Source organism: Carcharodon carcharias, chromosome 8, assembly GCF_017639515.1.
Source record: "Carcharodon carcharias isolate sCarCar2 chromosome 8, sCarCar2.pri, whole genome shotgun sequence".
Classification (NCBI taxonomy): domain Eukaryota; kingdom Metazoa; phylum Chordata; class Chondrichthyes; order Lamniformes; family Lamnidae; genus Carcharodon; species Carcharodon carcharias.
This window is the reverse complement of record NC_054474.1, coordinates 48,079,912-48,315,361: the sequence shown is the minus strand read 5'-3', so window position 1 is coordinate 48,315,361 and position 235,450 is coordinate 48,079,912. Positions and strand designations below refer to the sequence as shown.

Genomic DNA, 235,450 nt, shown 5'->3' with positions numbered 1-235,450 from the left:
ATCAACCAGAAATAAACCTGTAAGTGCTGATGATCCCATTAAACAACACAGTTGGGGGCCCTTTTTGCTGCTTAGCGCATATTCAGCTGTGTAAGATTAAGAGAGGTCATTGTCTGGAGTGTACGTGAGCTCCAAATCAGTCTGGTGATCTATCTGCTCTGTATGCTTCTGGAGGATGATAATAAAAACATAAGAACATAAGTCATAAGAAATAGGAGCAGGAGTAGACAACTCAACCCCTCAAGACATCTCCACCATTCAATACGATAGATGCTGATCTTCTGCCACAATTCCATTTTCTTGCCCACTCATATCGCTTGATTCCCTGCAAGATCAAAAAGCTAACTAGCTCAGCCTTAAATATATTTAACACTGGAGCATCCACAACCCTCTGGGGTTGAGAAATCCGAAGACTTACAACTCTCTGAATGAAGAAATTTCTCCTCATCTCAGTGCTAAATGATCGACACCGAATCCTGAAACTGTTTCAATTCCCCAACCAAGAGAAACAACTTCTCAGTGTCCAGCCCCTTCAGAATCCTGTAGGTTTCAATGAGATCACCTCTCATTCTTTAAACTCTAGAGAGTATAGGCCCAATTTACTCAGCCTCTCACCTTTGGACAATACTCTCATCATAGGAACCAATCTAGTGAGCCTTCACTTTTCTCCTTCCAGTGCAAGTTTATCCTTCCTTAAATATGGAGACCAAATCTGCACACAGTATCCCAAGTGTGGTCTCATCAAAGACCTGTACAATTGTAATAAGACTTCATTCTTATATTCCAATTCCCCTTGCAATAAAGGCCAACATGCCATATGCCTTCCTAATTGCTTGCTGTACCTGCATGCTAAAATTTTGTGTTTCTATGAGTACACCAAAATGTCTCTGAACATCAACATTTGGAAGTTTCATGCCTTTTAAAAAACATTCAACTTCTCTATTTTTACTACCAAAGTGAATAACTTCCAACTTCCCACTTCTCTCCTTAGACTCAGGGCCCAGGAGAGGGACAGATACAGACGGTGCCAAACACTGGGTCTCAGGGGCTGGGTGGTAGGGGAGAAGGGGGCAGGCTCCCATGTTTTAAATGGCATCTAGACTGAGCAGCAGAGCTGAAAGACTGAATTTAAAAAAAAACCTGAACCATTAGCCTGACAGCTGTTTTTTTTTAAAGCTGGTCTTTCAGGTCACTTTCATCAGTTGCTGCGCTGCTGCTTCCAACATTCAGGCAGCTCCATGCTTATGATTTTTTTGAAAAGCTCGCTAGAAAACCATGAAGCTGCCTGAAGATCAGCAGCAGTTCCTATTCGCAGCTACTGTCAGGAGAGTGCTTTCAGTCAAAAATCTGCTTGAAAATGGTAAGTCCCTGTAATCATTTTAGAGATAGATAGGTGCTGGTTGGAGTGGGGTGGGATGGGGGTTGCTGGGTTGGGAGGGGTATCTGGTGAGGGGTAGGTGGGTGATGGGAGGGCAGATGAGGTGGGGAAGTTTGGCTGGGGTGTGGTTGGGTGGTGGGGGTTGGTGGGTGGGATGGGGGCAGTAGGGTGGGGGTATGGGGGCTAGGAGATTGCTTAAAGAAAGGTTTAAAAAATCTCTATTCCATCCTAGGTTTGATGTAGATAGGCTGTAAATTCATAGTGCACAACACAATTTGTATGACAGTTTCTGGGGAGAAGGGGAAACAATCCAATTTTTCCAGTTCTTGAGTTAAGGCTGTACTGAATTTATGTACCATATATCATTCTTTGAAAAATTCAGACCAACAATTCAATCTCCATTTTTTCTGAGCTGCTGGTAGATGTCTCACTGACAAATCTTGGGGATACTGTCATTAGTGTAAAAGGAGTAGATGCCTTTATGATATATTGCGGGTTGGTGCCAGAGAAGACAAAATGGTAAGGCTATATTAGCTACAGAGCTGAATTGTTTTGTAAATGTAGTGATTTCTTTGTAGTAACTTTCCTAACATCAGTTGATTGTTATGTGATTAATTATTCTTAGACGATCAGCCTTGAGCCTCCAATTTCACCATTGCTGCAGTCTCTCTGTGTATTGCATGCAACTGTAATGAAAGAAAGACAAAACCTGCATTTATACAGAACATTTCTTGAAGTTCCAAATTCCTTTACAGCCAATTTGTAGTTGCTCCTTTAATGTAGGCAATGTTATCAAATGGCAGAACAGGCTCGAGGAACCAAATGGCTTACACCTGCTCCTAATACATATGTTCACATGTCATTTAAATGGGTGAGATAAGCTGGGCTAGATGACCTTTGTCATCCATAATTTGGCGACCAGAGAGACCGAGGGTAGAATCATGGCCAGAGTTCTGTTTATTTTGTTGCTAATGGAAGTTTACTGTGAGCAGGCTTTGTGGAGTGAAATTGCCAGGACAGGAGTGCGTAATGGGCTCATAGTGAATCAGTAACCTGTTTTATCCTGCAAATGATTCTCAATAGTCTTTTCCATAGACTTCAATCTTGACCTTTTGTCTACTTACCTATTTTCACACTCTATCTTGGTGCTGTCATGCCCAGAAGACATGAAGGAAAAAAATATATATATGTATGTGTCTGTATTAAACCAGCTACTTTATAAAATTATAATTTTTTAAAAAATGGACAAAGGCTTTACACTGACTAAAGCCTGACTAGCTACAGCTCACACAAAAGGAATTTCTAGCCTCCAGAAAACAACGAGGAACTCGTTATCTCTAAAGAGGCGCTAATGCTCCCTGTGACTGCAGAAATCAAATTCCAAGGAAATGCACAAAGACCCTTTACATTTCTAAGGTAGAGCTCTGGCCAATGGAGATGATACATCTGCGAGGACAAAGGGATCCTGAAACTTATCAATGGATGCAACATTAACCATCTCAAGAACCCAGAGCAAGAATATTCTTTTTCCAACCAAGTTAAGAAATGTGTGTAATGTGACGTGCACCCCCCCCCTCCCCCCACCCACCCACCACCCAAGCCCCTAGAACCTGTAATATTGCTAAGTGGAGCTGAATCCAAGCAGTCTACCATCTTCCATCAACAAAGCAGCAGCAGAAGCAGTGCTCTGTCCAGGTTTGAATTGCCTGGCCCTCATCTACACTGTTTTCTACTGGAATGTCTGAACATCTGTACCAGTGCCTACAGAAAGACTGATTCATCTCTACGTGCTTCTCCCATTGTGGATGTCAGCGCTACTGGATAAGTGGATGACCCTGCACCAGTTTCAGCCAGCTAATCTCTCTGAAGGAATACACCATTGGACTTTTGATTCTGGGCTCACATGAAGCAATAATTCTCAATGTGTTTGCGGTCTTTGCCCTGTACCTCTTTCTTTCCCTTATCCTCTTTTATTGTGTGAATGTACCTGGGGCTGCATGCGAACCACCTTGCTGCATTTTTTTGAGTGTGTGTAAAATAACTACCCCTCTGATTTTACCCTATCTTGAATTTGCTGTGCAGTTATTAATAATGGATTGGATCACTCCAAAAACTGAAGGGTTGGGGAAAATATGCCACCACTTATAAAGGGAGAAATAAAACATCAAAAAAACCTTTCTGTTGACAAATGGGTGGTGAGAGGAGAAATCAGGGCTGTTTTAAATTAAACCCTCTCCTGTCCATAACAGTGGTTTTAGAAGTTTTTTGAGGTATTGAAATATTGTGATAAAGCTGTGTTCCATAGTGGATATTGAAAATATATTGTAGTAAGAAGCAGCAATCAGCAGACTCATTAGTAAAACACAGATACAATTGTGAACCATTCAGTCCTTGTTCTCTGGTCTTTTAAAAGTTGTCACACAGAGACACCTGAGGACTCTAATGCTTCTCACTAACAATAAAGACCTATGTTGTTTAATCATTCTACTTTGTTGCTCAGGAGTTATTTGATCTTCTTACCTTGTGTGACTACTGATAAAATAAGATCCAATTACACCCCTTGTATGAAATAATTATATTGAATAATATCTTGGCCCCAGGTAGGAGAAAGTCTTCTACAAAATGGAAGGATCTTATGCAATTTATCTGGGTTGCAAGTATTGAACCTTTCCCCCAAATATGAATTTACTGTCACTGTGTTGTTACGACCGGTCCCCGGGTGAGGTTCCCCCAATTTGTTAAGCTCCTGGGTGAGGAGGAGCGAACTGGCTCCCCTTCCTTATTCAACCCCCTAAATTGGCTGCAACAAGATTGATTTTAAAAGGATCCGTTCTCTTGTGGATACTTTTTCCCAGTCCAAACAAATTTATATTTTAAAAGGAGCCATTTTAACCAGGCTTTCCTGAGTTAAAGAAAGAGTGAGTTTATTAGTTACTAAACGTGAGAAAAAATAATAAAAATGCAACACGTATACAGACAGATTAGAAATGTGAAGTGGGTCCAGAAATAAAAGTGAAAAAGATATATGAATCGGTCTTTGGCTGGTCCATGAGTAGTGGATGATGAAATGTTGTGGCCGTTAAGTTGGATGGTTTTGGTAGAGCTGACTTTGGGCAGTTGAGCAATTGGTTTGGAGATTCTTGGCTCTGCAGGTTAGCTGAAATGAGTTGTCCAGTTTCCTTTTTGACTTTGGCTTTGCTGATTTGTGACTTGTTTCCAGCAATCAGAGAGAGAGACTTTTTTATGTGCAAGCGCAGGAATGCCTAGTTGATGTTCTTCAGCTGTGGCCTTCATAGCACAACCTTGCACACCAGACCTGGAACACTAAAACTAGCACACAGACCAGGTTTGCAGTTGGCTTTTAACCCCTTTTCTTGTGTATTCTTAGAAGGGAAAGACAAACATGTCTTTCATCCAGAAGCTACTTTCTTTCAACTCAGTTCATGTCCACAGTCTGGGATATAACTCAAGAGGAGGTGGTTTCTGCTGAGATGGTCAACAGTTTTTTTGCGTGCCGTCCCTTCCTTTGAAGTCTTAAGTAGGCCTTGACACCTTTTTAGGCACGACATTCTGTTCCCTGGACTAGTTGGTCAAGTGTAATCCACATAGGAATTTTCCAGCAAGTGGTTACTTTATAGTCTCAGCCAACTTTTGATTGTAGGTCCCATTTAAAAAAAAAATGCCTTACTTAAAAGTTCAATATGCTCATAAGTAATTTGGGGCTATGATCCGTGGTCATGACAGGGTCCACATGGTGTAATATGCAAAACATGTTAATGAGGGCTGAGGCAGTCACCGAAATCAGTGTTATCATCTGCACAGTGTTATAAATAACTAATGAGCTATTTTCCTGTCAAATGAACAATATTACATGATGCTGTTAAAGTAAACTTTGTACTCTTTGGTTTGTCTAATAGTTGCAGTGGGATCACCTACAGAGTGGACACAAACTAACAGTGCATGTCATCGTTGCTGCTCTTAATATTAATGCCCCTAGCTGGATATATATTGAACAATATTCGTAACCAGGTGACAACAGTGGGCATTATCTTTTCACTAGGACCTTTCTGTGATTGTTTGGTGAATTGATTGGTGAATCTTAAAAGGGGAAAAAATATCATGCATGATTGAGGGGGTGGGTTAAAGGGGGAGAGGGGATGAATAAGGGGCACGGAAACAGTAGAAGCAATCGGGCTCATGATTTCTCTCCTTGGTCCTGATTATACTCTTTTTACCACTTTGTTACCTACTCAGTTAATTGGTCTATATATCTTTGCAGTATCTTGAGTCCTTACAGCTTGCATTCCCCCCTAGCTTTGTATCGTCAGCAAACTTGGATACATTACTCTCAGCCTCCTTGTCTAAGTCATTAATATAAATGAAAAATAGCTGAGGCCCCAGCACTGATCCTCACAGCACTCAACTAGTTATAGCTTGGCAAATTGAAAATGTCCAGTTAATCATTACTCTCTGCTTTGTGTCCATCCTTGCTAGTATATTATATCCAGCTCCATTAGCTCTTATCTTCCATATTAACCTAAGGTGTGATAGTTTATTAAATACCTTTTGGAAATCCAAGTGTACTACATCTACTGGTTCCCCTTTATCTACCCTACCATTTACATGCTCAAAAAACTAATACATTTGTCAAGCACAATTTTACACTTATAAAACCATGTTGACTCTGTCTAATCATGTTATGATTTTCTAAGTGCATTGTTAAAATTTCCTTAATAGATTCCAGCATTTTCTTGATGACTAATGGCAGACAAACTTGTAGTTCAGTATTTTCTCTCTCCTCCTTTCTTGAATAGTGATGTTATATTTGGCAACTTCCAATCTGCTGGGACCATTTTCGAATGTTGGGAATTTTGGAAAATCATAAGCAGTGCATCCACTGTCTCTTCAGCTAGTTCTTTTAGAACCCTAGGATGTAGGCCATCAGGTCCTGGGGATTTTTCGACTTTTAGTGTTGAAGTTGCTTCACTCCACTTCACACATGCTAACGTCCTCAGCAAGGTGTCAACCAACACCATTTGTGGCAGAAGTGTGCATCGAGCACCATTTTGGTCCCTGAAAGGCACCCACAATACCCAAACTATGGGCACTACTGAGCTCAATTTCAAGGCCTCTGCTTTATCCCCTCAACTACATAATTCCTCTCCAGTATTAAGATGCTTTCTTTGATTACTACTGCCATCCCCACCCACTCCTTTCTTTCCCCTTCTCCATCCTCATTATGTTTCCATCTTCTATTAGCAATGCAAAATGAGCTCCGTTTTTGGTGACTATGCCTTACATGTAAGGAAACTCATCAGCATGTTTAAGAGTTTCCAAACTAAGCTACTAAGAAGTATGCATGTACAAGAATTTTGGATTAAGGTGGGCAATTTCTGCCCTTGAGGACACAGCCCCATTATCCCATCCAATGAGCAAAAGCTTAGGTTGATTCTCAAGAATGCAGAGTATTGATGTAGTTTATCCAGCCAAAACTGTGCCATTTATCAATATACCCGGTATTGGTAAACTTACTGCTCTTTGTCCCCTCTGAGGACTTGCTCACAGGATTATCTGGAACACAGGAGGAAGAATCCAACCCCCTGTGACAAGTCCACTTTTCACAGTTCCATTAGTTAGGCAAGGCAGGTAGGTGAATCATCAACATTTCTCTGCCTGATTTACAAATATATTTCAATAAGGAATACAGATGCAATTGGCTTCTCTGAAAACTGGTTGCAAACAATGATAAATCAGAATTAGATTACACAAGCTTCCATTAACACAGGTTCCACTAAGCAAAGGATGTAATTTATTATTTGTAAAAGAGATTATCTCTGTGATTGTGAAGGAAGATATTGATCAGCAGGGGGAGGTGTAGTGGTCTGAATGCACCTGTTTTGTCAGATTGGACATTACTAGTGACAGATTTGTTGTGCTTTATCCCTGCTGTCACAGAGAATCAGGTAGTAGTTGAGAAAAGCGGTGAGTTGGGAATCACTGGCTTCATGAATGCGTTGGAGAAAGGAGGTGAGGAAGGGCTTAAAGTTGGCAATTATTGGTTGGGGGAGTGCTTGGTGGTGGCTGTGTGAACTAGGAAGGGGGTAATTAATAAACCATTTTAAAATCAATAAGCAATCAGAGTTAACAATAGAGCATACAAAACATATTCACTGTAACCCCAAATTTCTCTGCAAATGATAGAAAATCCCTGCCATCAATTATTGGTTCTGGTATAAGGAATTGTACTTTTGCTGATTTCAAGTTTCCAGGAAACTGAGGCCGGTTGTGATCTCCAATGTTACCTTATTTGAACTGACTTCAGCAATGCCAGAACAGACCAATGATTGAACCAGAGCTGTTTTCCTTGTACAGCTCAGTACCACATAAGACAAACCATTTACTTACAAAGCTATTTGGAATAATAGTCAAGCAATTTTATGCAGTGGAATCATGTCCATTAGGCTGACATGGCACTAATAGATTTTGAATGAAATAAAATTTTTGAATTTACAAAATACTGCAAATGCTGGAATTCTGAATCAGAAATGCTGGAAGCACACAGCAGATCAGAGGACAAAGTAATCAATTTTCTAGGCGTCTATCCTGCTTCAGAACTAAAAGACGTTACAGAGCAACAGGATTTTAAAAAGGAACAGAAGAAATTAAAGAGGAAGAGTCTTCATCAGAGTCACGGGAACATTTCGCCCCCCCCCACCCCCCGCCATGTTGCATTCACTGGTTAAGCGCATTGTAGAAGAACTAGACTAGCTAAGAGAGCATGTAAAACAGTCTGCCAGGGTAATCATTATGATCATTAGGAGAATTTGAAAACTATAGTATTTTAAAAAATTTTTATTTGCACAAATGTTCTTGGAATAGCTAATGACACTGCAATGTTAGTCGACATTAATATCAATGTTGTTCTTTAGACAGATGCACTTTATTAGAGGATGGAGCACTGGGAGTGAATTTGGACATCACTGTTTAATGCAAAGGAGCAGAGGTTATTCAGCAGAATTCTGGCTGCGGATAGGCTATGGAGCTAGAGCCATTCAATCAATATGGCACAGAAGAAGGCCATTCAGTTCATTGAGTGCATGTTTCCTCACCATCCTCAATGTCATCAGGGTGATATTCTTTGTCACATTGAAGATCTTCCACATTTGGTGGTTTCAAGCAGCAGTGTAATTATGCAGTTAATATAAACACGACTATGATATGGGACACTTCTGGTAAACTGCATTGCAGCATGCCTCCAGATCTGCCCAAGTAGTGGAACCCTTGCTTCAACATTCCAATGGTCTGCTTGATAAGGATGGTAGTGGATGCATGGATCTTGCTGTGTAGCAGTTAGCCCTTAAGTACAGCTTACTGAGAGCAGTCATGAGCATGTTTGCAAGAGACATGCATTATCCCTAAGCAGCCAGCCTCTGACTTGCTGTGCAAAGTCACAGAGAGGGTGAAAGACTGGTAAAGAATAATGGTGTCTTAACAGCTCCCAAATTAGTAGTCAACACATACAGCAGCAGGATATTAATAGAGTGAAAGCCTTTGCAACTTATGAAAGCAGCAGGGTCTTCTGAGCAATCTGTGTGCAACCATTGATGCAAAAGGTTGCAATGTGTGCAAAATCCATAGCCATACACTGCTGTTTCTGGTCTCCATTGGTAAAATGATGTCTTTGTTTGCTGAAGCAAACTATTTCATCAGTAATCTGCTTAAAGTCAGAATGTTTTGCAGATTGACCACTGTTTCTGATTTCCTTTGTTGCAGGTCAAGGCAAAGAAATTACTTTCATTGCAACAGGAGATGCTTTACTAATTCTGACAGGCAGCTACAGGCCTTGTTGCAGGAAACAACACAACGTTGTCACAACTTCAATGCAGAAGGCAGCCTCTTTAGGCACTTCTCTGACAAGTGCAGATATGTCATTCTAGGCCTACAAACTCTGCCTGCAGCTACAGCTCGGTATATTTCTTTCAGCAGATTCTCCTCCTTTTCTAGCCACAGTAGAATTTCCAGAAGGAGCTCTAGGCAAAAACACATTGCCAGATACCCCTTAACAGTTGAGAAAGTGGTGTAAACATAACCGAAAGTCGCAAATGGCTCAAGTAGCAAAAAAATGACTGTTTTACAAGCCAATAGTCTCAAATTCTTCTCTGTTTCACCAAGAGCAGTTAAATATCATGCTGGAAAACAGATGACAATCACCTCCTATTATTTTGAAATGGAACTTCTCCATTGCACTACTGTGTAGTTTGTATGGGGTCCTCTTACATGTGGTTGCTTTAATTAATTTGAAACAGTTTCAGAAGTAAATTTGAATATTGGATAATTTTATTGATCAATGAAGTTTAAAAATTGCAAAAAAAGAAACATTCCATCTCTTTAATTTACATAAAGTTGTGAAGAAATTTGCTTTTGTCGACCATTGTTCTGCAAAGCTGTGATTGTGATGCTGACTTACAATGTGTGGAAAGCCAGGAATAAGAGTGGCAAATGGGTTAAGAGCAATTACTGTTACTACTACTGTAGACCATGGATGGTTTGTAACTTCCTCAAGAAAAGCACCAAAAAAAGGCTTTTGTTATAGAATTGTATGCTACTTTTGTATTTTCACCAGTTTATTTTAAACTTCACTAATTAAAGTTTTATATTAGCTAAAGGGTAATGGTGTTGAATGGATCATTTCCCTTTAAGCTGAAAGAAATGCTGCTTTCAAGGGCAAATTGGATGATGCTTATCAATAAAATTAGCATTGTCTATGAACACACAGGTTCTATGCTAGGATGGAAGACCAGCAAATTAATATATAACTTGACACCTTATACTAAAGTTACTTACACATGACTGTGTCCCTTTAATAACATGCAATGTATCAATTTTGCAAAAAGACACATTTCTATGAATGTAGGGCTGTACTGAGAATTAGTACCTGCTCCTTTCCTGGTCTGAGTGCCTGAATTGATAGAAAAATGCTTTGACTCAGGTAAGTGGAGCTCTTACCCTAGTTTTGATGTCAAAGACTGTAAAGAAGTGTCATCATTGCACAAAAGATTAGCTTTTTGTATCCTACAGCACTGATCATAGGAACACTTTATAATATTCCAACAATATGGCTTCATCCATTAGTGGCAGTTTACTGCTCCACATTTTCAGCTTACAGTATTTCACAAAGCTAAACACCTACCCACCCTGCAAAAGTTAATTGCTGCAAACTCACATGTATAACTCAAGTATGTCACAATAGTTTAAATGCAAGGTGTTTTGGACTTAGAACTCCATGTGCATGCTGCTTTTAAAAGAACTTAGAAACAATAGAGTTTTACTTTTTACTCAAATCCATTACCACAGCCACGTTTACAAGGCAGAACACTATAAAAATCAGTTTAACATGTATTTTTCTGCTTATTTACTTTCATATAATTATTTTCTCATCCACCTAAGCTGATTGTGTACCCATGTAGTAAATTTATTGTTTTTGTGCTAAGATGCATATCATAAGTGTATGTACATGAACTAATAAACCTTAATGTGCAACACTTAGTATGTGTACTATAGCATTTTTGCATTTTTACAACTAAATGTAAATTTATACACAAAACTAAGTATTTTGTGTACAGTAAGGTGTAGGTAAAACATACTACATTCCATAAGCTGAAAAGTTAACATTGTCAATTGAGTTGAAGTACAATGAGATCACAGTTCATCACTTTCTACTAGCCCAGGGTATGATGATGTTGTATACTGGGAGCCTGGGTCCATCAGAAACCCTTGACCATTAAGCACTGAATATCGGGTAAATGTTGGCCGCACCTTCAGTGTCTTGGTGTTTGAAACTTGTTTCACTGGCCAAGCTGTTGGGAACAAATAGAAAAGATGATTGTTAGAATTTGAGTTATAAAGTTATTTTTAAAAAATCATTACTTGATGCTATAAATAAGCAATACAGTTTGTTGCCAGCTTCCATGACCTCTCTACTCCCATGGTCTCGATCAGTGAAGAGGCCATCTCTAACCACTGTCTCCCGTCCTTCAGCATCTACATCCTTCTACCCTCTTACAACTCTATTTCCTTCTATATCTATCTTTGGAAAAACTCTTTCTTGACTCATTTACAAATGCGCTTTCAAAATCCCAACTGACTATAATTTGTAGCTTTCTGTTCAGAAAAATACTTCTGCAGCTGATGATTGTTCTACCACACTTTCACCTCCATCTTTGATGTCATCTTTCCCATCCCCGACAATCTCTATGTATGACCCCCATCTTTGCTCCATCAGCTCCAAGTGGTGCAGACTTGAACATAACTGGTTTAGCCATCCATCAACAGATTTGGTTGGATTGTCTCCAGCAAAAATGGGCCTCACTCTCCTCTTCCAGAACTGTCACTACTTTTAAGAACGTATTGGAGAGTAAATATAACCACCATCATCTTTGCTGCCTCTCCTCTACCCCCTCAATGCTCACCACTAATAACAAGTGTCAGGAGCTCATGGACTTGCTCGTATGCATTCTTACAAATCAAGGGCCTTATGTCTGTTGGATGCCTCCTATATCAATTGGTTAGCTCTAAGCATGAATCACACCAGGCCAATTCTTTGACATTTGACAAATTATCATTTGAAAGCAATTTGCAGAAAACTACATGTGAGCAAAGCCAGAAAGGTTTTGTGCAGATTTGCCTAAATTCTTAGTAATTTGCATGGTGTTTTTGAAGGCAGCTCACCAGCGATATCCAGTCTTGCTGTGCAGATTGTTGACCCAGCTTCATTTTGGGCAGACACAGTATACCAACCAGCATCACGTTTATCGACTGGGAAAATTTCAAGGCCAACTTTACCATCGTTGCTATGGTATAGGCTGCCAACACAAAAATTAAAACCTTGATATAAATTGTTAGTAAAAGCATGCGCAATATTTTTAATTGAATTCTCAGGTATTAAAATTCCATAGTAAAACTTCAAAAACCTATTTTTTCTGTTTGTTTTTATTAGACTTTTTAAAGAGAGGAATGTTACAGGAAAATGCAAAACATTTCCAATTTAGGCATCAAGAGGCCAAATTTCCTTTCAACACAATCCTGACATTTACAATCCTACACTGCAACAGCTGATGCCTTCTGCTGCAGACTCCAGAGTTTATGGAGTTAGTGAGAGGTCACCTTATTAGTAAACAGAAGCAAGCACGACTGTGTTTCATCTTTCGCGCCTGCCTGTCCACAATGGCTGCCCACTAGGCTGGAGTCCGTCCTCACAATTCTAGATTTGTTTTGAGCAAATGTGCCAATTTTGAAAAATTAATTAAGACAAGTCACATTTCTTCATGGTCTCGCCTGCTTCTTTGACTTGAACCCCAACAATTGGGTTCACATACACCCATATGGAAACCAGTATGCCTTGCTTCATTGCATTTACTATCCCCCACAGACACAGTCACTCTAGGCTTGCTTCGCTGGAATGGGAACTCCAAGCATGGGGAGGCTTTACCCTTTTAGTGTCATCTGTCTGCTTAATGATATGTTTTAACTTCAATCTAAGACAAGAGCTTTCAACTGTACCAGATTAAACTTCTACACACTAAACTTCCACACCAACTACCCTTGTGGCCTCTATGCAGTTGCAGACCTACTGTTAAAAAACTTGGTGTAGGATTTCTGCAGTGGTTCTCCCAAACCTTTGCCATGATTTTAGTAGATTGACAGAAACTGAAAAAAACCAGCAAAACTTTTAAATTATGATTAGAGACAAGATAATAAACTGGATTAAAAACCAATAGAAAAGGAGTAGGAAATGCAAAGAGTGACAGATAGAATTCAATGCTTGTAAATGGGAGCATAAAGAAAAGAACCAATAATTATACTGTGAATAGAAAAAGTTGAGTGAAGTGGATGAAGAGGTTCAGGCTCATGTTCATAAGATATTAAAAGCAGCACCTCCATAATAAAAAACATGTAATGCTGGGTTTGTATGGCAGGAAGTACAGAATATAAAAGTCAACATGTCGTGATGAATCAGTATAAAACCTTGGTAAGACTAGATTTGGAGTGCAGTGTGCAGTTGAGCTCTGCATTTTGGGAAGGACGTTGAATTAATAGAGTGGGTATAGCATAGATTTGCTAAGATGCCACCTGGTAGAAAGAAATGCACATGTGATGAAAGACTGTTTCTGTTAAGCTTGAGGTTGCAATCTCCACAGGGCCCACTAGGCCAGTAGTTCTGCATGACCCAGGAACATAGGAATAGGAGTAGACCATTTAGCCGCTTGAAACTGTTTCACCGTGCAATAGGATCGTGATTGATCTGTGACCTAGCTCTATATACCTGAGAACTTTAGAAGATTATAGTTAGACTATTTGCAATGTTTTCACTTACTTCCTTTAATACTGTGGGATGGAAACCTCTGGTCCTGGGGATTTGTCACTTTTTAATCAAAACACAATCAAGTATAGTCAATATTATTTTATGAAAGGGGAAGTGTGGGGTTTGACAAAGTTATTAGAATTATTTGAAGATGTAACAATTAAAATGGATAAAGGGGAACCAGTAGATGCAGTGTATTTGGATTTCCAAAAGGCATTCAGTAAGGTGCCACATAAAAGGTTACCATAGAAGGTAAGAGCTCACAGGGTGGGCTAATGTATTAGTGCGGATAAAAGATTGACTAACTAACAGGAAACAGAGTTGGGACAAATGGGTCATTTTCACTCTTAGTTATACCGACTTGAAACGTTAACTCTGTCTTTCTCTCCACAGATGCTGTTAGATCTGCTGAGTTTTTCCAACATTTTCTGCTTTTGTTTCAGATTTCCAACAACCACAGTATTTTGCTTTTATCTTAGTGGGTCATTTTCAGGTTGGGAAAGTGTAACTAGTGGAATGTTACAGGGATCAGTGCTGGAGCCTTAATTATTTGCAATCTGCTGTAACAATCATATCATGCCCATTAAAATAATTGTACATTGTACTTTTTAAAAAAGAAAGCAACATGGAATAATGGACACTGTGCCCTCTCAAAATGGATTCCAGAAAGTTAGGTGATTTCTGTTTGTGGTTTCTGGACAGAGACAATGGGATTTTCATCCTAGAGGCAGGCAGCGGGAGTTGGGAAATTTCCTGTCTCAGCGCACCCACCTTGGGAGAACGTGCGTGCAAAGGCAGGATTTTTATTCCAGAGGATGGGTGCTAATTGGAGTCACCCCCACCCCATCCACCCCCAGAAACAGTTGAGAGGCAACCACAGGAGCTGCCGAATGCCAAGGACTGCCTCGGTGCTCAGGGACTTTGTCCCCATTGTTTTATTTAATATTTGGCCCTGTAGTCCTCACTCCCCCTCACCTTCCCACACACTCCCCATGTCCTATTCATGCCAACAAATGGCCTGCTACCCACCCACTCATACTCTCCCTGCCAATCTATGCCCATCCACTCACCCCCAATGGCCCCTCATACCCTCCATGGCAACCTATGGCATTTACATGCCCATTCAGGCTGCATATACTCTACAAAAGCAATGAGCCGTTAACAATGGCATGTGTGGAAAGGCTTTTCTTAAAGAAGCTGCTTTTACTACTGGTCTGTAAAAGTGTATATGATCCAGGCCTTTAAAGTCCCAAAAGCAGGAATTACAAGTACTTGACACCTCTTTATATTATGTAAATAAACCTTGTGCGATGGCAAGACTGAGAGCCCAGACACCCATTAGTCTGTTGAAACAGTCGCACACAAGAGAAAACATTTCTTGATTGACAGCTCTTTCAATTAGATCTATTTTGTCAATTGCACAATCTTAATTTACACAAGATAACAAAGTGTCAAGTGCTTGCATTTCTGCTATTGACACTTGAAAGGCCTGGATGATCGACACTTTTATAAAGCTGTAGGAAAAGCAGTTTGTTTAAAAGAAAGTTATGAATGAATGACTTCTTTAAAGCTTTTCCACGGATGCCATTGTTTTATAGAGTTCATTGGTTCTGGAGTATTTACTGGGTGATTAGGTATGGAAGTGCCATAGGTTGGTATGGGAGGCCATTGGTGTGAGTGGACTGGCATAAGTTGGCATGGAGTGTATGAGGGTCCATTGGGAGTGGGTATCAGGGCATATGTTGGCAAGGGGGCATGGGTAAGAAGTTTTGAACTTACCGTTTAAAAGGATCCCTCATCCAGACTATGGGGCCCTGAACCAGCAGTCCTTGAAAAGTTGGTCCAGCTCCAGGAAAATTGGCTAGGTTGGAAGTACAGGGTACAGGCTCGCAGCCCACACCCTTATCCTGATGAAAATTGGGGGCACTGGGAATGGGGCTGGGAATCGCAGAATCAGATCCCGCCTGTCATTTTAAAGATCTTCAGAGTCTCATAGCTGCAAAAATCCATCCTAATATGTCTGGGTAGTTACTTAAAAATGCAGATGAGTTTTCCAGATGCAGATTGACTGCCCTTCACTATTTCAATGGAAGAAATTTGAAAGACAATGAATACCAGATCTGTCAGCCCCATGAAGATGGAATGTCAAATAAAGTCTTTCAATGAGCTAATCATAACTGGTACATTGATGGGATATCAATTATTCCCTCATTATGTATCAATCACCTCAGCTCCAACCCTTAAGTGTATAATGTTATGCATAGAAACTTCCATCATATGACTGAAACTAGCTGGAGAGGGGCGTTGACATCTTATTACTCCACAAGGGAATCCAGCAAGGCAGTCTGAGACCAGCAGCACAGATGGGTCACACCCAGCAAAGAAGAAAATAATTCTGCCTCTAAAAGACAGTCATCTTAGCAGTGAAAGGAGCTAATTTGTTTCACCTGCAAGATTATGTCTCTTAATATAGGAGCTTAGTCACAATTCCACCTGGAGAAGCCAGAAGCATCCAATCTCCATTGGTTTCCAAGGAACCAAGAGAAAATCCTTCAGGCTTACAATGCTTTTCAACCTCCATCTTAAAGGACTGGTTAAAAATAAGCATCATGTTTCTTGTTACTCTGTTAGTAATCTAAGTGCATGTTATATCTCCAGAAGTCATCTTTTCTTGTGTACATGTGCCTGTGTGTTTGAGGAATGTGTGTTTATTGTACATTTTGGGTGTTGTAAAAATACATGTTTATCCTTTCTTTTGATTTTAAACTTATAAGAAAGCCTGTTTGTGTCTGTTCTTTAATGTCACCAAACTCAAAAATGCATCTTGTTGCATTCAGCTGAGAGGTCAGCAAAGGGGGAAAGTTATCCCACCACTTCTCTGTGTCTGTGACACTATATTAATGATTTGGATGAAGAGACAGAGTGTATTGTAGCCAAATTAGCTGATGATACAAAGATAGGTAGGGAAGCAAGTTGTGAAGAAGGCACAGAGATATAAATAGGTTAAGTGAGTGGGCAAAAAAATTGGCACATGGCGTGTATTGTGAGAAAATATGAGGTCCTCTACTTTGGCAGGAAGAATAGAAAAGCAGAATATTATTTAAATAGACTGAGACAGCAGAAAGCTGTTGCACAGAGGGATCTGGGTGTACTCATTTATGAATCACAAAAAGTTAGCATGCAGGTACAGCAAGTAATTAAAGTGGAACGTTTGCCTTCATTGCAAAGGAAATGGAGTATACAAGTAAGGAAATCTGGCTACAATTGTACAGGTCATTGGTCAGACGGCACCGAGAGTATTGCATACAGTTTTGGTTGCCTTATTTAGGGGGGAATGTCTTTGCATTGGAGGCAATTCAGAGAAGGTTCACTAGGTTGATTCCTGGTATATAGGGGTTGTCATATGAGGAAAGGTTGGGCAGGTTGGGCCTATACTCATTGGGGTTTAGAAGAATGAGAGGTCACCTTATGGAGATATATAAGATTCGGAGGGGGATTGACAGGGTAGATGCTAGGAGGATGTTTCCCCTCGTGGGGGAATCCAGAACTTGGGAGCACAGTTTCAAAAGAAGGGTGTCTCTCATTTAAGAAGGAAATGAGGAAGAATTTCTTCTCACAGAGGATGGTTAATATTTGGAATTCTCTACCCCTGAACATAGTGGAGGCTGGATCATTGAATATATTCAAGGCTGAGTTAGATAGATTTTTGATCTACAAGGAAGTCAAGGGTTATGGGGAGCTTGGGGTGATGCAGGAAGGAAAGTGGAGTTAGGACCATAATCAGATCAGCCGTGATCTTACTGAGTGGTGACACAGGTTTGAAGGGCCAAATGGCCTACTCCTGTAATTCCAATGCGGTCTCCTCTACATTGGAGAGACCAAACGCAAACTGGGCGACCGCTTTGCAGAACACCGTCGGTCTGTCCGCAAGAATGACCCAAACCTCCCTGTCGCTTGCCATTTTAACACTCCACCCTGCTCTCTTGCCCACGTGTCTGTCCTTGGCTTGCTGCATTGTTCCAGTGAAGCTCAACGCAAACTGGAAGAACAGCACCTCATCTTCCGACTAGGCACTTTACAGCCTTCCGGACTGAATATTGAATTCAACAACTTTAGATCTTGAACTGCCTCCTCCATCCCCACCCCCTTTCCGTTTCTTCCCCCTCCCTTTTGTTTTTTCCAATAATTTATATAGATTTTTCTTTTCCCACCTATTTCCATTATTTTTAAATCTATACCTTTTACGCCCTATTAGTCTTATTTCACCCCACCCCCACTAGAGCTGTACATTGAGTGTCCTGCCATCTTAATTAGCACATTCTTTTAGATAATATCACCACCTTCAACACCTCTTTGTTCTTTTGTCTGTGACATCTTTTGATTATCTGCTCCTATCACTGCTTGCTTGTCCCTACAACTACCCCCCCCCACCTTAAACCAGCTTATATTTCATCCCTCTCCTATTTTTACTCAGTTCTGTTGAAGGGTCATGAGGACTCAAAATGTCAACTTTGTTCTTCTCTGCCAATGCTGCCAGACCTGCTGAATATTTCCAGCTAATTCTGTTTTTCTTATGTTCTTATGTTTAGTACCATTATTTTCTGCATTATTGTTATTTTATTTAAATCAATTTTGTTGAGTCCCAGGAAAGTGGGGACATTTTAAAAATATATTCGTTCATGGGATGTGGGCGTCCCTGGCTAGGCCAGCATTTATTGCTCATCCCTAATTACCCTTGAGAAGTTGGTGACGAGCTGCCTTCTTCAACCGTTGCAGTCCATGTTGTGTAGGTACACTCACAGTGCTGTTAGGGAAGGAGTTCCAGGATTTTGACCCAGCAACAGTGAAGGAACGGCGATATATTTCCAACTCAGGATGGTGAGTGGCTTGAAGGGGAACTTCCAGGTGGTGGTGTTCCCATGCAAATTCTGCCCTTGTCCTTCTAGATGCTAGTGTCCTAGGTTTGAAAGATGCTGTCTAAGAAGCCTTGGTGAGTTGCTACTGTGCATCTTGTAGATGGTACACAATGCTGCCACTAAGCATTGGAGGTGTAGGGAGTGAATGTTTGTGGATGGGATGCCAATCAAGTGGGCTGCTTTGTCCTGGATAGTGTCAAGCTTCTTGAGTGTTGTTAGAGCTGCACTCATCCAGGCAAGTGGAGAGTGTTCCATCACACTCCTGACTTGTGTCTTGTAGATGGTGGACAAGCTTTGTGGACTCAGGAGGTGAGTTACAAGCCACAGGATTCCTAGCCTCTGAACTGCTCTTGTAGCCAGTCCAGTTCAATGTCTGGTCAATGATAACCCCCAGGATGTTGATAGTGGGGGATTCAGTATTGGCAATGCCATTGAGGATCAAAGGGCAATGGTTAGATTCTCTCTTGTTGGAGATGGTCATTGCCTGGCACTTGTGTGGCGTGAATGTTACTTGCCACTTATAAGCCCAAACCTGGATATTGTCCAGGTCTTGCTGCATCTGGGCATGGATTGCTTCAGTATCTGAGGAGTCGTGAATGGTGCTGAATATTGTGCAATCATCAGTGAACATCACTACTTCTGACCTTATGATGGAAGAAAGGTTATTGATGAAACAGCTGAAGATGTTTGGTCCAGGGACACTACCCTGAGGAACTCCTGCAGTGATGTCTTGGCACTGAGATGACTGACTTCCAACAATCACAACCATCTTTCTTTGTGCTGGTTATGACTCAACCAGTGGAGAGTTTTCCCCCTGATTCCCATTGACTCCAGCTTTGTTAGGGCTCCTTGATGCTACACTCTGTCAAATGCTGCCTTGTTGTCAAGGGCAGTTACTCTCACATCACTCCTGATATAAAGAGTTCCCATTCCAACTGCACTTCCTTGACAACAATTGCTGTCTGACAAAGGCCTATTAAGTTCTGACCATTCTGGAAGGGAAGTGATGTCCTAGCATAACTGAGGGCCAGATGTTCTGACCCTGACGCAGGTCAACCTGCATTGAGCGGGCTGTAAAGATGCTCTGCGAGGTCCAAATCTGGGATTCCCATTGCTGACAATCTTCAACTGGGTCGGATAAGGGGAATGGGTTGTGAGTCTGCAGCCAGCAGTCCCAACATCATTGCCTCCATTGGGCATTTCAGACCCTCTGCAATTATGATGGAGTCTGGCCAGTTTCTGAAAGCAACTTGGTTCACATCAGCTCAGAAGTGTTGTGAACCATGAGGGAACTCTTTTCTGGAGTCAGGAACCTTTTGACAGGTGAGTTCAAAAGGTGTTGCCACCTTCACATGTCATAATGAAATGCTGTATTAAGTGATCTTTTGCATTGAATAATATTGATATTCAGATTTGACTGTGTCAATTGTCCCCTGTGCTTTAACCTTTTTATTGATTGACAGCTCAGACACCTGTTTCCCTGCTTCAAAGCTTAAACAGATGGCTGAGTTGTTTGAATTACATAAAAGGCTTTAATATATTCAGAACTGGAGGTTTTGTTGATGCAATTGTACAATAGAATCTCATTATGAATGCCTGACTAAGCTCCAAAGCCACGAATGGATTCAGCTCAGCAGGAGCTGTTGATGTGGCTGTCAAGGGGACTGAGAGTTTTTTTACATTGACAGCTTAATGAGTTCCTAAGAGGATAAAGTTTTTTTAAGTAGTTTATGAGTGACCATTTATTTTGATGGTTTTATGAGTTCTTAATAGGATAATTTTTTTATGTCCTTTTTGAATGGCTGCACCTCAAACATTTCCCAATGTTCTTATGGCTTGAGTTCTGCACAAAATGGATAATGGGTGTATGGATGGGGCACGGGGAAAGAGGGCAAGGGGTGAGGGGGAATATGGGGATGGATGGATGACGGAATGGGTGTATGGGGTGAGGAGATACATATAGGGGCCATGAAGGAGTATTGAGTGGGTATGACAGGTGGGTGAGGGTGATAGGGGTGAGGGGTGAGGGTTAGGGAGCCACACACCTCATCTACCGAACTGGGCCAATTCCTACAAATGGAGCCGGCCCTTTTAACTTGCCTGCTTCGGCACCTGCCCACCCCCATTTTCATCTCAGGCCTTCTTCGGGAGGTAGCGGCCTTGACTCCAGCCTGTCCCTGCCATCCCACCATGAAATTGTGTAGGTGGGCACTGCCAGACTGAAGGCAGGATTGTGATTCGGGAACTGGCCTGACTCACGATTTCTGCCATAAAGGGGAAAATCCGGCCCTGAGTCTCTGCCATTTCTGAGTGGGTTTTGCCAGTTACCCACTGGAATTACAGTAACATGTAATTACCTGATTCTGTCTGTGTTGCACTTTATCATTTCATGATCTTTTCTCCAGAAGATTATTGGCTGTGGATCTCCAGTCACCTGGCATTCCAATTTAACTTTGCCCCCTTCGACAGCTCTGGAATTTTGGAGCTTGTAAATAAATTCCGGTACCAGTACAGCCCCTCGTGCTTAAAGAAGAAAAATTGCACCATGAGTTACTTAACCACTGGTTTGATCTTTATGACATTTTACCTCCAGCAGTAATTTACAAATGAATGCACCTGATGTCACAGCGTATTTCTAACTTCATTGCTTAGGACAGCTTCTACATTGAATAAATGATGTATCTAACAGGGATCTAATACTTATCTCTCCTCCTGAGGCCTAAGCTACATTTGCTGAATGAATCATGACACTGAGCACTGATTCAACCGCAGAACTAAATTAGAGGGGGTAATTTTGACCTAACTCAATGGCTGGGAAACTGGTGGGTTTGAGTCGTAATCTCATTTTATACTTCATCTGATTTTACTATCCAGTGACATCTGTAGAGGATAACTTTTGAGTGTATTTTGACTTAGGCAGCCAACATGATCGCGTCAGCTATTCAGCCTGCATGGTAGATTCCAATTACTCTCAAAGATATTTATGAAAATAGAATTAATTACCTGTTAAGATCCCATAAAGAATTTAGCCATTGCTAGCATATGATTTCCCTATTTTGCCATAGCTCAGATGTACAAGGCTTCGCAAGGATTTTTAAGTCTGGATTGAACAATAGAGAGATTAGAAACAGGAGTCGGCCATTCAGCTGCTTCAGCCTGTTCTGCTATTCTGTAAGATCATGGCTAATTTGTATTTTAACTCCATCTGCCTAACCAGTCTATCGATCTCAATTTTGAAACTTGCAATTGGTCTAACTTCAATAGCTGTTTAGGGAAGAGGGTTCCATATTTCCACTGACCCGTTGTGAGAAGTGCTTCCTGACAGCGCCGCTGAATGGCTCGAATTCTAAGCTTATACCCCCTTTGTTTTGAACTGAGAGGAAATAGTTTCTCACTCTATACCCTATCAAATCCTTCAATTATCTTGTGCACCTCAATTATATCACCCTTTAATCTTCTATACTCAAAGGAATTCAAGTCAAGTGTATCCAGTCAGTCCTCAAAATTTTACTTTCTAGTCCAGAACTCATTCTAGCGAATCTCTGCTATATATCCCTTCTAAGATTAGTATATCCTTCCTGAACTGAACACAGTACTCTGGGTGCAAGAAAGAAACTGGCATGAATTTCTACAAGATTGTATAAGTACCCTCACACACTCAATGCTGTGTGATTTGGGATCTTTGAATATAGGGGCCTTGAAATTTCACCATGGGATACCAGCATACAAATCATTATCAATTTGTATGCAATTTCTCTCTACTTCGTTTCAATGAAGGCATTAATTCATTTTGCTAAAATAATAGAATGAATGCCAGGATTCTGCCAGGCTGATGGGAGTCTTGCCCACTGGTCAGGAAACTGGTGGGGAACCCCCGTCAGTTACCTGGGGGAGGCCTGACAGAACCAAGTGCCCTTTGGGTACTTAAATGGCCACCTTCAGGCCTTCCCTGCAACTGAGGTTCCTGGCAGCAGAAGTTCCACCCACTGAGACCTGTCAACCAATCAGAGGTCAGCAGCTACTCTTTGCCATCAGTGCCAGCAGGAGATACCTACAGCTGGTGGCAAAGCACCCGCCAGAAGTTCAGGATCATCGTCGGACCCCAGACCAAAAATGAGTGAAGTCGGGATGGGATCACAAGGTGGGGGTCACAGGAAAGGGGAGCTGGGAGGTTGGAGGCAAGAGCAGGGGTGACTTTCAGCAGTCCACTCCCTTCCTTAAGTTCCGGCACAAAATATCTGACCACAAGGGAACCCGCGAGGAGGCCATTGGCAAATCCAATAGGATTTGGTGGGAGCTTTCTGAGGGTGCGTGAAAGCCATGTGGTTCCCATTTCATCCATGAGGCACCACCATGGTGGCCTCAGTGGTAGAGTGTCACAGAGATAAGTGACATTTCACCGCCATCACCAGCATCAACCCTTCCATTCTCTGACTTAATCGGAGAAGATTTTGCCCCAGCAGGAGACTGATGTGGGGCTTTTCCAATGATTACGTGGGCCTGGTTGCTACATTTCCCGCCACAGCAGGCTGCACTAAATCCAGCCTGAGGAATTTCGAACTGCTGCCTTAAAATTTCTGAAGTGTAATTTAGGGTCTGGATGTTAAATGATTTTTATTAACACCATCCACATATATAGGCTATAAATAGGCATGTTTTTTCTGTATTGGAAATACTGTCTGAACAATGTCCATTCATGAAGACCCTGAAATTGGGAAATTGTCAAACAAGACAATGCTCCCTTCAAAATAAGGACTGCCTAATTGTTTACAATGAATTTGTATAATTTAAGTAAATAAGGATACTCTCACCTTCTACTTCAAGGTGTACTGTGAACTTGCACTGGCCAGCTCGATTGACGGCTACACATTCATACATCCCAGCATCACTTGCTGTGACTGCATCAATGATAAGTGAGTGTACACCTTTTCCTGATACTAGCATCTTATGACCAATGTCTTGTTGAACAGGTTGGCCTTTTAAGTACCACACAAGTTCCGGAGGTGGCAGTCCACTGACCTGTCAATGCAACAATAAATATGCTAAGTAGGGCTCTGAAATATGCAAGCGCAGAAATACATGTTTTACAAAGATTTTAGTACCATAATGCAATAATCAGCAGGGCACCAAGTGTAAATGATGAGCTGTGCTGGCGTGAAAGCGCTTTTGTTACTGTTACAAGCCATGGTAGAATGTCTAACATTTGGAATTCTGAGTGTGGATTTTTCAGGTTCTGGCCTACAATATAAAAGAAGAAGCTCGGATGGATAACCTTACTTAAAGTGAAATGTGATTTTTGTTTTGTATTGACAGCAAAAAATAGACAGCAGATACACTTTAAATTAAAATAGACAATACTGGAAACACTGAGCAGGTCAGGTAGCATCTGTGGAGAGAACTGACACATAGCATGTTAATCAGTAATGTCCTCTGGTTTTGATGAAGAATCCACACCTGGACATCAACTAGTCTGTTTTCTCTACAGATTCTGCCTGACATGTTGAGAGCTACCAGCATACTCTATTTTTGTTCCAGAGGTCCAGTATCTGCAATTTTTTTTTGTTTAAACTCCAAATTATGTTGAAAGAGATATCATTGTAAAATCCTGGGGCTGGAGTAAAAGGACACAATTTAAGGGAGTTGGTTTAAAACAGGAAAATTGGGGCCACTATTAATCAGTTTTTTAACTCTTGGCAAACAATTCTACAATTATCAGTTCTAGATTTACATACTAACTGCACAATAAAAAGCAACAAAAACACAGGTTTGCCGGAAACAACTATCATTTTGCAGTAATTTTAACTAGGGGAATGGAAGAATTTTAAACTGGGATTATATACCTTGCAATCTATTCTGCAGAGCCCATACTGTTGAATTAGCATATTCTCATCTGGTTTCTGTAAAAAACGAGGTGGATAGAGCTTCTCTTGGATCGATGCGTTCTCATTTTCAAACTCTCTGGAGCCGGGCTTTTGTCTATGGAAAGATTAAATTCTTTGCATTATGGCTACTATACTTAATAAGAACTCTTTACTGCTATTTTGCAAGCTTTGTTGTATATATGGATTATCCAATGCATTTATATGGAATTGGACATCTCAGAACAATCTTTTATAAAGAAATGCTTTTCAGCAGGATTACATCGCCTGGTATTTCATATGATTTTGTACACTGCAGATTGTACCTATATAGCAGTATTTGAGCACCCAGTTCTGTTTCAATTTTTCCCAAACACATGTTCCATTTCTTGTATTTTTACGCATAAACTGTTGTGTATTGCATTGAATAAGATTAACAAATGTTCAACCGCAGCAGTCAGCATTGAACTACCTTTATTTACACCTCCCAAATAGAGAGGGCAACAGAGAGGCCAACATAACAAAATGCTCAGATCTTGCAATATACTACACACCCTCGCAACCTAAAAAAACGCTTACACATTAAAATGTAAAATGGTACATGCACATAAGTTCCAAGAATATATGTCTAAACCAACATAAACAATATCTGCAAATTTAACAGGTTGGGTTGCATACTTGTTTATACTGCAATCACAATGAAAACATATATGACTGCTACTACCAGAGTAATTTAAATGTAAAAAGGAAAACTTTTCCCTTAGCACCAGAATATGTTTCACAAAAATATCATCCTTTGATAAGAAATAATAAAAAGTGCAACTTTATCCTTCTTCCTTCCTACATACTGTCAATTAACCTATCTGGCTTTTTTCTCTTATTGTCTGCATATCTTTTTCCATTTCCATTAGTTTGACTCTGCTCTCTCAACATCTCTCGCTGTGTCAAACCTGAACTTTGATTACCAACTCCATCTAATGGTTATGACTGTGACATTGATTGATGACTTGTCTTCATCAAAGACCCTGACACACTTTGCTCTTTCAGTGGATTCTGTAATACTGGCAAACATTCAGTTTCCTTTTGACTATCATTTTCTTTCTGACTTTTGCTTGGGACTATCGGAACAATTTGGACTAGAGGCAGCTTATCATGTTCTCCCTTTGTCAGATTTCCTCTTTCAAGCAAATGACCTGTATGACTCTGATTGAGTCACTCTCCAATCTTCACTAGATATGTGGATGTACCTAGCCTCTGTAGAACAACTACAATCACATACTTCTTATCACCTCGATGATTTTTCACTATGATCCTCTGACCAGACTGAATCTTCAAGTTTCATGCTTCATGTATCATGACTCATCTTCAGTTTGTCTTGCTTTTCTCTTGCTTTGTTATTGTCATCAGGCTTAAGCAAACTAAACTTTGTGTCCCAGCCAGAAGACAGGAAGGAAAAAGAAATATATAAAGATATATGTATGTATATATATATATATATATATATATATACACACACATATATATATCTGTCTACGTCAACCTGGCTACTTTATAGAATTATTATTTTTATTTTAAAAATGGACTAGGCTTTACCCTGACTAGCCATAATTCATCCCTGAGGAACTTCTAATTTTCAGAAAGCCACAGGGACCTCGTTATCTTTAAAGAGTTACTATTGCCCTCTGTGACTGCCGACAATCAAATTCCAAAGAAATGAACGAACCCCTTTTACATTTCTAAGGCAGAGCTCTGGCTAACTGAGACGGTATGGCTGCAAAGGACAAAAGGTACCCTGGCTCCTCTATTAAACACCTCAAGACTCCAGACTTGGGAAGATACATCCTTTGTTCAAACCCCAGGAGATGAAATGGGAGATATGTGACTTGACCTTTGTCAAGCTGCTAGAGCTTGTAATATTGCCGTATGGAACTGAACCCAAGCAGTCTGCCGTCTTACCATCAAATAGGTAGCAGAAGAATGAGCTCTGACTGGGTAAATTGCCTGGCCCTAATCTATACTGTGAACTACTGGAACATTGGACCTTCTGTATCTGTGCCTTCAAGACTAATTCATCTCTATGTGCCGTCTCCCATTGGGGAAGCCCGCACTAGTGGGAAAGACAGATCACCCTGCGAGAGTCAGCCTGCTACCTTCTGAAGGAATATGCCATTGCACTTTTGATTCTGGGCTCTGGACTCATGTAAAACTATAGCTCTTATTTTTATCCTGGTCCAGCCATGTACCCCTCTCTTTCCCTTATCCTTTTATTATTGTGTGCAAAAGGGGGCGGACGTTGCAAAACCCCTTCCTGTGTTTTGTGTGTGTGTAAAATAAACTACCCTCTTATTTTATCTTATCTTAAGCTTGCTGTGGGGTTATTCATAGAGGATTGGATCACTCCAAACTGAAGGGTTGGGGAAAACAGGCCACCACTTAAAAAGGGGGAAATCAGAAATCAAAAACACCTTTCTGTTTACAGATGGGTATTGAGAGGAAAAATCAGGGCCATTCGAATTAATCCCCCTCCTGCCACTCACACTTGTCAAGGAGCATGTTTAAATACTAACCTATATGGTGAGCAAACTGTTGTACACTGTGGGGCTACTTTGTGAGAGAACAGAAAATTGTTTAACCTGTTTTGAAGGGAAACATCAATTGACTGCCTAGCTTGTCACCGAGCAAATATCACTGCAAAGACCTCTTCACAATCTGTTCAATTCTTTCTGTAGCACCATTCGATGCTGGGTGATGTGGGCCAGAATTTTCTGTTTGGCGTATGGAGACGGGCCCCGCATACCGACGCATAAAATAACGTATGATGACATCAGGCGTGCGTCCTGACGTCACTGCGTGTCATTCCGATCTTTCGTTCGGTGGGCGCGCACCGGAGTTGGCTGCATGCCCATCGAACTGTCAAAGGCCTGTTAAGGCCATTAATAAACTAATTAAACTAATTGTCAGGGCTGCCTGTCCGACCATGAGGTTGGCGAGCAGGCAAAGAGCCCAGGTGGCCTTCGCATTTTTCATGAAACCTCATCCACAGGCACGCGTCAAGCTGGGCTGGCCTTAATTAGCCAGCCGACGTAAAATGGAAGTGCGCAACCGATTAAGGGTGGTGATTGGCTCTGTGCCCGCCCACGCCCGCTCCCAACCGACCTACCCAAATTCTCCCCATGGTTATATTAGAGTGTGTTTGACTACATTCTTCTGAGAAATATTTCAAACTCTTCTAACATAAACTTTGGACCATTAGCTGACATGTCTTGCAACCCATGAATTGCAAACCAACTTCTCAAAATCTCAAAAGTGTGGGTACTTGTGGTATTGGGCATAAACTCAGCATTTAACCACATGCTATATCTATCAAAAGGAGCAGGTTAGCTCAGTTAGCTAGCTGGCTAGCGTGGGGTTCAGAATAACAGTGCTGCTTGGATTCCCGTTCTAGCTGAGATAGACCTGGGACCTGCCACCTTGCCAACACCCTGAAAATGGAAGGCAAAGGCAAACTATTACTGACAAAAACTACCAAGAAAATTACTCAGGATGAAGCATCAGCAGACAATGAGCCAAAACCTGCCTTTGTAAAGAGCAAATATGACATGACATAGCTATTGACCAAGGCAAGGTACTCTTTCCCTTCCACTTCAAAGAAATCGGCATGTACTTGTCCCAACGGTTTTCTTGTTTTTGACATTGGAATGAAAGGAAGATTGGTTAGATCATTGCTCATTCTAATACACACTTCACAACTTTACACCAACTTTTCAATATCTCTTTCTAACTTTGGATACCAAAAACAGCTTCTTGCTGGTGCTTTCATACAAACAATCCCTGTGTGTTCTTGATGAAGTTCCTCTAACAATCCCTCTCGAAACCTTGGTGGAAGAATGACTCTTAATAACAATGATCTACACTCAGTTCATTTCTATGTATGGAATACTCCTACAATTTTTCACCACCGCACTCTTTAGGCCAGCCAATAATAACAATAATAATAATGTACTTTATTGAGCACCACATCCTTGCGAGTTTCTAGACTAAATTCTCTGGCAGATACTGGCATGTCATTTGTGTATGTAAAGTAATTAATAAGTGGCGTTAGATGAATCAGTCTTCACGGGAAATCTTGAAAGTACATCTGCATAAACAGGATCTGCTGTCGTATGATATTTAATATCCTACTGATGGCTAATTTTATCAGTTGGTCCTTTTTGTTCAAAGACCACTTTGTGCTCTCTTAGCACTTCCTCAAGGCAGTGGTATTATTACATGACTAGTAATCCAGAGACCCAGGGTAATGCTCTGTGGACCTGGCTTCAAATCCCACCACGGCAGATGGTGAAATTTGAATATAATAAAAATCTGGAATTAAAAGTCCAAAGGTGACCATGAATCCACTGTCAATTGTCATAAAACCCCATCTGGTTCACTAATGTCCTTCCTTTAGGGAAGGAAATCTGCCACTCTTCAGGTCTGGCCTACATGTAACTTCAGGCCCACAGCAATGTGGTTGATTCTTAAATGTCCTCTGAAATGGCCCTAGCAAGCCACTCAGTTGTATCACACCGCCACAAAATCTGAAAGGAATGGAACTGGAAGGAACACCCGCCATCCACCTAGGCAGCGGAAATGACAATGGCAAACTCGGCCCTGTCGACCCTGCAGAATCCTCCTTGCTAACATCTGTGGGCTAGGGCTAAAATTGGGAGCGCTGTCTCAGAGACTAGTCAAACAACAGCCTGACATAGTCATAATCATGGAGACATACCTTATAGATAATGTCCTAGACACCACCATCACCATCCCTGGGTATGTCCTGTGCCACCAGCAGGACAGACCCAGCAGAGGTGGTGGCACAGTGGTATACAGGTGGGACGGAGTTGCCCTGGGAGTCTTCAACATTGATGCTGGACCCCATGAAGTCTCATGGTATCAGGTCAAACATGGGCAATGAAACCTCCTGCTGATTACCATGTACCACCCTCCCTCAGCTGATGAATCAGTGCTCCTCCATGTTGAACACCATTTGCAGGAAGCACTGAGGGTGGCAAAGGCACAGAATGTACTCTGGGTGGGGGACTTCAATGTCCATCAAGAGTGGCTCGAAAGCAGCACTACAGACTGAGCTGGCTGAGTTCTAAAGGACGTAGCTGTTAGACTGGGTCTGCAGCAGTTGGTGAGGGAGCCAGCAAGAGGGAAAAACATACTTAACCTCACCCTCACCAACCAGCCTGCTGCAAATGCATCAGTCCATGACAGTATTAGTGGGAGTGACCACCCTACAGTCCTTGTGGAGATGAAGTCCCATCTTCACATTGAGGATATCCGCCATCATGTTGTGTGGCAGTCCCACCATGCTAAATGGCTTAGATTTTGAACAGATCTAGCAACTCAAAACTGGGCAACCATGAGGTGCTATAGGCATCAGCAGCAGCAGAACTGTACTCAACCACAATCTGTAGCCTCATGGCCCAGCATATCCCCCACTCTACCATCACCGCCAAGCCAGGGGATCAACCCTTGTTCAATAAGGAGTGCAGGAGCGCATGCCAGGAGCAGCACCAGGCATATCTAAAAATGAGGTGTCAACCTGGTGAAGCATAAGTAGTAAGTGATAGACAGAGCTAAACAATTCTACAACCAACAAATCAGATTTAATCACTGCAGTCCTGCCACATCCAGTCATGAATGGTGATGAACAATTAAATGACTCACTGGAGGAGGAGACTCCACAAATATCCCCAGCCTCAATGAGGGAGGAGCCCAGCACATCAGTGCAAAAGATAGGGCTGAAACATTTGCAACAATCTTCAGCCAGAAGTGCCAAGTGGATGATCCATTGTGGCCTCCTCTGAACATCACCATCATTTCAGTTGCCAGTCTTCGGCTAATTTGATTCATTCCATGTGAAATCAAGAAATGGGTGAAGGCACTGGATACTGGAAAGGTTATGGGCTCTAACAATATTCCGACAATAGTACTGAAGACTTGTCCTCCAGGACTTGCTGGCTCCTAGCCAAGAGCAGCTACAACACTGGCAGCTACACGGCAATGTGGAAAATTGGCCAGGTATATCCTGTACACAAAAAGCAGGACAAATCCAACCCGGCCACTTACCCTTCAGTCTATGAGGGAAGGGGTCATTAACCGTGCTAACAAGGCGCACTTGCTTAACAATTACCTGCTCACTGTTGCTCAGTTTGGGTTCCTGAGCTCATTACAGCCTTGGTTCAAGAGCTGAACTCCAGAGGTGAGGTGGCAGTGACTGCCCTTAACATCAAGGCAGCATTTGACAGAGTGTGGCATCAAGAAGCCCTAGCAAAACTGGAGTCAATGGGAATCAGAAAACTCTCCGCTGGTTGGAGTCATACCTATCACAAAGGAAGATGGTTGTGGTTGTTGGAGGTCAATCATCTCAGTTCCAGGACATCACTGCAGGAGTTCCTCAGGGTAATGTCCTAGGCCCAACCATCTTCAGCTGCTTCATCAATGACTTTGCTTCCATCATAAGGTCAGAATTTGGGCTGTTTGCTGATGATTGCACAAAGTTCAGCACCATTCATGACTCCTCATATACAGAAGCAGCTCATGTCCAAATACAGCAAGATCTGGACAATGTCCGGATGTGGACTTACAAGTGGCAGGTGGGCTGACATTCACGCCACACAAGTGCCAGGCAATGGCATTACCATTGCTGAATCCCCCACTATCAAAACCCTGAGGGGTTACCATTGACCAGAAAATTAACTGGACTAGCTATATAAATAGTGCAGCTACAAGAGCAGGTCAAAAGCTAGTAATCCTGCAGTGAGTAACTCACTTCCTGACTCCCCAAGACCCGTCCACTATCTACAAGGCACAAGTCAGGAGTGCGATAGAATACTCTCCACTTGCCTGGGTGATTGCAGCTCCAACAACACTCAAGAAGCTTGACATCACCCAGGACAAAGCAGCCCGCTTGATTGACATTCCATCCACAAACATTCACTCCCTCCACCACTGACACGCAGTTGCAGCAGTGTGTACCATCTACAAGATGCACTGCAGGAACTCACCAAGGCTCCTTAGACAGCACTTTCCAAACCCATGACCTCTAGCATCCAGAAGGACAAGGGCAGCAGACACATAGGAACATCACCACTTGGAAGTTCCCCTCCAGGTCACTCACCATCCTGCCTTGGAAATATAGTCATTCCTTCGCTGTTGCTGGGTCAAAATCCTGGAATTCTCACCCCAACAGCACTGTGGCTGTGCCTACACCACATGGACGGCAGCAGTTCAAGAAGAAAACTCACCACTGCCTTCTCAAGGGCAATTAGGGATGGGCAATAAATGCTGGCCAGCCAGTGATGCCCACATCCCATGAATAAATAAAAAATAGACATACAATACTGATCCTTACTGTAAATAACGGCCCAGTTTATCTTCTTAAGTCAACTTCTTTCCATCAGGGAGACTTTGTTTCCTACTACTACCACCAACAGCAAGTACTAAGATGTATTCTCATATTCTATTCTAACACTGGAATACTGTTATTGGAATAATGAGTCAATTTCACACCAGAACCCTCCCACACTGCCCTTCCAAGATAGCAAAAATCACCGCAGCTGTAGCAATGGTGAAAGCAAGTTGTGAATCTCCAACTTTCATTTTTATTGTGTGCACTGGAATTATATCTTCAACCCTTTTACTCTCATCCTCCATGTGCTGCTTTTCTTGTTGTATGACTGAGTACAACTCTTGATCATCCTGCTCGTTAATATTAACTTCTGTTTCCACATCTATCACATGCACATTTGAGGATTTTCAGACTCGTGAACTAGCTTTAGATCTACCATGACCTTGACCTTGGGCATGCTGTGACCTGTGGAGCTTTAGCATGACCTGGAACATGACTGTTTTCCTCTACTCCTGCATGACACCTGGATATGACTGACTTTCCCACAGGCATAGCCTCTTGACTCCTTGACTGGAAATGAGGGCATTGAGGTGGTTGGTGGCTATGATGGTAATGGTAGCACTGACATTTCTGACTCTGAAACAGTGAACTTGGCTGCCATGGCTAGGATCTCATTGAAATCTGATGGACCTCCCTTGCTGGCTCAAAAAAAGAACTGCTGTGCAATTTGCTACTATCTCTTTCTGCCATTTCCATGGCTGTGGCCTCAATCACAGGCCTCCTTCCACATCAGCTAATTGCCTTTGCTCAAAAGCTTAGCCTGAAGCTTATTGTTAGTTAGGCCACCCACAGACATGTCTCTAAGGTTGACTTTATGTTCACGCCATACCCACAGTGAGGAGCGAATTTCTTTAATTCGAGTATGTAATCTGCAATAATTTCACTTGGGCAACTGTTTCCTTTCATGGAATGCAACTCTCAGTGTAATCTCATTCTTAGCCCTGCCATAACATGAATCCAGAATCTCATTCATTACAGAAAAGTCTATAGTACTGGGATGTCGTGAGAAACATTGAGTAAACACCACCTCAAAAGCATCTGGCCCCGTCATGATGAGGAGAACATTTACTTTATCCTCATTTCCTATTTCATTCACTTTCAGCCAAATTTATTACCCTCGTTCATAATTACATTAATCAATCCTCTTTCTTAGGATTGAATTCCCTCATTGTCCCCAAATATGCCTTCAGTGCCATTTTTAAATTATGTACCGTGCTGACTCACTATGTACCTGAATACAATGTGCACACTTAGCAATATTTCAAACTGCTCAACCTGCTCAAAATCAACTCCAGAAGTTCCAAAATCAGTGTCACAATGTTTTTCAGTCCTTAATTGCTCAAATGAAGTGTAAAGAAGAATTCCATCCTAGCCTTGTTGCCATATTTCTGTTGTGTATTGCACTGTTTTAGATTAACACATTCTCAACTGCAGGCAGCATTATTGAACTAACTTTATTTACATCTCCCTAACAGAGAGGGTAGCAGAGAGGGCAATATAACAAAATACTCAGATCTTGCAATATATTACATAAACCTTTACCAAAATGAATTGTCTGCTACATTAGTTCCACACAAAGAAAAGTTAAATATTTCCAGTCTCTAACCAGCAGTTTTAAAGCATAAAATAAGGTTACCAGGATAACTAAGAGAAACGAATAACCATACAAGTAATTCTTCTGTACTTAGTAGAATTATTGACTTCATAGAATTCACCCCTTCAAGCTCAAACTATCTTTGATTCTTCAAAAATACGGACTGCAAAAGGTTGATGGTCCTGTGCCAAGTTTCAGTTTAAGCAATAACAGTGGAAAATGAAATTCTCGATGGGAAAATATTGTGGCTTTACCTTTCTGCTGGTGATTGGCACGCCCGCCATCTTTGGCTATCTGAAGTGTTTTGTTGCTGAAATAAAAGCAATTAAATACTTTTATGAGATTTTAGTTGAATCTTTTCTTTATACCACAAGCAGAATTTAGAAGATAGTTCTGAAACAGAAGAAAACCTTTAAACCATTTTCCGACCTTAAAACAATGACTATACTTCAAAAAGTGCTTCATTGGCTATGAAGGGATGTGCTGAGGTTGTGAAAGAAGCTGCATAAATGTAAGTCTTTCTTTTTTTCTTTTTATTGATATTCATCACATGAAAGGTTGTGAATTAAACTCTTCCAAACCTTGAATAGTACCATAGAGTCATAGAATGGCTATAGCTGAAGGAGGCCATTCATCCATCAAGCTCATGCCAGTTCTCAACAAGAATAATTTAGCTAGTCCCATTCTACCTTCCTTTCCCCATATCTCTGCAATTTTTCCCCTTCAGGTGCTTATTCACTTCCCTTCTGAAAGCCGTCATTAAATCTCCCTTCATTACCCTTTCCTGTCGTGCATTCCAAATTGTAATCACTCACTGCATAAAACAAGCTTTTCCACATGTAGCCTTTGATTCTTTTCCAAATCACTTTAAATCATGTCTTCTGGTTTTCGACTTTTCAGCCAAGGGGAACAGTTTCTCTCTATCTACTTTGTCCATATCCCTCATGGCTTTGAATACCATTATCAAATCTGCTCTCGGCCTTCTCTGCTCTAAGGGAGAACAATCCTAGCTTCTCCAATCTATTCATGTAGCTGAAGTCCCTTGACACTAGAACCATCCTGGCTAACCTTTTATTTTTTAGAATTCTACCCTTTATTTTATATTGCCTCTCCTTGTTTTCCTGTCAAAATGTTTTACTTTACAGTTCTCTAGCAAAGAAAAGCTAGCAGTCAATCATGAGGCAATTGCAGGAATGTTCACTGATGGGTGGGTTCTGCAACAAACACACTAACTGCCCCATCAGCTTTCCACCCACAGAAGTTCAATATTACCCATTGTATTGGGAGAGCTTCAACCTGTAAGGGTGGGCGGGTGTCACTGTGTGTGGGTGGTTAAAACATTAAAGAATGCCAGGAAGCCGACAGGAACCAGCTGATTCTGTATTTAACTGCAGCGTGTTCATGAGATTGCGGGAAATCCCACTAGGACAGCTATTAATTAAAAGCCAGTTAACCATCTTTAACCATGGATTCTGACTTTAATGGCCAGTGCATAATGGCTTCTGGGAACTTGCTAGATTGAACTAGCTGAGAGGGCATGGGAATTGACGGGATTGTACAATTGACAGGCTGGAAAGCCTTTAAATATAGAGATATGACAGCTGCTACTTTTTCTTGGTGGAATACTTTTGCTCTCAGGACTTGTTCTGAGAGTGTCCTTTCACTGATCGGAAAGTCATTTCTGTGACTTTGGAGTGTTTCGAGACTTCCATGCTGTCAGCTGTAGATGAGCATGGGAGCAGCTTATGCAGCTCTACCTTAGACCTCTGATGAGGAACTGGAAGAACAACATCAGCAACACCAGGAGCAGCAGGAACATGATCAGCTCCGGCCTTCACCTCAACTAGCTGCCACTCCACAGGCCACAGGGGATGGAAACAGAGCTTCAGCTCACAGGAGGTGAGTCCCCCCACAACAAGCAGAGGATCATCTTTCTGAATAGGACTGAGCACGTCAGGAGGCTCTGACTCTTACATCAGTTCGTTGCTGACATTTGCAGCCTCCTGGAAGAAGACTTCCTGCCAAGTGGACGAGGTGGGCATGCATTGCCAGTTGCTGCCAAAGTCACCACAGCTCTGAATTTCTTCACCTCTGGCTCCTTCCAGAGATCTGTTGGTAACATCTGTAGCATCTCACAATCTGCTGCACACAAGTGCACCTACCAAGTAACAGTTGCCACATGCATCCATTTTGTTACTGATGAGGTCAGTCAGAATGAGGGAGCTCTTGAATTGGCTGGTCTAACTGGATTCCCACAGAGACGGGGAGAAATTGTCTGCACACACGTGGTCGATTAAACAGCAGTATTCATCAATCGAAAAGGGTTTCACTCCATTGGTGTTCATCTGGTATGTAATTACTGAAAAATTATTATGCATATGTGTGCAGAATCTGGATAACCCGAGCAGCTACCATTATGCCTCCATTCTGCACTGGCTAAGTTTCCCTCAAATATTTGCACCCATGAGCAGAGTCAGAAGTTGGCTCCTTGGAGACGAGGGCTCTAAGGATGTAACGGATGACACTAATAAGAAGCCCTACCACAGATACACAGGAAAGGGATAACAGAAGCCACAGGGAGACAAGAGCATTCATTGATCAAGCCATCAGGATGTTGAAGATGTGATTAAGGTGCCTGGACAGATCTAGGGGCAGCCTTCAGTATTCACCAAAAAGGCTGTGCAGAATGATGGTGGTGTGCTGTTCCATGTACAACATCGCAGAGCAGAGAGGACTGAAGCTGCAGGAAGAGGAAGTGGAGGAGCAACAGGAGGAGTAGTATCAGGAACAGAAACCTTATGTGGTCAAGGTGTCTGCAGCCACTCATTTAGCTGCCATTGATGCCCAAGACAGACCCATTCCAGCATTCTTCAATCAATCTGAGGCAGTGCAGCTGGACACAATTCTGAACCCACTATTGCCCAGCCCCATCCCCCAGCACCAAGCATTCCCACGGTCAACATGCACCCTTCTCACTGACACCCATTGCTCATCTTTTATTCTGGTCATACCATTATCCTCAAGGCTGAAGCCACTTGACAGGTGACAGTCAACCGAAGGGATGCTGGACAATGGAGTTTTGGTGTATAAGAATTGACAATAAGGGCTTCAACTTCATGCCTGAATTGGGTCAGCAAAGAGGTGGGGAACAAAAGGCACCAACGTCACACAAACATACATACAAACATACGAATTAGGAGCAGGAGTAGACCACTCGGTCCTTCGAGCCTGCTCCACCATTCCATGAGATCATGGCTGATCTGATTGTAACCTCAACTTTACATCATTCCTGCCTACCCCCAATAACCTTTCACCCCCTTGCTTACCAAAGACCTATCTGGCTCTGCCTTAAAAATATTCAAAGACAATGCTTCCACCACCTCTTGAGCAAGAGTTCCAAAGGCTCAACCCTCTGAGAGGAAAAATTTCTTCTCATCTCTGTCTTACATGAACGACCCTTTATTTTCAAATTGTGACCCCTAGTTTTAAATTGTCCCACAAGAGGAAAAATCTTCTCCACATCCACCCCGTCAAGACCACTCAGGATCTTATATGTTTCAATCAAGTCGCCTCTTACTCTTCTAAACTCCAGTGGATAGAAACCTAGTCTGTCAAATCCTTGCTCATTAGAAAACCCGCCCAATCCAGGTATTACTTTGTAAACCTTCTCTGAACTGCTTCTAATGCACTTACATCCTTCCTTAAATAAGGAGACCAGTACTGTACACAGTACTCCAGATATGGTCTCACTAGTGCTATGTTTTATTGAAGCATAACCTCCCTACTTTTGTATTCAATTCCATTCACATTAAATGACAACATTCTGTTAGCTTTCCTGATTACTTGCTGTACCTATGATTCATGCACCAATGTGTCACAATGTCCTGCCAACATTCCCAACCCTGCTGAATTTTGTGGGGGCAGTGGGGACGGGAAAGTGAAGTCACCTGCACCATTAATTGGGTGAATTTAAATAATCAAGCAGCTCCTTAAGAGCTTGCCTTCTAAAGTCCCAAAACTTTCGCGGGGGCAGGTGGCCTTTGGGGGATGCATTAAGCTAAAAAGCTGCAGCCAGCGGAACAGGGTCACTGTGGTATATTGCAACATCTGAGCATTTATTGCCCTATCTGCTGCCCTCTCTGTTAGGGAGTTGTATATAAGGTTAGTTCAAGAATGGCTGCTTGTGGTTGAGCATGGGTTAGTCCGACTCAATACACAACAGAAAGATGAACATAAGGCCGGGATATAATTTTCTTTTACATTTATTTTCAGAAATTATGGACTGAAAAACATTGTGAAACGTTTTTGCAACTCCTAAAGTTGATTTTGAGGAAGTTTGAAAGACTGCTCCGTGAACACATTCTGTTCAGGTACACAGTGACTTAGCATGGTGAGTAATTGAAAAAAATGGCACTGAAGACAAGTTTGGGGACAATGGAGGAATTCAGCCCTAACAAAGCGGTCTGGTGTAATTATGAACAAAAGTTTTACATTTGGCTGAAAGTGAATAAAATAGGAGATGAGGATAAAGTAAATGTTTTCTTCACCATGATGAGGCCGGATGTTTTTGAGGTGGCATCTAATGAATGTTGCCAGTGACATCCCAGTACTATGGACTATTCTGAAAGTAATGAGATTCTGGACTCATAGTACGGCATGACTAAGAATGAAATTGCACTGAGAGTTGCATTCCATGAAAGGAAGCAGTTGCCACGCGAGACTTGAAGATTACATTCTTGAATTTAAAAATGTCTCTCTTCACAGTGGTTGTGGCGCGAACTTAGAAATCGACCTTAGGCACACATTTGTAGGAGGCCTAACCAACAATAAGCTTCAGGCCAAGCTTTTGAGGAAAGGCAATAAGCTGATATGTAAGGAGGTCTGTGATGAGGCCATAGCTATGGAAATGGCAGAGAGAGTTACAAATTGTAAGGGAGTCCTTTGCTTCACGTGACAGAGTAGGACCACTAGATTTCAGTGAGATCCAGGCCAAGGCAGCCAAGTTCACTGTCTCAGAGTCAGAAATTTAGATGCCATGGTAGCCACCAACCATCTAAATTCCCCCATTTCCAGTCAAGCTGCTATGCCTGTGGGAAAGTCAGTCATATCCTTACATCATGCAGGAGTGGAGGAAAACAGTAATGCTCCAGGTCATGGTAAAGCTCCCTGTTGCAGCCATGCCCCAGGTCTAGGTCATGGTAGATCTAAAGCTGGACCATGAGTCTGGAAATCCTCGATTGTGCATGTGATAGATGTGGAAACAGAAGTTGATATTATCGAGCAGAAAGATCAAGAGTTGTGCTCAGTCAGAGAACAAGAAAAGCAGCACATGAAAGATGAGGGTAAAAGGGTTGAAGATATAATTCAAGCGCCCTCAAAAATGAAAGTCGGCAATTCATAACTTGCTTTCATCGCTGATACAGCTGTAACAATGTCTGTTCGGAAGGAGAATACAAGAAATTGCTATGTCACATACCCTTACATAAAACTGGTGTGAAACTGACACATAATTCCAATAACGGTATTCCAGTTTTGGTGAATTTAGTGTTAGAGTGGAAAGTGATAATATACCCTATTACCTGCCACCTGTAGTAGTAGTCGGGAACAATGAAATTGGCTTAAGAAGGTGCAGTAAAACTAGGCTGAATCATTTAGAGTAGGGATTAGTAAGAGTACATCTCTCATTGAGGAAGTGCTAAAAAAGCACAATGTAGTCTTTGAACAAGGAGGACAAAATGATAAAATTAGCCATTAAATATTGCAAGACAGCAGATTATGCTCATGTAAGAAAATCTTGGGAATGAGAACATGCTGATTTCTTTGAAGTGGAAGGGAAATAGTACTTTGTTTTGGTCGATAGCTAAAACAAGTGGATAAATGATGGGTTTATGCCCAATACCACAAGTGCCAAACTATTAAGGTTTTTGAGAAGTTGGTTTGCAATTTATGGATTTCCAGAGGTATTGGTGTCAGATAATTGTCCACAATTTTTAGCAGAAGAGTGAAATATTTCTCAGTAAGAATGTAGTCAAGCACACTCTAATACCATTATATAACCCAGCATTGAATGGTGCTACAGAACAAATTGTACAGATTGTGAAGAGGTCTTTGCAGTGATATTTGCTTGGTGACAAGCTAAGCAGTAATCTCCATGATTCTCTTTTTCAAAGGCTAAACAATTTTGTAAGATTATTCTCTTACAGAATAGTCACCTTATGAACTAGGACAAGGTTTAGTTTGCTTAAGCCTGATGACAATAGCAAACTAAGGGAAAAGCAAGACAAAGTGGAGATGAATCATGATATATGCAGCACGAAACTTAGAGAGTTCAGTGTTGGTTGGAAGATCATGGTGAAAAACCGTCAAGACGATATTAGTTGGAGTTTTTGTAGAGAGACTAGATATATTTATATATCTAATGAAGATTGGAGTGAGACTCTGTCAGTGTCATTTGGATCGTATGCTTGAAAGAGGAAATCTGACAAAGGGAGAGCATGAGAAACCTCCTATAGTCCAACTCCCTCCTACAGCCCAAAGTGAAAGTTAGGAAAAATGTGAAAGTCAAAAAGTAACCAAAAGTTTTCGGTATCACAAAATCCACTGGTAGAGCAAAGTGTGTCAGGGTCTTTGATTGGCAAGTCAATCAATGCCATAGTCCCAACCATGAAGTGGAGTTGGTAATTAAAGTCAAAGTTTAGATCTGGCACAGTCAGAGATGTTGAGAGAACAGAGTCAAGCTAATGGAAATGGAAGGAAATACCCAGACAATAAGAGAATTAAGCCAGATATTTAAATTGACAGTATGTAAGAACGAATTGTTCTTTGCATCGTTTCTTGTCAAATTATATTTTTGTTAAAGACATACTGGTGTTCAGGAAATGGATTTTTTAATGTGTAAATTACTCTGGCAGCATTAGTCATATATGTTTTGTTTGCGATTACAGGAAAAAAACATGCAACCTGTTAAATTTCAGATACTGTTGATATTGTTGACTGGTTTAAGTCATGCTGTATTCTGGGTAATTATAAACATGAACCATTTTACATTTTAATGTATAAGTTTTTTGGGGTAGGGAGGGAGTGTATTATATTGCAAGATCTGAGCATTTTGTTATATTGTCTTCTCTGCTACCCTTTCTGTTAGAGAGGTGTAAATAAAGTTAGTTCAACAATGCCTGCCTGCAGCTGAGCATGTGTTATCCTTACTCAATGCAATACACAACAGTTGGCAGCATGGATTATAAAAAGTGCCCCAAGCTTTGAAGAAAATCTATTTCTCAGCAATGAAATTTTAATAACATCAACATTACCCTGCCCTATACTGCGTTCCAGCTCTCCATCTATCCTGCTCAATTTGAGGATTCAGATGCTTTCATTTTTTTTTAAACCATGGCAGTTCAATCAATGGCTGCCAAGGCAGGCCAGATTGTTGCCACTTCCCTGGTATCCTGCTTCCATTCCTGCTCCCTTGACCACTCACATCCATCACTCACATTCCTTCACCAATTAAGCCCTCACCTCAACCAAAATTGGAAGCTTTGTCTGATTCCTGTTGGCGTTGGGTTTTGGCCAGAAACAAACCTGTTTCCCAAATCCTGCTTCCTCAGCCAAAACCTGGCCCTAAAAGTGACAACTTAACTGAATGTTAAACACACAAGTAATTTCCTTTGTGGAACTACATAGTCTTTGTCTTCCTTTTCCTATTATAGCGGTGTGTGTATCCCTGTGACATCAACAGTGCTAGAGGCAGGCCATTCAAGTGTCAACCCCTTCACTCTGATTTCCCAGCCTTTTCCTGCATGTACTCCTCAGTACTCTCTGTCGAGGCACCTCCTCATGCCCCCATCTGACCAGCCACCACTGGCACTCATCCTTACCTTATTGTCTCCTTACACACATCCCTCATAGTGATCCTGCCCAAATGTTGTCATTCCGTCCTTCCAATGCATTTGAGACTTTTCGGTTCCACTAGCTTCTTGTCTGCCAAGCATCTGCTAAGCCTTTCTCACAAGGTAAAATTGCACTGTCCAGCTCATCACTACAATCTTTTGCACTTTATTGGGTGTTGTACTGTAGGACTTTCCCCTTTTCAGAAATCTAACATGAGCCTGCAGCACCCAAAAGTTCCTTTCCACCATCTGCCATTTTGTGATGTTTGTCACTTGTACCTTAACTCTGCAATATTGTTTGTGATGCAGAATGGTGTCATCAGCCACAACATCACAGGATGTGATCTTGTTCCCCCCAGATCCATCCACCTTCATGCACTGTTCCTCTCACATCTGGCTTCTACTCCTCCTCCTCCATAATAAAGCAGAATAGGGGAATTCCCAGCAGAAAGGCCATTTAAATCCTTTGATCTCCTGAATGCATTGTGTTATGAATACATCTAATTTGATGATTCACATGTTTTAGGAGTAAAACCTTGATGTTGGGATTGATGTTTTAAATATAAGATATTGGAAGCAGCTGTTTTGGGAAACTGGTAAACAAAGCCGAAAGTAATTACAATTCAAAGGATGTTAACTTAAGGGGATTAGAGTTAGAAGCGTGAAAACAGTAAATGGCAGGTGAGATCATTTAGCTAGGGAACTGAAGACAGTGGGGCTGAACCTACTGGCTGACGTGCGGGTGGTGGAGTCCGCACGTCAGCGCTTAAAATGTCGCGCGCTGACATTGCGCAAGCGTCCCGACATCAGTGTGCAGCATCACGATATTTAGGTTGGCGGGTGCGCTATGCTGTACAATGTGCGCCCACCATTAATTAAAAGCCTTGTTAAGGCCATTAAGTCACCAATTGACCAGGATTTTGAGGGGCCCGTGCGAACTTCGGCTCGGCGCACAGGCCCAAGGGGCAGGCGGGTAAGTGATTTTTTTAACAAACCTCATCCAGTGGCGGGATGAGGTTTGATTTCAGATTTAAAAAAGTTTATTAAAGTTTTTGTGTATTTCATTAACATATCCCATCTCATGTGACATTTTCATATGAGGGGGACATGTTAATGATTTTTAAATTTTTCTATTTTTAATATTTCACCACCTTGCAGTGATCTCCCTGAGGCACTACTTAGCCACAGGGAGATGCGCGCTCTTTTGTGCGCATGTGCAAAAGAGTGCACTCTCGCAGTTGGGGAATCCCCCCTTCCCTACCCCTGCACAGGAAGCACATAGCGCTTCCCGTCGGGCGACACGCGGGGTGGGCCTTAGTTGGCTTGCCCACATAACATGGCGGCAGGGCCCGTTTCAGCAGCAGCGATCGGCTGCTCGCCCGCCATTGAGTTTGTTGGGCCCAGCCGCGCATCAAGGGAAAAATTCAGCCCAGTAAGTCTGACGAAAATTGCTGTTTTTGTTAGAAATATGAATTATTGATCAAATAAAGCAAAGGATAAACAAGGGAAGGGTTTAAAATATCCAAATTCTTTTCACATCAAAGGACACATTTGGGAATTGAAGTTAATTAACTGAAATAGCCATCTGGATATACCAGGTGGGCCACATTGCTGTGGAGATAGATTGCAGAAAGGCAGTCCTTTGTTCTGGGGTTTATCTGTGTGTTTTCTCACAGAAATAGTTAGTCAGCTTGAAGGGACGTGAAAAGACATTTGTGCAAATGCCAGCAGCCACAACAAGGAGCATAGAAGCAATTAGGAATCAGGGGTTTTCTTGATTTGGAGTTACTAAACAGGAATTGCAAGTGGGGCACATGCTCAGAATGAAAAGTCCAAGTGCCTCAGGAATTAAAATTGTCAGATCTGGCTGGTAAAACTAATGGAAAAGATCAGCAGTGGAATTCTTGCAAAGAGATAGCGTTCTGAAAGACTAAATACCAGACTGGGAAACTGAGAAGAATTAAAGTGAATGCCTAAGAGCTGTGGCACACCTTGAGTGGGACTCAGGACAAGTGAAGGAACCCTCAAGATCCTGTAATGTATTAGGAAACTCATGAGTGGAATTAAAAACCGAATAGGAAGTGGTCTGTTGAGATTTTCAGGCTTAAATTAGGTTTATGGTAGCCTTAAGTTAGTAGACTTGGATTTATTTAATTCTTGTACAGTAAAGGATTTTGTTTAAAACGTGAATTCTTGTGATTCTTTCAGTTAATAACTGGGAGTTCAAATTTCTTTTTAAAAGTTAATGGCCTACCTCGAGATCATAACAATTGAAAGAGGTGAGGGTCCTGAAAGTATTGCCTTCAGAAACCCACTGGACTCTGGACAATAGAATTGCAAAACAGAAGGCCTCAGCAATAGGAGAGTAAAGGCAAAAATCTGTGATGATTAATTCTAGAGATGAATCTTCACAGCTTTAAGCATCCTCCCAGGCTGAGAATCATGTGAGAACCATAAAATATGGACTATCAGGTTATCAAAGCCCTTCCTGCAATAAGAATTTTCAGTCAAAGTAGTGTAAGCAAGAAAAATGTCATAAATCCAAGAAATTTGCAATTTTCTTGTCTTGAATGGAGTGGAGCTGTATTAATCAATTCATCTCAATTTTGGCAAAGGTTTTGATGGAGTGAGAATAGTAACTCACTTAAACTTTAAGTACCTTGGACTTTTGGGTTGTAAAACGTGTTCCCACTAAACTGCTGACCACTCAACTTTCCTTCCTCTCTCCCATGTTAGCTGATATTGTTAACAATTCACTCTTCTTGGATACTGTCCTGCTCATAATCAGGTCTGCCATAATCAACTCTCTTTAAAAATAAAATCAACCCTTGACTCCTCTATCTTTGCAAACTACATCCCATCTGCAAATGCCCTTTCCTCTCCATAACCCTTGAAAGTGTTGTTACCTCCCAAATCTGTGCTATCTTTCTGGGACTCCATGTTTAAAACCCTCCAATCAGGTCTCTGCTTTAGTACCAAAATGGCTCTCATCACAAACGATATCCTATGTGAATGTGACAAAGGGTAAATGATCCGTCCTCATCCTCTCAGTTTATCTGCAGCCTTTGACACAGTTGATTACATAACCCTCCTCCAGTCTCTCCACTGTCACCTAGCCAAGTAGGATTGCCTTTCCCTAGTTCCATTCTTATTCATCAAGTTGTATCCAGAGAAATGATCTACAATGGCTTCCTTTCCCATTCCACACTGGTGTCCCCCAAGGATCTATCCTTGGTCCCCCTATTTCTCATCTACATGCTGCCCCTTGGCGACATCATCCAAAATCATATCAGTTTCCACATGCATGCTGACAACACTCAGCTCTACCTCACCACCATCTCTCTCAACTATTCCACTGTTGCTAAATTGTTAACTAGTTTATCCAACACCCAGTACTGGATGAGCAGAAATTTCCTCCAACTAAATATTGTGCAGGTTGAAGCCTTTGTCTTTAGTATGCACTACAGTCTCTGTTCCCTAGCCATCAACTCCATCCATTTACCTGGCCACTGTCTTAGGCTGAAGCAGACTGTTTGCAACCTTGGTGTCATCTTTGACTCCAAGGTGAGCTTCTGATTACCTATGTGCATAATCAACAAGATCACATATTTTCACCTCCATAGCTTTGTTTGACTCAGTCCTTGCCTCACTTCATCTGCAGCTGAAACACACATTCATGCCTTTGTAACCTCTAGACTTAACTATTCCAATGCACTCCTGGCCAATCGCCCAACTTCTACCCCCCATTAACTTGAGGTCATCCAAAACTCTGCTGCCGGTGTCCTAACTCACACCAAGTCGCATTCATCCATCACTCCCATTCCCGCTGACCTATGTTGGCTCCAAGTCACGCAATGTCTTGAATTTAAAATTCTCATCCTCATTTTCAAACTCCTTCATGATCTTCATGGTCTGACCTCTCCCCATCTCTGTAATCTCATCCAGCTGTACAACTCTCTGAGGTACCTGCAATCATCCAATTCTGGCCTCTTGGGCATCCCCAATTTTAACTACTCCACAATTGGTGACTGGTACCTACACATTCCATGGCCCCAAGCTCTGGAATTCCCTCGCTAAACCTGTCCGCCCTCTTCCTTTCTCCCTTCCTTTAAGAGTCTCCTTAAAACCTACCACTTTGACCAAACTTTTGGTCATCTGCCCTAATATCTCATTATGTAGCTTGGTGACAATTTTTTCCTGTGTAACATCTTGGGATGTTTTATTATGTTAAGGGTGCAGTATTAATACAAGTTGTTGTTGAAAAGGGAGCTAATGATATAGATATATCATTCCAGTGGCAGATGTTTCCAACAGATTCCTGCCTATAATCTAAGGCAGGCCCACAGTTTGTAACACAAAAACAAAAATACCTGGAAAAACTCAGCAGGTCTGGCAGCATCTGCAGAGAGGAGCATAGTTAACCACAGTCTGTAACAGTTGATTAACAAATAAAATTTGACTTTACAAAAGGCACATGACTCTTATCTTGTTGTGAATTTTAAATATGAAAAATAGTCACTGTGTGAGCCTATTCAGCAGCCTCTGATTGAAACTTATCTTGCTGAATTTTAAGTGAGATAGTGTTGCTGATGCTCGAATTACCACAAACATATGGATCATATTGTACCCGTCCCTCCACAGTCAACTGAGTGTTATATGTAGCACTAGTGGAAGAGGAAATGGAACATTTTGCTTGATGTAAAAGAAAATATTGAGCATACTATGTTTCTGTTCTGGGAAGCTGTTTGCTGATTGTATCACTGCAAATGTAATTTAGACTACAGAGTTAATTCAGCAAATGAACATGATATAATAGAGCCTGTTCAGGGTAATTAAATAGGACACATTTTGCAGAAAAACAGAAATAACATTGTCATTTCTGTATTCTGCCATAATGGAATACTGACATGGAACTTCGATTTATCTGATAACCAGGAGCAGAATTGAATCTTTTATCAATCCTCCCACAGTAGTCTAATATTCATGTTGTTTTTGTTTAACAGAAATAAATTGTGTACATAGTGTCCTCACTGTTCTCCAACAACAGCAATTACAGTAGCACTTTTGAACTGGCACAGCATATCACCGATAGCAACAGCAGTCATGGACAAGTGTTGTGGCTATAGTTAGATTTCCCTAATGCAGCACTGACATTATAACTTACAGCCAAGTATTTTGTTACTCATTGGAATGGAGACTATTATAGTCTATGAAGTCATACTCCATGCTATTATCGCAGATTTAACAATGTATGTAGTTACATTGATTGATATTATGGAAAAAATAATTTGCATACTTCTTAGAATGCATTTTGCTGTATATTTAAATAAACACCTTGGGGCTCTCGTACATTAATTCAACAGATAGCACAATGTCCCATTCTCTTTACATTGCACTGGCTGTTATTAGCTTTTCACTGCTTAACTCATAGGTCAGGATTTTTCCTATGGCAGGCGGGCTGGGTGGGAGCGGATGGGGGTGGGTGTGGAGCCGATTGCCGCCTGCGATCGGCTCTGTGCTGCCATTTTATGTGGCCAGTAGCGCTCAGTGCTACCTGTGCGGGCGGGGGGAGGAGGGAGAGTCGGGGCCAGCGCTCCTTCGCATATGCGCACAAAGGAGTGCTTATCTCTCTGAGGCACGGAGCTGCCTCAGGGAGATTGAATGGATATTAAAATAATTAAAGAATTTATTTGAAAATTTATTTAAACATGTCCCCTCACGTGTGCCACAAGAATGGGGACATGTTTTTATATTTATGAAACTTTATTTATTTATTTAATAAAGCCTTCAGGAAACCTCATCCCGCCTGTGGATGAGGTTTCCTGAAAAACGTGAAGGCTGCTTGGGCTTTCTGCCTGCCCACCAATCTTAAGATTGGACAGGCAGCGTTCACAAGTGGCTCAGTTGATTTCTTAATGGCCTTAATAGGCTGTTTAGATTTTGGCAGGCGCACAGCTGACTCTGGTGTGCGCCTGCCGAACAAAATATTGCGATGGTGCGCGATGACGTCAGGACGCATACCTGAGGTCATTACGCGTCGGCGTGTCGGGCCTGCCCCCGCACACTGACCGGAAAATTCTGCCCCATGTATCTGTCTCATAACTCCATCCACCTGACTTGGCTCCATAACTCTTAATACCTGAGCCCAGGGGGTCTGCAACCTGCAGCTCCAAAGCTCATTAAAGGACTCATGTGCGGCTCCTAACCTTGACTGGTCAAACCCATTTTTATGGTAATTAAATGGCTTGTTTTGATTTTTTAAAACCTTTATAAATGTTGTACTTAATCGTTCAATTAAGAACATATTTTAAATAAAAACCTTTAAAATGTTGCTGAAATCTGTCTCTGTCTTGTTTTCTCACTATTATTGGCATTTGAGCAACAGCATTGAGGCTCCTAAAATATTGCGTTTTTGACTCAATTTAAAATAACGGCCCCTCCTCCTAGCCTAAGAAATTTATCACCCCTTTTACTTGATCTTTTTACCCAGGCTTTGAATATTCCTTTTAAGTACCTGCTTTTTACAAACTGGAATACCATATAAACTTGGAGTGGATTTTTTATTTGATCACAGCAAACTGAATTCGGCATACTTAGTGTACCAATGTGCATACTCTTTGTCCTTTTCACAGCTGTGCTATAAGGATTGCAAATGATACTGCATCTGCGAGGATAAATCTTGCAGCAAGTACCAATGTCTGAGCCTATGAATGCAAAATCTGACGCTATACTGAGTTTGGAATGTCCTAGGATCAGTCCCCAGGCTAAGTTAACTGATCTCAGTTTTCATGGCATTACAAAAGACTAGAGAAAGGCAAAGTCAGCCAGGTTGTTAATTTTTAATTGGCCATCAGCAACATCTGCAGGAAAGCACAAATGTTTGGAAGTCAGTAGACAAAAGACTATGAATTATTGGTGAGATGCTGGAAAGCAGCAGCATTGTGTAGCCGTACCCAAGAAAGAGGAGAATAATAGAAATCTTTTTCATTCTGCAGTAAAACACTGGGATACTTGCTGCCTGGATATAAAACTGGCCAGCTGATTTACTCCAGTGTCTCCTCAAGGCTGCAGAGTAATCAAATTGCAAGAATGTTTGTGCATAACTGGTGTCACTGATGGGTCCTGTCAGCTGCTGGTCACCAGATAGAATAGAGATAGTGATTGCTGTCCTTTCCTGTCTGTCAGCTCACAAATCACACTTGATGCTAATGCTTGCCCATCAGCCCCATCATTGTTGCATCAATATCAATATTAATAATGTAATAACTTTTTACATTCACAATAAAAATGTACAGAGATTATACATCATTGAAAAAGGAACAGCCTAACATTTAACCTAGCCCTATTCTTTGGTAACTTAAACACATGACCCTTGATCTTTCCTGACCTATTACGTTGAAATAATTGATACCTCTATCAAATCACCCTAATTCTATGCAGGTTATTAAGCTGGGAATCATTCTTGTGCTGTCCTCTGAACCATTTTCAAAGCCTCTATATTACTTAATATATGAGGAGGCTAAAACCAGATGCATTATTCTGAATGAGGTCTTACCAAGGGTTTGGTGAGCTTTGTTTTATATTCAAGAAATATATTATGCACATGAAGTCAGATTTCATTACTACCTACTGTTTGTGTGGAACATCCCAGTAATTTGCAGTTCACAGTATGCTCCTCCCCATTTTGCATCCCTACAGTTAAGTAAACCTTTCTAATTTTAGGTGATTTATGAGCAAATGTATTATAACTCACAATTCTGTACTAAATTTGTTTAATTTATATAAGCATTTTTTAATATTGTTCTGATTTAGCATCACATGTAGGTATTTTCTTGCTGTTGTTATTGTATCCATATTGGAAGCAACAGTTGGCAAGGTCAATTTATGACATTCCTGAGATCACAGAAATATCAAAGAAATTGGACCATGGTGCTATTAGCAAAGTTCATGTCAACAATCGCAATAATCTAAAAGTTCCTATACAGCGAATGACAGTTAGCTGTACATCTGAACTTTTGCGTGCAAAGGACAGAGTTTTAGAAATTTTATATGATGAAAGTTGAGGTTTCAAAGTATCATGCATCATACCATTGCAAGGGGGTATGTAAGCTGCCTGAAGCCAGGCCTCTGCAAACACTACTGGAAAGCTGTCTGCTGGGTGATGAACAAGGACAGCCTGATATGACATTGATTGCTTTGTTTTTTGGCACTTTCTGACAATGGAGATACTGACAGCCAAAGTTTACTATCTACGTTTGCGACCTATAGAGCAACAGTTATGTGTCCTATAACTTTGACACAGCACAATGCAACTCCTGTCTGCTATTTCTGCAATTAAACACTCGAGCAAATTTTTACTGGCAGGTTACTCTAGCTTTCTATCTGAGGTGTATATTAATTCATTTTATTGCGCCTTATTTATGAAATTCTTCATTTCATCCACTTGGTGGTGCCAGTTGCTCTTTTTGTGCCTTTACTGGTCATTGTTCTTCATTTAGTTGCATCATCTGAAAATAAAACTTCTGCTTTATTTTATAGCCTAAAAAGGGAACTGGTTTTATTACAAAGGTCTCTATGACACCATGCAGAAGATTTTAACTTTAGCCAGAGTAAGTGATGTGGTAATGGCCTGAAAATGCCTTACCCACCTGCCCGCCACCCCCTACCCAACCCATGCTGTCATTCCAACCAGCACCATCCTTTATGGGTTCTCCCATTGGGTGATCAGAGGGCCTGCCTGTTTCAGATACTGGGCCATTTTAATATGTAAATCAGAATCCTATGATGTACGCAAGATCTCGATTGGAATCTTGACAGATAACTGAGTGGAGCGGGCACTGTGAACGCTTTGCTTTGTCTTCCACACCATGCTGCAGAGGAGGAACCAAAAAGGAATTCTTCCCCAGGCTCCACATGAATATTTGGAACTTCTGTGTTCTCGGGCTACTGCCCTTCTTGATTTCCCCCTAGACTTACCATCAGGTCGGCCTGGTTGTCCAATATTAGAATGGCCTGGAGCCTGTGAGATGGAGCAGGATTCCTGAACCAAAGACATGGTAAGAAGGCTTTGCTCTGAAAATGCTAGGCCAACCATTTAGGTAAAGTTTGTGTGTGATATGGGCTTTGGTCCTGTTCACAAAGATATTGTCAACCAATTCTACTTGATTTATTTTGGTTTGCCTGTGTGGCTGATGTCGAGGTGCATTGCCCTGTTTCTTACCCATAGTCATTTTAACCTCGGGCATAGGAAAAATCTGTACATAGGTAGAAGTTGAATTTGCACAGTTTTTAAGATTAACAAGGTCAGAATTTGCTTTGCAGTACCCTCCTTGTTAAGTCCATTAAGAGGAAAATTTGACTTATCAGGGAAGGAGTCTGCACCTTGATTCCTTTCCTAAGATTTGTATTGTTAAGACTGACAGCAAAATATGCACCCATGGATATACAGGTTATTTGAATTAAAAAGCAAAGAAAGACCTACATTACATTTATATAGTGCCTTTCAAGACCACAGGACACTCCAAAGTGTTTTACAGCCAGTGAAGTACATTTGAAGTGTATTCACTGTTGTATATGAAGAAAACATGGCAGCCACGTTACACACAAATTTCCATAAATAGCAATGTGATAATAAACAGATAATCTGCTTCTGTGATGTTGATTGAGGGATCGATATTTGCTAGGACACCAGGGATAATTTTCTACACTTCTACATGAAATCTTTTACATCTACTTGAGAAGGCAGATGAGGCCTTGGTTTAGCATCTCATTCAAAATTGTGCAGCACTCCCTTAGTACTCTGCTGGTATCAGCCTAGGTTTTGTACTCAAGTCACTGCTGTGAACCCATGTCCTTCGAGGCAAGAGTGCTACCAACTGAGCCACTGTTGACACCTCATTAGGAGCATTATGTTATGAATATTAGTTAACCTGTAGATCAAATCAGTGCAGATTTAGTTTACTGGGTGGGTGATCATTTACACAGCTAAAGATTAACCTCCATGCAGTCCATTTTACATCAATCAAGCACAAAACCTTATCACAGGAAAGGCAAGTCTAAGGCTGGGATTTTCCAGCCCCCCTCCCCATCTCCCAACGATGGGGCCGACGAGCCATTGGAATCTCCTTTCACCCAAAGATCCCAGCGACATGAAAAATGTCGGCTGAAAAATTCCGGCCTGAGTCTCCACCAAGGCTATTTTTCGCTGAATATATGATTCATCTTTGAAATAAATACAATGGAAATCAGGCATTTGCACTTAAAAAGATTCCTACCAATTGCGTAGGCAAAGAGAAATATTTGACCCAAGACAAAAAATTTGAAACCAATTTTTTGTGTGGAAAAAATTGCTGCAACTGAAAGACTAGTAAACAGTTGGATTCCCTCCCCACAGGTGACAACAGTTCATTCCTGCTGCTTGAAACATTATAAAAACATGCTTTAAATGATGCTTAACCTTTTACTGTAAGGTAACTGGGATTGGGTAGCTATACTTTAGACAGTATGGCTAGAGGAACAATAAAGCCCATGATTGTAATGTGGATTGTTGCTACCTAGAATTAGTAAGATTGTAAATTCAACAGCAACTTAAATTCATGAAGCACCCTCAATATATCAAAGCATCCCAAGGTGTTCCAGTAGAGGTGGGGATTGGATATTCAGCAGGATTAAGGAGGATTTGGAACAAGTGACTGAATGTGTGGTTCAGTAGCTACATATTGAAGGACCTCTTGAAAGTGAAGGAAGATACAGCAAAGCTGCAGGGCTTAAGGAGATAATCACACAAGTACTCCTGAAGTTGTGCAGTCACAAAAACAGAAGATAAGATAAACATTGAGCTCCAGGCGGTTGCAGAGGTACGGTCATTCAAAACCAGGGAGGAATTTTTAAAATGAAGATGAAAATTTTGAAATCAATATGCAGGGAGACAGGGAGCCAGCAAATGTTAGTGAGATTGGAAGAGAAGCGTGAGCAGGATTTAGCACATAATACAACATGGATGGTGGAGAACCGAATGATTTGGAGTTTATGTAGGTTGAGACTGAAAAATCTGGTGAGAAGTGTGCTGGAGAAGTTGACAAAGCTTGCCAAGAGTTATGCTGCCATATGTTTAGCACATCAAATGGTGCAATTAACCCTTAAGTACTGTTCTCGATTGCAAACTTGTCACATTCCTGTCTTTCATGAACTACAACATAAATTAGTTTTGGTCATTATAAATACTGAATATTTTGATTGATCTGTGCAAAAGTACATGGGCACAAAATTCAATCACATCGCTAAGAAGGCCTTCCTGGCTTTCCTAGGGACAGGCAGGTCGCTATTGTTCTATGCGACCACATAGCTGCACCCTCTGCATCTACCTGAACATGCTGAATTGGTGCTATCTAAATGCCACAAAGACCAAACAGCTGATGGCGACACAAACCAACCAGCACAGGTCCTGCCAACACCTGTGTTGTCCACTCTTGAACAAAGAAGCATGCAACAGCAAGATGAACCCTACAGTAACTTAGTTAAAGTTCAAGCATCCTTACTGCAGGCAAGTTAAACCTTTGGAACTTTTTCTATTGGAAAGTTTATGAAAATACTTTCTGGTAATTTGGATATGTTTTGATGAGCTCCTGCATTTGTCAGAGAGTGTTGCTGCTTCCTCACACGGATGGCAATAGGTGACCTGTCACACAAAGGCTGCAACAGGTGGGGGTGGGGGTGGGGGGTAGCAGGTGCAGTGCCATGGAGTCTGCAGCATGACTTGGAGATGGAGTAGAGACTATGGAGAGGACAAGCTCTGTGACCTCCCCTCTGCTAAGTTGGATCTGGACTCCTCGGTGCTCTTTGACAGGTCAGTCAATGCACCCAGCTTCTCCATCAGCTTTGCTTTGTACAGAGCCCCATCGAGGTCTTCATCTGAGTCTTCTGCAACAGTATTTGTATGTCACCTGTGAGCTAGCACACAAACCATTCCGCTCATCCCTAGTAACTCACCATGTGCTGGTCCAAATGATACACTAGTCTCCAAGGTAGAGTGCAGTGCCAGTATCTGAGCTAGTGGCTGCGAGTGTCAGATCAAGTAATAGGGCCTCTTCATGAGGGCTGTGCTGTCACTGTCTCTCTTCCTCCTGGGGCTGCTGGGGCTGGCCAAGCAGTTCTTGGTTGTCTGAAAGCAAGAAGTCAGAAGGGAAGGGGTTGGGGTGGGAAGCAAGTGGTTTGTGGTCACGCCGTCTGCAGCTTGCTCATCATGCCATACGGCAAGAGGCAGCAGCAGGCCCTATGATGCTGAAAGCCACCTCCTCTGTAGGCTTTAAGAGATGTAGGAATCCTTGCCTCCTGTTGGCTGTGCTCCACTTCATTTTGTGGTGTGCCACCTAGCCCTGCATGAGAGAATGAGAGAGGACAGGATGGTACTGATTGTGCAGAACTGTGTTTGGGTGATATGCCTGCCACAGATGAATAGTTGGAAGTACATTTAAAAGTGAGGTGGGTGTGAGGCTGGCAGCATTAGTACATGTGCGAGGGTGAGGTGGATTATCTGAATATTAAGTGTGAGTCTTGAGTGGCAGTGAGTGTTGCTGGGTGAATGATGTGGGTGGGGTGGGGGCATGTGTGGTGCATTAAGCAGCATGAGAGGATAGGGGTGTAATGGCTGGGCGGTGTCTTGTGAAGAAGCATTCGCTGACCTTGCCCACTATCAGAATTCCTGTGGCACTGCTGTCAGGTCCTTGGATCCAAACTCCAGGAATTGACTTCCCGCCCGTATGTTCTCACGGTGGTCCTTCAGGGTCCCCATTCCCCCCGTGGGACTATGGTGTGTCTCCACATGCCCACCAGCATCACTAATTCCTCCAGTGCCACATCCATCGGTCTGGATCCCTCTGCCTGCCCTGGTGTTCTATTTGCAAAAAGTTCCATCTTTAAGAGGCAGCCTGCCTTTAAGAAAGAGCATGCTGCTTGCACCATGTGGTACGCAGCAACACTGCTGGGGTCTCCTGCTGTGTGTGCAGAGCCCATCAACAGTGTTGCGGAGAGAGCAGTGCTGGGCATGAACCAATTAGCACTAAAATTACTCAGATGAGGTTACTGGATGAAGTTTGTGTCCTACACGCCCTGATCGGAATGGGTGTGGATGCACCTGCCAATTGCACCCCTTGTTACCAAAAATTGGGGTAGAAGAATTTCACACAATTTCAGACTTGCCACTTTTTGCCGACTCAAATAAGAACTGCTACAGTTGCAACAAAGTATTGTTTAAGAAAGCAAATGACCCTTCTCCTCGAATTCTCCTCACGTATCATGCTTGGATTCCCACAGCTTGTTTCCTCCTGCTGCTGGAATGGACTGGTCTCTACATGATAAATGTTACTGCATAATTGGCTCATGGGAGGTACATATTGGGTGAGCTGGAGCTTGTCCTGTTAAGCTGGACCTTGCTGCTTTGTGCTCCAACAAATAATGTGAAGAAAAAAATCAAGTATAGCAGTTGAAGTGAGGTGAACATGGATTTCAGTTGAATTTCAGATCAAGCCATAATTCTCTACTTTCATTGAGTGAGCTGTTGACCCCTCCTCACTACATAAACCATTTTTTTAAGGTATACATATCTGAGACTGGGAACAATTGGGGCTTTCAATTACCTCACAGATCCCCTGCAGTCTGCTCCCCCACAGATCAGGGTAGCAGCATCTTGGAATGGCAATGATACAGTCTCAGTAACTCCGTTTTTTAAAAATTCATTCATGGGATGAGGGCTTCTCTGGCTGGACCAGCATTTATTACCCATTCCTAATTGCCCTTGAGAAGGTGGTGGTGAGCTGCCTTCTTGAACCGCTGCAGTCCATGCGGTGTAGTTACACCCATAGTGCTGTTAGGAAGGGAGTTCCAGGAGTTTGACCCAGTGACAGTGAAAGAACAGTGATATATTTCCAAGTCAGGATGGTGAGTGACATGGAGGGGAAATTCCAAGTAGTGGTGTTCTCATCTATCTGCTGCCCTTGACCTCTAGATGGTCATGGTTATGGGTTTGGAAGATGCTGCCTAAGGGGCCTTGGTGAATTCCTGCAATGCATCTTGTAGATGGTACACACTGCTGCTACTGTGTGTTGGTGCTGGAGGGAGTGAATGTTTGTGGATGTGGTGTCAATCACGTGGACAGGTTTATCCTGGACGATGGAGGAGGGAGAGTTTTCCCTCTCTCAAGAGAACAGGATGCCTGTTCCCCATCACTCTCTAAGCAAATGTATGCCCTCATGCCAGGAAGCCAGCTTGTTCAAATTGCCACCTTGAAAATGTGTTATGACAGCTGTCAGGATACTGGAGGCTGACCTGCATGATGTATCGCCGGCCATCAGCCACCAGTTTGACAGTCAAAGAATGGAAGAGTCTGCAATTCCTGTAAACACGAAGAATTCCGAAAGAACCCACGGGATGATGTGGGCAGAGAAGATGCCCTGGACATGGGGAAGCCTGCAGCCCATGCAAAACCAAAATCCCCATCTTGCTATTTCTGGATGCCCTTGGGGGAAGTAGTGAATGTGTTTGTTGTGGTAAATATGGCATCAGTCACTTGCCTCATGCAGGCGTGATTTACAGACTGACACATCACTGGTGTTGCTGCTAGGAAGAAACTGGAGGAAAATAATTTCAGGCCAGCAATAACTTAGCCACAGGAAAAGCCATACTTGCCCCAGCAGTCAGCTGCAGGAGGTGAGCCATCTCTTGTCACTGTCTCCCTGGACGAATGCAGTTTTCTTATGCAATGCCTCCCTGAGAACTCCAGGAATGATGGTCTAGATTTGCAAACTCTGGGAGGATAAGGAATCCTGTGAACATTCTTCCATGCCTGCTCTCCCTGCAACTGTGTGCCCTCAGGGCGCTGCTCTTCCACTCCTTCCAGTAACAGTGGAATTCGCAGCAGGATCCACATGATTCCAAACATGAGGCCCTGGATAAATATAGTACCAGCAGTTGCAAGGGTAGCTAAACACCTCAATGTTGCACATACGAGAAACCTAAAACTTCTCAGTGATTTACCTGAAATAAACTAAGGATCCCTTTCAATATTGGTGAAAATGGCGCCTCTTGATTGTGGGTGGGTTGTAGAACTGTTGATCCTCATCTTTGTCTTAGCCAGTCTCTCGGGATTGGGGATGGCTTGCTTGCACTCTGATTCGATGGGTTCAGAGATGGCTGATAAGTCCAGTGTGCGAACTGCAGAACTCTGTCGCATGTGGAGCAGGTGTTGTTTAAATGGTTGGAGGTTTGTGCACTCTCTCTGATGCCCTTGACTTTGCTCCTGTGTGTTCCCAATGTTAAATGCTTTGGTGCATAATATAAAAGCAAAATACTGCGGATGCTGGAAATATGAAACAAAAACAGAAAATGGTGGAAAAGCTCAGCAGGCCTAACAAAATCTGTTGGGGGGGGGAAAATGGAATGAATGTTTTGAGTCCGTATGACTCTTCTTGAGAGCTGGAGTCTTCAGCTCTGAAGAAGAGTCATATGGACTCGAAATGTTAACTCTATTTCTCTCGCTGCAGATGCTGTTAGGCCTGCTGAGTCTTTCCAGCATTTTCTGTAAATGTTTTGGTGTGTTTGGTGCCTAGCTGAATGAATGGGTCAGTAGGGATGTTTGATCTCTTCAGGGATGCTTTGGGGACATTTCTAAAGTGTTTCTGCAGTCTTCCTGAGGGTCTCCACATTGACCAAGTTCCAAGTAGAACATTGGCTTCAGGAGTCTGGTGTCAGGCATACAACTCCATGTCCTGCCCAACGGAGCTGGTTTTGAGTGATTAATGCCTCAATAGTGGGCATGTTGGCTTGGGAGAGGACACTGTTATTGGACCGCCTTTCTTGCCCCTGGATTTGGAGAATCTTGTGAAGGCCCCACTGATGGTACTTTCCAGTGCTTTACGGTGCCTACTGTGGGTTGTCCAAGTCTCTGAAGCAAAAAGGTTTGCGGGGATCACTGCTGCATGGTAAACCATGATCTTAATCTTGGGTTTGGTCCTTAAATACTCTTTACCTCAATTGGCCGAAAGCTGAGCTGGCACATTGGATGATGAATTTTGTCATCTATGCCTGCCTTCATCGAGAAGAGGCTCCCAGGATACAGGCAATATTCCACATTTTCCGAGACCTCATCGCTGATCTTAATCGACGGGCAGGGTTGTGCTGTGGGACCTGGCTGGAAGAACACCTTAGTTTTCCAGGTGTTTAGTGAAAGGCCCATTTTCTCATATGCTTTGGAGAAGGAGTTGACAATGACCTGGAGCTCAGTTTCTGAGTGAGTGCATACACAAGTGCCATCTCAATACTGCAGGTCAATGACTGGAACTGGAGTAATTTTGATTTTGGAATGAAGGTGGTGTGGGTTGAACAGTTTTCTGTCTGTTCTGTAAATGATCTCCATGTCTGTGGCTAATTTGTTGGTGAGATGCAGTATTGCAGTGAGCAAAGTGGAGAAGAGAGTTATGGAACTGTTGATAATGAGCAGGTGGCAACCGAAATGAGGCTTTTTGTGCTTATACTGTTGCAGGACCCCAATTTACATATGTTTATTTGGATCCTGCTGGTTTTGAGTGGGAACATTAGCTACATATTTTGAGGTCTGTTCAAAATTCACAGCAGGAATCACAGCAGGGATCACCAGGAATCAGACCAGGAATCACAGCAGGAATAATTTCCGCATAAATTGTATTTTTTTCTACTTTCTTGAGCTTTTATTCTGTTCATACACACACAGACACACACAGGCACATGTGCACACACACACATGCAAACACACACACATGCACACACAGACATGTGTACACGCATACACAGGCACATGCATACACAAACATGTACATACAGACATTGCACACACACACAAACGCACACACACAGGCACACGCGCACACACACACACACAGGCACACGTGCACACATACAGGCACACGTGCACACACGTAAAACACACGCACAACATGCAAACACACACACAACATGCAAACACACACACATGTACACACACACACACCACACACACATACACACACATGACACACACACACATACACACACACCCCACAGACACATAAACACGCACACACATAAACACACACACACACATAAACACACACATAAACACACAGAGATGAAAAACAGGACCTCAAAGGTAGAAATCTCTGGATACTTCGGGTGCCATGCACTAGTGAGTATAGAAATAGGAGGTTAGTCCAGGTGAATGCATGGCTGGGGAGGTAGCGCAGGAGGGAGGGCTTTAGATTTCTGGGATATTGGGACCATTTCTGGGGGCAGTGGGACCTGTACAAGGCAGATAGGTTACACCTGAACCGGAATGAGACCAACATCCTTGCAGGGAGGTTTGCTATTGCTGTTGGGGAAGGTTTAAATTAACTTGGCAGGGGGATGGGATCCTGAGAAGAGGTTCAGCAGGGGGAGATGCACAGCCAAAATTAGAAGAGAGAGCAAGTGAGTCTGGAAGGCATAGAAATTATAGGCCATTTAAAGCACAAGTGAGTTTGGCAAGGTTGGATGATATTTATTTTAATGTAGTGTATGACGGATAAGGCAGATGAGTTGACGGCACAAATTAACACATGGAAGTATGATATAGTTGCTGTCACAGAGACATGGTTGAGAGAGGGGTAGGATTGGCAGCTCAATATTCCAGGATATAGGGTCCTCAGGCGAGACAGGGAAGGAGGTAAAAGAGGAGGGGGTATTGCAATATTGATCAAGGAATCAATTACAGCAGTAAAGAGGGATGACATCTGAGAAGGCTCCTCAAATGAAGCCATATGGGTAGAACTGAAAAACAAAAAAAGGGCAGTCACATTCCTGGGAGTGTACCATAGGCCCCCAAACAGTCAGAGAGAAATAGAAGAGCAGATATGTAGGCAATTTTCAGAGAAATGTAAAAATAATAGGGTAGTAATAGTGGGGGATTTCAACTTCCCCAACATTAACTGGGTTAGTCATAGTGTGATAAGTTTAGAAGGACCGGTATTCTTAAAATGCATCCAGGAGAGCTTTTTAATTCAGTACACAGAAGGTCCTACAAGAGACAGGGAAGGAATCCAGGGAAGGTCCTGGACTTAATTTTAGGGAATGAAGTGGGCAAGTGGTAGAGGTATCAGTGGGGGAGCATTTTGCAGATGGTGATCATAACTCTGTTAGATTCAAAGTTGTTATGGAAAAGGACAAGGATGGGCCAGGAATCAGAGTTCTAAATTGGGGAAGGGCCAATTTTAATAAGATCAGATATGATTTGGCCAGAATGGACTGGGAGCAGCTACTTTTAGGTAAACCTGCGTCAGAGCAGTGGGACTCATTCAAGAAGGAAATAGGGAGAGTACAGGATCAACATATTCCAGTATAGACAAAGGGTGGGACAAACAAATCCATGGAACCCTAGATGTTGAGGGTTATACAGGATTGGATAAAGAGATAAAGGGAGGCTTATGGCAGGTACCGAGGGTTCAATACCGCAGAAGCCCTAGAGGAGTACAGAATGTGTAGGGGGGAACTTAAAAAGGAAATTAGGAGAACAAAAAGGGGGCATGAGAAAACATTGGCAGGTAAAATAAAAGAAAATCCAAAGTTATTTTACAAGTACGTTAAGAGTAAGAGGACAACTAGGGAAAGAGTGGGGCCCATTAAGGATCATAGTGGTAATTTGTGTGTGGAGCAGGAAGACGTAGGTAGGGTTCTAAATGAATACTTTGTGTTGGTGTTCACAAGTGAGAGGGACGATGTGGGTATGGAAATCAGGCAGAAGGACTGTGATATAATTAAAGAAATTTGCATTGAATGGGAGGAGGTTCTAAGTAGTCTGGCAGGCTTAAAAGTAGATAAATCTCCAGGCCCAGATGAAATATATCCCAGGCTGTTGAGTGAGACAAGGGAGGAGATAGCAGGGGCACTGGCAATAATTTTTAATACCACTCTGGCCACAGAAGAGGTGCTGGAGGACTGGAGGACAGCCAATATTGTACCGTTATTCAAGAAGGGAGGAAGGGATAAACCAGGGAACCACAGGCCAGTCAGTCTAACCTCAGTGGTAGGGAAACTATTGGAAGCAATTCTGAGGGACAGGGTTAATCTACACTTGGAGAGGCAGGGATGAATCAAGGACAGTCAGCATGGTTTTGTTAAGGGGAGGTCACGTCTGACCAATTTGATTGAAAATTTTGAAAGGTGACCAGGTGTGTAGATGAGGGCAATGCATTTGATGTAGTCTACTTGGACTTCAGCAAGGCTTTTGATAAGGTCCCTCACGGGAGACTGAAAACAGAAGTATGGGCCCATGGGATCCAAGGCCATTTGGCAACTTGGATCCAGAATTGGCTGCATGGCAGGAAGCAGAGGGTGATGGTCGAAGGGTGTTTTTGATGCCTGTGTCCAGTGGGGCTCCACAGGGATCGGTGTTGGGTCCCTTGTTTGTGGTATATATTAACAATTTAGACTTGAATGTAGGAGGGTTGATCAGTGAGTTCGCGGATGACATGAAAATTGGTGGGGTGGTAAATAGGAGGATAGCCTTAGATTACAGGAGGATGTAGATGGGCTGGTCAGATGGGCTGATCATTGATGAATGGAATTTAATCCAGATAAGTGTGAGGTGATGCACTTGGGCAGGACAAACAAGGCACGGGAATACACGATGAATGTTAGGACCCTGGGAAGTACCGAGGATCAGAGCGATCTTGATGTGCATGCCCACCGATCACTTAAGGTAGGGCGACAGGTAGATAATGTGGTTAAGAAGGCATATGGGATACTTGTCTTTATTAGCCGAGGCATAGAATATAAGAACAATGAGGTTATGCTGGAACTGTATAAAACGCTGGTTAGGCCACAGCTAGAGTATTGCGTACAGTTCTGTAATCCGCATTATAGGAATGATGTGATTGCACTAGAGTGAGTGCAGAGGAGATTTACCAGGATGTTGCCTGGGCTGGAGAGTTTTAGTTATGAGGAGAGATTGGATAGACTGGGTTTATTTTCCTTGGAGCAGAGGAGATTGAGGGGGAATATGATTGAGGTGTATAAAATTATGAGGGGCATAGATAGGATAGACAGGAAGGAACTTTTCCCCTTGGTGGAGGGATCAATAACCAGGGGGCATAGGTTTAAGGTAAGGGGCAGGAGGTTTAGAGGAGATGTGAGGAAGAATTTTTTCACCCGGGAATCTGGAACTCACTGCCTGAAAGGATGGTAGAGGCAGAAACCCTCATAACATTTAAGAAGTATTTGGATCTGCACTCGCGATGCCATGGCATACAAGGCTATGTGCTGGAAAATGGGATTAGAATAATTAGGTTCTTGCTTGACGGGCGCAGACTCGATGGGCTGAAGGGCCTTTTTCTGTGCTTTAGTAGACCTCTATGACTCTTTGACTAAGATATATGCACACACAAACACACAGGCACACGTGGCGGAATTTTCCGTGCCCGTTGGTGTTGAGCCAGTTCAGTGGCATGAGCGGTTAATATGGTAAGAAGGCCAAAAATCGGTTTCACGATGTCATAAAACCAGTTTGCAAACGTCAGCTCAGACCATTGATGGCGGGCCTCATTTCCCGCCATTGGACACCTCATTTAATATATCAGCATATCATTATAAGGGTAGCCGCTGGACTCATAACCCCCCCTGCCCCCCCAACTGGATCTTCCGCCCACGACGGTGCAATTGCACGCTGATGTGTTTCACAAAGAATATAAAAGGCATGCACTTGGCGGGCTGCACTTTGAGGGGAACTCAGTGGTGAGAGCACAGTAACGTTGCAGCGCGATCGCCCAGGTCGCCTGTTGGACAACAAGGTTGAGGCGTGTTGAGGGGGTAGAAAAGGCTGTCCTGCGGTTGAAGGTAGTGCACAAGCATGTGCGGGTGGTGGGGGATGGGCCAGGGAAGCAGCCATGCATTGGGGAAACCTTATATAAAGTGACCATCCTTCTGCAGCTGAGACAGTTCAGGTGCAGCCACATTGATATGATTGGAGTTGGGCTTCTAGCTTATCTGCCCACTCAAGCAATGCAGAGGCATGAACATGCCACCAAGTGCTCCAGAGCTTTTCACCCCTCAGGTGCAGACTGCACAGTAATGTGCGTTTTACTGGACTGCACAACAGTTGGGCATGTTGTACAATCTCCTTGCTAAATCTGGCCATGGAGCAGTCACTGGTGGAGGTGCTCACAGCCCCTTGCAATGTCATCATTCAGGTTTGGATCAGTCTGCCCCATGGTTCAAGCTAACAGCGCAGTCTTGCAGCGCAGGTTAGGAGAATGCCTGCGCTTGAGCTGAGAGCACAGCATGCAGTCCAGTGGGCAAAGCTGCCGCCAATCAGTCAGGTGAAGTGGGGTGGAGGAAGGTGGGATTTCGGGCAGCCATGCAGCACACTAAACTCTGGCCAACCAAGTGGTGCTAGCACTCTCTGAGAAGTGTTAAGGGGCCTTCAGACTTAACCAAGAGAGGTTCTTAGTACACCCATGCTAATCCACGCATCTCTGTATCTCATCCTGCAGGAGGAGTACACCAGAAGCATGGAGCCTGTTGAACTAACTATGAACCTTTGACTTCAGTCTGGTTTATGGCAGCACACGTACCCTCTGTGATAATGCTCCTGTCATGGAGACACATTGGAGGCCCTAATAGTCACTCCATTGTAGGAAGATAATGATGACATGCAGTCGTCACTCTCAAACACACACACACACTCACACACACACTCACGCACACAACATCCTGAAACTGATTTTTGGCTTTCTCGTCATATTGTCTGCTCGTGCCACCGAACACGCCTGACATCAATGGGCACGGAAAATCCCAGCCACAGACACACAGACACACACACACAGACACATACGCACACACACACTCCCACACATACATGCACACACACACATACACACTCTCACACACACAGGCACATGCACACAGACACAGGTGCACACACACACACACACACACACACACACGCACGCACGCACTCACACACACTGTCACACACACACCAACACACATACACATGCACACGTGTGTACATGCATGCACACATGCAAAGACACATGCATACACAGAGGCGCACATATGCACACTTGCATACCATACTGACATATCTGCACTTTTTGCTTATGCGAACACCCAGTTGCACATGCTCTCAATCCTTCAAGAGCACATATTTTATATTTGAAGTATCTGTATAGTTATTAATTTTCATGTATGTCTGTCAATATATTATCCAGCTATGTTAACTTTATGACAAAGCTATATACATTTTTAGGAAATTTAACAAAAAATGTATGCATTGACGAAAGATCCAAAACCCAACCACCTGTGTGGAGCAATTTCACATATCAAACTTTTTATGTCAACAAACTGGGAAAGATTCCTCCAATGATCCCAACAGTCAGCAATCTTTCTACATTCTCACCAACATCAAACTCCATGTGTCAGCTAAATTACCTGGTTAATCTGCTCATTTTCCATCTTTTGAAGTTCAAGAACAGAAGCAGCATCCTCGGCACCCAGTAATCTGCGAGCCATCTTTTGCTCGTAAGTTAACCGCTAGAATGAAGAGGAGTTTGCATGGTAATTCAGTGTTAAGAGCAATTCTAAAATCAAATAAAACTTCCTAAATTGAGGCGCATCAGAAGGGTGTTTTTTTTCTGAAGACATTTTTAACTTGCCTGTAAAATATGCAAACTTAGAAATCACTCAGTGTAATTTATACCATTGTTGCTCCCTTAACAAAGTTGCTGCGCTCAGTGGTTCTTAGCAGAGGGTTATATTTACAGATTTCTGGCATAAGCTTGTGGTCCAGATTTTGTGGTCAGCGTGAAGCAACAATACCCACCGCTGACCTACATAGAAAGCTGCCCACAAAGATCTAATGATCGCTGTGGCATGGATTTCATTTTCCCATTGTTAGTTTGATTTTGGCACCAAGGTCTAGGGGATCTCCAGATGCCATCAAAGATGATGTCATCCAGCAGGCTGCCAAACACATAACATAAGTTTTACAGGCAGCAAACCAGGACATTAAATGCAATCATTATCATTCATTTTTCATTAATTATTTTACAGAGAGCAAAATAAAGATTGGGACATACACATTGTAGAATAAGGGTGAAGCCAAAATATCATATATTATTTTATTAAGAACCTATGGAATTTTTTTTATCATAATGTAGAATTTTGAATTTCACAAATATAAAATTAGGTTTCTAGGGCCAGAGAGGTTGTTCAACAATAGTTGTGAGTTATTATGCCATTAAAAACTCAGTTATACCTCATTCAACAAGGCATAACTTTTTAGAGTTTCTTTTACAGCAGTGTTGCAACATACTAGGTAAATTCACCTCAGTGCAAGTGAGCTCTAAAGATTTCCACTGCAGGAACTTCATAGCCACACCCTGTGGAGGAGCAGGGAATCACTGACAGTAACTTCTGGATTTTCATATTTAACTGCACATGTGGATGCCTGAATTGCTGAGAGTTTCACCATCATTACAGCTGCAATATTCAGGCCCATATATTATCTGTTGGTGCAAGAATTAGTGTAAAACCCATGTAAAATGCGTGTAAGCAGCTGATTCAACAGGGAACTTCTAAAATAAAAACAGAATTACCTGGAAAAACTCAGCAGGTCTGGCAGCATCGGCGGAGAAGGAAAGAGTTGACGTTTCGAGTCCTCATGACCCTTCGACAGAACTTGAGTGAGTCCAAGAAAGGGGTGAAATATAAGTTGGTTTAAGGTGTGAGTGTGGGGGGGTTGGGTTTAGGTGGGGGGAGAGAGAGAGAGAAGTGGAGGGGGTTGGTGTTAAACTTCTATACTTCTATGCATCCCTTTAAAAACAATGTCTAATTTCCACTCTTCAGCCACACTTTGGTGGATAAGCAGGTAAAATAAAAGTGTTTTGTTCTTTACTTTATCTCTGCAATTACTTTACTGCATGTTGTTTTCTAAGATGTAGATTATATTTGAAAGGTGTATTGTGGGAACCACCTGAAAACATCGAGAGACTCAGCGGAAGCAATTTGAAGGTCCACAAAAAGCTAAACCTTCGTTTCCTTACTACAAATTGTTCCAACACAGTTCTCTAAAAATGGCAGGGAAATTCTCCCCCCAGGAAAACACGTTTTGCATTGTTACAAAGGGGGCCTTTGCAAGGCTGCTCACAATGGCAAGTGGATGGGCTCACCAGAGGGTTTCTGGTGAGCAGGCCAGTCCGGAGGTTAGGGCAGTGCGACGGGCCAGGCCAGAGATTAGGGCTTGGGGCCAGTGTGCCCCTTGTTTTTCGGATGACTGCCTTGCTGCCTTCCTCGAGGAGGTGGCAGCACGGCAGAAGGTGCTGGTTCCCCAGGATAGGAGGACGAAACGTGCCTGGGAGGGGGTGGCAGAGGTGGTGAGCTCCCGTGACGTGGTGTGGTGCAACTGGATCCTGTGTCTCAAACGCTTCAACAACTTGTTGCGCTCTGGCAGGGTGAGTACCATGTTGGCATTGGTATGTAACCCAGCAGGTTGGCTTTCCCCCCTGCTGCCCTGCTGTCTCCGCCCCCACATGTCTGAGTGTAGTGATTGCATTGAATCATTGATGACATTTGTCCTTTGCTGGGTGGGCCAGCAGATATTGCCCATGCTGAGGTCAGCCTGAGAGGGTAATGAAGAGATGTGTTTTGCCTCCACAGCATGTGTTACACTGAGTCCCACATGACTGGTTTGGGGGCAACCTGGAGGAGCTGCACCTAGGCGCTGTGCTTGAACTGCAGAACATATCCAAGTCAGGGTGATGATGACATGTTAGGAGGGGAGCTTCAAGGTGGTATGGCAACGAACCATCTGCTACGCTCTGTACTCCACATGCTTGCGCCTCCTTGCTGTGGAAGGATATGCCGTGTGGTGCCAAATGTGATGTAGGCAGCACGTATCCAAGGGGCGGGTGGGGGGCTGGGGACCAAGCCTAGCATCTTTGTGTGAGTGTTTGACAGCAGCAGGGTGAGGAGGCTCTGGAGCCCTGATATGTCCCACTCTGGTTGGGGTGGGCCGTGCGCGAAGAGAATCCAGGTACAAGTTGCACAAATCAATGCTCATCTGTCCTTTTCAGGAGAAGAATACTCATAACGCGGCAGAGCATGTGAGGACTGGCGGCGGCCAGGCGCAGATCACCATTCTTAGCCACTTTGTGCAGGAGGCCCTGGATCTGGAGAGGCGCCATGCGCTAACGTCCACTGGTGTCGGTGAGGCTGGGGTGACACAGCCAGGTATTTATGCCCACCAGTGAGGTCAGCATTGTTCTCCCAACAGCCATGGCAGTGCTGAACGTTAATTGATTTAATTTTGCAACATGGCTTGACCACTGCTTATTGAAGGATGAGCGCATAATGATCCCGGGCTCAGGGATGCACATTGTCATTGTCTCCACGTTAACTGATCCACTGTCCTTGTTCTTCCTTTCAGCATCATTGGAGCAGGGCCGGGAGGAGGAGCAGCAGAGGCCCCCTCTCACACCTGAGGGGCCTGAAGTCTCACCAGCGTTCCACCATCTCTGCCAGGCAGGCACCAGCACGGATAACAGCACCTTGGTGAGAATTCAAACATTGGCTAGTGTCCAGGGCACAGCAGTGAGGGCACTTCACAATCGCTGGAGGAGCTGGCAGAGACAGAGTGCCCATGGCGCCAGCAGTTGGAAGACTGTAGGGGACCAGGCACATTCTCAGTCAGTGCCTGATGATGTGCCTCTGGAGTCGTCCGTGATGCAGCAGGCACAGGAAATGCGGCCAGGCATGTGGGAGCATCTCGGGGAGATACATGAGGCTATGCTTGGCTTGGTCTCCGTGGTGGAGGAGTCTACACGGACGATTGCTGAAGCAATGAGACACATGTCCGAGTGCCATGCATCCTCCATGGAGAGAGTGGTGACTCTCATGGAGAGCCTCCTCCACGAGACCCATCAGGGCTTCCTGGAGATGCATTCGGACCAGCAAGCCCTCACATCGGCATTGACCTTAGCTAGTCAGTGCCAGTGTGGGAGATGGTCTGGGCACCAACTTTCCCAGCTTGGTGCCCATCCATCCACAGTGAGCAGGGAGGTCCGAAGCGACCTCACGTCAGTGCAGCAGCTGCCTGGTGTCTCCATGGGCACCTCTCAGGGTGCTCTGGATGAGGGCGGCAGCTCCTCCGTCCCTCTCCCAGTGATCGTAGCATCTGGTGAGGCTGCGACGACTGGGGAGATGGCAGCTGTAGAACTGGCAGCTCCCTCCCAGGCGGAGCCAGCACAGGCTCCATGGGCCGGAGGACGTCCGCCAAGGTCATCAAGGCCAACAGGACAGCAGAGTCAGCAGGCTGTCTCAGATGCCATTCCAAGCGACGGGGCAGCACAAAGATGTAGTACCCGGAAACAAAAACATAAGGCATCTTAGGCACACCACGGATTTTTCGCTGGTGCTCTTGTGTTGGCCCAAGATGAGGTCCTTATGATTTGTTTTGTTATGTAACACTATTCTCTTTTTTTAAAAATAAATTGGTTTGCTTGACAGAATAAATTCAAATATGTCACCATGACTGAGTGTGCCTCTTTGCTCCTGCATGTGTATGGTTTCCAAAACTGTAATGAGTGCTTTGTTGGACATTCAGCTTTACTAACAAGGCCCTTAGTGACTGTTCCAACCTGGCAGATTTTGCTCTTAGGTGTCGAGTGTCGAGTATGGAGCCTACAGCCCAGGCTTCTCCTGATGGTCCATCTGCAGCATGCTAACTGAAGGTTCATTGGATTAAAGCTTCCCGGGTGTCCCTGCCTCCCTGGAGTATGCCCGGGTCAGCGGCTATCCCTTCAGCATTTCCCTGTGCGTGCTCATCCTCGGACTCACTGCTGGACTCATCGTCTGCAGCCGCAGCCACTGCATCAACGTCTTCATCGCTCACTGCGTCCCCCCTTTCCAGCTCAAGATTGTGGAGAGCACAGCATGCAACCACTATCAGCAACACATGATCTGTGGGTTACTGGAGTGCACCCCCTGTGCGGTCCAGGCGTCGGAAGTGCATCTTGAGAAGACCGATGGTTCCCTCCACCACAGCCCTTGTGGTGCCGTGGCACCTATTGTACCGCTGCTCAGCTTCTGTTCTTGGATGGTGGAGAGGCGTCATGAGCCTCCTCCTGAGGGGACAGCCCTTATCATCCAGCAGCCATCCATCCAGCCAGGCTGGAGGACTGAAAACCCCCGGTACGTGGGAATGTCTGAGGATGTAGGCGTTGTGGGAGCTGCCTTGCACAGACTTGTAGAATCAGCATCCTGTGATCACACACTATCTACATGTTCATGGAATGGAAGCCCTTCCTGTTGTCGAAGGCTCCGGGCTCACCTGCTGGCGCCTTGATGGCCACATGTGTACAGTCTATAGCACCCTGGACATGGGGGAAGCCAGCAATGGCAGCGAAGCCTCTGGCTCACTGTGTCTGGCTGGCCTGGTCCCAACAGAAGAGGATGAAGGTCAATGCACGCCTGAACAGAGCGTCTATAACCTGCTTGATACAAGTGTGGACAGCTGATTGGGAGACACCGCAAAGATCACCCACCGACCCCTGGAAGGAGCCAGAGGCATAGAAGTTGAGGGCAGCTCTGACCTTTAGAACCACTGGCATGGGGTGTGCCCACACAGTTAGCGGAGATCTCAGGCCCAATCATCTGACAGATATAGTTGACTGTCTCCCTTGAGAGACGGAGCCTCCTTCAGCACTGCATCTCAGACATATTGAGGTAGTGGCTTCGCCGCCTGTAAACCCTGGCAGCAGGATAGTGGCGTCTTCTGCGGCTCCTTCCGCCTTGGGCTAGCTCTTGGCCCTGCGCCCCTTGTGCCTGCACCTGTCCTCCCAAAGGTGGCTCCCCTGGAGGCTGAATGTGCACTCCTGGCCTCCTCCCCCTTCCAGCCCCCCCTTCCTCCTCACAGGAGCTGCCTCCAGTGTTCAGTTCAGCTCCCATTCCCAGGCTAAGGGAAGGCTTCCTGAAAATGGCAGAAACGATTCCTCGCTGCAGAGTGCTGACCTGAGGGTTAAGAGTCCAGAAAAAGCAGCTGGTAAGCATTCTGAAGTACTGCAGATCACACAGGCAAGTTTCAAAAACTTTCATAAATAAATACTTGACTGTGCACACTCGCAACCACAGTGAGCCCTCTTATCCCGCCCGTGGATGAGGTTTATACAAATGTGTCCTACCCGCCTGCCCGTTGTGCCCGTGCGCCAACCCGAAGATTGCACGGGTGCCAAAAAATCGGTGTCGATTGAACACTCAAGGGCCTTAACTGGCCCGTTAATTAATGGTGGGCGCGTGTCAGATATCATTGCGTGCCTGCCAAGCGAAATATTGCGATGGCGCATGGTGATGTTGGGATGTTCACCCGATGTCACTGCGCATCATTTTACGCGCGGATGTGCGGGGCCTGTCCCCTCACGCCAACGGGAACATTCTGCCCTTTGAAAACCATATTTTCCATGTATGTTACTCCCCGTCCGTAATCCTCTGTATGGCTGCAATAGATACATAGTCATGAAGCTGTTTTGGCTCATTTGCTGGAAAGTAGTTGTTTAATGTCAATAATATAATTGGAGGAACTGCCTGGAAGAGTTATTGAGCATTCCACTATCAGTGAGGAGAATTAATGTCAATATAGATGCCAGTATTAAAATGTATCAAATAGCTTGTCATGTTAATATGGTTCTTTCACACTAAGTGGCTCAGAAACTTCTTCCAGTCAATTCCCCAGATGAGATATTCAATTTGGAAACCTTCCTCGGTTTTGGTGTCAAATGTCTAAATCATCATGGCAGTATTCTGGTGTAAACTTAAATATCCTTTTCAGTTATTAGCAGATTTCCAAGCTAACTTTTACATTTCTGGTGACTGATGAATCTTCAGCATTCAGGAGGTGGGATCTGCCCATACATCATCAATGGAACAATAGTTCAAAGGCAGAGAAACAACATCAGAGCTGTCAATTTGGCAAATTAGATTGAATTTTTCCTTTCAATTCATATAGAATAATCAAAAGTTAATAAAGTTGAATATACATGTCTTGATGAAAAAATAGGTCTCTTGTAACTAATGAAGCAGTTACATGCGTGGCCTTGATTCTCCATGAGAATTTAAGCTGTATAATTAAGACTTACAGGAGCTGATGTGATTATGGCATAAGTCTCTAATTCTGAGGTGACATAATTAAGTGAATTTCTGGCCCTAAATAGTCATTGGTCAGAAGCTGATGATATATAATTGCTCCCAAAATGTTAATCGCAATGCCTCAGAAGTAGAATAACTAATGGCTTGTTATGTTGCCAATATATATTTGCACCCTACACCTCCAGTGAAATACTGCTAGTGGCACATTAGACAAAAGTGCACTCATTGATAATGATCTTAAAATATTATTTATCTACGTAATCTTGTACCTGCTGCCCATCGTGCAGAAGCTCACTTTTACAGCGCAGTTTTCTTTCCAAGTCTTGAATGACAGCATTTTTGGAACCTTGTATTTGTTCATCACTGGTTGAGTTTTGTGCCTTGACGATTTTCTTTCCTGAGTTGTTGGGATATCTATAACTAATGAAAATTTCAGTAGCAATGACTAAAAGGTAAACAAATTCTTATTACTTTTATCAGTAACTGAGTATTTGAATATCATTGTACACATTCAAGTGGACTGTACAATAGAAAATGTATTGAAAATCTGAAACATTAAATTAGAATGAACATTTTGAACCAAAAATTTACATGTTACCAGATGGATTATTTTTGGGGGAATTTTATACTTACATAATTTCTTCAGTAGGCAGCTGCATTTCATTTTTTGGAGCTGAAATACATTGTGATGGGAGCACAGAACTGAGAAAGGCTGCAGGTGACTGAGTAAAAGAAGGGGAGAACATATGCTTTGAAGAAGTGCAAGAAGAAGATTGAGGACTAAAGGAAGAACGAAGAGTAAGAGGTGGTGGTGGAGATGCTGGAGTTGACTCTTTATTAGAGCCAAATGATGAAGATGCAGTAGAAATTGGAGAGCTTACAGTTGATAATGCGGATGTTTGCTGCCCATTGTGGCTCTGTGATTGCTGGAAGGAGCCAGGTAACTGCTCAACACAATAGGGCTTTGTTTGCAAGGTAGAGGAATGCTGAGCTAATGAAGTTGTAGAGACCCCAGATGATGTATACTGGAACTTTGGTTGGCGCTTAGTCTGAGATTGAATGAAATCACTTGGCCGCTCATAGTTGAAACTTGACTGACGTGTTGATTGTGAAGGAAGGTTGGTCACATTCATAGCAGTTACTCGTTGGCTTGTCTCTCACGTATACTGAGATCAGGAGATATTGGCTGTACAGTAACTGGTAGTATGCCTGAAAAAGGAGGATATTCTGTTTTTGCCTGTTGCCGTTTCGGTGAATGTCTTGCGAATTGGACAGAGAATGACGCTTGATATTCTGCTGTGCTGGCTGACTAGGCGGAAGAAGGAAAAGAATTTTTAAAGAGAAAGATTTTAAAGTATTAGTTCTAATACAAATAAATGCGGACGTAATTTGCAAAAGAAATATTATGCGTGTTCTGGTTGTCAATAAATAAAATAATTTTCTTTTTTGTGTTACAGCTGACTTAAGGGTAAAATTCCAGTCCTGGGGCATGAACAGTACTTTGAATGGCACGCTCCATACTGTCAGGATTTAAAGTGAACCTACTAGGTTTTCCAAGATCCCATCATTAACATGTGACAAGTGCACACCTGGTGTGATTTAGTCCCACATTGGGAACATGGTGTAGGGGGCAGAATCACTTCCAGAACTTCAAAAGGTGCCACTGCAAAGCCTTAAAGCTGTATATGTGGTAGCAGTTCTGGTGGAAATCTTCCAATGTTGTTGTATTGCTGAAAGTCTTTATGGAATCAGATAAAAGTCTAACAATTTTCAGGAGGAAGAAAGACAGCTTCCTTCAGTGAGAAAGCCCTGGAGCTGGTCCTAAGAATGGTGCTATTTTTGGACATAAGAGGCATGTTCCTCAGCAATTCCTCAATAGCACCCTTGAGAAGCAGCAGCCAGGTTCAGAGGGATCATACACTTCGCACTCCCGCCCACAGCAAACATCAGCCCAGGGATATCCACTCCTGGAGAAGAGACATGTTTAGACTCTGCCAAGTAAATGGCACAGCAAAGAGGAGCGTGCACTGCCCACATCAGCAGGAATTTCTGGCTTCATTACAGAATGCCTTCCATCCAGAAGAGTGCAATATGTCACCTCCAGGGAGATCTGCAAGGCAGCTCTTCCCCTACCAGAGGTCTCAAGCACAGCCTTGAGTTCTCTCTGTAACATTCTGACAGAGACCTCGGGCCAAGGGCTCCAATCTCAGTCAGTCCATTATGATGGTATTTTCCATGCTGGGGTATCATCTGGGCATGATGTTGATGCGTGGCCTCTGTGGCCTCATTGCATCCCTGCGGCCTTCCCCCATGGAGATGGCTGGAAATGCTGAGGGAGTTCCAATGGCAGGGGCACGGCAGGAGAAAGTGCTTTTTAGGCTGACAAAGTATCCGTGCTGTCCAGTCACCCCATTTTCCAAACAGTTGCTAGCATGCAAAATATGTATGAACTAGACCTCCAAATAATACTTATATTATTTAGCAAAGAGTTTTAATTTGAATCCAAATAAAACTCTGCTTTTGCGTTATAGAAATATTTTGGCTCTAATTTTAACTGGGCCCACCTGGTTGACTTCAGGCAGAGCCAGTTAAATTAACAGGAGTCAATTACACCTACTGAGGTAAATGTGATTTACATCCACTGACTCCATTCGCTTCTCGCTGTGTCTTCATTTTAACCCTGCTCTTTTAAACAGATGAGGAAGGAAACAGGCTCCTGCTTTAAATATTTAGATTAATAGATACTTTCTTTATGCAGAGGGTACAGGGCTGGTGGTGTATCTGTAGTCACAATCTATTGTTCACCAGAATCAGGAGCTTAACAATGATGCCAGCAAGCCAACAACAAGAATTCATAGCTTTGATTTTAACAGCAGCTTTTTCTACTACTTTTTAAACTCATTAGCCAACATCACACAATCTCAATCTTAAAATCTATCTTTAAATCTCTGTTAATAGACTGTAGCCCAACCATGGGGAAAGATTCAAAGACTTGCAAACTTATTTTAAAAATATAGGCGCATTTAAGAAATAACCAGATAGTCTATTGGAAACATAATGGCCTCAATATTAACCAGAGTAAAGAGTATATCCATTAATCAAGGCTTTAGAAGTGCTCTGTACCAGGTTCATTAAACCACTTCCGTATTTCACAAGACACTCCGCTTCAGTGTTTCCCAGATATTTTTTAATTTTAGAAACAACTGTTTTTGCCTGGATGCCTCATGATTTGTGTGTTACTGGAACTTAGTAACTTTTCACAAAAGAATTAATTACCAGAATATTTTTATGAAAATCAAATAATTATGGTTTTTATTTAGTGACCTTCATTTGTCATCTTTGACCTTAGCAATTATATTGCCAGATCAATAGTAGAATTGTGCTGCTGCGGTGCTGCTATTTTGAGTGGAGTTCAGATGTTCATTGGCATGGTAAGAGCAAGTGGTTCTAATTTTAATTGCAGTGGTATTCTTTCACGTAGAAGATACAATTTTAATAAGCAATGGGATGAAATGCTTTTGTATTAAGTGGGCTTTTGGTGTGATTTTTGGTGTTTTTTTATCATTGTATTTTAACTCCTTTTCTCTTGAGAAATCTCCTTAAAAGGTCCTTTTTTTTTATTCAATTAGATATTTTTGCTTCTGTTTAAATTGCATGAAAACATTAGCTCATGGACTTGAAATGGAAGGGACTAAATTGATCTGTTTCACTGTATGGGAGTAACATTTAACTGATTGTTACTCCAGTCCCTTCACTGCGAATTAATCTCTTTGACCAAAATTGATATGACCTCCAAAAGTATAATACAAAAGATGTGCATACATTTAAATGTAGCTGCATCATAGCCTCAGACCACCCACCTCCATTCACAAAAATTGTGGAATGTTAATGTCTGCAAGTTATGCTCACTATACATGTGGGTGAGTTGGGCTAATTGTTTTCTTCAAAGATTCACTTTCATATTACCACTGCCTCCAGTTATTATGCCTTTTAATATGAGCAGATAATTGATGTAATAAATTGTAATGGGGACCCTTCAGTGATTAAGCACTTGCATGAAATGATTAATTGTTTATTAGAATGCAATTTTTTGTGGCTCTGAAAGATTGGGCAGGGAGGTTCAAATATGCCATGTTCCCAATAGATAAGATCTACTGGAATATGGGAAATCAGTACCAGAAGGGGAAAAAAAGTCAAATTTTTCAGGAAGCTCTCTCTTTTCCTAGCATTTGATCTGAGTTAATGGGAACTCTGCTGATAACTGAGGGAGTACCAGCGGCATCACAAAGTTATTTCTGTTCCTGCTTCAACAGACTAAAGATTTAAGACAACAGAGTTCAGATATGTTGGGCAAAGTTTTCCTTGAGACTTCTGCGACCTGAATTTGGCCCAAATGGGGACATTGAGTCTGCACTCACTGGTACTGAGACCAGCCCAGCGATATTCCTGGAGGTGGCCACTTAATTGGTTGCCTCCACACTCAATATCCTAGTAAAAATGGCAAGTGGGCTCCATATCACAGGGCCAGCAGCTCTGGAGCCTTGGTAGCTCCCCACAGCAAGGGTGGACACTGCTGATGCAGGTAGGTGACATCGAGGGCAGCTCAGAAATGAGCTGCTCTCAGAGGTGTAAAATTAAATGAATAAATCAGAGGGGGAATGGCAGTAGGCTCCTTAGATTGCAGGGGGAACCCCTCCTGTTGGATCATAGGGGCCCCAGAGATGGTCTCTACTACCTGTCGGTCCCTCCCTATAAGCCTGGCCCCACTGCCTCAAAGCCCATTACCATGGGGCTGGGAAAACTCAGCCCACATTTACTTTTATTAGCCGACCTCACTTTCACCTTTGGTAGTTGTGGTAATCTGAGGTACAATACACCTTTAAGAGAATGTGAGCAGATTGACCACATGGTTGTATTACTCAATTGCTGTGTAGCGCAAGCTACGATGTTAATCAGTGGTGTAGAATAGGGTTTGGTTGGAGAAGCACACATCGTGTTAGTGCTCTGTTACTTGTGTTAATAAACAGCATGCGCTTCATCATACATTGGTCTCTGTGTCTACAGTATGTTGTTTACCAACTCACTCACCAGTAGATAGGCGTGCAACCATGTTCGCCGAGCAAAGAGACCCGACAGAAGGAACGTAACAACTGGCGATGAAGCAAAACATGACCAGTCGATGACACCAAGGAAATCCGCATAAATCAGCCGTGCCTTGCAGGCCCATTGTACATGCAGCCCTCACCTCATTGACGTTATCTCCCTCCTGTATGCCACAGTTTGGCCATATCGAACCGTTTGATCAGGTCACCGATGACTGGTCACATTATATTGAAGGTTCTTCTTTTTGGTCAATGACACATCGGGGGAGTAGAAGAGGTGGGTGATCATCTTATTGACATGTGGCAGTAAAACATTCGGCTTAATTTGTGGTCTAACGGCACCCAACGCCCCAGATTCCAAGAACTTTGATGAGTCAGTAAATTTTGTGAAAAGCCGAAACCCTCAGTAACAATGCAGTGGTTTAAATTTAATTCGAGGAGTCGTGCCCCTGGAGAGACAGTCGCTTGCTATGTAGCAACCTTGAAACAACTGGCAGAGCACTGAGAGTTTGGTAAGTCGATTAACGACATGTTAAGAGACCAATTAGTATGTGGGATTAATGAAGATGTCATTCAAAAAAGGTTGTTGTCAGAAACAAATTTAGACTTCAGCAAGGTGCTGGAGTTGGCACTTGCAATGGAGTGCGCTGTCAGGGATTCAGAAGCAATCAAGGGTGCACAAAATGGTGCTGTTCTTCGCATCCGTAGGGAAGCACCAGTTAGAAATGGCGTGGAAGCACTGGGCTCTGCAAAAAGGTGAGAATCTGCCACCATTAGCAGACCAGCAAAAAAGCAATGGTTTAACAGAGAAAACCCACATTAGTAAAGGCAGAAAAAGAACCAGACAGCCTGCAAATGAACAACAATTTAAAAGAATCGAGTGTTTCTACTGCCATCATAATGAGCACATTATGTGATATTGTAAAGACAGATTGAGACAAAATTTTAAACAAAAGGGTAGAAATCATGAAATCCATGTAATAGAGGAACCAGAAGAAACAGAGTCAGATATTTACTCACTACACAACTCAAAGATGTGTAAAACAGAGTCAACCTACATGACAGTGGAAGTCAACAGGAAACCCATCCGAATGGAGGTGCTTACAGGGGCATCCACAACATTTATAGGGGAACATATGTTCAAATATCTGAATGGAGGAGACCACTCATTAAATCTGGAAAATTCAGATGCTAAATTAAAGACTTATACTGGTGAAGACATATGAGTAAGAGGCACATGCAAGGTTCCTGTACAGTATGGAAATCAGTCTGTTAGTTTACCCCTGACAGTGGTAGCAAGGGAGGGTCCAAGTCTACTTGGTCGTAACTGGCTTAAGGAAATAAAGTTGGAGTGGACTGAGATATTTCAACTCCGAATGAAAGACCTGCAAGAATTATTGCAGAAATATCCCTTGTGTTCAGGGAAGAGATCAGGAAGATTCAGGAGCTGCAAACTTAAATGAATGAGGCAACCCCCAGATTCTTGAAGGCGAGGCCAGTCCCCTATGCATTACGAGAAAAAGTTGCTGTTGAGTTAGACAGGCTGGGAAGGTTTGGAGCCTTACAGTCTGTACAATTTTCCAAATGGGCAGCACCCATTGTTCCAGTACTAAAGCCTGACCAGAGAGTGCAAATATGTGGGGGCTACAAGTTGACCATTAACAAAGTGGCCAGACTCGATGGGCATCTTTTGGCAAAAATTGATGAATTGTACTCCAAGCTGGCAGGGGGAACCACATACACGAAGCTCAACATGAGCCACGCTTACTAGCAAGCTGAGCTAGAAAAGGCCTCTTGGGATCTTGTGACTAACACACACAGGGGGTTATACCAATATACCAGGTTACCCTTCGGAGTCTCATCGGCTTGCGCAATTTTCCAGCGGACAATGGAAAATTTACTTCAAGGTTTGCCCCATGTTGTGGTTTAACTCGATGATGTCCTAGTAACAGGACTAACTGAAGAAGAACACCTGGCTAACCTGGAAGAGGTATTGAAGCATTTCTCATGAGCTGGAGTACATTGAAAAGAGAAAAATGTATCTTCCAAGCAAAAGAAACAGTTTACCTGGGTCATAGGGTCGACTCGCAGGGCCTTTACCCAGTACAAGGTGAGAGCTACTAGTGAAGCACCAGCACTAAAAAATGCCATAGAACTCATGTCCTTCTTGGGAATGATTAACTATTATGGCTCTTTTCTCCCAAATTTGTCAACTGTACTGGCTCCATTATGCAGATATACAGAAAAACCACAAGAAGACTTGGCAAGCTCCACAACAACAGGCTTTTATGACAGTAAAGCAGTCGCTACATTCATTGGCCCTTTTGGTATATTGCAACCCAAAGAAAGAATTAATTTTAACTTGGCCTTACGGAGTAGGGGCAGTATTCTCCCTCCAGATGGCGGATGGCTCGAATCGGTCCATTGGTTATGTCTCAAGAACACCCAGTGTGACAAAACAAAGATTACTCACAAATAGAGAAAGAAGGCTTATCCATCGTATTTGGCATTAAGAAGTTCCACCAATACATCCATGATCACCACTTCACCATTGTATCCGATCACAAACCGCTACCAGGCTTGTTTGGGGAAGATAAGGCAATACCCCAAGTTGCTTCGGCACAAATCCAAGGGTGGGCACTGATTCTAGTGCTTATGAGTATACTTTTATTCACCAGCCTGGGAGCCAGATTTCAAATGTCGACGCACTGAGATGATTATCTCTAAAAAACAGCAAAGTGAATATCCTAACTCCTCAAGAACTTGTCTTGTTAATAAACTTTCTAGAGTCATCACCAGTACATGCCAAACAAATCAGAGAGTAGACAGACCATGATCCAGTTTTGTCTCACATCAGGGAACAAGTCCTGCAGGGATGTTCTAATGAGCCAAATTCGGACGAAATTAAGCCCTATTTTAATAGGAGATATGGGCTCACCTGCCAGGATGGCATCTTGCTGTGGGGAGCGAGAGTCATTGTGCCTCCCAGAGGAAGGCAACCATTATTAACAGGATTGCATAGTGCTCACCCTGGCATCGCTAGAATGAAAATGTTGGCACGCAGCTGCTTAAGGCAGCCATGGACTGACACAGAAATTGAAAACAAAAACAGAATTACCTGGAAAAACTCAGCAGGTCTGGCAGCGGAGAAGAGCAAAGTTGATGTTTCAAGTCCTCCTGACCCTTTAGCAGAACTGAGTGAAATTAGGAGAGGGGCGAAATATAAGCTGGTTTAAGGTGGGGGGGAGGGTGGGGGGAGAGAAGTGGGTGGGGGGGTGGTTGTAAGGACAAGCAATCAGTGATAGGGGCAGATAATCAAAAGATGTCACAGACAGAAGAACAAAAGAACACAGAGGTGTTGAAGGTGGTGATATTGTCTAAGAGAATGTGCTAATTAAGAATGGATGGCAGGACACACAAGGTACAGCTCTAGTGGGGGTGGGGTGAAATGACACTAACAGGGCATAAGGGGTATAGATTTAAAAATAATAGAAATAGGTGGAGACAGTCACTGAGAAAGGAAATGTGGCTGTGAAAGCGGGTTTTAGTAAACACCTTGTCAAACACCAGGAGAGAAATGGAAAGCAATGAAGGTGAACAAGGCAAAAGAGAGATATGGAAATCCTGTCAGAGAGAAGGGCAGTATTTCTTCAAGGTAGGCATTTCTTGAAGAGAAGTGGCTGTCAATTAAACACAGATAAAAATCAAAAAACTGCGGATGTTGGAAATCCAAAACAAAAACAGAATTACCTGGAAAAACTCAGCAGGTCTGGCAGCATCGGCGGAGAAGAGCAAAGTTGACGTTTCGAGTCCTCATGACCCTTCAACAGAACTGAGTGAAATTATGAGACGGGTGAAATATAAGCTGGTTTAAGGTGGGGGTGGTGGGGGGGTGGTTGGGGGGAGAGAAGTGAGGGGGGTGTGGTTGTAGGGACAAGCAAGCAGTGATAGGAGCAGATGATCAAAAGATGTCACAGACAAAAGAACAAAGAGGTGTTGAAGGTGGTGATATTATCTAAGAGAATGTGCTAATTAAGAATGGATGGCAGGACACACAAGGTACAGCTCTAGTGGGGGTGGGGTGAAATGACACTAACAGGGCATAAGAGGTATAGATTTAAAAATAATGGAAATATTTCACCCCTCTCCTAATTTTACTCAATTCTGTTGAAGGGTCATGAGCACTTGAAACGTCAACTTTGCTCTTCTCTGCCGATGCTGCCAGACCTGCTGAGTTTTTCCAGGTAATTCTGTTTTTGTTTTGGATTTCCAGCATCTGCAGTTTTTTGTTTTTATCTCTGTGCTTAATTGATGGCCACTTCTCTTCAAGAAATGCCTACCTTGAAGAAGTATTGCCCTTCTCTCCGACAGGATTTCCGTATCTCTCTTTTGCCTTGTTCACCTTCATTGCTTTCCAGTTCTCTCCTGGTGTTTGACAAGGTGTTTACTAAAACCCGCTTTCACAGCCATATTTCTTTTCTCAGTGACTGTCTCCACCTATTTCCATTATTTTTAAATCTATACCTCTTATGCCCTGTTAGTCTCATTTCACCCCCCCTCCCCCACTAGAGCTGTACCTTGTGTGTCCTGCCATCCATTCTTAATTAGCACATTCTCTTAGATAATATCACCATCTTCAACACCTCTTTGTTCTTTTGTCTGTGACATCTTTTGATTATCTGCTCCTATCACTGTTTGCTTGTCCCTACAACCACCCCCCCACCCACTTCTCTCCCCCCACCCTCCCCCCCACCTTAAACCAGCTTATATTTCACCCCTCTCCTAATTTTACTCAGTTCTGTTGAAGGGTCATGAGGACTCGAAATGTCAACTTTGCTCTTCTCTGCCGATGCTGCCAGACCTGCTGAGTTTTTCCAGGTAATTCTGTTTTTGTTTTGGATTTCCAGCATCCGCAGTTTTTTGTTTTTATCACAGAAATTGAAAACTTGGTCAAGGGTTGCATGCAGTGCCAACAGGTGCAGAAATTGCCCCCTTCTGCTCCACTGCACCCTGGGAGTGGCCAGGAAGGCCATGGGTCCGCCCCCATGTTGATCACGTGGGGCCTTTCTTGGGCACAGTGTTCCTCTTGATTATAGATGCTCACTCGATGTGGATGGATGTATATGAGATGTGATCACCCACATCTGCTGCCACCATAGACAGATTGCATCAGAGTTTTGCGATACACGGGTTAGCAGAGATAATAGTGTCTGATAATGGAACACATGTTAAGATCTCGCCATACCACCCTGCATCCAATGGTTTGGCCAAGAGGGCAGTTCAGACCTTCAAGACCAGAATGAAAAAACTGGATGGAAATTCTACTGCAACCAGATTATCATGTTTCCTGATCAGCTATAGGATTACGTCACACACGACCACTGGTATTGCCCCCATAGAGTTATTAATGAAGCAACATCTCAGGACATGTTTGAGTCTCATAAGGCCGAATTTAGTGGGGAGGGAGAGAGAAGTCAGGAGGCCCAGAAAATTGCACCAAGCTTTCCTACTGGGAATGTAGAAGGAACTCCCCCTGGTCTGGAAGTACCTGTAGGATCCGTTGAGTCTGAGTCGAAGAGACAAACTTACAGGTTCCTACTGGAGAGACTAGTGAACAGATGACTCCTGAGAGGGAGGCCTCGGATAAGCCATCCGAAGTGGTAGAACTATGACGTTCGACACGTTTGATGAAGCCTCCAGAGAGACTGAAGTTGTAAATGTTTATTTATGTAAATAGTTGATATATTGTAAAGATTGTAAATTTTACATTCGAGCAAAGGGGTATTGATGTGGTAATCTGAGGTGCAATAAACCTTTAAGAAAATGTGGGCAGATTGACCACGTGATTGTATTACCCAATTGCTGTGTAGCGCGGGCTACAATGTTAATCAGTAGTTTAGAATAGGATCTGGTTTGAGAAGCACACATGTGTTAGTGCTCTGTTACTTGTGTTAATAAACAGCACGTGCTTCATCTTGCATTGGTCTCTGCGCCTGCAGTATATTGTTTACCAACTCATTCACCAGTAGATAGGCGTGCAACCGTGTTCGCGAGCAAAATGACCTGACAGAAGGAACGTAATAGTAGTAGCGCCTTGTATACAGTGATGGTCAGAGCTACTTTTACCTAAAGTAACTGAGTATTTTCTGACCAATCGTATTGACATAGACAATATATATTGTCTTTGGCTGAAGAAGTTGCAGTGATTTACTATTTCTTGATTGCAAAGTATCATAAGAGGATTTTTCCACAATGAAATAAATTTACATTGTGGGGCAAATCCCATAGCGCTGGAGTGACAAACAAACAAGTAGACATTAAACATCAAAATACCAGGGCTGGTGCAACCACCAGGCGAAACTGGTGGTCGTCTAGGGTGGCAAGATTTGGGGGAGTGGCACACTGGTATTGGCACCACAACAAAAAACTGAACTGAAACTACATAGAGCTTTAAAATGATATCAACTTTCCACAAGTGTCCTGGGTAAAGCTGCTCATATCATTTCAGAGCTTTATGGACATAAAAAACATCTTCACTGGGAAAGTTTCAAAAGTACTCAGCAGGCCGGAAAGATTCAGTCTCTTCTTAAACCAGTGATGGGTCAACCCCAGTTACTGTGACACAGCCAGCAGTGCTCTCACCCTCTGCTCTGGGATCAGATTGGAATCAGACCCCCAGAATGTTCTTACTCTCTGCTCCGGGATTAGATTGGGATTGGACTCCAGGAATGTCCTTGCCATCTGCTCTGGGATCAGATTGGAATCAGACTCCAGGAATGTTCTCACTGTCTCTGCACCGGGCTCAGACTGGGATCAAACTCCAGGAATGTTCCCATCCTCCCTGCTCTGAGATTAGACTGAGATCAAACTCCAGGAATGTTCTCACCCTCTGCTCCAGTATCAGATAAGGATCAGACTCCAGGAATGTTCTCACCATCTGTGCTCTGGGATCAGATTGGGGTCAGACTCCAGGAATGTTCTCACCCCCTCTGCTCCAGGATCAGAGGTTTAGACTGAATAAGTGAACAGCAGCAGCTAGAGATTCTTAGCAGATTATCACACTGAGAATTTAAGTAAGAAGTTATTCTCTTATTTATAGTTAATATTAACTGCTTGCAGCTCACGTGTGTGGTGCATAAATTAAAAACAACCTGAATGTTAAGTTGAAACTTCTTTGTAAATGCACAGTGAACTGATCAGCATATGAGAGCTGCCAGCTGGAATTGAAGGCTACATCGAAAATCGTTGTACATTTCCTGTATTTTAAAAACTGTGCCCAAATGTCAATTTTAAAATTAGAATTTGTAAGCTCAGTGCAGACTTTTCCCTGCTGTTTATTGATTTGAATAATTTTGATTTCAGTTTTTAAATATGAAAGAAAGCAATAGGGACTGAGTAGGAGGGAGAGGGATAGTGACATTGGTGGGAGTGCTGGACCCTGAAAAAAGCCATTTATATTTTGGCTTGGCTTAGGGAGGAAGGGTTTCCCCCCTTTATCACTTTGACAGAGAACACAGCCTGGTCGAGGAGCTAAGCCTGATTCCAAGTTTTTTAAGTTTCACCATTATTCCTTCTGGAAGGTGGAACCATTTATTGATGAGTAAAATTATTTTGGAGAGAAAAATTTCTAACGGTTGCATGTGGTATTAAATTGCGGCTACTTTTTTTGGTGAATTTCTATTTACAAAGTCCAGAATAATGATTTCCCTTCCCAGCATCTAACTGGAGCATCAAAAATCCTAGAAATTGGAAACGATTTTCTTTATTCTTTCATGGGGTGTGGGCATTGCTGGCAAGGCCAGCATTTGTTATCCATCTCTAATTGCCCTTGACCTGAGTGGTTTGCTAGTGCTATTTCAGAGGGCAGTTAAGAGTCAACCACATTTTTGTGGATCTGGAGTCACATGTAGGCCAGACCGGATAAGGATGGCAGATTAGAAATACAGATAGGTTTTTAACCACATTCGACGATAGCTTCATGGTCACAATTACTGAGACTAACTTTCAATTCCAGATTTATTAATTGAATTTAATTTCCACCGATTTCCATGGTGGGATCTGAACCTATGCTCCCAGAGCATTACCCTGGTCCTCAGGATTACTTTGATAAAGGCAAAATACTGCAGATGTGGGAAATCTGAAACAAAAACAAAAGATGCTGGAAAAACTCAGCAGGTCTGACGGCATCTGTGGAGAGAAAGACAGAGTTAACGTTTCAAGTCTTTGCTCTGAAGAAGAGTCATATGGACTCGAAACTTTAATTATGTCTTTCTCTCCGCAGGTGTTGCCAGACCTGCTGAGTTTTCCCAGCGCTTTTTGTTTTTGCCTCAGGATTACTAGCCCAGTGACATTACTACTGTGCTACCATCTCCCTCTAATCACAGAGATCCCAAATTCCAGACTGACACAGGAGCGATTCTCATTGCAGTCCTGCCAGTTAATCAGAAATGCTGGTTACCTAAGAGTTCCACGTTTTCAACCAGTCAAAAAGCTCCTGGGTGATGCGGGTGTTGAGGTCTTGCGAGAGGTGTGGGTGCAAGAGTGCACGAATCTAGTGAACGGCGCTGAGCGAATAGGGGCTTGAATTTTGTGCTCCCCTGCCAGCGGGTTTTCAGGCAGCGCGGGGGGGTTGGGTGGGGGGGGAACGTGAAATAGGACAAATGGGTTCCCTGCTGGGTTCCCACCTGCCCCGACCTCTCAGCGATTTCACGCTAGGACGGGCGGGGCCTCAGCCGGGCCACCTGCCCCTTGCCCCAGTTGAGGTCCTTAAGTGACCAACTGGTCAAATTTTAGGCTGGCAGGAGGATTTCCTTGGTGTGGGGGAAGCCCTGAAAATAATTTGATTTAGGCCTTGGATGGGAAGGGGTGTGGGTTGTGTGCCTCCATCAGAAGCCCCTTTCTAACTTTAGGGTCCCCTACGTTAAGGCCCAGTGGCCACGGGACTTGGGCTCCCCCCACTGAACTCTCCCCAGCTACCCCAATTTCCCACTATCCAACACCCCCAGGCTTTCCCTACCCTGAGACCCCAAAACTTACCTTTCTGTCTAGTCCACGGACTTAGGCTCTGTGGACTTCATGAACTTCCACTTCTGTCTACTGCAGCTTTTGGCATTACAGGGACTAGAGAGCTACAGGCCAATGAGGTTGGCCAGCAATTGTCTAAGGCAGGACTTCCTCCCAAGGGGTGGAAGACCCACCTGTATCCAATTGACGCTCATTCGAGCCTGAAATCCTTGTGCGGCAGGTAATGTCGGCAGTGTTGCCCGCCAACCAGCATTCGGATGGTGGGATGCCTGCCATCCGAAATATCCTGGCCATGGTGCTGTAGAGCAGTGGGAGGCTGAGAGCGGAGTGACAGCAGTCTGCGGATAACAACTACCTGTGAGTTTAACAAGTATTAGCGGTTGTGTGAGAGTGCAAGATTCAGAACTTTATGTTTGATATACATTTCTCAATCCCTGGCTAAGTTCTGTGTGAATCAGAGAGACAGATATTAGACCAATGGTCTATTAAAATGTGCTGTACACTAAGTTCAATAGTGGCCAGAAAAGATGGTGGCATTATTTATATGGTGGCATAATTTCCTACCTATGTTATTTTTTAGGACTTTAACTCGAAATGGGGGTGATCTATCCCAGACCCTGGAACTTGAAGCCTCGGAGATTTGAACTCATTTATATTTCCTATTCTGATTAGTGCCTGAAGCTGGCAGGAATGACATGAAAGTTTGTGGGTGGGAGTAAGAAACTGCATGGTTGCAGAACATGGCCAGACACCAAAGAAGCAGTCCTGGGCAAGATAACTCATGCATGAGGAGTGGTCAGGGCTGACTGTGGTCAGGGGAGCAAGGCCAGGAAGACTCTGGTAGGAGAGGCTGAATTTTCCTTGCTGGGCCAGAAGGAGAATTTCTATTCCTTGTGGCCATAGACACATTTCAAAAGTTAGTGATCTTATTATCTTCTGCTGATGGCTTGGACACAGTGGACACATATCTCCAAATAAGAAATTTCAGAGTCTGAATGACCTTGTCAGTTCCCAACATAACAATATCATAGAATCATAGACTGGTTACAGCACAGGGGAAGAAAGCCTGTTGGTCCATCATGTTCATGCCAGCTCTCTGTAGAAGAAATTCAACTAATCTTTTCCCCATTGTCCTGCAAATTTTTTCCCTTCATACTTATGGGGAACCCCAAAACACGATTCTAAATATTAGGGTATTAATCTGATGGGGGCAGGGATGCATTGCCTTTAGTCCAGAGACCATTTTAACCCCCGCCTGCACCATTCCCTCCCAGCTAGTTGGATTAAATTCGCGGCTTCTGTTTCAGTTCTTATTTGTTCTATGATGTAAACTTTCTGTTCTGGGACGAGTGAAATACCTGAGATCATATCCTACTGGAGCCAATTATTTTCTGGGATAAGAAGTTTGTAAGAGTTTTAATGGAAGTTCCATTACATCATCTGCTCCAAAGTAGCACAATATACCGGCAGCTCACCAGAACAGGACTAATGATCCCATTGCTTAATACTTCCAATAATTTCCAGAACAATACATTCTTTTTTTTGTACTTCTGAGTACCTGGAACAGGAAACTGTAGATTTCATTTGTTGTTCGATACTAGTGTAAATGACCTCTGGAATCATCCAGGAATGACTGACACATATTTTACTATCATTTGGTCTGCAGGAGGTCAGGAAGTTTTCCAGTTAAAGACACAGTGGTGAACGAGCATATCATTTCTGGTGTGATGAATGTCTAATATGTTATTAATTTTTAAAATGTATTCCATATTTTCAACTAATGAAAACATTTTGGAACTTGCTCCGAGATTTCAGCTACCTAGGTCAATCTAAAGCAAGTCAGTAAAAATATTTGAATTCGTTCTCTAAACTCTCAGTGCATTGCTGCCATTTATTCAAGTACATTTTTACTGTGACAGCCAACTCCAAACAGGCTTCATGCTAAGTCTATAAAAAAAAACTTTTTACTTAAGGTGTTATTATATTTATTTTTAGTTCAAATGTGAATGTTAAAGGTTTAGTAGAAAAGATTTAATAAGAACCAAACATACATCTTTTACACACGGAAAATATAGAGACACAGTAAGAAAAACAGTTTTGTAACTTAATTCTCTTGAACTCAACAGTGATATAATTTTAAAGCTGTAATTGGAAAGACATCTAACTATATTTTTATACTATATATGTCCAGGCACAGAAGAATTAATAACGGTGATATTTCTAACAATTTATATTTAAATCATTATATGAAGCACTGCTATTTATTTGCCTTAAGGTAAAAATAAGGACTTTTAAAAGATAAACCCTGTTTCAGCTTATAAACATTTTATTTTTTACTCTTTCTCTCACCGAATATATGTCAGATGGTTATGCTTACCTTAATGAAAGATTCCTGTCGGATTTAAGTTATTCTGGTATGTGCACTATGGGAGTCCTTTTAGTACTGCTATTAACTGAGAAGTTAAGCTTTAGAACTTACTGCTTGTATATAGTACAGGCGGTAAGTAGATGACGTTTGGTGAATGATTGATCTGTCACTACAGCACTATATCGCTTACTCCCTCACCAAAGTAAGAGTCCCTCTCTCTAATCTGTCCACATGCCAGGGCATATACTGGATGATCCCAATGGCATTATGTGGTGCAGTGAAGTGTTCAATTAGTTTTCTTTATCTGTATGCATATTGTATCTCATTATAGATTTTCAGTATTCTATCATCGCCATTATGGTAATGTCAATTTTTTTGACATTTAACTGCTAATTTTGTTCACAATTTTCTCCTGGCTCACTGGTTCCCCTTTGTTGTATAACCAGGATTCTGTGGATACCCTTTTGTTACTGGCTGGGTGGAGGTGTTGGAGAACATCCTAATCGGAATGCCTTTCTGACTCTTCCTCTCTCTTGCTGGAAAGCACAACAGTTTCACTCAGACAACCCACAAAAGGTTAACAGCTCTCTAAATGGTGATCTGCTGGTGGAATTCTATGTTGTAGTTTTCTCCAAGTATCTCAGGTCATTTTGTGACTGGATATAAAATATATATGTGTACATACATTTTTCAGGATATCTAAAGAACACACATTTTTGACAGTGCTCGCTCTGGTCCATTAATCTTCCCATCACCACATGCCCCATGGTGGCAGAGATTTAAAATATAGCAATTTACCAAATGTTGGCATTATAGCACTCGTGTAATTTAGTTGTGGCGTTAATGACAGAATCTTGTCTTAACTTTGTTCTAAGCTGACTTGACCAAGGCTGCACATTTTTGTCCTGTCACATTTCATCTGTTCAGGATTCTGGATTCATGGTCTGCAGATTTGAATGTCTGGTCACCATCTCACTGCTATTCTCCTCTAAAGAAAACCATATTTACAGCATTCTGATCTGTCTGAAAGCTATTCACAAATCTTACATGAACAATGCGTCACACCATTTCTGGAATAGACATATTCCACTGCGGTAAATTTTAAGATTTTTACGATGTATGCAGTTGTAACATCAGTTTCCCTAGGTTTGTAGTGATACTGTCACATGTGCATCATTGCAAACTGGTTTTCATCCTGCAGCAGTTCAAGGTCAGGTTACAATCAGACCTCATCTTGCTTGATTTGGCATTCCATCTAATATGAAGTGTGGTGTTAAGAGAGGTTTACAAAGTTTTCGATGATCTTGAGCAGAATTTTAATAAAGATTTTGTTTTGAGTGTGTGGGCACTCTCACCTGAAATCTCAAAATGTTTAAAACTTGCTGCCCAGGAGTGGAGCTCAGTACATATATTTGCTGACATTTGGTGGATATGGAGCAGCCCACAGTATAACTGAATCGATGGTACATTTCCAAGCCACACTTAGAATTAACAGAGTTACAATTTTAGTTTTATTACCAAAGGCTAATGAAGTAGGTAGTGTTATATTATTGCTCAAGCATTTCTTGATTCTATCTCGTAATTTTTAAATATTGTCTGCAGTTAATATAAGAAAGAAAATACATGCCAGGTTTTGAAAGTTTGTAATGTCACCTAGGGATAGAAATCCATCTTGGTCAGTAGCGCAAAATGGGTGGTATCGAATCAGCTGCCCAATATATACAGCGCTTGATATTTCGTTTAATTGACTGCAGTGGAACTCAATATCAAGTGCTGTGCATAATGGGTGGCCGATTCAATACCGCCTGCTTTGCACCATCATCTGAGACAAATTTCCACCTCAAATCCCTATGGCCTGGATTTTTCCTGTGGCGGGCGAGATGGGTGGGAGCGAGCAGGGGTGGGCATGGAGCCCACCTGTGCGGGCGGTGGGGAGGAAGGAGAGTCGGGGCCTGTGCTCTTCCATGCATGTGTGCGAAACAGCACAGCAATCTCCCTGAGGCACGGAGCTGCCTCAGGGAGATTGAATGGTTGTGAGAATTAATAAATAATAGATTTAAAAATTTATTCAAACATGTCCCCTCATGTGACTGTGTCACATGAGTTGGGACATGTTTGTAAAGGTGGGAAAATGTATGTATTTATTTTATAAAAGTTTCAGGAAACCTCATCCCACCTGTGGATGAGGTTTCCTGAAAAACGTGAAGGCCGCTTGGGCTTTTCGCCTGCCCGCCAACCTTAAGGTTCCTTAATAAGCCTTTGACATTTCATGAACAAAATATTGAGATGACACGTGATGATGTCGGGATGCACGCTTGACGTCATTTTACACGTTGGAGTGTCAGGCCACACACTGACCGGAAGATTCAGCCCTATTGTACAGTGACTAGAAACACTCTTATTTTGAAATGGGAAACAGTTTCTCTTTTTCAGGCTGCCTACTGAATTCTTAGAGCAAATGTCTCAATCCATCTATTCACAGGCTCCTTTGTGACAGCACCTCCCATTTTTTCTCACTTCATTGGTTTCAGTCATTGTTATGTTGCTGTTTATTCTCAGAAACTTCTCACTGAATCTTTACTGCTCCAATTAAAATCTAAAGAAATACTTCAACCATGGCCTTTTCTATGTCTTTATTTTAGAACTATTGATGATTTCAGTGTATCGGCCTTTGGACTGACTAGATAATCCATGTCATTTACTGACCTTTAATATGAACAGTATGCCACCTATTGATAGATTTCAATTTAGTGATGTAAGACTCAGCTTAAATAGCATGACTTAATCCACACTATCAAACTCAATTGAAAGAAAGCTGTGTTACAATCAAGTTGATAATTAACAACCTTTAGTTATAAAACACAGGGATCGGTGCTGGGACCCCAGTTATTCGCAATATATATTAATGATTTAGATAAGGGAATTAAATGTAATATTTCCAGATTTGCAGATGACACAAAGCTGGGTGGGAGAGTGAGCTGTGCGGAGGATGCAGAGATGCTTCAGTGTGATTTGGACAAGCTGAGTGAGTGGGCAAATGCATGGCAGATGCAGTATAATGTGGATAAATGTGAGGTTATCCATTTTGGCAGCAAAAACAGGGAGGCAGATTATTATCTGAATGGTTATAAATTGAGAGAGGGGAACGTACAACAAGACCTGGGTGTCCTTGTACACCAGTCACTGAAGGTAAGCATGCAGGTGCAGCAGGTGATAAAGAAGGCAAATGGTATGTTAGCCTTCATAGCCAGGGATTTCGAGTACAAGAACAGGGATGTCTTGCTGCAATTTTATCGGGCCTTGGTGTGACCACACTTGGAATATTGTGTGCAGTTTTGTTCTCCTTATCGGAGGAAGGATGTACTTGCTATAGAGGGAGTGCAGCAAAGGTTTACCCGACTGATTCCTGGGATGGCGAGACTGACATATGAGGAGAGATTGAGTCAATTAGGAGTTCGGAAGAATGAGGGGGATCTCATAGAAACCAATAAAATTCTAACAGGACTAGACAGGGTAGATGCAGGAAGGATGTTCCCGATGGTGGGGGAGTCCAGAACCAGGGGTCACAGTCTGAGGATATGGTGTAGACCATTTAGGACTGAGATGAGGAGAAATTTCTTTACCCAGAGAGTGGTGAGCCTGTGGAATTTGTTACCACAGAAAGCAGTTGAGCCCAAAACATTGTATGTTTTCAAGAAGGAGTTAGATATAGCTCTTGGGGCGAAAGGGATCAAAGGGTTTGGGAGAAAGCAGAACCAGGCTATTGAGTTGGATGATGAGCCTTAAGACCGTAAGACCATAAGACATAGGAGCAGAAATTAGGCCATTCGGCCCCTCGAGTCTGCTGCACCATTCAATCATGGCTGATAAGTTTCTCAACCCCATTCTCCCACCTTCTCCCCATAACCTTTGATCTCCTTACCAATCAAGAACCTATCTATCTTGGTCTTAAATACACTCAATGACCTGGCCTCCACAGCCTTCTGTGGCAATGAATTCCATAGATTCACCACTCTCTGGCTAAAGAAGTTTCTCCTCATCTCTGTTCTAAAAGGTCTTCCCTTTACTCTGAGGCTGTGCCCTCGGGTCCTTGTCTCTCCTACTAATGGAAACATCTTCCCCACGTCCACTATATCCAGGCCTTTCAGTATCCTGTAAGTTTCAATCAGATCCCCCCTCATTCTTCTAAACTCCATCGAGTATAGACCCAGAGTCCTCAAATGTTCCTCATATGTTAAGCCTTTCATTCCTGGGATCGTTCTTGTGAACCTCCTCTGGATCCTCTCCAGGGCCAGCACATACTTCTTTAGATACGGGGCCCAAAATTGCTCACAATATTCTAGATGTGGTCTGACCAGAGCCTTATAAAGCCTCAGCAGCACATCCCTGCTTTTATATTCTAGTCCTCTCGAAATAGCCATGATCATAATGAATGGTGCAACAAGCTCGAAGGGCCGAATGGCCTACTTCTGCTCCTAGTTTCTATGTTTGGGTTTGTTTACATTTTAAATTAGCTATTATGTTGAATAAAGATTTGTTCTTTTTAAGTAAAATGCAGCTGGTTAAATACCTTCAACTGTGTTGCAACCTCTAACCTAGGGTGGAGAACAACCCTACATCCTTATATCCAGCACTGGCCTCCGACCCCCCCAATTCACACACATTTGTTTCATCTATTCAGTGCCACAGTAATTATGCAAAGGTCTATAGTAATGTGGATTTTACAACACAGAAACAGGCAATTTTACCCATTAGATCTATTCCTGTGTTCACCTTATTTATCTCACCTTGTCAACATATCCTTCATATCAACATATTCGCCCTCACAGGCTTATCCGCCTTCCCCTTAAATGTATCCAGGCTATTCACCTCAACTGTTCCATATAGTCACATGTTCCACATTCTAATCAAGGAGGTTTATCTTGAGTTTCTTATTAGATTTATTCATGACTATCTTATAAATATAGTCCCTAGTTTTGGATTCTATAATAACGGTGGTTCAACATCCACTGGATAACTTGATACCACAATACAAAAGTGTGAACTGCCTTTATCCTCTTGTGCCTTTGTAGATCATCATTTTTGTATGGAATGCTATTGTTGAGTTAACGATAGGATGGAATCTAATTTCAATATTTATCTGTAATGGAACTATTAATGTCTCATATCTTTGGCCTGAGGTTGCCAAATAGGTCACCTTAATTTTTAACATTGGTTTTCTCTCAGAGTCTTCTTCCTATCACCTCATAGATCTATCTCCAGTTTAAGCCATATATTTAAAGTGATACAGAATTGAAAACCAGGCCGATAAATGTGTGAATAGATGTTGGGAAGATAGCTTGACCTGATGGTGCTTCACAGAATGGCTATTCTTTTTGGAAATTACAACATTCATTCAAGCAAAACACCCCAAAGCCTCAACCAGAAATGAATCTGCAATCTCCAGTTTTGATATCACTGTGAATTGGTAGAATAGTGGTAGCAACGAGAAGTTGAATGAGTGGAAAGTCTTCAAAGTGCACTTCAGTTCCTGCAGTGACCGCCCCTTTCTGCTGTAAGGGAAATAAAGGAGCCCTATGGGGATCTTTGCTATTTTTTGATATAGCATAAGTATTGTGTAAATCAAGTGTTCTACTACTAGTTACTTGCAGTGTGTTTTTTTGCCCCTGTATAATTGTTTCATTTGTAAGTAACTTTGATTCTATGTTTAATCCGTTAGATATGGTATGACATTCACTGCCCATTGAGATGCACTGGAGACTGTGGTGAACACCTCTGGTGTAAATAAACAAGGTAAAATGGTCATTGTTAGTCCTGTGTCATATTGTCTATTCACATGGTATATAAGGTTGCAAGTTTCAGTTCATAAGCAATATGTGAGTCTATTTGTGGAAACCATTTGTTGTGAGCTCGAACTTAGAATGTTGGAAAAAAGTCTGCATTGCAACAGGGATTTTATCAAGATCTGAGCTGAATTTTTAGGTCCTGATGGGGTTTGGCTTGGAGGCTGGGGGTGGAGAGAGTGGGGCGTTCAGTGCTACCTGCCTGCAAGTGGAGGTAGCTTAAAGGCCTATTAAGGAATTTTACAGTCAGTTTCTAGGTTCCTGCAAGTGATGGGGGACAATGTAACCGCCTGGAAGACACTTCCCAGTAGTATACTGGAATGCCAACATTCCAGGCAGGCTTGGAGGTCCTCCCTGCCTGTCTGGCTTCAGCTGCAGCTACAGGCCACCCAGTGAAGATGGTCCCCTCCACAATGGTAACCCAGCTGCTGTGGGCATTTGTTAATTTGAAGTTCAAATATTTAGAGAGAGAGCATTTCAGTCTTGGGGTGCTCCCTCTCTCACTTACCTGAAAGGCAGCCTACTGCCTTTTCAGTGCTGGAGTGCCTTCAATGGATGTCGAGATAGAGGATCAGCCAGGCACAAAGGGCCAAATGACATTCTCGTGCTTCCATTTCCTATGTTTCTATGGGCCCTCCAGTTGGGACAGCCCACCTGCCATCCTTAGTTGGGTGTGAACCCACCCTCTGGCTACCAATTGGCCAATTCAGGGAAAATCACAGTTGGGTGTCTGTTCCTCACAAAATGTGGGTTCTGACTTGACCTTGATGGCAAGGTCCTGAAATCCATGGGGAAAATCCTGCTCCTCAGATTCCCATCTTCTAATAACATTCATGACATCAATATTCTATATTTTCCTCAACATTTTAATTAATGAGTTAAAAATGTCCACCCCATTTTTCGATCAGCCTCGAGCAGTCATTTAAGGGTGACTGGTTAGGTCACTGACCACTTAGCACAAATAGGCAGAGTTTGCAAGCGCACACTCCAATCATTTGTACCTGTAAATTGCAAATGGGGTTTTGCAATTAGAATTGAATCATGATTTGCATATGTAAGCAGCATCTCACTTGTTTTGGGTAGGCATACTATACACCTGTCTATATGTCTGGCAAAAAATTGCATCATTCACTCCTTAGATAAACCCCTTTAGCCTCAGATTATTGCAGCTGGCCACTCAACATTCAGGCAGGTGAACGTCTTTTATATGGGGCAAGTTCAGTTTCCTCTGCTTTAATATTTTAGAGCAAGAATACTAAATCATTTTAGAACTTCTCCCAAATTAATTACACTAGTCAATATAAGAGCACTTCAACTAATTTTCTTAAATGAAATTTAAATACTTCAATGTCGTACTGATCTTGAAATCACATTATTTTATTAAATGTCTTCAATTTATTTTTAATGGATTCAAATACATCTTTTCCAGACACCCCACTCCTGCCTGTCTATGCCTTAACACTGAGTCAGGTCATTACCCGACACAATGATGAGACTGTCATGTTTTTCACTGAACCACATTGTCATGGGGTCAAACTGCAGGTGCACCTACCTCACCAGGGCATCAAGCTTTTTGTGAGGTAGCATCAGTATTACTAAACATTTTACATGGTTTTCTTTTGGTTTATCTTACTTAATGCTTGGAATGCTAGTAGAGCCACAAAGGTTCCAGCTATCTTGAATTGGCTCAGTGGTTATGTTCCCACCTCCCAGTCGGAATGTTGGGTTTGGGCCCCACTCCGACAGCCCTGCAGATAGAGACTGGAATGCTAGCTCTGACTACTGGGTCAAGCTGTTTGGGGAATATAGTTCACTGGCTCAGTGATAATGAAGCCTGAATCCCATATTTGGTGTGCCTTGGGCCTAGCTTTTCAGGCACAGTGATTGATCTCTGCTCCGCATTTTTGGGGACACTGAAATTTCTAGGTCACAAGTTTTTTAATGTTCAACTTAACACAAAAAATGATAGATGTAAAATAATGCAATTGACATAGAATGCATTATGCAATGAATAAGGCCTGATTTACTATAGGCTAATGCAAAGAAAAGACTAAACATAACTCTCCCCAAAGGGACAACAGCATTCCAATTTCATTTCTTATTAAAACTCGAGCACTTATATAAATTAAACTAAACATTAAAATTAAAACAAGCTGAATAACCTACCTAATAATAATGTCACCTTAAAAACGTCTGTCCCAGTTGTAATAACAATTATGTCCACTAGAGGGGCATAAATAAGTGCTGTGCTCCTTACAGGCAGTCAGTTGGGCTGCTTAAAAAAAAAATCTCAGGACAAATTTAGCAATAGTCCAAGTTCATACAAAAATCATGTGTGGGCAATCTCACTATTAAATTAGTCACTCATGCACCCATTGCATTACTGAGGGACGGTCACAACAAAGTAGGATTTTGACCCATATGATTCCAGTAGACCCCAAGCTGCGTGATTGAAAAATTGCTTAGAATCCTTCTCTTAAACCCCAATGCTGCATAAGTTGGACACAGTTATAAATTGGTCTGCTGTTACAAAGAGTGCAAATGTCAGAAGCTATGGAGCAGTTAAAGCCACCAGAATAATTAGATGCCAAAGCAAATGTTTGGAAGCACTCAAACAAATTACTGTTAAGCATGGAACTGAAATGTGAAAATGCTAATTAAAATGCTGTAAACTGTCAGGGCATTTGGTTAGCACTAGGGATGTACTATTAGTGATGGGCAATAAATGCTGGCCTAGCCAGGGAGGCCCGCATCCTGGGAATGAACCAAAATTTGAAAACTTTAAAATTAAAATAAAACAATGAAGCTAAAACAAAGCAATAAAAATAAAGTAATTTAAACAAACATCTAAAACACATACCTTATATTTAAGAAGCATATAACCTTTAGCTGTCAGTGGTACTAGCGTTCCATAAACACAGTGAATTGTAGCATACATAGGCAGAAAGTAATTAAAGTAATTTTTAAAAATTCATTCATGGAATGTGGGTTTCGCTGGCTGGGCCAGCATTTATTGCCCATCCCTAATTGCCCTTGAGAAGGTGCTGGTGAGCGGCCTTCTTGGACTGCTGCAGTCCATGTGGTGTAGGTACCAACAGTGCTGTTAGGAAGGGAGTTCCAGGATTTTGACCCAGCGACAGTGAAGGAACAGTGATATATTTCCAAGTCACGATGGTGAGTGACTCGGAGGGGATCTTCCAGGTGGTGGTATTCCCATCTATCTACTGCCCTTGTCCTTCTAGGTGGTAGTAGTCATGGGTTTGAAAGGTATTGTCTAAGGAGCCTTGGTGAATTCCTGAAATGCATCTTGTAGATGGTACACACTGCTGCTACTGTGCATCGGTGGTGGAGGGAGTGAATGTTTGTGGATGTGGTGCCAATCAGCGGGCTGCTTTGCCCTGGACGATGTCAAGCTTCTTGAGTGTTGTGGAAGCTGCAGTCATCCAGGCAAGTGAGGAGTATTCCATCACACTCCTGACTGGTGCCTTGTAGATGGTGGACAGGCTTTGGGGAGGTGGGTTACTCGTCGCATGATTCCTAGCCTCTGACCTGCTCTGGTAGACTCAGTATTTATATGACTAGTCCAGTTCAGTTTCTGGTCACTGATAAAGCCCCGGATGTTGATAGCGCGGGATTCAGTGATGATAATACCAATGAACATCAAGGGGCGATAGTTAGATTCTCTCTTGTTGGAGATGGTCATTACCTGACACTTGTGAGGTGCGAATGTTACTTGCCACTTGTCAGCCCAAGCCTGGATATTGTCCAGGTCTAGCTGCATTTGGATATGCTGAATTAATTAAATAAAATAAGTTAGAATGGCGGGACAGGTGTTATGTTGCAACTGTGAGATGTGGGAGCTTTTGGACGCCCAGGCGATCCATGACAAACATGTGTTCAGGAAGTGTAAGCTGCTTGAGGAATTCCGGATCAGGATTATTTATCTGGAAGCCGAAATGCAGACACTACACAGCATAAGAGAAGACAGTCACACCTCTTAGAAGAGGGTCATCTGTTTTGGTCAGCAGTGAGGGACAGGAAGATGTGACTGTCTGTGAGGCAGGTAATAGGACTGAGCAAACAGTAGTGGAGGAGTCTCAGACTTTGCAATTGTCAAATAGGCTTGAGGTGTTCATAACCTGTGTGGATGAAAGTGAAGTCTGCAAAATGGACGAGCTGGCTGGCCATGGCACTGTGGTACAGGAAGCCATTCAAGTGGGGGAACAAAAAGGAATGTCATGGTAGTAGGGGATAGTATAGTCAGGGGGATTGACACTGTTCTCTGCAGCAAAGAGTGAGAATCCAGACAGCTATGTTGCCTGCCCAGTGCCAGGAGTTGGGTAACCTGCTCAGGGCTGGAGAGGAACCTGCAGTGGGAGGGGGAGGATCCAGTGGTTGTGGTCCATGTAGGTACCAATTTTTTATATATATATATATTCGCTCATGGGATGTGGGCCTTGCTGGCCAGGCCAGCATTTATGCTCTAGTATAGAGCTTATATTTCAGAGGGCATTTTAAGAGCCAACCACATTGCTGTGGGTCTGGAGTCACATGTAGGCCAGACCAGGAAAGGATGGCAGATTTCCTTCCCTAAAGGACATTAGTGAGCAAGATGGGTTTTTACAACAATGGTTTCATGGTCATCATTAGACGTTTAATTCCAGATTTTTATTGAATTTAAATTCCATGGCAGAATTTGAACCCGAGTCCCCAGAGCATTACCCTGGGTCTTTGGATTACTAGTCCAGTGACAAAACCTCTATCCCATTGCCTCCCCAATGACATAGGTAGAACTAGGAAAGAGGTTCTGCAAAGTCAGTGTGAGAAGCTAGGTACCAAATTAAGGAGCAGAACCTCAAAGGTAATAATCTCTGGATTATTACTTGAGCCACATGCAAATTGGCATAGGGAAAATAATATTAGCGATACAACCATGAGGCTTAAAGACTGGTGTGGGAGAAATAGGTTCCGGTTTGAGGGGCACTGGCATTAGCACTGGGGAAAGCGGGGGCTGTACTGTTGGGATGGTTTACACCTGGGATGAGTGTCCTCGTAAATTGCATAACTGGGAAAGTAGAGAGGGCTTTAAACTAAACAAGATGGGTGAGGGATCAAGCTTGGGTAGAGGTAGCAATTCAAAGTGTATAGTCAAGACAGGAGAGCAAAATAGTAATACAAGAAATGAGGGTCAGAGGATGGCAGAAGGAACAAAGATAAAAAACCTATGAACACATCAATGTCAAGGTTAGATGTTACAGAGGTAACAAAAAGACAAAACTGAATGCTCTCTATCTGTATGAGTATAGCGTTCGTAACAAAGTAAATGAATTGATCGCTCACATTGAAGTAAATAAATATAACCTGATAGCAATTATGGAGACATGGCTGTAGGATGACAAAGGTTGGGTCCTTAGTAATGAGGGGTACATGACATTAAAGAAGAATAGGAAGCTAAATAATGGTGGAGGGGTAGAACTGTTAATCAAAGAGGGCATTGGTACAATAGTTAGAGATGATCTTGGTTCAGGAGATCAGGATGTAGAATCAGTTTGGGTGGAGATGAGGAATAGTAGTGGAAAAAAGTCATTTGTGGGAATGGTCTACAGGCCCCCTAACAGTAGCCACAGTGCAGGACAAAGTATTCAAGAGAAAATATTGTGTGCTTGTGATAAAGGGACAGCAATAATCATGGGTGATTTTAATCTGCACATAAACTGGAAAATCAGATTGGCAGTAATAGCCTGGATGAAGAGTTCTTAGAAAGCTTTTGAGACAGTTTCTTCGAGCAGCATGTTCTGGAACCAACCAGAGAGCAGGTTATATTAGACTTGGTATTGTGTAACGTGACAGGATTAATTAATGACCTCAGAGTAAAGGCACCACTAGGTAGCAGCAACCACAATATAAATGAATTTTACATCCAGTTTGAAAGGGAGAATGTGGGTCTAAGACTAGTATCTTAAACTTAAGTAAGGCCAACTATGTGGGGATGAAAGCTGAGCTAGCTGAAGTGAACTGGGAAACTAGGCTAGAGGATAGATCGATAGAAAAGCAGTGACAGACATTTAAGGGGATATTTTAGAGTATTCAGAATAAGTACATTCCTACCATAAAGAAAAATTCTAAGGGGAGGACCCACCATCCGTGGTTAACTAAAAAAGTTAAGGAGAGCATCAAACTTAAGGAAAAAACATACAACTCCGCAAAGATGAGTTGCAGGATAGATGATTGGACAGAATAGAAAGAACGTCAGAGAATGGCTAAAAGGTTAATCAGAAGAAAGAAATTAAAGTATGAGAGGAAGCCAGCTAGAAATGTAACAATGGATAGCAAGAGTTCCTATAGATATTTAAAAAGGAAAAGAGTAAGTAAAGTGAGTGTTGGTCCTCTAAAGGGTGACGGTGTGGAGTTAATAGTGGATAATAAAGAAATTGTGTTCACTACAGAGAATAAAAAAAATATTCCAATGATAGCTGCAAATCAGGAAGTGAACGGGAGAAAGGAACATGGTGAAATTGAAATCACTAGGGAAACAGTACTGAGCAAATTGATGCAAATCTCCGGGTCCCGATGGACTACATCCCAGGGTCTTAAAAGAGGTAGCTAATGAGGTAGTTGATGTGCTGGTGTTAATTTTCCAAAATTCGCTAGATTCTGGAAAGGTTCCATCAGGTTGGAAAGTAGCAAATATAACCCCTCTATTCAAGAGGCAGAAAACAGGAAACTATAGGCCAGTTAGCTTGATATCTCTCATGAGGAAGTTATTAGAATCGATCATTAAGGAGGTTATAGCTGGGTGCTTAAAAGAGCTCAAGGTAATTGGGAAAATTTAGCATGGTTTTGTGAAAGGAAAATCATGTTTAACCAATTTATTGGAGTTCATGAAAGAGTAATACGCGCAGTGGATAAAGGGGAGCCTGTAGACATATTGTACTTGGATTTCCAGAATGCATTTGATAAGGTGCCACATCAAAAATTATTATGGAAAGTAAAAGTGCATGGTGTAGAGTGTAATATATTAGCCTGGATAGAAGATTGGCTGGCTGGCTGGCTGGCAGAAAGCAGAGAGTATGCATAAATAGGTCTTTTTCTGATTGGCAGGATGTGACGAGTGGAGTCCCACAGGGGTCTGTACTGGGGCTGAAACTTTTTACGATTGACATCAAAGGCTTAGATGAGGAGAGTGAAGACATGGTAGCTAAATTTGCAGGTGACACAAAGGAGTATGTTGTGAAGAGGACATGAGGAGGTTGCAGATGGATATAGATAGGTTGAGTGAATGGGCAAAGATCTGGCAAGTGGAGTTTAATGTGGGAAAATGTGAAGTTGTTCACTTTGGCAGGAAGAACAAAAAAGCAGAGTATTACTTAAATGGAGGATGGCTATATAATTCTGAGATACAGAGGGATCTAGGTGTACTAGTACGAGTCACAAAAAGTTAGTATGCAGATTCAGCAAGTAACTAAGAAGGCTAATGGAATGCTATCTTTTATTACGAGAGGGATTGAACATAAAAGTAAGGATGTTATGCTCTAGTTATACAGGGCATTGGTGAGACTGCACCTCGAATGCTGTGTGCAGTTTTGTTCTCCTTAGGATGTAAATGCATTGGAAGCGGTTCAAAGGAGGTTTACTAGATTGATACTTGGAATGAGTGGGTTGTCTTATGGATAGTCTGGACTTGTTTCCACTGGAGTTTAGAAGAGTGAGGGGTGATTTGATTGAAGTATACAAAATCCTGAATGGCCTTGACAAGGTAGATGTCAAAAGGATGTTTCCTCTTGTGGGTGAGTCCAGAACTAGGGGGCACTGTTTTAAAATTAGGGGTTCCCCCTTTTGGGACAGAGATTAGGAGAATTTTTTTCTCTCAGAGGATTGTGCGACTTTGGAACTCTGCCTCAGAAGATGGTGGAGGTGAGGATATTGAATATTTTTAAGGCAGAGGAAGATAGATTCTTGTTTGGCAAGGGAATCAAAGGTCATTGGGGTTATATGGGAATGTGGAAATTGAAGCACAAGAAGATCAGTCATGATCTTTTTGAACGGTAGAGCAGGCTCAAGGGGCCAAATTGTATACTCCTGTTCCTATTTCTTATGTTCTTAAAAAAATACTGTGATATCACCATTCCCTGCACAAGTCTTGTGCAGTGATTAGCAAAATACAAGTAAACTAGTCAGATTGTCTAAGATTGAGAGTTAGAAGGCTTAGTAACAAAAGGTCTTGCTGACCACCGCCATTACACAAACTGTTGGCATTGTTATACAATTCTATTTCGCTTTCTGCTGAATGAAACAGAGTGAGATTTAACAAAGTCTGGATTTTCTCAGGTCTTGAGCCTGCGCTGATGGCCAGTGGGACTGTGTGACCAACCTTTAATTGACCGCCACCAGACCTGCTGTCCAATTAAGGAAGGAGACCTAACTCGCCAGGATGTAGGCCCAATCAGAGGGCTAGCTGTTCTGCAGCCTCGGTAGCCCCACTGAGAGAGGTTGCCGCTGCTGCTCTGAAAAGAGAATGAGTGGATACCTCCATTTTTAGGTGCCTTCGCAGAGGAGGTAAAAAGTGATTTTCTCTGTGTGAGCAGGCAGGCCCTGGCAATCAAAGGGGAAACCCATGCAAAAGTGGCACAGGGAGCACAGAGGCAGCCTTTGCCACTGGGGGCCCTCTCTTTGGGCCATGAAGCCTCCAGATGCGATGCCCTCCCACAGGAAACCTTTGCAAGGCTCCTTCCATGCAGTTGACAGCCTTCCCACACCAAGGGGCCACTCTGCCACCGAAACCTCAACAATATGCAGAGCAGCATAACACAGTAGAGAACACTTTAGACCTTTGCAGCATTGAGGTACATTTCACACTCTCCAGAGTATAGCCTGACAAATGAGACTACTTTAAGATGTTAATACAGGGGTAGCAGTTGCTATAACATAGAAACTAGAGTAGGCTATTTAGCCTCCTTAACTGATTTTCCATTCAATTAGATCATGGTTGATCTCTGCCCTAACTCCATATGCCCATCTTTGCCCCAGATCCCTTAATATCTATGGTTAGCAAATATCTATCAAGCTTAAATTTAAAATTAATAAATTTGAAATTAATCTAATATTAATTGCAATTTGCAGAAAGTTCCAAAATTCTACCCCCATTTGTGTGTCAGTGTTTCCTATTTCACTACATTATCCCAGTCCTAGATTCCCCAATCAGTGGAAATTTCTCTATCAACCTTTTGAAAATGTTGTTCAATCACCCCTTAACCTTCTAAATTCCAGAGAATACAACGTTAGTTTGTGTAATCACTTCAAAATTTAACCCTTGAAGTCCAGGTATCATTTTGTGAGCCTGTACTGCACTCCTTACAAGGCCTTACAATATGTCCTTCCTGTGGTGTGGTGCCCAGAACTGCTCTTTGTACTCCAGAAGTTACAGCTGTAGCATAACTTCTACCTCCTACTCTAGTCCTCTAGATAAAAAGCTCAGCATTTCATTAGTCCTATTGATTATTTTCTATATCTGTTCATGACATTTTAGTGATTGATGTACCTGGGCACAACCCCCAAGTTCTCCTCCCACCACCTCACCCCACTGTCCCATACCAACTCCGAGTCTGTTTGGAACTCCATGTTTCCAGCTTTGCACAGCTTAGAACATGCTTTGTTCTTATCCATTTTAGATCCAAAGTGGATGTCCTCACATCTGCTTGCACTGAAATCCACAGTTTGCCACAGTTTTGGCCATTCACTTAATCTGTCAATATCTGTTTGTAATTTAATGCTTTCAACAACACTGCTTACAATGTGTCATTGGCAGTCTTGGATAAGTGGCTTTCTGTCCCATCACCTAATTTGTTAATAAGTATGATGAATAGCTGAAGCCTGAAATACAGTTCCTTGCAGTACAGCACTTTGTACACCCTGCCAATTAGTGTACCTGCCCATTCTCCCTATTCTCTGTCTCCTGCCACTTAGCCAGTTTGAACCAGGTCAATATTTTGCTTTTAATTGCATGGGCTTCAACCAGTGCAACAGTGGCAAGAGGTGAGAATGATGAGAAGAAAAATGACATGCCAATGGCTAGCTTTTAGACAGTATAGGAACTGCTAGATCAAAAAAGACCAATGAGTGGGATTAGGACCTCACCCTATTTTTTTTTATAAAGCTACCTGGTAATATTGGGAAAACTCGTATATCGTTATCCCTGAAGAGCCACTAACTGTGGACTGCACAGACCAAATTCAAAGAGAGCTATACAAAGGCCATCCATATTTCATAACCCAGGCGGACCAACAGGGGTCTGTTTGTCTACTAAGACAAAGGGCCCCACAACCTTCCTTTCAATTCTTAATGGCTGAGATGTTTAACAATATTGGGATCCTGATGAGAGATACATATCCTTTGTCAAAGACAGTGTGGAGTGGTGGGAGTTATGGACATGGGTCTCTGACTTGTGGAACCAGTAATATTGCCTTGCTGAACTGCAAAGTCTCAGTCTGCCTTTTTATCATCTGGCTAGCAGCCTCACAGACAGGGAGATCTGGCCCAGGTAGGACACCTGGCCCCCATCTACACTGCTTCTGTTGGGAATTCTGTACCATTGCCTACTTAAAGAAAGATGTAAATGTGTTAGAAGCAGTTCAGAGAAGGTTTGCTGACTAATATCAGGAATGGGTGGGTTGTATTATGAGGAATGGCTGGAAAGGTTAGGCTTGTATCAACTGGAATTTAGAAGAGTAAGAGGAAACTTAATTGAAACCTTTAAAATCCTGAGGGGTCTTGACAGGGTGGATGTGGAGACGATGTTTCCTCATGTGGGAGAATCTAGAACTAGGGGTCACAGTTTAACAACAAGGGGTCACCCATTTAAGACAGAAATCAGAGAGTCATGAGTCTTTGGAATTCTCTTCCTCAAGAGGCAGGGGAAGCAGAGTCTTTGAATGTTTTTAAGACAGTGCTAGATAGATCCTTGATTAACAAGGGGTTGAAAGGTTATTGGGGGTCGGCAGTGATGGGGGGTTGAGGTTACATTCAGATCAGCCATGATCCTATTGAATGGTGAAGCAGGTTTGAAGGGCTGTGTGGCCTTCTCCTGTTCCTAATTCGCATGTTCATATACTCCTATGTAATTTTAAAATGTAGGTGCCAAAGATCGTACCTTTGAGTAAAGGAGATTTGGTGGGAATGGCTGGTATTTAATGCTATACCTTGTGCTGAGTTTGGTGGCAGGGGGCATTTAATCAGGTGGGATAGTGGTGGATGGGAAGGTGGTGGATGGGCATCCTGTCGCCTTCCCCTCACTGGCCCAACCAAGTCCGTGGTGGGAAGGCTCATGGACAATGTTGCGCTTGCTGCTAACTGAGGCCCTTATGTGGACATTAATTACGCATAATTAATCATCTTGCCACGGCTGGAATTCACCCAACAGCAGGGGTGTGGCTTGCCATGTGGCTGGAAGCCCAAAAAGCAAATGCTGGCGTGTTTGCTTGCAGATGTCCTTGGGGGTGGTTCATCATGCTCAGGCTCTCAGTGCCTGATTGCGGGACCCAGCATCAGGAAGGGGGAGTCCCGCTGAGAGCCACACTCACACCCTTGCTGCCAACCCCTCTCCCCACAAATCCCAGCCTATGACTCCGTCCCACCTCACTTGCCTGTGATCTATGGCGATGCTAGGCCTTGGGTGGGTGCAATACCAGCAGCAGCCACCACCTCCTCAGTGGCACTGCCAAGCAATGAAGAGCTGCCAGCCACTGATTAGCTGGCAGCTCTGGGCAGGCAAGTCTTTCACTCCCAGGGTCCTTGACCTCGGAGAAGGTTTGCCATTGCCCAGTTAAATGCATGATTGGCATTTAATGCCACGGGCCTTTCCAAAAAAAGGCGACAGGAGGCTCTCACTGGCTCTCCAGCCAGTGGGGGGAGATCCCCATCACCTCCAGAGTTTCTGATGACTCGTGATCACATGAGGAAGCTAAAACAGAGCTACACGTTCTTACCTCACTATCCTCACTGATATGATGAACTTGAGCACAGATGTCCTACATCTTCATAAACACAGTCATTGCAGGGTGAGTGTGAAGAACCAGTAAAGGGAGAACAGAAAGTCTGTTGTGAAACTGATACTAAATCAAGATCACAAGCAGATGTGACAAGATATCGAAAGAAGGTTTTTTAGGTGAACACCATTCACCTAAAATATTTTGTTATTTCTGGTTTTAACTGACCACTTGAAACATTTATTTTTGATTCATTTTTAAGAATGATGGGATCTCACTCAGAGCAGAAAAGTAGCTTATGCAAAACAGAGGAACTTGATCTAGCGGTGTTGAACATTTCCGGGGAGATTTTACCTCCCTACTCTCAATAGGGCAGCAAGAAATAGGGCAGCAGCAGAATTAAAGTGAAGGTGGTGAACTTACTGCCCTGTTTTCATTCCGCTTCATTTTCCTAGGACATTCCACTGGGTGGTCCAAGCACCCATCTGAATCAGGCAGGAACCTCTTTAAACTGTAAAAGAAGAGGCCAGAAGAGGTAAATAATGTTGTGGGACTGGGCCACAAGGCAGCAGGAGTCCTCCTTGGGACTTCTCAAGGATAGTGTGGGTTGCAACTGCTCTGGACTTTCTCTTCCATGAATGCCCGCCTTTTCCCTAACATGAACCTATCTTTTTTCCCAGCCAGGTTAGCCTCGCAGGTGACCAGATATTGTGCCAACCAGGAGCCAATGAGTTGCAATGGTCTGCCTGCTTGGACTGTGGAACTCATGACACATATGTCAAAGGATTGAAGTGGACCCGGCCTCCCACAGACACTACCAGGTGGCTGATCAGTGCGTTCCACCAATCTGCTGCCTAGCAAACTCCACCCATTGAAGTCTAGTGGCACTGAGCTGTAATTTGAACGTGAGCAGAAGTAATGGTTGCCTTGTGAACAACCTCAGTAACTTACATCATCACCATTACCTGGATTTGTGTTTCTCGAGAAGTGACTTGAAGGGCGTAAGCTAAATTAGCAGCTAAGCAGTTTGGTTCAGACACCAAACTACCATGAGCAATGTTTTGGAAGTCTACTGATGTAGTATTAGTCATTGTGTGAGCTGCATTCAATGCCTTAAAGCATCAAAAGTTATTCTAAATAAAGTGTTTTTGTTCAGAAATACAGCCTCTGACTTGTGATGACAAGTAACGCATTTTGTTAGGAAGAATGAGGAAAGAAAATATGAATTAAATGGGCCAAGTTTAAAGGCTCTGTAACAACAGAGAGACCTAGGGGTCTATGTGTCCCAATCTTTGAAGGTGGGTGGAACTGTTGAGAAGACTGTAAAAAAAGTGGGATCCTTGGCTTCAGAAACAGAGGCATAGAGTACAAAATAAACAAGGAAGTTATGCCAAACCTTTAAAAATTACTTGTTGGGCCTCATCTGTTTTGTGTACAATTCTGGGCACCATGTTTAGCAATGATATCTAGGCCTTAGATAGAGTGCAGAAGACTCAAATTTACCAGGTATGAGGGATTTCAGTTATGTGGAGATACTAGAGAAACTGGGATTAATTTCCTTAAAGCAGAGAACGTTAAGGGGAGATTTAATAGGGGCCTTCAAAATTATGAAGGGTTTTAACAGAGTAAACGAGGAGAGATTGTTTTCAGTGGAAGAAGGGTTAGTAACCAGAGGACACAAACTTGAAGTGATTGGTTAAAGAACCAGAGCCAAAAGAGGAGACATTTTTCATGCAGCAAGCTATTATGATCTGGAATACACTGCCTGGAAGAGCGCTGGAAGCATACTGAGTAATAACTTTCAAAATGGGATTGGTTAAATACTGAATGGTTAACTCTGTTGGCTAGACAGCTAGTGTGTGGATCAGATTAGTACCAACAGCATAGAGTTCAATCCCTGTTCTGGCTCAAGTAGACCCAGGGCATGCCTCTGGAGCCCGCCTCCTCACCCTACCCCTACTAAAAAAAGCATGGCACTTTGCTGTAGTTTGGCCAATAACTGCCAAGGACTTGGCTTCTGGTGGAGAACTGAAGAAGAAATACTTGCAGAGCTACAGGAAAGGGCAAGGAGATGGGACTTGGATAGCTCTTTCAAAAAGCCAGCATGGGTCAAATGGTTCTTCTGTGCTGTATTACTTTATGATCTATGACATCTGCTGATATAAAGAAATGGAAAGGCAAAGCCTCTGTTGGCCTAATAGACCAGGTAGGTTTGTGATAATGCCATATGTGTCAGATCCTGATGACCTGTGGCTGTGGTGTAGGCTTATTCTCAAGCTGCACCATCTAATCTGGCTCTTATGTTTCAGAATATTCATATGCGTTAGATCAAATTCTTTTCACAGATACTCAAAGACTGAATTTTAGAATTTGAACACTGAGTCTAAAGAAAGCTGAATTTTTACCACTGATGGTCAAGGAGAATTGCTGCATGATTCACAACTTGTGCACCATGCCTCAGGGTGAAATACTACAAGATCTGATGGGTAATCTTTTGATGTACTTAAGTCAGGTGTCCAATTTATGGCCTTGCAACCCAAAATGCATCCAAGCCCTTGAAATACAGCTGCCGAAGCTCCTACAACTTGTAAATTGTTCATTACACTTGTTCATTAGTGAATCAATCTGGAGGATAGAACAGGCTATTAGTGTTGTTGCCTTATTGATGGTTAAATCCTAAACCAGAACACCAAGATCTGTTGCTAACACCACTTGATATATATAGAGAAATTATTAGGAACATGGATTTAAACTTTATATATGACGCACAATCTAAAGGCTTGGAGATACCTTTCAAAATCCTGGAACTCTCTCCCTAACAGCACAGCACGTGTACCTACACCACATGGGCTGCAGCGGTTCAAGAAGACAGCTCACCATCACCTTCTCAAGGGCAACTGGGGATGGGCAATAAATGCTGGCCCAGCCAACAATGTCCACATCCCATGAATGTATAAAGAAAAAAATAAATTCCTGCTAATCTTATTTTGACATGGCTTTAACTCAGTTGCCTTGCTTCAAAAAACACTAACAGTAATTTGGTGTGAGTCCCCTTAGAAAATGTCCCATTATCTGTGAATAATTCAATAAAGATTTGTCAAGCAATTTTCTTGAAGGCAGTGTTTCCTTGTGCTTCACATTCAATTAATCACTTTGATTAGCAGTGACAAACAAAATGGCTTTTTTTATACAACACAACAAAGAGTGGTGACATAAATGACCAGTTAATATGTTTATTTTTGGTGTTGCTCCATGTCGGAATGCTAGGCAAAGTAACAGGACAGATCCTTTCTCTTTGAACAGTGCTGGAGAATATTTAACCTCTGCCTGTACAGACATTTGGGATCTCACTTTAACATGTTATTTGACATTGCTGACATCACTTATTATTGCATGAAATGCCATCCTAGTTCATACACTTAAGTCACAAATTGGGCTTGAACCCACGATAAATAAGCAAGCTTGCTCTCAGGTGGTCACACAAGAAATGGAACCAAGCGGCACAAGGAGAGAACAACTTTGAGTGAGGGGTTTAGACTGCTTTTTTTTAATAGCACGCTATTCTGTTAACTGTGGACAGTCATGTGGGCAGTAAAACATGTGGATATAAACAGGATGTCAAGAGAAGATCATAGTTATAAATGGCATGTTGACATACTGCAGGTTGGAACACTGTCAGTAATCTTTTTTCCATACAGTACGTTCTAGCCATTTCCTGTGGCATTGAGAAACTGATACTCTGACACACAACTAAAAGTCATACTGTTACAATAGCAAATTACATGTGATCTGTATGCGATCCCGTGATTACCCACAGAATTTGTAGTGTGTTTCTTGAAGAAATTATTTTGCTAATAAGATACTGTCATATTGCAGTCTGCTAATTATTCAAGTTGATTCACATTCCCCACAGTAACAATATGTGGGTTAACTTAGAATAATAGCCACAATAGCTATCAAGCCTTTACAATGTAAGCAGAAATAATACTGGGTGAACATTGGGCTGGATTGGTCATCATCCTGCTGACAGGTCCAAAAGCAGCAAGGGTGACCCTGCTTCAGCTTTCAATGGGGGCGCATCTTGTCAGCGGCAGCCAATAAGTTGGTGGAATCGCAGCAGCAGTGGGAAAAGGCTCTTACTTTTCTCACGTAAGGGCTCAATTGGCCTCTGAGCAGGAGGGCAGTCCGCTGCCACCTTCCCTACCGCTGGCAAGATGGCATAACGGTGAGGACTTCACCCCTGCCTTCCCTTGCTATTTTATAGGGCCCCCTGCCTCTCAGCCCATCCTCAGAGGGCTGGTAAAATTCAATCAATTGTTCCTGCAGCTTGTGAATCAAGCACTATAGTTGATATTACTGCTGTAATGGAAATGCAGGGCTCTATTTTACTGTGGATTTGGGACCCCAACATTGGGACCAATTGCAGTTCCCAAGCCTGCACTTGCTGGCAGCAGGGACCAGCTTGGTGATTTTACCAGATACAGCCTCAAATTAGCTGCTTCAGATGGCAGTTAAAAGAGATGGCAGTTCTGAAGCCACCGCAGCATCAGCAAGAGAGGTGGGTGCTGCTAAGGCAGATTGGAATCTCGGGGGAACCTCCAGGTAATAAATTAGAAATGAAGCATTCATGGGCAGAGGGGAGGCCCCTCCAGGGAGATCATTGGGACTGAGAGAAGAGGGGCTGCTGCCTTACTTGCCCCCGGCTCCCTCTCTGAGCCATGTAGCCTCATCGTCCCATGGCCCCCCCCTCCAGCTGCTGCAGGGAGGCTGACTCCATGAAGCTGGTGGCCTTGCTATGCAGCGGGAAGCTGCCCTACTGCCCACAAAATGCTGATTGTTCTTGTGGCCCCTAATTGTGGCCTTTATTATGCCAATCGGCTGTCTGCCTCTGTGGAGTGGGCAAATGTTCTGCACCCCGATTCACCTCCTGCTTGCCGATGGGAAATTTCCCCAGCAGAGGGGCAGCGTCAGGGAACCATCCCAGCACGGCTGCCTCTCATCTCCATTCCTGCCACCAGGGGCTGGTAAGATTCAGCCAGCAAAGTCAGAATGGTAGTCCACTGCCTGAGTAAGGAGGTCAATAAAGTGAGTAGTCAAATTGTTTAAACCTGTGTTCGTGTACTGACTACTTTCCTACAAACTTATGTCTGCCTATTAATGCAATATTGTCATGTAGCGTGGGAACCAGGGAGGAATCCCTACCTAGATTTTATGACCTAACAGGATTCTGCTGGATCAGTGGAGAATCAGCCTTTGCACCCATCCTTCTCCATGCCTACCGACACTGATGGGTCTTCTGCATATCCCAATTTAGGAAGAATGTGAAGGCTTTAGAGAGAGTTCAGAAAAGATTTATGAGAACAGTTCCAGGGATGAGGGACTTCAGTTATGTGGATAGATTGGAGAAGCTGGGGTTGTCTTTGTTAGAGAAGAGAAGATTGAGAGGGGATTTGATAGAAGCCTTCAAAATCATGAAGGGTTCAAGCAAAGTAGATAGAGAGAAGCTGTTCCCATTGGCAGATGGGTCGAGAACCAGCGGACTTTCAATGTGATTGAAAAAAGAACCAATGGTAACATGAAGAAAGGTGTTTTTATGCAGCGAGTGGCTAGGATGTGGAATGCACTGCCTGAGAGCGTAGTGGAGCCAGATTCAATTGGGGCTTTCAAAAGGGAATTGGATAAGAACCTAAAGTGAAACAAATTGCAGGGCTATGGGGAAAGGAGAGACTGGCATCCTTGAAGGTGGATAAATCACCCAGGGCTGGATGTATTGTATCTCAGGCTGCTGAAGGAAACCAGGGAGGAAATAATGGATGTTCTGAGGATCATTTTCCAAACCTCACTAGATACAGGTGAGTTCCCAGAGATTTGGTGGTCTGTGAACGTTATACCATTTTTAAAAAAGGGTGCGAAGGATAGCCCTTAAAATTATAGGCCAGCCAGTCTGACTTTGGTGGTGAGCAAATTATTGGAAACAATTCTGAGAGACAGGATAAACTGTCACTTAGAAAGTCACTTAGATCAGGGGTAGTCAGCATGGTTTTGTTAGCGGAACATTGTGTCATACTAACAATAAAATTTTTTGAAGAAGTAACAAGGTGGGCTTGATGAAGGTAGTGCAGTGGATGTTGTCTACCTGGATTTCAGTAAGGCATTTGACAAGGTCCCACATGTCAGACTGGTCAGGAAAGTTGAGATCTCATGGGATACAGCGGAAGGTGGCAGGTTGGATCTAAAATTGGCTCAGTGGCAGGAAACAAAAGGTAATGGTCAATGGATGTTTTTGCAAATGGAAAACAGCTTCCAGTGGTATTCCACAGGGCTCAATGTTGGGGCCATTGCTGTTTGTTGTATACATTATTGATTTAGACTTAAATGTGGGAAATTTACAAATGATACAAAAATGTAGTTGATAGTGAACAGGATAGCTGTCGACTCCAGAATGATATCAATGGTTTGGTTGAGTGGGCAGAGAAGTGGCAAATGGAATTCAATCCAGAAAAGTGTGAGATAATGCATTTGGGGAGGGCAAACAAAGCAAGGGAATACTCACTAAACCTCAAGTTATTGAGAGGGGTCAAGGAAGTGAGAAACTTTGGAGTGCATGTCCACAGATCCTTGAAGGTGGCAGGACAAGTGGAGAAGGTGGTCAAGAAAGCATATGAGATGCTTTCCTTTAATGGGCGAGGTATTGAATACGAAAGCAGAATGTAATGATGGAGTTGTATAAAACACTGGTTAGGCCACAGCTGGAATTTTGTGTGCAGTTCTGGTCACCACATTAAAGAAGGACATAATTGCTCTGGAGAGAGTACAGAGGAGATTTACAAGAATGTTGCCAGGGTTTGAAAATTGCAGCAATGAGGAGAGATTGGAAAGGCTAGGGTTGTTTTCCTTAGGGAGGCTAAGGAATGACCTCATTGGGTGTACAAAATTATGAGGGGCCTAGATAGGCTAGATAGGAAAGACTTGTTTCGCCTAGCTGAGGGGTCAATTACCAGGCGGCATATATGTAAGGTGATTGGTGGAAAGATTAGAGTGGACATGAGGAAAAACTTTTTCACCCAGAGGGTGGTGGGCATATGGAATTCACTGGCTAAGTTGGCAGTTGAGGCTGAAACGCTCAACTCATTTAAAAGCATGAAGCCTCATCCACCGGCGGGATGAGGTTTCATGTAGGTTTTAAAAAATTTAATTAAAGTTTTAAAAAAAATTATGGACACGTCCCAACTCATGTGACAGTTTCACATGAGGGGACATGTCAGGGAATTTTTTTTTCCTATTTTTAATATTTTTGACAGTAGAGGTGATCTCCTTGAGATAGCACTTAGCCTCAGGGAGATGAGTGCGCTGTTTTGTGCGCATGCGCGAAAGAGAGCACTCTCAGGTTTAGGAATTCCCTCCTCCCCCCCACCCGCACAGGGAACGCATAGCTCTTCCATGCAGACGTCACGCTGGGTCGGCCTTAATTGGCCCGCCCATGTAAAATGGCAGCACGCCCCCAATTGGGGGCGCCGATCAGAGGCGTGCCTCTTGCGCGCCTGCAATTCAACATCCCCCCAATGGGGGGGAAATCCTGCTCATTGTTTTATTTTGCATGGATCTCAGGCCCTAAAATTTAAACTGTATTGTATCTGACATTGATATGTTGATATAAAAGCTTTATACCTTAAATCACTTGTTAAACAACCTGCTTATTTCTATGTCACAGGAAGGCCAAGAATTGACAATGGATTCCATGACACGCCACACGCTCACTCAAGTTGACATTTAAAGGGCACAACTGTAAAATGGGAAGTACAGTGAAAAGAAGCACTGATCAGGTGCCCGTCCCTAGTTGCTCTGAGAAAATGGTGTTGGGTCTTCTTGAACTGCTGCTGTCTTGTAGTATGGTGCTTCCACAATGGTGTTCATTGGGGATTTTCATGATTTTGACCCAGCATGATTCCATTGTCAGGGAAAGAAGTCTTCTTACGTGATGTCACTGCTCGAAATTAGAGAGCGGAAACTCCCATTTGATGAAAGCTGGTTGGATTATCAGGTGCACAAGGGGCCACGTGAGTGCAATCAGTGACTCAGACATTTTGGAATCCTCCAATCTGTACAACCGCAGTGCCCCATCCTGTTGGGTGCAAACTAAACATCTGTTCAGTGAGGTGTTGGTGATGGTTAGCACCATTGCTGCTCTGTTATTTCACAGTCACAGAATTTCTCCTCTCATTATTCTCTTGTTTTTCCCTTCTTCAAACAATTACTCCTGTTGTAACTACAGGTATGATCAGTGCTTGTTGTAGCCACACATTAAACTAATCTCCCATTCCAAATTATGTTGGGTCTTCTCGTCACCATTGGTGTGCAGCTACTTAATCCCCTCATCTTCTTAGGATTTTGTCAGGGTGAATAGAAAAGACAGTTCTTCTGGTTGGGAGTCAGCAATAAGGGGTTATTGATGTATCATTGTTAGGAAGAGAGTGAGGAAAGAGATTAGGAGGAATTTCTTTCCACAGAAGGTTGTTGGAACATTAAATACTTTACCACAAAGTGCATCTCATCAACATGTGTAATTATGTGCACAGTACAAAGTTTTGATTTGACTATTTTACAGAAGTGGAATGACTTGCAGCTGAATATATTACTGTTGTAGTCCATTGCAGCTTGTACAGTAGAATAAGAAAGAATGTGCAATATAGCACCTCTCACTACCTCAGGATGTCCCATGCTCTTCAAAGTTGATAAAGTACTTCTTAATTGTAGCTACTGTTGTAATGTGGGGAAATGCAATAGCCATTGTGGTGCATAGCAAGGTCCCATAAACAGCAATGAAAAAAATGACCAAGTAATTTGCTTTGGTGATGATTGTTGAGGAACGAATATTGGCCAGGATACCAGGAAAATTCCCTTACTCTTCTCCAATATTACAGACCTGGCTTCCTCAGTACTGCACTGAAGTGTCAGCTTAGATGATGTGCTAAAGACCCTAAAGAGGTGTTAAATCCACAACCTTATGATTCAGAAGTGGGAGTATTACAGCTGAGCCAAGGCTGACACCTTATGCTTTTAGTGTGCATTTATGGTGGCAACGGCATACTGTGGAGTGCTCCATATTGAGAGAGAACAGAAATCACGAGAGAGAGCAAGGCCTTATGGAAAAATCAGTACAAGAAATATGATATTTGACAGAGGAGGCAAACTGAGAGAATAACAATAATCAGCAGATTGAAAGGATATTAAAGAAGGAAGAGTGAGTAAAGAATAAGGTATGGTGAATTAGCTATTAAGAATTGTGGGGAGGGATAATGAAGATGAAATGGTATACAAATATTTGAAAGCATTTCTAGCAGAGGGGGTCCTTGACTCAAACCATTGAGTGTAAACCATTGCTGAAAACTCTTCACATCAGCAGAAAGAAGGTCAGTATTTAACTGTTGCTTTTCGCCAAGGTCTGTGCTTACATCCTGTGTATAAACTTGGCTATTTTTGTCGTAAATCTTACCTTTTTGAATAGATTCTTCTCTGAAGGACATGTTCAAGTTCTACATGGGCATTCTCAGTGTAAAGCTTCAACATGTTTCTTTTGCATACAGAAAATGTTTCTCTAAGACTGTCTTGAATTCATGTGGAATAGTTAAAAGCCATCAGATAACATTGATGTAATGTAATGCACATCACAGTGTTTGTATGGCATGAAGTATATTATTAACTTCAAATTAATTAATTTAAAGAATTGATTTGGACTGCTTTTCATTAACATAATTGTCAGCCAATCAGATATCTTTATATTAATGTATCTAACAACAATATAGCCCAAACAGTTCAACCGGTCAGTGAGCTACAATTGTAGGTTTTTCAGTTCCACAAATCTATAAATTAATTTTTAGAAAATTGTATAAATTTCTTTTTTCCTTTTCATGCCTTTAACTTGAATTGGCATTCCTGCTTCTAGACCCCAATGACTGACAGAAGAACCTTGCTGGATCCAAATTATCCACACCAGTGAAAATCTTGACAAACTCTAACAAATCTCTTCCTCTTCATTTTAGAGATTAAAGTTTCGTGATAAATATTCTTTTCTTATAACTCTTAATTCAGGAATCTGACCTGTAGCCCTTCTCTAAATTTCATCCAATAATTTTACACCTTTCCTGAAACTGCACTCTGTACTCCAGATCCAGCTTCAACAAGGCCAGGTTAAACATCAACATCATTGCTGACTTATATGTAACATCCCTAATATTACACCCAACACTTTATTTCCTTCCTTGACCACCTGTGAACAATGGCTGTAACAACCTATCCACCTGTCCCATCTTGGTAGCCTTTTCTCTGTAGATGAAATCTCAGGAAGTGAACTAGCAACTTATATCCTTGATCAATCACAGCCAGCCTCAAAGTCAGTTGCCTTAAGTATGTTATCACCAAACATGCACACACATTCTCACTTCTACCTGGCCCCACCAATGTGAGGCTCACAGATTATTAATTTGAAGAGTCATTCTTTCTTTAAAAAAATGGGCATAATATTTTCTATGTTCTGCTTCTAATGAGCTATGAGGGAGAAGTATTTGCAACCTCTTCACTTAATTATACCTGTCCATTTAGATTGAAATTGTCCAATTGTTTAACTTACACTTTCTAAACCTTCCTGCTGCGCCTTGCTTTTTGATACTGAAGATTTCTAGTCTCCTGTTCACACTCAAGCAACTCTGCCCCATCTTTCAGTGGTTAAAAACAGCAACAAAATAGTGATTTATTAATTCATTTTCTGTCTTCAGCCACCATCTCCTACACTTTTAATTATTAGTTCAGCCCTCATTTGCCCTTAAAATTAACAACTGAATTGTCACTAGATGTCAACAACTCCCTTAGTTCAACTTGACTTATTATTCTCTCCACTAGTTAGAAGAAAACCAGTATTGCCTTCCTTCTTGTGGGTTCCCTCATTTGTTTAAGAATTAGATTCCTGAATTATTTCAGCAAACTCCCTTGTGCACACATATTGTCCCACTATAATTCCCAGTCTATGTCTAAACAGAACATTCTGCTATGATTATGTGTATACTCACAGTTCACGATTGTGATTTGGTGCTTGCGACTTCTTTGATGAAGAGGTGTCTATATCAGGGCAAACCTCAAGGATCTGAGCATCTGAGCCAAGTGCGACATGCTTATATGTATTTTGCCTTTTGTTTTCCAATAGACACTGCTTATTGTGGACTAATGTAGTTTGTATGCCATTGTCATTCACAAAGTTTGGCTGTCTCAGGGTGCTATCTGGATATATTCCTGTGCTAGACTGGAAAACTTGAGCTTGAGTCTTCTGATTTTCTACAAAAATAAATAGCAAACAATGTAATACATCATTAACAATGCTCATTGATGTAGTTTTTTTAAAAACAATTTAATAAGTAAAATTAGTACTTGAATAGGGCTTGATTTTCCATGTTTGTGCCTTACCCATTGGCTGCTCATATTGGGCTTTTATGAAAGTGCCATTAAAATGTACGGATAGAAAATACTAAGCTCTATGGCTAGTCATTGCCCAAAACGTGTAACAGAAATGCCAACTCTCCCAAGAGATGGGATTTCTCTGTAAAATTAAGCCTATCTTGCGAGAGGGCTCTGAGGTCTCCAGGTTTATCATAGGCTGCTACGCCTTTGGGGAACATGTTTTCTACTCACACAAGTATGAATAATTGCTTTCTGAAAGGAGACTTAGAAAATATTTATTTAACTTCTGGAGGTTTTAACTTGAACAAACTACATTTTTCTTTTGATTATTGCTCAGGGAGCCGGGTTGTACCTGGATTGCTGACTCTGTCTGCCGATCGGCGACATGGTTACGGATAGCAACTCTGCAAAGCTCCAAAACATCACTCACCACTTTTAAAGAGGTAAATATCCCACTATTGTTAAAGGCACAACACACACTAATCATGTAAACAATTGTAACAGTACAATTACTGAATAGTTTAAAAATTTTCCTGCAGCCAACTTTTGCATAAAATATGCATAATATGAAAGCACACGTTACATTAAGATTAAGTAAATCATAAATGATAGAATATTTTATGAGATTGATTCATCACTTATAAATCATTTTAGAAGTTATAAATAAACAATCTAATAACATTTTCTATTATTATTGCCTTTACTTAATCTGAATGTAACCTGTGCTACAACTCCACTTATATAATTTAAAATGGTAGAACATAAAATATAATTTTCTTTTCAAAATATTCATCTGAATGCAAAAATAATTATCTTCACGTTCAGGTGATTAAATGCTGAAACATGGTCATGCCATTGATATTTCTATCTGCTTACATGAGGTTCTGTTACTAGGATGGTTCATGTTGCTGGGCTGGAACACCACTAATGGCAATTCAGTTAACTGACTCATGATACAGAGACCCAATCGCACTGGAGACCTAGCTTGTCCTGAGTCTTGATGTTATAATCAGGTCTCCATTTACAACTATATGTGATTTTATATTTGATACTTCTACAGGTCTCGTGATGGGAAAGTGACATCTGTACCTTAATTTCCTGTGTTTACATTGTAAAATCTAATGCTGTTTCCTAGCAATAGAATCAAAAGTTCACAAAAATCTGTGACTACAAATCGGCTGACAGGATAAAAGAGACAGCTTTAGAAATGTTAATCTAGGGAGCCAATGCACAGAGTTCAAGCTTGGATGATCAAAATGACAAAACTAACAATATTAAAAGCATGGAACGAGATTTCCTCACTAATGAGAAGATCAAGGATCTTTGAACATTGCACTCTGGAGCCTGCATTTTTGTGCAGACAGAGAGGCTCTCATTCTTTGCAAAAATGTTTCCAGAGGCCTGAATCCAGAAATGCTGCACTTGAATCCGACCCCCATAATTTTCACAGGGCGGCAGGGAGTGGCAACGGGCCAAGTCAAGCTTTGCACATCCGTGGTTCATGGAGGTAGCTGCACCTGTTAAAGTGCAGTTGCCTTCAGTCTTATCAAATTTTCACAAGGAGAGAGATGTGTGCTCATTAGACCTGGTTGGAGAAGGTCTACATTTAACAGAGTTCTTTGGAGAGGTAGCGTATCCTTTTGGAGAGGTAAGGTATCCTTTTGGATATGGTCCTGGGACACCTTTGAGAGAGGTCAGGTGCCCTTTGGGAGAGGTCAGGACACTTTTGAGATTGTTAAAAATGGACATAAAAAGTGGGTAAACTCATTGGAACTGTCAAGCTCATTGGAAATGTTAAAGGGAACTGTCAAGGGAGCTGTCAAGACATTTAAATCTCTTTCCCTTTACATATTTGAAAAAAAAACCTATAATGCAGTGTTGGAAAAAATAGTGCTTCCTATCTCATTCTGTCCGTTGACATAAACCTGAGGATTACCCTTACAGGATTAGTGCTGCATGACTGATTTTGCAACCTATCATTATCACAGTGGGATGCCTGTCAGTTCACAGCTTGACTGACATCTCCAAGTGGGCTCTGATTACAGGTGCTGGTCTTCTAAGGGATCAGAGGAATTTAAATGCAGTGAATGGGTTTTTATCAATGAGTGTTTTTTAAAATAGTGAATTCACCAATAGATACTTAGAACCATTAAGTAAAGCTCTTTAGGTCTGCCCAGGTGGATACTGGGTGAGTTGGCTTGGAGAGTGTTAGGGAAAAGTGTGGTAGGCGGGGTCATGGGTTGGCATGAAGTGCACTAAGTTGGCATGGGAGCTATAAATGGGCAAGGAGTGGGTAGAGGGGCATAGATTGTCATGGAGGATATGAGGGGTCATGAGATGGGTAGAAGGTCATAGGTTGGCATGGAGGGTGTGAGAAGCCATGCAGGGTGGGTAGGGGGTATAGGTTGACATGGGTGGTATGAGAGGCCAATGGGCTGGATGAGGCACATGAGGTTGCATGGGTTGGCATGGATGGGGCATGGGGAAAGTGTGGGGTTGAGGGGGTGAGGGCTATTTTTGATTTTATTCTTCTTTTCATAGTGCTGGAGCACTGAGGTGGGCCTTTACACCCAGCTCAACTCCTCTCCCGGCTGCCCCTGTGCCGCCTCTGAACTGTTTCCAGGGTGGCAGGCCTGATTCCCATTTCACCCCATACCACCCCCAGAATGAAAATCCAATCATCCAGGACACTTTTCTTGGGTTAGCTTTGCAGAGCCGAGAATTGCCCCGATGGCGAAAATTCGCACCTAGATCTGCTTTTATAACCTGCAAGACTGGGTGTATCTTCATAAGACAAGGCTTGAAGCATTTGTAACCATCTTCAACCAGAAGTGCCAAGTGGAGGATCCATCTTGGCCTCCTCCTGGGGTCCCAGTAACACAGATGCCAGCATTCTGCCAATTTGATTCACTTCAGGTGAAATTGAGAAACAGCTGAAGGCACTGGATATACGGCAAAGGTTTGGGGCCCTGACAACATTCCAACAGTAGTACTGAAGGCGTGCCCCAGAACTAGCTGTGCCCCTAGCCAAGCTGTTCCAGTACAGAAATAACACAGGCATCTACCCAGCAATGTGGAAAATTGCCCAGGTATGAACTGTACACAAAAAGCAGGACAAATCCAATTGATTAGCACCCAACAATCTATTCTTGATCATCAGTTAAGTAACGTAAGGGGTCATTAACAGTGCTATCAAGCAGAACTTGCTTGGCAATAGCCTACTTACTGACGCTCAGTTTGTGTTCCAGCAGGGTCACTTAGCACCTGACCTCTTTCCAGCCTTGTTTCAAACATGGACAAAAGAGCTGAACTCCAGAGGTGAGGTGAGATTGACAGCCCTTGACATCAAAGCAGCATGTGACTGAGTGTGGCATCAGGGAGCCCTAGCAAAACTGGTGTCAATGGGACTTGGGGGAAAACTCTCTGCTGGTTGGAGCACAAAGGAAGATGGTTGTGGTTGTTGGAGGTCAGTCATCTCATTTCCAGGACATCATTGCAGGAGTTCCTCAGGGTAGTGTCCTGGGCCCAAATATCTTCAGCTGCTTCATCAATGACCTTCTTTCCATCATAAGTTTAGAAGTGGGGATGTTTGCTGATGATTTTACAATGTTCAGCACCAATCGTGACTCCTCAGTTACTGAAGCAGTCCATGTCCAAATGCAGCAAGATCTGGGCAATATCCAGACTTGGGCTGACAAGTGGCAAGTAACATTCGTGCCACACAAATGCCAGGCAATGACCATCTCCAACAAGAGAGAACCCAACCATTGCCCCTTGACATTCAATGGCATTACCATCACTGAATGCCCCACTATCAACATCGTGGGGGTTACCATTGACCAGAAACAGAACTGGACAAACATGTAAATACTGTGGCTACAAGAGCATATCAAAGACTAGGAATCCTGCGACGATCAACTCACCTCCTTACTCCCCAAAGCCTGTCCACCATATACAAGGCACAAGTCAGGAGTGTGATGGAATATTCTCCACTTGCCTGGATTAGTGCAGCCCCAACAACATTCAAGAAGCTTGACACCATCCAGGTCAAAGCAGCCCACTTGACTGGCACCCTGTCTATAAATATTCACTCCCTCCACCACCAACGCACAGTGGCAGCAGTGTGTACCATCTACAAGATGCATTGTAAGAACTCACCAAGGCTCCTTAGGCAGCTCCTTTCAAACCCATGATCACTACCATCTAGAAGGATAAGGACAGCAGATAGATGGGAACACCACCACCTGTAAGTTCCTCTCCAAGCCACTCACCACCCTGACTTGGAAATATATCGACGTTCTTTCATTGTCGCTGGTTCAAAATCCTGGAACTCCCTCCCCTACAGCACTGTGGGTCTACTTACATCACATAGACTGCAGCAGTTCAAGAAGGCAGCTCGCCACCACCTTCTCAAGGACAATTAAGGATGGGCAATAAATGTTGGCCTAGCCAGTGACATCCATATCCCATGAATGAATAAAAAAAATATAAATACTGTGGTTACAAGTGCAGATCAGAGGTTGGGAATTCTGCAAAGAGTAACTCAACTCCTGACTCCCCAAGGCCTGTCCACCATATTCAAGGCACAAGTCAGGAGTGTGATGGAATACTCTCCACTTGCTTGGATGAGTGCAGCTCCAACAATACTCAAGAAGTTCAACACCATCCAGGACAAAGCAGCCCACTTGACTGGCATCCCATCAACCATCTTAAACATTCACTCATTTTGCCATTAACGTACAGTGGTAGCAGTGGGTAGCATCTACAAGATGCACTGCAGTAACTCACCAAGGCCCCTTAGACAGCACCTTTCAACCCCACGACCTCTACCACCTAGAGGGACAAGGGCAGCATATACATGGGAACATCACCACATGCAAGTTCCCCCCCAAGTCACACACCACCCTGACTTGGAACTATATTGCCAATCCTTCACTGTCACTGGGTCAAAATCCTGGAACTCCCTTCTTAAAAGCACTGTGGGTGTCCCTACATTACATAGACTGCAGTGGTTTAAGAAGGCAGCTTACCACCACCTTCCCAAGGGCAATGGGATGGGCAAAAAATGCTGGCCTAGCCAGTAGTGCCCATATCCCATGAATGAATAAAAAAATAACCTGTAAGAGATTAAACAAGCCATTAGTGAGCTTTATAAACCAACTGCGAATCTACATTGGTTTGTTTGAAAAAAAAAAATTCATAATTATTATACAAAATCTCTTGAGTTTTAAGAGTTTTTTTCCCCTGATTTAAGAGATGATAGTATTGGCATTACTGCTGTAGCTGACAGCAAATTTGAGTGAACTCAGAAAATGACCCCAAAATTGCATTGATGGAGTGGAATTTTGCTAAATGCTGTGATAGGAAGACAAAGGTTCACTTCCACAATTCAACAGGCAGCAGGGCTCAGTTCTGAGGTGTGCCATCATGGGGAGCCAAACAGCAAGCAAAAGCCAGAATCCTCTCACGGGAAGAGTCAGCATCCTAAATGGCTTTTGCACAATTTTTGATGATCAGCCATATAGCTATATTGTTATAAGTCCAGAAAAAGGCTTTGGAGCACATCTTTATCAGCCAAAGACTGTACATAACTTAGGCTTATTATTGCAAAGGGACTGGCAAAGTTTAAAAAAAGAAAAATATAATAGTGTCCCTCAGTCAGTGACCTGAACACAACTCTTACAATCATACTAATCACCTCTGGTAAATTTGTCCCAGGCCACCAGAATGGAAGCTTATCATCTCCCACATGATTTACTAAAACTGCTTTATTCATTGAAGAACATTTTTTTGATTAATATAATTTCAGATAGGAGCTGAAACTTCCTTCTGGGCTCTGTTTTTTTTATTGTGGCCCAGAATTCTGCTTCCATACATTATTGAACAAGATGAGAGAGTGTCCAGCAACAAGGAAATTGCTGGAGTGGATTAGCAATTACATTGTGATCCATTAATAACTGTATCGGGGAAATACTTGAATTAGCATGCTTTTTTTAAAACCTATGTCTGAACATAATGTTGCTGTTTGGCTTTGCTCACGGGAGTCACATTCCATTAAAAGGAGGTTACGTTAAAACATTTTCCACAAAAAAAAACTTTACAGAATGTATTACTCTAATCCAAATTTGTAAATATTGAATTATATTTAATTTCACATCCCAAAGAAATTTATGTTGAAAATGCTTGCATTCCTTCTAGCATATATGCTTCTTTGCATGAGTGTGCTGAACAGCAGGAAGGACTCAGAATTAAGAATTCTAAAACTTTAATAACAAGTAACTTTTCAAAATTTAATTTCATTGAGGTGAGGGATGTTAATGCTGGTGAATAGAACTCTATCAGACATTCATTGCCTCTATTCAGTAAATCCCTCTCCTCTGCCACAACAGTTTACCTTAGCCCAACTTCAAAGAAGTACCATTTGCTCCACCAATATGATATTTTACAAACCTCCTCCACCAGCCAGCTCTTATTAAGGTGGAAATATGTGCTCATCTAACTGAGAACAGATTGAAGCATCTGTGCTTGCTTTGCAGAGTGCCAACATTGTAAGTATTCATTTTGAAAACTATTTACTATTCTCTTCTAGAATCATAGGGTGGAATTCTCCCATCCTGCCCACGGCAGGTTTCGTGGAGGGTGGGAGCGGAGAATCCAGTGGGAGGCAAAAATTTGTAAAACCAGGTTGCAATTCTCCCGACTGTGTTTTCATGGCTGGTCGGTTATCCCGCCGACGAGTGCTATGAACACAATTTGCATTCACTAGCCTGTCATGAATGCTCATTAAAACAGCTGCTCGCTGGAATTTTGCCAAGCTTTCCAATCTTGTGATAAACCAGCAGGAAATTACCTCAGTGTCAAACCCATTTGAAAAGGGGTAGCATGCACAAGTCGGACCTCAGTTCGCTGCTAACTTCGAGGTGAGTGGAACATACTTGCCATAGTGCTGTGCCGGTCTTGTTGCAATGAACGCCACTCTGCTGGGGCTATAGGGTTGGACTGTTCCTTTGCTTTGCTTTCATTGTACCAAGAAACACCACTGTGCTGTGGTACTCATGCAGGCCTCCACTTTCAGAGACTAGCACTTCAACCGGGGGTGGGCTGTGAAGCGAGGGGTAGGACTGACAAGCACAAGGAGGGCAATGGGGAGGGAAGGCTGTGGAATAGCAGTCAGGGGGAAGGGTGAACATGAGGGAGGCCTTTCTGGGGTCACCCTCTAACCTCTTGTTGCTGCTGGAGTGAGCAGGAGTCTGCTTAGAAAGAAAGGAGGAAGACATCCTTGAGACGAAAGCCACTTAAAGCCAAAGGCTTCATTAGGGCTATTCAGAACTCAGTGGCTTCTCACCACAGTCACTGCATCTCAAGAGCCAACACATAGGGAATGTAGAATTTGGGAATGCAGGCAATAGTGAGGGAGATACAACTGTATCAGATATGACATTCCATCAATGAAGGCCTCTCATGTGTTTAGCAGATTTGACATTCCTAATGGGCCAATGGGCATCCACTCATTGACTATGAGCAACTGATTGGCCATTAATATGCTACATCAGCGACTGGAGCACAGAGCTAGGTTGAGTCAATCATCTCAATTAAACTTTAGCATCCCATGCAGAGTTCAAGATGTTACATATCTGCGATGCCATCTTGGTCACCTCGATGTGAGTGCTAGCGTCTCAGGGACAAGACATCAGCCACCATGCAAGTAGGTCAGGAAAAACTATGGACCCTAACAGTCTCCAAACGTGTCATCCTCTGAGCTTCATTTTCTTGCCCCTTGAATCATTAATGTCTTCAACGTATCCTCTCAGAGAGAAGGCAAAAGCTGGCATGGATCCAGGTCTCAATCAAAAACAAAAACAGAATTACCTGGAAAAACTCAGCAGGTCTGGCAGCATCGGCGGAGAAGAAAAGAGTTGACGTTTCGAGTCCTCATGACCCTTCGACAGAACTTGCGTTCGAGTCCAAGAAAGAGTTGAAATATAAGCTGGTTTAAGGTGTGTGTGTGGGGGGCGGAGAGATAGAGAGACAAAGAGGTGGAGGGGGGGGTGGGGGTGTGTGGTTGTAGGGACAAACAAGCAGTGATAGAAGCAGATCATCAAAAGATGTCAACGACAATAGTACAATAGAACACATAGGTGTTAAAATTAAAGTTGGTGATATTATCTAAACGAATGTGCTAATTAAGAATGGATGGTAGGGCACTCAAGGTATAGCTCTAGTGGGTTTTTTTTTTAAATTTTTTTTATATATAATGGAAGTAGGTGGGAAAAGGAAAATCTTTATAATTTATTGGAAAAAAAAAAGGGAAGGGGGAAACAGAAAGGGGGTGGGGATGGGGGAGGGAGCTTACGACCTAAAGTTGTTGAATTCAATATTCAGTCCAGAAGGCTGTAAAGTCCCTAGTCGGAAGATGAGGTGTTGTTCCTCCAGTTTGCGTTGGGCTTCACTGGAACAATGTAGACTGTCCACCAATATCCATTACAAACCCACCGACTCCCACAGCTATCTCGATTACAGCTCCTCACACCCTGCTTCCTGTAAGGACTCCATCCCATTCTCTCAATTCCTTCGCCTCCGTCGCATCTGTTCCGATGATGCTACATTCAAAAACAGTTCCTCTGACATGTCCTCCTTCTTCCTTAACCGAGGTTTTCCACCCACGGTCGTTGACAGGGCCCTCAACCGTGTCCGGCCCATCTCCCGCGCATCCGCCCTCACGCCTTCTCTTCCCTCCCAGAAACATGATAGGGTCCCCCTTGTCCTCACTTATCACCCCACCAGCCTCCGCATTCAAAGGATCATCCTCCGCCATTTCCGCCAACTCCAGCATGATGCCACCACCAAACACATCTTCCCTTCACCCCCCTTATCGGCATTCCGTAGGGATCGCTCCCTCCGGGACACCCTGGTCCACTCCTCCATCACCCCCTACTCCTCAACCCCCTCCTATGGCACCACCCCATGCCCACGCAAAAAATGCAACACCTGCCCCTTCACTTCCTCTCTCCTCACCGTCCAAGGACCCAAACACTCCTTTCAAGTGAAGCAGCATTTCACTTGCATTTCCCCCAACTTAGTCTACTGCATCCGTTGCTCCCAATGTGGTCTCCTCTACATTGGAGAGACCAAACGTAAACTGGGCGACCGCTTTGCAGAACACCTGCGGTCTGTCCGCAAGAATGACCCAAACCTCCCTGTCGCTTGCCATTTCAACACTCCACCCTGCTCTCTTGCCCACATGTCTGTCCTTGGCTTGCTGCATTGTTCCAGTGAAGCCCAACGCAAACTGGAGGAACAACACCTCATCTTCCGACTAGGGACTTTACAGCCTTCTGGACTGAATATTGAATTCAACAACTTTAGGTCGTGAGCTCCCTCCCCCATCCCCACCCCCTTTCTGTTTCCCCCTTCCCTTTTTTTTTCCAATAAATTATAAAGATTTTCCTTTTCCCACCTATTTCCATTATATATAAAAAAAAATTAAAAAAAAAAACCCACTAGAGCTATACCTTGAGTGCCCTACCATCCATTCTTAATTAGCACATTCGTTTAGATAATATCACCAACTTTAATTTTAACACCTATGTGTTCTATTGTACTATTGTCGTTGACATCTTTTGATGATCTGCTTCTATCACTGCTTGTTTGTCCCTACAACCACACACCCCCACCCCCCCCTCCACCTCTTTGTCTCTCTATCTCTCCGCCCCCCACACACACACCTTAAACCAGCTTATATTTCAACTCTTTCTTGGACTCGAACGCAAGTTCTGTCGAAGGGTCATGAGGACTCGAAACGTCAACTCTTTTCTTCTCCGCCGATGCTGCCAGACCTGCTGAGTTTTTCCAGGTAATTCTGTTTTTGTCCAGGTCTCAATGTTGCCTTTGTCAGGGTCCTAATGCAACGGAGGATGCAAAAGAGGGAGAAGCTACTCTGCATTCAGCTCTAGCAGGAGGGACATGGTCAAGCAGAGCCAGAGCATGAACAGGAAGGTCAGGAGGAGAGACCCAGATAATTGGGGTGACTTGCCAGACCTAGGGTTTATTGTAGAAGAGTCTCCTATTTACAAATGAGTGAGAGGCAATGCCGTGTAAGTCTGCACTTGTCCCAAGCTCTGGTACATCACATATGCCACATTCCTTGGGAAGACCAGATGCCACGTGGAGTTGGAGGGTATCCTCTGCCAGTGGGAGAATATTGTCCATAGAATCAGCACAGAAAGAGGCCATTCGGCCCATCATACCTGGGTTTGTATCAGTATCAAATGCTGCTAATCAGATAATATGTTCAACAGATTAGCTAGGGCACTACATTACCCCTTCTTTCACATCTGGGACCTGTGTTCAAGTCCCCTGCAAACTGATGCATTATTGTCTCCTTTCATTGTTTCTAAGATCGTAAGTTTAGAAAGTCTTAATCTAGCTCCAGTGAGTGTGAGCCTGCATCTGAGCTCTTCCCATAAATTGACGCTGCTTAGACAATCTTACTCCAATACAAGAACTTAAGAACACAACAACATAAGAAATAGGAACAGGAGAAGACCATACATCCCATTGGGCCTGGTCCTTCATTCAATATATGCATGGCTGATCTTTAGCTTCAACTGTACTTTTCCACCCATCCCTATATTCCTTGATTTCCTGAGAGTCCAAAAATCTGCCTATCTCAGCCTTAAATATATTCAGCAATGGAGCATCCACAACCCATTGCAGTAGAGAATTCCAAATGTTTACAACATTTTGAGTGAAAAAAATTTCTGCTCATCTCAATCCTAAATGATCGGCTCCTTATCCTGAAAATGTGCCCCCTTCCCCTAGATTCCCCAGCCAGGGGAAACAATTTTTTCAGTATCTACCCTGTCAAGCCGCTTCATAATCTTGAATGTTTCAATGAGATCATCTCTCATCAATCTAAACTCCAGAGAATATAGATCGAATTCACTCAGCAATCCTCTCATCCCAGGGACCATTCTAGCGAACATTCACTGTACTGGCTCCAACGCAAGTATATACTTCTTTAAATATGAAGACCAAAATTGCACACAGTAGTCTAGGTGCGGTCTCACAAAGACCTGAATATCTGTAGCAAGACTTCTTGTACTCCAACCCTCTCGCAATAAAGCCCAACCATACCAAGAGCTTTCCTAATTGCTTGCCGTAACTGCATGTTAACTTTCTGCGTTCCTTGTATGAGCACACCCAAGTCTCTCTGAGCATCAACATTCCATGCCTTTTAAAAAATATTCTGCTTTTCTGTTCTTACAACTGAAGTGAATAACCTCAAATTTCCCCACATTATCCTCTACCTGCCACCTTGTTGCCCACTCACTTAACCTGCCTATGTCACTTTTCAGCCTCTCTGTGTCCTCCTCACAGCTTTGTATCATGAGCAAACTTAAATACAATACATTACATGGCTGGAATTTTCCGCTTCCCTTGGCGGTGGGCACGTTTGGCAACGTGACTGGACAATATGGCAAGAAGGCCAAAAATTCATTTTACAACATCGTGAAACCAGTTTGCAATCGTCCGCTCTGCCTGTCAATGGTGGGCCGTGTTTCCCACTATCCAACGTTGGGAATTTAATTTTAATGAATTTGCATCTCATCATTGTGCCCGCACGCAGTAATCACCCTCCCCCAAACGTCAAATTTACTTCTCACATCGGAGTGACTTCAGAACGGTGTGATTCATAGACTGTCTTTAAAAGGCGTGCACCTGGTGAGCTGAACTTCAAGGGGAACTCAGAGGTGAATGCACATACACTTGTGCAGCGCTCGTGAGGATTGCACATAGGACATCAAGGAAGAGGCGCCGCACATTCGGTGGGGCCACAGACAAGTCACGGTTTCCCAGCTGGCTTTCAGGGCAAGAGCTCCAATGTGGGTGGGGCCAGTGGTGGGGGGACTAGTGCAGCACAGCCTGAAGGAAGTACACAAGCACATGCCAGGTGACGGGCGGTGGGGGGGCAGTGGTGGGAAGGTTGAGGGAAGTGGCCACGCATTTGGAAAAGCTTGTCAAAAGTGAGCATTCTTCTGCAGCTGAGATTATTCAGCAGCAGTTCCATTGACATGCTTGGAGTCAGGCCTCTGAAGCTTATCTGCCCACTCAAACAATGCAAAAGCATGAAAGTGCCACCAAATGCTCCAGAACTTTTCACCTCTCGGGCGCAGACTGCAAATTAATGTGTGTTTTAGGGGGCTGCAGAACAATTGGATAACTGGCCACGAAAGGTGGCCATGGTGCAGTCACTGGCAGAGGTTCCCAGAGCCACTTACAATGTCTTTATTCAGGTTTGAATCAGTTTCCCCCATGGTTAAAGCTAACAGTGCAGCCTTGCAGTGCGGGTTAGGAGAATGCCTGTGCCTGAGCTGAGAGCACAGCATGCAGTCCAATGGGCGAAGCTGCCGCCAATCGGTCAAGTGGAGTGGGGTGGAAGTGGGTGGGTTTCGGACAGCCATGAAGTGCACTACACACTGGCCATCCAAGTGGTGGCCAGTTCTGTCTGGCATACGTGAAAGGGCCTGAGATGCTGCTGGAGCCAGAGACTTAATCAAGAGAGGTCCTTAGGACACATGTGCTAACTCGCGTCTCATTCTTTGATCCTGCAGGAGGAGAACATTAACTCTGTTTCTCTCTCCACAGATGCTGTCAGACCTGCTGAGTTTTTCCAGCATCTTCTGTTCTTATTTCAGGTTTCCAGCATCTGAGGCAAGTGTCTCAGTCCAGGGCCTCTTCCCTGTGCAGTGTATAACCTTCAAACCAATGTGATGGTCCGGCTTCACACTCACTGGATATATCAGTGATGCCTGCACCTCGATTGTGTTTGTCATTGCTGCCAGAATGTCATAGGCAGACATCACAGATTTCCGTCATACTCTCTGTGTGCTCTCAGCGCCTTTGAGGTGGGGCTGGTCCCCATCTCTTTAGCATCTGTGTCCAGTGATGGTCTGGTCCTGAAGGGGTCAGGTGCTGAAGGCGGACAAAGCATCGAGTCTGTATGACTGAAGAAGCATCTGAAGAAGCGTTACACTGAGTTGTTTCCAGCATTTTGTGGATATGAAAGATCGGAAGAAATGTTCCATTTTCCAACTTCCAACTGAAGATTTTAAAAATGCCATATTTGCTCATCATTGTCCTCAAGAGTTTTAGAAATTTAGGATACATGTTCACTGTAGCTTGTTAAATATTTTGTTCTGTGCTTGAGAAAAAAGAAAATAAAAACATGGAAGTATGGATCCTGGGCAATATTATTGATAACACAGTGAAGAAATCTTGATGGAAAATGTTATCTTTGTAATTAATATAAAACTTTTGTTTATGTTTCAACTGTTCTACATTAAATGTTTCAGAATAATATGCTACTCACCTTTTTTGAATAATAATACCTTTGCTTTAATGCAGTCATGTTGTTACCTTGGGCTCACTAAGTACAGCTACACAACGCAATGGTGCAGGGGAAATTGGTCTGGTCGTTATATGCTGAGAATCGTAAACAGCCTTTTGAGTGCATTTCCAACATTGCAACTACAGCAGTTTTTCTCTAGGATTAATAGTTTTATATGGTTTCTGAGAATGTTTGAATTCTAGATAGTCTATCTACTTAATATGTTATTATTTCATTGGAAATTTTGTACTTGATCAAAAAGTAAAATTTCTTATAAATTTTCATATTCTTATTGCAGATTATATTTTTTAAGTCTCTTTAAGTGAACCATTTTATAGAAAATGGTTTGATCATAATGGCATGACATGTGCAAGCTATTGTAGTGTGGCTGGCATGCACTTTTGTTTAATGTTTTTTGAGTTCAGGTCATTTAATGCAGCGTACATACTGTACCTGAATAGACAGTGAGCTGAGCACAGCAGGAAGTCGCACCATTCCGGTTGGTAGCAACACAATTATACAACCCCGAATCTTCTGGAAAAGCTTCTGTAATTACCAGTGTGCAAACCTCTTCTATAATAAATAGAAATTTTGAAAAAGTGATTCTGCTGAATATTTCATTCCTGAATCTAAATGGACATAATTACATTTATAAAATGGAAAAAGGAACAATAAAATTGCTGTCAGCCACTTAATACATTATTGCACAACTGTCCCAATTAGAGTCATTTTAATGTAATTGAGTACTTCTGTCATTAACTAGTTGAGTATAGAATCTTCCTTACAGCTATCCCATAATTTCCATGTTCACAATCTGCTGACATTTTCCAGAACAAGTTTCTAGAATGAATATTTTAAATGATTTGTTATCTCCTGGTTTTTCATCAATAATAGTTGAGAGGACCTCTGATGAGGATTCACCTAGAACAATTCAATTTACCATTTTTTCACTGGATTCCATTTATTTTGCGTTAAGGCAGTGGCCCTGATCCTGCCTCTACGTGGCCAAGTTGATTTTATGGGCCATTGGACAGTTAATATGGCAAGAAGTTCTGCCTCCAAGAGCTCATGGCTGACAGCTCTCTAGTCCCAGCAGAACCACCAAGAGCTGTAGCCACTGCTGGGACTGCAGGCAGCCCCTAATGCCAAGGAATCATGGAGCCAGATACCAAGGTGACTCTGGTGTTTCATTAGGGCCAGGCAAGCCCTGGCGAGGGTTGGGGGGGGGGGGGGGGGGGGGGGGTTGGGGGGGGGGGGGGCAGGGCAGGATGGTGTGGGGTGCTGGATTCTGTGGGTTCTGGCAGGCACCACATAGGCAGGTGCAGTGAGGCTCTCTGTTGGGTATAGGGTGCCCGAACAGGAGGTAGCACGCCAACTGCCAACAAGACCACTTGGCCCGGCAACCGCTGCCATTGGTATGATGCCAGTGCCAATTGGAGGATGTCCTTAAGTGGCTGTTAATTGGTCAGTTAAGGGCCTCAATTAGCCTACAGGTGAGCAGGTTGCCCGTGGAGGCAGGTAGGCAATTGGCACTCACTATGTTATGGCACCTAATTTTACACCCCCCCTGCTTGCCAGCCTGCTTCCAAGGCAACGTAAAACACCCCATGGTTGGCCCGCATTTGTCCTTGCTAATGGCTTTTCATTATTTGATGTACCATGCAGTTGAGTAACCTACTGGGTTAGAAATTACTGTGGTTACAGTATTAAACCATTAATTAAGCATTGTCCAAGGTATTCCAGTGAAATTAAGCATGTCCATGAGCCATAACGTTACCGTTTGCTTGCAATGAAGCTTTTATTATAATGACTGATACCAGATTGTTAGATGGAGAATGAAAATCACTCATTATCACCAGTGCCTTTTTAACTATTCTAAACAGCCTTTATATCCTTAAGGTAGCACATGGGAACCATTTCCACATTTTATTTTTGATTTCTCAAACTAATAAAATATAGAAAACAAGGAAAATGTTGTTTCAATGACCAAATACTAGAACAGGGAGATGGTGGTATAGTGGTAATGTCACTGGACTAGTCATCTCAGAGGCCCAGGCTAATGATCTGGAGACACTGACTCAAATTCCATTAGGTTAGCTGATGGAATTTCAATTTAATTAACAAATCTGGAATATAAAACTAGCCATTAGTGATGGTGAAACTATCATTGATTTTGTTAAAAACCCATCTGGTTCACTAATATCCTGTAGGGAAGGAAATCTACCATTCTTACACAGTCTGGCCTCCATGTGACTCCAGACCCTGAGCAATGTGGTTGACATAATTGCCCTCTGAAATGACCTAGCAAGCCACTGAGTATAAGGGCAATTAGGGATGAGCAACAAATGCGGGCCCTGCCAATGGCACCCACATCCCATGAAAGAATAGGAAACACATTACGGATGCAAGGATCTGAGGAAGAAAGAAGCAAATTAAGTAAATGGTCACTCCTTTAGAAGCTTGGGAGAAAATCTCAGAGTTGGATCAATAGCATCTCTTGAACTTGTAGAACATGGTACGATGTCTGATGGATATCACATCTCAAGAAACCTAGTTAAGGCACACTATTAATAAGCATAGCAGACATCTGCTGTAAGTGGACATACAAGAAAGGTAACTCTGCTAAACTTTGCAACTTTTCCTGCTTCCCCATGCAAACCAGAAGAGATGTTAACTGGTGAAACACCAATGTAAATTCATGAATGGATTATTTAGAAACTTGAGAGATACAATCACAAAGTGCTTATGCCTAGCTGTGCTCCCAGCAACCATTCCAATAAAGTATTCACACAATGAATACAAGTCAACCAGCAGGGTGATGCCCATAAATAGCTAAACTAAATTAAATGGCCAACTCCTGCTTCTAAGTCCTATGTTCCTATTACTAAAAGGTTTGTAAATCTGAAACATAAGCAGTAAAAGCAGAAACACCTAATCAGTGTCTGTGTAGGCAACAAACAAATTAGAGGGGGAGATTTTTACTGGCACTAATGGGTAGAAAGAGGGCAGTGGGAAAAAGCTTACCACCCTGCTCCAAATTCATCCAACATGTGTTATGAAAGGGCCAACCACTGAGCATCTGCCAGAGTCAACAGCTAAACCCTTTCGATAAGCAAATTGATGTCCAATAATGTACCAGGGACCTGATTGCCATTTTTAAACACTACTGATGGAGTTCTATTACAACACTAATTATGCCTTTATTAATAACACATAAGCTCAATAACATAAACACATAGCTTCAATGTGATAACTCCATGATTCACTGCATTCCAATCGTAATTTAGCAGTGTGTAATAATAATTGATTACGTGCACTCCTCTGTACTCTCAATAAGGCAATTTTACTCCATGTCCAGCCAGGTGATCATTGTACCATTGACTGTAGATTACTAGCTAATAATTCAATTTAGTAAGAGAAATAAAAATTGCCAAACATATCCCAAGTAGGTACAATCTATTTGTTTTCAATGAATAATGCTAGATACAAAAATAAAACTGCTTACCGGGTACTGCTGTTAAACATGCCTCTGCAGGTTGGACACACAAGTAAAACAAGAAAAAAAGAAGTGTTATTTTTGGGAAATAAGGATCTAAAAACTACTAAAAAGTGACAAAATATTTATACATTGTATTTGTACTTGTGTCAGTAAATTCTGTTAATGTCCTGCTTCCAAACAGCAGTCCTATAACAATTTACATACTAATGAAGTATCATATTATGGAAAACTGGCATTGTATTTATCCCCTCCCATTACTGCTGGCACATAGTTTTTTGTGTTAATTTTTAGTTAATGGCACCGTGTAACTGTTTTACTTAGGAACTGACATGAACTTTTCGATCTTGGTATTTGTTTTTATGGTTTCCAAATGTGTGATCTTGACAGCCTAAAAACTTACAGCATGTTTGGGGTAGTGTTAGCAATTCTCATTGGCCTGGACTTTGCGGTAGAAATAATGGTGAGACTGTCACTGTTCATTGTTATTACTCCATTGAAACTGACAGCAACTTCCGGAGCCCACACAGGCGCAGAATAATGGGGAAATGCAGGATTTGCTGTCAATGATTCTACCCTCCTGCAATGGATGAGCTGTTGAGGAACACCCAGTCTCCAAAGACTGCAATCCCTAATTAATTAGTGAATTGATGGAAACTTCCACTTTTAGGCTGTTAGTCCGGCTCTTGAAAAAGTTACACATTGAATGCGGTGTAATTGGGTTTTTAACAGCATATTAACTTCACAATTGCTGCTAAATACCCTCACTGGCCCTGAGAAGCTAATTTTATATTTGTGGAATATCAAGTTTCTCCGTTATGATAAAAAATTACACATTTTTAAAATAAAAGTTGTTTGAAGTTTGTCTTTATTTTAGCTCTATCTTAATCCAATTATAACCATATATTTCATTATTTAGAATTTAAATTAAGAGCAAAATGGTGCAATGTTTTTAACTTCCTAATTTGCTGTCTGTGAGAATGCTTCAATGCTTATCAATTCAGAGGGCTGGATTTTTGTGGAGTAAGGCCTTTAAAAACTGCGGGGAGACCCAATTCTGGAATTCCCACCTCATTCTCGGCAGTGGCAATTTTTGCTGGCGTAGGATACAAGTGTGGATAGTAAGCCCTCACCCTGCTTTACCGACCTGACTGGCTCCAATGTGGGGGAGCAGGCATCTCAAACTCTACTGCAATTTTTATGCAGTCAAGCCAGCTTCTCAAGGACACATGGTTCACGACCCCTTGGAGGAGTTTAAAAGATCTTACCCATGCCCTCTCCATGTCCCCTCCATGACCACCAATCCTCTGTGCCTACTCACCTGTTATGCACCATAGAACCAATCAGCCATATCATAACAATGGGAAGTCTTGAAATGCACATAAAATAAACAACCATTCAAAAATCTGCTTTGAAAAAAAACTTACTGCTTTTTCAACCTTATAAAAGCATCAGTCAGACAGCACCATTATAGTATCAAGAACAGCAGCTTTACTTTATATCACACCTCTTAATCTTGTCTAAATAAACATACAGACATTGAAAGAAATAGTTTAAAGGAATAATAACTTATTGTAACCTCATAAAAATGTAAATCAATAAAGTTAACACCCTGCTTCCACCTGTGAAAACAGACCTCTGCTGAGCTAATCCATTAGTGATTTGTGGAGCTTGGCCAAACATTCATCATAAGCCCATTTGGAGGAGCTGATGTTTGGTCATCTGTCTCAGTTGACACAGTTCCCAGAAGGCATCATCAATTAGGAACTCAGTGGGGTGAGTAAATTGGCCTTTAACCCATGATTCAGTTTGTTGCACAGTTTACATTACTCATGCTTTAATTTAGATGTTCTTGAGCCAAGTTTATGAATCAGCAAACCAGAATTACATCTCTGTGCTGGGAAAGAAATGTTTTTACACTGTGCAAGAAGTTTAAAGTAGATTTTCCTTTTTAAGGAGTTTCTTTAAATACATTTTCAAAGTAGCATAATGGATATGCTGAATAGACTTTTAGACTGTCTATTGTTAGACTGTGATCATTTAAACTGTTTTTTTGCATGACAAATGATCACAAGAGCCATCATTCTTTGTGCTTTCTATATTTAATTGGATGGTAAAACTTGCCCTTTTGAATTCAGGCCAATCATGATCTTTAAAATAGAACTGGAATGATATCTTTTGAGAGGTGGCATTGACGGTTCTCAAGGTAAAATTTGAGGTTTATTTCAGGGAAGGTGGGGAAATAGTTTAGTTTTCCCATAAAGTAGGGGATTAACTGGTCACATTGGTTAGTGGAGGGAAAAAGCTGCTGATCCTTTGGGGCAAAGTCAGAATCTGGTCCAAGTCACATGGCTACCATGAGGAAATGAAGGTATATGAGACACATTCACACCCTCAAAAAGAATCAGTAATCACTTTATAATGGTTTAACGTAAGATTATTTAGAAAATACAACATTATATCACTTACTCTTTCTTAAAATTCGAAAGTCTGCAGAGTCCTTGATTAACTGTTCCTCCTTATACCACTGGATGTTTAAAGGGGAAGAACCCTGGATTCTACACTCCAGTACAACTAACTGACTCTTTGGTGATATAACATCCTGCAAATACTACAAGAAAAAAGCACATTTAATTTTAGTTAGTGACTTTATAAACTTAATTATGAAATGTAGAGAACAGTTCCTTAAGGGAATGTTTCATGAAAATCTTTTTGTTAGGGAAAGCAAAAGAGTTGGAGGAGCCATGCACCATTTTTGTAAATGACTATGTTGCTTACAAAGCTCACCATTTAATATGCTTATAGTTCTGGAATGCTATTTGAGTTGCTTACAGTAGCTCTCTAACAAAAACTTTCAGATAAATTGGCCTCTTTCCTAATATTTATAAGGGCCCTCAGAACTTTTTCTAAATATAAAAAGCTAATTTGTTGACATCTTTTTCAGACATGCTACCAAAGCCCAAGGTATCTAGAATTTTACAACTCCATTTGCAGTTTGAGATATTAGTTGTTTTGCAAACAGTGTGATATATGATATAACGTGGCAATAGATATCAACATAAGTAACAAAATAACTTTGGAGTTATGGCTGCTTACCAAGGATTGCCCTCAACCACTAAAGGTCTCTCTTGAGCTGCACGTATCATTTTCCAACCGCTTCTGAAATACCTTCACACAGGGGAGCCTTTATAAACAGTAAACTTCACAGCATTTATTCTGTTTTCATTAATAAGTATTGTTTTAAGGGGAATATGAATCATATTAACAAAGAAGATCTTTTGCTTTGTGTTAGATGGTGGCCATTGGAACTCTTTTTTAGCTTGACAAAAGATTACAAGACCCACTATTCCTCTTGCTTCACATATTGAATCTTAAGGTAAAACTTAACCTTTCCTCTGCTTTTTGGTCAGGTATACATTGATGCGAACAGTTGAAAACAGTAACGTTCTCTAGTCATTAAAATACTAGAATCCCAGCAAAATTGTAGCATATGTATATTTTGGTAACCTAGGACTAATAGGATTCTGCAAAATTGATCCTTGCCCTTATTGTTGTGGTTAATTACCCTTTAAGTTAAATGGTGCAATGCGTGAATTCAGCAATACTCATTTTGGTGAATAATTTTGGTTGTTGTGTACAATGACATTCTAAATTAATTCAAAAAGAAAGAGTTTGTGATTTTGCCTCATGTAGCAGCCAGATTCATTTCTCCCCAAAGAGACAAAGACAAGGGAGCCAAAAAACCATGTTAAATCTCAACACAATGGCAGAATAGAACATTATTCTGTGCTAAACATTTAAAAATGTTCATACCCTTTTTGGAATTTGTAGGATTAAACCTGTGCCAGTGGTATACATCTTGGGTATTCATGAGGCAGCAAAAGTAGTAGTGTTGGCCATGGAGAAGTATTGGCTCCAGTTATGTCTGAAGATGGATGAAAGTGCACTTCTCCTGCAGAAGCTAATCACTTTGATAAACTGCCTTTTAGAATCTGACGGGATTCACTTTTGGCTCCTTGAAAATACTTAATGGCCAGAATTTTACTTCCAGCAGGTGGGTGAGCACCTGGCCCGAGCGGGCGTAAATTCATTCGCAATGGCACAGGGCAAGCGTCCTGATGCCACCGCACACTTGCACGATATTTTGCTTGATGGGCACGCGTGAAAGTCGGAAGAGCACCCGCCGACATTTAAGCAGGCAATTAAGCTCAGTAACGGCCCCAATTGTAAGCAATTTTTTTGTGGCCCGTCCAATCTTATGGTTGGCGGATGGGCCAATCAGCCAGGCAGGTTTATAATTTTGACGAAACCTCATCGAAAGATGGGGTGAAATCTTCGTTAGGATTTAAAATAAAAATAAATATCTGGGGACTTTTTTTTTAATGTGGTATGCTTTCGGGTGCTTGATTGTGTCGCATGGACATTTTTTTGCAGCATTTTTGTGCTTTCTTTTATTATTTGGCAGTCTGCTTATGGGGCATCTGTCTGCCTTCGGGGAGCTCAATGGAAGCGCTCACCAGCAGCCGCAGTGACATCAGTTCCCACCCCCACCAGCAATGCTGAGCCGTTCTCTGGGTCTGTTTCACGCTGGCTGGCCGTTAATTAGCCAAATAGTATGAAATCGTGGCCCGGGGCCTATTGTGGTCGGGGGACAGTTTCCCATCCACTCCTGAGCCAGCTGATTGCACACACCCGATGAATGCAAAATTCAGACATATGTCTGTGTCATGCAGTTTTACTGTATGCGGGGGATACCAGGAGTGGATCTATTAACAATCCTAGCAGATGATGTTAGCTCAACAGTCCTGCCTCCTCATGTAAGATCTATGTCCATTCCCCACCACCACCCTCAGAGAGCACCATTGCTGTGCAAATGGTGCAGTGACACCGGATAACCAGATTCTGCCCAATTTCTGACCCCACTAGTCTCCATTCAAGCTAATAATGGCGCCTGGCCATTCACCCCAATTAACAAGGAAGTTCAGAGCAAAAGTCATGAAGATACTAACAAAACACAAAAAGACACTTCAGAAGACTGGAAAATATTAGTACAGCATTGTGTTACAATATTAGTTAACCAGATGAGCCAGCAATGCGAAATACAGAAAAAGTGTGGTGAGAAGGGCAAAGCATAATGTCCTGATGAACGAATCCTTACTCATTTACCTTTGTAAACACTGGAGCGAATTCTGTTGAAGCTCCTGAATGAGTAGAAAATGCGGTCCCTTGAATCTGTAAAAATGAAGTAAATTCAAAGTTTAAATAGTTCATCATTAATGGAGGATTATTTTCCCAACAACGTGTTGAGTTATCCATTGAAAGGATTTTTTTTCCTTTATTCTTTCATGGGATGTAGGCGTCACTGGCAAGGACAGCATTTGTTGCCCATCCCTAATTGCCCTTGAACTGAGCGGCTTGCGAGACCAATTCAGAGAGCAGTTAAGAGTCAATCACATTGCTATGGGTCTGGTGTCACTTGTAGGTCAGAGCGGATAAGGACAGCAGATTTTCAACATTAGAAGAGGCATAAATTATATCTTTCCTCTTGATGTTTAGTGCAAAAATTATTTAAGTTCATCGTTTGTTTCTAGACATATAGAAAAATGGCAAATATATGTCATAAAGATTCTGGCTCTTTAAAGCATTTTTACTGAACTAAATTTCATGGTTGTATTCATAATAATTGATGTGAGGACTTATTTTTAATTGATCAATAAAAAGGAATCTATGTAAATAATCTAGTTATATGTTTGCTGTTTTGGACAGTTGTTGGTATCTGTGCAATGTCTCATGTCTTAAAATATTCCACTTATTATAAAACAAAAGTTACTCCATCACATTCAAATCATTATCTTGGAAAAGAATCAGACTTCTAGACTTACTGAGACGTTATAAACAGACTTCTGAATGAACTGAGATGTATTGTTAATCACTACCTGCTGGCTGTTGACAGATAAGGTCTGAACAGGTTTGGAGTACATTTGGGGATTCTTAAGTCTTGCCGAACCTTCACTTCCCGAAGAAGAGGCTAATGTTAGCGACACAGTTGCTGATTTCCTCTGTACCCTGATAAGAAGAATCATGTTACAAAAATGGAAATTAATGGAGATCTTTTGTAAAAATGGCAGCCTTTACTACAGTTGTGGCCCAGGTGCAGCCCCTTATTCAGAAGGTTGGGGGTTCAAACTCCCCTTCAGAGACTTCAGCACAAAATTTAGGTTGATGCTCAAGTGCAGCACTAAAAGAGGTGTAGTTTTTAGATGAGATGTTAAAACAAGGCCCTCATGTAAAAAATCCCATCACACTGTTTGAGGAAGAACAGGGGAGTTCTCCCCAGTGTACTGGCCAATATTTATCCCTCAACCATCCCTAAAAACAGGTTATCTAGCCATTTCTGTTTGTGGGACCTTGCAGTACACAGATTGACTGTCGTCTTCCTACATTATAACAATGATTATACTTCAAAAAGTAATTCCTTGGCTCTAAAGTGTGTTGGGACATTCTGAGGTTGTGCAAGGTGTTATATGAATGCAAGTCTTTCCTTCTTTTTACTACCATAAAAATTTTTACAGGCTCGTCTGAAACAACATAGTTTTTTAAATTAGTCAAAATTATGAAAGAAGTTTATTGTTTCCTACAGTGTTGTCACCTTTACCAGACTGCATTAATGCTTTGCATGAAGGAGAAACAGTACCCCTTCTAGAATCATGGAATCATGTAGTACAAAGAACTAGAACGAGTGCGAGTGCAGGGAAACTTCAAAAAGTGATGTTAGCACAAAGGTGAGACTTGGCTGGTAAGCAATGGGTAAGTCTTTTTCTCTAGTTTTTTCTTCAGTTTAAAATAGATTAAGCTAAGGAAAGGTATGAGTTCTAGGGCTGAATCTTTTGCTTGTCGGGCGAGCAGGCCCAACCCAATCTCCGGCGGGCTGGGAGCCAATCCAGAGAAGCGGGCCCCGCTGCCATTTTAAGTGGGTGGGCCAATTAAGGCCTGCCCAGCGTGACATCCGCAGGTGGGAGGAAGGGGGGGAATTCCCCAGATGCGAGAGTGCACACATCTCCTTGAGGCTAAGTGCTGCCTCAGGGAGATCACTAAAAGGTTTGCAAACTTTAAAAATAGAAAAATAAAAAAATCATTAACATGTCCCCCTCATGTGGCAATGTCACACAAGATGGGACATGTTAATAAATTGCACAAAAACTTTAATAAACTTTTTTAAAACCGACACGAAACCTCATCCCGCCGGTGGATGAGGTTTCATGTTTTTTCTATTCCCGCTGGGGCTCCTGGCCTGCTCGCCGGCCTTAAGGTTGGACGGGCAGGTCCTTTAATTGTTTTAATTATCCTGTCCATGGCCTCAGTGGCCATTGACAGGTTGGCAGGTGGACAGCTGACCGCGCTGTGCCCCCGCCTTCCTGAAGATTTAAGTGGGGCGGGATGACTTTGGGGATTCCCCCCCAACTTCATCCAGTGTTATTTTTGTGTCGGTGAATGGGCCCCGCCCCTTTCTCGCCAACAGAAAAATTCAGCCCCTAGCTTTTATTTAAAGTACGTAAATAATTTAACTTTTTTACTTTATTTAACTTAAATAAGGGTCTTTTTTCAACTAGAGGCACAGCAGGGCAGCTCAGTCCCATGTTATGTACTGCCTGCAACATATGGGAAGTCCTAGACGCTCCTTGCGCTCTGGCCGACCACATGTGCAGGATGTGCCACCAGCTGCAGCTACTTGAGCTCCAGGTTTCGGAGCTTGAGCGGCAGCTGGAGACACTGAGGTGCATCTGCGAGGCTGAGAGTTTCATGGATAGCATGTTTCTAGACGTGGTCACCCCACAGCTTAAGGAAGTGCAGACAGAGGGGGATTGGTTGACCATCAGTCAGAAGAAAGGTGTCAGGCAGGTAGTCAGGAAATCCCCAGGGTGCATCTCGCTCAAGAACCGTTTTTCTGTGTTGGAAAACGGTGAGAGTGATGGTTCCTCTGGGGAGTGCAGCCACATTCACTGCACTGTGAGTGGCTCAGCTGCACGGGGGGGAGGAAAAAGAGGGGAAGAGCAATAGTGGTAGGATACTTGATAGTAAGGGGAACAGACAGGTGTTTCTGCGGCCATAGACGTGACTCCAGGATGGTATGTTGCCTCACTGGTGCCAGAGTCAAGGTTGTCACTGAACGGCTGCAGGGCATTCTAAAGGGGGAGGGCAAACAGACGGAGATCGTGGTACATATTGGTACCAACAACATAGGTAGAAAGAGGGATGAGGTCCTACAAGCAGAATTTAGGGAGCTAGGAAGCAGATTAAAAAACAGTTCCTCAAAGGTAGTAATCTCTGGATTACTTCCAGTGCTATGCGCTAGTGAGTATGGAAATAGGAGGTTAGTCCAGGTAAATGTGTGGCTGGAGAGATGGTGCAGGAGGGAGGGCTTTAGATTTCTGGGATATTGGGACCATTTCTGAGGGCAGTGGGACCTGTACAAGGCAGACGGGTTGCACCTGAACTGGAATGGGACCAACATCCTTGCAGAGAGGTTTGCTATTGCTGTTGGGGAAGGTTTAAACTAACTTGGCAGGGGGATGGGATCCTGAGTGGAGGTTCAGCAGAGGGAGATGCATAGCCAAAATTGGAAGGGAGAGCAAGTGAGTCTGGAAGACATAGAAGTTTTAGGCCAGTTAAGGCACAAGGGAGTTTGGTAAGGTTGGATGGTGTTTATTTTAATGCAAGGAATCTGATGAATAAGCCAGATGAGTTGAGGGCACAAATTAACACATAGAAATATGATGTCATTGCCGTCACAGAGACATGGTTGAGAGAGGGGCGGCATTGGCAGCTCAATATTCCAGGATACAGGGTCTTCAGGCGAGACAGGGAAGGAGGTAAAAGAGGAGAGGGTATCACAATATTGATCAAGGATTCAATTACAGCAGTAAGGAGGGATGACATCTTAGAAGGCTCCTCAAATGAAGTCATATGGGTAGAACTGAAAAACAAAAAAGGAGCAATCACATTGCTGGGAGTGTACTATAGGCCCCCAAACAGTCAGAGAGAAATAGAAGAGCAGATATGTAGGCAAATTTCAGAGAAGTGTAAAAATAATAGGGTAGTAATATTGGGGGATTCCAACTTCCCTAACATTAACTGGGGTGTTCATAGTGTTTAGAGGGAGCGGAATTCTTAATATGTATCCAGGAGAACTTTTTAAGTCAATACAAGAGAGAGACTTAATTTTAGGGAATGAAGCCAGGCAAGTAGTAGAGGTATCAGTGGGAGAACATTTTGCAGATGGTGATAACTCTGTTAGATTCAAGGTTGTTATGGAAAAGGGCAAGGATGGGCCAGAAATCAGAGTTCTAAATTGGGGAAAAGCTGATTTTAATAAGATCAGATATGTTTTGGCCAGAGTGGACTGGGAGCAGCTAGTTTTAGGTAAATCTGCTTCAGAGCAGTGGAACTCATTCAGGAAGGAAATAGGGAGAGTACAGGGCCAACATATTCCAGTAAAGATAAAGGGTGGGACCGACAAATCCAGGGAACCCTGGATGTCGAGGGACATACAGGATTGGATAAAGGGAAAAAGGGAGGCTTATGGCAGATACTGAGGGCTCAATACAGCGGAAGCCCTAGAGGAGTACAGAATGTGTAGGAGGGAACTTAAAAAAGAAATTAGGAGAGCAAAAGGGGGAATGAAAAATCATTGGCAGGTAAAATAAAGGAAAATCCAAAGTTATTTTACAAGTACATTAAGAATAAGAGGATAAATAGGGAAAGAGTAGGGCCCATTATGGACCATAGTGGTAATTTGTGTGTGGAGCTCGAAGAGTTAGGTAGGGTTCTAAATGAATTCCTTGTGTTGGTGTTCACAAGTGAGAGGGATGATGTGGGTCAGTCAGCATGGCTTTGTCAGCATGGGAGGACATGTCTGGCCAATTTGATTGAATTTTTGAAGAGGTGACGGGGTGTGTAGATGAGGGCAATGCATTTGACATAGTCTGCTTGGACTTCAGCAAGGCTTTTGATAAGGTCCCACATGGGAGACTGATAACGAAGGTAAAAGCCCATGGGATCCAAGGCAATTTGGCAAATTTGATTCAGAATTGGCCGAATGGCAGGAAGTAGAGGGTAAATAGGGGTGATAAATAGTGAGGAGGATAGCCTTAGATCACAGGAGGATATAGACGGGCTGGTCAGATGGGCTGATCAGTGGTAAACGGAATTTATTCTGGATAAGTGTGAGGTGATGCACTTGGGCAGGACAAACAAGGCACAAGAATACACAATGAATGGTAGGACCCTGGGAAGTATCAAGGATCAGAGGGACCTTAGTGTGCATGTCCACCGGTCCCTTAAGTTAGCAGGACAGATTGGTAATGTGGTTAAGAAGGCATATGGGATACTTGCCTTTATTAGCTGAGGCAGAGAATATAAGAGCAGGGAGGTTATGCTGGAACTGTATAAAACACTGGTTAGGCCACAGCTAGAGTATTGCATGCAGTTCTGGAATTCACATTATAGGAAGGATGTGGCCACACTAGAGAAGAGTGCAGAGGAGATTTACCAGGATGTTGCCTGGGCTGGGGAGTTTTAGTTATGAGGAGAGATTGGGTAGACTGGAGTTATTTTCCCTGGAGCAGAGGAGATTGAGGGGTGGCATGACTGAAGTGTATAAAATTATGAGGGGTATAGATAGGGTAGAGAGGATGGAACTTATTCCCTTGTTGGAGGGATCAATAACCAGGTGGTATAGATTTAAGGTAAGGGGCAGGAAGTTTAGAGGGGATGTGAGGAAGAATTTTTTGCACCGAGAGGGTAGTGGGAATCTGGAACTCACTGCCTGAAAGGGTGGTAGAGGCTGAAACCCGGATAACATTTAAGAAATATTTGGATGTGCACTTGCGATGCCGTGGCATACAAGGCTATGGGCCTTGTGCTGGAAAATGGGATTAGAACAGTTAGGTACATGTTTGACCAGCGCAGACTCAATGGGCCGAAGGGCCTTTTTCTGTGCTGTAGACCTCTATGGCTCTAAAAGGAGGCTATTCGGTCTATCTAGCTGTGCTGGCTCTTAGAAAGAAACATTCTATTAAGCTCACTCCCCTTCTCTCCTTTTCAAGCATGTACCCAAACCCTGCTCTGTGGAGAAAAGATGGAGTTTCACTACTAAAATTTGAAGAATTTTTTTTAAAAATTGCAAACAATGGAATGAAGAAATGAACACAGAAAACTCTGTAAAAGCACAGTAAATGAAAAGAGAAAAACTGGGTTAATGGGTTGTTTGTCACCCCATTCAAGAGTTTGGGAACAAAATTAATTAAAAGAGCAAGTACCCTTAACGGTCCAAAATGACATATGTGGCACACCCACATGCTTCTAGTATGAGTCATGCTGGATGCTATATTAATGATGGTGATAGTGCCCATACAGTGAGTGTTTGCTAGAACCATGCAGAGACAGCTCATGGCATTAAACAGCATGCAATGCTGATTTAATGCCAGCACTGTCATTTTGATACTCAACACTCCAGCTAAAGCCTTTTCTTCACCATACCCGATTGGACGTACATTCAATGGAAAGAAGGACTCCACATCAGCATTATTTAAAGGTATCATACCTACTTTCAGGTTAGTTGCTGATTGATTTCTCTCTGCTATTGCTATTATTGTACAAGTGTTTTTGTGCTTTCTAGAGTTCTTTAAAGGTAGCAAGGTCTACAGAGACTGGTATGGCAGATGCTGAAGGACTTTCATGGCTTCGGCGTAAACCAGATGCTGCCAATATGGATCCGATAGTGGGCATTCTCCTTGGAATACAGTGTGACAGGAGAAAGAGCAGAGGTGACATAGAAAAGGACAAGCTGCCAAAAGAGGGTGGAGAAGGGAAGGGGGAAGTGTTCTCAGCAAGAGGCCATATCCATCCAGGGTGTCCAGGGAGCAATCCTCTATCTGAACTTCAGCAAGGAACAATGTGTAAGCCATCTGCACTTCAGTAAGAAAGTCCTCACTGAAATCTGACCCCTAATACAGCCAGAACTCCAACCCTAGAACAGGGCTAGGACCAAATTGCAGGTGACTGTAAACTTTTATAATTACTTTGGCTACATTGCAAAAATAAAACACAATTGGATGCTGTGATGGTCAGTATCAGAGTGAAGGCCCTGAACTTTTATGTGCTTGGCTCCTTCCAGGCTGGAGCTGAAGATAATTCCAATATTTCACTGTTTGCTGTCCACAGTTGCAGAAGGGAGGTCATTGAGACTCTTTAGTCAAGGAGAGCTAAAAGAGGGGAGCTAGGGAGGAGCAGGTAGAGTGAGCATGTGGCATTTTGAGGATTTCGGGCTTCTCCATGGTCCAGGGTGCCATTGATGCACCACTTTGAGGGCACCATATGTCAAATCTGAGATACACTGCAACCGCAAAGATAGTTCCACTCCCTCAACATATAGTGTGTGATAAAATGTAGAGAGTCATGCAGGTCAATGCCCACTATCCTGGCAGCAGTCATAAGGTCTTCACTCTGTGCAGTCTGCTGTGTCATCTGGATTTTAGCTACCATGGCAAACCAAAGGGTTGCTCCAGGGAGCCAAAAGCTATCCATTGATCAGATGGCTCATGACTCCACTGTGCAACCCATGCACAAGTGAGCAGCATGAATACAATATAAACTGTGTGGCCAAACATAATGTGATAGAGCAGGCCATTGGTGAGCTGAAACAATGCTTATGCTTTCTAAACTGATCTGGTGGGATCCTGCAGTACACGGCAGAGTGGCTGTCAAGATTTGTGATGATTTGCTGCATCCTGCACAGCCTCATCTTAATGAAAGCACAGCTTTTCACAGCAGCTGTATGGTGAGCAGCTGAGGAACAGGACAAGGAGCAGAAAGAGAAGGAAGAGGAAGAGGGGAAAGCAATATAGACAGCTGTTTTTTTGCCTATGCTGACCGTGAACAACTCATTTGACAGCAATATCAGTCATAGCAACCCAAAACCCCCATTCGTCAAGCATCTGATACTTTACCTTCTGTCTGTCACTGACCATCAGAGTGAGCATTTGGCCACAATGCAAAAATGAAAACCGACACAAAGCAAACTTCCCAAACCAAATTTATAAATCAAAGCATACCACATTGCATAAAAATGTAAACTAACCAGCCTTGTGCATTTCCTTATGCCCGTTTTCCATGTGCCTTTGCCTGTCCTTTTGCTTCTATTCAGTGCAACCACAGTGGCTGCAGCATGGCTGCTGACTTTCAGTGGGAGAGGCTGCAGATGGCCTTGCAGGACAGCCTTGAGCAGCCCTGGGCTTTGAAGACTTGACTTGACAATGCACCATGAATGGCAGCAGTGTGAGCTGGCTGGCTGGCAGATGATGGCAAGGGTACTGGCAGAGTGACAGTGGGGGGACGATAAATGCTGCCATCCTGAGAGAGGACAGCAGGTTTATTCTTCATGGAGCCACTACCACACCCCAGACAGCACCTCAGCAATCCTAACAGTGTGTCAGAGGACACGTTGCTGGACGGCTGTGAGGCCTTGCAAGGCCCGTTAAACACTGGCATCCACAGCCATGATTTCAGCAGTCTGAGTTTGTGTGGCAGCCAGCTCAGCTTGCATGAGAACAGTCTGAGCTTCCACTGCAGCAGCCAGAGGATGGGTGACTTCTACTTGTGCTGCAATGGAAGCTGAGTTATCAGCCATCAGATGTTGCATTATAGTTGGGTGCACAGGTGCTGTTATGAAGTTGTCTATCACTTCTACGCTGAAAAGGATGTGCCCAAGATCTGTGATATGTTGGTGCCAGACTCTAACATGCTCCTTGACATTGCAGGTAATGTTTCTAGAGATTTGTTAAAACACCAAGCATTCACTGCGCATACCCATCAGCATTCTTCTGTTGGCTGCCCCATTGAAGTGCTCATTTGTGTCCTCTGCAGCAGAACCCATGTATGACATTGACCTCTGGTGAGCAGACACCTGCCGCATCCCTTGCCCCTGCTCTGGCTGCAAGCCAACCATGCCCATTGTCTCACCGCATGCCCATTTTGCCTCTATTGTGTCGCAGTAGGGATCTGTCTAAGGGCAGATTCGCACCTCATGTTCTCGCACTTTGGTCTTCAGTTGCTTGTAAGAGCCTCCTATTTTCAGTTTCAGTGAGCAATACGACTTGAGAAAGGTTACGTGAAGTGGTTTCCCATTGCCTTCCTTGCGTGCTTAAAGGAAAACACAAGTTCTTTTCCTGAAGGATCAGCTGGGGGCCCACAATAGTGAGGAGGCCTGTAAGCAGCCGTTGGCACATCGAGGTTCTAGTTCTTCCGCCATCAGCACTGAAAATTCATTGTCCACCATTGGCCATGGTTCGTAGGCCCAGGCAAATTTTTTGGCAGCATAGGTTCAAATCCCACCATGGCAGCTGGTGGAGTTTAAATTCAATACATAAAAAAAATCTGGAATTAAAAAATAATCTCAGTGATTGTGGCCACAAAACTATCATCAATTGGTGGAATAATAAGGAAATCTGCTACCCTTAGCTGGCTTGGCCTACATGTGGGTCCAGACCCACAGCAGTGTGGTTGACTCTTAACTGCCCTGTGAAATGTCTGAGCAAGCCACTCAGTTCAAGGGCAATTAGGGATGGATAACAAATGCTGGCCTTGCTAGTGATGCTCATATCCCATGAAATAACTATGTTTTTATGGATCTGGAAGGAGAAATGCACAAGGATTGGATTGTTGTAAGAGGACGAGGAAAGCAAGAGCTATATGCTTACATCATCTCCAGCTTGTAAATCAAAAGGGATTGTGGGAAGAAGGATGAATGGAATATTAAAGGAGGATTGAGTATGAGGATACTGTTATTTTCTCTGGTTTCATGAGGTTTGCAGCAGTGCCAAGTCTGTGATGGTGAGGGTTAGCTATGAATGTAACATTTAGATTGATAACGATCATTGATAGGTGAGTGATGGGGGTGTGGTACATTGAGCAGCATCTGAGGCTTGTGGTGCAGATGGTGGAATATGACATTTGAAGATGAATTTACTCACTTGGTCCATTTGTGTGAGGGCCATTGTACTTTTTGCAGCAATGTAACCAGGTCAGATTGACTCCCGGCATTGACTACCACAGCTGTCAGGTCCCAGTGCCTCTTGAGCATTTATCTGGAGGACCTTCTGGCCCCTGTGGGTACAGCACTTCTCCCCTCCTTTACACCTCTTCCACCAGGGCCGCCAGGGTAGATTCAAGAAATGTTGAGCTCTCTGTCTCCCATGTTGTGCCAATATTCATCCTTTTTCCACATCAGAGTGACTTGTCCAAGGACTTCCAATCTGTTCCAGGTACAATGCACCTCTCCTTTAAGAGGTGCAAGTTGGTTTTACATACTGGTAAGCTCTCACTATTGTGGGCCCCCTGCTGATCTGTGCAGCCTCTCAACAACATGGCAGACACTGGCTGCATGCTACAATCAAGATAGTGAGCAGGCAGCACAAAGTTGGCATGCTGCCTGCATCACATTGGACTGGCAAGGATTAATCACACATCACAAGTCCTGCACCCATTTTTGGGGCTGTCCAATTTAGCATCGCCCCCCTCCCCACCACCCCCGCACCCCCCACACCCCCCGCCCCCCCCCACCCGCCCCAACCCTCTGTCCAAAATTTTAACCAAATATTTTAAGATGATCATGGATCTGCTGTGTATTTCCAGCACCTCCAGGTTTTACTGTTGAAATGTACATGTTTTGTTGATTCCAGAGAGGATTATACACTGGTCTTTCTGGGATCTGAACTTGAAATCAGCTTTCAGTGATGTGGTGAAACTCCCCTCTTTGGGCTCACTGGAAGGATTTATTGTGAAATGAGTGTGGGATATCCTATTACCATTCCTAGCGTGGATGGGCCAGCAGTATAAAACTACCCGTCATGTGGAATTCATTATTGATGTCACTCCTAAAAAAAAATCATACTGATGTTTTTGGGGTTCATTTCTGAATCTGGGACTGAAGCATATTATTGGGGCAGAGTGGAAGGAAAATCCTGCTGCATTTATTTGTGCTGTATCTGAGCGTCTGATGCTGATACTGGACACCTGAAATGAAATGTTTTCCAGTTCCTCAGATCGTGCATTTCTGACCTTGGTGAGCACATTTGGTTTTTGAAAAAATATATTAAGTGAGCTACCACAAGATTGGTTAGCCTAAAAGCTAAAAGTAGGTGCATCCCTGAATCTCTTACTCCCTGGGGGGAGTAAGTCCAATCTCAGGAATGGTTGAGATCTGGAGTGGCAGTGGCTCAGGCTGGTTCTGTGGAGCCAATAGATGCACTCCTGCTCCTCCTAGTCCTCTAAGTATAAACATAGACTGAACTGCATACCAGCTGATACTTGATGGCATATGTGCAGTATAGTCATAAAATGGAAGCGCCTAGGGCTCTGATTTGCATATTGCAAAGGCCCATCGCAGGCAGATTCCCTGGCTACTCAACAGGCCGCAGTAAAGGTTGCAACGGCCATGACAGCTGGAACATGGAAGCACGTCATACCCTAACACTTGTTGGATTCAGAAGCCTCAGTGCAAACTAGTCGAGGCAGTTGAATCTGAGGAGCAGCATAAATAGACCCCGGGGATCAGAGGGTGGCCCCTCCTACCTGGAAGCGGAGCAGAGGCAGGTCAGGAACTGAGAGCAACATAAATAGAGTCTGGGGATTGGAGCATGGCCTTCTCTACCTGGGGCCGGAGCAGAGACAAGTCGGGAACCAGGAGCATTTCTGCTTCTGAAGAAACTGAGTGGGAGAAAAGCAACTTTGACATCATAGGAAACCAGTAAGTTGATTGGCCAGTAAGTGCTTGGTATAAGGAACAATGTGTTAAAAGCCAGCTTAGGTTAAAGGAGTTAAGGTAGATCTATAAATAACAAGATGTAAAATTTTAAAATAAAAAAATATATAAAATAAAATAAAATAGTTAAGATAAAATAATTAAAATAAATACCTAAAACACATATCTGTCTAATTAAGAAACTTGTAACCTTTAGTTGTAATTGTGGGTGGTACTAGCATTTAATAATACAATAAATTGTAGCATACGAAGGAATTATTCCAAATTAATTAAGAAAATAATTAAAATAAATTAGTAAATTAGAATAAATTTGTAAGTAAATACTGTAGTAAATGCTTTATATAAAGTTTAAGGTATGTCAGTGCAGCTCGGCCATGTGGAATGTACATCATGTGGGATGTGGGAACTTGTGCAGGCCACAAAACTCCCTCAATGACTACATCTGCAGGAACTGTCACCAACTGCAGAAACTTGAGCTCCGAGTTGTGGAGTTTGAGCAGTGGCTGGAGTCACTGTGGTGCATCCGCAACACTAAGGAATATGTGGATAGCACGTTTAGAGAGGAGGTCACACCACAGCTAAGACGCACACAGGCAGGTAGTGCTGGAATCCCCTGAGGCTGTCTTGCTCTCCAACTGCTTTTCCATTTTGGATACTGGTGAGTGAGATGGTTCCTCAGAGGACTGTAGCAAGAGCCAAGTTCGTTGCACCACGGGTGGCTCAGCTGCACAGAAGGAGGAGGAAGAGCACAAGTGCTATAGTGGTAGGGGATTCCATAGTTAGAGGAGCAACAGGCATTTCTGCGGCCTTTGATGACTCCAGGTGACTCCAGGATGGTATGTTGCATTGCTGGTGCCAGGGCGAAGGATGACGAGAGAAACAGAGGTAAACATAAAAGGAAGAAGTGCGTGTGTGACAGATGTCAGGCATAAAATACAATGGAGAATCAGGCTGAATATAGAAAGATCAGAGGGGAAGTGAAGTAGATAATAAGAAAAGCAAGGAGAGCATGAAAAGTGGCTGGCAGCAAACATAAAAGGGAATCCCAAGGTCTTCTATAAAGATTTAAATAATAAAAGGGTGGTAAAAGAAAGAATAGGACCAATTAGGTACAAAAAAGAGGGACTTGCATGTGGAGGCTGGGGAAATAATTTTTCTAAAATCACAGTATCTCAGTACATTAACATAGTGGGCAGAATTTTTCGCTCGGCGGGCGCGCGCCCGAACCACTCAAGTGTGAAATAATGCATGCTGACGTCGGCCAAGCGTACCGACATCAATGTGCACTCTCACAATATTTCGCTAGGAGGGCGCGCAAGGAAGACGGAGGCACGCCCGCCATTAATTAAGAGGCCAGTTACGGCCCTTGACACACCAATTGCCTCTGAGTTTACGTAGCCATGTGATTTTTTGGCCCTCACCTGGGCAAAATGGGCAGGTGGGCAGGCCACAGTTGGCAAAAGCTCATCCACAGGTGGGATAAGAAGAGACCAAGTACTTTGCGTCTGTCTTTACAAAGGAAGAGGATCCTACTCAGGCCGAGGTGAGAGAGGAGGTAACTGGTACACTAGAAGAACTTACAATTGAGAGGAATGTGATGTTGGAAAGGCTATCTTTACTTAAAATAGGTAAGGTACCAGGGCCAGATGAGATGCATCCAAGGGTACTGAGGGAAGTGAGAGTGGAAATTGCAGAGGCACTATTGATAATCTTGCAGCCTCCCTTAGACACAGGGGAGGTGCCAGGGGACTGGAGAATTTAACAATTCTGCCCACTGTGTTAATGTACTGAGATACTGTGATTTTAGAAAAATTATTGATGAGAAATTTCACCTTGGATTTGGGCTCCAACAAAAACTACAACTTGCAATTATGTAGAGCTTTTAGCATAATAATACTTCCACAGCTCTTTACAAGTGTTATCAAACAAATTTGACACAGAGTCACATAAAGAGATATTAGGCTAAATGACTAAAAGCTTGGTCAAAGGGGTAGGCTTTAAGGAACATCTTAAAAGAGAGAAGTAGGGAGATGTAGGGAGGGAATTCAACTTAGGCCTTGGCAGCTGAAGGCATGGCCACCATTGGCGGTGAGATTAAAATTAGGAATACTCAGCAGGCCAGAATTAGTGGTGTACAGAGATCTCGGGGACCTGTAAGGCAGAAAGAGGTTATGGGCGGAATTGTCCCAGATTTGCACTGTGTGGTAGCAGGCAGGAATAAAAGACGTTTTACCCGCTGGACACAATGGCAGGGTTTTGCGCTGCATCATCCCAATCCCAACTCATTAACCATGCATTCCCAGGAAACACGTTGTTTCAACCGCGGGCGGCCTCCAATTCACCCAGCTCAAGGGACATCACCACTCGCTCTCTCATACTCACCCTCACATCTCCATCTGGACTCATCTCCTCTGGAGACTGCCTCCTCAGCCCTCACTATCTTGAGGACACTTGCACAGGTCAACATGTGTCCCCACACACACCCTGGGTTTCCACCCTTCCCTGGTACAGTCCTAGCCCTGCAGCATCTTCCCTTGCCTGAATCCACTTCTCTCCATTCTCCAAGCAAGTCCTAGCCCTGCGGCCGTTGAAAATCCACCCCTGCCTTACGGCTGGTCTCGTAAGCAGAGACCTGCCCATAGCCCCCGCTAAAAGTGATGTGGTGCTGCCTACAAAATCTGGTGCTGATGACCGCGAGTGTTACCCGAAGAAATGTAGGCAAACAAGCCTCAAAGTCCCAAGTGAATTGCAGCTCACCAGGTGCACCTCGCTTATGTACAGTTGTGAAACGCGTCGACGTGCAATCACACCAACACGACCGGATGATCCACATGGGGGGATGATTCTGGCGAGCTGGGCCTATAATGATATGCAGATATGTTACAATGAAGTTCCCAGAGTGCAGCAGTGGGAAACACGGTCCACCATTGACAGGCGGAGCAGATGATTGCAAACTGGTTTCATGACGTTGTGAAACTGATTTTTGACCTTCCTACCATATTGTCCACTCAGGCCCGCCATGACGCTTAGCGCCAGTGGGCACGGAAAATTCCAGCCTATAGATATTGCGAGGCCTTGGAGAGAATTGAAATGAAGGATGAGAATTTTAAAATCGAGACTTTGCTTAACCGGGAACCATTGTAGGTTTGTGGGCATAGAGAAGGTGGATGAGCGGGACTTGGTACGAGTTAGGACATGATCAGCAGATTTTTGGATGACCTCAAATTTGAGCTTAATGTAAATGATCACATTGACCTTGTAGCCTTGACTCCAAGTTTGAAAAGAAAATAGAAAACATTATTTATTGTACAATAACGTCTTCCAGTTTTCCATACTTACTGTGGCATGATGCTTTCCGTAGTACATGAATCTTAAGGTTGACTCTCTTTGCTGAATCAGTATCAACTGCTCCTAGGGAATACAATTAAATCAGGTTATAACTTTATAGAATTATTTGCTGTTCCTAAATGATTAAACATGGATTATCAAAAATATTTAAAGTAAACTATTTTAAATCTGTTTTATCAGAGGTAGTTTGGCCTTGGAAAACAGTTTTCACTTTCAGCTAATCTATATCTTGTAAATTTTGATGATGGACACAAAAGCCTAGTCAAAAAATACTGCATCTTTCTATTTTCTTTAATATTTTAAAAGTATTTTCTATCTGGTTCAGCTGGGAACTTTGTTTTGCAAGGACATAAAATGATTTTGTATTTCTCTGTCTCCAGCTTTCGCTAGCCATGCAATTCCTGAGAGAGTGGCGAATAACCAGGCATTTGCCTGTAAGAGGCAATGTTACCTCCAGTTCTATCATTTCCCCATGGAGGTCATTAAGCAGAGGCCAGGCATATCTCTATTGATGCAGCTAAAACTGGAATTCAGCAGCATGTTATTGGGGAAGGAGGAAGCTAACCTGCATTTCTTCCGTCAATGACAACATGCATTCACTACTCCAAGGCGCTTCCTTTGTGAGCCGCAATATATTAAGAGACAACACGTCGGGGAACAAGCTTGATAACAATCTTTTACTGAGTTGTTTAACTTCACATTCTAAACTTTTACTATTGTAAATCTAATATTAGCTGTACAATTAAAACAGCAAATTTTCCCATTGGTACAGCCATTTTCAATGTTGTACTATGCACTACACTATGTTAATACAAGGCAGAGAGTCTGTCTTTTACTGTTCCTCCTCCTCCACTGCATTTAACGACTGGCAAAGATATGTGTCTCCAACCACTCCTCTCCCTGTCACAGCCGTGGAGTTCAAATATCACTACAGGCTGGGACTTGAATTTCCAGATCTATATTTAAGAGTGTGTTCTGTTGTTATCAAGCTGCCTGATACATCATTTTGATACAGTATATAGCCATTAAAGTGTAAAATTCCAATCTTTAGGCAATTATTGCTTTGAATAAATAAAAATAGTCTTCATTACATGTAGCAGATAGCTATTTTTAAAATCTTTTTCACACCATGCTTTGAACAGTTTTTTTTAGCTTGTACCCATAATATTACAAAGCACAGAATGTGAGTTATTCTACTTGCGTCACATGTGTTGTATGCCAGTGGTAGCCTTCAGTAAGTGTAACAGTAACTCCTGTGAAAAGGACAGAATTTGACCCCCTGTATCCGGGAGCACAATCTTTGTAACTTGATACCAGTTTAATTCAATGAGATTTTTGGACTTGTTAAACAGATGACAAAATAGAAATCAAAACAAATATGTTAGTTCATTTTAACAAAAAAAAACATTGTGCTGGAAAATTTCAAACTAAAAAAGTGTACTTTTTTATGATTGTGTCAATTGCTCCCCATTTTAAATTATGTTAAATTGAATTACTTGTACCTCTGGTCATTGCATGTTTTGTGTTTTGTTTACATATTGTTGCACCCATCAGGTTAATTATCAATAATATATGTGTATATGTGAGTCACAGCTAACATTAACTTTTTCTAACGCTTCATGGACTTAAGAGTTCACTTTGCTAAACTGGGATTAGTCAAACTCCAGAGTATTGCATGTCATTTGTATGTTGTAACATATAAACTTGTGCGCCTGTGAAACAATATCCAATGGACTTTTTTCTGGTTTGTTATTTATTACTCATTGTGCAACTATGGCAAATGAATAGTGGATCATGCACGGTAATAATTTGACCAGTAGGCTGTAGAAATTTAGAAGCTTTCCATTACTAATCTGAGATTTTTGTGCAACGTATATTCTCCTTGAGATTATTTTCACTGGCTGCTCCTGTAACTTACCCTTGGTTTCATAAAAACTAGCCTTTCCTTCTGAACAGAGAACCTGGGCCTCCATACTTGATTTACTGCAATATATCAGGTACCATTGCACAGCCCCATATCTTTGTTAGGCGTAAGATTATACACTCTCTTAAACCACAGTTCAGGTTAACAACTAGTGGACAAATTTATTAACATTAACCAAGAAAATTGACAGTATTCCTTACAGGCAGTATATTGGCAGTAATTACACACTTTACTATTCCCTCAAATGTTAAAACAATAAAATTGATTTCCTATTATAAAATGATCTTGAAACGCACGCTTCTTATGTACAGAATTACTGTCACAGAGCATCTGGCGAGTTGAGTATCTGTTAGACAAACTACCCCCTGGGAGCAAAACAGCTGCAGAACTATCATTCACAATTCTTTATAGTTATGAAGAAATAGAAAGTACTTTTAAAAAACTGTATCTGTCAGCCAGAATAGATTAATAGCCATTTTTAATACTGAATTAACAAATGCTTATGTGCCAGTAGATTGGAATTGTAAAGCATGGCTACTTAAACATTCTAAATATGATCAAGCCCATCTGGTTTAACTGCAGCTTCTTATAGCTGCAGAGTCTGTAGATCTGGGTGTTGACATTTATTAGCCACAAAGGATTCATTTCTTCCGCTGCATCTGGTTTTAACTGTGGAGGTACCATGGCGAAAGAAATGAAACTAATGATGTAGCTCATAAACAAAAATACCTACTTTTGTCACATTGTCCTTTGCTTTGATCCGCTTTCAACAAATAAGAGCACAAAGCTGATGTTAACAAGATACAGCTCAGTTAATTAAATGTTTGGCAATAATTGAAAATCAGACATTTCGCAATTGGAATGTCAACTCTAGCAATACTAAAGCTGAAATAACTTGCTTATCATGATCATTTCTGATACCTTTAGCTAATGATGATCCTGCCTTCTATGCCCTTGTACTATTTTTATACTTCAATCAATCATATTAAATTTAGAACCTTTAATAAGGTTAAAGTTTCTGATAATAAAGTTGCCCCCAGGGATTATAATTCCAAAGCATTTCTTGAAATCAAGATAAATTATGCTATAATCCTAAACTGGATTGTGCTAGTCATAGAAAAAAGGCCTGGATGCTTTTTGATAAATAAAAGAACAACTTCTTCTTACGCTTTCTTTTGATATTTGACTGTAATTTGTCTCTTGGTTTGCCAAGGAGTGAAACAGATATTTATAACAGCTGCAAAGATCTTATGCATCCTTCTCTTGGATGCAATCCAGAGAGAATATTGACCTACCACTAACTCCAATCTATAGTGTGACTGAAGGAACTACAAGGAGCTGATTACTCTGTGATCCAGGCTTCTGAAGCATTCTACCTTTTCTCTCCGTAGAAGACAAGTTGTTGACACTTTGCTTTGAGGGCAACATGCAAATGTCAAGAACCTCAAACTTTACATCTCACTCATGCCATGCACAACTGTATGTTTTGTATAATATTTAATACTTTATGGATTACTTCTCAGTTTCAGCACAGCTATAATTATCAAATATCACCCATGGGATTGCTCTTGGTAAGTCAGATGGTGTTCCGCTTTATGGCAACAGAGATGTTAGAAAACCTAGTGTACAAGGTAACATTCTGTTGCTAAGGTGTAACTATTTCTCTGTAAGGTCAAAAAGTCCAATTGTAAATATATATCCTCACGTCAATTTCAGATTAATTATTGGTGAGGGAAATTTGCCTACTGTCACACATTTTAAACATCCACCCCAGAAGATAACAGTGATTTGTTTACTTTTCCATTTTCTACTTATAACATTTTGAACTATAATGCCTGAAGTATGCTAAATGCATGCTGGACAGATCTCCTGTGGTATTGCACATGATAAATTGGAGAATATGATTACTTTCTTACATTTCTCTGTTATCTTTGTGTTACTGGTTCACCCTCCTCTTCTGCTTCTGTATTTCTCTTGTTCACTGCAGCTCTCTCATTAACTCTCCATATTACTATTTTTTGTCCTTTTCTCTTTGTCACTCTGCAATTTCCTTTTATCTTTCCTTTTTAGATGGGAATTGGTTAGTTATAAAATGTGGTATGGCAGGGAAAAGAGTCACCAACAGCTACAAGCTTTTAAAGGGGAGGTTATTTGAGGAAAATGCAGCTCTCAGCAGTTCTCCTCCTGTCTCCTCAATAACCTGTGCTTCACCCATCCCCTCACTCTCATTGTGTCCTCCATCCCTTCTGCTTCTTATCACATATCAATCAGATCACTATCTCTATGTTGTTCCCTTTTATCTACTACCTCCATACATATATCCTGCCCTCTCCCTTGCTTCACTGTCACTCACCTTGCCCTTAACCCTCCATTTTCTCCCCCATTGAACTTACTTTCCTCAAGGACAGATAGTGCAAAGCCAGAAACCTTCCTCCCTCGCTCCTCCTATCCTCCCTTCCTATCCGTTTCTTATAAAGAATGTTGGTTTACTTTTTAAGTGGAATCATCAAATTAAAATGAGTAAAGGGATATTGTCTTTTACTCTCTCAGTCAACCCTATTTTATCTCAACTGCTCTGTCTACCTCACAATGTCTCTCTTTCTCCTAGGTGCTAGAAATTAAAATGTTTTGTTTTGCAGGTCTAAGCAATTAACATTGGCCAAAGTTCACTCTCAGCAAAATATAGTATTAAATTGGAAATTATTGGAACTTGTAAAAAAGGTAATATAATAGTTGTGGGGGACTTTAATCTTTGTGTTGGCTGGACCAATCAAATTGATAAAAATGGTCTGGAAGTTAAGTTTGTAGAATACTTTCATGACAGTTTCCTCAAGAAATATGCTGTGGAACCAACTAGGGATAAATCTGTTTTAGACTTAGCATTGCACAATGAGACTGGCTTAATTAGTACTGTCATGGTAAAAGATTCACTGGGAAATAGTGATCATAATACAATTGAATTCCATATTATGTTTGAAAGTGACATACCCCAATCATAAGCAAGAATCTTAAACTTAAACAAAGCCAATTACATAGATATGAGGGGAGAGGTGGCTAAGGTTGATTGGGTAAATGGACTTAAAGTTATGGTGATAAATAAACAGCGGGAAACATTTAAAAAACAATTCAAAATGTTCAACAAAAATACATTCCAAAAATACATTGAAAAACAAAAGCTGAGCAAGAAAGATCCATCTGTAGCTTATTAAAGAGGTTAAGGATAGTATTAGATTAAAAGAAGAGGCTTATAATGTTGCAAAGGATAGTGATAAGGCTGAGGCTGGGGAGTGTTTTAGAAACCAGCGAAGGGCCACACTAAAAAGTTGATAAAAAGGAGAAAATGTAGAATATTGGGGTAAACTAGCTAGGAATATAAAACAGGTTCTTCTTCTGCTTTGGTTGTGTTGGTATTACAGAATAACATCTGGATTCCACCAACATTTATAAATTTGGTGAGCACTAGCTGAACCAGACAAGACCTGCTGATATGGTAGTCATGATAGTGAAAAATTTATAAATGGAGATGACCTCAAGGTGAATCTTGAAGATTTCAAGTGATGGAGCTGTGACTATTTTCTTTGGCAGTTTGTTCCACTGTGGGATTGTTTTTTTGAAAGAAAGATTGTCTTGGAATCAAATGGTCTTTGTAGTTTGTGTGGATGGCTACTTAATGTTTTGTGATTGCCAGAGGGCACTAGGCACTTGCTTTTGGTAATTCCCACCAGTTAATTCCATATTTTATAAAAAATAGTCAGTCTACTTTTCGGACTTCTTTGCTGTAGTGATTCCCATTCCAAATCTTCGATCAAAGATGTGACACTGGTGTATTTCCCATCTTTTGATTGCTTCAATCTTATATATATCTGTGCCATATAAGTATCCCACACACACCTGGCATACTCCAGGATTGGATGAACAAGTGTTTGACAAGCTGTAACTCTGATATTTTTCTTACAACCCCAAAGATTCCTCCTCAGAAATCCAAGATCCGTTTTTGCTTTGGATGTTATCCATTGTATATAGAATCTCTATTGAAGTTTTTTTTAAGATGAACCCATAGGTATTGTTGGAGAATTTGACTACAGAACTTAAAGTTACCCTGTTGGTGGATCCTTTTTGTTACTGATGAACATCATGAAGAATTTTTGGGGGTTGAATGCTATCTCCCATTGGTCCTGCCATGTTTGCAATTCCAGCAGATTGCCTTGCAATGAATTGCTTTGACCTTGAGTTTTCCCTGATGCCACACAGTCATTTGTAAATAGTCACACCCTATTTTTTAACTTGTTGGGAAGGACATTTTTGTATGTAAGGAAAAATAAGGGTTCCAACACAGTCCCCTGGGGGACTCTGGAGAGGACAGCTCCAGAAAAGGATGATTCCCCGTCACACATCACTCTTTCTTCTGTTGGTTAAGAAGTGCCAAATCCAATTAAATAATGTCCCCCAAATTCCATAGTATTGACATTTGAACATGAGGATTTCATGAGGATCTTTGTTGAAGACTTTTGAGAAATCCAGTATTACCATATGAGTTGTTTCATTGCTTTTGAGGCTTGAAGCTAGGGCATCAACAGTCTGTAAAAGCTATGTTCCATTAGACCTTTTTGACCGAAAACTATGCTGACTATCTACCAGGATGTTGTGAGCTACAAAGTGTTTCATGGCATGAAATAGACAATACATTCAAGCAATTTGAAAGTGATGCTGGTAGTTTTCTGGCTGACATTTATCCCCTTTTAGAATATATGTTTATATTCTATTTATATTTTTTATATGTTATTGGTTTGGTAAGTAGCTGCTAACTTTAATATTAAGGGAGGCAGTTCATCTGGACCTAGAGCTTTATTTGAATTTATTTCTTACAATAATTTTAAAACATCTTCTTTGCTTATGAGTTTTAGTATGTTTGATAAGTGGTCACCATCTAAGTTGGATATGTGAGTTAAATCTTCTCTGGCAAGTGCACTGGAAAATTAATAATTTAGTGCTTCTGCCTTATCTTTAGAATCACATATAGCTCTGTTGCTTACTTTAAGATTGTAAGAGATTTTACAGCATTAAAAGGAAGAGAGTAGCTAAAGTACATGTTAGTCCCTTAGAAGCAGAGACAGGAGAAATTATGATGGGAAATGAAGAAATGGCAGAGACCTTGAACAAATATTTTGTGTCTGCCTTCATAGTAGAAAAATATGGATGTTAATCTGTGTTGTTGGCACAACCTGAGCCGAGGCAGAGGCGAAAAAAAAAATGAGGAAATTAAGGCAATTAGTACCAGCAGAGAAAAATTACTGGAGAAACTCAAGAGAATAAAATCTGACAAATCCTCAGGACCTGATGGCCTACAAACTAGAGTTCTAAAAGAGATAGCTGTGGATAGTCCATGCATGCAGGCTATGATTTTCCAAAATTCCTTAGATTTTGGAACAGGTCCAGCAGATTGGAAGTTAGCAAATGTAACACCAGCATTCAAGAAAGGAGGAAGAGAGACAACATGAAACAGTAAATCAGTTAGCTTGACATCCATCATTAGTAAAGTGCTGGAATCTCTTATTAAGGAAGCCTTAACAATACACTTAGGAAAGCATTGTGTGATTAGAAAAAGTCAACATGGTTTTATGAAAGGTAAATCCAGTTTGACAAATTTATTAGAGTTTTTTGAGAATGTAACTAGTAGGATAGATAAAGGGGAACCAGTAGTTGTGGATTTCCAAAAGGCATTTGATAAGGTGTCATGCAAAAGGTTAATAGGCAAGATAAGGGTTCATGGAGTTGGAGGTGATATATTAGCATGGATAGAGTTATTATGCTCTCATAAAAATGACAAACAAATCTAGCAGAACCCTTTGCAGCTGTGCAAATAACCTCCTACTAGACTGAGTCCATTAACTATCCTTGGAACTCAGCCAAGTGTCCATATTGAGGCCATTTGGCTACTTTACAACAGAAGCAGGCTGAATAGATGGCCGTACAATGGTTTTGTAAATCAAATTGGCAAAGATTGTTTTGAGGGTGTATCCAGAACAGTTCCTTAGAACAATACATTTTGGAACCAACCAGGAAACCAGCTCTTTTAGGCCTGGCAATGTGTAATGATACTGGATTAATGAATGATCTCATAGGCCTGAATCTTCTGGTTGGAGTGCGGGCATGGGCATAAAATAACGTGCGGTGATGTCAGGCGTGTGTCCCGACGTCACCATGCGTCATTCCGATCTTCAGTTCGGCAGGCGCACACCAGAGTCGACTGAGTGCCTGCTGAACTGTCAAAGGCCTATTAAGGCCATTTATCAACTAATTGAAGTACTTGTCAGGGCTGCCCATCCAACCTTAATGTTGGTGGGCAGGCGAAGAGCCCAGGTGGCCTTCGCATTTTTCATGGCACCTCATCCACGGGCAGGATGAGGTTTCATGAAGGGTTTATAACTTTAATAAAAAATTTTTTGAAATTCATAGACATGTCCCAGCTCATGTGACACTGTCACATGAGGGGACATGTCTGATTAATTTTTTAAAATTCTTTTTTCCAATTTCTCACAATCAAATTAATCTCCATGAGGCAGCTCTGTGCCTCAGGGAGATTTCTGCGCTCTTTCGTGAAAGAACGCAGGGCCCAACTCTCCCTCCTCCCCCCACTCGCACAGGTAGCGCTGAGCACTTCTGGGTGCGCATCATGCTGGGCGGGCCTTAATTGGTCCACCCATGTAAAATGGCAGCATGCAGCTGATAAAGGGAAGCACGCCTGTGCCCGCTCACCTCGCCCAATGGGGAGAAAATTCTCCCCAGGGTAAAGAATCCCCTAGGTAAGAGTGATCATGACACGTTAGGATTTCTCATTCAGTTTGAGGATGAGAAACTTAAGTAAAGGCAATTACAAAGGTACGTAGACAGAATTGGCTACAGTGGACTTAGAAAACAGGTTAAAGGATAAGATGATAAATAAGCAGTGGCAGACAATTAAGGAGATACTTCATAACTCTCAACAGAAATGTATTCCATTGAGAAAGACTATAGGAAGGATGCTCCATCAGTGCCTAACTAAGGAAGTTAAGGATGGTATCAAATTGAAAGAAAATGTGTACAATGCTGTGAAGATTAGTGGTAGGGCAGAAGATTGAGAAAATTTTAGAAACAGCAAATGATGAATAAAGAGGGATAATAAAGAGAAAGAAATTATAATGAGGGTAAACTAGCAAGAAGTATAAGAACACAGTAAGAGCATATAAAAAGGAGAAGAGTAGTTAAAGTGAGCATTGGTGCCTTAGAGGATAAGACTGGGGGATTAATAATGGGAAACAAGGAAATGGCAGAGACTTTGAACAGTTATTTTATATCTGTCTTCATGGTAAAAAACACAAAAAGCATCCCAGTGATAGCAGAAAGTTGAAAGGCAAAGGGAGGGAGAAACTTAAAACAATTGCTATTACTATAGAAGGAGTATTAGGAAAATTAATGGGACTAAAGACTGACATATCCCCTGGGCCTGATAGTCTGCATCCTAGGATCTTAAAGGAAGTGGCTGCAGAGATAGGGATCCAGTGGCTGTAATCTTCTAAAATTCCCTAGATTCTGGAAAAGCTCCAGTGGATTGGAAAACTGCAAATGGAACACCTCTATTCAAGAAAGGAGGAAGACAGGAAGCAGGAAACTATAGGTCAGTTAGCCTAGCTGTCACTGGGAAAATGCTGGAATCCATCATTAAGGAAGTAGTAGCAGGACATTTAGAAAATCATTATACAGTCAAGCTGAGTCAACATGGTTTAATGAAAGGGAAATAGTGTTTGACAAATTTGATCAAGTTCTTTGAAGATGTAACCCCCAGGAGCCAGTAGATGGAGTGTATTTGGATTTCTAAAAGGCATTCGATAACATGCCATATAAAAGGTTAGAAAACAAGAAGAGATCATGGCATTGGGGGTAATATATTACCATGGATAGAAGATTGATGGCTAACTAACAGGAAACAGAGCGTAGGGATAAATGGTCATTTTCAGGTTTGTAAACTGTAATTAGTGGAGTACCACAGGGATCAGTACTGGGCCTGAACTATTTACTATTTATATTGGTGAAATGGATGAATGGACTAAGTGGATTGTAGCCAAATTTGCTGATGATACAAAGATAGGGTGAAAAGCAAGTTGTAAGGAGGACACAAAAGGGTTCTTGCCTGCCAGCTTGAGAGCTGGCTAGAGCCATACGCCATCTCTTTTCGGGAAGGCCCACCAAACTAAATGCCAGTCAGGCCTTTAACTGGGCAGCAATCAAGGACCCTGAGGGCCAATCAGGGCTACCAGCTCTTCACTGCTTAGCAATGCCACCAGGGAGGTGGTGGTTGCTGCCACTACTACACCCACCTCAGGCCCAAGATCACCAATGGACCCAGGCATAGGTGAGTGATAGGGAAAAGGGTCACAGGGTTGGGTTGCGGGGAAGTGGGGAAGGGTTTGGCAGCAAGGGTAGGGGGTAGCTATCAGTTGGTCCCCACTTTCCAATGCCAGGTTCCTCAGTCAGGCACTTTGTGCCTTTGAATGAGGGATCCTGCTGGGAATCTGCAGGTAACCTCAACAGGGTTTACCTTTTGGGCTCCCTGCATGCGAGTCCCCCACCCACTGCTGGGTTAATACTAGCAGTGGCAGAGTGAGGCCCTTAGGTGAGTATTAACTGCCTACTGAAGAGCATCAATTGGCGGTGGGACAGGAAGACTTAAATCAGGGCAGAGCTGGTCCACACCCACCTGATTAAATGCCCCTGCCACCAAACTTGCCGCAGAGGAGGACATTAAATTTCACCCAAATAGTCTGCAAATGAATATAGATAGATTAAAGGAGTGGGCAAAGATTTGACAAATGGAGCATAATGTGGTAAAATATGAGGTTGTCAACTTTGGTGGGAAAAATAGAAAAGCAGAATATTATTTAAATAGAGAGAGACTACAGAATGCTGAACATAAATCACAAAAGGTTAGCACATAAGCATAGCAAGTAATTAGGAAGGCAAGTTTAGTGTTGCCCTTTATGTTAAAGTGGGTGGAGTATAAAAGTAGGGAAGTCTTGTTTTACTGGACAGAGCATTGGTGAGACTGCACTAGAGTACTGTGTACAGTTTAGGTTTTTTTATAGCGGGATAACATTGGAGGCAGTTCATAGAATGTTTACTAAGTTGATTCCTGGGATGAAGGGGTTGATTTATCAGGAAAGTTTGAGTAATTTGGAACTATACTTATTGGAGTTTAGAAGAATGAAAGGTGTTCTATTGAAACATAAGATTCTGAGGAGGCTTGACAGGGTAGATGCTGAGGGGATGTTTCCTCTCATGGGGGAATCTAGCACAAGGAGCACAGTTTCAAAATAAGGGGTCTCCCATTTAAGATGGCAGTGAGAAGGAATATGTTCTTTCAGAGGGTTGTTAATGTTTGGAATTCTCTTCCCCAGAGAGCAGTGGTGGCTGGGTCATTGAATATATTCAAGGTTGAGTTATACGGATTTTTGACCCGCAAGGAAGTCAGGGGTTAAGGGGATGTGGAGCTCAGGCCATAATCAGATTAACCATGATCTTACTGAAAGGTGGAGCAGGCTCAAGGGGCCAAATGGCCTACTCCTATTCCTATTTTTTATGTTCTTATGTTACATTTTGCAACTACATCTGCATTATTCCACCGTGACAGGCAGGTCCTCAAAATAGCTCACAAGGCTGTCATGAACTTCTAAACTGATGTGGCATTAAAGACATGCAACTTCACAAATCTGGATATCTAGAAACACAAAAGGGCACGGAATTAGGAACATAATCCTTCCAATGGTTTGCTGTTCCTGAACCAAGTTAGCTGTACAACTGCAGATGAACATTTCCCTGCTGTAGCCCTGAAACTTGGCACTTTCCTCTCCAGAGTGTCACAACAGCAAGGATGTAATCACTAAGAAACATGAGCTGGGCATTTCCTAATTTCTAGGCATGTTGTTTTTGATATGCAGACACTTATGTAGAGAAAGCACAATTCATCACAGATGGCAGTCAGTGAAAAATATCCAATTATCCGCACTTAATAGTAACTCCAGAAGACTCATCGATTCAACAATCACTGTATGATTGTTACAAATGCTCATTAGCTATTTATATCAAGTAAATTTAAAAGATGAGCTGTGGTTAATTGGTCTTGCGTCAAAAACTTGAGTGAATAGGGTGGTATGCCTGCAACACTTGACTGAAGGTGAAGACTTGAGAGTTGCTGGAAATTTGGGCCTCAGGCCTCATCGACATGATACCGCAAAGCTACATACTCAGATAATGATGTGGTACAGCTCGCCTGTTAAGGCGTTAGAAAATTCATCTGGTTCTGACATGGAGCCAACCCACAAAAAGATTGTAGGAGGGAAGGAGGTAAACAGAAGTGGGATGAGTGCGAGATATTAACAGCCCTTTTTTCCTGCAACCATATCAAGTAAAAATATCAAAAACCTGCCTGTTCTTTGGTAGTTTTTGTTGAATTTAGTGTTTGGGTCTTAAACCAAGCATTAGACACCTGGCTAACATATTCAAGGGTCTTATATCTGTTTTAGCCAAGCATCCAGGGAATTCCAGAAGCAATAGGGCCTGGGGAATTGCACCTCAATGTTAGTTCCCTGAACTTCATTTTCCCCCAGAAATTCGGTGCAATTGGGACTAATTTCTCACCTGAAAATTTGAAGTGTAAGGCTGAATTTTCCCAGCTCTTCGAAACAGGAGATGGGAGAGCTGGTAATATAGAGGGAGAAGGTGTTGGAAAGGGAGCAGGGCATCTTCCCATCATTATGGCATATTACCAGCAGGAGGAACGTCAGCCTCAGCAGCACAGCTGCCTATCAGGAGGCCAATTGAGCCACTTAAGGGCCCAAGTAAGTGCCATTTCCTGCCCTCGCCAGCGTTTTGCATGTCTGCCACTACATGGGGACATTTCCAGGTAAACCCTGACAGCGTCTCGGTGGTACCTAATATTATTAAGCTTTCAGTTGTAAATACACAGTTGCAAAACTGATAATAGCAAGCCAGAAGTCATTAAGGAAAGCAAATTATTGATACATTTGCCATCAATTTTAAGTGCATATTTAAATCAGATTAGGTATCTTCTCAAACCAGAAGTATTTTACCATTATTGTAGCACCCTTGTGAGATATCAACCTGATGTGTCACTAAACCTGTATGAAGTATATTTTCAGGTAAGGTAATGATTTTCAAAAAAAACTTACAAGGATAAACATTCCTTGTAATCTTATTGTGTAAAATAAGAAACTTTGTTATTTTTGTGGAACATAATAGTGATAAGCATGCCACAGTATCTGCATTCCTAAATATATGGATTATTATTAGAGGCTGGTAAGCTGAGGAATGTGTACTACCTGGCTCATGAAAGGGCTGCTTCTTGTGATTATAGAAAAAGGAAACAAAAGACATACACACTTCACCCATTAGACTAAGAACTCATGCAACTATCCCCAACCAATGATAATTTTAACTTCAGTAGTATACGAAAGAAAACACATGGGTAATTTCAGCAAAACCTTTAGTTAATTCTTCTCCATCTCCATAAAACAACCAAGCAGGTACCGAAAATCCTGGTTGGCTACATCACTACCACCACTTTACCAAATCGCTTCTTAAAGGACTGTAACATACCTGTGTTCACCATATCCACCAGTTAAGTTTTCCTGACGTCTAATGTGATTTATTGCCTAGTCCTACTATCAATTTCTACTTTGAATAATCAGAATAATTGCATCCAATTCTTGTATAATTTTAAAAGCCTCAGCTAAATCACCTCTGAGCATACATGTATAACCCTAACTTTCTAAGTCTATTCAGGTAACAGAGATATGAATTTGGATGGAAGTTGACTTCTTGAAAATGACTTTTGTCACCAGCTCTTGATCACTCATCACTCAACGTAGGAATCAAATCTCAAAATGATGCTTCAACTTCAGGTTTATTGAAACATTAAATAACTGAAATACAAAACTGGTTTTGTACTTTCTTTGACCTTTTGCTCAGAATCTCACAATCAAACATCAAGTTCTCCTTGGTGGTCTGTAGTTAGTTCTCCTGATTTATGCAACAAAATGCATTGACAATTTAATAATGACATGAAATTTGCTTTTGAATTGATTGTGTGAAGAACTTGCCCACCTTTGGGTTGTAATGTCACTAAATAATATAGAATACAATTGCTTGCCAAACTTCATCCTATTACACTAAAAATGTAGACTTCTTAGAACCCATATTTTGAGGTCAGATTCCACATGTACATTGACAATTCCCAGCTCTACTTCACCACCACCTCTCTCGACCCCTCCACTGCCTTGTAACTGTCACACAACTTGTCCAACATCCAGCACTGGATGGCCAGAAATTTCCTTCAATTAAATATTAAGAAGACCAAAGCCATTGTCTTCATTCCCCACCACAAACTCCATTCCTTAACTAGTGATTTCCTTCTCCTCCCTGGCTACTGTCTAAGGCTGAGCCAGCTTGTTTTCAACCATGGCTGTTTGACCCAGAGCTGTAATTCTGGCCCATATCATCTTTATCACCAAGGCCACCAACTTCCACCTCTGTAATATCACCTGCAATCATCCCATCATCTCTACTTCTGAAAACCTCATCCATGCTCTTATTACTTTACCTCCAGGTTTGACTATTCTAATGCTCTTCTGACTAGCCTTTCATTTGCCACCCTCCATAAACTTGTTTAGTTCACCCATCAACACACATTGGCTCTCAGTCCAGCAATGCCTCCTCCATCCTTCCAACCCTGTGGGAAATCTGCTTTTCTCCAATTGTGGCCACTTGAGCATTCATAATTTTCTTCACCCCACCTTTAGCGGCACTGCCTTCAGCAGTCCAGACCCTAAGCTCTGGAATTCCCTCCCTATACATCTCTGCCTCTCCGATTTAAAGATGCTCCTTAAAATCTACCGGTTTGGCAAAGTTTTTGGTCACCTCCCTAATATCTTCTTATGTGACTCTGTGTCAGATTTTGTTTGGTAATACTCCTGTGAAGTGCCTTGGAATGTTTTGGTACTTTAAAGGTGCAATATAAATTTAAATTGAAGTTGTTGAACTGTTTAAAATAGATGAGGATAGAAATCTCCAAATAAGCTTTTTATTGTATTTTATTAGAGATCTTGCAGTTACATTTTTAAATTTAAGCCCTTTATTTTGAATATATTTTATTTTACTCAGCTTTTCACTTCAGAATCTCTAAGTATTAACATTTTCAGTCTTTGGATAACATGGCATAATATGGAACTTGAATTCACATGTGAATGAATTTTTATTGATGCATTCTGCAAGCTAATCTTAATTCAGAATCATATGGTTTAATCAGTTAGTGGAGTAATTAACTAGTTCCCAAATTATAGAATTCATAAATACCCTGTCATAAATTCCATTTTATATAAATATTGTATTTAACTCTTTCTTACCAGTAAGTAGTAGGCAAGGATATGTAGAAATTGTTGTCAAATTGTGTGTTCTGGTTTTCTCTGTGTTGAAAGCTTGCTTTCACAATGTCCAGAATATTGCCAATGGTCAAATTTGGCCAAATTCAAACCCGCAGCTTGACAGGGAGAAGAGAAGGTTACAGTCCACCAGATAGCATTAACTTCAGAAATCTCCAGATCGATCCTTCAGCCGGTGCTCGTCATGTATGTTTCTAAGGAATAAAACTAGGAAGTGATCTCAGGCTCATCTCAGGTTTCTTGGCCACGGACCAGCAGTTCCTTACTCACTTAGTCAAGAAATACTAAAAATAAGAGAAGCATTAAAACTGAACCTCCAGGCCATTTGCACAATGACACATTAGATTTTCCTTCATCTAATCCACAATATATATAAAATAAAGGATAACCAAAGTGATACATTTAGCTTAAGGTTCAATAATGCCACAAAAATGTAGAAATAACTCATGATTAAAACCTAGTTGTAGACTGGACATTCTTTGAACAAATGAATAATATATCATTAAATATATATAATGGAAACTTGTTAATACAACATGTAATCTAAACTGTCAATATCATAATATCACCTCATCTAACTTGTTACTTAAATCTATGCTTACAATTGGAAAAAGTATTTTAATCTCTCTTCTGTCTTTGCACTAACCCTTTATCTATCTATAACATATTAAATGTCATAAGACAGAATTTTCCATTCTGGAAATTAAATGCAGTTGGGGTGGGAAAGTCGGCGTGATTCCCGCTGAGGGGTGGGATGGATTTTCATGCCCGATTTTCCGCTTTTCAGCTCATTAATTATGAATCATCAAGGAGCTCGTTGAATCTTGTGGTGGGGCGAATAGGGATTTGTCTGCCATGTCGTTACTTCGGGGTCAAAGGTCCTGTTGCCATATTCATTCACTGCAGGCCAGTTGTGGGCTGAATGTCTGCATTACCATGGTGACCAAACGCAACACACCCTTGGCTCCACGGTTCAGCAAGGCCTCCCTGGGGATTCCCTGCCAGACCATCTAGGATAGGTAGAGATCCTCTTTCCTTGGGATGGGAGCAGGAAGTCCCCCCACCTGACCACACAGCCTGAGAGGAGGTCCCTGGGAAGGTCAGTGCCCGTGGCACCAAAAAAAGGGCTATCCTGCAATGCAGGAAACTAATGAATGATCTGCTGCGCTCTGTCAAGGTGAATGAAACTTTGACTCACTCCAAACTCACACCTTCATCAGGCAGCTTAAGTGCTAGAGTCCACAGGGATGTCAAACACTACAAGCAGATGGGACATCAGCACTGCATACGAGCAAGAAGCAGGAATAGGCCATTCAGCCCCTCGTGCCTGCTCTGCCATTTAATAAGATCATAGCTGATCTGATAGTAAACTGAAATCTACTTGGACCTGCACATTATTATTGTTCTAGCCATGGGTGCATTACAGCAGTAGCTAGGTGAGAGAGGGGTGGGGTAACTCAACCTCCCTCCAGGTGCCCCTCCAGGTGCCCCTTCACCTCAATGAGTCAGGGAGGGACCCTTGGACATCCAAAGGGAGGAGTGCCAGTCAGGCACCCTAGGGGCATCCACCCAGGATACTCCAAGGGTGTCCTGCTGCTCCAAATCTCCTCTGTCTGTGATGCCAACAACTCCAGCAGGTCAGGCTGAGGAGGGTGCACCTGCCTAGAGCAGGAGGCCCTTAGCAGGCTGGGGCCATCCAGGCCTCAGGCCTCAAGAGGACACTTGCCAAAGTCAGACAACAGGGCAAAGCAGTTATCAGACTGCCTCCACTTCTGCTGCAGACATCAGGGTTGCACCTAGATGCAATGGTAAAGTTAGGAAAATTAAGAAGTTTTGAATGCACAATGGTAGCACAGGTGTTCATGCACACTTTATAATCTGCACCCTAACCCTAACCCAGCCCCCCAGTACCCTTGACCCCATCATAATCCATGAGGAAATTCCTGTTCTTCCCCCAAACCTGTTAATATTGATGTCCCATGCCCTTTGGTAACCTGACCCTCCCCTTCTTGAGGACACATGCACCCTGAATTTCTGGGACTGCACTCTGCGCCCACCCCAATGAGACTATCTAATGCACCCCCATGACTTTTCAGCTATCGACTTACAGGATACAGTTGCCTCCTCTGACCATGACTGTGCCACCTCCCTCACAGTTGGGGGTAGCTGCTTAGATCTCCCAGAAGACAGCAGGGTAGCTGGTCAGATCTCCAAGAAGACAGTGTGAACAAGGCCAGACTGAAAGAACTAATTGCTGTCAGCCTCAGAGGACACCCCAAGGATAAAACACTGTGTGACAAAATCACTGGAATTCTATAGATTTTAAAATCTATAAGGATAGTCGCTGAACAGAAAAGGGAAAGGTTAACTCTGAGGAAAGTTAAGATAAGATTTGTGGAACTGTTTTAAAGTACTGTTTACTGTGTGAAGCCATTCTTGTGTTTAAATGTAATTGTGATTTCTTTTCTTTATTCTTTTAATAAATGTTTACTTTATTACAAACTCATCACAAGTAGTCAGGGAAATCATTTTCTGATTTCAGAACCACTCCCCACACTATATAATTTGCAAAAGCCATTTTAACAGCTGGTTCAAATTTCCCTCTGGGATTTGAGCAGCTTGGCATTTACCATCCGCCGTGCCATAATATAGCCTTTGTCCATGTTTAAACTGCTTAGAAACTTCCATAACTACCATCATGTGGTCAGCAGTGGCCATTTTATTATTCCAGTGGATGGGAACTGCACATCGCATACCAAGGCCACTCCTTGCAGGTTGATGTCATCCTGGGGTATGGCTCGTGACTGAGCTTTCCCCTCAGACATGACTGCACGTTCACAACCGAGGGTCTTAATGAGGTTCAAAAGACCCACAAAGGGTCCACAGTCAGCCTTGGGTTGGTTGTCCTCCAGAGGTCTTGACAACAACTATAGATACCCAGTCCTTGCACACATGTCTTGGCTGCAACTGTAGTGCCTTGGATGCCATAACCAGTGCACTGGGGATATGAAGGATTGTAGGTCTCGTGCTGCCCCTGAGCTGCAGATGTGGCCATTGTTTTTTTTTGACCCTGTATCTATTCTCAGGTGCCTCTGTAAGGAACAGATGCCAATTAAGACCATATGCACCGCAGCACGTAAACTTAATGGATTCTTGCCTGAATGTGTAACATTAGCATTGATTCGTTGTGTATTAGACCTTCGAGTACAGCACTCAGCCCTGAGAACCCCCCGCCGATCGATTTTTTTCTAGCTTGTTTTTCAAACTGCGTCACTGTAAGGTGAGCTCATAGGTAGTGGTGCTGACCTTCATCTGGGAGACCAGCTTCCAATCTCCCAGTATCACCCACCAAGTTCCTCCCATCCTCCAACCTACTCACCGCCTCCTAATTCCCCTTCCTCCTGCCCTCATCTGCACTGTGGATGTCCGGGAAGGACCAAGACAGGGTTAAGAAAGTTAAGAAGCATTAGTTGCAAAACATTTTTTTCATTCATTCACGGGATGTGGGCTTTGCTGGCTGGGCCAGAATTTATTCTCCATCCTTAGTTGCCCTTGAGAAGGTGGTAGTGAGCTACCTTCTTGAACCGCTGGAGTCCATGTGGTGTGGGTACACCCACAGTGCTGTCAGGAAGGGAGTTCCAGGATTTTGACCTAGTGACAGTGAAGGAAAGGCGATACATTTCCAAGTCAGGATAGTGAGTGACTTGGAGGAAAAATTCCAGGTGGTGGTGTTCTCATCTATCTGCTGCCCTTGTCCTTCTAGGTGGTAGTGGTTGTAGGTTTGGAAGGTGCTGTCGAAGGAGCCTTGCTGAATTCCTGCAGTGTGTCGTGTCAATGGTACACACTGCTGCTACTGTGCATCAGTGGTGGAGGGAGTGAATGTTTGTGGATGTGGTGCCAATCAAATGGACTGCTTTGTCCTGGACAGTGTCAAGGTTCTTGAGTGTTGTGGGAGCTGCACTCATCCAGTGGGGAGTATTCCATCACATTCCTGACTGAAGCCTTGTAGATGGTGGACAGGCTTTGGGGAATCAGGAGGTGAGTTACTTGTCGTACAATTCCTAGCCTCTGACCTGTTTTTGTAGCCACAGTATTTATATGGCTAGTCCAGTTCAGTTTCTGGTCAATGGTAACCCCCAGGATGTTGATAGTAGGGGATTCAGTGATGGTAATGCCATTGAACATCAAGGGACAATGGTTGAATTCTTTCTTGTTGGAGATGGTCATTGCCTGACACTTGTGTGGTGTAAATGTTACTTGCCAATTGTCGGCCCAAGCCTGGATATTGTTCAGGTCTTACTGCATTTGGACATGGACTGTTTCAGTATCTGAGGGCTTGCGAATGGTGTTGAACATTGTGCAATCATCAGCGAACATCCCCACTTCTGACCTTATGATGGAAGGAAGGTCATTGATGAAACAGCTGAAGATGGTTGGGCCGAGGACATTACCTGAGGAACTCCTGCAGTGATGTCCTGGAGCTGAGATGACTGACATCCAACAACCACAACCATCTTCCTTTGTGCTAGGTATGACTCCAACCAGCAGAGAGCTTTCTCCCTGATTCCCATTGGCTCTAGTTGTGCTAGGGCTCCTTGATGCCACACTCAGTCATTCTCACCTCACCTCGGGAGTTCAGCTCTTTTGTTCATGTTTGAACCAAGGCTGTAATGAGGTCAGGAGCTGTACGACCCCGGCGGAACCCAAACTGGGCATCAGTGAGCAGATTATTGTTAAGCAAGTGCCACTTGATAGCACTGTTGATGACCCCTTCCATTACTTTACTGATGATCGAGAGTAGACTGAATGGACAGTAATTGGCTGGGTTGAATTTGTCCTGCTTTTTGTGTACACGACATACCCTGGGCAATTTTCCACATAGCCGGGTAGATGCCCATGTTGTAGCTGTACTGGAACAGCTTGGCTAGGGGCGCGGCATCTGGAGCATGAGCCTTCAGTACTAATGCTGGGATGTTGTCAGGTTCCATAGCTTTTCAGTATCCAGTTCCTTCAGTTTCTTGATATCATGTGGACTGAATCGAATTGGCTGAAGACTGGCATCTGTGATGCTGGGGACCTCCGGAGGAGGCCGAGATGTGTTATTCATTCGGCACTTCTGGCTGAAGATTGTTGGGAATGCTTCAGCCTTATCTTTTGCACTGCTGTGCTGGACTCCTCCACCATTGAGGATGGAGATATTTGTGGAGCCACCTCTTCCAGTGAGTTGTTTAATTGTCCACCACAATTCACTACTGGATGTGGCAGGACCGCAGAGCTTAAGTCTGATCACTTAGCTCTGTCTATCAGCTGCTGCTTATGCTGTTTGGCAGGCAGATAGTCCTGTTTTATAGCTTCACCAGGTTGACACCTCATTTTTAGGTATGCCTGGTGCTGCTCCTGGCATGCCCTCCTACACACTTAATTGAACCTGAGTTGATCCCCTGGCTTGATGGTAATGGTAGTGTGGGGGATATGCTGGGTCATGAGGTTATAGATTGTATTTAGGTACAATTCTGCTGCTGATGATGACCCACAGTGCCTCATTGATGCCCAGTCTTGAGTTGCTAGATCTGTTCAAAATCTATCCCATTTAGCACGGTGGTAGTGCCACACAATACGATGGAGGGTATCCTCAATGTGAAGGCTGGACTTTGTCTCCAAAATGACTGTGCGGTGGTCACTCCTACCGATACTGTCATGGACAGATGCATCCACAGCAGGCAGGTTTGTGAGGATGAGGTCAAGTATGTTTTTCCCTTTTGTTGGTTCTCTTGCCACTTGCCGCAGACCCAGTCTAGCAGCTAGCCAGCTCGTTCAGTAGTGGTGCTACCGAGCCACCCAGAGTACATTCTGTGCCTTTGCCACCCTCAGTGCTTCCTCCAAGTGGTGTTCAACATGGAGGAGCGCTGATTCATCAGCTGAGGGAGGGCAGTATGTGGTAATCAACAGGAGGTTTCCTTGCCTATGTTTGACCTGATACCACGAGACTTCATGGGGTCCAGGGCCGATGTTGAGGCAACTCCCTCCTGTTTACCTCTTTCCGGCTGCCTCTGCTGGGTCTGTCCTGCCAGTGGGACAGGACATACCCAGGGATGGTGATAGTGGTGTCTGGGATATTATCTGTAAGGTATGATTCCGTGAGGATGACTATGTCAGGCTGTTGCTTAACTAGTCTGTGAGACAGCTCTCCCAATTTTGGCACTAGCCCCCAGATGTTGCTAAGGAGGATTTTGCAGGGTCAACAAGGTAGCAATTACTGTTGTCAGTTCCGGTGCCTAGGTGGATGCCGGGTGATCCGTCCAGTTTCATTCCTTTCTTGTGTCTTTGTAGCAGTTTATTACAGCTGAGTGGCTTGGTAGGCCATTTCGGAGGGCATTTAAGAGTCAACCACATTGCTGTGGGTCTGGAGTCACAAGTAGACAGATTTCCTTCCCTAAAGGACATTAGTGAACCAGATGGGTTTTTACAACAATTGACAATGGTTTCATGGTCATCATTGGACTTTTAATTCGATTTTTCTTGAATTCAAATTCCACTATCTGCACAAAGCAAAGGCAGGTGTCTCAGTCCAGGACCTCTTCCCTGTCCTTTGTGAAGCCTTCAAACCAAAGTGATGGTCCAGCCTCACAGTCCCTGGATATATTACTGATGCCTGCACCTCGACGATGCTTGTCATTGCTGCCAGAATGTTGTGCGCATGTGTCAGAGTTCCATCACTCTCTGTGCTCTCACCACCTTTTGAGCTGGAGCTGGCTCCCATCTCTTCAGCATCTGGACCAATGACACTGTGCTCCTGGAGGGGTCAGGTGCTGAAGGCAAACACTGGATCAGGTGCATTTAAAGTTTTATGGCTTCATCTCTATGATATGACCCTGATCACAGAGCGCAACCGAGCTGCCCTCGGCCAGACAGGAGTCAGACATTCTCAGAGGCTATGCGAGCATTTTTGGAGTGTCCACACTGCATTTCCTCATCATCCTCCTGCAATCGAGCGACTATTAGGGTCTCCACTGACTCTCCATGACAGGAGCATTCTCACAGAGGGCATTCGCGCTGCCACAAGCCAGACTGGAGTCAAATATTCACAGATGCAACGTGAGGGTCTATGGGGTCTCCTCACTGCATGTCATCATCATCCTCTTCAAATGTAACAGCTACGTGAGCCTCCCGAGCACACCTGCCTTGTCTAGCCAGTGCAAGGGCCTCATCGCTGTCATCGTCGCCTTCGAAGACCTCCTCATCCTCATCCCCGTTGGCTCCACCTCATCCGAGGAGACCTCCATCTCCTCCATCTCCTCTGCCAGCTCCTCCTCACACCGTTGCAGCGCCAGGTTGTAAAGAGCACAGCAGACGATGACGATACGTGACACCCTCAGTGGACTATATTGTAGGCCTCCACCAGACTGGTCCAGGCACCAGAACATCATTTTCAGCATCCCAATGGTTTGCTCCACCAAGCTGCAAGTTGCAGCATGAGCCTCATTATAGCGTCGCTCTGCTGCAGTCTGAGGCTGCCACACGGGTATCATGAGCCATGGCCTCTGCGGGTAGCCCTTGTCCCCTAGGAGCCATCCCTGCAGCCTCTGTGGACCCTGGAAGACTTCAGGGATCTGTTACCAACTGAGGATTGGTAGGAGTCCCTGGAAGCTGTGCGCACACCTGCAGAATGTGTTTCTGGTGATCACATACCAGCTGCACATTCAACGAATGGAATCCCTTGTGGTTGTTATAGTTCACCAAGTGTTGCGATGAAGATCTGAATGCCACTTGAGTGCAGTCAGTCACACCCTGCACCTGTGGGAAACCCGAGATCTGGGCAAATCTAATTGTTCTTATATCCTGGCTATCCTGGTCCCAGGCGAAATGCACAAAGCTGTATGTCCTCCCGAAGATGACGTCCATGACCTCATGGATGCATTTGTGGGTGGTGGCCTGTGCGATCCCACCGAGGTCACCTGTGGAGCGCTGAAAGGCATAGAAATTGAGCACGGCTGTCACTTTCATGGCCACTGGCAGTAGATGCCCTCCATGTCCCTGTGGCGCCAAATCCTGCAGCAGGTGGCAGATATGACCGACCAGTTCCCTAGATGTTATGTTCTACTATGGGGTCACTTTGCTCGCGAACCGGTTCCACGCTCTATCAGTGGGTGAGTCGATAACCATATACCGCAAATGCAGAGACCAATATGAAATGAAGCACATGCTATTTATTTACACAACCAACAGAGCACTAACATGATGGGTGCTTCTCTAACCAGATCCTGCTCTAGACTAACATTAACGTTGTAGCCTGCGCTACACAGCTTTTGGGTTATACAGTCACGTAGCCAATCTGTTCACATTCTCTTAAAGGTGTACCATTTTCTCCCTTAGGTTGTTGATTACTGCCATGTTCTTCCAGCCTCAAAAAGAGGGCAGAGATGGGTCCCTCCACATCTGCTGCATTTGTATTTATGAGATGTTTAAGGTCTCGGCCAAGAGCTGATGAAATTCCACCAGCTGAATTAAGTATTTTTACATGCAACACTGAGACTGAAACAAATAATCTTTAGTCAGATCAGTTTGAACCTTTGAATGAAAAGTGCGATTTCTCTGTCAATTTTGGCACAGCAGTAAAGTGTTTCTGAACCCAAGTACTGAAGGATCAGGCATTATGCTACTGTGAAGCTGCTGAACTTTTAAAATGTCAGCATTAGAAGTTCTGAATACTGTCATTACATGCCTTAATATTCAAAATCTGACATTTTCTTTATAATATAAGGCCTATTTCAGATGGCAACGAAGAAAAAACTTTGCTGCTCAGTAATCTTTTTGATGTGCTTCAAAGACTTTTGATCATACTTAAGCATCTAAAATTATGCAAGTGCTTAGCTAGATCTTGAAGCAAGATATCACTGAAATATTCCATTACAGAGATGCAAGAAGGTATCATCTGGATGTCAGAAGAAGGAAAGGAAAATAAACCAAATTAAATTAAGTAAAACAAATTGTTCATTAAAAAGGTTTTTTCAAAGAATTCCTAAAATGATAAACTTCTATAAGCTCAAGTTATTGCAATTATTCATGCCTAGCTTTAATTTAAAATATTCACAGTACATATGTTTTTAAATATGTTCCTGGAGATGTTTGTGGGATCTGGGATGTGAAGGACAGATTCTCGGCTGGGAATATCCTTGAAGCTGCTCCTCCTTTACTGCCATAACTTCACTGAAAATGTAACAAGCATCCATCCCATTAACACATATAAATGGGATTTTCAGCCCATATCTGTCACTTGATGTAATGGTGTACTGATGATTAACTGATTTGGCAAATGTCTCCAGTGATGGCTAAATGACCTTATGCTGGATGCGCATCCGCAGGTCAGGCTTCTGTAGATAACAGAGCTCAGTAATAGCTTCCTGTGTCATGGGACCTTTTATATACACCTAAGAGCACCCACTTTTATGTCTTATCCAAAGATAGCACGTCCAACCATGCAGCACTCTTTCAGTACTTCACTGAATTAAATGCCTAGATTTTATTTTCAAGTCCCTTGAGCAGTACGTGAAATCACAAGACTAAAAATTCTTTAAGGCCCATTTTCGGGCAGAGGAGTCATGACTCGCGATCTAACTGTGACCGTTCCTGCTAAGGCAGGCAACATACAAGTTTTGTGCTGCACCTCATTTCCGTGATTCCTCTGCGTAACTGGGCGTGACCCATGTCCCTGGCTCAGTGGAAAACAGGGGACCTAAGAGGGTATGAGGCCAGCATGTGTTCCAGCTAGCTTCAAGCTCTTAAATACAATCTGTCCCACTTAAAAGGAAGCTGCCTTGAATCAAGGGAAGCTGCATCTGCCCATCGCTGCTGCAAATGGAGGGAATGGAAATGAGTACAAGAGCAGAGGAAGAATGCATGGTTGACAGATGTGGTGCTGGAGGCCTTAATCATGGGAGTCCACAGGTGGGGGGGTGCCTTATTTCCGTAGGGGTCCAAGAGGCTCTCAAGGACTGCTCTCTGAAGGGAATGGGAGTGTGTGGCCAGGGAGGTTGACACCTAGAATCTGGCCCCAGGGACCTGGTGCCAGTGCCGGAAGAAGTTCAATGACCAAAGGGAGAAAATGGAAGGAAGGTGAAAATTAATATAAAACCAATTACATTTCTCTACTAAAACAAATATATTCTTTTAAAGATCAGAGAATGCATCATTACGTGAGATCTTCCACCCATTGCACCGCCAAACTCTCACACTGCTCAATGCATCACACCCCATCATTCACCCATATGTAGTCCCTAGTACTTAGGGCTCAAGCATAACACACACACACACACACACACACACACACACCTCAACATGTTGCCTCAACATGTCTCTAGCTATTCAGCTATGGTGGGCACATCACTCAAACAAAGTGCAACACAATCACAGAAATTCTGCCCTTTCTTTGCAGAGCAAGGTGTCACACAATAGAATGGAGTAGCACAGAATCAATGGAGGACAGGCACACCTTCATCCCCTGAACCTGATGGAGCCAGCCCAATGGTGCAGAGAACCATCCCTTCCAGGGGTCTGGCAGTAGCTCTGTAGAGCACACATCTGCTGTCCTCTCTCAGGATGGCAATATTCATGTTCCCACACCTTCACTCCACCAGTGCCCTAGCTGTTGCCTATCAGCCAGCCCAGACTGCTGCCACTCCTGCTAAGATGGTGCAGTCAAAAATTAGACCATCAAGCCCCAGAGCCACTTGAGATTGTCCTCCAAGGCCATTTGTAGCCTCCCCCAATGAAAGTCAACAGCCTTCCACTTGCCAGATTGCAGCCTCAGGGACAGAACTGTGTCAGAGCACTAGGACAGGCAAAGGCACCCACAAAACAGGCACTGAGGGAATGCACAAAAGTGAATAGTTCATTTCTGTTTCTAAAAGAGAATATATTTTTGAATGTAGATGTTGCTGAAAAGATTTTATTGAGTGGCTTTATTGTGGGATGGTGGCAAAGGGCCAACTCAGCTGGATGTAAGGTGGAGAATGATGGATCCATTGTTGTAATGGGAAATAGTTCATAGAAACCATGATCTGAGCTGGTGCTGTCAGACAGCTTGCCCGGAACGAAGGGGTCCAGGATGCATCTTCCCAGCCTCCTCCTCTTCCTCCTTCTCCTTTTTCACCTCCCAAGGTGGCCCACGGGTTTTGGTGCCAAATGCTACACCCTCATGATACTGATGTTACAGATGGTACAGCAGACCACTATAAGCTTGGTTGCTCCATCAGACATGTACTGAATGGCTCCCCTGAGCCGTCCAACCACTGGAAATATTACTTGACTGTCTGTTCCACGATGTTCATGGTGGGTCCACGGCTCTCACTATATCCATGCTGTCCTCGTGGGGTCGGGTACCAGAGGTGGGTCATGAGCCACATGTAGAAGCCTTTGGCTCCAAGATGTCAGGCTCCGATTGTTCTTGGAGGTGTGAAGATGGTGGGAAAGGCAGAAAGCCTCTTCAGTGCTGCTGCCAGGATAGCGGGCATTCACTAGCATGATGTATTTAGCATGGCTGCACACCAGCTGCACATTGATAGAATGGTAGCCCTTGCGGTTTCTATACCTCACTCTGTTGACATGGCTGTGGGAGGGGGTGCCCACAAAGCCATGTCTCTGTATTCAATGGCACCTGCACTATCAGAAATCCTGCTTTTCCAGCAAAGCCACTTGCCCTTTCATCCTGTTTCTCCCTGCTGAGAAAGAAAACAATGCATTCAGTTCTCCTAGCATACATGGCCTCTCACCTCCCAGATGCTTCACTGGATATCATACCGGGATATGTTGAAAATGTTGCCTAATCCTGCCTGGAAAGATCCAGGTGCAAAAAGTTCAATGTGACTGTGGCCATTACGGTCTCTGGCAATGCCATCCTCACCCTGATATGAGGCTTCGGGTCAGGTTGCAAGAATTGACACAGTTCTATGGCACCTCCTCATTGAGCCTAAGTCACCTCAGGAATTCCTCCATGGTTATGTGAAGCTAGAAGAAGTACTGGGCCGTAACTTCCTAATAGTGTTGGAAAGTGCTGGCCCGTGGGAATTAAAAGAAATAAATACTTACTTACCTGGTCTTAAAAATTAGGTTCACAGTTCCGTTCGCCAGAGCTGCTTGGGGCTCAGGGGGAGGGGTGGGGCAGAGTCCTGATGGGTCTTTACAATAGCTTCTCAGAGGTTAGAAGAGGTTTTATTTCTTCTAACTTTTTCTGAGTAAATATTGGTGTAACCCTGGTGAAACCATCTGAAGTTAGCAACTTAAACTGCATTTTCGGATGGTTCCCATTGCAGCGCAATTGCCCACAGGAAGTGTGCACTTCTGGGCAATTGCCATGCAAACCCTTACCTGGGAACTTCCCAGGGGGATTCCCCAGAGCATCTTTGGGGTAACCCCCCTCAAATCCGATGCTGGGGAGCTTGGAAGTTACGGACCGCTGTCAAAAAAGGGCTGGTGGGTAGAATCTTCCTTGGAGAGCCTTCTTTGTTGTCCTCTTTCACAGAATTTCCCCTCACTGTAGCCTCTGCTCCATTTGCTGATCATGTAGCTGATCCAGAGGCACTGCAACCACAGCTCCCATACCTCAGTAACTAAAGCTTGTTGGGTCTCTGAGTTTATTCAGCAGTTCTCCAAAACATCTCCAAAGCACCTCCAAAGCTACACCTCAGTGCCTCCACTTGCTTTGACGAAGCAGAGGTAAGTCAAAAGCATCTTCTCACCTGCAATTTGGTGGCTAACCTTTAAAGAACACTTGTTGGGGTGTTCCCCTTGTAGCTGGACGCACGTTCAGCTGGGAGTGATTAGCACACATTTCAGTGCACATCAGAGACCTAGTTTTGTTAAATGAATGCAGATCAGCTGTCTAACATCATATTGGGACCTCTTCTGATGCTTCCAGCTCACACACAGCATGCCTGCACTAGTGCACTTCCCAGCATGGGATGCCATGCAAAAAGCATCAGAAACAGGACTAGTGTCAATGTAGACTTTCGGGACTTCTGTAGTGCTAGCACCAGCGGGATACAGAGCCCAATTTCATGGTTTTACTGTCATAAGCTCCAACTAAAGACTAAAAGGGTGATGTATTTGTTCCATTAGTGTTCCATCATATTATGGTTCTATACTGGTGTTTGTTTCAGTTGGACTGTGGGATTCTGGCATCTTTATGCTATGCCCCTGGGTTTACACTGTTGAATTACCCTCCCCAATTCTGGTGGCAGAGCTGGGTCTTTCTTCTGCCACAGTGATCATGAAGTGGAATATATTGTAATATCAGATGCCATTCTCCCACAATCTGACCTAAATAAGTGCCAGGGAAATAGAGCCTATGGTAACATATATATGTTGAAAGTCTCATTTTGACATCAAAATTCTAATGGTGTCTAATGTCTGAATAGGACCTGTTGCTACTTTGGCTGTAGGTTTTTGTTTTAATTTAAAATATAAGCTTTGAATACATTATCGTTGAACAAAGAATATGGAAATGATGCCATGGTTAGAGGGAGGATGATGGTCAAAATGACGGGATGTGCTAAACAATCTTTGTGTTTTTTTACTTTCTAATGGAGTAATGAAAGGGATACATGTAATGCATTGTTATATTATCTTTTAATAAAGAAATGAGTTTTTTGCCTTGTGAAACTATTTGGTTACAAAATAGTGTGGGTTGATATAATGGGTTTCAATTATCTGCCCATTTATGCTCATTTTATGGATAAAATAGGTTTCTTTCATGCTGAGTAATAATGGTAACAATGAAATGGGCACTGCAGCTTTAAGCTTCATTCTGGATATAATCACTGCTCGTTACAATTTTAAACTTAGCAAAGTAATGTTGTATGAATCACTGGAGATAACTAAATAGGAAAATGATGAAATGATTTGCTAACAGGAACGACATCTATACAGAAAAAGGTTGAAGCTTTCAATTCACCTGTTTACTTTTTCTTATGGGGCATCACTGGGACTTATTTTGTTTTCTATCTGCCTGACTAATTATCTGTCTATGTGTCAATATACAAAGATTTGTGACTTGCATTTTGCATTCTGAAAAGAGAACTGAAAGTTAAATAACCAAGTCCATTTAAATTTGGACAAAGAGAAAATAAAAGTGAATCTGACTGGCTTTAGATTTGATTCAGATTGATGAAACGAAAGTCCCCTTTGCAAATCGTAAAGGCCTTAATAATGGAATAATTTTTCACCATCTCAATTTAGTTCATAGTGGACATGAGTTTAAAGCACAAAATTACCCCAAATTTGGCATTTATTGGACAATGTCACTTAGGCTTCAGGGTGGCTGGTATCAGAAGTGGAAGAAATGGAAAACCCATGCAGTAGGTTGTGCCGTTTGAAGACTAGGGTAGAGGGACATTGTTGGGGTTTTGTAGAAGGAGCTTCATTCTGTATTCAGCTGTGCTATACTTGATTTGAGTATGCTCAATATTAACAATGACCCCGGGTTTACACTGTTGAATTACCCTCCCTAATTCTGGAGGCAGAGCTGGGTCTTTCTTCTGCCACAGTGATCATGAAGTGGAATATATTGTAATATCAGATGCCATTCTCCCACAGTAATTGGGAAGAAGTTCTTCCATTCATTGGCAGTATCATCCCTCACTTTAATGAGTAGAAAGAAAGGGAAAAAGTGACTTTCATGATTCAGGCACAAGACAGCTGAGCAAGACATCAAGAAATTGAATATCCCAAGTAGATGGGTGACAATACAATGAACATGGGCATCACTGTATGGTGATAGAAATGGGAATGATTCTGCTAAGTAGCATGGAGGCCAGCTCAGCAGAGTGCAGCTTCGACAGAGTATTGTACCCTGAAATTTGAGTGAGGGAATTCAGTGCAGTGAGGGACGCAGTGCTGTTTTGGTCTATTACAGAACAAGGCATGGTCTGAAAGAGGGAATGTGACACAGTGAGATGTGAGACCTGAACTCCAGAGGCATAATTAGGTAAACAGGTAGGTGAGTTTTAAGGATTCTTTTCTCTCTAAACTTGGGTAGTAGTTTAAACTAACACTGGAGGTTTATAAGAACTGTACTAAATTTTTTGCTTAACTAAGTTAAACAATGGGATATAATTACAAATAATCATCGGATGATATTTCTAAATACTTACTTAAACAAATACAATAAAACTGGAAGGGCAGTTGATGTTTTGTAGATGTCATATGTGGAAGCTGGTGGACACCACTGTGGTCCACAGCCACCACATCTACAGTAAGTGTCTGCAGGTCAAGGAAACTTGGCTCAGAATGATGAGCTGAAGTCCGAACTTCAGGCATTGTGTTGCATCTGGGGGAGGGAAAGTTGCCTGGACACTTTGTTCCAGGAAGCAGTCACAATCATTGGGTTAGAGGAAGGAACAGGGGAAGGGTCCAGTTGTGCACAATCTGCTCAAAGTTTGTGTAAAAAATCTCTTCATGTTTTCATTTTCTTAATCCACATGGGTACCAATGACATAGTTAAGACTAAGAAAAGCTTTCTGCTGAGATAACATGAGCAGCTAGGGGCTAAATTAAAGAGAGCAGACCACAAAGGTAATGATCTCTGGATTACTATCTGAGCCACGAGCAAATTGGCATAGGGTAAATAAGATCAGAGTTGAATGTGTGACTCAAAGATTGGAATGGCAGAAATGGGCTTTATAAATTCAAGCTGTAATTGTTATACATAGTACAGTAGTTTCAGGCAAGGAGCAGATGCATGGTTAAATACAAAAATCCAAAGATTACTATCTAACTGTACATCTCCTGTTAGCTTCACAAAAAAAAACATTTTGCTATTAGCCTCCCTGTTGTTTTAAGAACTTGCTACATTTACCCTTTAATTGCCTATTTAACCTTGTCATTGCTGTGATGATGGTGTAGCCCTTATCACCAAATCCCACCTTTGTCTGTTATGCAAGTCCTCTGGCAACTTCTCCTCCTTTAAGCATCTCACCATGTTCCAACTATCTCGACTCTCAATTAAAATCATTATTCTCCACCATTTGCCTGTGTGGGCTTGGGGATGTAGCTCAGTGGCAGAGCATGCACTTTGCATGTGCAATCCCCAGCATCTCCATAAAGTTGCATTTTTCCCAGAGTGCTTAAGGAATTGGCCCTAGAAATAGTGGATGCATTGGTGGTCATCTTCTGAGATTCTATAGGCTCTGGAACAGTTCCTACAGATTGGAGGGTAGCTAATGTAACCTCACTATTTAAAAAGGGAGGTAGAGAGAAAACAGGGAATTATAGACCAGTCAGCCTGACGCCGGTAGTGGGGAAAGTTCTAGGGTGCATTATAAAAGATAACTGAGCAATTGGAAAACAGTGGCAGAATCAGACAGAGTTAGCATGGATTTACGAAAGGGAAATCATGCTTGACAAATCTACTGGAATTTTTCAAGAATGTAACTAGTAGAGTTGATGAGGGGGAGCCAGTGGATGTGGTTTATTTGGACTTTCAGAAGGCTTTCAACAAAGTCCCACATAAGAGATTAGCGTCTAAAATTAAAGTGCATGGGATTGAGGGTAGTGTATTGAGATGGATAGAAAACTGGTTGGCAGACAGGAAACGAAGAGTAGGAATAAATGGGCTTTTTTCTGAATGGCAGGCAGTGACTACTGGGGTTCCTCAGTGATTGGTGCTGGGACCCCAGCTATTCACAAAATATATTAATGATTTAGATGGGGGAGCTAAATGTAATATCTCCAAATTTGCAGATGACACAAAGCTGGGTGGGAGGATGAGCTGTGAGGTGGATGCAGAGATGCTTCAGTGTGATTTGGACAAGCTGAGTGAGTGGGCAAATGCATGGCAGATGCAGTATAATGTGGATGAATATGAGGTTATCTGAACTGGTAGCTAAAACAAGAAGGCAGATTATTATCTAAATTGAGAGAGGGGAATGTGCAATGAGACCTGGGTGTCCTTGTACACCAGTTGCTGAAGGTAACCATGCAGGAGCAGCAGGCAAAAAAGAAGACAAATGGTATGTTGGCCTTCATAGCCAGAGGATTCGAGTACAGGAACAGGGATGCCTTGCTGCAATTATACAGGGCCTTGATGAGACCACACTTGGAATATTGTGTGCAGCTTTGGTCTCCTTATCTGAGGAAGGATGTTCTTGCTATAGAGGAAATGCAGCGAAGGTTTACCTGACTGATTCCTGGGATGGCAGGACTGACATATGAGGAGAGATTGAATCGGTTAGGATTATATTCACTGGAGTTCAGAAGAATGAGGGGTGATCTCATAGAAACCTATAAAATTCTAACAGGACCAGACAGGGTAGATGCAGGAAGGATGTTCTCGATGGTGGGGGAGTCCAGAACCAGGGGTCACAGTCTGAGGATACGGGGTAGACCATTTGGGACTGAGATGAGGAGAAATTTCTTCACCCAGAGAGTGGTGAGCCTGTGGAATTCGCTACCACAGAAAGAAGTTGAGGTCAAAACATTGTATGTTTTCAAGAAGGAGTTAGATATAGCTTTTGGGGTGAAAGGGATCAAAGGATATGGGGAGAAAGCAGGAGCAGGCTATTGAGTTGGATGATCAGCCATGATCATAATGAATGGCGGAGCAGGCTCGAAGGGCCGAAGGCCTACTCCTGCTCCTATTTTCTATGTTTCTGTTTCTATGTGGCACGCCAAGTTTGTCACTGCTTTCCTCCCCTGCATCTGCACCGAGCAACTTCCACCCACAGTTATTTCAATCTCCGTCTCAACTTATTGTGCTCTCTCCTCTCTGAGTTCACTGGCCTCCTATCTGCCCTTAGTCTATCCCTCCAAATGAACCAACTACATGTATTCATGGACATCCCGTCAGCCTTGCCATCTCACGTGGCCTTGCTACTGCCATCATGTCAATCACAGATAAGGGCAACTCTAATCATTTCTTTGTATCTGTTTCCATTCATATCTGCCTGCCTCCCCCCAAACCCCCTTCCCTGTCTGCTCAGGAAAAATACTCTCTCCCAAGTTACTTACAACTGCACTTTCAAATTCCCAACTGTGTAGCCTTTGAGCCTTCATTCAACAGATTTCTACAACTGATCTACTCATTCACATCCCCACCTCCAAATTTAGTTGGAGCCCTAGTCAACATTAGAACCATTATTCTTTCTCACCCTAGTGGCTCTCTTTGGTATGATCCTTATCTCCATTCCTTAAGTCCAAGGAATATTGATTTGAACATCTGTGGTGGACAACTGGTTTAACTATTCATCATCAGACCTGGCTGAACTCCATAAAGCACAACCAGGTTCTGCTAAAACTGTGTATTATTTTAGAATCACCCTGGAATCCAAAGTTTACACTCCTGGCTCCTCTTCACCGCTATAAACTATCTCTTTAAACCCCTCCCCCTTGCCTCCTCCACCCTCACCAATAACAAGTTTGAGGAGCTCATGGACTTCTTTTCACAAATAGTGAGATAACCCTGTTTTTTATTCATTCATGGGATGTGGGTGTCGCTGGCTGGGCCAGCATTTATTGCCCATTCCTAATTGCCCTTGAGAAGGCGGAGTGAGCTGCCTTCTTGAATTACTACAGTCTCTGTGGTGTAGGTGCACCCACAGTGCTGTTAGGGAGGGAGTTCCAGGATTTTGACCCAGCGACAGTGAAGGAATGACAATATATTTCCAAGTCAGAATGGTGAGTGGTTTGGAGGAGAACTTGCAGGTGGTGGTGTTCCCATCTATCTGCTTCCCTTGCCCTTCTAGATGGTGGTCATCATGAGTTTGGAAGATTCTGTCTAAGGAGGCTTGATGAATTCCTTCAGTGCATCTTGCAGATGGTACACACTGCTGCCACTGTGCGTTCATGGTTGAGGGAGTGAATGTTTGTGGAAGGGGTACCAATCAAGTGGGTTTGTCCTGCTTTGTCCTGGATGGTCGAGCTTCTTAAGTGTTATTGGAGCTGCACTCATCCAAGCAAGTGGGGAGTATTTCATCACACTCCTGACTTGTGCTTTGTAGATATTGGACAGATTTTGGGGTGTCAGGAGGTGAGTTACTTGCCACAGGATTCCTAGCCTCTGACCAGCTCTTGTAGCCACACTATTTATATGGCTAGTACAGTTCAGTTTCTAGTCAATGGTAACCCCCAGGATGTTGATGATGGGGGATTCAGCGACAGTAATGTTATTGAATGTCAAGGGGCGATGGTTAGATTCTCTCTTATTGGAGATGGTCATTGCCTGGCACTCGTCTGGCGCGAATGTTACTTGTCACTTGTCAGCCCAAGCCTGGATGTTGTCCAGGTCTTGCTGCTTTTGGGCATGGACAGCCTCACAATTTGAGGAATGGTGTTGAACATTGTGCCATCATCAGCGAACATTCCCCTTCTGACCTTATGGCGGAAAGAAGGTCAATGATGAAGCAGCCGAAGATGGTTGGGCCGAGGACACTACCCTGAGGAACTCCTACAGTGATGTCCTGGCACTGAGATGATTGGCCTCCAACAACCACAACCATCTTCGTTTGTGCTAGGTATGAATCTAACCAGCGGAGGGTTTTCCCCCTGATTCCCATTGATTCCATTTTTGATAGGGCTCCTTGATGCTACACTCAGTTAAATGCTGCCTTGATGTCAAGGGCAGCCACTCTCACCTCACCTCTGGGCTTCAGTTGTTTTGCCCATGTTTGAACTCAGGCTATAATGAGGTCAGGAGCCGTGTGGATCTGGCGGAACCCAAACTGGTCATCAGTGAGCAGTTTACTGCTAAGCAAATGCCGCTTGATAGCACTGTTGATGACCTCTTCCACCACATTACTGATGATTGCGAGTAGACTGCTTGGACAGTAATTGGCTGGGTTGGATTTCTCCTGCTTAGCTGTTTCTGCTGCTTCCCTCCGTTCCCCAGCACACCAGGGAAAATGTCCCCAAAGGTTGTCCCCTGCCCCAGCCCTGAGCTTGTATCTTTTGTTTCTATCCAATATCCCATCATGCTATCTCTGAGATAAAATTGTCCATGAGACCCACCTCCTGCTCCCTTGGTCCTATTCTCAACAGACTGCTGACAACCCAACTTCTCTTCTTGCCCCCTGTGTCAGCTGATGTTGTTGATGGTTCTCTCTCCCCAGGTACTGTCCCCCTTTGAAATCTGTGGTTGTCACTCATCTCTTCAAAAAACCCACCCTTGATCCTCTGTTCTTACAAACTATGATCTCATCTCCAACCTCCCTTCTGTGCTCCACAGTACTTGAACACACTGTCACTTCCCAAATCCATGCCTACCTTCCCTCTAAACAGGTTTCTGCCCTCAACAGAGTACTGAAATGGCCCTAGTTAAAGTAACAAATGATATCCTGTGTGACTGTGACCATGGTGAACTATTCCTCCTCATCGGTGTCAACTAGTCTACAGCTTTTGACGAGGTTGACCAAATCTCCTGCTTTAACGCTCCTCTTCTGTCATTGAGCTGGGTGGGACTGGCTTCATTTGGTTCCATTTGCTTTTATTCAGTTGTGGCCAGAGGGTTGCCTGTAAAGGTTTCTTTTACTGCTCCTGCTCTGTTAGCTCTGAAACCCCCCAAAGATCTATCCTTAGCCCTCTCCTGTTTACATCTACATGCTGCCCCTTGGCAACATTATCCAAAAACACCATGTTAGATTCCACAAGTACACTGATGATACTCAGCTCTATCTCACCACCGTCTATCCTGCCTTTCCACTGTCTTTGACTTGTCCCACAGCTTGTCCGACATCCAATAATGGATGAGCAGAAATTTTCTCCAACTTACTATTGGGAAGGCCAAAGCCAGTGCTGGGATTTTCTGTGCCCTCTGGTGTTGGGTGTGTTTGGTGGCATTAGTGGACAATATGGTGCAATTGGTTTCATGACGGTGTGAAACTGGTCATCCGCTCAGCCATGGGTCCCACCATCAGACGTCGGGAACCTCATTGCATTACATCTGCATATCATTATTAGGCTTGCCAATTGGAATTGTCTCCAGCCGCTCGATAGTCCACCTACATCAGTGGGGAGACTTTGTCACAAGAATCCAGAAATTGTTAGTCAACTTCTTCTGGGACAAAAGATTGCATTGGGTCGCTGCTGAGGTTCTGAGTCTCCCGCTTAGGGAGGGTGGTCAGGCGCTAGTGTGCTTACGCACACAGGTGGCGACTTTCCGCCTTCAGCGATACCTTTACGTCGAGCCTCCTCCTAGGTGGTGTGCCCTGACGACGTATTTCTTCCGTCAGGTGCACGGCCTGAATTATGACGTGCAGCTCCTGTTTATACAGCAGAGGGGCCTCGGTGGCTCCTTGCAGCGTTGCCCGTCTTTTACCAGGACTTGATCAAAGTCTGGAACATGGTCGCCTCGCGACGCATCTCTCCCCCGTCAGGAGTAGCGGCTATCGTCAGAGAGCTGCTGCTCAGGAATCCGCCCCTTCATCCCTTTCAGTGGTTGGCGGAGAGGAGGGCTGTGGCCGCAGGGGTGACTAGGATTGGGGACGTGCTGGGTGGCGGAGGACTGGGCTGGATGCTCCCGCAGGAGTTGGCGCATCGCGCGTACGTGAGTGTCCAGGTCGCAGTCGATGCCATCCAAGACCTGAGAATGGTCGTGCTTGGACCCAATGTAATTTTAGGTCTTGAGGTGGCCCAGGTGTGCGGTGGTCTTCCGTATGAGCGTTCCCCTGTTCGGACGGAATTCCACATTGGCCCCAAGCCCCGAACCCTCCCTCGGGTGCTGGTGCCCCGCAATATGAGCCGCCTCGGGGACATGCCCTCTGTGCCTTTTAGCACGGCAAAAAGGAGCTTTTTGTATGGACTGCTGCTGCACACCTTCCATTTTCTCGCCCTTGTCCGCCACCCGGACACGCCCTGGCATGCCTTGTTGCCGTCCGGCGGCGGAGGCCCCCGATGGGAGGCCCTCTACGGAGGTATCATCCCCCTTTCTATCGGGGACCTGGGTTGGAGGGTGTTGCATGCAGCAGTCCCCTATAATAGGAGGATGCATAGGTTCACGGACTCTCAGGACACATGCCCTTTTTGCGGTCTTGTGGAGTCCATGGACCATGCATACATACGGTGTGGTAGGCTGCACTCCCTTTTTAGTTATTTGAAAAACCTTTTATTGATGTTTTGTTTGCACTTCAGCCCCACGCTCCTGATCTATAGGCACCCAGTGCGGAAGGGGGTCAGGAAGAAGGAGGACCTCCTCGTGAACCTGCTCCTGGGCCTGGCCAAGTTGGCCATTAACAGGTACAGGCAGCGGGCGATCGACAGGGGAGTCCCGCCCGATTGTTTATCCCTCTTCCGCGGCTACGTTCACTGCCAGATGTCCCTGGAGAGGGAGCACGCGGTGTCTGCTGGCACTCTTGAGGCCTTCTGTGCCCGATGGGCACCGCGGGGACTGGGGTGTTATGTTGACCCCTTTAATCACATTTTGATTTAAAGTTTGTAAGTTTCCTTTAAACTTTGTTCTTGGTTTTACAGCTGACCTGAATTAGGGGCTGTGCCTGATTTATCCCAATTTTGTTGATTTGGTTTTCATTTAAAAGATTATCAAGAGTTCAAAACTCACAATGGCAAACTTTGAAACAATGTAATTTCATCTGAAACAGATGGAAATGGGTTTGTACTCGAAAGAGTTACATCTTCTAAATAGCCAAGTGGTTATGGTACTGGGTTTGTAACCCCAAGATCAAGAGTTCAAATCTCACTATGGCAAACTATGAAACAATGTAACTTCATCTGAATAGGAACAGATGGAAACTTGTTTGACTCAAAAGAGTTACATCTTCTAAACAGCTTGGCCTAAATAGCCAAGTGGTAATGGTACTGGGTTTGTAACCCCAAGATCAAGAGTTCAAATCTCACAATATGAAACTATGTAACTTCATCTGAAACAGATGAAAACGGGTTTGTACTCGAAAGAGTTACATCTTCTAAACTTTCCTAACCCTGTCTCTACATCTTGGTGCTCCCCGGACATCCACAATGGAGGTGGAGGCAGTCTGCTGACTGTGTCTGTGATGACCTTGGTGGGCGTTCTTTGGAGGGCTGAGACTTGGACCTGCTTTCGGGGTCCTGTGTGTGGCAGTGGCACTCTCCTTGACCTGTGGAGCTAGAGCTGCTGATGTCACAGGAAAAGGAGATACGGATGGGTCGGACACTCCTGGAGTCACTTGGGTGGATGGCCCCGGTGGGGTGGGGATATCTGCTAATTCTTCTCCCGAGGGCCCCTGGCTAACTCTGTGAGCAGAAGCGATAGCTGGAGTGAGATCAAGCTGCCTTGCACTCCTCTCACGTACACACTGTCAGAGGCCAACTATAGCATCAGTGATGGAGTTTAGCCTGTGAAGCAGTGCATGAGTGACGTCCTGGACCAAGGCCTCCATGGCGGCTGCCATCCTACCAGCATTGACCTCGGTGCAGTGGCATGCCGGCACTATCACCTCAGCCAGAAGGTGGACGGGCTCCTCCATCGTGCCTTGCAATCTGACAAATGGAGCGGACATCCCTTCCTGATGTTCCTGAGCTTGCCTTTGCGGCTCCAGCAACTGTGACATTACTGGGTCCAGAGGCTTGTCATCTGACTCAGACTCAGCAAATTTCTGGCCTCCAGCAGTCCTCTGAGTGCCAGAAACCTGGGAAGTCCCTGCCGCTACCTGCTGTGGATCAGACAGTGTGATGTGCTCACCAGATTGTGATCCTGAGGCTACTCTAAAGCTAGGTTCCACTGAGGTGTGTGTCTCTGCGCTGCTGGAGGGTGTTCGTGAGCACTGTGATGGGACTTCAAGGACGGTATCTTCAGATTCCTCTTCAGAGGTATCTTTGGGCCTGTTTGGAGGCCCTGGGTCATGGACTCCTCGGCTGTTTCCCAGATGTGCCTGTGGTAGCAAGGGGAGATAATTAGTGCGTGGCAGTGGCCTGTGAAACAGGACAGAAGTAGAAAGAGGGATGAAGTCCTGCAACAAGAATTTAGGGAGCTAGGTAGCAGATTAAAAAGCAGGACATCAAAGGTTGTCCTCTCTGGATTACTCCCTGTGCCACGTGCTAGTGAGTATAGGAATAGCAGGATAGAAAGGATGAATGCATGGCTGAAGAGATGATGCAGGAGGGAGGGCTGTTTCTGGCAAAGGTGGGGCCTGTACAAGTTGGACGAGTTGCACCTGAACCAAAAAGGAACCAACATCCTTGCAGGGAGGCTTGCTAGTGCTGTTGGGGGGTTTAAACTAATTTGGCAGGGGGATAGGACACAGAGTGGAGGTACAGTAGGTGGCGATGCGCTGCCAAACATAGGAGAGAAACTAAGTCAGTGTGGAAGGCAGAGCAAATATAAACCTGTTAAGGCACAAGGGAATAATGCAAGGCTGGATTGCATCTATTTTAATGCAAGGAGTCTTACAAGTAAGGCAGATGAATTGAGGGCATTGATTAACAATTGGGCATATGTTATTGTTGCTGTCACAGAGACATGGTTGAGGGAAGCGCAGGACTGGCAGCTCAATCTTCCAGGGTATAGAATCTTCAGGCGTGGCAGCGGTGGGGTGTAAAAAAGGAGGTGGCATTACACTATTGGTCAAGGAGTCAATTACTGCAGTAAGGAGATTTGGTATCTTAGAAGGTTCTTCAAATGAGGCCATATGGGTAGAACTTAAAAATAAAAAATGGGCAATCACTTTGTTGGGAAAGTACTTTAGGCCTCTAAACAGTCAGGGGAGATAGAGGAGCAGATATATGGGCAAATCTCAGAGAAGTGTAAAAATAATAGGGTAATAAGAGTAGGGGATTTCAACTTCTCCAATATTAACTGGGATAGTCTTAGTGTGAAAGGCTTAGAGGGGACGGAATTCTTAAAGTGCATCCAGGAGACCTTTTTGAGTCAGCATGTAGAAAGGCCTACAAGAGAAGGGGCGGTACTGGACCTAACCTTAGGGAATGAAGCCAGGCAAGTGGTAGAAATGTCAGTGAGGGAGCATTTCGGGGATAGTGGCCATAACTCTGTAAGATTTAAGGTAGTTATGGAAAAGGACAAAGATGGACCGGTAATCAAGGTCCTGAATTGGGGGAAGGCCGATTTCAATATGATAAGACAGGATCTGCCCAAAGTGGACTGGGAGCAGCTATTTGTAGGAAAGTCTATGTCAGACCAATGGAAGTCATTCAAAAAGGAAAGTTCAGGGCCAACATGTTCTCATAAAGGTGAATGGTAAGACCAACAAGTCCAGAGAACCCTGTATGTCAAGGGATATAGAGATTTGGATAAGGAGAAAAAAGGAGGCTTATGGCAGATACAGAGGGCTGAAAACAGTGGAAGCCCCAGATGAGCATAGAAAGTGTAGGGGGTTACTTAAAAAAGTAATTAGGACAGCGAAGAGGGTCATGAAAAAACACTGACCGGCAAGATAAAGGAAAATCCCAAGGTATTTTATACATATATTAAGGACAAGAGGATAACCAGGGAAAGAGTAGGACTCATTAGGGACCATAATAGCAATCTGTGCGTCGAGCTGGAGGACATTGGTGAGGTTTTGAATAATTACTTTTTAACCTGTGTTCATTATGGAGAAGGACGATGTAGGTGTAGAAATCAGGGAAGGGGACTGTGATATGCTTGAACAAATTAGCTTTGAAAGGGAGGAGATATTAACGGTTTTAGCAGCTTAAAAGTGGATAAATCCCTAGGCCCAGATGTGATGTATCCCAGGCTGCTATGTGAGGCAAGGGAGGAGATTGCAGGGGCCCTGACACTAATTTTCAAATCCTCTCTGGCCACAGGAGAGGTGCCATGGGACAGGAGGTCAGCAAATATGGTACCATTATTCAAGAAGGGTAGTAGGGATAAACCAGGTAATTACAGGCCAGTGAATCTAACATCAGTGGTAGGGAAACTTTTGGAAAAAATTCTGAGGGACAGGATTAATCTCTACTTGCAGAGGCAGGGATTAATCAGGGATAGTCAGCATGGCTTTGTCAGGGGGAGATCATATCTAACAAATTTGATTGAATTTTTCAAGGAGGTGACTAGTTGTGTAGATAGGGTAGTGCAGTTGATGTAGTCTACATGGACTTCAGTAAGGCTTTTGACAAGGACCTGCATGGGAGAATGGTCAAGAAGGTAAGACCCCATGGGATCCAAGGCAATTTGGCAAATTGGATCCAAGATTGGCTTAGTGGCAGGAGGCAGAGGGTGATAGTTGAAGGTTATTTTTGCGATTGGAAGCCTGTGACGAGTGGTGTACCGCAGGGATCAGTGCTGGGACCCTTGCTGTTTGTAATGTACATTAATGATTTAGACATGAATATGGGAGGCATGATCAGTAAGTTCACAGATGACATGAAAATTTGTGGTGTTGTAAATCATGAGGAGGAAAGCCTTAGATTACAGGACGATATAGATGGGCTGGTAAGATGGGCAGAGCAGTAGCAAATGGAATTTAATCCTTACACATGTGAGGTGGTGCATTTTGGGAGGACTAACACGGCAAGGGAATACACATTGAATGGTAGGAGCGTAGGAAATACAGAGGATCAGAGGGACCTTGGTGTACATGTCCATAGATCCCTGAAGGCAGCAGCACTTGGTTAAGAAGATGGTTAAGAAGGCATATGGGATACTTGTCCTTATTAGCCGAGGCATAGAATATAAGAGCAGGGAGGTTATGTTGGAGCTGTATAAAATGCTAGTTAGGCCACAGCTGGAGTACGGTGTGTGGTTCTGGTCACCACACTATAGGAAAGATGTGATTGCACTGGAGAGGGTGCAGAGGAGGTTCACCAGGATGTTGCCTGGGCTGGAGCATTTCAGCTATGAAGAGGGACTGGATAGGCTAGGGCTGTTTTCCTTAGAGCAGAGAAGGCTGGGAGGGGACGTGATAGAGCCCCTTTATGAGGGGCATAGATAGGGTAGGTAGGAAGAAAATTTTCACCTTAGCGGGAATGTCAATAACCAGGGGTCATAGATTTAAGGTAAGGGGCAGGAGGGTTAGAGGGAAATTTTTGAGGAAAAGTTTTTTCACCCAGAGGGAATCTGGAACACACTGCCTGAGGGGGTGGTAGAGGCAGGGACTCTCACAATATTTAAGAAGTATTTAGGTGAACACCTGAAATGCCATAGCATACAGGGCTATGGGCCAAATGCTGGAAGATGGAATTAGAATGGATATGTGCTTGATGGCCGGCACAGACATGATTGGCCGAAGGGCCTGTTTCTGTACTGTATAACTCTATGGGAAGAATTGTCTCCCCGTTGTTCGGGGGCGGGTGGGAGTGAGCGTGAATCTGTTTGGCGCCCCCAATTGGCTGCGCACCACCATTTTATGTGGGCTGGCCAATTAAGGCCCGCCCAGCGTGATGAACACCTGGAAGTGCTGTGCGCTCCCTGTGCGCGCTAAGGGGACTCCTTGAGTCAGGGCCTGTGTTCTGAGGTGCCTCAGGGAGATTAGCTTAATAAAGATGGAAAGTTTAATAAAGGTGGAAAAAAATTTTAAGGACATATCGCCTCATGTGAAACTGTCACATGAGCTGGTACATGTCCATTAATTATTTCAAAGTTTTTATTTAAATAACAAACCCCTTCATGAAACCTCATCCCGCCCGTGGATGAGGTTTCATGAAAAATGCGAAGGCCGTCTGGGCTCTTCGCCTGCCCGCCAACCTTAAGGTTGGATGGGCAGCATTCTTAACAACTTTAATTAGTTTAGTAATGGCCTTAATATGCGCGCCCGCCGAACTGACAATCTCAATGACGTGCGGTTACATTGGGACGCATGCCTGACGTCATTGCGCGTCATTTTACACATCAGCAAGTGGGCCCCAAACCTGCTCACCGACGCGAAAATTCAGCCCTATGACTCTATGACACATCACTCACAGTATGGTTGTCCAATGGATGTTGCACTGCTGGATCCTCACTGGTAGAGCACCGCCGACATCACTGTCAGCACAGGACTGGTCCAGATTGTCGCCGGTCACCTGGATGGCTCTGCTTTCAAAGTCTGTGAGGACCTTGATTTCAGGCATTCGTCCATTGGTCTGCAACCTCACCCTCTTGTTGTGTGCCAGCTTGTCCTGCCTGAATAGAGATGGGGAGAGTGTATCAGGATGCCTGCCAGGCCGGATGCTAAGTATGCCTGGCATGTGTGGGTGGTGAGTGGTCCCATGGATGGGATGAAGACAATGACTGTGAGTGTGAGACAGTGAATGGTGATGTCCCTTGAACCAGCAGTGAGTGAGATCCCTGTGGGTGTGTGATGGGTTTGTGAGTGTGTGAGTTGAGAGTGTGAGAAGAGTGACTTAACCTGGTGGAACAGAAGAGATCATTCATCATCTTGCGGCACTGGATGACTGTCCTCTTTTGAAGGGGGTTTGCGCTGACCACCGCTGCCACTGCCTCCCAAGCTTGGTTGGTCATGCTGCTGCCCATCCTGCAGCCAGAACAGGGGAAGAGGACATTGCGGCCGGCCTCCACGGCACCCAAAAGGCGCTCGAGGAATGTGTTGCTAAAGTCTTTTTGCCTTTTGTGGACATTTTCCCTGCAGCAGTCGTGGGCTGGAAGCACTGAGATGTGTGCATGGCTGGACTTTAAATATGGCGCCCAGCATGATGAAGCGGCAAGGTGATGCCGTGACAGGCGACTAAGAGCCCGCCCACCATGTAAATGGCGTGTTTCCCAGGAATGCATAAGTAATGTGGCAGTTTGGGACAATACGATGTGAAAACCTGTCATCGTGGCCGGCAGGTAAAATACTGTTTTACCTGTCCGCTACCGCACTTAGTGCAAATCTGGGACGATTCCATCCAATGTCTTTGTTTCCTGCCATACACTCCATTCTCTCACCGGCAACTCCATTCTTCTACTGTCAACGGCTGAACTAGACTGTCTGCAAGCCCATTGTCGGAGCATATCAAGTCTGGGGATAAACAGCAGAATGACCCAAGATGAGCTTCTGACCACATAAGTGCTTTATCATTAAAATAGTCTACTTCGACTCTGTAACATTACCCACTTCTGCCCCTACTTGTGCTCACTGGCTGCTGGAACCATCATATAGGCCTTTGTTACCTCTAGGCTTCACTATTCTAATCGTCTCCGGTCTGCCCTGCTATCTTCCACCTACATAAACTGGAGCACTGCTGCCTCTGTTCCATTCAAGTTCCATTCAGTCATTACCCCTGTGCACACTGACCTACACTGGCTCCAGGTTAAGTCATACCTCGATGTTAAAAAATTCATCTTTGTTCTCAAATCCCTCTGTGAATCTGCCCCTCCATATCTCTGTAAACTCTTTAAGTCACATAAGCCTTCACAATCTTTGCTCTCCTTCTCCTTCCGGCCTCTTCTACATCCCCACTTTTAATCACACTACCATCAGTGGCCATGCCTTCAGCTGAAAAGGCCCTAAGCTCTAGAATTCCCTGTCTAGATTTATCTGCTTCTCTAGCTCTGTCTCCTTTAAGATGGTCCTTATAATCCAGCTCTTTGACCAAGCTTTTGGTTATCTTCCCTAGTATCTCCTTAGGTGACTCATTGTAAAATTTTGTTTCAATAATGCTTTTGTGAAATGGCTTGGGACCTTTTTCTGTGTTTAAGGTACTATATAAATACAAGTTTTTGTTCTTGTGGAACAATGGAAGTCAAATACAATTGAAGCAGGATGGAGGAGATGCGAACAGCCACAGTTCATATCATTGAGGCAGTCTACAGAATTGCTTCCCACCTCAAAATTGCAACCAGTGATTATAAGAACAAGGCAAGCTGAATAGCAGTGTACATATGATTCAGTGTGACAGCTATTGTGATCCAGAATACAGCTGCAATGGGGAGAAAATCATGAACAACCTATGACACCTTCTTCAAAGCTGTCATTGATGATTGGCAAGCCCACTACTCTCAGCAAATGGCAGTGTTATTAGTGTATGTGAAGGTCACAGTGGGAGATGGAGATCTTTTGATCATTTTTCAAACTATGATCAACCAGAAGCACATGAAATTTTGCAGAGAAGTATTACTCTAGAAATTCTACTCCCAATGAAGGTCTTTTTCATTTATTTTTTGTGAAAAGTCCCATTAACAGCTTTACAGCTAGTAAATTTATTGTCCCTTTAATTAGTTGTCATTTTTGGATCTTTTCTCTCCTACACAACTACAGCATTTATCTGCTTGATGCATTAACCTCTTCCGCGAATTTTTTGCTGCAGGGTTCTCACCACTGGGAATATTATGGTTTTACTTTCCTGTTAAGTGACTTTCTCAATTATCCTACAAATAACAACACTTCATTGCCTTCAGAGACTCTCTTCCAACTGATGCAGAGTACATCTCTGGTCATTTTTTAAATTTTGCAGGCAGAATGATAAGAATCTTGGAAACATTTTTGTTTAAAGATGCAAAGGTGAGATGAAATGGATTTTAGAAAGGGTTGTATACTGTGTTTGAACTCATGATACATCCATCTATTCTACTTCAGCTGAAATATGTTTGCAGTTTGATCAGGTATAAAATGACATTTAAGAAGTGGCAATGCTTTTATCTATAATTTCCCATATATGAAATTTTTTATCCTTTGCTCCTGTTGCAAACAGATGAGCTCCTCCTACTTATTTCCCTCAGTGTACAGAGTTTACTCGTCTGCAATTTCTTTAAGATTTGTTATACATGGAAAATTCTGGAGTCATTTATCTTGTATGCTGTTGTCACACATCTATATATGCATTTCTTCTGGCTAAATCCTTTGTTGTAATATGTCTGTTAAATAATTTATTTTTCCAAAATTAAAATTACAAATCTTGGAAACGGTCAGCCAGTCTGGCTGCCTCTGAGAAGAGAGGAATAGCAGGGTTAACAGTTCAAGTCTGTAGTAATTATGGTTTTATTTAGTGTGTAATGTACCTTTAAGAATAATACTAGTTAGGAAAGATCACATGATCTGAAGTAACCAATAGGAGAGTAGTGTGGGCTACCTCAGCAGATAGTGTAGAGATAGAGTTGGAGTTGAAAGCATATGTGTAGTTGCTGCTGAATATATTGTAAATAAACTTAATGTTTCCACTTAGAAAGTTGTCTGCAGATCAGCTCTATTATTGACCGTACAACTCAGCCAATCTACCACAAAGTCAATGACCAGTTCTATTTTTATTTCATATTTCCAACATGTTCAATATTTTCTTTTTGAATTGATTAATCTAACTATTTTGGGCTATTGTGAATCACTATTTGACTGGATTCAGTGCTGCCTGGTGCCAATGTTGTATTTGATTCTCTGAGCTGAGAACCGTAGATAAAATAGACATTTGTAGTCAGTCTAATATGACTAATCTAGACTATAATGTAGGTTTCAGATGCATGCTTCAAGTGCAGTGCCTAAGGCCCCATTGATTGTGGAGGGCCTTACAAATATCCCCTTGTAAGTCCAGAACTAGAATACGCAAGTATAAAATTAAAATTGAACAAGACAAAAGTAAATGGGTTGAATGATTAGCAAATTGCTTGATAGAAAAAAAATCCTTTAAATCAGTATTGAAGTAATGCTGAAACATAAAAGACAAAACAAAATATACAATTAGTGCAGCTGAAAAAGACATGGGAGCGCCCACACAAATAAAAATTAAACAGGGAAAATGGAGAAAGGTAAAAAACAAAATCTATCAAAATACAACTGGGTGGAATCTGGTGCCCTTTAAAAAGGGGTGGAACCATTTATGGGCCTTGAGCCCTGCTTGCTGCCAGCATGATCACTTGGGAGATCTCCCCGGAGGCAGCCAATTGAGAGGCAGCCTCTGGTTCTGTCATCCAATTAAGGACAACAGGTGGGTTCCTGATGCTGCAGGCCCAATCAGAGAGCCTATAGCCTTGGAAGATCAGCACCCCACCAGCAGAGACAGGCGCTGCCACTGCAGGATGCAGTCCACGAAGCTTGTTCCATCTCAAGGTGCCCTCTGAAGAGATATTTATTTTAATAAGATAAACTGTGGTCACAGCTGCCAGACCACCCCCTATGTAGGGGAAACTCTTCCTCACTAACCTTGGGGAAGAGCAGTCAGAGAGGCAGACCTACGGGAGATACACGGAGTGGGGAGAGAATAAATACAGCCCAGGGACCGCAGCCTACCTCACTCACCTTGGGGAAGAGCAGTCGGAGAGGGGGACCTGCGGGAAGAGCAGTCGGAGAGGGGGACCTGCGGGAAGAGCAGTCGGAGAGGGGGACCTGCGGGAAGAGTAGTCTGAGAGGGGGACCTGCGGGAAGAGGAGGCAGAGAGGGGGACCTGCGGGAAGAGCAGTCAGAGAGGGGGACCTGCGGGAAGAGTAGTCTGAGAGGGGGACCTGCGGGAAGAGGAGGCAGAGAGGGGGACCTGCGGGAAGAGCAGTCGGAGAGGCAGACCTACAGGAAGAGGAAGCGGACCTGCGGGAAGAGCAGTCGGAGAGGCAGACCTACGGGAAGAGGAAGCGGACCTGCAGGAAGAGCAGTCAGAGAGGTGGACCTGCGGGGAGAGCTGTCAGAGAGACAGACCTGTTGGCCACTCGGAACCGGCCTGCGCTGAGTTCAAAGGAGAGTGGAGAAAATGGTGACATCATAAGAAAGCAGCAATTTGATTGGTTGGAGAAAAAGCTAGCTGTTTGGTGAATATCTGGTGAGAATCTTTAAGGTTTATCCTGTTCATAAGGTTTAGAATAAAGTAGGAACTGTACTTTATAGTAAGGTTTATTAAGTAGGGCCAACTAAAATAATTTTCTACTTGGATAAAACAGTGAGAATTCAGGAGATAAAACAGTGAGAATTCAGGAGATAAAACAGCGAGAGTTCAGGAGATAAAACAGCGAGAGTTCAGGGGATAAAACAGCGAGAGTTCAGGGGATAAAACATCGAGAGTTCAGGGGATAAAACAGCAAGAGTTCAGGGGATAAAACAAAGAGAGTTCAGGGGATAAAACAGGGAGAGTTCAGGGGATAAAACAGGGAGAGTTCAGGGGATAAAACAGGGAGAGTTCAGGGGATAAAACAGGGAGAGTTCAGGGGATAAAACAGGGAGAGTTCAGGGGAAAAAACAGCCAGAGTTCAGGGGAAAAAACAGCCAGAGTTCAGGGGAAAAAACAGCCAGAGTTCAGGGGATAAAACAGCCAGAGTTCAGGGGATAAAACAGCTAGAGTTCAGGGGATAAAACAGGGAGAGTTCAGGGGATAAAACAGGGAGAGTTCAGGGGATAAAACAGGGAGAGTTCAGGGGATAAAACAGAGAGAGTTCAGGGGATAAAACAGCCAAAGTTCAGGGGATAAAACGGCCAAAGTTCAGGGGATAAAACAGCCAAAGTTCAGGGGATAAAACAGCCAAAATTCAGGGGATAAAACAGGGAGAGTTCGGGAGATAAAACAGCCGAGTGGAGAGACAGTTGGGAATTGAAAATAGTGAGAGTATAGAAATGTAAATTTCTAAACAAGCACACAGTAAGTAAGAATTTATAGGCACAGAAGAGGGAGCTGATTTTTGAATAAGGGCGAAGAATTTCTACTTTCTACTAATCTCCAATTTATGGTTAATAGTACAAGAGTAAGATAAAAGTAACGAAAGTTTAAGCAAAAAAGTGATAGAGTTGGAGTTGAAAGCATATGTGTAGTTGCTGCTGAATATATTGTAAATAAACTTAATGTTTCCACTTAGAAAGTTGTTTGCAGATCAGGCGAGCGTCCCGATGTCACCGCACGCCATCACGATACTTAGGTCGGTGGGCGCGTGATGTTCTCGGATGCGCGCCCGCCATTAATTAATCACCCAGTTAAGGCGCTTGAGGCAGCAATTGACTGCAATTTTTCAGAGCCCGTGTGATCTTCAAGACGCAACGGGCAGACGGATAGGGGACATTTGTATAAGCCTCATCCACGGGAGGGATAAAAGGGGTGAGTGGGGTCGCGAATGTTATCTGTTGGGTATATAAGTGTAGCAGCCTTCAGGTCAGCACTCTGCAGCAAAGATCATTTTTGGGGCCTGCAGATTTCAGGAAGCCTTCCCTTAGCCTGGGAATGGGAGTTGTACTCTCCACTGGAGGCACCTCCTCTGAGGAGGAAGGGAGGGCCAGAAGGAGGAGGAGGCCAGGAGTCCACATTCAGCCTCCAGGGGAGCCACCTTTGGGAGAAGAGTCGCAGGCACAAAGGGCGCAGGACCAACAGGAAGTCCAAGGTGGAAGGGGTCATTGAAGATGCCACTATCCTGCTGCCAGGATATACAGGCAGCGAAGCAGCTACCTCAATATGTCTGAGGTGCAGTGCCGAAGGAGGCTCCGTCTCTCAAGGGAGACAGTCACCTCCATTTGTCAGGTGATAGGCCCTGAGATCTCCGCAAACTGTGTGAGTGGACAACCCATGCCAGTGACGCTAAAGGTCACAGCTGCCCTCAACTTCTATGCCTCTGGCTCTTTCCAGGCATTGGTGGGTGATCTTCGTGGAGTCTCCCAATCAGCTGTCCACACTTGTGTCAAGCTGGTGACAGACGCTCTGTTCAGGTGTGCATTGACTTTCATCCATTATTGCTGGGATGAGGCCAACTAGACACAGCGAGCCAGAGGCTTCGTGGCCATTGCTGGCTTCCCTTGCGTTCAGGGTGCTATAGACTGCACACATGTGGCCATCAAAGCGCCAGCAGGTGAGCCCGGTGCCATCGTCAACAGGAAGGGCTTCCACTCCATGAACGTGCAGATAGTGTGTGATCACAGGATGCAGATTCTGCAAGTCTGTGCAAGGTACCCAGGCAGCTCCCACGATGCCTACATCCTCAGACACTCCCAGGTGCCGGGGCTCTTCATTGCTGCAGCCTAGCTGGATGGTTGGCTGTTGGGTGACAAGGGCTATCCCTGCAGAAGGTGGCTCATGATGCCTCTCCGCCATCCAAGAACAGAGGCTGAGCAGCAGTACAATAGGAGCCAGGCCTTCACAAGGGCTGTGGTGGAGAGAACCATCGATCTTCTCAAAATGCGCTTCCAATGTCTGGACCGCTCAGGGAGTGCATTCCAATACCCCCCAGATCATGTGTCACTGATAGTGGTTGCATGCTGCGCTCTCCACAATCTGGCGCTGGACAGGAGCAATGCAGCGGACGAGGAAGGCATAGACGCAATTGCTCCGGATGCACATGATGAGTCCAGCAGAGAGTCTGAGGATGAGCATGCACAGGGAAATGCTGAGGGGGTAGACGGTGACCCAGGTATACTCCAGGGAGGCAGGGACACCCGGGAGGCTTTAATCTGTTGAACCTTCAGCTAGAACACCGCAGATGGGCCTTCAACACACGCCAGGGCTGCAGGCTCCATACTCGATACCTGAGTGCTAAATCTGCCTGAATAGTAACATTAACTAAGGCCCTTGTCAATAAAGCTCAATGTCAAACAACTCACTCATAACATCATGGACTCCCATCCACTTGCAGAAGTAAGGAATCACCCTGAGGCATGGCAACATATCAAAATTTATGGAGAGAACAAATGTAACTTCATAAATCAAAAAAGATGGTGTTGGACGTCACAACAAGTCTTCAATAAATTACTCTGGGCCAACATAAAAGCACCAGTAAGAAGCCCGTGGTGCGCCTAAGGTGCCTTAAATTTACGCTTATGGGTGCTATGTCTAGGTGCTGTCCCCTCGCTGGCACTGGCATCTGAGACAGCCTGCTCACTGTGCTGTCCTGTTGGCCTCGATGACCTTGGCAGACGTCCTCTGGCCTGTGGAGCCTTTGATAGCCCCGCCTGGGAGGGAGCAGCCAGTTCCACAGCTGGCTTCTCCCCAGTCGCAGCAGCCTCATCAGATGCCAAAGTCACTGGCAGAGGAGGGCAGGAGCTGCTGCCCTCATCCGGAGCGCCCTGAGAGGAGCCCACAGAGACGACAGGCAGCTGCTGCGCCAATGTGAGGTTGTTTTGGACCACCCTGCTCACCACTGATGGATGGGCACCTAGCTGGTATACTTGGTGCCCAAACCATCTCCCACACGGGCAATGACCAGCTGAGGTCAATGCTGCTGTGAGGGCTTGCAGGTCCGACTGTAACCCCAGGAGGCCCTGATTGTTCTCCTGGAGGACCCTCTCCACGAGAGTCGCTATTCTCTCCATGGAGGAAGCATGGCGCTCGGCTATGAGTCTCAATGCATTGGTGATGCTCGTGTGGACTCCTCCAGCACAGGCACCATGCCACGCACAGCCTCATGTATCTCTGCCAGATCCTCCCGCAGACCCTGCTGCACTTCCAGCGTTTGCTGCCTCATGGACGACTTCAGAGGCACATCATCAGCCATCAGCTGAGCATGTTCCTGGTCCCCAGCTGTCCTCCAACAGCCGGCGCCATGGGCACTCTCCGTCTCTGTCCGTACCTCAAGTGAGTGTGAAGTGCCCTCACTGCCATGCTCTGGGACACTAGCCGAAGATCTAATCCCCACCGAGGTGCTAGTATCTGCGCTGGTGCCTGCCTGGCAGAGATGGTATGACGCTGGTGAGTGGATTTCCTCTGGGCCCTCGGGTGAGAGGTGACCCTCTGCCTCCTCATCCCGGCCCTGCTCCAGTGATACTGAAAGGGAGAACAAGGACATTTGATTAGTTACAATGCAGACAATGTCAATGTGAATGCCTGTCCCCTGGATCATTATGCGCTCACCCTTCCGTAATCAATGGTCAACCCATGTTGCAAACTTCAATCACTGAGCATTCAGCAGTGCTATGGCTGCTGGGACATGCATAGTGACCTCAGTGCTCAGCAAATATACCTCCCCATGGCATCCCAGCCTCACCGCCACTGGTGGACCTGGGGGCACGGCACCTCTCCAGATCCATGGTCTGCTGCTCAAAAGGTGTCAGGATCGCCAACTGGGCCTCGCCAATGTCAGTCCGTATCCACCCTGTGGAATTGTGTGCAGTCTTCTCCTGAAAAGGAGAGAGGAGCATTGATCAGTCCAGCCTGTACCTGAATTCCCATCACATCCCTGCCAACCCAGCCAGAGTGGGACGTTGCAGGACTCCAGTTCTTCGTTACCCCGCAGCTGCTGCACACTCACACAAAGAAGCCAGAGCTGACCCCCTCCTTGCTCAAATGCTGCCTCTTTCACATGTGGCACCACAACATGTAACTTTGCTAAGCAAGGAGGCACAAGCATGTGGAATGCAAAGACCAGCAGATGGATTGGTGTCCTGCTACCTGGAAGCTCCGCTCCCAGCATGTTAGCACCCTGACTTTGAAATGTTTTCCAGTTCCAGTATTCTGCCTAAGTGCAGATCCTTGAGTTTCACCCACATTCTATACTCTGGGTGTCAGTGTCACACATGTTGCGGGTGCAGAACACAATCTAGCTCAATCCTCTCAGGGTGAACTAGGCATGAGCAATATCTGCTGGCCCACCCAACGAGGGAAATATGCCGTGAAAGATTCAATGCTGTTACTGTACTCCAAGTTGCCGGGAGGCAGTGGGGTGGGTGGGGGGGGGGGGGGGGGGGGCGGGTGGAGGCTGACGGCTGCATTAAGTAACCTCTGCTAACATGGTATTCCCCCTTCCCGAGCGCAGGAGGTCATTGAATCTTTTGCGGCACTGGGCCCACATGCGTTGCACCACACCATGGGAGCTCACACTCTCGGTCACCTCCTCCCATGCACGTTTGGTCAGGTGGGGAGGCCTCTGTCTCCCGTCTCTTGGAATCAGGACCTCCCACCGCGCTGCCACCCCCTTCAGGAGGGCAGCTAGGCACTCATCAGAGAAACAAGGGGTGCACTGTACTGATGGCCTACCCTCCTGCCTGGCCTGGCCTGCTGGACTTGCATGAAGCACAGTAGCCCTCTGCTGTGCTCTTCTCCCAGCCATTGTGAGCAGCCTTGCAAAGGCTGCCAGGCCTTCATTTAAACAGGTCACCAGGTTGCCATTGGACCCGGCGGTCTGTGCACACCCACCATCGCCCACCCACTCCCGGTATCCTTGGGAGTTGAGAATTACGCTGAGTGGGCCTTAATTGGCCCGCCCGCGTAAAATAGTCTTGCGGACTCGGTCATGGGCGGCGGGTCCGTGCCCGTTTTCGCTCAGCCCACCCGACATGGGAAAATTCTCCCCTTGGTTCTTGGGAATGAAGTGGGCCAAGTAGATCAAGTGACAGTGGAGGAATATTTAGGGGACAGTGATCATTGTATCATAAGGTTTAGGATGAAGGTGGTAAAGGATATTGGTCAATCCAGAGTAAGAATAATCAACTGGCACAGAGTGGACTTCGATGGGGCAAGAACAGAGCTGGGCTGGATCGACTGGAACCAAAGATTGGCAGGGAAAACAGTAGCTGAACAGTGGGCTACCTTCAAAGAGGAGGTGGTCTGGGCACAGTCAAGGTATGTTCCCTCAAAAGGGAAGGGTATGACAAAAAAATCCAGAGCTCCCTGGATGACAAAGGAGATAGAAATTAAGTTAAAGAAGAAAAAGTGTGCTTACAACAGGTGTCAGGTAGCAAATACGATTGAGAACCAAGCTGAATAAAGAAGGTTCAGAAGGGATATGAAAAAGCAAATACAAGAAGCAAAGAGGGATTATGAAAAAAACTGGCAGCTAACATAAACAGAAATCCCAAAGTATTCTGTAAACACATCAATAGTAAACAGTGTAGTAGGGCCAATTAGGGACCAAAAAAGGGATTTACACATAGAGACAAGAGGCATGGCTGAGGTGTTAAATGAATACTTAGCATCTGTCATTACCTACGAGGCAGATGCTGCCCAGGCCATGGTGACAGAGGAGGAAACTCAGTCACTAGAAGGGTTTAAAATTGATAAGGAGGAGATGTTGGATAAGCTGTCGGTGCTTAAAGTTGATAAGGCACTGGGACCGGACGAGATGCATCCAAGAATATTGAAGGAAGTGAGAGTGGAAATTGCAGAGGCACTGGCCATAATCATTCAATGTTCCCTGGGTTCGGGTGAGGTACCTGAGGACTGGAGAATTGCAAACATTACACCCTTGTTCAAGAAAGATCTGCCCTGCAATTACAGACCAGTCAGTTTAACTTCGATGGTGGGGAAACTCCTAGAAACAGTTATTCAGGATAGAATTAATAGTCACATGGAAAAATGTGGATTGATTCAGCAGAGTCAGCATGGATTTGTTAAAGGAAAATCATGTCTAACTAACTTGGTGGAGTTTTTTGAAGAGGTAGCAGAGGTGGTTGATGAGGGAAAGGCCGTTGATGTGGTGTACATGGACTTCCAAAAGGCGTTCGATATGGTGCCACTTGACAGACTTGAGAATAAAAGGGACATTACCAACATGGATACAAAATTGGCTGAGGGATAGGAAACAGAAAGTAATGGTTAATGGGTGTTTTTTGGATTGGAAGAAGGTTTGAAGTGGAGTTCCCCAGGGGTCAGTATTGGGACCTTTGCTTTTCCTGATTATATATAAATGATCTACATCTTGTGTGAGGGGACAATTTCAAAGTTTGTGGATGACTCAAAACTTGGGAGAATTGGAAACTATGGGAGGACAGTGTAGAACTTCAAAAGGACATTGACATATTGGTGGAGTGGGCAGAAAGGTGGCAGATAAAATTCAATGTGGAGAAGTGTGAGGTGATGCCCTTTGGTATAAAGAACATGGAGAGACAGTATAACTATCCTAAAGGATACTATTCTAAAGGGTGTGCAGGAGCAGAGAGACCTGGGTGTATATGTACATAAGCCATTAAAGGTGGCAGGGCAGATAGAGAGAACTATTTCTAAAGCACACAGTATTCTAGGCTTCATTAGTAGGGGCATAGAGTACAAGAGTAGGGGGTTTTTGATGAACTTATATAAGACACTGGTTAGACCTCAGCTGCAGTATTGTGTACAGTTCTGGGTGCCACACTATAGGAAGGAAATGAATGCACTGGAGGGAATGCAAGAGAAGTTTACAAGAATGGTTCCAGGGATGAGAAACTTCAGCTATGAGGATAGATAGGAGAAGTTGAGACTGTTTCCCTTGGAGAGGAGAAGGCTAAGAGGAGACTTGATGGAAGTTTTCAAAATCCCGAAGGGTCTTGACAGAGTAGATTGGGAGAAACTGTTCCCATTCGTAAACAAATTGAGAACCAGAGGGCACATTTTAAAAGTGTTTTGCAAAAGAAGCAAATGTGAAATGAGAAAAACCTTTTTTACACAGCGAGTAGTTAAGGTTTGGAATGCACTGCCTAGAAGTATGGTAGAGGCAGGTTCAAGTGAGGCATTTAAGAGGACATTGGATGAGTGTTTCTATTTAAATAATGTGCAGGGTTACAGGGAAAAGGTAGGAGATTGGCATTAATTTAGAATGCTCAGAGAGCTGGTGCAGACACGATGGACCCAATGGCCTCCTTCTGCACCTTAAGAATTCTGTGATTCTGTGATTCTGAGGATGGCTGGTGGCCACAATTGTGGCTTCCTGGTGGGCCCGGCTGTGGTGGTCCTCCTGGACCAGCCACCAGCAAGCTGCCTCTGCGCATCTGTTGGGCTTGGCTCTCAGTGTGGGGGGATCAGCCATCTCTAGGAAGATCCACCTCACAAATGGACAGCTAATTTTGCAGATTGTCTCTGCTGGCGATGATCAGCCTCTGGGAAGATCACCCGGAGGTAGGAACACTTTGGCCCACAGACCCAATGCTGATATTCCTAACTTACCTCTCAGATGGAGGATCTGCCTGCCATAGCTGAGTAGCTGGAGGTATTTTGAGGCAGCGGGAGGTGGGTATGTAACTGAAATAGTCAGGTGTGTAAGGGTGAGGTGGATTACCTGGATATTAGGCAAGAGCCATGAATGTCAGGGAATGAAGATGGGTGAATGAAGAGGGTGTGGTGTATTGAGCAGTGCGAGAGGCTGCTGCTGTGGTGGGTAGGAGATGTCAAATGAAGATACATTCCCTGACCTTGACCAGCTGCTTGAGCTTTGGTGGGCCTTCCCCGGGATCATAGACCCCTGGGGCGGGAGGCCTGCCTGCCGGTCGGCAGCTCTCATCATTGCTCGGCAGCGTCACCTGCTGGTATGTGGGTGTCACTGGCAAGGCCAGGATTTATTGCCCATCTCTAATTGCCCTTAAACTGAATGGCTTGCTTTGCCATTTCAAGAGGGCAGTTAAAAGTCAATCACATTGCTATGGGCCTGGGGTCACATGTAGGGCAAACCAGCTAAGGATAGTAGATTTCCTCTCTCAAAGAACATTAGATTTAAAAAAAATGATGCCCAAGAGGCCAGAATTAGAGGAATGCAGATTTTTTGGAGGGTTGTGGGCTGGAGATTACAGAGATAAGGAGGGGTGGGTCATAGCGGCATTTGGATACAACAATGAGAATGTTAAAATTGAGGCGTTTAACCAGGAGCCACTGTAGATCAGTGAGCACATGGATGATGGGTGAACTGCATTTGGTCCAAGTTAGGACATGGGTGGCAGAGTTTTAGATGACCTCATGTTTATGGAGAGTAGTATGTGGGAGGCCATCCAGGAATGCATTAGATAGTCAAGTCTGGATGTAACAAAGGCATAGGTGAAGTTTCAGCAGCAGTAAAGTTGATGGCATGTAGACCAGAAATAGGAAGGGTAAAGAATGGATCCTTGGGGCACATCAGAGGTAAAGGTGTGGGAATGGAAAGAGAAGCCATAGCTGCTGATTTTCTGGCTACAGTAAGATAAATAGCAGTGGAAGCAGGTGAGTACAGTCCTATCCAGCTGGACGACAGTGCAGAAGCATTGAGGAAGGATGATATGGTTAACTGTCAGGTCGAGAAAAGTGTGGAGGGATCATTTACTTTGTCACAGTCACATAGTAAAAGCACTGATGCTTTATGGATTATAAATATTTTAAACTGGATAAATAAATGACATAGAGATTTCAAAAATGGAGCAGATCCCACGATAAGCTATGTTATACCTGACCATGGAAGGAACTGGTTAATGAGCTAATGACCCTGTCTTGTTTCATGCTTTCCATATAGCTGCCAACCTAGAAAACCACTAAAAGCTGACCAACAGCTTGAAACAAAGTTAGTTCAACCCCCAAAAATCAACACTTTAGAAACACTCCTGATTAGAAGTTTATGACCTGTGAAAATGAGCAGGTTTGTAACTTAAACTGCAGGTGTAACCAAGATTATTTAATTTGTGTTGGATGAAGTAAAAATGTAAGTACATGAGAGCCTGAAAGAAAAACTATAAACAAGGATCTTAAATGGGTTCAGAGGATATAATCTCACAGAAAAGGTTGATTTTTTTTGCATTAAGAAAATACATTTTTGTTAGCATTAAGCAGAATTTTACCTCATAATTTTTAATTTTCTAATCTTCATAAAAAAGGGAAGAAAAGTGACATTTGGATTTTCAAAAGATGAATGGAACACCGCTTCCCCAAGTAATCTCAACAATCACCCTGACACATCCAAGCCTCCTCCCAGCCCAGTTCACAAAAGCATTCTACCCTTCAAGATTCCATTGACTGAGAGCCTGACACAGCTTCCCACAAAAATACTAAATGATGAAAGCAATGTGTATTTACATGTATTTTCCTTTACTGACTACACAGTACTTAAATAAAACTGAAATTAACAACTGCAGGGTTGAGTCACATTCCTAATTGACCCTGAGATGGCACTTGGCAGTTGGTAAACTTGCAGAGTCTTTTCATCTAAAGGTCATATTACTAACAGAATTTCCTTCTAAAGCCTTGTCCTTCAGAATGTTGACTTAAGTCACTGTTATCAAGTAATAGGTTGCCCTTAAAACCCAAAGGCACTGTATAATGCAACTGCACAAACATAAAGAGCATCACTTCAGAAGCTCTGCTTTCCGCATCCTGCTGTTATTTCACATTTTCAGATCCAAGTTCTTTTTAGCAAAAAAATCAATTACTCATCTTTTATGCTTAAAGAAATAGTTCAGACAGCATATTTTAAAAAGGATGAAAGGTCAGATTTAGTTAAAATCCTGGAACTCCCTTCCTAACAAGACTGTGAGTGTATCTACATGGACTGCAGTGGTTCAAGAGGGCAGCTCACCACCACCTTCTCAAGGGCAATAAGTGCTGACTTAGCCAGCGAAGCTCACATCCCATAAATACATTTTTAAAAAGTGTTGATTTTCATTCTATTACCTTAAAACTCTATAATTTTAAGGGTGTAATGCACCATACTCTGCCCTATAATGGTCATTTACTGTGAAATAGAGCTTGTCTTGCCTGCCTGTATACTTTGTAATCACTTCCCCAAGTTGCAGAAACTGGCTCTTTTTATTAAAACTAAACCTTAATAAATCACTGTTTAGACTTCAACTGGAGTATTGTGTTCAGATAATATGAGGGATGGTGTTGTAGGGTGGCTAAGTTGTAGTATTAGTGATAGAGTTGATGTGCAGACATTTCTTGGGTGGAAACATTAAGTTTATTTACAATATACTCAACATCAACTACACGTGTGCTTTCAGCTCCAACACTAACTCTACACTGACTGCTGAGAGAGCCACGCTACTCTCCTATTGGTTACTACAGATCATGTGTTCTTCCTTAACTAGTATCATTCTTAAGGGTACAATACACACTAGAAAAAAACCATAATTACTACATTCCTTGCTCTTTAACACAGCTACACATTTTATGTTTACAAGTACATATTTTTCAAGCCAACATAATATTTACACTGGGTAAGGATTTTACAAGTTCAGTCTTTCAGGTGGTTTACTGATACATGTGGAACATCACAGCTTCACAACTTCAGATTCTTTGTCAGGAACCTCCTTTTCCAGAGTTGCCTGAACATCAGGTGCTTTGGTGGGCACTTGCATTCTGTATCCTCAACTCTTACAGGAAAATCAGAAATGTCAATCCTGGGTTGAATATCCTCAACAGAAAACGTAGACCCGGTCATGGTCACTGGTAGAACCAAATCTTGGTGATTTGTCTCTCTCTTCCTTAAATGGTCCACATGTTTACGGATGATCCAGCCTTCCACCTCCATGTGGTAAGATAGAGGTCCAGTCATCACACTTATTTCACCCAGTAACCACTTTGGCCCTTCCCCGAATCTTTTTGAGTATAGCAGCTCTCCCATGATAAATTTCCTCTTGCAACTATGCCAGTCGTGTCTAGTTTTCTGGCTTCCCTGACTCTTTTCCACCTTCCCCTCTAAATTGTGCACTATTAAGCTCAATCTCATCCTGAGACAGCGTTTCAACAATAACTCCGCAGGTGTGATACCTGTTATCAAAACAAAAAACTGCGGATGCTGGAAATCCAAAACAAAAACAGAATTACCTGGAAAAACTCAGCAGGTCTGGCAGCATCGGCGGAGAAGAAAAGAGTTGACATTTCGAGTCCTCATGACCCTTCGACCGAACTGATTTTTCTTTACAATGAGAGGGGTGAAATATAAGCTGGTTTAAGGGAGGGGTGTTGTTGTAGGGACAAACAAGCAGTGATAGGAGCAGATCATCAAAAGATGTCACAGACCAAGGAACAAAAGAACACAGAGGTGTTGAAGTTGGTGATATTATCTAAACGAATGTGCTAATTAAGAATGGATGGTAGGGCACTCAAGGTATAGCTCTAGTGGGGGTGGGGGGGCATAAAAGATTTAAAAATAATGGAAATAGGTGGGAAAAGAAAAATCTATATAAATTATTGGAAAAAACAAAAGGAAGGGGGAAGAAACGGAAAGGGGGTGGGGATGGAGGAGGCAGTTCAAGATCTAAAGTTGTTGAATTCAATATTCAGTCCGGAAGGCTGTAAAGTGCCTAGTCGGAAGATGAGGTGCTGTTCCTCCAGTTTGCGTTGAGCTTCACTGGAACAATGCAGCAAGTCAAGGACAGACATGTGGGCAAGAGAGCAGGGTGGAGTGTTAAAATGGCAAGCGACAGGGAGGTTTGGGTCATTCTTGCGGACAGACCGAAGGTGTTCTGCAAAGCGGTCGCCCAGTTTGAGCTTGGTCTCTCCAATGTAGAGGAGACCACATTGGGATTACAGGAGTAGGCCATTTGGCCCTTCGAACCTGTGTCACCACTCAGTAAGATCACGGACACCCTGGTCCACTCCTCCATCACCCCCTACTTCTCAACCCCCACCTATGGCACCTCCCTATGCCCACGCAAAAGTTGTAACACCTGCCCCTTCACTTCCTCTCTCCTCACCATCCAAGGGCCCAAACACTCCTTTCAAGTGAAGCAGCATTTCACTTGCATTTCCCCCAACTTAGTCTACTGTATTTGTTGCTCCCAATGTGGTCTCCTCTACATTGGAGAGACCAAACGTAAACTGGGCGACTGCTTTGCAGAACACCTGAAGTCTGTCCGCAAGAATGACCCAAACCTCCCTGTCACTTGCTATTTTAACACTCCACCCTGCTCTCTTGCCCACATGTCTGTCCTTGGCCTGCTGCATTGTTCCAGTGAAGCCCAACGCAAACTGGAGGAACAGCACCTCATCTTCTGACTAGGCACTTTACAGCCATCCGGACTGAATATTGAATTCAATAACTTTAGGTCTTGAGCTCTCTCCTCCATCCCCACCCCCTTTCTGTTTCTTCCCCCTTCCTTTTGTTTTTTTTCCAATAATTTATATAGATTTTTCTTTTCCCACCTATTTCCATTATTTTTAAATCTTTTATGGCCCCCCCCACCCCCACTAGAGCTATACCTGGAGTGCCCTACCATCCATTCTTAATTAGCACATTCATTTAGATAATATCACCAACTACAACACCTCTGTGTTCTTTTGTTCCTTTGTCTGTGACATCTTTTGATGATCTGCTCCTATCACTGCTTGTTTGTCCCTACAACAACACCCACCCCTTAAACCAGCTTATATTTCACCCCTCTCATTCCAAAGAAAAATCAGTTCTGTTGAAGGGTCATGAGGACTCGAAATGTCAACTCTTTTCTTCTCCGCCGATGCTGCCAGACCTGCTGTGATACCTGTTGTTGTGTGAGGGGTAGTCCTGTAATGAAAAAGAAAGTGTGCTAGCTTGGTTGCCAAGGAATCACCAGTTAACTTTCTCAAGCCTGCCTTGAACATTTGAACCATCCTTTCGGCCAGTCCGCTTGAGGAAGGGTGGTACGGTGCAGTTTTCACATGAGTGTTACCGTTGAGGCTGATAAGCCATTGAAACTCAGCACTCGTAAATACTGTGCTGTTAGCAGAAACAACTACTTCTGGTAGTCCATGAATGGCAAAACTCTGTCGTAGTTTCTCAATTGTAGCGACTGACATTGGTGAATTCACCTCATATACGTCCAACCATTTTGAATGAGCAGAAACATTGTTCCCAGGAAAGGTCCAACGTAGTCAATGTGTAACTGCACCCAGGGTCTACCTGGCCACTCCCATGGGTGTAATGGAGCTGTCACTGGCAACTTTTGCAGTTGCTGACATTGCATACAGTGCTTTACTAAACTCTCTATTTTGCCATCTGTCCCAGGCCACCACAGTGTGCTGTGGTCTTCATTCAGGAAATTCCTGGATGGGCACAGTGTAGTTCAATTAAAAGTGGTTCCCTTCCCTTTGGAGGAACTATCACTTGTGCTCCCCACAATAAGATGCCATCCTGGCTGGTTATTTCATGTCTTCTGTTGAAGTCCAGTTTCATTTCATCAGATATCAGCTCCTGTGACCAACCATGTAGCACTTGTTCTCGTACTTGAGATGAGACTAGGTCCCAACTTATCCAGACTCTGATCTGTTGAGTACATACTGGTGAGGAAACTAAGAAATTTAACAGTAAAACAAGTTCCTGTGGAACTGGGATGTGCTTATCATTTTCTTGTAAAGACAAATGACTAAGGGCATCGGCATTTGATATATGATTGCCAGGTGTATTCATGTGCTGCCAGAATTAAGGCCCACCATTGTATTCTTGCTGAGGCTGTGGGTGGTATAGCCTTGTCCTCACGAAACAATCCTAGCAATGGTTTGTGGTCTGAAACAATTGTAAAATAGCAGCCATGTACGTACTGGTGAAATTTCTTGATACCAAAGTTGATGGACAGGCCTTCTTTTTCTTTCTGCAAGTATCCCTTTTCCCCTGTGGTGAATGTTCTTGATACATAACCTATTGGCTGTTCCATGCTGCCATCCACCTGATGAGACAGCATTGCTCCCATTCCATAGGGAGATGCATAACATGCCAGTACCAATACTTTCATCTGGTCATAATGCACTAATAAATTGGACTAGTGCAACAATTGCTTCACCTTCATGAAAGCTTCATTCTGGGGCGCCTCCCAAGACTAACGTTGATTCTTTTTGAGTAGAGAATGCAGGGGGACCAGCACAGTAGACAAATCGGATAAGAACAGCCCATAATAGTTGATCATTCCTAGGAATGATTTGAGCTCTGAGGCGTTCTTTGGTGCAGGTGCTTCCCTTATGGCTCTCACTTTTCCTTCAACTGGATGGAGGCCCTGTGAATCTACCTGGTGACCCAATAGATTACCTCCCTCGCTTGGGACATGCATTTTCCTTTCTAGCGCAGGCTTTAATCTCAGCCTTCTTTTTGACTTCACTGTTGGCCAGACTTCTTTGACTGCTGAGGTAGCCCATGCTACTATTGGTTACTACAGATCACGTGATCCTCCTTAACAAGTATTATTCTTAAAGGTACACTACACTAAATAAAACCACACTTACTACAGATGGCAAACATCAGTTCTGTGGAGAGATTAGAGAAACTGGGATTGTTCACCTTGGGTAGCAGCCGCTGAAAATATTGGTGAGGAACTCACCACTGTTCCGTATGTCAGCCCCACGGCCATTTAACATTTTCATCTGGGGAAGAGGACTGGTTTTCGAGAGCTGCTGGCCATCTGATTGGCTGACAGCTCTCTAGTCCCAGCAGTGCCAATGGAGCTACTGTTGGGATTGTATGCAGTACCAGCAAAGAAGAGCCAGGAGCTGGATGCAGGGTGGTGCTCATGGAGCTCTTGTGGAGCTAGATCAGGAGACCCTGGATGGAGAGTGGGTAGGGGGCTGCAGGGGTGCAAGTGGAATTTGCGATTGGATGCAAAGGCCAGGTGAGGAGGGGGCACCCAATGGAGCAATGAGGGAGTGGCAAGGGGGGGTGGGGCCCGAAGGCAAAATTGAAGGACACACTCCCCCTTTCCCACCTGAGGCCAAAGCAGGCTACCTCGCCAGCTTTCCCCCTGTCCCCAACCTCCTCCCACTGGCTGAAAAATTGCAGTCAGGCAGGAAGTGGCCATTAATTAGTCACTTAAGGGCATCAGTTTGGGTGAGGCAGCCCACCTTCGGCCTTGCTTGCTGCCCATAAAATCGTGGCGAGTTTGGGGGTGGGTGGGTAGGCGGCTGGAAAGTCATTAAGAATCTTACAGGTCCCCCGCCCCCCCAACCTGCTAACTCACCTGTTGGGATCGGGGTGTGAAATCCTGCCTCTTAGTCCAGAGAAAGTTAAGAGAACATTTAATAATGGTATTTAAAATTATGAGGGGTTTTTATAGAGTAAGTAGGGAGAATGAAATTTGCTTCTAAAGCATATGAGCTGTTTCTATAGTTGTTGATAGCAATGTTAGCTATTCACAGAGCATGCGAGTCCTGTTCTTCTGGTCTGAAAATTTATTAGACTGAAGCGTTAGTGGCTGACTTTATATTCTAGGAGTTGTTGTTTATCATTGTGACATACATATTGCCATATGTGCAATCTGGGAATTGTAGCCCATCAGTGTGATGTAGACAGACTGGCACAAGTGCCTTCTAGGATGCTGCTACTTCCCTGAGCCTCTTCAGGCAGGAAAAAGTCCAGACTTCAGAAAGAGAGACAGGTAATTAAATGTGTTGAACATGCTTGGGGACTTTTCTAACTTACAGGCCCAATTTTATGGGCAAGGTTAGGCTAAACTTGTCGGAGTGACGAATGAGGAACATAAGCAACTAAGTTAGCTATCACAAAAAATATACAAAATGGTAAAAAATAGTTGGAGATAAGTTGATTGACACTTTTGGCACTTTGTATGATTGAGTGTTTCTGAAACAACTGATAACAGATAGAGCATATGAAAGGTAAAGAGATGAGTGAAGACTCTATCAGTGGTACAGCACATAGCTTGGCAGCACTCATGTGAGCTCATTAAACCTCTTTTTGCATTGTGTTGTACTTCTTGGAGTAATGATGATGGCACTGGGGAGATAGGAGGAGATGTCAGAGAATTGGTGTTCAACCTCAACTAAGCACCATGTGAAGGTTCCCCTTGTCCTCACTTTTCATGTCACCAGCCTCCCCATTCAATGGATCATCCTCTCCCATTTCCACCAGCTAAACATATCTTCCCCTCCTCTTTCAGCATTCTAAAGGGAATTCTCTCTCTGACATCCTGTTCCATTCCTCAATCACAAGCAAGACCTCCACTTCCTAAGCAAGCAGGGGAGATGTGTTACCTCCCCTTTTATTTCCTCCTTTCTCACCTTCCAGGGCCCCAAAACAGCAATTTACTTCTATTTCTTTCAACTTAGTATACTGTGTTCACTGCTGATGATACAGTCTCCCCCACATTGAAAAAACCAAGCACAGATTGGTCTGCCACTTTGTGGAACACCACCATTTAGTCCGCAGCAGCACCCTGAGAATACAGTTGCCATATCATTTTAATTCTCTGTACCACTCTGATTTCTCTGTTCACGGCTCCCTGTGCTGTTTCAATGAAGCTCAGCGCAAGCTTGAGGAACAGCACCACATCTTTTGATGAGGCACTTTACAGCCTTCTCAACTCAACATTGAGTTCAACAATCAGATATAACCCCATTTTTTTGGATGTTAGCTTCTGATGATTCTGCTATTCCCATTTACACCACTTCTTCACCCATCTTTTGTGTCTTTACTTGTCCCATTACCATCTCCTTTTGTCTTTTACCATCACCCTGTTTGTTCTCTAATCTCTCTTGTCTTCCACCTTATCATAGACCTTCCCACTTTCTCTTTCCTCCCCTCTCCCTCTCCCTGCTTTCATTCATAATTGCTTAAAAGCTGTTACATCTCTAACTTTTTCGAGTCTGATCAAAGATTGACAACAACCTGAATCTGAAAAGATAGGCAGAATCTACTGGACCCCACCAGAGCAGTCAGGCTGGCAAGAAGGCTGGGAGAATTGGGCAGGAAAACTTGCGTCTGATTCCTGGCAACAGGAAAACTATGCCAAATTTAATGGGGGAATCCTGTCCGCTAGTGGCGGGTCATCAATTAGGCTCATTAATGTACCACTTAAAGCCAGTTATCCCTGAGCTCACTGGGATTTAATGGTGCCTGAGGGATTTAATGGGACTCGCATGGGACTGTGCATCCCAGAAGCCACCCAGCAAACCCTGTTGGGCTTCTAGCATGGTTGGGGGGAGGGGGGAAGGACAAGGACTCAGTACCCAGTCAAAGGACTCAGCATCGGGAAGGGTGGGGGGGTGGGGTGGGAGGGGAGCCATTGAAAGTCACTCCCTGCCCTTCTTCTGACACCCTACTCCCCCTTTACTGGCGGCCACCTCCCTGAGTAACCCATCCCTCCCCACCATATTCCTGCTTCCAGTAATCCAATGATGGTCCCTGCTGAAGGCCTCAACACGTTACTGGCAACAGCCACTGCTTCTCTCCAGCAATGGAGAGCTGTTGGCCTCTGATTGGGCAGCATATCCCAGGGGCAGGATTTTTGCTTTATTGGGGACTTGATTGTATGGAAGGCCAGTGTTGACCAGTTAAGTGCCTGATTGCACTTAAATTGTGTCAGGCATCGCAGAGGGAAGCGTGCAAAACTCCCACTGGTTCTTACTGATTGCAGCTTTTTATGGGCTTCCTGCTCTGTCAGCAGTTTACCAATAAAGAGCAGTATTACTGTTACTAATCCGCCCTGCCGTGATAATGAAGGCTCCAGGAAGAAAGCCAGCAGGTTAGCCACAGAGACACAAGCAGAAATCGCACCTCATTACCAAAGCACAAAAAGGAAAAGACTTCAGACCATTAAGCTTAAAAATGTATCATGTAGTCTTAATATTTCCCCTTTAGTAGATAAGATAAATAAGATAGATAATAAATCTTACAGAGATATTACATTCAGTAAACTGTTCTCAAAGGGACTCTGCTGCCAAAAATATTTCTTTCATAGTTTTATCATATTATTCTCTTTGAAGCAACTACTGGTAATGACATTTACAGACTGATTTCTCAGTTGCTCATTTTTGCACAACGAGTTAAAGTAATCTCCAAACAGCAACAACAATTATTTGTCAGTTCTAACAGTTCTTCAAGGACAATGTGCACATTTGCAGCCACAGAGCCTATATTTGATTTGCAATCTGTGTCAAAATGATAGGTGCATTCATTTCAGGAACAAAACACTCCTTAGTAACAGAAAATGTTCTATCTAATGTTTACAATAGAGATGTGTTTTTAGGTTCACAACAAAATGGCATTGCTCGGATCCTGTAAGTGAACACAGTGAAAGAATGTGTTGGTCCTGATACTCCCCTGGTCAAAAAACAAGGAAATTGCATGTTATAGACCATTTTAACAAGTCATGGGGCATAAACCATTCCTAGCTTCCAACTGTGAGAAATGCGACTATGTGAGTAGCTACAAAAAAGTATTTGTCAACAATAATTGCCCACAGTAAACATTTTTTCACCATTATGAAGCAGCAAATAAGCCACTTGATCACTGTAAATGTTATAAAGCTCAAGAACCCATATGTAAAGTGTGCAAATATATTTGCAATTGACTCCACAACATTACTGCAAAATGAATTTTAGTGAGGAAGCTCTCTACAGGCGCTGGAGTTCCATTTCTCTGTGGGAAAATCACTCTTCCCAATTTTCAGAGAAGACTGAGGGAGTGACAGTAAAGACAGAGGGGGTCAAGACTGTCTCAGCAACTTTGAGGAACTGGCAGAAAGTCTAGAAGAACGTGCAAGACTTGAAGAGAAATAAAGGGCCTGAATATTACAGTACAGGAGGAGCAGAGAGTATAAATGCACAAGATTAAGTTGTGGTTCTAAACGCTGCATTGCTAGCCAGCCAATTCATTTCCTGGACCTTATGCTACTTGACATTGCAATGGTTAACTCTCCTTGGGCACTGTTCTTTCAAATCTGCTGTCATTACCCTGCATTAGAAAAAAACCTTCCACCCCTCCTATTCTTGCAAACTACCATCTCCAGCCATGCTTTACTTCCCAAAGTCCTTGACCATGTTGTCGCTTCCCAGATCAATGTCGCTTCTCCCTGTTTGAATCACTCATTTCAAAAATCTGTCTGCTTAAAGCATCAGAACAGGACGAACCAAAATCATGATAGCCTCTGACTCAGATCCCTTTTTACTTATTTGATCATAATTGGAATATCAGTAAGAATAGCTTCTGTTCCTACCCTGCATCATCACCTTAGGGGTCCTCCAAGGATATGTCCTTAGCCCACTCCTCATTCATATCAACATGTTGTCTACTGGCAACATCATCTACAAACATTGGGTAAATTTGCACAAGTAATACTGATGACAGCTAAATCTATTCTTCCATCACCTTGGTGCTATCAGACTGCTTGCCCTGCTTCCAGGCTTGGATGAGATGAAATTTACTGTAGCTGGGAAAACCAATGCCATCATTTACAGCTTCTCATAACAAACACCGTGCTTTCTCTATTTGGGTTATTGTTTCAGGCTGAACAAATAGTTTGCAACCTCACTATATCCTATTCAACTATGAGGTGACCTTTCAAATCCATATCATCTTCCTCACAACTTTGTCTACTCCATAATTTTGTCCGGCTCTTCCCCTACCTCAGTCATCTGCTGAAACCCTTTACACACCTTTATCTCCCCCAGACTCAACTATTCCAATACAGAATTCTTGATAGGCACATTGGAAAATAACCTGATAAAGTTTTAACCAGCATTTCTACATTAGAGATCCAGCCACAGCTTGTTCTAAGCTGCACTGCAGATTTCTAAGTGCTTAGATAAAAGCTTGGAGGCGTAATTGATCTTCCAGCTTTGTTCTTCCAGAGAAGCATGTCACCAGTATAACCATATTATCATGGTAAAATTATATTATAGTGCTGCAAATGCAACACTGTTTATATAAAGGCAAACTCTCCACTCTTAATAAACAGTGACAATGTCCAGAATTTGTTTTTGAAAATCTTCCTCAGTAGGAACTTTGCATTGCGTTTTTAACATTTTGTAATCACATCTTAAAAAGCCAAAAGTATTTGTAAGGACCAAGCCTGTGACTTTTTTTATTCATTCTTGGGATGTGGGCTTCTCTGGCTGGGCCAGCATTTATTACCCATCCCTAATTGCCCTTGAGAAGGAGATGATGAGTTGTCTTCTTGAACCGCTGCAGCCCATGTGGTGTAGGTACACCCATAGTGCTGCTCCAAACAAAGCCATTGATAAAGAGGGGGTAAAGGCTGGGGATTTGAGAGGCTAGGGTGAGGAACTTCCTATATTGGATGTTCCAGCTTCCTGAGCCATTGAGGGGCCTGGCAAAGCATCAGCAGTGAATATGGCTGATGACTTGCAGATGTGGGGCCCATCATCAGGGTCGGCGGACATGGCCTGAACTCCAAAAAAGGGCCTATTTTCCCTCGCAGCAAGTTGTTTATATATTTGGCAGAATTTTATGTCCCACAGGTGGGTGCATGCCCGTCCCAATCGGGCATAAAATCACATGAGATAACGTTGGGTGAGTGTCCCGACACCTTCAGGCACTTGCGCGATATTTCACTCGGTGGGCACATGCAAAAGTTGGAAGCGCACCCGCCGACAGTTAAGAGGACAATTAAGCCCATTAATGGCGCAATTGTCTGCTATTTTTCGTGACCCATCCAACCTTATGGTTGGCGGACAGACGAATCAGCCAGGCAGCCTTTATGTTTCTCATGAAACCTCATCCAAGGGTGGGATGAAATCCCCATAGAAAATAAAATAAAAAGAAATATCTCGGGACAGCATTTTTATGAGGTATGCTGTCAGGCGCTTGATTGTGCTGCATGGACATTTTTTCCAGCTTTTTTACGCTTTCTTACACTATTTGCAGGTCCGCAGCTCCCTGGGGCAGCTGTTTGTCCACAAGGAGCTCTCTCACAGCACTCACCCATGCCAGTAGTGATGTCGTCGCCTGCCCTCTTCCTGCCCTCCACCCAACGGCGCTGAGCTTTTCAGTGCGCATTTCTCACAGCCTGGCCGTTAATTGGCCAGTCAGCGTGAAATCGGGGTTGGGGGCCGATCACAGTCAGGGTCCCGTTTCCCAGCTGCTCCTGGGCCTGCCGATTGCATTGAGGGAAATATTCAGGCCAAAGAGGCTGTGGGGACAGCTCCCATCCTTCAGAGGACACAGTCGCCCCATCCTGACTTCCCAGTTTTAGGCTGAACATTTGGTCTTCTGCAGTGAATGCCCTAGATGTGTATGTACAACCATCCTTCTAATGTTATAAAGGAAAACTCTCCCTGATCATGTTCACTAGGATCAATGGCAAAGGTTCCTGATGGGTGCAATTGCTGCATAGGTACTGTATCGCTGATTCCCAATTTTTTATCCATAGTAGCTCTAGCCTTTATTGTTCCAAATAAACAAATGAGAGAAATAATACAACCTCAGAAAAGGCCAATGACTGCACAAATCGATTTTTTTCTTCAGTTATCTCTTATTTGCTAACTGATTGAAATAGATGCAGTTTGAATCCTGTTTGGGCTTGTTTTAGGATAAACAATAAACAATGTACCCCAGCGGATTGGAAAACCATAAATGTAGCTCCTCTTTTCAAAAATGGAGGGAGACAGAAAGCAGGAAACTATAGGCCAGTTAACCTAACATCTGTCATAGGGAAATGTTTGAATCCTTTATTAAGGAAGTAAAAGCAGGACATTTAGAAAATCATAATCCAATCAGGCAAACCTGACTAACTTATTAGAGTTCTTTGAGGAAGTAAGAAGCAGGCTGGATAATGGGAACCAGTAGGTGTGGCGTATTTGGGATTCTGAAAGGCATTCAGTTAGTTGACACATAAAAGGTTAGTACGCAAGAGCTGATGGTTGGAGTGATATTTCAGCAATGATAGAGGATTGGCTAATGAACTGGAAACAGTCAGAATAAATGGATCATTTTCAGTTTGGCAAGCTGTAACTAGTTGAGTGCCACAGGGATCTGTGCTGGAGCCTCAACTATTTACAATCTATATTAGTGACTTGGATGAAGGAATCAAGTGTATGGTAGAATTTGCAGATGTCACAAATGTAGGAAAGTAAGTTGTGAGGAGGATACAAAGACTCTACAAAGGAATATAGATAGGTTAAGCAAATGGGCAAAAATTAGGCAATTGAAGTATATTGTGGGAAAATATGAGCTTGTCTACTTTGACAGAAAGAATGGAAAAGGAGAATAGTATTTAAATAGAGAGAGACTGCAGGAATCTGTGGTACAAATGGATCTCTGTGTCCTGGTGTATGAATCACAAAAAGCTAGCATGCAAGCGAATGGGAAGGTAAATGTAATGTTGGCCTTTAATCTAAGGGGATTGGAGTATATAAATAGGAAACTGTTGCTACAGCTACATAGGATCTTACTGAGGTTGCATCTGGACTACTGTGTACAGTATTGGTCACCCTAAGGAGGGATATAATTGCATTGGAAGCAGTTAAGTAAAGGTTCACTTGGCTGGTTCCTGGAATAAAGGGGTTGTCTTATGAGGAAAGGTTGAGTAGGTTAGGTCTATATTCATTGTTTAGAAGAAGGAAAGGCAATCTTATTGAAACATGTAAGATTTGAGGGGTCTTGACAGGATGGATGCTGAGAGGATGTTTCCCCTCGTGGATGGATCTAGAACAAGGGACACAGTTTAAAAATAATTGGTTTCCCATTTAAGATTGAGATGAGGAGGATTTTTTTCTCTCAGAGGGTTATTGGACGTTGGAATTCTCTTCCCCAGAAATCATTGGAGGCTGGGTCATTGAATATATTCAAGGCTGAGTTAGACAGATTTTTGATTGCCAATGGAGCCGGTGTTATGGGGGACAGGAAAGTGGAGTTAAGGCCATAGTCAAATCAGCTATGATCTTATTGAATAGCAGAACAGGTTCAAAAGGCAAAATGTCACACTCTTCCTATTTCTTATGATCTTATTCTTACTCTTATTGCAAGCTACAGTGCAGGATTTAATGTGATTCTACAGCTGATCACTGGCCATTTGAATTATATTGGAAAGGGAATAGTTTCTCCCAAATGAATTTTTGAGGAGGTCATTTGATGCAGGAAATGAATGTTTGAGATATTGTAATCATTAATCACACAGTCTGGTCAATTTTTTTGTGCCACCAGAGGAGCAATTTTATGCTGCTCTTCAGTTTGCAATTTTCAGTCTTTTTTTGCTTTTAGGCTAACTGGTGTGTTTTCGAGAATTAAAATCCTTCTAGTTTCTTTAGTACACTATGCTATGATTTAATAATTTTTGGAAAATCACTGTTGAACTTAAAAGCAACAGGGAACCATTCTATCAGTTTAAATAACGAAGAGTAAGTCCGTCGTGTCAATTAGCATTGAATGACATTTCTTAATCAGAAAATAACCTTTTCTAAGTGTATTATAAATGCCAAATTATCACATTCAAATAAATAATTAATTAATTAAACTTTTTCCATGTGATCTATAACTCAAATTCATTACCTTCAATTTGGTTAACATTAAATCGTTAAAGGGAATATGGAAAATTCTGGCAATATCTGGCAGACTGGTCATCTTCAGATGAAGAAAATTGAGTTAATGCTTCCAGGTGTAACCCTTCCTCAGAACAGGTTTTCATTAATCTTTAACATTAAAAAATATCTTTACCTCTATTATTTCATTTAAGAATTGTCCCAGTTACATATACCAGCCTACAGGCCAACAGCTTCAGAAAGCTGAAAACTCAACAAACAATGTATAACTGAAAAACAGTCTTGAATAGAGGCCTATCAACAAGACCAGTGCATCAAAGCAACCAAATAACTTCAATTCCCTTTTTAGTACATGGGATTTCAGGACTGATATTAACGTTTTGGGATCATTGTTTTGAGGGCTGGCAAAAGCCCCACATTGCCTCTTTTAGGAAAGGCCTACTGTATTAATTGGGCAGCAATGTGCCTTCCTCAGGATCAAAGGCCTTCGGGATGGAAGCTCTGCCCAGCCAATCAAAGGCTGGTGGTTCTATTGAATGACAGTGCCACCAGGGAGTCCATGGCTGCTGCCAGTACAACACCCACCTAAGGCCTAGTATCGTCAATTGATCCCAGGTCACAGGTGAGTGATGGCGGGAGGCAGTACATGGAGTCAGGGTCACGGGGAGGGGAACAGGAAGAACAGGGAGGTGGCATTTAGCAGCCCCCCCATTTCCCAAATCTGAGTCCTCGATCACTCACTGACTGCCTTTGAGCAATGGACCCCCAGAGCCCACAAGCAATCCTGCACAGGTTTGCCTGTCGTGCTCCTCGCACAGCGAGCCTCCGACCGCTGCTGGCTTAATATTAGTGGTGATGGGATAAGGCCCTTAAGTGGGCACTCTTGCCCACTTAGGCCCTCAACTGGCTGCAGGGCAGGTAGCTGTCCATGGGCCTTCCTGCCACAGACTTAATCAGGGTGGAGGCAGAAAGGAGGTAGGGCCCCCACCAGCCACCATCCCTTCTGTCTAATTAAATGCCCGACTGACCACCAAACCCGCCCAGAGGGAGAAGACATTAAATGCTGCTCCTCATGGTGGTTTGAATCATGTCTCTCTCTCTCTGCCCTTGCAATGTGCCAGAGAGTTGTTGCAGGGATGGCCTGTCTCACCAGTACCATCTTCCTTTTGTGAAGAAAAATTGATATTCTGAAGCATCTTGTCTTGACCACCTGTGATCCACTTTGATATCACCTATGAAGTTAACTAGCTTACATTGGGTATCTATGCCTAAGTCACTATGTAGATTAGAAACAATGAAATGAATGGAAAAGAAAATCTAAAATGAGCAAATGAAGAAGCTATTTGTGATGAGTGTCACTTAAAAATCAGTTCAACTGAGTAGGGGTCACGTGATTTGTTCAACCAATGTGTGGCTAGCATGGGGGAAGAGGTTCCTATTCTCCTTCCCAATTCCGCTAGTTATTGCAATGACTCAAATCTCCTGAGGAGCTCCTGCAACTGAGTCCTGAAACTGAGATGGTTGACCTCCAACAACCACAACCAAGTTCCTTTGTGCTAGTATGACTCCAACCAGTGGAGAGCTTTCCCCCTGATTCCCATTGACTCCAGTTTTACTAGGGCTCCTTGATGCCACACACTTGTCAAACGTGGCCTTGATGTCAAGGGCAATCACTCTCACCTCATCTCTGAAGTTCAGCTCTTTTGCCCATGTTTGAACCAAGGCTGTAATGAGGTTAGGAGCTGTGTGACCCTGGCAGAACCCAAACTGGGCATCAGTGAGCAGTGAGCAGATTATTGCACTGTTGATGACCTCTTCCATTACTTTACTGATGATCGAGAGTAGACTTAACCACGGTAGTTGGCCGGGTTAAATTTGTCCTGCTTTTTGTGTACACGACATACCCTGGGCAGTTTTCCACATAGCCGGGTAGATGCCCGTGTTATAGCTGTACTGGAACAGCTTGGCTAGGGGCACGGCATCTGGAGCACGAGTCTTCAGTACTATTGCTGAAATGTTATCAGAGTCCATAGCCTTTGCAGTATCCAGTGCCTTCAGCCGTTTCTTGATATCATGTGGAGTGAATCGAATTGGCTGAAGACTGGCATCTGTGATGCTGGGGACCTCCAGAGGAAGCCGAGATGGATTATCCATTCGGCACTTCTGGCTGAAGATTGTTGCGAATGCTTCAGCCTTATCTTTTGCACTGCTATGCTGGGCTCCTCCATCATTGAGGATGGGGATATTTGTGGAGCTTCCTCCTCCAGTGAGTTGTTTAATTGTCCACCACAATTCACAAATGGATGTGGCAGGACCGCAGAGCTTAGATCTGATCCATTGGTTGTGGGATCACATAGCTCTCTCTATCAGCTGCTGCTTATGCTGTTTGGCAGGCAGATAGTCCTGTTTTATAGCTTCATCAGGTTGATACCTCATTTTTAGGTATGCCTGGTACTGCTCCTGGCATGCCTCCTGCACTCTTCATTGAACCAGAGTTGATCCCCTGGCTTGATGGTAATGGTAGAATGTGGGATATGCTGGGTCATGAAGTTATAGATTGTATTCAAGTACAATTCTGCTGCTGCTGATGGCCCACAGTGCCTCATTGATGCCCAGTCTTGAGTTGCTAGATCTGTTCAAACTCTATTCCATTTAGCACGGTGGTAGTGCCACACAATACAATAGAGGGTATCCTCAATGTGAAGGCTGGACTTCCTCTCCACAATGACTGTGCGGTGGTCACTCCTACCGATACTGTTAAGGACAGATGCATCCACAGCAGGCAGGTTGGTGAGGATGAGGTCAAGTATGTTTTTCCCTCTTGTTGGTTCCCTCGCCACCTGCCTCAGACCCAGTCTAGCAGCTATGTCATTTAGGACTCAGCCAGCTCATTCAATCGTGGTGATATCGAGCCACCCAGAGTACATTCTATGCCTTTGCCATCCTCAGTGCTTCCTCCAAGTAGTGTTCAACACGGAGGAGCGCTGAGGGAGGGTGGTACGTGGTAATCAACAGGAGGTTTTCTTGCCGATGTTTGACCTGATACCACGAGACTTCATGGGGTCCGGGGCCAATGTTGAGGCAACTCCTTCCTGACTGTATACCACTGTGCTGCCACCTCTGCTGGGTCTGTCCTGCCAGAGGGACAGGACATACCCAGGGATGGTGATAGTGGTGTCTGGGACATTATCTGTAAGGTATGATTCCATGACCATGATTATGTCAGGCTGTTGCTTGACTAGTCTGTGAGACAGCTGTTCCAATTTGGCACAATCCCCCAGATGTTAGCAAAGAGGACTTTGCAAGGTCGACAGGGCTGAGTTTGCCATTGTTGTTTCTGGTGCCTAGGTTGATGCCAGGCAGTCCGTCCAGTTTCATCCATTAATGACTTTGTAGTGGTTTGATACAACTGAGTGGCTTGGTAGGCCACTTCAGAGGGCATTTAAGAGTCAACCACATTGCTGTAGGTCTGGAGTCACATGTGGGCCAGACAAGGTAAGGATGGCAGATTTCCTTAGACTTCATCAGTGAACTAGATGGGTTTTCACAACGATCATCAATGGTTTAATAATCATCATTAGACTTTTAATTCCAGGTTTTTATTGATTGAATTCAAATTCCACTATCTGCCATGGTGGGATTGGAACCCTGCCCCCCAGAGCATTACCCTGGGTCTCTGGATTAATGCTACTGCCTCCCTTCAGTTGGTCAATAAAAAGCACAAAGTAAAATGGCTTAACAGTTTATCATATCTTTTGATGCTCCTCTTCGCTAGATGAACATAAAAATTTGGTGACATATTATTCAGTATTTGTTTAATTTATGACCACATAACTAATAATACAGTACTATCATTCACACAAATTGTGTACAGATTGTTTGCATTCTTCTTCTTACTTTTTTCCTTTTGTGGACTTTTTGTTGAAAAATGGTAATACAACTGTACATTCCATATCACAGCAACCAGCCATCTCCCCGCAAACAGAGTCCAAGTGCCGTTCTCAACCTTTATCTCTTCCCATCATATTTTCAACAAGTGCTTCCTACTACTTCTGAAAGCCAAACTAACTATTTCTGCCCATTCAGATTCAACACTGTGTTACTGAGGTAACAGTTTTAACTTGTTCTCCAGGCTAAAGATGCTTAAAAAGCATTCACCAAAAGGGACAGTCATCAGTGTTTCGTGGTTTGGTCTTGTGATTTCCCTCTACTTATGATTAACTCTGGTCTGACTCAGGGTTGCTCCAACTATTTATGCTATATACAATATTTACATGATGATCTACTAGGTAAGCACACCTCTCTTGTGTGCGGACTCTTCAACCTGCTGATGTCATTGTTACATCATGATACACATCACTATCTCATTACTTTAACTATGAGGCCATTATCCTACACCTCCCCCAAGTATAGTGTCAACTTTTTAATAACAATGTTAAACTATTTCTTAAACTATTTACATTACATTTACGCTACCACCACTCCCCTCAAAGTCCGAAGTTCACAGGTTAAGCCATTGTGGTTCATTCATAACTCTCCCTGATCTTGTTGTTGTCACCATTGAGTGAGGGTGATGGTCTTGAAGTGGTTCATTGGATGGGACTGCTTTCTGCAGGTTGATTGATATCGTCTTCGGACCTTCATCCCAAAGCATATGGTAATCAAACACATGTTCTTGCAGGCTGTTACAGATTAGGGCTTCCCTGTTTCTTCTGAACATGCCTAATTATGCTTGGCTGAGGTAGGAACGTGAATGTTCTGTTCTTTTAAGGACTATGCCTTCAGACTTTCGACCTTGAATCCAGACTTTCTGACCTGGTACTTGTGGGGCTGAAGTGTTGTCTCTGTACCTGGAGTTATATCAATTCTTCTGTTTTTCATGTAGGCTATTCTCCGTATTCCTCATTTTTTATGGTTGTCTAACGTTGGGATGCAGGTTCTGCTGCAGCAAAGGAACTTGTGTCTTCATGAACGGCTCTGCCAGTGAAAAGCTATTACTTAAAGATATAGCTTTGTAATTCAGTAAGGCTGAATTCCAGTTGGTATTCTTGGTCATTAACATTTTAATGGTTTTCACTGCTCTTTCATCCTCTCCTTTGGCCTGTGGGTGGAGAGGAGAACTGGTCACATGGGTGATTCCACAGTCATCTGTAATGGTTTTGAAATATTTATTAATGAACTGTGGCCCACTATCAGAAACAATTTTGTCTGGAAGCCCATGCATGGAGAAGATGTTCTGTAAAGCCCTTACAACAGTTTCAGCTGTTAAGAGTGTGGAGCCTGTAGCTTCTAGTAATTCTAATAATCCACTGTGACAAGGTATGTTTTTCCTTGAAAGTCAAAGAGATTTAGTCCCAATCTTTTCCAAGACCATTCTGGGAAAGTAGACGGTGACAAAAGCCCTTTGGGTGGCTGGCTATTAATTGTGCAAATGCAGCATGACAAGACAAAGCCTTGAATTGCCTTTGAAATGCCTGGCCAGCACACAACTTGATGTGCATAAGCTCGACACTTCACTATTCCCAAGTGACCACCATGGATTGGATGAAGAATCTCCTCACTCATGATCTTGGGTATTACCAGGTAGTAATTGAATCCTAGAGGATCATCCACTATCATTAGATGTTTTCTTTGTTCATGGTGTTTACGTAGGACCTAATCATTCAGACTGTATTTTGACCAACCTTCTCGGTAAAATTCCTAACCTAGATACGCTCCATATCTTCCTTCCGTGCTTTCCTGATTTTTTGTGGATTTCATTTGGAGATTGGTAGAGAATTTGTTATAATTGATGAGAATGCTTCTACCTTGGAAACAAATATGAAGTCCTGGGCAATGATGTGATCAAACGTAGCTTTGGATAATGCATCAGCTGTGGTCTGCATTTTCCCCTGGCATGTACACAGCTGTGTATTGGGAACATATCAGCCTAAGCCTGAAACGTTGTATGCATAAAGGCATTTTGACGATTTCTGTGGAATTCAAGAGGGTGACCAATGGTTAATGGTCTGTCTCAATGTGGAATGGTAATCCCATCAAATAATCCAACAACCTCTCTGATGCCCAGATCACTGCCAATGGCCTGGAGGCACAGTAGAATGGCTTTCTGTCGCCGTCGTTCAGGACATGAATGATTCCAGCTCCAAAGGTCGGTAGGGATGCATCGGCGGCCACTACCATAGGCAACCTGGGATGATAATGTGCCAATATGTCTGAGGGGATGAGCATTTTCTTTATTCGCCAAAATGCATTGGTTTGCTCAATACCCCAAAATCATCTTTTTGTAAAAGGTCTCTCAAAGGTTCAGTGATTGCAGCTAAATTTGGAATAAATTTTCCAACCTGACTGACTATTCCGAGGAAACCCTGGACATCAGTAGCATACTTTGGTTTTGGAAAGTTGCTGATGGCTTTTGTATTTTGAGGGTCCACCATTATGCCCTGTCATTGTATGATGCGTACCAAGGATTTAATGGTAGTTTTCACAAATTCACATTTCTTATTTAAGGTGAGACCTGCCTCTTGTAACATTTTGAGAACTTCATGAACTCTGTGTTCATGCTCCTGTCTTGTGGCTCCATGGATAAACATGTCATCCATATGACAAATGACTCCCTGTTTGTCTTCCAGAATGTTTGACATGGTTCACTGGAATATCTACGGACCTGATGAGATCCCAAAGAGAAGGCAGTTAAAATAGAATCGCCCAAACAGCAAAATAAATGTTGTTAACAGCCTAGACTCTAGGTCAAGGGGTATTTGCAAAACCCGCTATTAATGGCAAGTTAAATGAAGAGGATAATGTTGGCAAGTTTTGCAAAGCTGTCATCCAATGACAGCATAGGATGGCTTTCTCTCTGGTCTTAAAAACAAAAAACAAAAAACTGCGGATGCTGGAAATACAAAACAAAAACAGAATTACCTGGAAAAACTCAGCAGGTCTGGCAGCATCGGTGGAGAAGAAAAGAGTTGACGTTTCGAGTCCTCATGACCCTTCGACAGAACCAGTTCTGTCGAAGGGTCATGAGGACTCGAAACGTCAACTCTTTTCTTCTCCACCGACGCTGCCAGACCTGCTGAGTTTTTCCAGGTAATTCTGTTTTTCTCTCTGGTCTTCCTTGGTTAATTGCATGAGGTCTATGCAAAGCCTGAGCTGACCATTCAGTTTGGGGACTGTTACGAACCCTGAACCCTCTGAGTTGGCTCCGTGATGGATGATATGACACCTTTATGTAACATTCTAACGAGTTTCTCTTTAACTTTTAGCAGCAATGAGTGTGGTACCCTCCTGGGGTATAGAGGCATACAGGCTTAGCATTTTGAAGCACTGTAATATGGTATTAATGCTTGAGCTTACCAAGTCCCTGAAAGAGCTGTGGGAATTCTTGGCAGAATTCTGTCTCATTGACTTGTTGTAGGACCTTGTCCACTTTAAATTAAAAAATTTGATTAAAGGAAGGAAGCAACAGAATATCTACGACACACAGAATATTCAAATAATTGGGAATGAGCAAAGAAATTACATTACAGATTTCCTTGGAGAAATAAAGGATCATGAGCCAGACTTTTGATCAGTCACTTTGGAAGTTAAAGGCTTTAAAACTGACTTCAAAGTTGCATGCATGCATTTCTGCTCAATAAAGATGTGCTTTGATTGTGCAAGATATAAAGGGTGTCTGTGATCTGTCACCCCTTGTGGTGAAGGTAACCCCAGACCATGCAGTTTAATGTTTGATGCATGGATGGGACCAATGTTGAGCCATTGTAATGCCAGCTCTGGTGTCAAGTTTGAAGTCAGTTTTAAAGCCTTTAACTTCCAAAGTGACTGATCAAAAGTCTGGCTCATGATCCTTTATTTCTCCAAGGAAATTTGTAATGTAATTTCTTTGCTCATTCCCAATTATTTGAATATTCTGCGTGTCGTAGATATTCCGTTGCTACCTTTCTTTAATTAAATTTTTAAATTTACAGGACTGCTTGAAATGTCCTGCCTTTCCACAAAGGAAACACTCTGCGTTCCCTGTTGGACAATCTTGCTGGCTGTGCTGCTTTTTAGCCCTGCAGCAGAAGCACCACAGGATGGCTGCTGTAGGGTTTCTCACCCTCTTGGCTGTTCTGGCAGCTTTTGGATAGGCGGGGCTGCCGCTGTGGGGCCTAACAAGTTGGCTCATCCAAAGCCTTGGTGTGACGACGGATTACAGACTGATTTTGCTCCCTGATCTCAGCCTGCCTGGCATATTGAGGCACTCGATTGAGTGTGAGGTCATCTTTTGGCTGGAAAAAGAAAATCTGACAGCGCTTCATTGCAGACTTCAATGACAATGCGGTCACGAACAAATCCATTTTTCAATGCACCATACCTGCAAGAACTGGCTAACCTGTACGGGTCAGTAAGAAATTATTTGACTGATTGGGATCACACTTGCTTAATTACGAGATTCCGTTTCAACTAAATATTTATCAAACGCTTTTAGCACCATTTGAAGTCTGAAGAGGTCTCTTCTACCCCCTGTCTCAAGAGGACATTAGCGATAGACCCCACTGTGACTAACCTTCTGCTTCTGCCCTTTGACATGCAGACCTGACACTGCTTGATACCTTAGGGCGTTTGTTTTCCAGAACTCCCAAAGCTGGCCTCGCTGTGGACCTTTGAAGTTTTTGAATGGCTGCAGAAGGAGTAGTGTCTGTTCGACAGGTGTTAACATCACAACCGATTCTCAGTGTGCCTCCCACCAGGTATGCCCTCGGATTCTTGCTATGAGCAAGTCTTGTTCCACTTTCTAAATGATAGATGTGACCAAAGCAGATTCCGTGGCTTTCCAAGGAACCCAGACAGATGTTTGTCACATTGTGAGGCAACCAATCTCACTAAAATGACATCTTTCTCATGAGGATTTCCAATTTCCACGTGTGAAGACCTTGCCTTGGAATTCTTTCCAAAAGTCACACCTACTCATGTGGCTTCAACAGTGGCCCACCTTGCAGGATTTCCATCTCGCCTTGAAAGATTCCTTTCCCCTGGATTTCTGAGCACAGTCAAGTGTCACCTTCCCAGCACAGTTTCATATCTTCGCCCATGCCAAGCAGAAGACCACTGCTCCAAAGGTGTACCTTTGCCCCAGTGGGCCGCTGCAGGAACTTACTAACCTTTGGCTGCCTTTTGGATCTTCAGGGCATCTCTCAGGCACACTTCACTTCAAGCCTGCTCATTACAGCTCTTTCTGTAACCCTATTTCTATACTCTTTTCTTTTAGCTTAACGTGACTTGTTCCTGATCCCTGTCTTTGTCCCTTACATGGAAATTCCTTCTGGGACCACTCCCTGTCTCCCTCCCTGGTTTTGTATCTTCTCCCTGTCCCCTCCCGTGTCCTGCTCTCTGGACACCTACTTGGCCGTGGCGACCCGGTTCAGGTCATTTCACCTGCCTTTCACACCATTGGCCCTTCCTTGTTTCAGTGCAGGAGCACAGGACCAGTTCCTGGCCTGAAGAAGGTAAAACAAACAAACTGCACATGTGTGGCCATTTCCCGGCCGCACACACAAAGGCCCGAGGTCCATCAGGAATTGGAGTTCCCAACCTCCGACTTCAGATTAAGATAAGTATTTGAGTTTCATCACAACTTCAAAACTACTTTATTTACACTATACACATGATGATCTACTAGGTAAGTACATCTCTCTTGTGTGCAGACTGTTCCATCTGCTCTACAGAGTCCCTAGCACATGTATGCTAATGCCACTGTTGCATCATGATACACATCACTAACTCATTACCATAACTATTATTCCACTATACTACAACTGGCCACTGCTTGGAGCTACTGCTGGTTACATTAAACAGTAGTCACTAACAAAGGGACCTGGGATTAAACAGCTTCCATATGAGGAAGGTTTGGTCCCAATACACCTGGTCTATAGTTGCAACCTGTAAGTGAATACCAGCTTCGTACCACCGAGATTGTGGGACTTCAATTCAACATCTCATTTGGGGAGGAGCAGGATGCTGCAGCTGCT

At 43.2% G+C, this 235,450-nt stretch overlaps 1 protein-coding gene across 11 annotated transcripts; it reads right to left on the bottom strand.

Annotated features, from left to right (window-relative positions):
* Nucleotides 1–9,693: 9,693 nt before the first annotated feature.
* myot (myotilin) lies at nucleotides 9,694–168,843 on the bottom strand. Of its 11 annotated transcripts, none has more exons than XM_041194023.1 (17): nucleotides 156,107–156,303; nucleotides 153,441–153,512; nucleotides 152,859–152,960; nucleotides 139,219–139,348; nucleotides 138,449–138,514; nucleotides 135,752–135,893; nucleotides 133,292–133,315; nucleotides 130,240–130,359; nucleotides 116,012–116,273; nucleotides 70,900–71,050; nucleotides 63,923–64,024; nucleotides 33,821–33,876; nucleotides 24,496–24,631; nucleotides 23,467–23,674; nucleotides 21,013–21,178; nucleotides 12,107–12,240; nucleotides 9,694–11,235 (listed from the first exon to the last, which is right to left on the bottom strand). In XM_041194023.1, exons 4-17 carry the CDS (start codon nucleotides 139,261–139,263, stop codon nucleotides 11,078–11,080), a joined length of 1,770 nt encoding a protein of 589 aa, XP_041049957.1. In that variant the 5' UTR covers nucleotides 139,264–139,348; nucleotides 152,859–152,960; nucleotides 153,441–153,512; nucleotides 156,107–156,303; the 3' UTR covers nucleotides 9,694–11,077. The 11 variants fall into 11 exon arrangements, with proteins under 11 accessions (XP_041049957.1, XP_041049956.1, XP_041049952.1 ...); XM_041194022.1 differs by lacking the exon at nucleotides 156,107–156,303 and adding an exon at nucleotides 154,015–155,378; XM_041194018.1 differs by lacking the exons at nucleotides 152,859–152,960; nucleotides 156,107–156,303 and adding an exon at nucleotides 154,015–155,698 and having other exon boundaries at nucleotides 70,900–71,044.
* Between the last annotated feature and the right edge of the window lie 66,607 nt (nucleotides 168,844–235,450).

Excerpts from the sequence above, each read along its gene's own strand:
- myot (XM_041194017.1), bottom strand. Across the intron at positions 133,316-135,751 it reads CTTTCGAATTTTAAGAAAGA|AGGCATGTTTAACAGCAGTA; the intron begins GTAAGTGATATA and ends TCCAACCTGCAG. Across the intron at positions 64,025-70,899 it reads TTCTGCACGATGGGCAGCAG|CGGTTAACTTACGAGCAAAA; the intron begins GTACAAGATTAC and ends TCTTCATTCTAG.